The 288,358-nt window shown below is 42.5% G+C and overlaps 4 protein-coding genes and 1 long non-coding RNA gene across 8 annotated transcripts in view; 2 read left to right on the top strand and 3 right to left on the bottom strand.

Annotated features, from left to right (window-relative positions):
* LOC138923789 (uncharacterized) overlaps positions 1-11,328 on the bottom strand; it is a 15,188-nt gene extending 3,860 nt beyond the window's left edge. The window contains exons 1-4 of the long non-coding RNA XR_011437913.1: positions 10,951-11,328; positions 1,334-4,857; positions 659-742; positions 1-74 (exon numbers count right to left, since the gene is read on the bottom strand). The exon at positions 1-74 is cut by the window's left edge and continues 3,860 nt beyond it. This is a non-coding gene — a long non-coding RNA (uncharacterized lncRNA). The remainder of the gene's footprint in view (positions 75-658; positions 743-1,333; positions 4,858-10,950) is intronic.
* A 21,544-nt stretch (positions 11,329-32,872) lies between these two features.
* On the bottom strand, positions 32,873-83,937 carry PLEKHA8 (pleckstrin homology domain containing A8). 2 transcript variants are annotated; one of them, XM_070264203.1, is made up of 14 exons: positions 82,165-82,265; positions 69,434-69,550; positions 68,264-68,419; positions 66,710-66,834; positions 63,200-63,358; positions 62,130-62,170; positions 60,213-60,370; positions 58,165-58,324; positions 57,671-57,756; positions 54,665-54,723; positions 54,150-54,280; positions 53,180-53,250; positions 43,983-44,044; positions 32,873-38,800 (listed from the first exon to the last, which is right to left on the bottom strand). In XM_070264203.1, the coding sequence occupies exons 2-14, from the start codon at positions 69,453-69,455 to the stop codon at positions 38,603-38,605; spliced, it is 1,428 nt and encodes a 475-aa protein (XP_070120304.1). In that variant the 5' UTR covers positions 69,456-69,550; positions 82,165-82,265; the 3' UTR covers positions 32,873-38,602. The 2 variants fall into 2 exon arrangements, with proteins under 2 accessions (XP_070120304.1, NP_001183968.1); NM_001197039.2 differs by lacking the exon at positions 82,165-82,265 and adding an exon at positions 83,809-83,937 and having other exon boundaries at positions 38,549-38,800.
* Positions 83,938-84,297: 360 nt separating this feature from the next.
* On the top strand, positions 84,298-95,186 carry FKBP14 (FKBP prolyl isomerase 14). The gene is made up of 4 exons (XM_001500388.6): positions 84,298-86,303; positions 89,111-89,262; positions 92,119-92,246; positions 94,309-95,186. The coding sequence occupies exons 1-4, from the start codon at positions 86,107-86,109 to the stop codon at positions 94,465-94,467; spliced, it is 636 nt and encodes a 211-aa protein (XP_001500438.1). The 5' UTR covers positions 84,298-86,106; the 3' UTR covers positions 94,468-95,186.
* Positions 95,187-107,110: 11,924 nt separating this feature from the next.
* On the top strand, positions 107,111-168,715 carry SCRN1 (secernin 1). 2 transcript variants are annotated; one of them, XM_023639449.2, is made up of 9 exons: positions 107,376-107,658; positions 119,403-119,500; positions 128,514-128,673; positions 140,644-140,825; positions 147,775-147,977; positions 150,951-151,145; positions 153,370-153,535; positions 162,110-162,290; positions 164,629-168,715. In XM_023639449.2, the coding sequence occupies exons 3-9, from the start codon at positions 128,515-128,517 to the stop codon at positions 164,785-164,787; spliced, it is 1,245 nt and encodes a 414-aa protein (XP_023495217.1). In that variant the 5' UTR covers positions 107,376-107,658; positions 119,403-119,500; position 128,514; the 3' UTR covers positions 164,788-168,715. The 2 variants fall into 2 exon arrangements, with proteins under 2 accessions (XP_001499496.2, XP_023495217.1); XM_001499446.6 differs by lacking the exon at positions 119,403-119,500 and having other exon boundaries at positions 107,111-107,658.
* A 3,066-nt stretch (positions 168,716-171,781) lies between these two features.
* Positions 171,782-262,800, bottom strand: WIPF3 (WAS/WASL interacting protein family member 3). 2 transcript variants are annotated; one of them, XM_023639448.2, is made up of 10 exons: positions 262,635-262,774; positions 261,402-261,515; positions 238,840-238,995; positions 199,147-199,279; positions 196,964-197,095; positions 191,414-192,178; positions 188,318-188,467; positions 187,169-187,270; positions 176,091-176,167; positions 171,782-174,064 (listed from the first exon to the last, which is right to left on the bottom strand). In XM_023639448.2, the coding sequence occupies exons 3-10, from the start codon at positions 238,936-238,938 to the stop codon at positions 174,041-174,043; spliced, it is 1,482 nt and encodes a 493-aa protein (XP_023495216.2). In that variant the 5' UTR covers positions 238,939-238,995; positions 261,402-261,515; positions 262,635-262,774; the 3' UTR covers positions 171,782-174,040. The 2 variants fall into 2 exon arrangements, with proteins under 2 accessions (XP_023495216.2, XP_023495215.2); XM_023639447.2 differs by lacking the exon at positions 261,402-261,515 and having other exon boundaries at positions 262,635-262,800.
* Between the last annotated feature and the right edge of the window lie 25,558 nt (positions 262,801-288,358).

Below are 288,358 nucleotides of genomic sequence, written 5' to 3'. Positions count from 1 at the left end.
GTCTGTCTCTCTCCATCTCCTGGTTCTGTTTTCTTCTGAGCTGGCCCTGTTCTTCAGCAGTCTATCTTCTCATGCTGGAAGGACAACCCCAGCAGCTCTAAGCTCACATGATCCTCAGTGGCTCAGAGCTCAGAGAATGAGATTCATATCGTCTCTTTTTCTCTAAGTATCTGATTGTTCTCCCTAAAAAGTCCTTAAGGAGCTCTATGTGGAGCAGAAACCCATCCTTGGACCCTCCACTCCAAAAGTCTAGGATACTTCAAATGCTCAGCCTGGACCGCCCGCTCACTCCTGTGTTTGAGGAGGTGGGGCTCCTTCTTCGCCAGACCTACCACATCATTTAGAACAGGGAGCAGGTGTTCTTTGCACCAAGCGTGATGCTAACCGTTTTCATGAAAAGGCAGCCTTGTTTAGTGGAAAGGACACCAGAGTGGCATTCAAAAGACCTCAGTTTTACACTATATGATTTCACTCACATGTGGAAGATAAACACACGGACAAAGAGAACAGTTCAGTGGTTACCAAGGGGAAGGGGGTTGGGGAGTGGGCACAAAGGGTGAAGGGGAGCACTTACAGGGTGACGGACAAATAATAATGTACAACTGAAATTTCACAATGCTGTCAACTATTATGACCTCAATAATAATCAAAAAAAGACCTCAGTTGTAGTTCCGGCTCTGCTCCCTCCTAACTGCGTGATCCGGGGCAGCTTATTTCACTTCACTGGACACCAGTGTTTCATCTATAAAAGGAATCGTTTGGATTAGATGGTTCCAGATCTAAATGTCTATAACTGTTTTATTAATTCAGAAAGAATCAAGGTTTATTCTTCTGTTTGGGGGCTCAAAACAAGATGGAGAAGTAGGTTCTGGTAGTCTTAGTAAATGCTCTTATGTTCATCAATAACAGAAACTCATTCAAGCTGGCTTAGGTAAAAGCAAAAAAGTTGGGAGAACTTTATATCAAGATCCAAAGCGTCTCACAGAACCCAAGGACAGGAGTGGACCTCATGAGAGCCGAGAACCAGGAATTGGAAAACTACCAGAAACTATTATTTCTTCCCTCTCTCTCACTCTCTCTCCCTCCCTCCCTTTCTTTTCCAATCTCTCACTCTGTCTCTCTCTCTCTGGCCAGATCATTTTTTTCCCACTATCCTTTACTTTGCACATCAGTTCCCTTCTTCTCTTTAAATGTCTACTTTCTCTGCTTCTCCTGGCATGTGGAAGAGAATAATTTGCCACGATGGCAGCTTCCACTCATCAGTTTCCATAACCCTTATTCAAGATAAAAGGCAGAGTCAATCATCTCTGAATCCCAACTCCAATCTGATTACCTCATCTCAAGTCAGGTGTCCATTCACAGCCGGCAAAGCAGGGTCATCAATCACAAAGATGACTGCCTCATGGAGATGAAGATTTCCTCAAGGAAAGGGGGGTATTGAACTGGGAAGACACCTCAAAAGGTCTCTATTTCAACAAGGTAATTATTCTGTACAGACAAGTGCAAGGTACTGATCTTGAGAAAGAGGAACTTGGCAAGAAATAACTGTTGGCAAGGATGGAGAAAAGGGAACCCTTGTGCACTGTGGGTGGGAATGTAAATTGGTGCAGCCACTATGGAAAACAGCATGGAGCTTCCTTAAAAATTTTTAAATAGAACTACCATATATCACCCAGCAATTCCACTTCTGGGTATTTATCCAAAGGAAATGAAAACACTAACTTGAAAAGATATATGCACCCCCATGTTCATTGCAGCATTATTTGCAATAGCCAAGACATGGAAGCAGCCTAAAAGTTCATTGATGGATGAATGGATAAGAAAATGTATATATATATACACACACACACACAATGGAATGTCATTCAGCCACAGAAAAGAGTGAAATCTTGCAGTTTGCGACAACATGGATGGACCTTGAGGGTATTATACTAAGTGAAATAAGTCAGAGAAAGACAGATTAAACATGATCTCACTAATATGTGGAATCTAAAAAAACCTAAAACTGAACATATAGATACACAGAACAGATTGGTGGTTGCCAGAGTCGAGGGGCAGGTGAAATTGGTAAAGGTGTCAAAAGTACAGACTTCTAGTTATAAAATAAATAAGTCCTGGGGATGTAATGTACAGCACAGTGACTGTAGTTAATAATATTGTATTGCATATTTGAAAGTTGCTAAGAGAATAGATCTTTAAAGTTCTCAACACAAGAAAAAAATTTGTAACTATGTGTAGTGATGGATGTTAACTAGATTTATTGTGGTGATCATTTTGCAATATATACAAAACTTGAATAATTACGCTGTACACCTGAAACTAATATAATGTTATATGTCAATTATACCTCAAGTGAAAAAAGAAGAAAAAACAACTTTACAACTATAAAGCTTTTAGACAAGACAAACGATGAAAAAAAAACTTCTTGAAAAGGCGTGGATTTGCAGAGTCTAGCAAGCTGAACATGACTCATAATAACTAAAAAACAGTGGGGAAAAAACACAGTAGGAAGTGTAGCCACAAGTATAATACATAAATAGTTTTAGGGTCTTGTCTGATTTATATACATTTGGCAGTGAGGATACTGATATATCAATATATGGATCTGGTGGTATTTCTTTTCTGAAATAAATTAGAATAACCAGATGGGTCAGTTTCCAACAGCAGCTCCCAGGCTAATGTGCTCTGATTCCAGCTCTTAGAAGACAGGCCAGCCGATGGAATGCCCAGGAGGAATCGCAAGGTGTTCCACATGGACACTCTCTTCTCTGGTCATAGCTCTTACACTTCTGTATATATATAAATATACATATAATATATATATAGAAATAAATCTGGACACTTCATAGAAATGGAATCCTGTAATATATGGTCTTTTGTGTCTGGCTTCTTCACTTAGCACAAGGTTTTAGTCCATGTTGTAGCATGTATCAATACTTCATTACTTGTTATGGCTCAATAATATTCCATCGTACAGATAATACCACATTTTGTCTATCCATTCATCAGTTGATGGATATTTGGGTTGTTTTCGTGTTTCGGCCATTGTGAACCGTGCTGCTGTGAATATTTGTGTTACAGCTCTTGTTTGAACACCTGTTTTCAATTCTTTTGAACACCTGGGTAGGAGTGAAACTGCTGGGCCATATGGTAATTTTGCATTTAATTTACTAAGGAACTGCCAAACCATTTTCCACAGCGGCTGCACCATTTTACATTCTTACCGGCAACATTCAAGGGTTCCAATTTCTCCATATCCTTGCCAACACTTATTTTCCGTTTTTTTGACTATAACTATCCTAGCGAGTCTGAAGAGGTAATCTCGTTGTGGTTTTGCTTTGTATTTCCCTAATAAGTAAGTTCTCAGGTTTCTGATTGCACAGAAAAGATTGTTTACTCTCAGAGGCATGGATTGTATCTTAAGGGCTTAATATTCTTAGGGCTGAGAATACAGTAGGTGATTAATCATGAACTGCTGACAGGTCTTTCATTCGACAAGCATTTACGAAGAATGTCTGAGCTTTGTGAATCGGCTCAGCACCAATCAAAAAGAGTTATATTTCGCTTCAGGAGGTTAGAAGATCAGAGCACACAGATACATCCCGGAGACTCTGACAACAGGCTCCTAAGCTGGCAAATTCACACTTCAACACGAAGCAGCAATGAAAACTCTAGAAACTCTCTAATCCATTGCACCAAATAGTGGCTGAAGGTCAATTACAGTGAAAACCGGTATGGGCTGCTGTTTTCATCTCCCTCTTCATTTTGAACAAAACATGTCTTGGCGGAACCTCTGAAGGCAGATGGATGCCCACTTCCCAGAGGTGTTTGGTGGATTAATGTGAGCCAAACACTCCTTGAAGGGTCAGGTGCTCTTATTAATGAGACCTTTAATTTGGAGCATTTACTACATGTAAGATACTGTCCCAGGCAATTTATTAATAGCTGAGAATGTAGTGCACAGCTTTCAGACATTATCTCAATCTTAATAATAGCTTAATAATAGCTCTTTCCCCCGCTGCAGCACTGGTTCTATCTGGGTTCAGATCGGAGCTCTGTCACTTACTAGCTATGAGATTTAAGCTCTGTGAGTGTCGATTTCCTCCTCTATAAAGATGGAAATTAAAATGCCCATCTCTTAGGGTTGTTTTCAGGATGAGCTAAGATAGCCTGATTTACTTACTACAATGTCTGGTACATGGAGAGAAGTCAATACATGTTAGTACCCTTTGCCTTCACTTGATAGTAGAGACATTATAGATATTATTCCCCCTACTTTGTAGATGGGAAATGAGAAGTCGTCACCTTCTGGGGTGTCTTCCCAGCTCACAATCATTTCCAACTCCCCAGGGACTGCAGCCTGAACCAGGGCGATGGACCCACAGCAGTCCAAAAAGCCACTGCCCCTCGGGTCACTGTTGATTGAATTGAGGGAGACAGGTATGGGACTAAAGTGGGCCAATCAGGTTTTGCAGAAGAATTTGGAATTAAGACCAAGAGACAGACAGTTAGAGTCTGTATGCAGCTAGAAGTGTGTCACATAACTTAGGATCTAAATTTTACTATGTTCTGGTACATGGACGACAGAAGTGGAGAAAGCTGGTCCTCAGAGAGAAGAGGGAAGCAGCTATGCAGAAAGAGGCAGCAATGAGAGCTGAGAAAAGACCCCACTGGTGTTCCAGTACTGTACCTGGTTCTACTCCTTTCTGAGCCCAGCTCACATTTTTTCTCTTGGATTCCATGAGACACTCACCTGCATACTTACAATAAATTTCCTCATGTTGCTTCTCAAAGTTTGGGGAGCAAGGTTTTCATAAGCCATGAACTCAAATGGGCAAATGATTGAACTTTATTTTCCTGTAACACAATTAAATTTTGAGCCCTCATTCCACCTGATGGCAGAAAAGCAATCAAGTAAGCTCCAGGCAAACTCAGTCATTTCAGCGTTTTTCAGATATTTGAGGTTTCACGCAATTCAGAATATTCTCACACATCTCCTCCTCTCCATGTTGTCATCTCTGGACTTCTTGGGCATCCTGGCCTCAGGGGAGGCATTTAGTCCATGCTCATCCCCCTGGAGAGAGGTGTAACCAAGATGCGATGCATTCCTTCTGATCCCAGGTCATCTTGTCCTTGCAGACCACACTCCACCCACCTTATTCTGCATGACAGCCCTTCCCAGGTCTTTGGCCACTGCCAGACATTTGTGTGCCCCTTTCAGGAACCCACCAGCAAGTAAATATTTTTATATCTTTTTTTCTAATAAAAAGGTTTCTGAGTAAAGTCTGAGTAATCTAATCTGCAGAAAGTAGAGTCATCTAGTTATTCTTCTAATTTCTTTCTAATATCTTGTTTACAACATAAACTTTGTACATTCATCTTTCTAGGGGACAGCCTTTTGAAACTTGAAATTCCTTTTTCTCTCATAAATCCTCACTGTTGTAAATCAGAAGTGTTGGATTTTAAGACTGTTGTTTCCACTATAAATTTCAAGAACCTACCTTGGAACTAATTTGAGTTTCAAGAACCTAGTTTGGAACTCAAATCCATTTGGTGAGACACTGCATGGTGATGCATAGACGTAGCTGGGGAGGGCTAAGAGGCAACACACATTTCATCATGCTGCATGAGTCTGAGTTGATTTCTTTCTTTCTTTTTCTTTTTTGAGGAAGATTAGCCCTGAGCTAACATCTGTCGCCAATCCTCCTCCTTTTTGCCAAGGAAGACTGGACCTGAGCTAACATCCGTGCCCATCTTCCTCTACTTTATATGTGGGACACCTACCACAGCATGGCTTGCCAAGCGGTGCCATGTCCGCACCTGGGATCTGAACCAGTGAACCCCGGGCAGCCAAAGCGGAATGTGTGCACTTAACCGCTGTGCCACCGGGCCAGGCCCTGAGTCGATTTCTTGATGACTGTGAGCTGAAAACCCTGGTTTCATTCTCAAAAATTCTTTCCATCCTTCAACGGTGCCTGTCTCTTACAATTTCCAGGATTATCTCCTCTGTAATGTTCAGTCTGCCTTCCACAATCATTATGTCACTTGGGGCACAGATGCTGGAGGGCAGATGGAAAGGCGGTGCCAAAGTTAGACCTACATTTGCAAGACCAAGTGAAACACAACGCCCATTCTCCTGAAGCCAAACTGCTTTTAGAAAGAGAGAAACGAATGGCATTCCATCCAGCATACTCGTCATTCCCCAACTATGGTTTCAGACCATCTTTATACCTTGGCCCACGGAGAGGCTTGCTATAAAATTCTGTTCTCCCACAGCCCTTACACAGCAACTGTGTTGGGAGGCCACTTTAGACATTCCAAACTTCATTAACAGAGACGTTTCAACAAGAAAACTAGAATGGGGGAGCATCTATGAGTCAGCTGCGGCAAATTGGAGGTCAGACAATATATTCAGAATATAACTAGTTATTCAGAATAGTCAATAAAAATCAGTTCTGTGGGAAAGACACAACATTATCTTGCTTTAATATAAGGCATTTATCAGTGGCACCAACTTAGGTGGGATTATAGGGGACTCTTAGAGTAGGTATTCCCTCTTTTATTTCTAGGTTGCAGGGTACAGAAAAGTAAGTTTAATGAATTTTAATGATATAATCAAAATACAAGAGCAGGTGAAAAAAGTAGTAAACAGATGTACACATAGGAATCCAGTTATCTAATATATATATATACATACACGTGCATGTTTATCTAGGCCCATACAAGGATAAAAGAGAGAACCACATAAACAGGGGTCACTTCTAGGTAGTGGAATCATGAGTTGTTTACATTTCCCTCCTAACACTTTTATACATTCCCCCAATTTTTTTATTATTCTTATCAAGAGAAAATAATTAACATCATACCTTTTTAAAGGTAGAATGAGACTTCCAATCCTCAGAAGATGAGGTGAAAAGATAAGCTGCAAATTCTCCTGTCATATTGCCCAGAAATGCTTGATAACATATAGCAAAACTTACTTTAAATGCGTGAATGAACAAGCAAGTGAGAAAGGAAGGCCCAAGTGCGTCAGTGACACAGAACAAACTGAGCGGTGAGGATGTGAGATGCTGCTGCACCTGGGGTCAGGCCTGGGATTCCCGGAGAGAGCAGTTTTCAAAGCGCATTTTCATTGAAAGAGTAGCTTAGGAAAAAAATGGATCCACTGCCACAGAGAGACAAAAAGGCATTCGTATGCTTCTGCCTGGGTGGGAAAAATGTCCATCTGAGAAACAAAATCCCCAGGTCTGTTTCTCCCCCAAATTTGAAGGTTCAAATTTGCAGATGACCCAGGAATCACAAGTGTAAATGACCTCCAGGATGATAAATGACCAAAAAGGTGGTCCAGGTATGATCTCTCTGTGGCAAATGCAGAACAGCTCTTGAGGGACACACCTGAAACCCAGGCCACAGGGGAGTCTCACAGAAAAACGGGCTTCTCCAAAGATGAGCTCACAAACAAAAGTGATGAAACGCAGGACAAAATCCTCCGTGAGAGCCAGCAGACACAACAAATAGCACCAAAAGATTCCCTAAAACTTCACATGAGAATGACAATTTGAAAGAGAATGTAAAATAATCACGTTTAAAATTATTAAAGGCCTAAAAGATGTAATTAAAACACCGAGGAAAGAACAAGTCCTGTGAAAGGCACTGTTGTATGAGTTATAAGCTCAGAATCTGGGACTAAACTGTTGGGTTCAAACCCCATCACTACCACTTATTAGCTGGAAGGTACTACTCATTAGCTTGATCTCTTGATGACTGTGAGCTGAAAGCCCTGGTCTTCCAAGAACGCTTTCCATCCTTCGACCCTGCCTGCCTCTTAGAATTTCCAGGATTAGCTCCTCTCTAACATTCTATCTGCTTTCCACAATTCTTATGTCAATTGGGGTGAGTCACTTAATATTTCTGTACCTCAGGTCCCTCCTGTATAAAATGGGAATATTAATGGTACCCATATCAATGGGGTGTAGAGAGGATGAAATGTGTTAATACATGTAAAGTGCTTAGAACACTGCCTGTCAAGCTATATCACTATATAGATAGATACAATGATATTATATTAGTATACATTACATGTACATATTTTATATATATATATATATATTCTAAATCCATGAATTTAAAAATAGACTCTCAGACACCAGACACAAAAAACCAACCGTATGCTGTTCACAAAAGCCACACTTAAAATCTAAGACTCAGAAAGACTGAAAATAATGGAATGGCAAAAAAATTATACCAGGTAAATATACATTTAAAAAAATTGACAGCACATTACTCAGTAGCCACAACAGAGGCCAAGAGATGGTGTACTTATGTTGATATTAGACAAAAAAAGACTTTAAAATTTTCTGATTTTTTAGGGATAAAGAAGGTCATGGCAAAATGAGAACATGAAAAATTCACCAGAAATATTCAACAGTTCTGATATTCTATGCACCAAACAACATAGTGTAATTGACAGAATGAGATGGTAAAACAGACAAATTCACATTCAGAATGTGGCAGACAAAAATAGAATACGAAAGACTGGAACAACACAATTTAGGTGATTCAGTGTATACCAGAAAAGTCAAGGCTTTCTGACTACAATGTACTATAATTTGAAACTAGTTAACAAAAAGATAACCTCTCAAAAAACATAAAAACACACTTCTAAATAGTTTATGTGTCAAAAAAGAAACCTTGAGGGAAATGAGTACATATTTAGCATTAAAAGACAAAGACAACAACACATAATAAAACATGTGGGATGCAGCTAAAGCAGAACTTGAGTCATTTATGGTCTTAATTGCATACATTAGAAAAGAAGCCTGAAAAGTAATGAGAAACGCCCATTTTCCAGTTATAAAACATATGACAAACCCAGGAAAGTAGAAACTGGGACATAATAAAAATAAAAACAGAAATGAATGAAATAGAAAACTAAGAAACAATAGAGAAAAATCACAAAACCAAGAGTTGTTAAAATAAGATGATACAGAATAGCCAAAACAATCCTGAAAAAGAATGAAGTTGGAGGACTTACACTTGTCAACTTCAAATTTACTACAAAGCTATGGAAATCAAGATAGAGTGGCATTAATAAACTGTTACATTAATGGTCAATCGATTTTTAACAAACATGCCAAGAAAATTCAATGGAGAAAGAATAGTCTTTTCTACAAATGGTGCTGGGACAACTAGATATCCACATGCAAAAGGATGAAATTGAACCCCAACCTTACATCATATATAAAAATTAACTCAAAATGGATCATAGATCTAAAACTATAAAACTCTTAGAAAAAACAGGAGTAAATCTTCATGATCTTAGACAATGACTTCTTAGATACAATACCAAAAGCACAAGCAATAAAATAAAAATTTTGATAAATTGGACTTCATCAAAATTACAGAATTCAGCACTTCAAATGATACCATCAAAAAAGTGAAAAGACAACTCACAGACTGCAAGAAAATAGAGTCATATACCTGAAAAAGGACTTGTATCCAGAATATATAAAGAACCCTCACAACTCAGTAATATGAAAATAAATAACTCAAAAATTGGGCAAAGGATTTGAATAGACATTTCTCTAATAAAGATGTACAAATGGCCAATAAGCACATGAAAAGATGCTCAACATCATTAGTCATTAGGAAAATGCAAAACAAAACCACAAGATACCACTTCACCCCACGAAGATGGCCATAACAAAATAAAATAAAACAGGTAATAACAAGTGTTGATGAGGATGTGGAGAAACTGGAACCCTCACATGTTGCTGGTAGATTATAAAATGGCACAACCACTTTAGAAAACAGTTTGGCAGTTCCTCCGAATGTTAAACATGGAGTTACCAAATGACCAAGCATTCTGCTCCCGGGTATATATCCACGAGAAATGAAAACATATGTCTACACAAACTGGTACACAAATATTCATAGCAACATTATTCATAACAGCCAAAAAATGGAAACAATCCAAATGCCCATCAACTGGTGAATGGATAAACAAAATGTAGTATATCCATACATGGAATACTTCTCTAATATATACTACAATATGGATGAACCTCATAATACGCTAAGTGAAAGAAGCCAGTCATAAAAGACTGCATATCATATGATTCTATTTATATGAAAGGTCTAGAATAAGAAAATCCATACAGACAGAGAGAAGATTAGTGATTTCCTAGGGTTGGAGGAGAGAGGGTGACTGCTTAATGGGTACAGGGTTTCTTTTTAGGGTGATGAAAATATTCTAAAATTAGATTATGGTGAGAACTGCACAGCTTCGTAAATATAATAAAAAACCATTGAATTGTATGCTTTAAGTGGGTGCATTTTATTGTATGCCAATTTTACTCAATACAATTGCATTTTGAAAAAATTAAATAAAATGACATTAAATGCAATGTGGCATCTGAGGTTGGATCCTGGAACAGAAAACCGACATTAGGGAAAAAACTGGTGAAAGCTGAATGATGTCTGTACTGTGGTTAACAGTGTTCTGCTAAACTAACTGTACTAATGCTAATTTCTTAAATGTACATGATTATGTGAGATGTTAACAATAGGGGAGATGGGTGAAGGTTCTACAGGAATCTGTACTATCTTTGCAACTTTTCTGTAAATCTGAAATTATTCCAAAATAAAAGTAAAAAGCAACTACAGCAAACCTTTCGTGTACCTGATACAGAGAGAGAGGAGGCACAAATAAATAATCAGGAATGACACATGGGATATAAACAACAGCATAGTGGAGAAATAATCATAATACTAAGAACAATTATGTACCAGTGCTGTGCAAGGTAGGTTCCTTCACTATCACCCCCTGTCAGGTCTCTGGGCTTAGGATGAATTCCACAGTGTGCCACAGTTTGAGATAATGAACAGGCTCTATTGGGGGGAAACCTACAACATAAGAGCCACCAAGAAGAGATGAGATATGTGATTTACCGTGCTCCCATCACTGCGTGGAGACTCACGTCAGGAACTGGGGGATGAGCTTGTCCGTGGGAGGCCAATGGACGGCCTGGCAGAGTGATCTGGATTTTAGTGCCCAGTGTTTATGGCAGTTGCTGGAGCACCTGGAGCACCCCTAGCACCTGGAGACCTGGGGGAGCTGTGGGCAGCTGCAGGCCCTCCTGCCAAAGGAAGGGAGCTACTGGTTCTGTGGGAAGCTGAGTTTGGAGGCAGCTCCTCCCTCTAGGAGAAGGCAGGGCCAGTCCTAGCTGGCTTCTTGCCCAGTCTACCCAGAGAGCAAGCTCTTAGGGTTATTTGTGCACAATTCTACTTGACACTGATAACCAGTAAATTGAAAACATACAGAAGATGTACAATTTCTTAGAAAAATATAACTTAAAAAACTACTCAAGGAGAAACAGAATTTTCGGTTAGATTCCTAACTTGAATCAGGAGTTTTAAAATCCACCCTCCTCCCCCCAAAAATAAAATAAAACAACCCATTAAGCCCAGAAGATTTTACCAGTCAGACCTAAACTTCAAAGAACAGATAATCATTATCTTAAACAAACTGTTCCAGTGAATATAAAATGCGGGAACACTGCCTACCTCATTCTATGATGGGAAATAATTCTGATGGCAAAATCAGATAAGAACAGTAGGAGAAAGTAAAATTAAAGGTTTATCTCACTTCTAAATATAGATGCAAAACCCCCAAATAAAACATTAGTAAACTGAATCCAGAAATGCCTATTAAAAATACATCATTACTCAGTTGGATTCATCCTAGGAATTCAAAGATGGTTAAAATTAGAAAGTCTATTAATGAGATTTACCATATTAACTGGTTAAAGGAGAAAACCATACGATCATCTCAAAAAATGTATAGAAACTTGTGATAATATTCAACATTGTTTCATAAGTAATACCCATACAAAACTGGAAGTAGAAAGCAATTTTCTTAGCCTGGTTAACGGCAGCTAGCAGGGCCGGCCTCGTGGCCGAGTGGTTGTTTGCACATTCTGCTTCGGCGGCATGGGGTTGACTGGTTTGGATCTTGGGCACGGACATGGCACCACTTGTCAGGCCACACTGAGGCAGCATCTCATACGGAAGAACTAAAAGGACGTACAACTAGGATATACAACTACGTCCTCGGGCTTTGGGGAGAAAAAAAACAAAAACAGGAAGGTTGGCAACAGATGTTAGCTCAGGGCCAATGTTCCTCACCAAAAAGCATACCTTTAAAAAAAGGAGAAAAAAAAAAAAAACCAAGGAGAAGCCCATTTTCCTGGCTAGATTATTAAAAAAACAAAAGTAGCTAGCAAAATTATAGCAATCTTCAAAATTATATAGCAAAAATTATCTATAGTTGTGAAACATTCAGATAAGGAGCACAATGAAGATTTGTTCTATCATCACTTCTATTTAACACTGTACTAGAACTTTTCACTAGTGTGATAAGACAAGAAAAAGAAACAAAATTTACAAAGATTGGAAAGAAAAAAAATAAGAACTACTCAAGAATCTACAAACTACTATAAATAAGGGTTTATCAAGGTTGTTGAATGCAAAACAGTAAAACTGTTGTTGAATGTAAAATCAGTAACATTGCTATTCACCAGTAACAAAAATTATAAAATGTAATTTAAAAAAAGATATATTTTTCAATGGTAACAATAAAATATAAGGTACCTAGCATTATAAACAAATATATACATATATTTGTTATATATAAATATATGTTATATATAAATATAACAAAAGATGCACAAGACTTTTATCAATAAAATTATAAAACTTTATTGAAGAACATAGTAGAATACCTGAATAGATGGAAATATAAACCATATTTATTGAAGGGAAGATACAATTTTGTAGCAACAGCACTTTCCCCCAAAATCAATCTAATAAATTCAGTACAAGTATAACAAAAATTCTAACAAGACAATTTTCAGAACTTGACAAGATGATCCTTAATTTCATACAAAAGGTTAAAGGGTGAACAATAGCCAAACTCTTTTTAAGAGGAAACACAAGATGTGTGTGTGTGTGGAGTGGAGGGACCTGATTCCACAGATATCAACACTTTATTTAAATAATAGTGTGGTATTGGCCCAGGGAAAGACAATTAGGTGAACGGAATAGAACAGAGCATAGAATTAAACTCATTTATATATGATAGTGGTGGCATTTAAATTATAGGAAAGGTACTGAGACAAGTGGCTATCCATAAGGAAAAGATAAAATTAATCCAAACCACACTCCCTACACAAATAATTTCCAGATGGTTTCAAGACCTAAAGCTGAAAAATTAGAAAATTATTGGGAAAAAATATCCCATGATGTTTTAGTGAAATTTGAGTATGGAATTATTTTCTAAGCCAAATTCAACAAGCAGCAATCACAAAGGCAAAACGGATCTATTTTGATTATATTAAAATTAAAAACTTGTTTTAAAACAAGAGGCATGAGCTACAAAGTGAAAAGACAAGCCACCATCCAAGAGAAGAAATTTGCTACTCATGTAACCAGTGTAACTAGAAATAAAAATAAAAGATAAATAACGCAAGAGAAAAATGATAAAAAGTAGAAACACACAATACCCAGGGGATGATCCCCGAGTGGCCGGTAAGCATATGGAACCATCCCCTTTTCAGCCATTTCTATTTCCTCATTTGTGAGTTACCTAGTCATAACCTTTGTAACTTTTCAATTGTGTTTTGTCTATTTTCTAACTGATTTGTGGGAATTCATGCTTTGAACTTGCTGTTTTGATCTGGCTATTCCAACCTTGCAATGTCGGCTCTGCTGTTTTAACTCTATTGTTCCTGAGAACAAGTTTTTTACTTAACTTTTTAGATTTAAATATGATTTACATACATTTATGGTTCATGCTTTTTGTGTTCTAAGAAATCTTGTCTACACCAAATTTACAAAGATATTGCCCTATGTTTCCTTGCGGAACTTTTGGACTTTTCACTTTCACATGCAGTAATATGCTGTATCTTGAGTTATTTTTTTGCGGTGTGAGGTATGGGTTGAGGTTCATTTTTTCCCAAATAGATAGCCAGTTCTTCCAGAACTTTTTGTTGAAAAGATATTCCTTTCACCATGGAATTACTTTGGTACTTTGACCAAAAATTAACCGGCTAAAAATTGTAGGTTTATTTCTGAACTCTCCTGTTCCATGGATCTTTACACCATATCATCTTGATCACTACAGCTTTACGGAAAGTCTTGTAATTAGCTAACTTAAGTCATCCAACTTGGTAAACTCTCAAGATTGTTCTAGTCATTCTAGGTCCTTTACATAAATTTTAGAATTAGTTCATCAATTTCTACAAAAATCCTACTGGTAGTTTTTAAACAGTTTTGTTGAGATATAATTCACCCACTTAAAGTGTACAAGTCAAGTGTAAAATTTAAGTATACAATTCAAAGTGTACAATTCATGCAACGATTTTTGGTATATTACTTTATTAATGTTTTAAAGTTGTGGTAAAATATATGTAACATAATATTTGCCATTTTGATCATTTTTAAGTAAACAATCCAGCGGCGTTAAGTACATTCACAACGTGGTACAAACATCACCGATACCTATTTCTGGAGCATCTTCATCATTCTAAACAGAAATTCTATAACCAGTATGCAATAACTTCCCATTCTCCCTCCTCCTCACCCCTGGTGATCTCTAATCCACTTTCTCTCTCTCTGAATTTGTTTATTCTAGATATTTCATATAAGTGTAATCATACAGTATTTGTCCTTTTGTATCTGGCTTATTTCATTGAGTACAATGTTTTCAAGATTCATTCATGTTATAGCATTCCTTTTTTTATGGCTGAGTAACCCATGGTTTGTATGACCACGTTTTATTCATCAATTCATCTGTTGATAGACACTTGGGTTATTTGCACCTTTTGGCTATTTAGAATAACGCTGCAATGAATATTGGCATACAAGTGTCTGTTGAAAGTCCCTGCCTTCAATTCCTTTGGGTCTCTGCCTGGGAGTGGAATTGCTGGGTCATATGGTAATTCTATGTATAACTTTTTGAGAAACTGCCAAACTGTTTGTATAGCAGTTGCACCATTTTACAATGTACAGCAATGTACAAGGGTTCCAATTTCTCCACATTCTTGTCAACACTTGTTATTTTCTGTTTTTTGTTTTGTTTCTCATTATAGCCATTTTAGGAGGTGCAAGGTAGTATCTCATTGTTGTTCTGACTTGCATTTCTCTAATAACTAATGATTTGGGGCATCTTTTATTGTGCTTATTGGTCATTTACATATCTTCTTAGAGAAATGTCTATTTCTCTTTTGCCCAGTTTTTAACTGGGTTGTTTGTCTTTTTGTTGTTGAGTTATAAGTGTTCTTTGTACTTTTTGGATACAAGTCCCTTATCAGATATATGATTTGCAAATATTTTCTGCCATTCTCTAGTTTTTCTTTTCACTTTCTTGACAATGTCTTTGATGCATGAAGGTTTTTAGCTTTGACAAAGTCCAATTTATCTATATTTTCTTTTGTTGATCATGATTTTGGTGTCATATCTACATGCTGATATTTTTACTGGGATTGCATTGAATCTTTAAATCAATTTTGGAAGAAATGACATTGTGACACTGTGATTTAAATAATAAATATATATTTGGTCTTCTGTTTCTGGCACAAAGATGCTAAAGCCCTTGGGGTTTCCTAAGTTATAAGAGTGATAAAGGCAACTTGATATTCATAAGAAACCCCTTTCAACCATGCCTGAGTTTACGTTAATGAGGTAACTTTTGGAAAGCACTAAGGATGGGGGCTCGTTGCCAGGGGAACCAACCATGTGATTAGAAGTTTGGGCTGGAGATTGAGTTCACCTACCAATGGCCAATGATTTAATCAATTATGCCTATGTAACAAGGTCTCCATAAAAGTCCCAAAAGGACAGGGTTTGTGTTGATGAACATGTGGAAGTGGTGGGAGAATGGCATGTCTGGAGAGAGCCTGGGAACTCTGCACCCCTTCCCACATACCTTGCCCTATGCATCTCTTGCATCTGCCTGTTCCTGAGTTATATCCTTTTAGAATAAACTGGTAAATGTAAGTAAATGTTCCTCTGAGTTCTGTGAACCACTGTAGCAAATTAATTGAACCCAAGAAAGGGGTTGTAGGAACCTCCGATCTATAGCTGGTCAGTGAGAGGCATAGGTAACAAGCTGGACTTGCCGTTGGCATTTGAAGGGGGGTGGGCAACCTTGTAGGACTGAGTCCTTAGCCTGTGGAATCTGATGCTTTCTCTACGTGGACAGTGTCAGAACTGAATTGAGTTGAATTATAAGACACCCAGCTGGTGTCAGAGAGTTGCTAGATGGTGTGAACAATAAAACACAAGTCAGAGACATCCTATCAGTATCAGATCTTCTAACCCATGAACATGGTATGCCTTTTAAAATTTGTTAGGTCTTCTTTATCTTGTCTCAGACATGTTTTATAGTTTTCAGTGTAGAGGTTTTGTACCTATTTTATTAAATTTATTCCTGGTTATTTTATGCTATTTTAAATGGCACTGTTTCCCAAATTTTATTTTTGAATTGTTTTTTACTAGTATGTAGGAATACAATTTATTTTTCTTATTGATCTTGTGTCCTGCGAACATCCTAAATTCAGCTCAGCTCTTAGCTCTAGTAGTCTTTGTAGAGTCCTCAGAATTTTGTACATAGATCATTTGCAAATAAAATGTTTTCCTTCTTCTTTTCCATGTGTATACCTTTTCTTGCCTTTCTGCACTGGTTAGGACCTCAACTTCAGTAATGAATAGAAGGCGTGCAGTGAGAGCAAACATCCTTACCTTGTTCCTGATATGGCAGGGGGGAACATTCATTATCATATTGTTAGGTATGACGCCACCTAGTGTTATAGGTTGAATTGTGTCCCTCAAAAAGATGTTTAAATTCCAATTCCTGATACCTGCGACTGTGACCTTATTTGGGAATAGGGTCTTTGCAGATATAACGAAGTTAAGATGAGGTCACACAGAATTAAAGTGGGCTCTAAATCCAATGACTGGTATTCTTCTAAGGAGAGAGAGACTTGGAGACACGGGGAGAAGACAGCCATGTAAAGGTGGAGGCAGATACTGGAGGTATGCTGCCACAGCCAAGGAACACCAGAAGCTAGGAAGAGGTGAGGAATTCTTTTTCCTAGAGCCTTCAGAGGGAGCGCAGCCCCGCCAACACCTTGATTTTGGATTTCTAGCCACCAGAACTGAGAGAACAAATTTCTAGCCACCAGAACTGAGAGAACAAATTTCTGTTGTTTTAAGCTGCCTAATTTGTGGTGATTTGGTATTGCCCTAGGGAACTAATACACCTAGTCTTGTAGTAAAAGCTGTTCATGAAGTTTTGGTTTTGCTTTCTAGCTGTTCTGATTGTTCTTATGTGGGAATTCGGAGACTGAGAATTATTCTGTTGCCATTCTCATCCTCCCAGAATCTTTCTTCACGTCAATAATTTTAAACTTGTTTTATGGTCCGGCATATGGTTTAACTCGGTGAATGTTGCACGTGTACTTTACAAGAATGTGTATTCTGCAAATGGACATAGTGTTCTACAAATGTCAATGAGGTTGATTTGGTTGATAGTGTTTGTTAGGTCTTCAGTCACTTGCAACCAAAAGAGTGCTAACGGGCTCACTGTTCCTGAGGCCCAAACTTCACTGCCACCCTTCTGGGCAGCCTTTGTCCCATGCCCTCAACTAAAAGGACACACTCCTCTCTCTGGATTCCCAAAGCATTTTATTTATACTTCTCGTAGAGCTTGCACTACCTTCTGTTTCATAGCACACTTATTCAAGAACACGTCTTATCTCCATTCCTAGATTGTAGACTCCTGGAGAGCAGGGAGTGTATCTGATTCATGTCTCTGTCTGCAAGGCACCCATCATGGTGACTCGCATGCCCCAAGGATCCATTTGTTTGCAGTGTTTTGCTGCTTGCCTGGTGTTGGGGACCCTTCTGCTAGTAGAACGCAGTCTTCCAATGCAGGGACTGGCAAGGGGCTGTATCAGATAGAGAGATCTCTATTTGGCGTGTGATTAAACATCTTATTTTCTAAAATGTGAGATATTTTAAATAATTTTCTTTTAATAGAAACTTCCTCTCCTACCAATCCCGAACATTTAACAGATTAAATCAAATAACTAAAAGGAACTTTAAAAGCCTTAAGTGTAATATTTGACATTTTACATTTATGAACAGTCTAAAGATGTCCCTCCTGATGATGTGATTTCCTTTGTGTCAAGGTGCAGTTGGAGTGAGCCGAGAAGGGATTAACCACCCATCAGAAGCAGTACCTTCTCTAACCACTCCACCATCCCAACTTAATTAGTCCTCGCCACATGCTAGGCACTATATGCTATAAATATGTTCAAGTCACATAATCCTCATAACAACACCATCTCAGTTTTACAGACGAGGAAACAAAGACTCGAGGGGTTAAATGATGTGCCCAGGGTGACCCAGATTATAAATTACAAGGCAGGACCAGAATCCAGATCTGTCCATCCCAAGTCCTGTGCAGTTTCCATCCTCACACTCAGAAAGGTGAGAAGGGCACAGAAGCACCTGCGCAACCTGTGAGCACTCACTCTGTGTAGAAGATTCGAACATAGGCCCTGATAAAAACATCACCAAGCTTTGGCTTGTCCAGGTGAGTAAGGCAACGCGCCTCATGATCTTCATTTACTGCAATCTCACTCTCTTAGTTTACAGGGGAGAAAGGGAAACTCAGAAGTTAATTAGCATTCTCAGAGCCCCACAGGCAGTGTGGCAGAGCTGGGATTTGACTCTAGGTCTGTGTGGTTGCAGGCTCTGCTCTCTCTCACATCACACTCCCAGTGGTAAGGATGTGGGCTCCCAGTCAGCCTGTCTGGGCTTGTGGCTCAGTGCTACCTCTCCTGCGCATGCTCCCTGGGCAGACGGAGCAACATTTCTAAGCCTCAGTTTCCTTTTATATAAATGGAGTTAATAATAGCATATACTTCATGGTTATTCTGAGAGTTAAATGAGATAGTCTATATGAAGTTCCTCACATGGTTCTGGGTAGTCTATAAATATTCATCATTATAGTCATTTAGGAAGGAGGTAAAGGCTAACAGAAACCAAAAATGCACCCAGGGTCCTGATGCTGCAGCAGTATCAAATAGTTATGACTTAATTGGACTCCTTGATGGCCCCAGTTTAGGGATGCTGGTCAATTTTCTTCTATTAACCACAAAAGAACATACCTGTATATTATGTGGAGGTAGAAAGCATAGAGAGAGAAATATGATATTCTGGCCAAAGGCAAACGGCTCGGACTTATTTGAAAATGTCTTAGGCTTCTTTCGGTTACAAGTGACAGAAACCTAATTCCAATTAGCTCTAAATAAAAGGGGATGTATTGATTTGTATAACTGGGAAAGACAGCCGTGGAACTAGCTGCAGGCATGCTCTGATCCAGCACTCAGCAATGTCATCCCCTCATTCTCTCTGGCTCTCACTCTCTGCCCCTGTGCTGCCATTTCTCAGCTCTCTCTGTTTCCCTCATTTCCTCCTGTTGCAGACCTCCCTGAAGCCAAGGGAGGGGAGGCTGCAGATGAGTCATTCTTCTGCCATCCCAGTTTGGTAACCCTAAGGAAAAGGGACTGTCTCAGTCAGCTCAGGCTGCTATAACAAAATACCACCACAGTCTGAGTGGCTTAAAAACGTTTATTTCTCCCAGTTCTGGAGGCTGAAAGTCTGAGATCAGGGTGTCAGCATGGTTTGGGTTCTTGGTGAGTGTCCTCTTCCCGCTTGTGTCCTCACATGGCCTTCCTGGTCAGTGCATGCAGACAGATCTCCTCTTCTTTTCATTAGGGCATTGATCCTATCATGAGGGCCCCACCCCATGACCTAATCTAACTCTAATTACCTCCAAAAGACCCACCTCCTAATACCAGCCCATTGTGGGTCAGGTTTTCAACACACGGATTTGAGGGAGGACACAAACACGCAGTTCATAACAGGGAGACTCTCTCCCAGGGTCCAAATATATGGTCCCAGAGCAGTCCTGGGATAGGCCATTGCTGTGGCTAGAGGACTGGGCACTGTGTCTGGCAGCCCAACCAGAACTCAGAATAGTGAGGGGGCAGTGACTCCAAGAAATGAGTGTGTTCTAGAACAAGGGAGAAGAGATCAAGGCAGAAACAGATATTAGACGTTCTCTGGAGTGAGGGGGAGGGGTCCTATGGAAAGTATCCACCCTAAAGCCCAGATAGTCATTCTTCTGGAATCCTTCATCTGGGATACAGCTATGAAGCATCACAGCTGGCTCCAGGGCTCAGGCAAGGAAGAGGAAGTACCCCAGTCTCCATGGAAACGTGGTTAGGTGAAGGTCTCCTCCTTCAAGGCTGCAGGATATTCAGGGCAGGGAGGGGACCTGCCCTAGGGACAGCAGTGAATCCTCTGTGAGAGCAGTGACAAGTGGCCCAAATAAGAAAAGGCTGATTGAGCCAGGAAAACTCCAGGCATGATAACCTTTAAAGTTCTACTTCCCTTTAAAAAACAGCAATAATAACAACTATTATCACCACCACCATCTTCAGAGCTCTTCCCTTGCTTGACACTGTGCTATGCACGTTATGTACAAGTCCTGCTGATCCTTACAATAATCTTTTGTTATAGCTGTCACGACCCACACTAGGACGAAGGTGTCTTCTAGCTCTACAATCCAGTGATAGTCTTTCTATACTAATCACATCAGGGATTTGGGATTTTATAAAACTCCTTGTGTGACAGAGAGAGAGACAGGGTCGCGAGATGCTCTCACACTTGCCACAATGGAAAACAGGGCTTCCGCAAACATAACGTTGAATGGTCCTTAAAACAAACACTGACTGACTAAAGTTTCCTGCTACATTCTCTCATCCGCCATCGCTGGCAGCTGAGTTTGAGCGGCATGAGCTAACGCTGAATTACAGCTCTATTGCCCAGCAATTTCACTTGGGCAGGAAAAGGGTTGACATTTCATTTCCAAACTCAAGAAGCACAAAGAAAGAAGCCTTTCAGCTCCTCCAATGGACCGCAGCCAATTCATGTGCAAAATTCCCATGTTGCTGAGTCTTCCTGGCTTCCCCTTGGAAGAGGGCTGTCAACCGTTCCAAACGGCTTCTGCTTCCACTTCTTCATTTATTTCAGATGCACTGGGCAAGTGACTAGATGCACACTGGTGCTCAGTTTTTCTCCTTAGCCCCCAAAGAATACAACACTTATGAGTTATATAAAATGGGATATTTAGATGAGTAATATCTTTGGGTGGGTAAAGGAATAACAAAAATAACCAGTGAAAAAAAGGAAGTGTGGTGAGATTAAGGTAAAAATTTAAAGTACTTAGCTATGAGTTATAAAGCAAACGTCATTATAAAAAGCCGCCTATACCAGGGGGCCACTCACACTATACAATGCTTTTTAACCTTGTTTTTAGAATACCATGCCTCCCCAACTTTAAAATAAAAAGCATGGGTATCAAACAAAAGTCAAGCAATATAATAAAGTATAAAGAAAAGAGTCAAATAAAATCAGTACCCACTTAAAAATAATCATCAACTTTAGTGGAACATCTTCCTGACTTTTTTACACAGATACAGATAAAAGGATAGAGGAGATTTTTATAAGCATAGACTCATACGTATTTTTATTTATCATATTTATTTCTAATCACATTTTAAAAAAATAGCATTCAGCTAATTTTCTTGTATTTAAGACAAGAAACTAAACTGAGGCAATTACTAAACTTTAAATATTTCTCTATGCCAACAGATACTTCTTTAAAAATCCATTCAAGTTTGTTTAAAAAAAGATTATCAAAAAATTTAAGAGACCAGTCATTATACATATATATACATATATATATACATATTCTAAACATTTCATAACCAGCATGACACAGACACTGAACAAGCAGAACAGAGGTTGGCCATAGTTCTGGGGCAGGGGACTGAAGGTTCCTTCTTGGACCACATGTTACTTCTTCAGTGGCTGGGCTGTGGGGTGGTCTGGAGTTGGGGGGGTTTTTGCGAGAGGGGCTGAGCAGCATGAGACGTTTCAGAAAATGGTTATTTACCTCCTGGCATGGAAACATTTAGATATTTCAATAACCAGCACAGCCTTACCAGTGTGTACTGGCCACGGCTGAGCCCTGCTTGCCTGTGTCTGTGTCTGCATGGGGGAGGGAGGAGGAGCTCTGTACACTGGCTTTTGTTGGAGGGACTGGACTCTGCTCTGTCTTCTGATGCATGAAGTCCTGCACTGGGATGAATTCTGAATGGAGAGGAGACATATCTACTGTATCATGGGCGAGGAGATCCTGGGATGGGCTTGTTCCCTCAATTCAGGAATGGGCTGGTTGTTCCTGTCCCTTGTTTTACCCATCTCTCCCTAGCAACACCCATCCCCCTACACTCACACAGACACAGACACACAGAGAGACACACACAGAGACACACACAGAGACACACACACACACACACACACACACGCCCCATTCAGAGGAAGAAAGAGATGTCTACTTATCTTGCCCCAACTCTCCAATCAAGTTCTTTCCAAAACCTGAGATTTTAATGAGAATTATGGATTTTGCAAATTCTCCCAGTGGGGGTCAGGATTAAGAACTCTTCTCATTCTTGCCAGAAAATCTGGTCTTTTACTTTGGCGATCATCTTTGGAAGTTTAGGGCACAACAACAAGGTTGGGTTCCTTCCCTTCATTGCTGGTGAATTTTTTTTTTGAACTGGCAATACATAATCTATAATTTTAAATTTGAGATTCATAATAGTTTACATCATTGTGAAGTTTCAGTTGTACATTATTTCTTGTCTCTCACCACTTAAGTGCTCCCGTTCACCCCCTATGCCCACCCCCCAGACCCCTTCCCCTAGTAACCACTAAACTGTTTTCTTTGTCCATGTGCTTGTTTATATTCTACATAGGAGTGAAACCATCTGGTGTTTGTCTTTCTCAGTCTGGCTTATTTCACCAAGCAAAATTCCCTCCGGGTCCATCCATGTTGCTGCAAATGGGATGATTTTGCCTTTTATCTGGCTCAGTAGTATTCCAGTATATATATGTGTATATATATATATACACCACATCTTCCTTATCCAATTATCAGTCGATGGGCACTTGGGTTGTTTCCATGTCTTGGCTATTGGGAATAGTGCTGCAATGAACATAGGGGTGCATATGTTACTTTGGACGGTTGATCTCAAGTTGTTTGGGTAGTGGGATAGCTGGGTGGTATGGTATTTCTATTTTTAATTTTTTGAGGAATCTCCATACTGTTTTCCATAGTGGCTGCCCCAGTTTGCATTCCCACCAGCAGTGTATGAGGGTCCCTTTTCTCCACACCCTCTCCAACATTTGTTATTTTTAGTCTTAGTGATTATAGCCACTTTAACAGGCGTAAGGTGGTATCTTAGTGTAGTTTTGATTTGCATTTCCCTGATGATTAGTGATGTTGAACATCTTTTCATGTGTTTATTGGCCATCTGTATATCTTCTTTGGAAAAATGTCTGTTCATATCCTCTGCCCATTTTTTGATGGGGCTGTTTGATTTTTGCTGTTCAGTTGTGTGAGTTCTTTATATACTATGGAGATTAACCCTATATTGGATATATGATTTACAAAAATTTTCTCCAAATTGGTAGGTTGCCTTTTGGTTTTGATCCTAGTTTCTTTTGCGTTGCAGAAGCTCTTTAGTCTGATGAAGTCCTACTTGTTTATTTTTTCTTTTGTTTCTCTTGTCTGAGAAGACACGGTATTTGAAAAGATCCTTTTAAGTTCGATGTGAAAGAGTGTACTACCTATATTATCTTCCAGGAGTTTCATGGTTTCAGGACTTATCTTCAAGTCCTTGATCCATTTTGAATTTATTTTTGTGTATGGCGTGAGATAATGGTCTACTTTCATTCTTTTGCTTGTGGCTGTCCAGTTTTCCCAACAGCATTTATTGAAGAGACTGTCTTTTCTCCATTGTATGTTCTTGGCACCTTTGTTGAAGATTAGCTGTCTGTATATGTGTGGTTTTTTTTCTGGGCTTTCAGTTCTGTTCCATTGATCTGTGTGCCTGTTTTTGTACCAGTACCATGCTGTTTTGATCACTACGGCTTTGTCGTACATTTTGAAATCAGGGATTGTGATGCCTCCAGCTTTGTTCCTTTTTCTCAGTATTGCTTTGGCAGTTCGGGGTCTTTGGTTGACCCATATGAATTTTAGGATTCTTTGCTGTATTTCCATGAAGAATGCCATTGGGATTCTGACTGGGATTGCATTGAATCTGTAGATTGCTTTGGCTAGTATGCACACTTTATCTATGTTTATTCTTCCAATCCATGTGCATGGAATCTTTCCATCTCTTTATGTCATTATCTATTTCTTTCAAAAATGTCTCATAGTTTTCATTGTATAAGTCCCTCACTTCCTTAGTTAAATTTATTCCTAGGTACTTTATTATTTCAGTTGCGATTGTAAATGGAATTGTATTCTTGAATTCTCTTTCTGTAAGTTCATTGAGTACAGAAATGCAACTGATTTTTGTGAGTTGATTTTGTACCTCGCAACTTTACTGTAGTTGTTAACTATTTCTAATAGTTTTCTGATGGATTCTTTAGGGTTTTCTATATATAAGATCATGTCGTCTGCAAACAGTGAGAGTTTCACTTCTTCACTCCCTATTTGGATTCCTTTTATTCCTTTCTCTTGCCTAATTGCTCTGGGCAAAATCTCCAGTACCATGTTAAATAAGAGTGGTGACAGTGGGCATCCTTGTCTTGTTCCTGTTCTCAGAGGGCTAGCATTCAGTTTTCCCCCATTGAGTATGATGTTGGCTGTGGGTTTGTCGTATATGGCCTTATTATGTTGAGGTAATTTCCTTCGATCCCAATTTTGTTAAGAGTTTTTATCATAAATGTCTGTTGGATCATGTCAAATGCTTTCTCTGCATCTATTGAGATGATCATGTGGTTTTTATTCCTCATTTTGTTAATGTGGTGTATCACATTGATTGATTTGCAGATGTTGAACCATCCCTGAGTCCCTGGTATAAATCCCACTTGGTCATGATGTATGATTTTTGACGTATTGCTGTTTTCGGGTTGCCAATATTTTGTTGAGGATTTTTGCATCTATGTTCTTGAGCAACATGGGCCTGTAGTTTTCCTTTTTTGTGTTATCCTTGTCAGGCTTTGGTATTAGAGTGATGTTGGCTTCATAGAATGTGTTAGGAAGCATTGCATCTTTCCTAATTTTTTGGAATAGCTTGAGAAGGATAGGTATTAAATCCTCTCTGAATGTTTGGTAGAATTCCCCAGGGAAGCTGTCTGGTCCTGGGCTTTTATTCTTTGAGATGCTTTTGATTACTGTTTCAATCTCTTTACTTGTGATTTGTCTCTTCAGATTCTCTATTTCTTCTTGATTCAGCTTTGGGAGGTTGTAAGAGTCTAAGAATTTATCCATTTCCTCTAGATTGACCACTTTGTTGGCATATAGTTTTTCATAGTATTCTCTTATAATCCATTGTATTTCTGCAGTATCCAGTGTTATTTCTCCTCTTTCATTTCTAATTTTATTTACCTGAACTCTTTCTCTTTTTTTCTTTGTATGTCTGGCTAGGGGTTTGTCAATTTTATTTATCTTCTCAAAGAGCCAGCTCTTTGTTTCATTGATCCTTTCTACTGCCTTTTTTGTTTCAATAGCATTTATTTCTGCTCTGGTTTTTATTATTTCTCTCCTTCTGCTGACTTTGGTCTTTGTTTGTTGTTTTCTAATTCAATTAGGTGTAGCTTGAGATTGCTTATTGGGCTTTTTATTGTTTATTAAGGTGAGCTTGTATTGCAATGAACTTTCCTCATAATATGGCTTTTGCTGCATCCCACATGAGTTGGTATGGTATGCTTTTATTTTCATTTGTCTCCAGATATTTTTTGACTGTTCTGTTAAGTTCTTCAATGATCCATTGCTTGTTCAATAGCATGTTGTTTAGTCTCCACATCTTTGTCCTTTTCTCAGCTTTTTTCTTGTAATGAATTTCTAGCTTTATAGCATTGTGATCAGAAAAGATGCTTGTTATTATTTCAGTCTTCTTAAATTTATTGCGGCTTGTCTTGTTTCCCAAAATATGGTCTATTCTTAAGAATGTTCTGTGCGCACTTGAGAAGAATGTGTATCCTTCTGTTTTTGGATGGAGTGTTCTATATATGTCTATTAAGTCTAACTGTTCTAGCTTTTCATTTAATCCCACTGTTTCCTTATTGATTTTCTGTCTGGATGATCTATCCATTGATGTGAATGGAGTGTTGAGGTCCCCTACTATTATTGTGTTATTATTAATGTCTTATTTTAGGTTTGTTAATAGTTTCTTTATGTACTTCGGTGGTCCTGTGTTGTGTGCATAGTTATTTGTAAGTGTTATTTCTTCTTGATGGAGTGTCCCTTTGATCATTATAAACTGCCTCTCTTTGGCTCTCTTTACCTGTCTTATCTTGAAGTCTACCTTATCTAAGTATTGCAACACCTGCTTTCTTTTGTTTGCCAACAGCTTGAAGTATCATCTTCCATCCATTCACTCTGAGCCTGTGTTTATCATTGGAGCTGAGATGTGTTTTCTGGAGGCAGAATATTGTTGGGTCTTGTTCTTTAATCCATCTTGCCACTCTGTGTCTTTTTATTGGAGAATTCAATCCATTTACATTTAGGGTGATTATCGACATATGAGGGCTTAATGCTGCCATTTTATCACTCGTTTGCCAGTTCTCCTGCATTTCCTTCGTTTCTCATCCTATGTATTTTAGTCTACCAATCAAGTTATGTAGTTTTTTATGTTGTGTTTGTTTGTTTTCTCATTTGTTATTTGTGTCTCTGTTTTGCTTTCTTGTTTAGTGGTTACCCTGAGGTTTGTATTTAAAATCTCATGGATAAGATAGTCCCTTTTCTGATGGCCTGTAATTTCCTCAGACTAAACCGATTTAGTCCCTTACCTCTTCCCCTCCTAAGTCGTTTTTCTCACATCTTATTCCATCTTGTGTTATGAGTTTGTGGTTAAAATGACAAGATTATCTTTGGTTCTGGTGTTTTCCTTCCCTTTGTCTTTAATGCTATACTTGAGTATTTGCTATCCTGCTCTGATTCTGTCTATCTATTTATCTCCTTACTCTGTTCTTTGTAACCCCTTTCTCCCCGCCTTTTTTTTCAGGTATGAGGGCCTTCTTGAGGATTTCTTGGGGTGGGAGGAATCTCATGGCTACCAACTCCCTTAGCTTACGTTTGTCTGGGAAAGTTTTTATTTCTCCATCATATCTGAAGGATATTTTTGCTGGATAGAGTATTCTTGGCTGAAAGTTTTTGTCCTTCAAAGATTTGAATATGTCATTCCAGTCTCTCTTGGCCTGAAAGGTTTCTGCAGAGAAATCCACTGAATGCCTGATGGGGGTTCCTTTGTAGGTTACTTTATTCTGCCTTGCTGCCCTTAGTATTCTTTCTTTGTCATTCAGTTTTGTCAGTTTCAGTACTATATGCCTTGTAGTAGCTCTTTTTACATTGACATATTTAGGAGATCTGGCAGTGTCTTCCACATGGATTTCCTTCCCTAGGTTTGGGAAGTTCTCTGCTATTATTTCTTTGAACAAGCTTTCTACTCATTCTCCCTCTCTTCTCCTTCTTGACTACCTATAATTCTTATGCTGCATTTCCTAATTGAGTCTGATATTTCTCAGAGACTTTCTTCATTTCTTTTTAGTCTTAGTTCTCTCTCCTCCTCTATATGGAGCATTTCAACATGTCTATCTTCAATTATGCTGATACGCTTCTCTATGGAGTCCTCTTGAGCATTCAGGGAAGCCATATTTTATTTCTTCCATTGTGTCTTTCATTTCTAATATTCCTGATTGATTCTTCTTTATATTTTCAATCTCTTTTGTGAAGTAGCTCCTGAACTCATTGAATTGTTTCTCTACATTCTCTTTAACCTGTTTTTTTGATGATAGCTGTTTTGAATTCTTTGTCATTTAGATTACATATTTCTGCGTCCTCAGGACTGACTTCTGGGTACTTGTCATTTTCTCTCTGGTCTGGAGATCTCATATAATGTTTGATATTGCTAGAGGGAGTGGCTCTGTTTTTTCACATCTAGCATTATTTGGTCACAGTTAGCACCTATTGCCACTGGGTGGGGTCAAAAACCACGTATTCTGAGCCCTCTGCCTTCACCCAAAATCCCAGGGGCTGGAGCCACGCTGAGCAGGTGGGGGGAGGGAGGCTTTCTCCTGCATGCTCTGGGGGTTTTCAGCCTCTGCTCTCGCTATCTGCTTTCTTGGGGTATTGGCTTGATGAGGTCATCCCCTGTGAGAGCTTCTGCCCTGGTAGAGGGCTTCCCCCTAGGCTGCAAGGGCTCTTGGGAGTCTTTGATGTTCCTGCAAACAAATGTTCCCTCCCCTGTTCCTTCCCTCTTGGAGGCGTCCTGTGGTCCTGGATAGCAGTCTTTAGGGGAGGGAGTGAAGTTTTCTCTTATCCCATTCCACCTCCTCCAAGGTGGGCTCCAGCCTTTCCACCCTCTATCATATGGTTGTGTGGGTCTCTCTGATATTTTTTGTGTTGTGTTTGGATGTCCTTTCTTGGAGTGTGGATGTTTATTCGTTGTATGTGGAGGGGAAAAATTACTGGGAAAACTCACTCTGCCATGATGCTGATGTCACTCTGGTGAATTTTTTTTAAACTAGTTTTTCCTTTTAACATTCATATTTATTTTAAACTTTAAGAGATGGTGGTTCTGTGATCTGGTCTTACTTATCCTAACAGACCCCAGAGAACAATTTTAAAGGACTAAACCAGCAGCTCTGGGGGTGTCAGTCTGGGCTGCATATTAGAATCACTGGCAGGGACTTTAACAGTACAAGTGAGAGGCTGCCTTCCAAAGACAGATTTAGGAGGTCTAGGAAGGTCCTAGACATCAATGTTTTTATCTGCTTGGTTTTTAAGTCCTTTTAGTGATTCTAATGTACAAACAGGGCTGGGAACAATGAACTGGACTTTGCTTTCTAATTGTTCATAATTTTGTACATATAAGCACCATTTAAAAAACATTTTATACCTGAATTAACAAAGGCAAAATATAAAAAACACAAAGTATTTATACTCTGAGTGGACAGTTGCTCAGAATATTTCTTTTTTTTAAAGATTTTAATTTTTTTCCTTTTTCTCGCCAAAGCCCCCGGTACATAGTTGTATATTCTTCATTGTGGGTCCTTCTAGTTGTGGCATGTGGGACGCTGCCTCAGCATGGTTTGATGAGCAGTGCCATGTCCATGCCCAGGATTCGAACCAACGAAACACTGGGCCGCCTGCAGCGGAGTGCACGAACCTAACCACTCGGCCACGGGGCCAGCCCCGCTCAGAATATTTCTTGAGCAACCAAGAAAGCAGGAAGGAATAGAAGAGATGTGTATGGCTTTCCAAATATTTTTATCAAGCTGGACAACAGAACTAACACATCTGAAAGACTCAGGGAGTACCATTTGAGGTAATGCCCAATTTCTAAGACGATTTTGGAATCCTCCCATGGACAAGGAAGGCACTGTTGGGGGCTGGGTGCACTGACTTGAACGAGATGAACTTTACGATTTAGTGAGGCAGGAGGCTAACCAATAACTAAAACATACACCAAAGAACTACTCAGTTACCATGCAGTTACACTTCCCATCCCAAGTTCTAACTTATTCAGTATTGTTTAGAAATGCAAGAGGTGGGAGCTGGGGCTGTGGCAGAGTGGTTAAGCTTGCACGCTCCGCTTTGAGATCCCCGGTTTTGCTGGTTGGGATCCTGGGTGCGGACCTACACACTGCTCATCAGGCCATGCTGTGGTGGCATCCCACATAGAAGAACTAGAACGACCTGCAATTAGGATATACAACTATGTACTGGGGTTTGGGGGAGGCAAAAAAAAAAGAGGAAGATTGGCAACACATGTTAGCTCAGTGCCAATCTTCCCACCAAAATTAAGACACAAACAAAAAAGAAATGCAAGAGGTGGTTTAGAGGTGAAACCGATGGCTGGGATTTATTGTATCCAGGCAGTATTTCAGGAGAGATTCAATCTGGGCCTTCAGGAAGGGGGAAGGGGAAAGGATACTCCAAGTTTGTGAAGGAATTTGAGTCATGGCATGGAGTCATAAAGGATTTTCAGGTTTGGAAGACAGCAACAGACAGGTTGAAAAGAGCACAGAATTCAGAGATCAAGGCTGTAGCCACTGGGGGTGTGGAGGTCAAGGCAGGTCTTCATAACAAACTGGGCATAGAGCGTGGAAGTGAGGAAGCAGTTTAGGGCATCTGAATTTCTTGCCTGAGAGACTAGAATAATGCTGATGCCACTGACTTAGATGGCAAAGCTTAAGGGGCAACCAAGTTTGGATTTGGGGTTTCAGATGAGGGCAGGACATCTAAGGGTAGATGATCAGTGGCAGGGGGGTCTGGACTGGAGCTCCAAGACCACAACCCAGGTGGGTGACCTGTGCCAGAAGTGTAATTCAAGGGTTATCTGCCTGGAGGCTGCTATCTGAAGCCGTGGAGACAAGTGAATTTAGCAAGTTTGCAGGGATGCAAGTAGAGAGCCAGGTGTAAACCAGGAGGAACCAGGCTGAGAATCAGCCCATCTTCCTCAGCGATTCACAAAACTCGGGGCAAGAGGTTTGGTCAGTGGAACACAACAGTCAGGGGACTGTCTAAGGTGATCTCATGAAGGACTTTGAAGCAGGATTTGACTTTTAAAACATCTAAAAAATTTTCAACAACTTGGACCATCGAGCCAAAGTAAAAAAGCCCTAAAATTGGCCACACACTCCGTGTTAGCAAAAATGTGACAAGTCTGTTCTCTGAGGAAGGAGATGCGTCCACACAGCCAACCACCCAAATACGTCCTCAGTGCTGACGTCAGCGTGGATACAGACACACACGTGTATGTGTGCTCGTGAAAAGGGTCTCAGGCCACTAATCTACCTGTGCGAACATAAGCACAAATACAAATACCAACTCTAGGCTGGTTCCATTCCTTCCTGCTCTTTTGGTTTTTCCATTGATGCCACTAAGCACAGATCTTCCAGGAGTATCCACGTTATCGTAGAATAATCATAGAACAGACAGAAAATGTACCATTATTTGCAGATTCTGGTAGAACAACAAGCAGCAGACACACGTAGCCTCTCCAGCTGGTCCCTCATCACCATGAGGCAGCTCTACTCCCTGACCCACTGGAAGTCAGGACAGATATCCAAAGGTGTTCTCTTTTTGAACCTACCGTGGTTTGTTCTCCAGGAAGTTTATCTTTTCATGGTTCCCAAGTACCCCAGAGGGTGGAGCTAAGGGACAGAAACTGACTTTCTTCATACAACTCCTGTCTGAGCACAGTGCTCCAGGTAGGCGTGGAGAAGGCAGGAGGTAGACAGTTGGTCCTTATACAGCCGTCTCCGGCAGTACTGACGTTCAACATTTATAAGAACGCAGCCATTACAAAAAAAAGCCCCTGGGGTTCTGTGGGAGAACTGCCCATAACTTAGAATAAACAAAGCCCACACCGACTGACTTCAGGTCTGGACAGGCACTCCCATTTTAGACAGCAAGGATGATGGTGGTGGTAGTTCTTCAGTGTACGTCGCTTTAGTTTTCCTTTAAGACTTGCCCATATGCAGTGTGGAACAAGGACACAACTGCTCATCACAGCGACTGTTTCAAGGGATAGAAGGTGCTAAAAGCAGTCTAAGCAAAAAGACTGGGGCCATATTGCAGAGAGACAGGTTTCTCAAGGGGAGGACACTCAGGGCAGGAGAGTAGGCCTCCTGAGAACCGGAAGTAGGAAAGGGGAAGCCAGCCTTCAAGGAAAGCTTGCTGGTGCCCTGGTGACTACACAATTCCTTGTCCTTGCTTCTGGGTGTGCCTGCACCACCCTTTCTTTCCACTTTCTCTTCGTTCTTCTCTTGCACATGGCCTGACATGGCTGCTCCAGCTCAGACTCCATAGGACCCTTTTGCTTAAGCACCTACCACACTTCACTTGTTTCTCCCTCTCCCTTCAATTCCCTTCCCCTCAATTCTAATTGGCTCAGCTCATGTATTTAAAGAGGCGGCTGGAGAGGACGCCTCAAGTGGCCAATAGGTGGGAAGCCTCTCTGAGAAGGGGCTGTGGACAGGGTAGCACCCCAATGCCAGCCATATATATCTTTCTACAGACACCTTAACAACTACCAACAAGTACATGAGAGAAAATCTGACACGTTCAACCCTACTTCATCATCAAGTGATTTAGGCAAAAAAGTATTTGCTATTGAATGTAAATTTATAAACCACACAGCTATTCAAACGTTTTAGCAAAAAAAAAAAAAAAAATTTTAGCAAACATTTGTAGCAAATTCATCTATCTGTTCTGTGGTTTCTCTGAAAACAGAATTTGACCAGGTCAAAGAACACAGCATCTGTGAAAGCAGCTAGTCTTTCTAGAGCGCTTAGAACACCCAGGGCAATGCCATTACAGAAGCCATTTGACGCTTCAAAACTATTTTTTGTTTAGGTTTGATATAGTTTTATAAAGATTTTGGAGCTAGGCAGCCTGAGGTGTAGCCTGGCACTACCCCTCATCAGCTGTGGAACATTAGGGAAGGGGCTTCGGGGCTTCAGCAACCTGTGCCTCGGGTTTCCCACCTGTAACCTGAGGAAAGTAATAGTACAGGCCCTATAGAGTGACTGTGGGGATTAAATGTCTTCATATTTGTAAAGGGCCAGAACGATGCCAGCAATTAGCATGTGATCCATAAATGATACTTGTTATTGACATTTTCAATTAAGCAGAAAACCACACAAAAGCACTTGGTAAAATACTTTAAAAATAAGTTTATTATAACTAACGAATATAAAATCTGACAGATATTTTCAAACATTTTTGCAAAAAAAAGTAAAACCCTCCCGTGTTTCCCCTCCCCACAAGATATAGAGTAAGAACTTGGACAGTTTTACATGAAACCTAAACATGAACTTCTCATTCATCAGTTGGTCCTAAAAGGCTCCAACACATTACATTCTAAGTAAAGGTCCATTAAAATTAAGAAATCAACAAACCACTTGACACTAGCTTTCTACTGTCATTATGATGCTCATTCAAAATGCTGAAGGACAAGAACAGGTAACATAAGACTGCGTGTGACAGATATTCAAAGAGCATGGATCTATGAAACCACAAACATTCGAGATAAGAATACTGGGGGTCGAATTAAACATTGACTTAAAAAATTAATCCAAGGAAATCTATGTACATTGTAGCCTTTGGCATCTGGTCTAATATGTTTCTTCTTTATAGAGACATCATTTGGTCCAATCTAATAACTAGATTAAATTGACCTTAATATATGTCTCATCTGACACAGATTGTCCACAGCCAATTTCATATGAGGTAGTTGAGCTGTTTACTGACATTCTAGTGAAACTGTCATCACACAGGGGACTCATACATCAAACACACCGTGAGACTGGCTCGTTAACCTTCTGGGAAGCAACAGAATTATTTCTGGATCACCCTTGTCATCACTGACTCCATATGCATCTACGCATACAGGAGTGTGTGGGATGAGGTCAGCTTTGCAAGGTGCCTTCATCCCAGGGGACCATCCGCAGGGTGGTTTCTGTTTGTCAAGTACACGGAGGAAATACTGACCACGCTTTAAATACATATAATAGAAAGGATGGTGCTTAAAACAAACAGGATCTCTTTCTTTTGTTCTCACATAGCTTAGCTGAAAACATTTGTTCAATCTGAAAGGGAAGTGATTAAAAAGAGTAACCAAAGAATTTTGAAAACTCTCGCAGTACAGAGTAGTAGTATGCTTTTTCCTTTTAGTGAAAGGCTATATATATAAAACAGTGGAGAGAAAAGTCAATGCATGCGGCGACCTACCGTCAATGTCACTTAGTCATGCCCTGGAGTGCCTTATGCAGCAGTGCTAGTGGGAATCATGCAAACGGCCTCTGCACAGAGACTGACTGCAACAGGGTGGGAAATGGGAACGTTTACAGAGAAGTCTGGTGAACAACAAGTTCATGGAATTGTTGAAAGAACCCCTAACAATCTTGTAATAGATGAGCAGTCTTAAAACACCATTAGACAGCTAACGAATATTTTCTTATGTCATTATTATGAAACCCCTGAGTAAGCAATCGCAATTACAAAGGGACATCCAGAAGCAGAACATATTTCTAAATAAAGCATTCGATACACACTTCACAGGAACGCAGGTTTACTGTACACACGGAAGTTCGTGCACAGACTGTACCAGATCACAGAGCAGCTGAAGTCAGGCCCTCTAAGGCTGAACACATTAGCTCAGCTAATAGAACACTGGCTTAAAACATATTTTACTTATAAATCCTAAATCTAAAAATGTAAAAAAGGTTGATAGTTCACCTTAAAAAAAGAAATGAAACATGAGGGTGGGGAAACTGAAGAACTGTAAAACCTATGACTAAAATCAGAAGCAACTGATTTTAATCGATGATTTAGAAATGCACCATTATGTAACCAACTTCTTATAGGACATGGTAGTTTAGTAGGAAAAAAACACAGAAATAGTTTTCCTTCAGAAAGTTTCCAAAACGCCTCACATCTTATATTGCTCACGACCCTCTGACTCTTTGCACTGCCTTAAGTGATATTTCTTCATACATAGGATTTTCACAATCAGATTCAGTTTCCTTAGTAAGATACCTCTTACTTCAGCTCTTTGACTTCCTTCAAATTTAATAAAGAAAAGTGTACTTTATTGATTGGTCCATACCACAGTTTTCTTAATTAAAAACACTTTCCCGAAAATACAAAGCTGAAAGCATTAACTGTTTGGATATATACACACATGCAATTAATAATCAAAAGAGAAGACTGCAAACTTTTCCAGCAGCACTCATCTTACAATAGGTCACCTTTCCTAGATGCCACATACAAGGCAGTCACCTGCTTTACAGCCACAAATGGAAATAGCGGTTCTTTAAGAAGCTCTTGCAGCCTGGGAAGAGAACAGAATCCCCACTGACTGGGCACCTAGCCCTGGGCTAGGTCTGTGCCAGATGCCCCACATACATGCTAGAAGACGCTGCTGAGGAATGGGGCAGAACAGCTAAGAGGGGATGGACCTGGTGCTCTGATGGGGCACTGCTGGCAGAGGCAGTGAGGCTGAACTACGGAGTTCAGATAACCCTCAGCGTGGAACATGACATTAGGGGAAGCTGTATGTTCAGAATGACATATGAATAATGATGAGAAGGTGCCTCAAGCCACTACTTACACACCCTAATGAATACCGAGAGCCCCGCTTCCAGAACTCCCTGCAGACCTGGATGAAGAGCTGATGAGAAAATCATCTCTACCTCATAGTCACAAGTTGGTTTCACCCCCAAAAGGTATCCCTCCAACTTAACATTTTTCACCAGGATTAGCTACAAGGAATGAAATTTGCTTTCAAAGGACAAAACAATTGCCATCATTGAAAGGACTTTGTTCAGTTTGACAAATACACACTGATCCCTCCTAGGCGTGAAGCCTGGCTTCTCCCGTGGGGAGGAGGGCAGGCAGGGTGAAATGAGGTGCACAGAAGCGCCGTGTGAGGGGTCATCTGAATGTTACTTATCAGCTTCTACTACACCCAGAAGACACATGACCTTCTTCTCCAGGATCTCTTCAAAAGTTACTCTAGAAAAGGAATCCTAAAGATGTTCTGAGCAGTGAGAGCAAGGTGATTACTCTGTCAACAAACATCCTAGTGTTTTCTCACCTCCTCTCACTATCAGGGCGAAAGAAAGCTTAGATGCCCCAGGAATCTCAGAGGATATGGAGGGAAAGACTATGTTTTCTCTCTGTCACTTCTTAGATAGCAACTGCAAACTAGCACAAATCACGACTTTAACTAAAATGGAGAAGCAAATACTGCAGATCCAGGAGGATGCTCTGACTGTGCCAAGCTTCGGGTCAAGTTGAATTTATCATCTAGCATTAGGTTCAATTTCTAGTTATTTTTACTTAAGGACCCTCAGAGCTTTACACATCTTAGGCAAACTTAATACGCTCCAGTGAGGAAAATATCTATCAAAAGACATTACTCCCTTTCTGTAGGGTTGGAAAAAGGGTAAGTAGAAAATGTAACATTCAAATTACTCAAGTTATTCTGATCTGGGTTCCTGATGATCCCAGAAAGTATGAAACCCTTCCTACTGAGAGAACTGAGTCACACACACCAAGGCAGTACCTACAAACGTGAAACGGCCATGCCGAGCAGCTTTCTTTTTGTGTATATTCAGAGCCTCAGTGGCAGATCTGAGGTATTTTCAGTGTGCCCACCCCCCTCTCCAAGAGACCACACGAGTTCACCTGAGGTGACAAGGAGCCCCAGCAGTTGCTTAAACGGTCATGCCTCACAACACTCAGAATCTCCTGGTAGCATCCCCTCCCAACGGCACAACGCCTAAAGTGTCTTCATGCAAGCTATGAGCAAAGACTGGCTGCTTTTTCTTTTTTCCCCTTTAGGAGGCTATGTCAAGGGCAGGAAGTCTAAATTATCCCCTAGTCCTGCCATCACATTCACAGTAGCCAGAGAAGGAGATCCACACTAATGACTCGTGGGAGTGGGGTAAAATAACACGCACACCTTGGCAGCTGTCAACAGCAAATGCTAAAGTACAAAAGAATCAATGTCATTTTAGCACCCTTTTTCTCCCTAGCCTTAAAACATCTGACGTTGCTTTTCTAAGTTTAAGCATTTCCCAGAAGTCTTTATATGAGCAGAGTACCTGCTTCATTCATTTGAGCTAAACAGCGCCTATTTGTTTAAAGACAGACAGGAGACAAAATCAATACCCCCCCCCCCCCCCACAGTAACCTCTCTGCCTAAGGAGAGAGTTCTCTTTGCCCAGGAACAGCATTCTCCAGGACTGCCCAGGTAGCACGCACCTGTGCCCCTCGAAGGAGCTCACCTTCTACCCTGGGGAGCTACCTCGTGCTGGAACTTCCCTTCCAGCTACTCCAAAGAAGTAGACTTGAACGGAGAAGGCACCCGTGGCTTCTGTCCCATGCACACTCTTGGCAGCGTGGCCTGCCGAGAGACTAGGGCCACAGTCCTGGCATCACACTTTTCAGGAGAATGCCTACACAAGGTTGTTTTATGAAACATTTAAACGTCACTTTTAAATCATGACGGAGTCCCAAAGCTTCTGAGATTGATAAGAGCTTCATTTAGTTTGCTCTGACTATTGGTGATTAAACCCAGATTGATCACAGAGCACATTCAGAACTGTGGTCGCTGTGTGCAACACCAAGGCCCACTGGCTGGGCGTCGACGCTGGTTCAATTAAGAAGCTGCTGGGTAAACTCACTCCACTTCTCACTTGCCCTTTATCTATTTTATTTCAATGATAGCCTCTTTCTCTTTGAAGAAATGGACACATCACTTAGCCCATGCAGAAGACTGGGAATTGTGAAAACTAGAATTTGATCTCATGGTTCTTTGACTCTGTGTGCACAAGAATCACTTGGAAAGTTTATTCAGATGCAGATTCCTGAGTCCTGCCCCCACAATTCTGGTTCTTCAGGTCAGGGTAAGGCCGGGGAATTTGCTTTCTGAACAAGCACTCCATATGATTTTGATGCACAGATGGTCCAGATCACACTTAGAAATCACCTGGTTCCTCTAGCGTCTGTGTGACTGTGAGTGAATCCTTCAATCTCTAAACCTTACTTTTGAAATTGAGTAAGAATCCATGAATGTCACGGTTTTGCTGTCACGTCCGATTGACATAATGCATGGGAAAGCATGCTGGGAAAGTGTGGGCACTAGAGAGGGGTCATCTTGGATGACCTGTCCCCCTCTCCCATACATCCTCCAGCTTGGGCTCAGGGCACACCGCTCATCTCTTCCTAGTGTCCCCACCTGTAAACAGGGATGGATCCCATGTTTATGGAGTCCACCTCCCACACTGACATGGTCACACCAGTGCCCCGAGCACCTTGCCACCAGGTTCTTCTCACTCGCAGAGCCACAGAGCAGAGGGTTCCCCAGGGAGGGTCTAGGAGAGCAAACTCTACGTGTCAACAGCTTCGACAAAGGGGCTTAGCTCCGTCCAAAGTTTTAGTCTAGTTCTAAGTTGCCTGGAACCCTGCCTGTGAGTTACAGCCCTTGATACAGAACTAGCTCATTTTCAGCTTTGGTTTGGGTGGCCCATTAAAACTAAAAGCCAAAAACAAAACAAAACACAAAACTAACAAATTCATTTGTCAAGTCTGCTCTTCTAACTTGCTGTTCAAGTCTACATAACAGGTATGATTTGGTTCCCAGAGGCCCTTTGAACTGAAATCTATAGCACCTTGATTTTTTAATACACAAAACACACATGCATTTAAAAAAATGATATATAAAAGCACTAGGCTCTGCCTCCTCCTCTCCATCCCCTCAAGTAAGGGGCTGGAGAGGGCTGAAGCTGCTGCTGCTGCTGGAAATTAAACAGGGCAACAAAACACTTTCGCGAACTTTATTCCCTGAAGTTAGGAGGTGGCCCTGTCCTGCAGACGTCATACCACCTCGTCAGACTCCAGTCCGTGGACCTCGTATAAAGTGTCCAGTATCGCCAGCTGCTTTTCCATGGCAGGAAGGTAAAGGCTGAGATCCCTCTGCATCCCAACACTGAAAGCTGCTTTCTGGTGGTCACCTTCCTTTATGGTTAACGCGGCCACAAAATCTTCATAGGATGGAGCTGCCCTCAGAGCTAACTGCAAAAGAATTGCCCGTGAGAATCTGCATCACGTTTCTCTCTCTTGCACACTTTACTCTAATGCAGGAGCGCATGCATGCACACACACTCACACATACAGAGCTGCAGAGAGCAGGAGTAAAAAAATAGGAATATGTCTTTCTGACTCGTGGACTCTAAAACTATGTTTCAAGCACCAAATCAAATAATTTTAAGGCTAGAAGAAGCAAGTATGTACTTGGCCCATCTTGAGGATGAACAACGCCATCAAGTCAGGGAATGCTGAGAGAGTCTGAGAAAAGCTCCTTTCTCATTCGCAGTGTGATCCAGACTATCCCCCTTGAATCCTCAGTGTCCACCTCTATGCATGTTGCTGCCACAGTCTTTGTTCCCATGTGGCCAGCCTTCCAGGGCACCTCAATCTCCCATTTGTGTCTCATCTCCATATATCTTTCTTTGCATGTCTCCTACTTCCCCTCACATGGATATTTCCTTTGTATTCTTGAATATTTTCTAAAAAGGAAGGGAGCTAACATTTGTTGTTTGCTTGTGCACTGATGCTTTGATGTATTTATCCCAGTTAATCTTTATAAGAACCTGTAGAATTTATATCCCTATTGTACAGATGAACATCACGTAGCTAATGAGTGCCAGGGTCAGGATCTGAACTCGGGGTCATCTCTGTGCTTTTCAACCACACCACGACATCACATGACTTCCCTGATGAAAGATTTCCTAGGCTCCTTATAGCTCCCCTCCCTTTACAGGCCAACTGTACCCTAAGCTTGCTAAAATCTGCTGCCTGGCATCCACTGGGCTGGCTCTCTTGGGATCTCTGGAGACTTTTTGGAACCTTGAATTATCATTCTACAGTTGCTTTCTTGAGTTTCCTTATGCTTTCAAAGTCTTGGAGAATCAACCCTCCCCCTCTAAGCAACTGGAGGGTGATTGGCATTATGATGTAGTGGTTCAAGCACAGGCTTGGGTGAAGGAGACCCTGACTCGAATTCCAAATCTTTCACATATTAGCTTGAGGAATTTAAGCAAGGTTCTTACCCTCCTAGAACCTCAGATTTCTTGTCTGTAGAAGAGGACTGATACCTCTTGCCTTATTTGAAGGATTAATGGGACACGTGTAGTGTGTTTAGGCCACTGCCTGGCACATAATAAATACTCGAATAACGGTAGGGGTACAAAGGAGAGAGCAGAGAATGAAAGGAAGACAATTATCCAAAAATATAAGTGAGAAAATCTCCCAGAACTGAGGGATATGAGTCTTCAGATTTAAACAGCTATCCATAATGCTCTGCATAATGAATGCTAACAACCAAAAGATGAACACCATAAAATTCTAGAATGTAGGGATAAAGATCCTAAAAGCATCCAAAAGAGGGTGAGCAACAGTTTATACACAATGGAATGGTATTAGATTTTACAGTAGTAACAGTGGAAGCTGGAGGACAATAGAGGAATGCCTTCAAAGTTCTGAGAGAAAATTATTATCAACCTAGAATTTTATACCAGCCAAAGCATCACTCTAGAAACAAAGGGCAGAATAAAGACATTTCAGACATGCAGGAACTCAAAATTTTAGCTCCCGTGTATCCTCTCTTGGGAAGCTACTGGAGGATGGACACCACCCAAAGGAGGGATGAGATCAAGAAATAGGAAGTCGGAGGACCTAGGAAATGAAATTAGGGTGAGGTGGATTCAATACAGGAAAATTCATGAAGAAAAGTCCCCGGGAAATAGCAGTACAACAGGCCTGAACAATTAATTCAGATTGGAATAAGCATTTAGAAAGTTCTAGAAGGGAAGTCTCTAAGAAAAAAAACGCAGATAATCTGATAGATTTGTGAGTTCAGAATGACCATGACTTGAGAAATCTAACGGTGCACGGAAAAATATAAAACTTGTATAAGAACAAAAAAATCATAGAATTTTGCCTTCTCATCATCAGGATAACTTGTGATATAATTATATTGGGAAGGTGGAGGCGGCGGAGGTGAAGCAGGGTTAGCGAGGCCTAAGAGCTAAATTCTAATCTATGACAGAAAGCCAACAGTAAGGACTAAAACGGCGAAGGCCACAAAGAACGGTAAACATTTTTAGAACTGCAGAGGTGTTGGAAGAGACAGCCACAGTGGAAAGTGGAGGCCTCTCTGCAGTGAGCCAGGGAAGCAGGAGCAGAAGGCAGGGACTGCTAGTTTTTGTTACAATCTTTTTGGACTTTTTGATAAAAAACAAAACCGAACCCTATGTACAAAAGTTTAAGCAAAATTTTTTTAAAATGTTTCTCCAGAGTGGGGCCCAGGACTATTCCTTGAAGGCTCCTAGAGGGCTGTGGTGGAGCCAAGTCTATCTGGGAACCAACCATAGAACTCAATTGAAGAGGAAACCAGAAAGGTCAGATGATGGACGGTTAGTAACCACACTGGAGACAGAGCCTGGACTGGGCGTCAGTTCCATGGCCTACAACTGTGTGAAGATAAAGGTTCACTATTTGGTTGGTAAATGAGTCAAATCCCTTCAGCGTAAAAGACGTTTCCCTGAGCAACTGAGATCAGTTACATGAATTTGCCCCTGATAAATAATAAGCATGTTAGGAAACTCAATGAAGTTTCCAAAGGAGGGAGGACTTGAAGAACAATGGTAGAGAGGCTGAAAGGGCCTGTCGAGCTCCTCTATTGATAAGGCTGTTGCCAAATGCTTGACAAAATCTATTTCCTTAAAAACCAGCAACTTTAAAAATTATTGGCAATAATATCAAGGACCTTCAAAATGTTCTTACTGTATAACTTCGGGTGTATTACCTCGCCTCTTCATTCTCAGGTTTCCTTGTTTATAAGCAGGGAAAATAAGAGAGCCTACCTCACAGTTATGAGATTAATAATTATATATGTAAAGCACTTAAAATAATGTCTAGTGCATGGTCAGTGCTCAAAATTCTAAGTTGTGGTGGTAGTTCTTGGTATTAGACATACCAATTCTACTTCTAGGAACCTATTTTGAGGAAATAAGAGTTTTAGTCAAAAACGGATATTAATAGATGCTGTTTCATTTGGAAAAACAAACTTAGAAGCAGCTTAAATCTCCAATACTGTGGATTGAGCAAATAAATACAGTAGTTCCATACTAGGGAAATATTACGCAGTCACTAAAAATAATGATTTTCAAAGATTCTTATGGGTATTTAAAAACGGTCATGATATAATCTATTAAGTATGGGGAAAGAATACAAAATTATACTGTAAGCTAAATGTCAAATAAATTTATATGCATATACAGAGTAAGTATACAAAATAATTATACACATATAAGCATGCAGATATAAAAATATAAGTAGATATATATCTAGATAAAAATATAAAATTAGAACAATATTTAAAAGAATATGTAAAAATATATAAAAATAAAAGCTAAGAAGGTAAAACACAAAAATGTTTAAAATGGTTATTATGGAGTGGTGAGAATATGGACAATTTTAATTTTTTCCCTTTCTATTCTTCCATGATTTCTAAAAATTTTTGCCAGTTTAAATTACTATATATTTGGAAAAATGCTGTAAGTGAAAAAGTCCTTTTAAAGACTCATGCTTATGATAAATTTTCTGCTGTAGATGCATTCTTGTTGGCAACATCTCTTGGATCATTAATATTTCAGGATTAAACTTTGCCTTCTATACTGAAAAAAAGCACACCCACATTTTTGTTTCTTGTAAAAGGGGCAACACAATGTTTTTATGCTTTGTCATCTCACCAAGAGAACATGGGTGTCAGGCACCTGCAAGCAAACACAGTATTTACTCAGGAAGATCAATGAATGAAGCAGCTTCCATTGTCTAACTACTCATTAGCAGCTTCTCAATTATTCTGTCTTCAGTGCAGAGAACTGCGATGTGGGGGATGAGCACTAGCCTCAGAGACAGTAGATCTGGGTTTAGAGCTGGCCTCTGCCACAGCCTCACATGGAGACTCTGGGACTAAAATGAACAGTTCTGAACTTGTGAAATAGTGGGAGTTAATCCTGAGGATTATCAAAGATAATGAACATGGAAGTGCCTGGCACAGTGCCTAGTGGCACAATAGGCGTCCAATAGCCACATGGTAGCTATTATGATTATTGCATGTTTATGCACTGAAGGTAAGCGTGGGCACTTTGTAGCATAACTGGTCTGGCTCCTATTCTAGTGAACAGTAGGATATGGAGCTAGTTATCTCCATGCTTTCAAAAAAGATTTCATTTTCACTTAAATTTGATTTCTTATACTATAAATTCTTCCGACTTTCTTTACCTGGCTCCTAATAAATCGCGACCTAAACAGTTCTTACCTTAGGCAAATGATGTCTCCTATGCTTTAAATTTGTAAAAGCCATCATCTGCAAGACTATTTTTATCTCCTGACCTTCCAAAGAACACTCACATTCTATGCGTTTCCTAGTGTTCTACTGTACACGAGACTCTGCCTTACGGCTGCATCTGACTCAGGCTGACCTCTCCCCGGATGGGAGAATCGCTGAGTATCAGCACTGACATGAACGGGCCGTCTATTCCTGCTATTTTACTAAGCAGGCTAACTGACTTGTCCAGGGGACTAGGACTCCCATGTGTGTGTTCTTCCTAGGTCAACACGCTGGGAGGGAAGAAGCGGTGGTTAACAGGAGCCAAAAACACATGAATACAAACACCTCCACAATGAAAATAACTGGGTAAGAAGAGATTTCTAGCCCTAGCTGCTGGCACACTCCATTCAGTTAACATTCAAAGATAAAATTTAACTAAGTAAAAAAATTTTTTAAAAATCGACTAAAATCCGAGAACTAACAGGATTGAATACAGCAGGCAGCAGAGGGAGCTACGAGCTTGAAGGCAGCACTGATTTCCCACAACGGTGAGAATTTGCCAGCTTCCTGCCTACCTCTGCACTGATGCTCTTTACCACCTTATCAGAAAGGCAACTACTTCTGAGGCAAAGCTCCACGAGGTCACTAGGACTGGACAGGATAAAGCACACCATCAGTCTTCCCTACTCTACACACTTCCGATAGCCAGCATTTCCACACACAGACCTACAGACTTAAACGAAATAAGCAACATTTTACTCTTATTCTCAAAAACGAAGCAAACAGAAACAGCACACACACAAATCAAAACACCTTGCTGTGACCATCAGAACATTAGGAGGCAGAAGGACTACTTACCGCAAAAACCCCTCGAACTACCCAGCCGTGGTGCTGCCGTAATGTTTTACCATACGCGTTATCTTGAAAAGAAGAAAAACTCCATGAAGAACAATTTCATCAGAACTTGATGTGCTATTTGTATCACGTGCTTTCTAAAATACGCAGTAGCATGGTCCTATGTTATTGGACACCGACTAAAAAAGCCTAATGACAAGATTATGTACTCCGAAAGTCTTGAGTAGGGAAAAACCTATGCAAAAAAAAAAATTTTTTTAAAGAAAAATAGATATTTCCACTCTTACTCTGTGTCAATATATATAACTTCAGCTTATTATCATGGTGGGAAACATTCAATATATATAAGGAAATAAAGAGGGAAGAAAGGATATTGGAAAATTGAGACTGAATACAATTACAAAGACACTGCAAAAATATAAAAATGCAGTTCTTTGAAATGTTGGGTGACCCTGAGCCAGTCCCTCAGATGCCCTCTCTTACCATCTGTTTGTCTCTTTGTAAAATGATCTCTAAGGCTCTTTTCAACTATTCTGGGATGTCAAATGTTTGTCCTAGATGTCTCTATGACCCCAGATGTACAGTATTAAATCTAGAAACCTTTAAAACTATTATGAAAAGAATGGCTTGAAGTTATTAAGTTGGTTATAAAGTAATTGGTGCAGCCTATTAATAAACGTCATTCATATTCTAGACTTTAAAGATAAAAACCTATTATTCTTGTCTCAATGTGTTTTAAAATGAGATTTAAAAACTGGTATATAATAATTTTAATTACCAAAAAAGCCCCTCAAGAACAAGATGACTGCATCTTATGCAAGGGATGTGTTCCTGAAGGCTCTGAATAATTCAATATATGAAAAATTCAAAACTGATTTTTCTATAGGAATAAACGTATTCTCAGGAGGCAAAGATCTACATCACCACAGTGCATTTTTACTTCAATGCTCCATTTTATTTTCTAAGCATCATCTCCAATAGTTTACAGAGTGTTCATTCCTAAATTAACAGCACAGAGTATCATGGGGGTTGTTTGACCTTCTTCATCATGTTTTATCCCATCTAAATTCTATTCCAAACTTACTTATTTTCATGTGTCAGTTTCAGCACTAGTACACGTACCACCATTTAATCAATGCTTAGGTGACATTATAATAAGATATAAAAACATTTTAAATTATAACAAGAGCTGATGTTAAAATAACAGAAAAACAGACACCAAAACTCCAACCACCAATTCCTATGCAGTAAAAAGCAATGTGGTTCACAGAATACAGTGAAAGAAGGTGAAGTGTCTGCATTTTACTGACCAAAATGGGGCTGTCCTGTAATTGTAGTTAAACAGCTTACAACTTACTCAAATTTTGATATTATGTAATTCTTGTTAACTTCTATTTTTAAAATTTGGGTGAGACTTTATTAATACTTTTAGCATATCCTACTATTGATTTCACATAATTTGAATTTGCATAAAATACAATTATATTTTACATAAAAGAAGACTGTACCTTTGAAATATAACAGCAGATTTCCCTGGCTATCTAAAGTTTTAGGAACAGGTTGAAATGCCAGCACTTAGGATGGCAAAGCTAAAGCAGAAATTATAAAAAATTAATAAATTCAAGTACGGAAAAGAACCTTAGAAACAGTCTAAAGAAGGACTCAAGGTTAAATTTAATTATTTTCTTAGGAGAACAGTCTGAATAGACTAGGGCAAGGTTCCAAGATACAAGTCTTCAACATGAGCCACTCTTAAAACCTACCTGATTCTCTAAGGGGACAGATCAGGGACATTTTAGATCGTATACAAGCTCTTAGTGAAGAAAAGGTGGCTGGCCCACAAAGTGTATAGTGCAGATGGGCAGAAAATAACTAGGCACAGCCTCTGAAGTAAATCAACAACACAATCAACTTTCCAACCACCCAAGGAGCCATCTGGGCTGGCAAGACAGTGTGCAGGTCCATGGAAAACATCCTGAGGTGAGGCACAGAGGTAAGATAGCGGGAATCCCTTCTTTCTTGTGATCCTAATCCAGGCAAGGTATTAAATGCCATTATAATAAACAGGTGAAATTCAATGCCATTCAAATCTGCTGGATTTTACATCCATGATGGAACAGCTGCTCCATTCAACAAGAATTTAGTGGGAGTCTACCACATGCCCCACACTGTGCCAGCAGCAGAGATCCTCGGGGGACTGAAACTCAGTCAGTCCCCTGCCCTCAGGAAGTCCAGGGGCTCCTAAGAGAGCTAGCCCTTTAACATCATTATCATACAAACTGCCAACTGCTATAGTAGAGATCTGTACACGGTGCTACGGGAACATAGAGGACAGGAAGACAATTCCAGCCAGGGGGTGTGTGGACAGAGAACGCTCCAGAGGGGTCTCAAATGCTGGGTAGGGCAGAGAGAAGGGTGCAGACAGAGGGAGCAGACGGAGCTGTGAGAGACGGCGGCATGCCGGGCACGGAGTGGGGCGCAGTTCACTGGGGCTGAAGATCACTGGGGCTGAGGCCAAATTGTGAGGACCTTATATGCCACGTCAGGGATTCTGAACTTCCCACTTGAGGCACAGTGGCAGTTTAAAAAATATAACACTGCTTTTTTCTGATTTCACAAGTATTCAATACTCACTATTAAAAATATGGAAAATACAAAAATGAGAGAACTAAAGAAACCTATAATCATGCTCCCAGCGATAAGCACAGTGGGCATTGTAGAGGTATATTCTTAGTCCTTTTCTCTATACAGATAGTATTATTTTCTTCTACTTACAGCCATGATCATTCTGACTTGGAATTGCGGTAGGGAAGTAACAAGGTGAGATTCACTTTTCTTTACAGTATGCAGCAACGTAGCCGTGCTGGTCTCTGAGCCTTCAGCTCCGAAGCCCACCTGGCTGGACAAACTGCCTGTGTACAAGGGCTCTGGACCTGGGGCTATGCCAACCTCACGGACTTGACACCTTTCCTATACTTTGCCATTAAAGTCAACCATTCAGAAAAGCCCAGAAACGCTTCTCCATGGCCCCTTCAACAGGACAGCAAGAAAACAGAGGTGCTGTGAGTCCAAATAACACTGGCAGCTGGTCTAAGGAAGAGGGAGTGTCTGCAGAGCAGCACGCCGGTCTATGTCCTCCCACCCGGCCCTTCTAGAGGAGCAGCTGTTCCTTGCTGTGCCTGCACTTGCCAGAGAAGAGTCCCACAGGGCAGATGTGGGCCAGACGGTCTAATGGGAGAAGAGGCAGTCAGAGAATTTGGGCTGGGTCCTGACTCAGGCCCAGGAAGACCACTGCTGCAATTTAAAACCAACAAATGAAACAAAACTCATCAAAAAAAAAAAAAAAAGACTTGGTGAAAGTCCTTAACTGACTTCTAGGGCTGCAAATCTCCCTGCCACGTGAGGCTGCATTAAAATAAGATGAAGTCTAAGCCTGACCTATTTTGGTTACCCAGAGAAGATTAGATAATGAAATACATTAATCTTCACTGTAATACCCATTCATTATCATAATGCATGTTCTATAATCTGGAGGTATTTTTGGCCTCTGAAAGACATAAATGATACCCTTCTCCCAGCTCTTTGAGATGTGTCAGTTCCTGAGAGACTGAGTCCAAATACCTGAGTAGGAAGCCTTGATAATCACCTTGCTCAATTTTCTTCCTTTTACAAATGGAGAAACAGAAGACAGAGAGAGACAGTGACTTGCTCAAGGTCACAAAGCTAAAAGCAATGAGAACCTGAGGCACTCTTGTTGAATTAAACCATTCTGCTGAAAGACTAATGTTCATACTTTGTGAAACAAAATAATGAAAATGAAAAATGTGCCTTTTCTAGTCATTTCCTGAAAGAATTAGAACCTAATTCTGTTCATGGAAACAACAAAAACAGAACTGATTTCGTTACTGGTAACTCAGAAACTTGCTACGAGGTATTTAGAAATTATGCCTAAACCTGTTATAATATCTGATCAAGAACAACCTTTCCATTACTGTTGGTGGACAACTATTCTGTCCCAGAACTGAATACAGGAGAGTGTTTCTGTACTGTAAACCTATAATTGTAAGACTTTGTAAAGTTACTGCAGGTTGTAGAGAGGACAAAGAAGGCATGTAGATTTCAGTTTTAAGAGAGAGCTTGAGAAGTGAATAAGCAAAGCCAGGAGAGGTGGAATCACTCGTTCACTGAGCTCTGGAAATGAGCTAAACCAGGCAGTCTTAGGCAAGAATCAGGAACTGGGAGTGGTTTGAAAGTGAACAAGCAGTGAACAAATCTGAAAAATAATACTGAGTGAAAAAGGAAGAATGTGTATCATGTGACACCAGGTATATGAGTTTAAAATATGCAATACAATATTAGATACTGTTTATGGACACATATATAGTAAAAGTATAAAAACACTTATTATATAAACAGCGAATTCAGGATGAAGATCCTTGGAAAATGAGAGGAGTAATGGGGTCATGAGCCAGCCCTGGTGGTCTAGTGGTTAAGATCTGGTGCTCTTACCACTGCGGCCCGGTTTGTTTCCTGGTCAGGGAAACTCGCCACCCGTCTGTTGGTTGTCATACTGTGGCAGCTGAGTGTTGCTATGACACTGAAAGCTATGCCACCAGTATTTCAAATACTAGCAGGGTCACCCACGGTGGACAGGTTTCAGTGGAGTTTCCAGACTAAGACAGACTAGGAAGAAAGACCCAGTCACCCACTTTCAAAAAATTGGCCACGAAAACCCTATGAATAGCAGTGGAGCATTGTCTGATATAGCACCAGAAGGTGACAGAAGGGTACAAAAAAGAGCAGGCAGGGTTCTGCTCTGCTGTACACAGGGTCACTAGGAGTCGGACTCAACTTGACAGCACTAACAACAAAACAACAGTGGGGTCAAGGAGTGGTACATGTGTACTATATTGAGCTATTTTATATATTTGGTCAAGTGATGGATATTTGTTAAATGTTTGAAATATTTATAATAAAAAAAACTGAGCTACTAGGAAAGTATCCTCTGAATTCTTTACTGTGACTAAGCTTCAGGCAAAATGAACTGTATGGAGAAAAGCCAACTCAGTAACCAGTGGACAGAGGCAAAACACGTACCCAGAGATATCCTTTGTTAACTTCAGGCACTATCAAGATGAACACTTGTACTGTAAGCCAATTCTGCCATTAGAGGCACATGCTGTGAGTAGTTTTGGAGAGGGCATGACTTGATTCATGTTCCATAGTATTTTCAGAATAATCAGTCAAGTTCTGATTTCGTGCTAAATATCTGATTATGAGTTCGACTTTTTCATCTAGCCTTCCTTGTCTGCGAAAGCCTGTCATATTAAACACATAACTAAAAAGCATCCTTTTAGAATGTTTCCTATTTTGTGCTAGAGATCTTGGTTGGCCTAATGTTTATCTGACATTTATGGAATCATTCCAAGGCGAGGGACGTGGCAATACGCTAGCCCGCTGAGGCAACAGTGCAGAGCACATAACATTTAGTACAATGGTGCATGAAATGCCAGAGCAACTTTTCTTCCTTCCACTTAAAAGGATGCTTTCCAACAGCTCTTTTTGATGTGTTATCTCAAATGGAGGGGCTCAGCTATAGGGTGAACCATTAAACATATCTGTCTTGTGGACCCAACTCTTTCCTTACAATGACCTCTAGAGAACATCACAGCACACTAATGGTTCAGAGCAGTGCTTGGCATGAGACCATCCAAACTATTGCAGTCTGATCATCATTATGGAGAACCCAAGTATGGCTCTAATGTAAATGGGGGCAGTATAAAGCCTAATGCCTCCTTCCAGATGCTGGAAACTTATTCTGCATCACAGAACTCAGCAATACAAGGAATATACGTGCATTTTCCAGAGAGTTAACAGATGTCAAAGCTTCCATTGAGTCATTTAGGACTTTTATATATCATCTCTCATTTTCAACGCCACTAAGATTACCAAGTTTTACGAACACTTGCCTCAAAACCTTTCTTAAGCAGTGTTTTCAAATTTGGGAGTGCCATCCAAGGTTTATCCTTAATTTATCCTTCCTAACTGCCTTGCTGCTCCTAGGTTAGGAAAAATTTTCAGTTACTGGAGAACTAGCTAATTATCATGGAAATGAGGCAAAATTAACTGATGCTGTGGCTAACTAATTTTGGCACTTCTATTCCTGTTTATTTAACAATCATCAGACACAGTCAAAATTCCCAAATAATCAAAAGGTAGATCTAGCAACAGGTGAGTTTCAATATCGTTTGAGATGAGTGGGTCCCAAACTTTCGAAGGGATTAGAATCACCTGAAAGACTTTTTAACACACTGGTTGCTGGGCCCCACCTTGGAGTTTGAGTCAGCAAGCGTCTGGCAGGGCCTGGTGGTCTGCATTTCACATAAGCTGCCAGATGATAACGATGCTGCTCTCCTTGGACCACTTTGAGAAGCAGTGATCTAGATTTGAGACTCTAGAGGAGGTACTCGCCGTAGAAGAGGAGTATTTGGAAGATTAAATGAAATCTTTATTGAGAACCTAGTGTCATAGCTACATTAGGCGCTCTATAAATGGCAGCCTTTATTACAGTAGCTCAAATCTGATTTTAGGATTGAAAGCATGCAAGCTAATTTGCCTGTGTATAGCATATAAATTGCACACCCTCTCTTTTACCTACATACCCTAACTCCCTCATTTCAGACAAGGTATCGGTTCCAATTATAAAGGCTGTGATTTCAGAACGAGAAGAGAAAAGAGAACCCAGAAGAAATACACATCAAGGAGCCTATGGGTTCTGAAGAGTTAACGTGTGAACATTTCTCATAAAACTATATTTGCAGAGAGCTTGTGTGTCTGTCTGGAGAGGAGGGTCGGTTGGTTAGGGGAATTTTACCTCCCCACATTGAACAGCAGCAGGAAACTAGGGATCCCCACAAAGAAAAGATTTAAATCATGAATACCTATGAAATAATCCCAAACATCAGGGTGAAAATCTCAAATTTACAGCCCCCTTTTCCTTTCCACTGAAAATAGTGCTGAAGGGGAAGAGAGGGAAGGGAAAGCTGGGATTGGCTGTCATTATTCAGTTTTGGAGCAGCATTTGCCCTTCAAGTCTCCTCTTGTTTCACAAAGTCAACATCTCCAGCCCGGTGGTGTCCAAATCAAGTAAAAGGTAGGGGAGAAAGACGGGCAGAACTGGGGGTGGGGAAGGGCAGAAAGGGTATATCCTCGACTTCCTCCCCACCTGCAATGCACAAGGCTTTTCTTTTCACTTGCTAGTGTCCTGTAAGCAGCTAGGTTCTATTCCGTCCCAGCTGCAGCTCCAGCAGAGGGGTAAATGGGATTAGCATTCCCCTCCCACTCTCACACAGCCAGCTCTAACAAAGCATCAGCACAGGCGACACACAGTGCTGAATCCCCTGTCCTCCGCAGTTCCTGCAGCTGGAGGAGCTTCTTCCCAGTGTGAAATTTCCATACTAAGAAGTTAGTCTGGAGAGAAATTTCTGGCTTGGCACCTGAGCTTTGTAAACTTTCCATTTCTGATTTGTGAAAAATAAGCCCCATTTTGCTGGCAGGTTATCAACTTCATATATCATGATGATACAAATAGAAGCTAACAATAGAAGCTAACCTCTATTAAGTCCTTATTATGCAGCACTTTTCTAATCTCTTCAACTGCATGAACCTAATTATAAGAATCTTATTAAGCGAATCATATCATCAGTCCCATTTTATAGATGAGGAAACTGAGGCACAGAAAGGTTAAGTAAATTTCCTAAGGGCACAATGCTATTAAGCGATGGAACCCAGAGTACCCATGATCTTAATCACTCCACAAGTTATAAAGTTTGACAGATAGCCGTTAGGGGGCATGAATAGTTATGGTGAATATACTTTTAGTACTGAAATCAGGACACACAGGGGAGAATATAACTGAAACTGTCCTGGAAATTCAGGGACGTACGAGAAACTCAAAAACATAGGTATTCCAGGGATTGTGGAGAAGACCTTTTGTGGGAGAAATGAGGGTCCTGGAGGTAGGGGCCCCAATGTGACCCTGCTTCAGACCCTTTGTGATCTTAGCACGTATTTTAATCTTGCAGAATTTTGGTTACCTAATCTGTAAAAACAGATTAATGTCAAGATTAAGTTGTCTACATTCTTCATAAAGTGTTACAGAAATATCAGCTTATACTGTTTCATGGCACATCAGCAAGATTCTAGACAGAAAGGCCTGGGAAAATGATGTGGGGGCAGAATCCCTCCGGACTCATGGCCCAGAGGGAGGACTAACAGAAGTCACCCCTGACAACGAAAAAATGCTCCAGTCAACACTGGCTCCCCCCGCAAGAGAAGCATCTAATTTATTCATTTCACTGTTTATAATAGTGGCTACTCAGAGCTGGACCAAGTGCTTCTCTATATCATAACAATATACAGGGCTTTAAAGTAAGAGGAATTTCATTCTCTACCCCTCCAGGCTCCCCCATGCCTCAAGGCCCATGCTGGAAGAATTTCCTGCAGGTCAAGAGTGAGAGTTCAGCCACTCTGTTAGGAGCACTATGAGGATGCTTCCAAGTTTTTAATGTTTTCCAAAACTGGTCTGATAGATGCATCAATCCATCCCTCTATCCACTCATCCAGCCAAAGTTTACTAAGCATCTGCAAAGTTCCAGTCACTGCATTAGGATGCTGGAGATACAGGATGATCTTCTCAGACCAAGGCCTTCATCCCGGTCTCAGCTCTGCCACTACAAAAACGGGGCACATAGGGCATTTGAGGTGTACAAGATGATGATCAACCTTCATGTCACTCCAGAGCAAATTCCCAGGGTTCCTCGCCCCCTTACTTTTACAGTCTCCAAAACTAGCTTCTCTCTGGGTACTGACTTTAGAGGACTGCACTCTATTTGAAGATTAATTTAGGAAGAACTAACTTCGTGAAAACATTTTGTTTTCCTATTCAGATTATGAGACGGCTCTCCATTAATTTAGCTTTTCTTTAAGATATACTGATATTTAATAAGTTAGATCTAGATTACCAAGTCACTACCTCTATGAAAGCATATAAGAAACAAATAGTTAATAATAATGAAACAGAAAGGAAACAAAATCAAATCCTGAGAAGCAGAAATTTCCCCTACACCCTGTCTCCTCCTCCAGGGGTCTCCGTTCCACATCCTATTCAACAGACCAATCAAAATGTAAAGAACACTTACTCAAGGCTGTCTGGATGTCCTTTTCTCCATTTTTGACTTCTGTCAAAAATCCCTTCAAAAATTTGAGACCTCTAAAACAAAAAAGAGGAAGAAATATTATTTTCAAATTGCACTTATGTTGAATGGGCATAAAGAAATGGCAGACAACAGCTTCTTTTTCAATAATATCTTGGGAACAGCAGTAAACAGGTCAAGTCATATGGCAGTCCTTTCTGAGTTTCTTGCCTGTCATTTCCCTTTAGCTTGCTCTGGACCCTTCTCATCTGATATTCCTAAACAGTGGTTTTCCCAACATGATCCCAAGGCCAACAGCCTCAGCATCATCTGCGAAATTGATAGAAATGCAAATTCTGGGGCCCTACTCCAGACTTACTGAATAAGAAACTTTAGGTTTAGGGTGGAGCAACCATCTTGTTAACAAGCCTTCCAGCTAATTCTGACACCACTGAAGTTTGCAATCCACTGACTTAAAGAGAATCCAGTCAACTTTATCATCCTTTAAGATTCCTGTTTTATATATTGTATTAATGTAACAATATTTATCACCATCAAGAGTGAGGCAAAAAAAAAATTGTTGGTGTTCCATTCATCAGGCCTTCTAGAAAAGGCTAGCCATTGGGTTAGATCCTTCACTCAGAAGTAGTCTCCTTTGCCTAACAAGTTCTTTACTGGTAACATTTCAGCTGAGCTGGCTATTTTATTTTATTTATTTTTTTAGATTTTAAAATTTTTCCTTCTTCTCTCCAAAGCCCCCCAGTACATAGTTGTATGTTTGAGTTGTGGGTCCTTCTAGTTGTGGCACGTGGGATGCTGCCTCAGCATCGCTTGATGAGTGGTGCTAGGTCTGCACCCAGGATCTGAAATGGCGAAACCCTGGGCTGCTGAAGCACAGTGTGCGAACTTAACCACTGAGCCATGGGGCCGGCCCCTGAGCTGGGTTTTAACCGCTGCCCCAGCCCCACTGCCTCACCTCTTCAGCCACAAGAGGGCTTCTGTAGCCGAGTTCCTGACCTGGGCTACATCAGCCTCCACTTCGTGCAGCACTATCTTCTGGAGGGTGGTAAACTTTGCCTTGTTGGTTATGTACTTCTGATTTACTTTCTGCAGGAAAAGCAGGGGGACACACTAAGTTAAAAAGACTAAAGCTATCAAGCAAATTAGTACAGCATTGAGACTTGGAAGTGTGTCAGGCAGATCTCTAAAAAAATCAAAATAAATTAGGCCTCTATTACTTTCTCCCTTACCTTTTCAAGGTAATGTTTTTTCGTTTGAGAATTCTTATGAAGCTTAAGCTAGAATGAAATAGTCTCAGGGTTTTAAACTACTGTTTTTAAAGTATTTTTTTCTGCCTTAGCACCCTTCTCAGAGCTGGCCTATACTTTTCATCCTGAGTATAAAACTCAACAACCATTTGTTTCCAAATGAGATTTCAAGCAACCACTCCCTTCAAATATAGTCTCCACAGGGACGAGCTAGCATATTCACCTTAATATTTCCAACAAGATCCATTTTAACAGGAGCAAACACCGTAGGGCCAAGTTTGTCTAGAAGAAAAGATTGAAAACATCTTTGAAAAGGCAATTTTTCCAAGTAGAAAACATTTTTTATAATAACAATAAATTTAGCAGATTTCCCCCCCCCAAACTTTTATTTTTTACTTTGAAATCATTTTCTAAGCATAAGCTTCAAAGGTTTTTAGGATATTGTCATTACCTTTTTCTATTAACACTACTCTGAGGTGATTAACTATAATAAGGTCCTAAGTGCCAGGTGAGGATAATCTTACGAGTTTAGGATGCATACGGTAGTCCTTAGGGCTGCACTGTCCAATATGGCAGCCACTAGATATGCAGCTATTTAGCATTTGCAGGGTACCTATTCCAGACTGTGATGTACTGTAAGTGTAAAACACACACCACATTGCAAAGACTTAGTACCCCCCCAAAAAGCAAAATATCTCATTAATGATTCTTTTATATTTGATTACATGTCGAGATGATATTTTGCATATACTAGGTTAGCTAAAATACATTATTAAAATTAGTTTTACCTGTTTTGTTTTCCTATTTTAACGTGTCTAATAGAAAATTAAAAACTATATAATAATTATATTATTTTTATATATAGACTATATAAATAATATATATTATTTTTAAAAAATAACACAAAGGGGTATAGCCAAAAAGCCAAAGGAGAAGATATAAAGGAATTCTAAAAAATACTTGATTGATCCAAAAGAAAAGCAGGAACAAAGATAGGTAGTTAAAAGCAAAAAGGGAAAATAGAATACTAAGAAATAATTGATTAATTGGGTACAAATCCAGAAAGGAATAAAAAAGTAACAAAGAACAGATAAAACAAATAGAAAATAAATAGCAAGATGGTAGAAACAACATCTAAAAATAAAGAAGACGTAAGTAAATAGATACAGCACATTCAACGAATTAGAGGACTCAATGTTGTTCAAGATATCAATTTCCTCCTAATTGGCTTACAAATTCAATGTAATCTTAATCAAAATCCCAACAGACTTTTTAATGGAAACTGAAAACCTAAAATTTATACGGACACGTAAAGGACCTAAAATTGCCAAAACAATCTTGAAAAAGAAGAACAAAATTGGAAGACTTACACTATCTGATTTCAAGCCTTACTATAAAGGCACAGTAATTAAGACACTGTAGTACTGGCATAAGGAAAAACAAACATAACCAGAAGAGAAGAGAGAGTCCAGACACAGACCCACAGCTATCAGGTCAGCTGATTTTCAACAAAGCTGCCAAAGTAATGTAAAAGGGGAAAGAATGTTTTTTCACAAATGGTTCTTGAACAACCAGATATCATAAGAAAAGAAAAAAGAATCTCAACCCTTACCTCACACCACATACAAAAACTAATTCCAAGATGGATCGTAGAAGTAAAAATAAAATCAAGACTAAAGAGTATAGAAGACAACACAGGAGAGTATCTTCATGACCTTGGGGGTTAGCAAAGATTTCTTAGGACACTGAAAGCACTAACTACAAAAGAAAGAAAACAGACAAATTGGATTTCATAAAAATTAAAAACCCTGCACTTCAAAAGATATCATTAAGAAAAGAAATGTGCAACCTATAGTCTGGGGGAAAATATTCATAATGCATATGTTTGCAGTGGAATGTTATTCAGAACATATAAAGAACTCTTAAAATTCAACAAAAAGAAAATTAACCAACTTTTAAAAATGCACTAATGATCTGAACAGACTTCATAATGGAAGAGATAGCAACGGCCAATAATTATATGAAAAATTGCTCAACATCATTAGTCATCAGGGAAATGCATAAAGCGACAACAAGATGCCACTAAAAACTCACAGGAATGGCCAAAACCAAAAATACTGACACCACCAAGTGCTAGTGAAGATGTGAAGTATACTCATAGACAGAATACTCAAACACTGCTGTTGGAAGTGCACGACTGTGTAATCACTCTTTATGAAGTTAAACATACCAACCTTATGAAACAGCAAGACCACTCCTAGGAATTTACTCAAAAGAGTTGAAAACATATGCCCTCACACCCAAAAATGTTCAGAGCAATTTCATTCATAATAGCCCCCAAAAAGAAACTACCCAAATGTCCATCAATAGGAGAATGAATAAACAAATTGTGGTATATTCACTTAATAGAATACTATTCAGCAATAGAAAGGAACGAACTACTGGTACATGTAACAACAAGGATGACGACGTCATACTGAAAGAAGAAACCAGATGCAGAGGAGTACATAATATGATTCCATTTATATGAGCTTTTGGAACAGGCAAAACTAATCTATGGCAACAGAAATCAGCAAAATGGTTGCCTCGAGCTGGACGATAGGTTGGGGACTGAAGTGCACAGGGAACGTTCCGGGGTGATGAAGACATTCTACGTCTTGATAGAGATGTGGATTACAGAGGTAGGTGAATTTGTCAAAACTAACTGAATCATTACACTTAAATTCTACGCAAGTTATACCTCGATTTAAAAAAACGATGCACAGTTAAATCAGTCATATATAACAAATTTCAAAACATTAGTGATTCCTGGTACTACTGACTCTATAAAAAGTAAACGTAATTTGAACTTAAATTTATACATATTTTTTTATCTTTGAAAAAAAGTTTTAACTGGTAAAAATTTTTTTTCATAATACCAATGGATTTGAAGGTCTTTTCCTCAACTACTTTCACTTTTGCTTTAAGTATGATTGCTAGAAAAAAACAGAATTCCCTTTTTCATTACATTACTCTCAAGTCAATATTTGGTCATAATTAGAAATGAAATAGAAATATGCAATAATGCCTAAGGTCATACAGCTTTAACTATGTGGCTGGTGATATGAAGAGGTAGCTAAGAAAAAGGGTCACCTCACCATACACAGAGTTCAGAATATTTCTACTGCAAAACAACAGTGGCGAGAGAGTCTAGAGACTAACGAATTTAACGCAAATTCAGAAATCTTACCTAATACTGGAACCACAGCATAACATGATGCCAAGAATGCTTCTGTGGGAATGCCACTGTCTTCAAGAAGTTCAATGTCACTAAAGCTGGACAATTTGGAGATACAGAGGAGGAAAGATTGAAAATACAACATCAGCACTCTCTGCAGTTCAGGGGTAGTGAGGAAAACAGCTACCCCTTTGTAGGGCACATCATTTGGCCTGATTTCACAGATATGCCCCAGTGATTGTTTTTCTATTATAAGTCAGTCTAATAAAATCATTTTCCAAAGATAATCCACAATAGCAAGTTAAAATTTGTTCACGGAGTATACTCTCACAATCCAATTCCTTCTCATCCACTGCTTCAGACAAGGTAACAGTAATGCAGGTACTTGGGAGACCATATTCTCTATTCTGTTAGAAGACGTCATCACCTGAAAGGAACACCAGGACTGATTTTCTAGAAGGGAAGCTGGTGTCCAACTGTCAGTGATTTTAGAAAGTATAAAATACCTGGTGTTCATGGTACTAAAGAAAGTTGGGATAACTTCTTGGCCTTCTTCCCAGTGGGATTCTGGAGAGCTACTCAAGGAGTCTGATCCAGGCTGTGCCAAGCTGCTGTCATGATTTCCCAGGTTTCCCTCTCCATCTTCCTTCATTATTTCACCTTGGACTGCAAAGCAGAAGATACCTATTACTAACCTATTATTTATTTATTATAAAAATGAATATATATATTCATTGTCGAACATTTCTACAACACAGAAAAGTATACAGAAATAAAAGTCAGTGAAATACTATACACATACACACATATATATGTATACACACACAAACAAAATTGGGTTTAAATATATGCAGATCTGTATCCTATTTGTTGTCACTGAACAGTATATCACGAATATTTTATTATTCAATACTTTTCAAAACATGAGTTTAATGACCATGTAACATTTGCATCATGCTCACGTGGAGGGCATTTAAGTAGTTTCTAAAATGTTACTATTATAAATACAGTTGATCCTCATTATTAGTGTATTCTGTATTTGCAAATCTGCCTACTTGCTAAAGTTCATTGGTAATCCTAAAACAAATGCTTGTGGCACTTGCGCAGTCATTTGTGGACACGTGCAGTGGGGTGAAAAATTTGAGTCACCTGATGTTCCCAGCTGAGGCTGAACAAGGTGACACTCTGCCTTCTTGTTTCAGCTCTCATACTATACACAAGTGTGTTTATTCAGTGCCACCTTTTTTGCTCTTTTGTGCATTTTGTTGTTGATTTCACTGTTTCAAAGGGCCCCCAAGTGTAGCACTGTCTAGTGTTCTTAAGTGCGTGCAGACTGTGATGTGCCTCATGAGAAAAATACATGTGTCAGATAAGCTTTATTCAGGGGTGAGTTATAGTGCTGTTGGGGCATGGGTTCAACATTAATGAATCAACAATATATATTAAACAAGGCATCTTTAACACACACAAACACACATAACACAAGGTTGTGTATTAATCAGTCGATAAAAATGTTGTGACCAGAGGCTCGCAGAAACCTAATGCTGTGTTTCTCCTAGGAGCAACGGTTCAGCATTCGGTAATTCAGTGTCTGCAGTGACTCTACAGACCATAACGACCGTGAGGAATGAGAACCGACTGTAATGTCATAAAGAACACCCCTGTCCACACACAGCTGTCCTTAGATCTGACTATTATCTGAGAACAAATTGCTGGAAGTAGATTTGTTGGGTCAAATAAATAACAGTACTGTTTTGATAGAAAGTATCCGGTCTTGATTATTTACACCAGGGATAAGACTTCAGGGATGTGTGGATTGCTTGCCTCAGATTAACAGCTATGAAAATGTGTCTTCTTTTTTCCCCAACTCATCTGGAAAGACAAGGTCCCTTATTTCAAGGGAGATGAGGAGGAAATTTTTTTTTAAACTTTATTTTCGAAATATTTATTAAACACTTCTAACACAATTAAAAGTTCTAATACGGTTGTCTTGGACTGATCTGTAGTTGGTTTTAGTGGTCAGAGCCAACGGAATTAGCAAATTCAAAGGGGCAGCATTTTCACGCTCGGGCTGTTTTGTAAAATGTGGGACTCTGGCTTGCTGAGAAGGCTGGGTGAAAACCTGATGCTGGCTGGTGAACTCTGACACCCTCAGGCCTCACCAGAAACCAGGAAGATGGAAAACCGAACTGTCATAACGTTACACACTCTTAAGTCTGACATCATAGCCTAAGTTCAAAGGACTTTGGGATACAGAGTGGAAGGCCAGTGACATACTCACACTCTCTAAAAAGTCAGCACAGACAGCTAATGGTCCCTGCAGGCCCTGAACAACACAGCAAGAACAGTGGGCGGGGAAGTTCGTCTTCATTCTGCCTTTTCAACATGGGGTCGGATGGGATGACAAAAGGTCGTCGAGTGACCTGTGTTAGCGAGCTACCTAGTACACTGTCTCCAGGTCAACTCCTATCAAGTGTCGTATCATGGATAATGAATCAAACTCCCAAGGTCCTATTGTTCAATGGTTTGCTTCAGACTTTACTTTTGTTTTTACCTGTTATATTATCATCTGTATTTTCTTCACTTGATATGCTGCAATCTATCTCTGCAGGTTTCAAATGTAAGGAGGTCTTGTTTTTCCTTAGGATTTCTTCATCATCATTTATTTCCATATTTAAAGACCCATTTTCACAATTGTTTAACTCCATTTGCCTGAAAATTTTTAAAAAGGAAAAAAGCCAAAAAGTCCAATTATTATTCGGTCTTAAATAGATCGCCCAGGTAGATCGCATTCTGAGGGATGGGGGAAGGGTTTACAATCACCAACTCATTTTAATACTGATTAAAACACAGAATTGTTACACTAAGCCAATCTCTCACCCTCCTGCCTGCAAAGCAGGTATCTCCTGCGGTGGAAGTTGAGAGATCAAAGAGCCATTCGCGGCTCTTTGCGCACCACAGCTGGCTCAAACTTCCTGCTCCCCACCAGCAACGGGAAATAGTCATTGTCGGCTCTTTGGTTTCAATCAGCTTTCTACAGGTACCACATCTAACACTTTCTCACTTGCCTCAGCTTCTCCCTGGGAGGTTTTTTCTCTCTCCTCAGCTTTGAAGTCACTGGCCACTTCCATGTGTTTGTCTAGCAGTTAACAGTCTAGAAGCACATGCTGTGGTCAGAACACTCCCTGCAAAGTATGTCTGACGGAAAAAACTCGGGAGGACGCAATACAGCTTGAGGCTCTGTCTTCTTCAGGGTAAGAGAAAAGTCTACTTAATATGCAAGTGGAACAGCTGATTCTGTTAAAGGGACAATCATATCTCTTATTATAAGTGATGAGACCTAGCCAAATTAGAACAAAAATATTTTCTTCTATTAAAAATAAAGGGAAAGGGCCAAGCTACATAGTGACTCCAGTAAAAGTATTTATTTCCTAAAGAAATACCATACCTCAACTTAGCAATTAAAAATGTAGTATACTGAGGGGCTGGCCCCGTGGCTGAGTGGTTAAGTTCGCGTGCTCCACTGCAGGCGGCCCAGTGTTTCGTTAGTTCGAATCCTGGGCGCGGACATGGCACTGCTCGTCAGACCACGCTGAGGCAGCGTCCCACATGCCACAACTAGAAGAACCCACAACGAAGAATACACAACTATGTACCGGGGGGGCTTTGGGGAGAAAAAGGAAAAAATAAAATCTTAAAAAAAGAAAAAAAAAAATGTAGTATACTGAGGAAATACCTCAAAACAAAAAACATCTACAAAGATGTTCCTAGAATCCTAGAAATATTCTAGAAATATTAGAACAGGAGAAAATTGTTAACAGCAAAATTGGGAACAATCTTTGCACTAAAGAAGCAAACAACAGTATACACAGAAATGCAATATTAAATAATAATTTGAAAGGACCAATATATGGACTATGTCAAAATATGGGAATGCTTATATGAAATAATAACTGAATAAAGACCCCAAATAATAGGAATACAACTTTGTAAATGTGTACTTTTTTTTAATCAAAGGAGCATTTGGAGGAAGAAATAGTTGAGATTTTGATATTGTTCTTTTTTCAACCTGTAAAGCTACCTAAGATTTTTATTTTTAAGCAAAACAAGATAGCACTGTCTTTCTGGATGAAAGTACACTTAAATCAAGGCTCAGCTCCTCCATGGGAGAGGAGGTTCCAACCTTCGGTACAGCAGAGAGATTAAAGTGACTAGATGTGATGGGTGGGATCCACATCCCAGGGGAAAGGCAAACATCTTCCCTAGGAGGCAGTGCTGAAGGGATAGTCTGCATCACTTCAGGCTCAGCCAAAAGAGGAAAATCAGACACTGTTTCCTTCCAGTATCATCTCAAATCATGAGGAAAACCACTATACAATCAAAACATTCTCATTTTTTAAAAACAAGGGATAACAATATCCTTATTTTTTTATTTTTACGAAGAAGAAAAAAACAAAAGAAGTTACTGTACCTTTCCAATGAATTATGAATCGGTACAATAGGATGTTTCATCTTTAAAAGAAGCAAAGAAATGAAAGTTTACATGTTAAACTTCCAACGGAGTAGATTAGTTTTATCACATATGAAAGCGGTAAATACAGCCACAACATATACTGCCCCACTCAACAGGAACATCCTCCCAAAAGAAAAGCATCATTGATACCAACCAGTCCATCATATTTATTCAAATAAGGGTACCCAAATGTCTAAGGAAAAGGAAGATGACCTTTCGAAGGACCTAATTATTACAGCCAAACCCTCGGTGGCTAGCTTTCTTGTAATTTCAGTCATGCTCATTAAACACTAATAAATACCAGACTATGATGCAGCATTGTATCAAACACTGGAAGTATAAAGGTAAACAGTATGGGGCTCCTGCCCGTAAGGTAATTTCAATATAGAGTAAGACTGATATCGGGGTATGCATAAAGGAGGAGCTCTTAGCCCAATTTAGGAAATCAGGGAAAAAGAGATTAAATCTTGAAGGACAAATGAGAGCTAACCAGGGAAAGATAGGGAAGAAGGGCATTCTTGGCACTGGGGGGAGCTACAAAGATACCGGGGGAGCTACAAGCAGTTAATACGTTCAAACCAGGTAATGACAGAGAAAGAAGCTGGGATGTAGGAAGGGGCTAAGAAGTTTTGACTTTAACCTGTAGGCAACAAGGGAGCCACTGAAAAGTTTGGGTAAAGTGGTCCAATTTACACAGCACGAACAGAAATATCACCAGCTGCCTGGAGGGGTGAGGCTGAAGGAGACTAGTTGGAACGCCTACTACAAATCTCAGCAAGGCCTACCAGACAAGGGGGCTGGAAAGAAGAGACATCAGAGACGTGTTTAGGTGGTAAAACTGCCAAAAATAATTGACTGGATATGGTGGACTGAGGGCAGATATAAAAGCTGACATAAGGAAAGTCCACTAAAAATATGTCTTTATCAGTTGCCAAATGGGGATGGAGGACATAGCTCAGTACATCACTTCCTTAACTTTTCAGTTTTTCATTATGCCCTGAGGCAGCCAAGCTCAGCTAGATTGTTACCTTGTTGGACTTGAGCATGGCCAGCTGTGGTGATCCTGGGGGCGTGCGATAGAGAAGCTCAGAGGTGAAGGCTGCATTTGCGATCTGCATGCATTCTTCCAAAGTCTTCAGAAAAGTATTGCAGGTTGATTTCAGCAGAGTTCCCACATCAATTCCCTCCTACAAAACAACGAGAGTGGAAGACTCCTTTACCTTGCCAAAAAAGAAAAAGCCCAATTGTGGAATGTCCTTAAAGGTTTTTATCCACAACATACGTGCTCACCTATTCTGCTGGAAAAATATGTACATCAGTTATGGAAGAAAAAGACTGAGTGAGTCCAATCTATCCTTTAACCATACACAAGCCTTACCCTCAATCTGACACTTCACTCACCCACCACTCCAGCTGAAGGCACCAACTTCTTTCAACTCAACAATATTATATGCCAGCACTGTGGCAGAGCCCTCCTGGAGCTTCCAGTCTGTAAGGGGTGGCAGACATGAAATAGGGAATCACATGGACTGAAGACCAGTGGGATAAATGGAAAATTGCCTCCCATTGCCTGAGTAAAATAAGGTTCTATAACAGAAGCATTAGAAACCACAGATCACGCATTGTTTGCTTTCAGAATGGGTTTTTTGGCTTTCAGTACAGGTGAGTCTAAGAGGTGTCAGCAACTGGAATTCTTTTCAACAGCGAATCATTTTTTCCTCCAAGTTATTTTACGTGTTTTGGGTGTTGTTCCTCTGGATATTGATATTGATAAGTTGTTTAGGAAACTGAGGACACACCTTGACTAGAGGTAACGGTGACGGTAATGGTTGACTGTGACGGTAACCACGTCTCAGTGGTGTTAAAGTAACCAGATTTGGCCCAAGATGGAGTCACTCATGCTAAACCTCACGTCAGCAAATCAAAAACTTAACTAAGTTTTTATGTTCGGCTCTCCCAGAAAAGAAAGGCCTAGGTCAACCAACCAGCACTCGCCTGCTCAGCACGAGCACCTAACCTAGGTCCAAAACTGCCCTTTGCTCCACATACAGAAAGCAACCCTGCTTTAACCAGTTGGCAAAATGTTCAGGATAACTTCCTTGTTCCTGTTCACCTTGGTCTATAAAAATCTCCAGCCTTGTATAGCTCTTCAGAGCTCATTTCCATCTGCTAGATTGGATGTTGCTTGATTCATGAGTCACTGAATGAAGCCAATAAGATCTTTAAACCTTACTCAGTTGAATTTTGCTCTTTAATAGCGGCCTCTATATTTCCCTCAATTTTGTATTTCTAACAAGCTAGCAGGCGATGTTACTGGTTGTGGATCACTGTGATTCTGACACCAATTACAATGTATGTTTTTTTCCTACATCATCAAACAATTCTCCAACGCCAGCTGGGTGTCCTACAATTCAACTAAATCCTGACACCATCTACCTGGAGACGTTGTCAGATCTCACAGGTTACGAGCTCTGTTCTGCAACACTGTCCCCACCCCCCACTTCAGACACCAGTGCCAAGTCCAGGTTGTCACCTGTGCTTCTAACTGACCCACTGGAGACTGGAAATTTCAATGACCCCTCCTTGCGTTTGATTAATCTGCTAGAGGGCTCACAGAACTCAGAAAAACATTTTACTTACTAGATTACCAGTTTATTATAAAAGGACATAACTCAGGAACAGCCAGATAGAAGCAATGCATAGGGCAAGGCATGTGAGAAGGTGCTTGGAGAGTCCATGCTCCCTGAACACGCCACTTTCCCTGCATCTCCACCTGTTCACCAACTCAGGCGCTCTCAGAACCTCATGCTTCAGGTTATGGAAGCTTCAATCAATACACAGGCACGACTGATTAAATCACTGGCCACTGGTGACTGAACTCAATCTCCGGCCCCTCTCCTCTCCCAGGAGGTGGGGGGTGGGACTGAAAGCTCCAACCTCTAATCACATGGTAGGGTCTGCTGTCAACCCGAAGTCACCTCATCAACATAACAAAAGACACCTTCATCTCTCATCACAGGAAGTCCCAAGGGTTTTAGGAGCTCTATGCCAGGAACTGGGAAAAGACCAAATATATATTTCTTATAAATCACAATATCACAACCACAGTTTCAGTTCCCTAGGCACTTACTATAAGCACTTTCTTGAATTTTAAAAATTAAGAATTACAGCTACCCTTCCCTCTAGACCAGGGCTTCTCTACCCCAGCACTACTGACATTTGGGCTAGCTAACTTCTGGAGTGGGAAAGTACGTGGTGTGGCTCCCCCATCCATTGGAGGATGTTAAGCAGCATCCTGGCCTCTACTCCCTAGATGCCAAAAGCACTCCCTCAGCCATGACAACCAAAAATGTCTTCAGACACTGCCAGATGTCTCCTGAGGGCAAAACTGTTCTGGGTTGAGAAGCAGTGCTCTGCACAAAAAACATCCCAAGAGGAGAACTGAACTGTTTTTTGGTAACCTCCCCTTCCCCTCCCCTTCCCCCAGGCATTGTCTGTACACAATAGGCAGTTGCTGAAACAATAAGAGACCAAAAGGAACTGAATGAGAGTTAAATCACCTTCGCTAGAAAAACTCAAAGCACGCATACTATCAGTAGCTTAGTGTTCTTCTATTACCTAAGAAAAGTGACTTAAAACCATTAATTATAATCTTCAGATTCTTCACTTTATAGGCATTGTTTTTTAGGCTATAACTTCTTTGAGAGAAGAGCAGAGACCCTCTCTGGTTAATGTGAGCCATTCAATACATAGGTTAACACTAGATAGATCTGTTAATATATGTTTTAGGGTGAGTGAATGACAACTTTATTAATAAAGGTTAAAAAATCACAATCCCTGCTGATGATGGAGAGAAAAAAAGCTGTGTCTCCATCTTTGAAAGCACCATCTATGCGAAAGCACAACAATTACTATAGTGAAATAAAATCGTGTTACAGTCTCATCAAAAGTAACAGATATGCATCACTGATAGACACAATGTTGGCATCTGAGTAGCCACACCTATAGAAATGGCTCTGCTAGACAGGTAAGACTGCATTTTAAAAAGTAATGCAAACTGGGGAGAAACATATTTTAGTACATCAGTACTAAAGTTAAACGGTTCAAACGTTATCAATGAATTAATCTTGAATTCATTCCAGAAAGGAAAACTACAGTCATGCACCACATAAGGAAGCTTCAGTCAACAACAAACCACACATACAGCGGCGGTGCCCTAAGATTACTACCATACAGCCTACATGTGTAGCAGGCTAAACCATCTAGGTTTGTGCAAGTACACGCTATGATTTTCACATGATGACAAAATCACCTAATGATGCATTTCTCAGAATGTATCCCTGTGTTTAAGCAACACATGACTGTATATGCTTCCACGTGCTGAAATGCACACATTTCTTCTCCTTGTTGAATTTTGTTACTGTTTTTCTCCGAAGAACAGTAAATTCCAAGATAGTCAGGGATTATGTAAGAGTAAGCATCACGTGTAAGCACATCTGGCACCACTTTTCATCTGGCTGAGACAAATAATATTTTACCTCGGAACTGGACACACCAGTTGTGGTCACTTCTTTTGTTTTATCTACTTGCTGAACAAGGAGGTCACAGTAGAGTCTTAGTTCTGACATTTTCGTTTTCAAGTTTTCAGTGTTTTCAGCAAACTCTAAATAACAAAATGATGATATGTAATTATTAGAATGAACAAACGACTTACTAGGTAGTATACGATACAGAGAGTGGAATATATAACCTGTGCCTAAAGTCAGATGTTTATAGTATGGGTTACAGATATGAACAGGTAAAGATGAGGGAGCAAGAAAAACAGAAAAAGGAGATTTCCAATCTTTTGAAGTAATCTACATTATTTCTTGAGCCAACATATTGAATGATCACCCGTATGGGAAGGAGACAGCATACTTCTGATCCACTTGTGTCAGAACTGGGAGCAGAACCAAGGGTTCTGAGTTTTGGTCTCAGTTTTGCCACAGTGTTCCCTATCTGTAAAGTGAAGCCACAGCTATCTACCTGCTAAAATAGCTCAACACTGGGAAACCTTGTTCTGTAACGTGCAATTACCACTAATAAGACGGCTCCTTAATTCAGAGGACTGGCCCAGCATGCTGCCTGTCAAGGCTAATGGCACCCTCTGGGCACCTGCTGCTCCCTTATGAGCATGGCACTCCAGCCACCCTGGCGCTGAGGGCTCAGCTACAATCACTACCGCCTGTTTTCTTCTCCATGAAAAAGCCGCATGTTACCTCCTGATCTGAGCCAAAGCTGACAATGTCTGGAATTTGGTCCTGATTTAGCATTTAAAAAACCAACAAAGAGGCCAATTTTTCTGTTAAGCACATCTGTCATGAGAAAGGAACCCGAAAACACTTTTTCCCTGAGGCCCCTCTCTCCCACCAACCTCTTCAGCTGTAGAGGCTGAAGAATACTGGGTTAAGCAGGTGGGGAGGCGGCGACTAGGGCTGAGGCAGTAAGCCCTGGCATTCTTGATCCAGTCCAACAGAAAATTGTGTCATGATTCTCAGGAGACCTAATGATACCCAGTTAACGAGCATTAAGCAGTAGCAATGTGACAATTAAGTAGCCATCCCACTCGAGGGAAAGGGAGGCGAAAGCAAAGTGTTACTGCAGAGAACACCTGACCCAAAGCTTCTCTGGCTCAGCTACTCTTCACCAAAGGCCAACTTTGTGCCAGCCTGGGTCCTAGACAGCTTCATGTCATCACTAAGGCTCAGGGTAATCCTTCTAAGGTAGGTCGGTTATTACCTCTTTTTAAAATATGAGGAAACTGAGGATTAGAGAGGTTAGGTGACCTATGCCAAGGCCACAAAGCCAGTAACCCGCAAAGCCATAGTTGGACCCCAGTTGTATCTGGCTCCAAAGCCTGCAATCTTTCTACTACGACATGCTAAGAAAGAAGAGTTAGACACAGACTGTGCTTTAAATTCCTGAGATATATAGCATTTGAAGGGTACAAAAAGCTAGCTAGGTGGTCAGAGGCAAGATAACAAATATGGGAACCCAGAGATGCCAGCAGATGATTCCCAAGGTTCCCAGACCAGAGGACAATCAATACTTGCCTTTTTCCTTCTGGGTCCTACTGTCTGTGAGGCAAGCCTTGGCTGACCCCAGGGCTACCAGCCACCGCTGTCTCTCAGCCACACTTCTGGCCTTCAGGTAGAAATACTGTTCCCCAGGGATTATCAGGTCCATGCGTGTGTTATCTACAGAATGAACTGCGAGCAAGGCAGAGGGAGGTCAGAAACCTAGAAGACCCCTATCTAGGTAGCCTCTACCCCACCCAAATTCTTGAGCTCAACTGGTGCCAGTCACTGAAGGCTTCTGCCAAGAGAGGATGCCAACTCTTACTACCTCTCCTAGTTTATTTATCTCTTCCTAGACACCTCTGCTGATGAAGAGGGAAAACCCTGAAATTGACTACAAGGTATCACCAAGACTTTGGCCTTAAAAAAGGCTTGCCCAATTCTCCTCAGGATCTTTTATCAGAATAGAGAAGGAATCTCTCTTTTGGCTTGTGTGTGTAAAGTACGCTGCTCTGAGGCCAAAAAGGCTTGCATGCCAACAAGTAAGGGTATGTTCTTTATCTTCTTGGGTTTACTGAAAAGCAATCAAGAATATAGTATTTTTCCTTTTCTACTTTCCTTTATAAATCAAATCAAAAGTGTGAGAACTCTCTCAGAGCCTTTCAGGAGAATAAACAAACAAACCACATTCTCCTTCACCCTCCAGGCGCCAAATTCCCTTCTAATCTGTTCCTGAGCTACATCTTTTCCGCATGTCTCAAGATTCCCAAAACCAAGAAGTAAAGGCTATTTGTAGGTCTGTTAGGTGTTTGCTTGTTTTGTTTTGAGTATGTGGTGGTGGTGAGAAGGTGTGTCTGTCCTGATTTAGACATAAAAGTGTTTGATGCTGCAGTAAAAAGACTTAGTAAGATTTACAAAGAGCCACTGGCCCCAGGTGAGCAGGTGACCAAGAAATAAGCACTGGATGTGTGGTTAAGCACAGGGCTCTCATTTATTCTGACTACCTCTTAATCGACTTCCTTGTAAAAACTGGCTGCAGTTTTAGGTCTTATTTGCAAGGCTTTCTTTTGGATCATAACATTATGTATCTCTGTGTATGGACACAGGGGAGAAAGGAACACAGAGGTCAGTACCTTTTCATATGGGGGGTAGGAGGGGAGGGAGACAGAAAGAAAAACAAAACTTGCAAGTCTCTTGGTTTCTCACCTTGAATTTCACAGACCGCCATTTGGATACTCCCTTTGCAACCTTTCCAGGCATCTTCAGGAGAATCATAATAGGATAATATCCCTCCACAGAGAAGGAACCATCGAGGCTGCCAACCTGAAAACAGAAGCAAGAGCATGGTCTCAATTACTGCCTGCGTGAACAGAGGAATAGGACCTAACAAGGATGCTGGGTCCCAGCTCCAAGGAGCTTACATTCCAGGGGAAATTCTAAGGGCAAGAAGTAGGTTAGAAAAGGCCTCTATGTTTGATTTTCATAAAATTAAAAACACCCATCCACAGAGGCATATATTTTTACTCACAAAATGTATAGAAGTCTGGAATGATCAGCAACAAACACAGTGATGATTCTCTAGGTAACGGAATTACTGATGATTTTTATTCCCTTTTTTTTCCTAATATAGTACAATAATCTGTGGTTTTTAATTTTTATAAGATAAAAGATTATTGTTTCCTGAACATTATTGTTATCATGCACTTGCTCTCTTCCTCTCTGGTTAGGAAAAAATATCCCAGACTTAGAAATGAGGCAAAATATTATATTGCCCTTCCAACATCATATAGAGTGATGCGTAATAAGCCCACCTAGGGTCATGTGACCCCTAGGAAAAGGTACCTGTGACTTACTATTTAGTATTGATCCACTAAAATGGAATAATCTTAAAACATTCAAGGGCTTAACTACTTTTACTTTGGAGAATTTCAGGGGACAAACAACATAAAAAATATACATCATATCAAGTCCTCTTACACCATCTATATTCTAGTCAAACCAAATTTACTTGCTGTATTCCTGCTTCCAGGCTTTTGTTCAAGCTGCTCTTCTTCCCAAAATGTCATCCCCGACTATCTCTGCAATAAGCCTCACCAGTCTCTATTCAAGATTATATTGCAGGTTCTAGCCAGGGCAATTAGGGTACAAAATGCAATAAAAGGCACCCACATTAGAAAGGAAGAAGCAAATCTACCTCTATTAGCAGACAGGCTCTTGTATATTTTTAAAAAAAACAAAACGCTAAGGAACTCACTAAAAAAACTATTAGAAAAATGAGTTCAGCAAGGTTGTAAGACATAAGACCAACATACAAATATTGATTGTTTCATTTCTATACAGATGCAATGAACAATCTGAAAGTGAAATAAAACAACTCCATTTACAACATCAAAAAGAATAAAATACTCAGAAATAAAATTAACAAAAGAAGCATAAAACTTTTATACTCTGAAAACTACAAAGTATTGTTCAAAGAAATTAAAGATTTGAAGATCATTATTCCAAAACTGTTACCAGCTTGTTCTTTTCTCACATTGTACAAATGTCTCTTTACTTAATTGACAGCAATTGTTTGCAAAACTCACTTTTTTCAGTTCAACTAATGTTGAATAGATATTTTTTCAATGAGCATAATTTTCTTCAAAAAATGCGCTTATATTTAGATCTAAAATGGCATAGCTCATGTTAATTTTGTACTATATTTTCTTTTTATCTCACAACAGCCACTATTTTTAAATCAAAATTTCTAAATGGAGATGTTCTTATTCTTTTAAAGATGCAAACTAAAAAAGTGATTACATGTGAGTCATACTCATGTCTGACGAAAAAATACTGTAGTTTCCCTTCCTTTTTACTCAGCAGCCTTGTGACAAGTAGCTCACCCAAACACATCACTAAAAACAAAACAAAAGAGCCCTGTATTCCATTAAAAAGATACTTAAAATTTTTTTTAATGTTTACTTTCCAATTTACAGACAGTGAAATTTCTTCTTTGGTTAACAGTTCTGAGTTTTGATAAATGCATAGTCCTGTAATAATCACCATAATAATCAAGACAATAAAATTCCATTATCCTCCCCCCAAAATTCTCTTGCGCTATCCCCTTTGCAGTCAAGCCCTCCCCCCACACTTTACCACTGGCCAACCACTGTTGTGTTTTGATTTTAAGTAGACAATATTTTCTTTTTCTTGGAGACTTGCTCTTTCACCCATGGGTTACTTAGAAGTGTACTGTTCAACTTCCTAATGTTTGGGGATTTCCCACATTTCTGTCACTGATTTCTAGTTTACTTCTGTTAAAGACACAGAACATTCGTTTACATTTGGCAGCGTTTCTACTATAGCCCAGAATATGGTCAATCTTAGTGAATGTTCCATGTGCCTTTGAAAAAAATGCAGTATTCTGCTATTGTTTGGGGGATTATTCTATAAATGTCAATTAGGTCAAGCTGGTTGACAGTGTTCAGATCTTCTGTTTCTTTGGATGATTTATGCCTATCTATTGTATAGATTATTGAAAGAAGAATGTTGATGTTTTCAAGTGTAATTGTGGATCTATGTTTCCTTTCAGTTCTACCAGTTTTTGCTCCATATATTTTGACGTTCTGTTTTTAGATGTATACACATTTAGGATTCCAATGTCTTTTTGATGGAATGATCCTTTTATAATTATGCAATGTTTTCCTTATCTCTTGCAATTTTCCCTGCTCTGAAGTCTACTTTGTCTAATATTAATATAGCCAATTCAGCTTTCTTTTGATTAGTGTTTGCATGGTACACCTTTTCCTATCCTTTTAATTTTTTTTTGCTTTTTAAAAAGGCTTTAATTTTTTATAGCAGTTTTAGGTTTAAAATAAAATTGAGAGGGAGGTACAGAGATTCCTCACATGGCCCCTGCCCCTACACTTGCACAGCTTTCCCCATTATCAACATCACTGACCAGAGGGTATATATTTTTACCATTTACACTGACACATCACAATCACCCAAAGTCCACAGTTTACCTTAGTGCTCACTCTTGGTGTTGTACATTCTGTGGGTTTGGACAAATGTATAATGATATATATCCATCATTATTCATCTTCCACCATAACCTCTGACCCCCAGCAACCACTGATCTTTTTATTGTCTCCTAATTGCCTTTTCCAGAATGTCATATAGTTGGAACCAAACAGGATGCCTTTGCAGATTGGCTTCTTTCACTTACTAACATGCACTTAAGTTTCCTCCATGTCTTTTCAGGGCTCGACAGCTCATTTCTTTTAAGCACTGAGTAAGATTCCATTGTCTGGATGTACCACAGTTTATTTATCCATTCACCTACTGAAGGACATCTTGGTTGCTTCCAAGTTTTGGCAATTGTGAATAAAGCTTCTATAAAGATCTTTGTATAGGTTTATTTTTTAATCAAGTCCTTCATTTTCTTACTGTTGAGTTTTAAGTTTTCTGTATATTTTGAATAACAGTCCTTTATATGTCTTTTACAAATATTTTCTCTCAGTCTGAGATTTGTCTTCTAATTCTCTCAATACTGTCTTTCACAGAGCAGTGTTTTTAATTTAATGAAGTCCAGCTTATCAATTATTTCTTTCATGGATTGTGTCTTTGGGACTGTACCTAAAAAGGCATCAAAATACCCAAGGTCATCTAGGTCTTCTCCCATGTTATCTTCTAGGAGTTTTATAGTTTTTTGCGTTTTACATTTAGGGCTATGATCTATTCTGAGTTAATTTTGGTGAAAGGTGTAAGGTCTGTATCTGGATTCACTTTTTCACATGTGGATGTCGAGTTGTTCCAGTACCATTTGTTGAAGACACTATCTTTGCTCCATTGTATTGCCTTTGCTCCTTTGTCAAAGAGTTGATTGTATTTACGTGGGTCTAACTCTAGGCTCTCTATTCTATTCCACTGATCTGTCTATTCTTTCACCAATACCATGCAACATTGATTATTGTAACTTTACAGTAAGTTGTATAGTGTCAATCATTAAACTTTGTTCTTCTCCTTCAATATTGTGTTGGCTATTCTGAGTCTTTTGCCTCTCCAAATAAACTTTAGAATCAGTTTGTCGATATTCATAAAATAACTTACTGGGAGGCCAGCCCTGTAGCATAGTGGTTAAGCAGCGCGCTCTGCTTCAGTGGCCCGGTTCACAGGTTCAGATCCTGGGCACAGACCTACACCACTCATCAGCCACGCTGTGGTGGCAACTCACATATACAGTGGAGAAAGACTGGCACAGACATTAGCTCTAGGCTAATATTTCTCAGTAAAAAAAAAAAAAAACTGAGATTTTTTACTACGATTGCATTGAATTTACACATCAACTTAGGAAGAACTGATATCTTGACAATATTGAGTCTTTCTATTCACAAACATGAAATGTCTCTCTATTTATTTAGCTCTTCTTTGATTTCATTCACCAGTTTTGTAGTTTTCCTCATACAGATCTTGTACATATTTTGCTAGATTTATACTTAAGTATTTCATTTTTGGGGGGTCCTAATGTAAATGGTATTGTTTTAAATTTCAAATTCCACTTGTTCATTGCCAGTATATAGGAAAGTAATTGACTTTTGCACATTAACTTTGTATTCTACAACCTTGCTATAATTGCTTACAGCCAGTTTTTTGTCAGTTCTTTTGGATTTCCTACATAGGCGATCAATTCCTCTGTGAACAAAGACTGTTTTATGTATCACTTCCCAATCTTGTACTTTTAAAAAAAATTTTATTTCCTTTTCTTGCATTAGTGGATTAGCAAAAACTTCTAGTACGATGTTAAAAAGAAGTGGCTAGCGGAGACATCTTTGCTTTGTACCTGATCTTTGTGGGAGAGCTTCCAATTTCTCACCATTAAGTATGATGTCAGCTGTAGGCTTTTTGCAGACAGTCTTCATCAAGTTGAGAAAGTTCTCCCGCATTCCTAGTTTGTTGAATTTTTATCATGAATGAGTGAATTGTCAAATGCTTTTTCTGTATCTATTTATACGATCATGTGGCTTTCCTTTTTTATAGTCTGTTAATGCGATGGATTATATTAACTGATTTTCTAATGTTGAACCAACCTTGCATATCTGGGACAAATTCTAATTGGTTATGGTGTACAATTCTTTTTATACATTTTTGGATTTGATCTGTTGATATTTTATTGAGAATTTTTACATCTATGTTTATATATCTTGTTATTTTTAACCTCTCCATATCTCTGTGTTTAAAGCAGGGTTTTCATAGACAGCACATAGTTTGGGCTGGTTTTTTTTTAAATCATATCTGACAATCTAGTGTCTTTTCATTCATCTGTTTAGACCACTTACATTTAATATATTATCAATATGGTTGGAGTTATGGCCACTGCTTTATTTTTCTGATTGCGTCCTGTTTTGTTTGTTTTTTGTTGGTTACTTTGTTCCTCCCTTTCCTTCCTTCTTCTAAATTATATGATTCTATTTTAATTTACCTATTGGATTTTCTGCTATATCTCTTGGTATTTTTTCATTGGCTGCTCTAGGGCTTATGAAATACATATCTAACATTTCGGCCTACTTAGAATTAACATTTTACCATTTCAAATAAAACATACAAGCCTAAAACCATGAGCCCTTTTAGCCTTCCCCCTTTTTGTTACAGTCATCATATGTATTGTATTTATATACAATGAACACCCCCACTGACAATGTTATAATTTTTGCTTCTAACAGTCATACATATTTTAAAGAACTCAGGATGAGAAAAGCAGTCTATTATACTTACCCAGATGTTTACAATTTCTGTTGCTCTTCCTTTAGTCTTGATATTCTATGTTTCCCCTGGTATCATTTCCCTTCAGCTTAAAGAACTACCTTTCCCATTTCTTTATTACAGTTTTTCTTCATCTAAAGATGTTTTTATTTTGCCTTAACTCTTTTTTTTTTTCTGCTTTATCTCCCCAAAACCCCCTCGTACACAGTTGTGTATCTTAGTTGCAGGTCCTTCTAGTTGTGGGATGTGGGATGCCACCTCAACGTGGCCTGATGAGCAGTGCCATGTCCGTGCCCAGGATCTGAACCAGTGAAACCCTGGGCTGCCACAGCAGACCACGTGAACTTAACCACTCGGCCACGGAGCCGGCCCCTGCCTTAACTCTTAAAGATTTCATTTGATATAGAATTCTATGTTGACAATTCTTTTCTTTCAGCACTTTAAAGATGTTGTTCCATGGTCTTCTAGCCTCCACATTTTCTGATAAGAAATCCCAGATATTGAAATTGTTTCCCTATATTTATTGTGTCTTTCCACTCTTGCTGCTTTTGAGATTTTTTGTTAGTTTTCAGCAGTTTCATCACCATGTGTGTAGGTATATCTTCCTTTGAGTTTATGCTTCTTGGAGTTTGCTGAGCTTCTTGAATCTGTAAATTTGTAGCTTTCACCTAATTTGGGAAGTTTTCAGAAAGCTATTTTTTTAAATGCTTTTTCTTCACCAATGTCTTTCTCATTTCCCCTTCTTTTTCCAATGCCAGAATGTTAGATCTCTTCTTATTGACACACAGATACCAGAGGTTTTATTCATTTTTCCCCCAATCTTTTTTCTCTGTTCTTCACAGTGGATAATTTCTCTTGATTTATCTTCAAGTTCATGGATTCTTTCCTGTGTCATCTGTATTCTATTGAGCCCTATCTACTGAGTGATTTTTTTTTTTTTAATTTCAGATATCACATCTTTTGTTCTAAAATGTCCATTTATTCCTTTTTAATAGTTTATCTTTCTATGACAAGAATCCTACCTTTCCATTTGTTTCCAGAGTGTTAATCTTTATCACGTTAGTTGTTCAATTTTTGTCTTCCTTTGTCTGCCTGCTATCACATACTTTTCAGAGTCCTCAGGTAGTTGCTTTTCGTGCTTTGTTCAGAGCTTTTAGTTGTAACCAGTGGGAGAGAGGCTACCACGGGCTTACTCCATCTCGGCCCAATAACACTCTTAAATAGGAAAACTAGTAAGATGCCTACTAAATGAAATGTCAGTCTCATGTTAGATTACATCACTCTGCCTATAAACCCATCACAGTTTCTTCAGAACTTCTGCCAATTAGGTGTCACGGGAAGCCAGAAGTTTACAATCTCACTGTTTAACAGAAAAAAAAAAACAGATAAAAAGAAAACATCAATACACTGTGAATTTTTTAAAATCCATAATGAAATGCTGCTGTGCAGAAGTGTAGAAAAACACAAGAAGGGGCTATTTAAATCCGTTATAAAGAAATAAGTCAAAAGTAAAGAAAAAAGTGAAGGAAAGGTGCTTTTTTCATCAAACATAAGAGGAAAGAAATAGTGACCATAATTCAGCAGGTATACAATGGGAGAAGCAAAGGGCTGAAGAAGCCCCTAACTTCTTTCAGCTTCAGCTTCCTTTTCTACAGAATTACAGCATGAGCTTAATAGACTCTACCAGTCTCCTTCAGCTTTCAAAACCTGTAAAGCTCCATCTAAATACAAAGTAACAGGAAACTCACTTCTTTTGCAGAATCTATTTAAAGAGAAAGTAACTAACATCAAGAAAATAAAGGGAGATTAAATTTCTTGATAGGATTGACAATCTTTCTGAGGTGGTAAATCAAGACCTAATTTATTCCCCAGAAACTATGGCTGCTGTGTTCATACTATATATATTATATGATGGTTATAATACATTATATTACAGATGTTATATAGATATGTTAACAGTTTAAAAAACTGCCCTTTTTAAATTGAAGCAGAGCACAGTTATTGACCCCTGACCTCCATAGCCTTGGTGTCCTCCACTGTCCTGCCCTAGGTGCTCTGCCATACTCAACCCCATCAGAGCCCTCCCCCATAACTCAGCTTCCCTGGGGGAGCTCCAGACAGGACAGTGGCTAACAAAGCCTTGGGTTCCTCTGCCAGGTCACTCGGTAAAAGTTTTGAGCAGCTGGGGAGGAGAGAAGAAGAAGAGACATCCCTAATAGAAAAGATAATAACCGAGCATTAGCTAAATTATAGGCTTCTTAATTTACCATTAATTAATTAATAAAGCATTTTTTGAGCACTTATAATTTGCCAGGCTTAGAGAATAGATGATCCCAGCTCTCAAAGAATGACAGCCTAGGGGACGGCTCCCTGGCACAGTGGGTAAGTTCGGCATGCTCTGCTTCAGTGGCCTGGGTTCGTGGGTTCGGATCCTGGGTTCGGACCCACACCACTTGTCAAGCCATGTGTGGCGGCCCCACATACAAAACAGAGGAAGGAAGACTGGCTCAGATATTGGCTCAGATATTAGCTCAGGGTTAATCTTCCTCAAGCCAAAAAAGAGGAAGATTGGCAACAGATGTTAGCTTAGAGTGAATCTTCCTCACCAAAAAAAAAAGTCTAGTTGGGAGTCAGGCATGCAGATGGTGAGGAGACTAACTATAATTACAATATATTACATCAAATTCTCTTTAGAATCTTCTGTTAGAGCCTGCTGTAAGTCACCTCTCCGGTGTGCTTTGGACTACCAAACTAGATATTTATTTGTTATACTCATTTGTTCTGAGCAATGTCTCTTATATGTCCCACCATCACCTTACTCAAGAGAACATTAATCAATTTTTGCGGGAACCAAAAGTAAAGACCAGTGGTACACAGATTTACATGATCTGTAATCATCATTCATCTAAAAGAATGACTATCATAGGACTGCAGAGTCAATTCCAAAATTCTGATGGTTTATTTGAATCTCTTCCTTCATAATTTATACCCCTCCAACTTCCAAAAGGAAAACTTAAGGAATTCAGGATACATATACTCTCAGAAGCCATGAAGAACCAAAATTTGCACACAGACAATACAAACAAACTGAATTTTTCTGGCATTATTAGTCCAAACAGCTACCCAGTTAACTTACCCTTAAATAACTATGTACCAGGCAGGTTCATATGTGTTATCCATTTCATCTTTATAATAAACTTAGTATGGCTATTATTCTTGCTGTCATCTTAAAACTGAGGCTCAGGGAGATTAAGTAACTGTTCAAGGCGTCAGTACTAGGAAGCAGCAGAGCAAAGGCTTGAACTCAGGGCTTTCTGACTCCAATCTTTTGCACTTAAGCATTCAAACACACCGGCCCATGGCCCTGTCACTGAAACCATGAATAAAGAGCTGACCATTGGATATCCTCATGCAAAAGATGAAGACCCTTACCACCCATTATACACAAAAATTAATTCAAAATGATCAAAGACCTAAGTGTAAGAGCTAAAATCATAAAAACTTTTAGAAAAAACATAGGAATAAATCTTTATGACCTTGGGTTAGGCAATGGTTCTTTGATATCACACTAAAATCACTGGTAATAAAAAAAATTGATAAATTGGACATCAAAATCAAAACCTTTTGTGCTGCAAATGATACCATCAAGAAAGCGAAGGACAATCTACAGAATAGGAAAAAATATTTGCAAATCATATATCTGATAAGGAACCTATATCCAGAATAAAAACTCTTACAATTACATAATGAAAAAATAAACAACTTAATTAACAAATGAGCAAAGGATGTAAATAAATAGACATTTCTCCAAAGAAGATATACAAATGGCTAATAAGCACATGAAAAGATGATCAACATCATTAGTCATTAGGAAAATATAAATCAAAACCACAATGAGATACCACTTCACACTCACTAGGATGGATATAGTAAAAAAGACAGACAACAAGTACTGGTAGAGAATGTGGAGAAATAGGAATCTTCTTTCATTACTGATGAGAATGTAAAATGGCGCAGCCACTTCAGAAAACAGTTTGGCTGTTCCCCAAACTGTTAAAAGAGTTACCATATGATCCACCAATTCCACTCCTAGGTTTATACTCAAGAGAAATGAAAACACATCCACACAAAAACTAGACACAAATGTTCACAGCACCATTATTCAGAATAACCACACACACACACACACAAAGAACCACCTAAATATGTCCATCAATTGATGAAAGGTAAACAAAATATGGTATATCCATACATGGAAAATTATTTGTTAATAGAAAGGAATGAAGTACTGATACATGCTACAACACTGACGAACCCAAAAACATTGTCCTGTGCAAAAGAAGCCAGTCCCAAAAGATGACATAATGTATAATTCCATTTATATAAATGTCTAGAATAGGCAAATTTATACAGACAGAAGAGTAGCGGTTGCCACAGGAAAGAGCGGGTGGGGTAGGAGTGATTACTAATGGGTACTGGGTTTCTTTTTGGGATAATGCAAATGTTCTAAAATTGACGGCGGTGATGGTTACACTCTGTAAATATACTAAAAACCACTGACTAGCACACTTTAAATGGGCGAAATTTATGATAGGTGAATTATTATCTCAATAAAGATGTCAAAAAACAGCAACAAAAAAGGTTGACCAGCGGTTGTAAGACCATGAGAATCTTGCTCTGGATCCCTCACATTCCAGAAGTCCTCTCGGTATTGTTTACACAGCACAAACATATATGGGCAAGAGTCACCTTCTCCACCTGGGGGGTAAGCAAAACTATAGCATCTCCTCAGACAACCATCTGGTCAGCATGATGCAAGCTCGTGTTATTTTTGGAATGCAGTGCTGCAATGTGCTTTGCCCTAACCTGCTGGAGGGGCCCAAGAAGCCTGCAGCTGGCTGGAGCTTATGGCAGCAGCCCTCCTATCTGCTGAGTGGGCAGTGGAAAGGGACCTAAAACTGCAAAGCAGAAAGCTCACAGCACAGCTCAGACAATTTCCTTGTGACAAAACATATGCACAACACTGGGCAAAGCCTTCCTTACTCCTCAACTCTTCCCCACCTCCACCCCCAAATAGTCTGCCATTCTAGGTCAACATACTTTAAATATAGGTACATTATGAATCAGCTAGAATTACATAACGATGGAGCAGGAAGGGCCTTTAGAAGTATTACGTAATGGAGCATTGACTCTGGAGCCATTGACTGTGTGACCTTGGGCCAGTTCCTCCACCTTTCTGTGTCTCAATGTCTTCATCTGGAAAATGGGAATAATGAAGGCAACTGCTTCTTAAAACCGCTGTGAAGATTAAATGAGCTAATGCATGTAAAATGTTTAGAATGGTGCCTGGAACATTATACGTGTTAAGTTTTTTACTAGTCTTATAAATATTAACTGGTAAATCTCATCATTTTTATGGAGGAAGAACTAACGCTCGGAGTGGTAACGTGACTGCAGCTGGCAGTGACAGAGCTGGTATCAGACTTGAGGTCTCTGACTCCTCAACTAGTGTTCCACTACAGAGCATTAATGTATCACCATGCATGTATACCATCCCTTGACTAAAGATACAATACCAACATACAGCGCCTAGCACTGTGTCTCACATAATATAGGTGTCTGTGACATGTTTAATCCATTCCAGACTTAATCTAACATCTGGAGATAGGTTTGACAATAAATCCCAGAGCGTCCAATGTTCTGCTGCTCAAAAGGTGGGATGGCTCAGGACTTTTGAAGAAAATACACATCAGCTCTCTTTTTCCTTTAATTTTCCTCTGACGGAGCACAGGGTACCTGAGTATGCCTAACACATTAGGGAACAGAGACTTTTCTTCCTTTCTCTTTCTGTATTTTAGCCGTATACTCATGCTAGCAATTTAGATGCTATTCTCAGGGCTGGACGATGTTTCCAACTTTCAGGAATTGAAACCCATCAGTTGAATTCAAGAAGCAAGAGAAGCTCACAAAATAACTACAGTATTTGGCAAAATACAGTTAAATGCAGCCAAGGTAAGCTTTTCAACAATCGCATCATTTCTCCCTCTCCCGTTCTCACACACACAAACACACACACAAACACACACACACAATCACTGCAGTGTTCAAACCAGCCTGTGAAGCCCTGCAATGCCAGGCTTCCCAGTGGCCCCTGCAGCCTTGTTGGAGCCTCACCCGTCTCAGCTGCCCAGCCATGCGAGTCTTCTTTCCTTTCCTCAAACTCACCCGTCTCTGCTCTGCTTTAGGGCCTTCACCCCGACATTCCCTTTGCCTGAAAAGTTCTTTCTTACAGCCTCCACCTCAGCCTTGCCACCTAGCTAGCTTCTATTTATTCTTCAGGCTCTGCTTAAATCTTTTCCTCAAAGAAGCCTTTCCCAACAACCCAGCCTAGCCTCTCCCCAACTCTCCCCCAAACCACACACACTTGGAACATGCTTCTAACCACATGTCCAATGAACGTCTTTCTCCCTGACAAGACTGTAAGCTTAAGGCAGGCAGGGGCTGCTCTGTCTTGTTCAACGTTGCCTGTCCTGTGCACGGGGCCCAGCACACAAGAGGTAGTGAATGAAATTAACAACATCCTCCAAGGACTCAAAGGATCTGCCAATATTTGGATTTTCTAACTTCTTCACTCAAATTTGACACAAGGCATCCCATATCAAGCTGTGGGCGTGTAAGATATACACAAACTACACAAACAGGTTATGTACTGCCTTTAGAGAAAAATTCAGAATGAACAAAAACTTAGACTGGGATTATATGTATTTTAAAATTACTATGTGCAAAACCATAAGAAAAAAAAATGTTCCTTTTAAAAACAAGCTTCAGAAGAAGAAAAAGTACTGATGTCTTCATCAAAGCTTGTCATTAACACGCATACCATGCTCTTTTGGGGAGACTAACTCACACAGGAGGGTGGAAAAAACAAGAATGCGTTTGTTCCTCCTAGGCCATTACTGTTCATTTCCAAAGTAAATTTATCTCCTAATGAAAGACAATGTGCTGAACCAAAGTTCTAAGTACATCCAGGAAAAGCACCCAGTGGTGTGATGGGCTTGTAGGAACAGTGCGCCCACAACGAGGCAGCACGGGGCCAAGGGAACAAGCAGCATGATGGAAGGACAGCTGCCTCTGGAAATGGCTCCAGTGGCCCTCTTCTTTAGGGCTTGTCACCCTAGCACCACCCACAGAATTACCTTCTCTTACTTGAAGAAAAAAGTACACTCTTCTCCAAGAGAACAGATGGCACAGGCATCACACGATAAAGACTCCAAAAGATCCTTCTCGAGAAGGTTTGCTTTATTGAAGGATACATAAAAACAGCCATTAAAAAAAAAAAAGCATTTCAAGACCAGGAAGTAGGTACTGTAACAAGAGACTAAACTTTCTGTAGAGAAAGGAGAAGAAGAAAGGAAAGGGGGAAAAAAAGGAGGGAGGCGATAGAAGAAAAGAAAAGAAGAGCGTTGAGGATGAAAGAAAACTAAAAAGCTTGTATGATGGAAAGGGTGAAAGATGAGCAACTAAATTTTACTCAAGGGCATAAGATCCATACATCTCAGAGCTTAGAGATACCTCAAAAGGAAAATTACCTGATCAAGCATCCTCCCTTCAGGTTAGTGGAGTGTTAATCAGCCTCTGACATTTACTGAAGCCCAGCTATGAGTTATCCATATCTACTGCAATCGGGTGACATCAAGAAAGGTCCTTGAAGCAAACGCCGGGACTTCTAAAACACCTCTCCTCACTGCATCTCTGCTAACGACTACAGGGAAAACAAACAGAACTCACTTCTAACCACACTACGCATAGGGAAGAGATTCTGGGTACACCCAACAGGTGCACTTTCGGCTGTGCAGTATAACCTCATCAGAGTCACTATGAAAACTGACCCTCCCAGACACATCTGTCCTTAAAACTCCCTGGGGCATCATCACACTATAACCTTTAAAAAGCCATCCTATCAAAGGAAGGATGGGAATATATATCTCCCCCCCAAGAGATACTGGGAATATTTCTGGTTTCAAATACATTGCTATTAAAATTAAAAGTGCATAGCTCATTTTCCATAATAAAAAGTTTAATTCCAAAAAAGTGCCTAGCACAGATTTCAGCAAACAGAAGGCTTTAATTAAGGACTTCCACAAATTGGAAAGGGGGCAGAGAACTATTTTTAAGCTATTCCGCTCAGCAGGACAAGAAAACAGTTGCTAAGATCTACATTCATTTTATGGTAATTTCTGAGTCTGTAAAACAAAAAGAAATGATCAACCAGAAAACCGAAAACCTTGTGCATACTTTGAAGCTTTGAAATTGTTGAGATAGAACTCGGATACCTCGGTCAGCACGCAGATGACCCTAAGGCGACAAAGGGAAAGTGTTGGCACTGGCGACTTTGTTTGAAAAAGGACCTTTCCGCTCTGGAGTTCCAGGTTACTGCTGGCATTCATTTGAAACCTTCCATCCTATCTGCTGGCCAGGCGTGACCAGCTCCTTTGCCAGAATTCGAGAGATTCCCAGAAGACCCCACTGCGGGAGTCAGCGCCTTCCTCCAGCACAGCCGGAGGGCATCGTGCCTTTCAAGTCATCCCCACTCTCAGCCTTTCGTAGCTTTCCTTAGGTGAGAGGGCAGCTACTGCCCTGGCCCAGCCCCAACAGGGGCTGCGTCCGTACAGCATAGGTGACACGGTCCTGCGAGAGAACTGCTTTAGGGAAATATTCCCGGTCGGCACAGGTCTCCAAAGGTCTCGGGAGGGACCGTGACCCGGAGCCCGGAGGCGCGTCCCGAGGCCGCCCGCCGGCCGCTCAGACAAAGGGCCGGGCCCCCGGCGCGCCCCACTCACCGCTCAGATAGTTGGTCCACTTGTACAGCACCCCCTCCATGGCGCCCGCGGCCCCTTCGCCCCCGCCGGCCCTCACTGCCCCAGACCCCAGGCGGCGAGGAGCACCGGCAGCAGGGCCATCGCCAGCCCAGCCGAGCCGCCCACTCCCGGCGCCCGGGCCCGGTGCGGGGACGCCCGGCCCGTCTCACATCCTCGGCCCGGGGGCGGGGTCACTGCGGCGGCCTCGGCACGTGAGGACGCGGCAGGCCGAGGGGCCGGCGCAGCGGGGGGCACGCGCTGTCCACAGGGAGGCCCAGGCACTGGGTGGGCCCGAGAGGCACCCGAAGAGTCCCAAGTGCCGCGAGCGAGACAGCCGGTCGCTGGCGGCGCCACCTCGCGCTACCTGAGTCTTCGGTCCGCCGAGCCCGGGCCCGTTCGCGCATGCCCAGTGCACCGCTCGCGCTCACGCTCCCAAAATCCACTCCGCGGTTTCGTAGCGCCGGCGGCGGCGGAGCTGATGGAGCCTGAGGGGTCTGCGGAGAAATTGAGTCCTGGGTGGCGGGTTTGGGAGTAGGCAGTGGGTGAGAAGGGAGACCTCTGGGACAAGTGTGGGAAACAGTCCTGACTGTTAATGGTGCCGTAGATGGGTCGGGTCCCCCCTCCCGATTATTGTGGGTTGACGTGACCCCTTAGGGTGCCCCTTGGGTTCTGGTCCGCAGGGTCCAGTTCTTATTTCAAGGCTGTCTAAATGATCCCACTTGAGGTGCCCATCACCTAGGGCTTAAGGAGATGATGGAAATTTCATGATAGAATACTGTGTAGCCAGTGTAAAGAGATGTCTAAACGCTAACGCCTCGCTACTGGAAGTGTGGTCCATGCAGCACTGGCATCACCTAGGAGCTTGCCGGAATTGCAGAATGTCGCCCCAAGCCCGCACCTCCTGAATTGAAATCTGCACTTTAAGAAGATCCCCAGAGGATTCCTATGCATATTAAAGTGTAAGAAAGTACTGTGCTAAACATATTTGACCAGGGAAAATGTAAGCTATAGATTAAGTGGAAGGAGCAGGTTATGAAACAAAGTGTACACTGTGATCCACATTATTTTATGCATATGTCACAGAAGCAAGCTCCAAAATGTTAAGATGATTATTTGTGGATGGTGGCCTTGTAGGCAATCTTTTTTCTTTCTTTTTCTCTAGTGTAAGGTTGCCAGATTTAGCAAATAAAAATACAAAACAATGCATTTGTTGTTTATCTGAAATGCCAATTAATTCGGCTCCTGTATTTTAAATGGAGACCCTACTTGAGTGCTTTCCAGTTTCTTCCAAATCCACTACAATGAACATGTATTGCTTTTGAAATTAGGTGAAAAATGTAAAAGCAAAAATTTTAAACTAAGATGAGCCTGTGTGACTCGTAACCGTGTTTACTGTTTCTTCTTTAAAGCGGAGGTCTGCACGTCCTTATCCTCGATAGAAGCTGTAATTGACCCTCTAACGTCACCTAAGTGATAGGTGTTGTAGAATAAATCAGAAGACCTGGTTTGAAGGCGGAACTCAACTTTGAGGTGGAACAACCCTCAGCAGGACACAACCTCTCCTAGCCTAAATATACTTATCTTTTAAATGGGATAAAAGAATCTGCCTTATAGCGAGGTTCACGCACAGGAACGCGCTTTGTGACCTCTAAAACACTAAGTCTTTATCGTTTATTCTGTAAATTAAATAATAAGCAATAGCTGGAGTCTAAGATTGTGGAATCCTAGGAGGCCTCTCACCAACGACAAGAGTAAGCGAGTCTTTCCTGAAACCTCTACGGTTTCCCCAGGCCCCGCCACGCTCAGCCGCTGTACTTCACAGATGTAAATCGCCCGGAAGAGTTTCCGGTTAGCCACTTGCCCCACCCCTCTGCCCAAGTCCGAGGGTGTGGAATTCTTTAACCCGCGGCGCTCTAGGACCATTCCGGGTGGTTCGCCGCGGGGCCACTGCCCCGCTGGGTCGGGCTGTGAATTATATTGTTGCAGCGTGATTGGCTTGAGAGGCGCCTGACGGACAGCACCGAAAGCCAATGGGAGGCCGTCCTTCTCAGGCAGTCGCGTGTCAGAGCCAGTCAGGCTGGGTTTGGGCTTAACTCTTTAGAGGCGAGTTCGTAGTGCGTGGGAAAGTTGTCGGTAGTAAATGTGCCACGTCTGCTAGGAAGGGGGAGTCATGAACTTGCCAGAGACCGTTGTGCTCAAGCCTTCAACTACATTCTTAACTCAATGAGGTCGGGGACCCTTTCTCTGTTTTAGTAGGAACTTCTTTCCTGCTCCAGCAAGATGAGGCTTTTCTTGTGGAACGCGGCCCTGACGCTGTTGATCCCTTGTTTGAGTGGGGCTCTTATCCCTGAACCCGAGGTGAAGATTGAAGTTCTCCAGAAGCCGTTCATCTGCCATCGCAAGACCAAGGGGGGCGATTTGATGTTAGTCCACTATGAAGGCTACTTAGAAAAGGACGGCTCCTTATTTCACTCCACGTAAGTAATTATATTCCACAGGTAATAAAAGAACCCACCTACCTATGCTAGGTCTCGGCCAGGAAACGAGCCAGGTTTTTCCTGGTTTGACCAGGTTTTGCCTCTTTTAAAAAACTGAAATATCTTATTTCCTTCTTTGGGGAAAGGAAATTGTTTAAAGGCAATCTTATGTAACGAGGCCTTTGAAGGTCTTATTGGAGACATGTGGTCATGATAAAGCGGTTGATTTTTTATTATAAAAGCTAGAACTAAAATCTTTGAAATACTGCAGAAATATGTAGATGTATAATTAGGCAATAAGTAGAAAAAACTTAAAGGAATTTTCATTTCTCAAACTCTGTTCCTGAGGGAAAATACTCAATTCCATTTTTAATTTGGTGTAGGTGAAATTTACTTAGAACTTTCACAGCAACTTCCTGAGCAGTATACATAATCATTTATTTACATATTGTAGGAGATACTAATGTTATTTCATTGGTCTATTTATCTGGTCTATTTATCTGACAGATGATATTTTGGTCAAGGCACAGGACCATGATTTGTTTCATCATTTGTTTCTTTCTAGAAATTCAAAGACCTCAGTGATGGGTGTGGGTATGGTTATGGAACATTGATTCAATACCTACAGTGAAGGATTTTCAGGTGGTTACGCTATCATTATTTCTGTTCTGTAAACAAAGAAATTGCAACATGGAAAAGCTTTATAAGTGAAATGCCACTTAGGCATTGGTTCTCTTCATTCCATTCCAAAAGTATTTATTGAGCATTTCCTTTATGTTAGGCCCTATGCTTGACACTAGGGAGATTCAAAAATTTTGGCTTCTCTCCATCCTTGACTGTTCATTTATCTATCATCTATCAAACCCTTATTAAGTGGCTACAAGTCAGGCCTTGGGGATGTAAAGATGACTAGGAGTGGGTTCTTGTTTTCTAGCAGGACACCATCTACAGAGGGGAGGAAGGCAAGTAAATAACTCATGCTGTAGAGTAAAGAATGTTCAAAGTGCTCACAAAACATAATGGAGTCTGGAATTAATTATACTCTGAGAGGTGGGGAAAGAGAAAGACTTCCCAGAGATCATAACTGAGATGGGCCTTGAAAGATGAGTGGAGGGTTCCAGGTGGAGAACGGAGGAGGGAGGACATGCCAGGTAGAGAGAATGGCGTGAACTAAAGCCGTGAAGCTTTGCGGTCCATCCTAGACTTTGTTTTCTGGTAAGCTGCCTTTACTGGGCATCCACACCTGGTCTGGCTTGAGGTTTTGGAGAAGTGAATGGCACCCTTCTCTGAACTCTGTTAGCCCTTGCAAAAAGTTCCAAGACGTGGCTTGCCATAGGATTCTCAACAGCCCTATCTTCTTATCGACAAGACCAGTGCCACAGTGGACATTAAACGATATTATGACTTGCATTTTCAATTTCCAATTTCAGTCTGACCACTTGTAGACCCAGCCTGATTCCTTTCAGGTCTCAGAACCAAAAACCTCTGCGGACTTCAGTAGTAGCCCTGAGGTTTTATTTAGCAGTTTGCTGCTAAAGTTCTAGTACCTGATGAGGGGACTATTGTTCTGCGGCCTCCATGTAAATGGTCAGCAACTGCTAACCCTGAGTGTTTAGAAATGGACCATCAAATGGTCAGTTGCTAGAACCATAGCCTTTGTGGTAAATAGCTTAAATCCTTTAGCTGTGATGCGAAATGTGCCAAAACTGTAGTCAATGCTGGGTGGTAGGTTGTTTCTTCCTTCTTTGTTCTTTCTTAGCCTTCCCAAATTTTCTACTGGTGTTATTTTGTTACTCTGATCATGGGAGGAAAAGAGGAGGTAATTGCCTTTACCTAGGTTTAGTAACCATGGTACCCATGAAACCTAGTGGAATGACTTCTCGTTCTCACCTACAAGACGTCCTTGAATAGATCATTTTCCTTATTGCGCTGAAAGGGAGCTGAGTGGACTGCTCAGCCCTCCATCCTCCTAGTAGCTCAGCAGGTTGTTTTTCTTAGGCTGGCCTCTCTTCAGCTCATGAGCCAGTATATCTTGACGGTTCTCTTCTTCCTCAGTCCTTGAGGGGCCACTCCTCCAGGCTTGCCTGCAGAGCTCCACGGTCGATCCCTGTGGAGAGAACTGGGCTGGGGTCTGAGTGGGAATTCAGGATTGAAGAGCAGCCTTTTCCACTTGTCACAGGCATCAGCAGGCTGTACATCAGGAAAGTTTGTATGCAGGCTATAAGATGCTGTGCGCCTGACTCTCCAGTGTCCACATGGGTATGGACTCGTGTATGCTGGCAGTAAATTCTCCTTAGTCTCTCATCCTCCTTCCCAAACTCACTCATTTTTCCATTGTTTTCTCCCTCTTCTGGACCCCAGTAGCCTTACTGGGACAGCATCACTTTGTAGTTAAGACCTTGAACTTTGGAGTTAGGTCAACTACTGGCACACTTAACCTCAGTTTCCTTATCTGTACAATGGGGAAATAATGGTTCCTGCCTCATATGATCATTGTTAGAGTTAAAAGGCAAAGCATTTAGGGAAATACGTGGTATGCAGTAAATGCTCAAAAAGTTATTTGTTTTTATTATTATGCCCTCTACCCTCCTCTAGCTAAATCAACTATGTGAAATTTGCATCAAGAAATATGGGCAATGAATTGAATTATTATAAAGTTGGTTTGGCTTTGTGTTCGTGTGTGTATGTGTAGCTGTTTTCATTCATTTCCAAATTTAACCACTTATGGGTAGAAAAAATGCATCACAGCAATAAATAAAAAAAATAAAGTTACTCAAGAGTTCTAATGTGTTTTCTTTCTATTGTAGTCACAAACATAACAATGGTCAGCCCATTTGGTTTACCCTGGGCATCCTGGAGGCTCTCAAAGGTTGGGACCAGGGTTTGCAGGGAATGTGTGTAGGAGAGAAGAGAAAGCTCATCATTCCTCCTGCCCTGGGCTATGGAAAAGAAGGAAAAGGTAATAATTCTACATTGTTATCTTAGCACTAGAGTTCTTCTCTGGATTAGGAGACAGAAGTTAGTGTAACTACTATGTTTGGTCTTTTTTTTTCACAGAAGTAAACAGACTTGTATTTCTTTGGGAAATATAATTATGTCTTGATTATCATTTGAAATGGCCAATTAAAGCCATAATATCTAAATGGTCAACTGAGCTAACAATGAAAAAAGGTTCTGTAACCTTCAACTCTTATTTGCATTATTCACGAATATGATGGGGTTTGTGTGTGTGTGGTACAATATACATAACGTAATGTTTACCATTTTAACCATTTGTAAGGATACAGTTCAGTGGCATTAAGTACATTCACATTGTTGTCCAAGCGTTACTAGTATCCATCTCTAGAACTTTTTCATCCTCTCCAACTGAAACTCACCAATTTATTCTGACAATGCAAAAAGAAAGATTACTCTACACATGTGTTTTGATGAGTTGACCATTTGAAATGTAAATTAGTAAGGCATTAAATGCAGTTTCAGATGTGGGCTGTGTGTGACTTGCAACTACAGTTTCCTACAACAAAGCTTTTATTGGAGGTTCTTCTCACTCTTGTTTTATAAAATTTTTGACAATTTGTTTAAAAAAATAATGGAGTGACAAGAAATAAGTTTAATAAAATAGAGGCAAAGGGGCTAGCTGGTCTAGGGAGCTTTTGTGCTAATCTGTTCCAGGGCAGGCACATAGACCTGTTGTTGGGGTGGAAGTCCATGCAGCTTTCCAAAGGGCTATTTACAAGAGGCCAGAAGATGTTTCATGTACGGGATATGCGTATATCCTATAACTCCTTTATTATAATCTAACCTGAGGGAGTAATCAAATATTAGGAGAAATATTTGTGAACAGGGATGTCCATTACTGCATTGTTTCTAATAGCAAAAGTACTGGAACCAACTTGAGTGTATAGTGAGAAGGGTTTAGCTAAATAACATGTAGCCCAGTTATTTTAAAAAATGGCATTTCAAAGATTTTAAAAATTATATCCAAAATATGTGTGACATAATTTATATGTAAAAGTAGAAAATAAAGCTGTAGTATATATACTATGATAGTAAGTATGGGGGAAAAGTATGTATACATAAAAAGTGAATCACAAGGAAATAAATAAGAATGTTAACAATGAACTATGGAGCTGGGGATTATTTTTATTTCTGGTTGTGTTTCTTCCAAATTCTGTACAATGGGCGTATATTACCTACATAATGAAGAGAAAAAAATTTTAAGTAGTCATCAGAACCAGACATAGAACCACTCTGATATGGTAGGAATATAGTCTTTGCAGCATCCTTAGGTCCAAGCTTAACCATTTACAAAGTGGGACTCCTAGCCCTAATTTCCCGAGGAGAAAATAGGTGCCACATGTGTAGAATTATATATTCTAAAATGAAACTTGCTATATAAATCCTATGCACTGAATAGGATTTACTAACCAAATCCAACTCTTATTTTAATAATAATCCTCTTTAGAGAAGAAAATCAAGTATCTAGGAAATGTTTCTCTGCTGTTCGAATGTATTCTTTCACCTTCTTGTGTTTTTATTGTCTCACGTTTAATATTTATATACATAGTATTAATCCGTTATTCTTTCTCCGTACTATATTTAACTCAGTTTTACTTTATAACAAGTAGAGATCTAAATTGGACTCATTTCCTTTAAACTGAGCACTGTGAAACTAATTCTACTAACATGAATTTAACACTGATTTTGTAGTCCTTTAGTCCCATGTTTGCATGCCTCCTTTGGAAAGACACGAGTTTTACGGACGACCTAGTGCATGCCCCTTCTCTGTCTAGATCTGGAATGGTAAGCTTCGGCACACAGTGTAAGTTTTGTTCTCATTAGTGCTTACAAATGCTCTTTCATGGAAATATGTGGGATGGGGGGACTAAGAAATATTTTTAATGTTTACCTAGACCTGTATGTTAAATATAGTTATAAGAAAACAAGTTGAAAAAAATTGTTCATACTTCCCCCAAAGGTTTCTTTTTTAAATCCCTGGGACTTTAACAAAGTTCTTTTCACTTAAAGATTTTTATCTCCCTTCTCAGAAATTTGTTTTAGTTTCTCCCTTGTCGTGAAACTTCTTGAACATAACTTTCTGAAATTGTTGACGCTTCCTGTATTGTTTGTAAAGCCTGTAAGAGAATTCTATGTTAGTAACGTGTATTGAGAGCTTACTATTTTTCAAGCAGAGCGCCAAGTATTTTGCATGGATTTATCTTCCTTCATCCTCCCAACAGACTCTTGAGGTGGGCAGTATTGTCATCTGCATTTTACGCATAAGAAAACTGAGACTAAGAGACAGGCAACAGTACGCTGCAGTCCCAGATAGTATGACGTCAGAGCTCACTCAGTAGTATACTGCCTCCAGATGGTAGAAATGGCAGTACTATTATATATTTTGAAGTCAGGACTTTCTGACCCCAAAGTTAGTAAGTCACTTGTACTATAATTAACTCTAAGTCATCTAAAGCCCTTTAAGTCATTCTTGACATATAATTTGTAATATCTTAATTATATTTGAAATTTAATACCCAGGCCCTTAGGCACATCTGTATGTATGTGTGTATAAAACAATTTTTAATTGAAAACCCAAAATCAGACTGCTTTTGATCTATTAGTTTGGATTATTCCTTCTTTATTCTGTTTGTTTGACTAAAATATAAGTAATTTCTGTCATATGTGACAGTCTTAGGATGGCTCTTCATTTAATTCAATTAAAAAAAATATATGTTGTCCAGTACCATAAATTTTCTATCATCAAAACTTTGAAATCTTTTTAATAAAACTTAACCCCCCTCTTTCCTCATGTCAGGTAAAATTCCCCCAGAGAGTACGCTGATATTCAATATCGATCTCCTGGAGATTCGAAATGGACCAAGATCCCATGAATCCTTCCAAGAAATGGATCTTAATGATGACTGGAAGCTCTCTAAAGATGAGGTGACCTTTCCTTCCTCCTACACCTCTTTCTTTCTTTCTTTCTTTCAGCTCACTTGTTTAGAAATATATTTTTAAAGAAAATTTATTTTTATTTGGATAAAACGTGATTTATAAGTTTTCTTAAACTACCAATGCTTTGAAAATTGACCTTTTCATAGGAAATTGTTGTTTTGGAGAGAAATGTATTGAGACTTACAAAGCACCAGGTATTCTTCCGCTGTTTTTCCTTCTCCCAGTGCTTAAGGTTCACGTGTCTTGCCCTTGCCCTGAGGGTAGGATCCATTTCAAAGATCCATTTTGCCAAGACGACTCTCATTTTGGAGTCACTGTTTAAGAAACAGATCTGTCCTGAGGAATATCTCCAGTGGACAGTTTCTGTTTGAAACTGTAGACTGGCTGCTAAATGCATTTTGTGGTGATTTCCTAGCAACTAGCAACAAGCACCTCACGTGCTCAGTTCTGTTCAGGTTAGCACCTAGAGAAAGGAGACTCTAGTCTCCATTTTCCACATCATGAGACCTTTCCCAGCCCCTCAAAGTCCTGGTGTTTAAGAAGACAGAAAGAAGTCTGCCTATAATTTATTTAGGCTTTCACAGCCATTGCTACACATGCCTGTCTTAGTCTGGCTGCTGTGGGGAAGCAGTGAAGGTAGATATTTATCTCCATGTTTTTTGTCTACCCCTACTCTCCATTCTGCTTGGCTGGTCACAAACCAAGTTCCTTTTTATGCTTCAATCAGTTTCATTTTAATGGCCAGGAAGTGATTAAGGCTTGAATAAGCTAAGTTGTTATGAATCATGGGGTCGTGATCCACAGCTGCTAAATTTGTAACACCTCATAGTGTTACCAGTCATAGGACTTTTCTCTATCCAAGATAAATTTTAATTCCCTTTCATTAAAAAGAATCTTGAAGGCCAGCCCCTGTGGCCTAGTGGTTAAGTTCAGCATGCTCTGCTTGGGTGCTCTGGTTTGGTTCCCAGGTACAGACCTATGCCACTTGTCTGTCAGTGGCCTTGCTGTTGTGGCGGCTCACGTTAAAAAAAAAGAGGAAGATTGGTATGCGATAAGTCTTCCTCAGCAAAAAAAAAAAGAATCTTGAATATACAACACATTCACATGGTTCAAAAAATCAATCCAATTTAAAAAGATATTTACTAAGAAGTCTTTCTCCCTTTCTTACACAAAAAGTAGCGTACTATACATAGTATTTGTCATCTTTCTTGATTCACACAGTATATCCTGGAGATACATTCTGCATTAATCCAGAGCTTCATCATCCTTTTCTTCTCCCCCCCGCCCCTCCCCCAACTCCATTAAGTCACCGTAATCTTATAAATATACTCCATATCTTTGCATGTTGGTGGCAGGGAGATAAGAGAGGCTTTGAAATTGCTGATCTAACAGAAGGAATAATAGGGATATGATTAAAAATGAAAACAGGTTGAATTGTATTATAGTGAATCTAGTGGGTAATTGGGAGCAGTATTTTGTTTATATCTTTAGATATCTGAATGAAAATGAGAAATTTTATTCTAAGCACTCATCAGGCTGGATTTTGCTTTAATTTCTGAGATCAGAAGGTCATGTAGCATGATCATAGCTGTGTCCACAGCATGCACTATTCCCAGACACTTACGTAAATAAAAAAGTGCCATCATTGAATCTGATTTTAAGAGAAGTATCTGGGATTTTGGTCCTTTTTAGCAAATAAGATCTGGATAATTGAGTGGATTGAAAGACAGCAGTCTTTCAGATGCTTGACTTTATTTAGACTCGAATGAAGAACAGGTAGTATACTTTGACTGGATGTTTTTCAGATGATATAAGCTTATCTTTGCCTCTAAGCAATATTCTGTGCCTCTACTGCAGCAGGATAGCAACAGTTTTTAAGGGAAAAAATTCTGTATAATTTTTTTACTATCATTAGAAATATATCATAAAGTAGTTGTTTAGTAGTTGTTATATATAATTAAAGGAACTACCAGTCCAGTCGGTGATATTGATTGGCTTGATGTGGGTATCTTATGAATTGGAATTATTAATGAGATCCGTTATTTTGTAGGTCAAAGTGTATTTAAAGAAGGAGTTTGAAAAGCATGGTGCAGTGGTGAATGAAAGTCATCATGATGTTTTGGTGGAGGATATTTTTGATAAAGAAGATGAAGACAAAGATGGATTTATATCTGCCAGAGAATTTACATATAAACATGATGAGTTATAGAGATACGTCTGCCTGCTTTATATAGCATCCATCCTTAAAGAGAGGCAACCATCTTTAAAGAAAGTCTTATTTTTTAACAGTGTTCTGTTCTTGCTTTGTTTTTTATTTTTATATATTTTTCTGAACATTATTTGAAGAACCCCTAGGGCGTCTAAGTATCCGTTTCTTTCTGGTGAGTTATTGGGAAGAAAAAATTAATTTGTCTTTGAATAGAAGACTTTCGGACCATTTTCCACTTTCACATATGAAGCCTTGTGTTTTACCTGCTTATTTGTAATTTTAAATATGGCAACGGGGAGCATGCCATAACATGAGACCAGGTTATAGCACAAATCAGCACCCTCTATTTCTGCTTCCCTCTATTTTCTCTAAGTTAGATACTGACATTTGAAAAGCCTCTTGCAATAGCTGGAGGCTTACTATTTTCATGTTATAATGAAACAGTATGTCTGTAACTACCTTTGAGACTCTGCTTGAGGAAAAGAGAAAAATGGTTGTTGGACTCTACTTGTTAACAGTTACTGCTTTACTGAGGAGATGTGCAATGCTGAAGTGAGTAACAGAGTTAATAACTTATAAATATGTATACATCGAAACATTCTGCCTAGGACTTAAGCTACATAAGGTTTGGTTCCTAGTAGCTAATGACCTATCATGGTAAATAGGACAATTTATTTATATGTTTGTTTGTTCATAATAAAATGTGTCAAAATATTGTAGAGGAGGTTTTTGTTCTTGTTAGTGTGGTCAGTTGATTGTGATTCCTAGCAACCCTGTGTACAGCAGAGCAGAACCCTGCCTGGTCTTTCTCTGTCATCCTCTCATCTTCTGGCGCTGGATCAGACGGTGCTCCACTGCTCTTCATAGAGTTTTCATGGCCAGTTTTTCCAGAAGTGGGTGGCCAAGTTCTTCTTCGTAGTCTGTCTTAGTCTGGAAGCTCTGCTGAAACCTGTCCACCATGGGTGACCCTGCTGGGGGGGAAATACTGGTGGCATAGCTTTCAGCAGCACAGCAACATGCAGTCGCCACAGTATGACAGCTGACAGATGGGTGGGCTGGTTCCCTGACTGGGAAATGAACCCAGGCTGAGGTAGTGAGAGCTGAGAGCACTGAATCTAAACCACTAGACCACCGGTAGAGGAGGTAGACAGTTGTATTTAATCAATGTTTACTTTTTAGGGCTAACAGATTTCCTTCCTAGTTCTTTAATGGATAAAGTCTATAACTAGTGTATTATACTGCAATAACATTGTATACAAGAGAAATTATTACGCTAATCAAAAGGTTCCCATTTCTGTCTCATCAAAAAATGATGCAGACCCACAGCAGCTACTGTTGTCTATCCTGGGTCAAAAAACTGATGATTTTATAGTTTTTATCTTAAATTGGCTTTTAGCCTTTTATACTTTAGAAAAAAATGTCTCAATCTCCATTTACTAAGAATAGTCCTTTATAGTTTACAAAGTGATCTCAAGTACATCATAGTCTTTGATTCTCATTGCTCTGAAGCCTCTGAAAAAAGCTGGTGGATCTTAATGTACCTATTTTGTAGATGAGGAAATTGTCATTCAAAGAGATTGATTGTTGTGCCCAAGGTTAGCAACTAACGTGTAGAACCAGATTTCAGTTCCTCAGCTCAGTGTCTTTCTACTGCCCTCTACTACTGAAAAAGTGAAAATTTTCTTTGAATTCATTGGGCCTACTTCTCTCTTCAGTTTGCTGTCCTAGCAGTCGACTCTGTTTTTTGTCTTTGGGTCCTTATCCTTTGAAGATGCTTTACTGGCTGTTTCTGGTACTTTAGAATTCTCTCCATGATCCAGGAATGGCTCTAGTTTCATTGAATAATCTTGGAGTTAGCACTGAATGGCCTGAAAAACTCTGTGCGCTGAGAGGTTCCAGGTGTGTCTTAGTCCTTTCATTCCTGTTTACCTCTAAGTTTTTTGCTTTTTAAAAAAATTATGAACAATTATTACATCATGTATAGACTATATTCACCAGTTATATCTTGATATTTTCCTAACTAAAATGTAAAGTTCTTGGGAAGAACATATGTAACACCTTTCTCTGACAAAATCTGCTGTACCTGGAAAACTTCTAAGTTGTCACTGCTGTTTTCCTCAACCAGGAGGAGTTACAAACTGCAGTACAGAAAGCTTGATGCTGTATTGTGGGGGAAAGAAAGTAGCTTGTCGTATGGTGCTACTTTGTGTAAGCATTACTGATGATGCTATCCAGAGTAGAGCAAAAAAAGTAAAAAGAATTTTGATTATTCACGCAACATATATCTTTACCTTGTGTGAATTTGTATCAGTTTCCATATAAATATTTAGACACAAGTATGAAATGAGAACATATAAATAGGCTTGTTTTTAAGTTACCTGCCTTTTTGGTTTAGCTGCACCTATGTACCTTTCCATTCGTGGGAATAATCAGACATGAACTGTGACCTCACTTGTATATAATTTGACTCCTTAATACTGCTAGATGTGTCATATTTAAACTTATATTGGGCCTGCCCGGTGGTGTCATGGTTAAGTTTGCACTCCGTTTGGGTTGCCTGGGGTTCACAGGTTCAGATCTCGGGCGCCAACCTACACACCACTCATCAAGCTGTGCTGTGGCAGCATCCCACATGAAAAAAGATGAAGATTGGCAATAGATGTTAGCTCAGGGCCAACTTTCCTCACCAAAAAATAAAAAATAAAAATAAATAAATTTATATGACTATGTTGTGGTATTCTTTTAAAATAAAGAATTTGTTTCCAATATTTGGGAAATAATGGGTTGTGAAAAATTCTTCAAGTACCAATTTCCTTAGCAGCTTTATTGATTTTCTTAACTGTTAATCTAGGTCTTATGTCAAAACGAAGTGAGGAAGACGGACAGGTACTGGGAGGAGAGGGGTATAGTGACACTTTGAATGTGCCTCTGATTATCCACTCAGTTTAGATATATTTGTAAGGAAAGCTGTGGTTTGATTTAAATTGTTTTGAAATCAGCATTAAACCTTGAGCATTGAAGGAAAGAGTTAATAGTGAATTTTTGGTACTGGAGAAAGCATATGTGTTTTGTTTTTGTGTTGTTTTGGTGGTAGTTACCGCTATTGTTTTGGTTTGGGATTTTATTGTGTGTCACAGGTGGACATTATGATGATTAATGCCTACTAAGTAAATTTGTGCTATAAAATACCTTATGTAATTAAGTGAAATGCTGGGTTTCATAAAAGTAACAAGAAACAATCATTTCTAATTCAGATGGGTGATCTCATCTTGTGGGAATGAATTTGCACTTCTCTTATTCATGATATAGGGTATTGCTGACATCTATATTACTAGTTAGATATCAGCATTCTATCTCTCCCACTGAAATGTCCAACATGATTATAAATTTATATGCCCATTTGAAAGCATTACAATTATAGTACTCCTCTCTGTTTATATCTGTAGCAGTCTTTTTTTTTTTTTTTTTTTGGTGAGGAAGATTGTCACTGAGCTAAACATCTGTGCCAGTCTTCCTCTTTTTGCTTAAGGAAGATTGTCACTGAGCTCACATCTGTGCCAATCTTCCTCTGTTTTTTGTATGTAGGACACTGCCACAGCATGGCTTGATGAGCGGTATGTAGGTCCACCTGCCTGGACCCGCCAACCCCAGGCTACCAAAATGGAGCACATTAACTTAACCACTACACCACCGGGCCAGCCTCTGTAGCAGTCTTTTAGTAGGATTTGAATATTCCCTTTGGTATGGTGAAATCCACACATTCTTACATATGACTTTGGAGTCTTTATTTGAAGGTAAATTCTTTTCTCTCCTTAAAATATTATCTTGCCTCTGCTTTCAGCTTTGCCTCTGCTGCCTCCAGCTCCTTGCTCCAAGCTGACAGCAGAAAGAGACTTTAGGACACATTGGTTTCATAACTCAGTCCTCAAATATAGTGAGAGGCATACTTTGGTTCCTAAAGGTTACGGAAATGTAGCAGTGATGCAAATTTAGTGTACACCAGAATCACATGGGACATGCGTTAAAAGTCCAGATTCCTGAACCTTTTCCCTAGAGATTCTGATGAATTCTTGGGTTGGGGCCATGAATCTGCATTGTAACCCGCTTGCTAGATGATACTGATGCAGGTGGTCCAAGAACCGTAATTTCAGAGAGCACTTCACTAATTCTATTCCCTTGAATATACAATCTCCTAAATTTTTCTCTTCTATGAATATTCTTTTTTGCATTCTGGAAAGCAGTGGAGATTGGGGCAACTAATTCTGCCTAAAAATGAATATACCATCAAAATGATAAATTGTGTGGAGATACCATTTTCCCCAGGGTTAGAAATTTTTTTATGACTCTGACCTTATAACAAAAGTTAGATGGTCAGGAAATATGTTTTTGTGAACATCTTCCCTACCAGAAGAGAGAAAAGAGCCCCAGAATTTCTCAAAATTACTCTTTTATATTATTTTTTCAGAATTATCTACATCCCACCCCGTTTGAAGACTATACAGCCAAGAGATTTAGGAGGAAATAAAATTATTCTCTTAAAAATATACATAGATATGTGCCTGTGTATGTGTATGTATGTATGTCTGTGTGTGTATGCGTAAATATATATAGTTTTGTACTGAGAAGCCATTGAAATGCTCTCTCTAGTACATGATTTCTTCTCTCTGAAAAGTTATCTTTACTGTGCAGTTAAACTTCCCTTTTGTCCATTTGGAGTCTGTCATTCTGTCCTTTGCCCACATTTCTGTGTTTCACTTATAATTTAGGTAAAATTTCCTAGTGGTTCTCCATGTAGAACCAAAAATAATCTTTTTTTCCTTTTCAGCTTGAGACTTTACCAAAGGGGTCAAGTGGCTTATTTTGATATACTTAGATTATTGTTAAGGAAAAGAATAAAAACAGTTGGAAGATTCCAGAGGTCTGCAACACGTAGCACGGTCTGTGGATTCTTTTGTTTACCAGTTCTTTGTGTTCCTATACTGCTAATAAAGCCTCTGACATAAAATGGATGACTTGAGTGAAAATGAGTCAGCCCATAATTTACGAAGCCAATCTAAGTGCTTGCGAGCTAGAATAGCATCAATTTTGTTTTATGATCTAAAAACAAATGACATGAGATGTTTGCTGAGGTTTTATTCTAAAAATCCAGAGTGAAGTGAAAGGTGTCCCCTTGGTAGCTAGTAACAGCTAAATTATATCCCACTGGAGCATTTCTGGGAATCTACAAGTCATTTCATTAATTTAAAATGCCACACTGTAGTAGGATCAAGATAATTTCCTCTCTGGTAAACAGTTGCAGTAAAAACAATTTCATGCACAATGCAAATTGAGGTATTGAGGGACAGTTCATTGTTATGAAGAATGAAGTAAAGATGGGAAGACCCTTTGGGGCTTAGTTCCAATTTCTTACAGCATTTTCTCATTCATTTGTTGGACTTTGCCAGAATGCATTTTATGTTGATATAACTCTGAATCTAATTTTTACCTCCGGTTAGGAGACTAGGACGTTATGACATTCAACCGTATATTGATGGTTCTTTTCCATCATGATCATATCTCCTGGAATTCTTGTGCAGCTATTTTGTGCAGAATACATGCTGTTTGAGACATTCTAGATTTTTTTAAAGTGGTTCTTAAGTTAGAAGCTAAATTTAATTAAATGGGTAATTATACTTGTGTAGAATAACCAAGAAGAGTAGTACAAATACAGAAGATTTGCCTTAAAATAAGAGACAGCATTTTACTTGCAGGAAAATAGGGAAGAATTTAAAAAGAATCTGGCAATAAAATGGCCATTTGGATTGCCAAATTTTCCCACAGTGTAATTGTTCTCTGCTGCTGTCTTCATACCAATGGTTCCTTGACACTATTCACTTAAGTTTTTTCTTGTGTTATTTTGGCTAAATTTTGTAAGGTATGTAATCTTTTACAGAATGTCATATATTTTTCTTCATGTGACATGCAGCAGTATTCAAGGTTTTCTGTTTTGTATCATAGTCTTTAAAGAAAATGAAGCAACCTCCTAAAGTTACTTCATTCTTACATTTAGATGGAACAGTAGGGGCGGCCCCAGGCCGAGTGGTTAAGTTCACACACTCCGCTTCGGCGGCTCAGGGTTTCGCCAGTTTGGATCCTGGGCGTGAACATGGCACTGCTCATCAGGCCACGCTGAGGCAGCGTCCCACATAGCACAACCAGAGGAACTCACAACTAGAGTATACAACTATGTACTGGGGGGCTATGGGGAGAAGGAAAAAAAAAAAAGATTGGCAATAGTTGTTAGCTCAGGTGCCAATCTTTAAAAAAAAAAAAAAGACAACAGTAAATGAATTCTGCTCTGTAGATTTTTTTTTCTAACATTTTACTGGTATGGTGATAATTCTTCAAAACTATCAACTGTTCATCATTCATCTATTTCCTTTCATCTGGGCAATGTTCAATGCTTTTCTAATATTTCTCTTTTTGAGGTAGGGTATTTTATTTTTTTAATAAAATTAATATAAGTACAGTGATTTTTTTTACAGTTCAATCAATTTTAGTATTTTCACAGTTATGCAACCATCACCACAATCAATTTTATAACATTTTTATTATCCCAAAAGGAAACCCCCATAGTCATTAGCAGCACCCCCCACTTGTCCCCAACTCCCCAAGCAACTACCAATCTACTTTCTCTCATTACTTGCCTAGTCTAGAAATTTTCTAATAATTCTTAAAATCTAATCTTTTCTTTATACTCAGGGTAAATAAAAATAGATTATCTGAAAAATTCATATGACAGTAAAATAATTTCTGCTTTTAATTTTTGTTTCAAAAAATATGATAGGTGCTTTTTGAAATTCAAAGTGAACTAGACACAGATTCCAGCTCTAAAGAATAAATTACTCTATGTATGTGAAAAATCAAATCCTTTGCACATGTAAGAGCCAGAAGCAATGATATAAGAGATATCATAAGAATAGTAAAAACCTAGGACTTGGTTTATGATTAAGGGTAGAAAGTCAATGGAAAGGAGAGTAAAGAATAATCAGGAATTTAAAAACTAAAATATCTCCATATATCTAGATTATTCCCAATTCTCTGAAAGTCAGGTAATTAATCCAACAGGAAACAAAATAATGCCAGTTTTCTGGTCTTTCGTGGAAAATAGAAGAGCACTCAAAATACTCTTTCTCTGGAGTCAGAAATTTCATACATTCTCTCAATAGGTAGAATCATTGTTTAATAACTTGTACCATGAAGGACGCCTTCCTTTAACTGAACCCAAATTCCTACACAATTTAGACAAACTTTCTTTAGTTCTCTGAAGAGCTACTGGAGAATAACTAATAGTAACTTTTGTTTAAAGTCATACATTATTTCAAGTGAGCAGTGGTATTAAAATCGCAGAGGCTCAGTTTTACAATTCTGGATAAGCTTTCGTCTATTAAAAGGTGGCCTCAAGCATCACTAGAATATTAAAAACAAGCCATGTTTTAAAAATGTACATAGCATGAGGTGAACCTTTCCTGCGCATATAAACTAGGGAAATAGATCAGCAAGAAAAGATTAGGTTGAACTCCTAAGTCTGATCATCGAATTGTCTACTCTGCTCTTTGACCACAAGACGAAGTCTCAGCAGTTCCCTTTGAACTCTCTGTACAGTGGGCTAAACCATGAACGACTCCTGGAGGGGCAGCCGTGAATGTGAAGCATACGTAATAATTTGTTTTTAAAACCAGGTCTGGAACATTCATGAACTGTTATCTTATTTAAAATTAAATAGGAACCATTCATTGAAATGACACATTTGAATAACTGAACTTCCAAACCCATTACCTAATTATAATAAATAGGATTTTACACCTTTTGCCAAAATACGATTTATGGTTGTCTAAATCCCGTATCCAAAGGGCTTGATGGATCATTTACATTCTAAAAATAATTCAAAAATAGATTTTAATACTTCAATCTCTCTACGTTGCCTATACTCAATATGGGCAGTTAATTCTGTAAATTGATTTAAATGCATTCTAAAGGTTTGTTTCTATGGTAACCAAATTCAGAAAATTAACCTTCTAAACATGGTTGTCATAGGATTAAGGCAGGTGGCTGGCTCATCTTAACTAGTGCTTTTCTTTCTCATTTTTCCGTAGCTTTTCTGTCAGCTCCTTTCCTTGGTTCTCCTAAGATTACATACAAGGCAATTACACAGGCTTTCTTACCCATATACGAGAGTCTCATTCACATAATATTGTCTGTCGTTCATCCCCGTGAGATTTGCCCAGTGACAGATCTTTTTCCTCCTGCTACAATTGTGCACTAAAAGAAGCACTAGTGGAAAACACCTCTGTATGCAATGTGTTAAAAGCGTTTCTTGAAGTGGTGTACCCACAACATGACTAGCAAAAATGTACAACTGAAATCTCACAAGGTTGTAATCTATCATAACATTAATAAAAAAAAAAAAAAGCGTTTCTTGATTGCACATGTACTTTGGCTCCTCAAAATCACTGAATGGGCTTCTTTAGACAATAACACTAGTCAGAAGAAGAGGCAAAATTGTCATCAATATATTTTTAAAAATAGGTTTGGGTAGCCCTCATTTATGATCCTCCTTAAACTTGTTATATTTCACAAAATGCTAGATCAATGTATTTATCTCTGTATAACTCTTAGGTTACCCTGATTGCAGCATATAATATGTGCACATATTACTTCTACGCTTAATTAATTTTCCTTGCTTGCTTCTGACTTCTTGAGAGGTGGAGCTATGATATGCCTTTTTCATCTTTGTAGCAATAATGCAGTTCCTGGTGCAGGTGTTCAATAAATGTTTCTTGTTAAATTAGTATAGTGAAGAAGTTCTGTAAGTAAACTATGCATTTGTAGTTCTTGAAATAATGAGTCTAGATGATTCTGTATCAGGACATTTGGTTCCGTAGAGGCATTAAGATTAGTGTTCTCAGCCTTCCACATCTGCCCATGAAGGAAAACTTGCTATGGGACTTGCTATCCTCTTGTGGACCACTAGAAAACTGGGCAAAATATATGAAACAGCTTTTGGATTGTGATTCTTAAGAAAAAGGAAACAAGTAAGATGAGACCACAATTATCCCAGCTTTCTGCTTAGAGGCAATTCCTGAAGCATACACAGCTAAGAAAAGAGAGACGAAATAGAGCCCAGTTATCTTGTGGGGTTGAGGAAACAGAGATCAGAACTCAGGGAGGTCACAGCACCTAGAATTTGTGGGGCAGAGCTCCAGAGAAGAGAAAACTACACGGGGGAGAACTTCAGAAATTTGCATAAAGATTCCCTTGAGTCACTGACTGAATGCCGATCTGTGCATGCATAGGGTGAATCTGCACAAGGTTGGGCAAAGAACAACTCCTCAGGAAAGAACAACTATTGGGGAGCTGTGCCCCCCAAAATTCCCAGAGCTCACACAAACCTGGGAACTGTTCAAGTTCCTACCAGCCAGAACCACCTTATTGATTACATGGAACGTTCATCAGATCCCATAGGTGAGTCATACCTTAGAAGAAGGGCTAAAACAGCCATTGAGTTAAAGCTACCCTAGAATTTTCCTAAACAGTTTATAAACAAACCTCAAATGAGTCAGGCTGATTGTTAAGTAACTGCCAGAACAAAGTCCAACCACCTTTAAAGGAATACAGAAAAATCCATCACTCAACAACATAAAATTCACACAGTCTGGCATGCAATGAAAAATTAAAAGACAAAAAATTAGGAGATTAAGAAATCAACACAAAGAGACCAAAAATTGACAGAAATGATGGAATTAGCATATAAGGACTTTAAAACAGCTATTAAAATATAAATATGATCAGAGATTTAAAGGAAAACATATATGAGAGAAATGGATGACATAAAAGTAACCAAATAGAAATTCAAGAGATGAAAAATAAGATATTTGATATAAAAATTTCACTGATAGTACTAACAGTAGATTAGATAACAGTAGATTAGAGACTATAGAAGAAAAGATAAGTAAACTTGAAGAAATACCAAGGGAAATTATTTAAAGTGAAGCACAGAGAGAAAAAAGACTGTGCATGTATAGGGGAAAGAACAGAACCTCAGTGACCTGTGGGACAATACCAAGTAGACTAATACATGTCTAATTGGAGTCCTTGAATTTGGGAGAGGCAGGGTACAATGGGTAAAATATTTGAAGAAATAATGGCCCCAATTTTTCTTAATTTGATGAAAATTATAAATCCAAGAAGCTCAATGAGCCCCAATGGAATAAACAAACAAACGAAAATAAACAGACCAAGGTACATCATAATCATATTGCTCAAAACCCATGTTAAAGAGAAAACTCTTAAAAGCAGCCATAGGAAAAAAAATATTATGTACAGAGGAAGAAAGATAATCAAACACAGACTTTCCTTCAGAAGCTTTGCAAGTCTTGTGACAACGTCTTATGACAATAGAATGGTACCTTTAAAGTGCCAAAAGAAACTCAACCAAAAATTATGTTCCAACAAAAATGTTTCAAAAATGAAAGTGAAGTAATAACTTTTTCAGACAAAACCTGAGGGAGTTCATTACCATCAAATCTGCACCTACAACAAATGACAGCAATAGTAGGAAAGAGGAGGAGGGGAATAGAAGTATACTGTTGAAAGCGTTTTGCCTTATACCTGAAATTATATTATTTGAAGGGAGACAGTGATAAATTTAAAATGCATACATATTGTAAGTCTTAGAATAATCAAAAAATAAAACAAGCAGTCTGACTAATACATCAATAGTGAGTATAAAATAGTATATTTAAAAAATACTCAATTCTTCAAAAGAAGGCAAGAGCAAAAAAAGAGAAAAAACAAAGAACAGATAGAACAAATAGAAGTAGCAAGACATTACATTTAAAACCCATCATATTGATGGACCTTGAGGGAATTATGTTAAGTGAAATAAGCCAGCTAGAGGAGGATAATCTCTGTATGACTCCACTCATATGAGGAATTTAAAAATGTGGACTAAGAGAACAGTTTAGTGGATACCAGGGGAAAGGTGGGGTGGGGGGTGGGCACAAAGGGTGAAGTGGTGCACCTACAACACGACTGACAAACATTAATGTACAACTGAAGTTTCACAAGATTGTAACCTATCATTAACTCAATAAAAAATAAATAAAAAAATAAAACCCATCATATTGATAATTACATTAAATACAGATGGTCTAAACCGGAGTTTCTCAACCTCAGTGCTATTGACATTTAGGGCCAGATAATTCTTGGTTGTGGGGGCTGTACTTTGCATTGTAGGATGTTTAATAGCATCCTTGGCCTCTATGCACTAGATGCCAGTAGAGACCTCCCCCACCTCTGTCACCGAGAAACCAAAAATGTCTCCAGACATTGCCAAATGTCCCCTTGGGGAAAAATTGCCCCTTTTTAAGAGCCACTGATCTAAACATTCCAATTAAAAGGCAAAGAGTGTCTGACTGAATGAAAAGCAAGATCCAATTATATTCTGTCTAAAAAAGCAAAAAAGCCACTACAATGTAAAGACGGAGAAAAGTTGAAAGTAAAAGGACAGTTTCCTTCGTTGGATTAAATGCACAGTGAGGCCCCTTATTGCTCCAAGAATCTATATGACCACTGCTCTATTGGACAGTATCTGCACTGATTCCCTCAGCCCTCTCCCACTATCCATCACTCATGTGGCAAACGACAAGCACAGGGATAATATTCAAAAGACATGAGGAAAAAGTCTCCTTCCTTCCCCTGCATTCAGTCACCTATTCTCCTCCCTGGTGGCATCTACTAGTACAATTTCTTATATATTCTCCCAAGATATATTCTATGCATTGGCAAATATGAGTACAGGCATTTTATTTTCTTCCCACAAACAACACATTTACCCAGTGTTCTGCACGTGGTTCCCCCATTTAGCGCATTTAGCGTAGGATGCAAATCCTTCATATCAGTACATAGAGATAGATCTCTTTGTTACAGCTGGATGGCATTCCATTATATTGATGTGCTGTGATTTGTTTGAACAGTCCTCGGCTCATGGCTATTTGCTTCCCATTTTGCTAGCACAAATAGTATAGCAATGGATGACCTTGTACTCATATCATTTCACACGTGTCAGTGTATCTGTAGGATAAATTCCAGAAGTGGAATCCTTGGGTCAAAGACTAAATAGGTATTTGTTATTTTGGGAGATACTGCCAAAGTGTCCTCCATGTTGGATACAAAACTTTTTGATTTTTGCTAATCTGACAGGTGGAAAATGCTACTTTGTATATTTAATTTGCATTTAAGTGAGCTTGAATATTTTTTCATGAGCCTGAGTGGTATTGCATTCGTTTTGCTGTGAACTGTCCATTCATACCCTTTGAGATGGTCTTTTCTTTTTGATTTATAAAAAAGACATGACTAATGGTCATGTCCTGACCAATGACCTTGACACCAGCATCAACACACCTGTCACCTTATTAACCCAGGTATGAAATCTTCGCTTTGCTACTTGTTGTGTGGCCTTGGGCAAGCTACTTAACCTCTTGGGGCTTCAGTGTCCAAGTTTTTGGCATAGGCTTATCAACATGGCGCACGACGGCACCTTTAAAACCAAGGAGTCGGCTTGGACATGTGAGTCAACAAAGTACAAGACACGTTTCTCCGCGGAGAAATTTTGCTTAGGCACGGAGGCCCGCACGTAGCAACCAAACGGCGGAGTCCGGGAGATGCGCCCAGAGCAAGTGGGGCCTGACTCCTTAAAGCCCGAGTTCTCCGTTTTGAGAGAGCCGCGACCCCGGCCGTGACCGACAAATAGAAATCGAGCAAAGAGGAGCCAATTTCTGCAGCGAGATTCGCCTCCTGGTCCCTCCTCCTGCTCCCAGGCGCCCTCCCCTACCAGGCCGAGCGCGGCGCTGCGGCCCCGGCAGCCCAGACGCGGCGGGTGCGGCTCGGCCCGGGGACCCCGGGTGGGGAGAGGCGGGGGTGGGCCCGGCGGTCACGTGAGCCGGGCCAGCTGTTAGCGGAGGGCGGCGGGCCCGAGCGCCAGGAGTCTGGGGAGGGGGAAGCGCCGGACGGCCGCCTCTGCCACTGCAGTTGCAGCCCCCGATGTCGCCGCAGTAATAGCGGCCGCAGCAACACCCGCACCCTCGGCGCACCCTCGGCGGCCGCAGGATCAGCACCGCAGAGCCGAGCCAGGAGCCCGCCACCCCGCAGGTGAGCCCCGGCTGGCACGACCGGGAACGCAGGGCGTCTGCAGCTGCTTCCCCGCGCGGGTTTCATCCCGATCCGCCATCGCCGTCCCCGTGCCTCGTCGCCTGCAGCTGTCCCTCCCAACCCGCGGGTACCGCTACCCCGGGTCGAATCCCGCGGGTGCAAACTTGGGCGGGCTGGGCTCCCTGGGGGTCAGGGGAGAGGTGGCCCTGGCCCAGGGTTGGGTGACTTGGGCTAGTAGGCTGCGGGGGCGCAGGAGAGGGACGCCCCATCCCGGGGCGCGGGCACTGCAGCCTGGTTGGAACCTGTCTCTGCTCTCCACACCCCATCCTTCTCCCCACCTCCCTTTAACTCTCAAAACCCCTCAGGCTATGCTGCAGTTCCCCTTTTCCAGTATTGCGGTTTCCTGATATCCCAGTTGCTGGCCCGCTGGGGTGTGTCCCTTGTGCGCCCTGCACCCCCGCCACCCCTCGGGCCACTCCGGCGCAGCGCGGGTGGTGGAGCGGGCCTGGCACCTTCGCGGGAGGTAACGCACCTGCCGCGCGGGCGGGCTCGCGCGAACATGGCTGCCTGGAGGGGCCCGCTGCCCTTGACCCGGCTCTGCCCCCACGTCCACCGGGTCGGCGATCCGACTCGTGTCCGGGGGACTGCCCTCCCCTTAAGGGCAAACGCACGGGCTGTAGCTCTGGTCTACGTGGGCCGCAGGACTTGACACAACTGCCCCCCAAGCCACACCCGGGGCGGGTCTTGGGGGTGGGGGGGTGTCAGGGCATGTTAACGCAATGGCGCCGGGGCACTTATTGGTAAAAAGCGCTCATGTCTTTAAGACGATTGTCCGCTTCAGTTTGCTTTTGCGTCCTCGGTTCGCTTGTCTGCCGGGGCGCCGATTATTGGGCGACATCACTCTTGAGGTCTGAGACGAGTGTGGTCTGCAAAGCAGGAGGGGCGCTTGAACTTGAGAAAATTGACGAGGACCCGGATTTAGAGCTTAAAAATGTCCATTATACCCAAGTGCGTCTAAGGAAGCTGTCATTTACCGTGACACAAAACTGACTTGGTAGAGTTCTGTTAAATAATACTGCCTTTCTGGATTTGCTGTTTAATTCTTGCTTGCAAGTGTCTTGAATTACTCTGGTGTCCAGCTTCCGCGTGGTGTGTGTGTGTGTGTCTGTGTGTGTGTGTGCGTGTGCCTACTGTGTTCCAAGCCTGCCCAGAAGATGCATCACTTGCAGAGGAAACCTATATTAATTCAAAATGGCAGCATGAAAAATCAGGCCAGACTGAAGCAGCACAGACCACAGCTAACATCAGCTGCCCCCTGACTTAAGCCGTGGTGAGGGAATCTTCGGGAGGGAAGGCTCTTCTGGGTGTGGCTGCAGCCAGCTCTTGGGGTAGGGAGTGATTCTTGCATCAGGCTAGATTACAGGGTGCTGTCGGGTCCTGGAGAGGTTCAGTGGGAAGTTTGGGGAGCTGTAATTATCTTCTCTAACTTATCAAAAGCTGATGCAAAGACCTAATTAAAACTCTCCGTGATTTTGGTCTGATTTTCTCCAGGCTCTGCTAAAGTCTATTTATGTGGCTGCTGATGTCTGTTTGATACGTAACTTCTGTGTTTTGTACCTACAAGTGGCTCATAAGAGATGAGTGTCTAGTGTAAACATCATCCAAGAATAGTACATATAACAAATACCAGGTTCTTAGAGCAAATTTCCTTGGAAGAACTGATTTAGCACCATGAGCAAGCACCCAGGCACAAGAGAATGGTGAATTCTTGAAAGATGACGCATTTTAGGAGTTTTTATTTTTTGAACAGCCTTTCTTTCCCGTTTCACTGTCGTGCTGCCAGCCATCTTCTCATTTAGGAAGGAGGAGTTGCATGAGGAGGCAAGTGTTTCAGGGATAATGGAATAGAGGAAGATTAGCGCAAAGGTCAGGAGTGGTGAGCCGGGAGCAGCCTGAGAGAGGTTGTCTGCTGTCAGCTCCCTTTTTACAGCCTGGGAGGCTGAATCCAGCACGCTGAATGGACTGTGCCCAAGGTCATATAGCTGGTTGGCAGCTGGCAGTGAGGACCAAAATCCAGGTCTTATAACCCCCCATTTCAGGGTTCCACATGCCACCTTTCAAAGCCTGGGGGAAAAGGGCAAACCTGTCATTATTAGGACGGCAAATGTGTAGAGCAGCTGGAAACCAAGCTGTGACATGAATTTTAAAATCTATAGGTATTTAAAGTAAGTGACTACACTTTAGTTTCCTGATTCAAGCCCATTTAACTTCTTAAACTGTGCCTACCTCCTGTTCCCATTTTCCAATGACTAGACTGCTTCTATATTTGAGAACCAGAAACATAATTTAGTCAAAATCTTTGAGGTGAGAAGTGCATTTTCTGATTAAAAAATGAGTTGCTCCTGTTTGTGGAGAATCATTAGGTCAATTTCTTTTTAAAAGAAACCAAAGTAGGACATATAATAGCTTTTGAATGTATCTAATTTTAAGTAAAAGTAAATATCAAGCCTATTTTAAAATAACTTTGAAGTAGCCCTGAAGAAAGAGGCTTTTTCTAGAATTTGAATTTGAATTCTCTGAGTCATATACCAGTAACCTCAAATCTACTAAAGCAGAACCAGAAATTGTACACACGTTGGTGTTTGTGCAGAGGTGGCGAAGATCTCGAGAATATTTCTTCTGGGTATTCTGTACCTTCAACCTGGTGATCTTCAGAAGAAGAAGGTGGGCAGGTTGTAGGGAACAAGGAGAATAATTTGAGATGGTAAAGCAGATAGGAGCTAGATGTGGATAGATATGTCAAAGTGAAGACATGCTGATGCCACGTGTGACATTTAAAAAAAATAACTTGCATTAGAGCATGAGTGTGCAGATTCATTTAAATTCCCCTGATATGCCAGATATTTTAAATCACAAGTTTTTAAAATACATAAACACATGCAATTTGTGCTTGTTGGAGAAAAATGTACAGATAAGCCAAAGTTGTTTTTTTTCTTTTTCTTTTTTTTTTTTTTTGAGGAAGATTAGCCCTGAGCTAACATCTGCTGCCAATCCTCTGCTCTTTGCTGAGGAAGACTGGCCCTGAGCTAACATCTGTGCCCATCCTCCTCTACTTTCTATGTGGGATGCCTACCACAACATGGCTTGCCAAGCGGTGCCACGTCCGCACCTGGAATCAGAACTGGTGAGCCCTGGGCCGCTGAAGTGGAACTTGCTAACTCAACTGCTGTGCCACTGGGCCGGCCCTAACCAAAGCTGTTTTTTAAAAATCACCCATGATCCCTTTATCCAGCAATAATCAGTCATTATGATCATTTTCATTGGAATAAGAGCCTAGGTCTGTGCTGTCCAGTTCAGTAGCCACTAGCCAGCAGCCACATGTGGCTATTGAGCACTTGAAATATGGCTAGTCTGAATTGTGATATGTTGTGAGTATAAAATACACACCAGATCTCAAATATATGAAAAAAAAAGAATTTAAAATATCTCATTAACAATTTTTATATTGATTATATATTGAAGTAATATTTTGGACATATTGGATTTAAATAAAATATGTTATTAAAAATAGTTTCACCAGTTTCTCATTTTTTTAGACGTGACTACTAGAAAACATAAAATTGCATATGTGGTTGCATCTGTCTTCCATTATATTTCTGTTGGAATGTATTGGTCTAGATCATTAACAAAAAGGGGAGGTTGGTTGAGGTGTGTTATACTGACATAGACCTGGACATGTAAGGAGAGAGAAGATTGAACAGAAACTGGAGGGGAGATAGGATGGCTGGAGAAGGCTACAAGGAGCAGGTGCTGCGGGACACTTCATAGATGGAGAGAGTGAGTATGTGGTGGGCTGGGACTGCTGGATGATGAGACTTTATGAAGCAGAAAAAGCAGAGTGTGTGGTGTTCCCGGATTTGGAGTCAACAGAATTGGGGTTGGCAGGGGTTACGGTGATGAGACTAACCAGGGTGGTGAAAGGACAGCACGGACACAACTGCGCAGCACACTGGAAAGTCACTTCCACATTCTGATATGTCTGGTTTCACAAACATATCAAACACATCAAGGTAAGATGAATGCCTCTCATACAAAGAGAGGTTTCCAGGCTGCAGGTCCGGGGACCTTGGTCCTAGCTCTGGTTCTGTCTCTAATTAGGGATGTGACCTTGAGTAAGTCACTCATCAAGACTCTTATGATCTCCTTCTTAAAATGGGATAAACAAACACTGTCCACTGACTTTGCTGGGTGGTTTCCATGGGATGAAATATGGCATATTAAAAAACACAAGGGATTATTAGAATTTATATTAGCCTATTACAACACTACACACTAAGGTAACTTTTTCTTCTACACTTGTGCATACGAGGACAACAACGAAAAGACTAGCCTTCCTCTGGTTCAACCAATATAAATGCTCAAAACTGTTACATTTTTGAGTAACAATATTTTTGGGGATTAGGAGTGGGTTAGCGATCTGGACAGATTTCTTCCCTCCTTTCCCCATCCTAAATAGTCAGTTATCCCGACACCATTTTTTGTTTAATACATCTTTTCACCTCGGTTTCAAATTCAGCCTTCATCATATACGAATTTCCTGCATTATATGAATATATTTCAGGAGTCTCTGTTCTATTAATCTGTCTATTCTTGCATCAGTATTAACTGTTTTAATTACTGAAACTTTGTAATGTGGTTTAATATCACGCAAGGTTAGTCTTTTGTCATTAGTTTTCATTTCTGAAACTTCTTGGGTACTCTCACATAGCCTTTCTAGATGAACTTCAGGACCCTTTTTGTCAGTTTATGTCCAAGACTGATTGCTGCCGAGTGACCCCGTGGATTATTAGGGGAGACTGACACCTCTGTATAGCATTGGATCTTCCCAGCAAGGAACAGGAATATCTCCCTGCTCTTCAGATCTTCTCCGATGTCCCCCAAAAGCCCTACAGTTTACTTCATTGAGGATTTGTACATCTCCTTCTAGTAAACTCACCAGCAAATGGGCAGAACCCCCATGAAGAAAACTACAGAACTCCAATGATGGACTTAGAGAAAAGCTCACGCCAACAAAGACTAGCCCTGCCTCTGGTTGGAAAGATGGAGGCAGGGCAGCCTGGTAGTTAAGAGTATTTTGGAGTTTGGGTTCCCACTCCACTACTTGCTTGTCATATGACCCTGGGGAAGACTTAACCACTCTTAACTTTTATATGTTATATATTTTTATATATTACTTAGCATGTTATTAAGCTCATAGTGAATGGTTAATATTCCAATACAAAATGTTAGATTTTATGATTTTGATTAATTTAGTTATCCCTGTCAAATGAATCTATAAAGCCAGTATAATTTCAATCACATGCCTAGAGGGACTCTGGAAACATTTTCCCAAATTTTTTAAACGTTCAGCTGGAGAAACAAATGGATGAAAGAGCCAAGAAATGTAGAAAAGAGTCGTTGGGATGAAGTAGGATCTGTATTCGCTTTTTCTCTGAGATTGATTGGCCACAACCCTCTAGCACTTTGTACCTACCCACTACCAGGTGATTGGCATATCCTTTTCCATCATTCTATGTGTCTCTTCTACCCTCACTCTCATACCTACCCCCAATCTGGGCCTTATATGGGATCTTCTTCTCAGCAACTCTCAGGGGTGGTTTCAAAGCTCTTATTAGTGGAAGGAATGGCTAAGACCACCTGCTCCCATTCCTTTTGTGACAGGTAAGCTACCTGAAATCCAAGAAGGCAAGAAGTGATGTAGGTGTCAATCATATCTACGTGTCCTCCCTCCCTCAGTAGCTCCCAGCATCAACCCAGTCTGAGATGGTGGTGAGCTTAACCGGATGGAATGTCAGGTCACCCAGTGAGAGTGACTGAAAGGGGAGAGAGCTGGGGGTCTTCCAGCTTGAGTCTCACTTGAAGCAGAGGGAAAGAGCTGGAGATGGTTAATGTTCGCTTCTTCGTGTGTTCTTAATGGTTATATATTTAACCTAAATCTCTCAGTGCTTAATCTACTCCCCTAAGGTGAGGTAGACATCCTTGAAACCTCCCATAAGCTTTCCAATCATTGTTTTCAGTTAGGTTGCTGCCTTCCTCTCTTGGTTGTGTACATGAGCACCTCTTCTTCTGGATGATAGAGACCTTGAAAACATCTGTGGAGCTCCATTTTCCCTTGGGTTGAACAAGCAGCCTGTAGGTGGTTAGGGGCTCAAAATACACATTGGCAATTCATCTGACTTCTTAAAAATCCTAATCAAAATGATGTAGCAATCAAAGGCTCTTCTGAATATTTTTTTCTCCTCTTAAAGTAAAACCTTAGTATACTTTAAAATTACACTTATCAGTGCCCTAGTGACCTGGAAGAATTCAATGAAATGTCTTAAAATGTCCTTCTCAAGCACTAAAGTAATCAGATTTATAAAAAAATGATTAAAAATCCAATGAAGTAATATGAGCTTGCTATAAAGAAATTTAAAATGACATAACTGATAAAGTAAAATTTAAAGTTTCTATCTCTATATCTCACCCTTACTCCTATTGTCAGTTAGATATTAATCCTTCTTGGCCCTTTTCTTTTTTCCTATCTATCAGTCTATCATCTATCTATGTATTTATCATCTATCTATCTTTTATACTTATATTTACATAAACGTTTATGTGCACACACATATATATACATACAAATATATTTGTATACACATATTATTGTATATATATATAGGGTCCTTTTGATAATAAAGTGGGATAAATTTCCTAATGGTAAAACGCCAATGGCTCTAACCTTAATGGACATTTACAAAGTAGTTTTAAAGTCCATTTTGCTAGACATAAAGTAACTCTCTGGTTACTAGCAAGATTTAAATCTTATTACTTTATTTCTTCTGTAAGAAGTGAATGTTCAGCTAATTTTTTTACAGGGATAGAGTGTAAACCACCATTTTAAGAATGGGAAGGTTTTTTAGAATCTCAGTCTGCAGAGTTGACAGGTACATATCAAATCACATTAATGGGAAAAGATCAGAATAGACAATGCATTGTTTAGATGAGAGAGGAAAACAGATGGTGGGAATAGGAAGGTCATAATTCAGAGTAACCTTGCCAAATTAGTGGACACAATGACAGCAATGTTAGAAATGAGAACAGAAGGAAATGAAAGGACCCTAGAAGCGGCTTGCTCAGTAGTTCCCAGATCTTCCCCACAGAGAATGCTTTTGGCAGCTGACCACATACCTGCCTGTTTCAAACACATTCTTCTCCTTTATCTCCAATATCATTATATTCCCAGAACACTGTTCTTTAAGAACAAGTTAAGGGAACAAACCTTTCTTGCATTCTAGATACTCTACATATATTATCTCATTTAATCCCCATAACAGTACATGGTAGACATTGTGGCCACATTTTATAGATGAAGAATTTAGTGGAGGAACTACGCCTGGAATCCAAGTCTGTCTGAATCTTTCTTAAAAAGCCATCATGTAACTGCTTAGAGAGATCATCGTGACTGCACAGTTCTAACGTGCATCATTAATGTGACGCAAGCCACTTTCTTTGCTTCTTTCTATTACTATGAAAGATGGAAAACTGTCTCCAACCTGCCATGTGTTAGAAAACATCTTCCTTACAATGAACTTGTCTGTATTTTTCTAATTTGGCTAGTTTGAGTGACAAAATGAATCCCGCTTATGCTGTTTATCTACTCTTTCCTGCATTAAAAAAAAAAAGAGGGGGAGCTGGCTCCATGGCTGAGTGGTTAAGTTCGCACACTCCACTGCAGGTGGCCCAGTGTTTCGTTGGTTCGAATCCTGGGCGCGGACATGGCACTGCTCATCAAACCACGCTGAGGCGGCATCCCACATGCCACAGCTGGAAGGACCCACAATGAAGAATATACAACTATGTACCGGAGGGGCTTTGGAGAGAAAAAGGAAAAAATAAAATCTTAAAAAAAAAAAAAAAAAGAGGCATCCATGAGAAATGGATGCCATTCAACTAATCTCTCCTCTTCCTCTCACTCTAAAATCCCTAAAAGAGCTCTTGCAAAAGAGATAAGCACGCAGCCTGCGTTTTCTTTTACGTGGTACCATGTTATGAATGCACCAGAATGATGGACAGATCACTGGGTGTGGTGGAGTTTTGGCAGGTGGTCCTTGAATCCATGTGTCCCAACACTGAATGTACACAGACTACATAATGAGCCATCTGTACCTGCACTACTATTTTTCAAATGTGTAAGAATTCCATTGTCATTTAGTAAATACATATCTATTGAGAGTGTTACTAAATTCATGACATATTCATTACGTATTTTTACAAACCAGCTACAATGACTGTTATGTGGAGTGTCCATGAAAATTTTTTGACGTTTAAGAGTTGGGAAACATCAAATAAAAATACTTTGCATTATAGAGGAATTCTGGAGTGATTTGAAGAATACGTTTTTTTTTTGAGGAAGACTAGCCTTGAGCTAACATCTGCTGCCAATCCTCCTCTTTTTGCTGAGGAAGATTGGCCCTGAACTAACATCTGTGCCCATCTTCCTCTATTTTATATGTGGGATGCCTGCCACAGCATGGCTTGACAAGTGGTGCGTAGGTCTGCACCCGGGATCAGAACCAGTGAACCCTGGGCTGCCAAAACAGAGTGCGTGAACTTAACCACTATGCCACTGGGCTTGCCCCTACTTTTTTTTGAGGAAGATTGGCCCTGAGCTAACATCCGTGCCCATCTTCCACTTTATATGTGGGACGACTGCCACAGCATGGGTTGATAAGCAGTGCATAGGCCCATGCCCGGGATCTGAACCAGTGAACCCTGGGCTGCCGAGGTGGAGCATGTGAACTTAACCACTACCCCACTGGGTCGGCCCCTGAAGTATACTTTTGTAAAGTGATTAGTTACCTCCTAATTTATCCTATGAATAAATGTAGATTTTGAAGCACAACATTCCATTTGACTATAGAAAACTCTACATTTCCTTAATTAGTCTGTCACATGAAGCATTAAGTTAGACATTTTGCTTTATTCATATTTCTCATTGTGACCATATCTTGCAAATGAGGCAGAATCAGATGTGGCCAAAAGATCAAATGAGTTCATTTGCCATGGCTAAACTGTGGGGTTCTCCCCAACCCACGAGTCTCTGCCTTATTGCAAGCCCATATTTATTAGCTACAATGAATTGGAATAATAGATTATTTCGATTTCCACTCTTCCTTTTCTTTTTTTAAAAAAATATTTTCATACAAATTCTATATTTTCATGTGGGAAATGTGAAAGTGACTGAATATATAGAGGTTAAGAAATTGTTTACAACCAGATATACTACAACCAGGGATAATATTACTCCTCAAAATATTGCTGCATTTCCTTATGATCTTTTTGCATCACCTATCTAAATAATATATGTAATTTGAATGATACCATATACAATTTGTGTGACCTCTTTTCATTTTACGAGCTTGTTCCCATCTATTTCTTTATTTCCTGGCTTTCCATGATGTGTATAGATAGCCAATTATGTCATAAATTTGTTTTGTTTTCTTTTTTGATTCTTATAATCATCTAAGTAGGTGTATTTTGGGAGAGAAGGTTGTACCAGCAGTGGCCCATTAAATTATCAGCGGTTATGGTAAACTTGAGTAGTCATTAATTACCTGGAATTTTGGTTTTACAATTTTTAAAGATTTTATTGTTTTCCTTTTTCTCCCAAAACCCCCTGGTACATAGTTGCATATTTTTAGGTGTGGGTCCTTCTAGTTGTAGCATGTGGGACGCCTCCTCAGCATGGCCTGATGAGCAGTGCCATGTTGGCGCCCAGGATCCAAACCAGTGAAACCCTGGGCTGCCGAAGCAGAGCGTGAACTTAACCACTCGGCTACAGGGCCGGACCCCATGGTTTTACAATTTTTAAATAGACACTCTTTTAATTTCCTCTCACTAATCACCTGAATTGCAGTATTTTTGGGATGAAATAATAAATCAGTTTGTGATCATCTCAATCATTAAGAAAAAAGTGTCCTAAGGATATTTCTTAGCAGTCTTACTGATTTAGAAATATTCAACTGCTTGACATGATATTTAACTCTTCTTTTTTCTGGCTCAAATTTCTTACTTTCTATCCAAGGCAAAAGTAGTCATCAAAGGGTTTACCTTGCATCTGTGTTCAATAAAGAAGACTTTTTTTTTTAAGCCATTTTTAAAGAGTTGGATGAGACTCGATTTCTTTAAAGCAGTGAAAAATGCAAAACATTTAAATAACACTTAACAAACCAAATCTTCTTGGTTGTCATGTAGCCTGATTTCCCAGTTTTAAAGCTAGAGACGAGAAAACACAGCCTCCTACACCCCTATTCGTCATACAAGGGAGAAGAGAATCCTACTCTCGCAAGTTCACCAGGGATGGGTTTCGCCCACTTTCATCCTGAAGGCAGAGAACGCCGCTGCCTGTGCTGTTGCTGAATTCAGCAACATCCCATTACAATTAAATGGTTTCCTTAAAAATAAAGTTGAGAAGCAAGAAGGCAGAAAGTTGATGACGCTTGAGGATGGCTGATGCCTTACAGGGCTTTGTGGTACTCCTCTCGCGTGTGTTGGGAAGTTTCCACAGTCCCAAAAAGAGCCAGGCAGAAAAAATGAATAATACTTTTGAGAAGCTAAGAAGTTAAACAAGCTCTCCCATGGCTGTTGCACACCAGTCTGAACTGGCTGCATCAGAATCACCTGGGCATTTGTGAAAAACATCCTTCCTGTGGTCTCAGCTCAGACGCACTGAATGAGAATCTCCAAGGAGGGGGTGTCCAGGAAGCTGCCATTTTAACAGGCTGCCCAGACCATTTTGATGTGCGGCCAAATGTGATTACCATGGATTGAACTACAGCATGGGAGCATCTTGTCAGAATCAGATTTTTCAGCTCTTTTTCTCTCATTGAAGTGAAATATAGATACCCCTCCTTCCCCTTCATTTGCTCAGCAGACATTTAGCGAGGTCTTATCATGTGCCAGGCTGTGTGCTAGGTGCCAGGGAAATAAGAATTTATGTAAGTCCTTGCCCTCACGGGGCTCACAGTCTGATGAGACCAGGGTTTTACAACTTGAGGAAAAGGGATCAGGCAAAGCAGAGGGAACCAGGGACTCGCCTCTTCCCCCAGTGCACTAACATCCCGAGCCAAACTAAAGCCCTTCCCTGTCCGTCTTCCTTCCTCAAGGAGGTATCTGAGCCCCTGAGTGAGTTACTCACAGGTAATAACTCCGAGAAAACATTGCCTGTGTTAGATCAGTCCAGTGCTGTTTCTTATCTTCAAAGAATTTTAAACATCTTATCCTGTGCTTTACTTTTTAAAAGTTATTCATTACAGAAAATTTCAGGTACATGTAAAAGTAAGGAGAACAGCATAGTAAACCCCTATGTACCCACTCCCCAGCTTCAGCCATTTTTATTACATTGTCCATCTTGTTTCTTCTGAACGCCCACCCTTTCTCCCCACCCTGATTACTTTCACTCTATCACTTCACGTGGAAATATTTCAGTATGTATCTCTGAAAGCTATCGGCTCTTTTTTCAGACAGAACCACAACATCATTATATCTAAGAAATGTATTCCTTAGTATCATAAATATCCAACCGGTGCTCACATTTCCCCAGTTGTCTTATAAAGTTTGTGTACAGTTTGTTTAAATCAGGATCCACGTAAGTTCTGTGTACGGCAGTTGGTTGGTTGATTTGGTTCTTTTTTTCCTTGCAGTTTTCGTCGTTGTTGTTGAAGAAATCGGATTTGTCCTGTGGCGTCTCTCACGGTCTGGATTGTGCTGGTGCATCCCCACCGTGCCCTTTGTCTTCCCTGTAAGCCGATGGCTAGAGCTAGAGGCTCTGTCCTTCCGCTTTGGTTCTTTAAAGACATCTTGGTTAGACTTGGAGTGTGTCTTACATGTCAGGTGCAAGCCGTCGCTGAGAGGGTATCGTAGCATCGGAGCATGGTAGGAATTGGTGCCAAACTGGCAAACCCATCACCAGGGACAGTAGGAGGGAAGGAAGTGAACATTTATTGAGTGCCACTGTATACAGCCACAGGACTAGGTGCTTTCCGTAAGCTCTCACACGAACACAAGTGCTGTGTTGGGTGTGGGGGATTAGTTCCATTTTCACATGGGGAAGCTCTGGCTCAGAGAGAGTTTCTAACCTGCCTGTTTCACCAGGTTAGAGGGTGGAGTCAAGATAGGAACAAGGGTCTGTCTGTCTTTCAAGTGTGTCATTTTCTTGTCCCTGTATACGTGGGGCTGCAGGGGCAGCCAGGCATTGTAAATGAATACGACTGAACGGGAAAAGAAGAAACAAAGCAATAGTCCCGGGGTGATGATAGGTGGCGCTTCACTGGCCTCAGTGCCCGGGACTGGAGGGGACTGTGGAGAGGAGCCCTTCTCAACCCCAGTCTCACTGTCATGCAGGAATGTGGACCCGGGCTTGCCAGATCCTTTGAGTTTTCAAGAGAAACCAAGTATCTGAATTTCTTTGGAAAATCTCTAGATTTTAAAATGTTAGGGGCTAATTCAGGTTTTTAAAAAAATACTATCTAGCCCAGCACTCTGGGCCAAACCAAACAAACATGGAGCCTGCCACCCCTGTCCCACCCCATGCTGCCTGGAAGTATGTCAGCTAAAGACGGGCACAATCCTGTCCTTATCCATGCCTCAGAAAGGTGACAGGGGGCTGAGATTTGAACCCAGGTTGGCTCCAAGGCCTGCTTACTTACTTAGTACCCTACAGGATCTCTCTTCCCTTAGATAGTTCTCATTCAAGGCATTAAGTATTGGAAGCTGGAATTCACTGGCTGTGGAGTCCTAAAGCTTTATGTTCTAGTATCTTGAATTTTCAGTGAAACGCTTAGTAGAATCTTCCTTTCTTTCAGGCAGAGCTTGACGAGTCTGAGCTAATTTATACGCCTTTCATCAGCTGGCATTTACATTCCAATTTTTAGTTAGATAATTCCTTTCCCAAACACTTGATTTATTCCTTACCATTTCAACAGCAGATATGACAGAAAAATCAATTTATAAATGAGTATCATCTGTCCTATTTTCAGTTCAGCAGGAATGTCAATAATTTAAAAAATGAATTCATCAATCAGTAAAGTAACGCTAGAAAATAATTTCTTCTTTGCTTTTCTGGAAGGTGGTAATCCACAGACCTTGGACTTAAACTTACCCAGCCTCCTCGGAAAAGCCGGGAGCTTGGAGAGCACGGAAGACTAGCTGAACATTTGGGTTTCATTTCCTTGTGTGAGGAAAGGCGCTTTCTCACAGTTATTTGCAACACAGTTAATAAGCCTATAGCTTATACACACAGTCATTTTCTTCCTCTCAGGCAACTCAAGGCTTTCTTATTCCTGGATAAGGTGACTGATGAGGGCCACTCCAGCTTCATTGAGCTAAAAGGGCAGGGCTCTTTGGCAGTCAGGCGAAGAAAACCCCTGCCCGGGCTTGGAGCATTCACGCCCTTCAATAACAACTCACTGAACTTGAGGACAAAGACCTTTTCTCCCGTGCAGCTTCCTCCCTCCTCGTCTAGACATTCTGGAAGCGGTCTCCTAGTTACGGGGGTGCAGTGCTCCAGCCTTCCACGCCTGTACCCAGGCTTCTGTCCCCAGTCAGAGGGTGAATGCCAGTACAGGCAGCTCCTGTGCTGTGAACGCCAGGAAAGCTGGAGTTCTGATGCCTCCTTCCAAGAGGCAGTCAGGAATCTTGAAAGGAGTTTGATAAGGAGGACGATGATGGTTTTGGGATACTTGACCACAGGGCATTGCACAATCTCCAAAACCGAGTGGCCCAGTACTGTAGCCTCTACCGACGAGTGGCTATTTAATTAAAAAATTTTTTAAATTGTGGTAAAGTACACATAAGATAAATTTGTCATCTTAATAACTGTTTTAAGTGTACAGTATATCCATATTGTTGTGCAGCCACTTTCTAGAACTTTTTCACCTTGCAAAACTGAAACTGTACCCATTAAACACCAACTCTCCATGCCCCTCCCCCCAGGTTCTGGAAACCACCCTTCTACTTTCTGTCTCTATGAGTTTGACTACTCTAGGAACCTCACAGAAGTGAAATTATACAGTACTTGTCTTCTTGTGAGTGGCTTATTTCACTTAGTATAATGTCTGCTATATGATTTTAAATTACTTAAAAACTCAGTTCCTCACTTGCACTAGCCACATTTCAAGTACTCAATAGCCCCATCTGGCTAGCGGCCACTGTACTGGACAGCACAGATGTAGGACATTTCCGTTATCACAGAAAGTTCCATTGGACAGGGTTAGTCTAAAGGAAAACAGGTGGCTCATACTGAGAACTGACTGGAGGTGGGGGCTGTGAGAAGGAAAATACTAGCTATTTTTTCATGCCCTTCCAGCTGGTGAATAATCTAACTTCTTTTCTCCACCACAAAAACAATACCAGCTATGTGATGTTTTAATATTTACAACTTGCATCCTTATCCCAGCCTCCATTCTTTTAATATCCCCTCTCTTCTAATAGCATACAACGTTAAAAATAATTTCAGCTTGAGAAAACATACAGTATAGACTACAGATAAATGTACTTTAATATATTCTTAGCAAGTACTTCTTAGGAAGTGCCTGTCAGTTTAACCATCTATGGGAGTTAAATTGGAGTGTTTCATTAATTGGAACTGTTAGTTTATTGCTAGCCTGGCAAGAATCCTAATTGGCATTTACCACAAAGAAGCCTTATTCAGTAGACCTACCCTTTAGACCCATTGCTTTTAAAGATTTTTGCTTGAAACCCACAGTAAGAGACAAATGGGGTGTCTCAACCCAGTACATGTACACTTACGTGTTCATATGTGTATACCCGAACTTAAAATTAAAGTTTCTTGTACTAACTTACTGAAATGCATATATTCTTTTATAAAAAAGGCTTTTCTAAAGAGAAAAATGTGGATCCTATCCACTAAAGTGATTTTATAGCTGGCAGAAGGTCCACAACCTGCAGTTTGGAAAACACTACTTTGGACGCTCCTGGGTTCGGTTTCAGGCCTAGGGTGTGCCACCGCACCCCACCCCACCTCTGGGTCCCCCTGACTCAGAAAACGGCTTCAGAATTGCACCTCAAAACCAGCACGTTTGAAAAAGCCATCAATCATGGCTTTATTTCTGCGTAAGCTCTGTTCACTGATTTTAACGCTGGTTTAAGTAGAGTGTAGTTATGATGGAAAATCCATTATCAAATGGTTATACTATTTTCTAAAGCTGAATGTAAAAGATGAAAAAAATTTTTATGCACTGAATTTCTGTGCTGACATGTATAATTGCGAATTAATTGTATTTTAGTTTATTTTTCTTTGTGGAGGAGAATATGACATCTCCCAAAGCTGGATAGAGATAGAGGGGGAAAAGTAGAAAAACCTTGAAGTTGGTTTCTTGTGTCGTGCATGAATAGTTTGACAATTTATAAAAATCCTGTAGACAAAGATTTCAAACTACATGTTTTATACAGTAGATAGATGAGCTAACTTGTCAGGTTTTTTTTCTTTTTCCTTCTTAGTGTGAATATCTGGTATCTTTACCAGTATTTTGACAAATAACAGGAACAAAATTGAGTTTCCTTGAATCTCTTTCAGAAGGATTTCATTTCGGGATCAGCACAGAATTGGCTTCCTGATGGGCGAATTTTTCTTTTCCTGTTAAGGGGACAACTGTAGGAGGCTGGTTTACTTTTTGTGTAAATAATAGTAATGAACATTCATGTCCTCCCTGAATAACTCTGAATTGGGCAGGCTGTAACAAAAAGGACAAGAAAGTATCAGAGAAGAGCTATAATAATGCTGAATAAAAAATTTCGTCCTAGCTATAACTCATATAAGAATTTGCCAGTTTTGAAATTTTAGATGTGTCAGGATGTAGAAGTAGAGCCAATTTTTTTTTTTTTTTTGAGGATGATTAGCCCTGAGCTAACGTCTGCTGCCAATCCTCCTCTTTTGCTGAGGAAGACTGGCCCTGAGCTAAAATCCGTGCCCATCTTCCTCCACTTTATATATGGGATGCCTGCCACAGCATGGCTTGGTAAGCTGTGGGTAGGTCCACACCTGGGATCCCAACTGGTGAACCCCAGGCCACCGAAGTGGAGAGTGCAAGCTTAACTGCTACGCCACCGGGCCAGCCCCCCAATTTTTTTCTTTAAAATAAAATTCAGGGCAGCCCAGTGGTGCAGCGGTTAAATGCACACTGTTAATATTTTGGGCACATTTCCTTCTAGTTTTTTATATGCATATTTTTTACATAATTAAGATAATTTATTTTGGAATCCCTCAAACCATTTCTCTATGCACTTAAGAACTCTTCACAGACATTTTTAATGGTTTTATAGTATTCCACCATATAGATGTAACATAAACTTTTTAACCATTTCTCTGATGCTGGACAATTAAGTTTCAGTTTGTCTTTCACCTGTATAAATACCACTGTGATGAACACTTCTGTGCATAAATCTTGTTCGTATTCCTGATCATTTCCTTTGGGTAGATGCATAGAAATGGAATTCCTTATCGATCTCTTCATCTCCACCTACTGTGTTGTCTCTTCCCTATCACAGCCAACTTCTTTCAGAAGTTGTCTATGTTCACTGACTCTATTTCCTACGGAAAACCTGGCTTAAAAGTCTTCAGTGGGTTTACTATCTATTATGGGATAGACACTAAAATCGTCGCCATCTCCCTCCCCGTCCATCTGTCCTTCGTGGAGTAGGAGGAGAGATATCTGCTTAGAGGAGGTGGTTGGAGGTTTGAAGAGAAGTGAGGGTATCAAAGTTTATTTAGAGGAGAAAGAGACAAATTGACCAGAGAAGTACACAGAGGATTTCCAGGCAGCAGTGAGGGCCACTTTCATGGTGTATTCAGAGTAGGAATATGAGATTCAGATCAAGGGAAATGGAATTGTTATCCAGGGCTGGGAGCACCATTAGCTTCTGGGGAAAAGAGTTTGCCTAAACTCTGCCTGGTGAGTTCAACAGCTGCTTCCTAAGCTTTGTTTTCTTTAGTCTTCCGAAAGTGTCCTGCCTCCTCTTTGCTAATTCAATTTATATGGTTGATAGCACATTTTGTCATTAGAATAAGTAGAGGACTTCACAAATAAGTACTTCTGGGATCATGGGAAGCCTTCATGTGAAAATCTTCATTTCTTGGTTTATTGGGAAGTTTTGATGCTGCCCTGTCCAATAGGATTCCTACTACTCACGTGTGGCTATTTAAATTCAAATTGATTAAAGTTTTTAATAAAATTAAAATTCAGTTCCTTAATCATATTGATTACACTTAAATAACTACATAAGCCTAGTGGCCACTGGGTTGGACAATGGAGATAGAACATTTCCATCATTGTAAAAAGTTCTTTTGGACAGCACTGATCTAGAGAGCAGAAAAGAAACCAGCTAAGTCATCTCCGAGGCTAGTCAGTATGTAGAATGGTGATCCAGGAAAAATATATGGACAATTAGCCTTGGCTAGTTTGCTAAGGTTGTGATGCACAGTTTGCTGGTTCATCAGCATTTAAAAAAAAATAGACTTATAAATTCTGCTCCCTTTTGGCATTCCCAATCATTCACAAAATTCAGTGGAAAAGCCAGCCTCCCTGGGCCCACAAACCCCTGGGCTTCTGTTGCCTACATCCTCGTCATGGTCCAGTGACCTAGATGACCTGCTGGCCAAGCGGACGTCCTGGCTGAAGAATAGGTGCTTGTCAAAAACCCTATGGGTTTTATTTATTTTCTGTAGATACATCTTGAAAATTCAAGACCAGTGGATTCCCACTATTTTTAAGGATCAAATAAAGTTCCGCTCATAGATGAGACAATAGTACTTTTGAAATGGCCCACCAACGGGGGCTGAAGGGAAGTCATATTGCATATGAGAGGCTTACAAACATGGGTGAATGTGTCCTTTCTCCATCTTATCTTCTTCTGGGTCTGTTTCACTTTATTTGGCCCACCATCAATTCTTCCCACCCCCAAGTTCTAAGAACCCTCTATAAAGGCATTTTATCTTATAATTATTCTAGGTCTTTCTTACACATACAGAGTCTTTGTTTTTCTCTCTCTACCCCTGGAGTCTAAAGATAATGCAGTTTTTGTGAGAATGGGAAAGGTTAAGGGGAGAAAGATCTGGAGTCCCTTTATCGTCCTGCCTTTTCTTTCTCACAAAGGGAGTGGGGGATATTTTCATGAGCTGAGAGGGAATTATTTTCAAAGTTATGGGCTCCCCCACTTCTCTGTACCCTGGGGACGGGCCTGCCATAAGCAATAAGCAATGAGGGGACGACCTCTGACAGTCCAGGGTGTGCGTGTACAGACTAACCTGAAGTAGCCTCGATGTAGACATAGGAATATGGTCCCTCACAAAGATGTTTCTAAACACAGACAGAATGTTGCTGACCCTGCGATTTGATAACTGCTCCAGTTATGGGTGAGGAGAGTTGGTTTTGATTGGCTTGCTTAACAAAAATTTTGAGATGCTGCTCTATTTGAGCAGTCAAAACCCAAATAAAATATCTTATACTCCTATAGCCTCTACAGTTTGCAAAATATGTTCTCAAGAATCATTTCATTCGATACTCATGGTAAACCTGTGGGCTGAGGCAAAACAATTGCAGAAGAGAAAACCTAGGCTCAGAGAGGTAAAGTGACTTGCTCAAGGTCACATAGCTAGTAAGTGGTGGGGCTGAGTTTTGAATCCCAGTTGCTTTTCTGAGGACATTGCTTTACTTCTCACTTACATTTTGGACTCATAAAATAAAACACATTTAATTGTATAGTTGATGACATAAATATGCTAGTTAGTTCAATAGATAATGTTCTTTGAGTGCCTATAGTAGGGAGTTGAGAAAGGGGTGACTGTTGGTGGCATGGGTCCTGCCCACAGGGAGCTTTATTCGAAACAGCTAAAGCAGTACATTTACAAGCAACAAATGCACATTATCCTAGAACAAACTGGATGCATTAGTGCTTATGGATGCTGAGAAAATGACAGAGTCCGTTATAGAAGGCTTCCTGAAAGAAAGGGATTTTGAATCAGATCCTGAAAGATATGCACAAAAATGAATGGAACAAAATTCTAGCATGAACATCTAGGTGCAGAGGCATGGTGCAGAGAAAGAGCTGTAGAAAGTCAGCTTCAGTTTGGGGGGAGTATTAAGAAAGAAGAAAAGAGCGCTTGTTCGTTGTTTATTGAAAATGTGCCCTGCAGAAGGTTTTGTGTAGAGCTGCATTTATAGTTGTGTGCAAAAGAGACATGGTCCCTGCCTTCATGTTGCTTAGACTTTGGAGGGAGACTAAGTATTGATTGTTGGTAATAAAATAATTATGCAAATATTTCAGATTGTGATTGTTACTATAAAGGAAAAGGTTAAGATTCTATGAGAGCATATGGTACAGTGACAGAAATTAGACTGACATTTGAACTGGTTTGTGAAGGAGCAGAATTAACTAGGCAAATGGTGTTGGTGTAGGGAACAGAGAAAGGAGTGCTCAGGAAAGCGGGTACAGCATGTGCAAAGGCCCTGGGAGTATTGGAGGAATTAGAAAAAGGACTGTGTGCTGGAGTTGAGAGAGTGGAGGGCTGAGTGGCATGAGATGAGGCTGGAGAGGGGGCACAAGCTTGATCAGGTTTTGGTCTTTGTTCCAAGAGCCATGCAAAACCTCTGAAGGATTTTAAGCAGGGAGGACATGATTGACATGATCAAATCTTCCTTTTAAAAACGTCACTTTGGCTGCAATGTGGAGAATATTTTGGAGGGGGAATAACAGTGGTCATGGAGTATCCTTAGGAGGCTACTGCCGTGATCCAGGCTAGGGATGACGGCAGCTTGGTACAGGGTGGTGATAGTGGAGATGGAGAGAAGCAGATTGTTCCCAAAATTTGGAGATCAAATCTACAGGTGGAATTTGGTGGTATGTTAGGTAATGGAGAAGCCGATGGTAAGGATAGTTCCTGAGTTCCAGATGCTCCAGTGGGGTGGATAGTGGAGCTGGCCAATGAGATAGGGAACCTAGTTTAGGGAAGAAGATGATGAAATCAGCTTTGGATAATGGGTAGGCAGTCGGGTCTTTGGGTCAGGGGCTCAAGGAGAAAACTGAGCTGGAATTAAATGTGTAGGTCATTGGCACATAAGTGACCAATGGGCATGAATGAGTTTTCCCAGAGAGAAAAGAGAATTAAATGGGGAAAGAAGGGTCAAGCAGTGAGGATGCTCAGTGCTCAGGTAGAGGAGAACAAGGCAGCCCGGGAGCAGCTGGAGAGTTGGGAGGAAAACCAAGAGGTGCTTGAGTGTTATGTCATTGAGGTGGACTAAAAGTGCATAAAAAAGGAGGAGTATCTTTCAGTTTATCTCTAGACCTATTTCCCCATCAGCACCACCAAATCTATTAGGTGGCAGCCACACATCTCTAGAGCGGAGGTGTGTCTGTAGGGCACTCTGACAAGGTATATTTATTTATTTTCTATTACTGTGACAGATTGCAGTGTGTGTGTGTGTGTTTTCTGCCTGGAACAATAACCTCCTTTCCTTTCTCCTACGTCATTGCACTTTTGGCTGCCACTGCAGTTTGTTGCAAATCTGAGCTCGTTTAATCCCACGGAGTACTAAACAGTATCTGGTCGGAGCGGCTCTGTGGTTCTACTCCAGGCACCCCACCTTGCTTTGCCAGCTGGGATCTCTTAATGAGCTTGCTGCACACAGTTCAATACTAAAACTGTTTTAGCTGGTGAAATATGTTGGAAGAACTCACTGTTGGAATAGTCTATGTTAGGCCTGCTCCCATCCTGTCTCTACCGTTCTCTCTCTTTTCAGGATGCCTGTAGCTCCTCCAAGTTACTGTTTTGTGGCCTTCCCACCACGTGCTAAGGACGGTCTGGTGGTATTTGGGAAAAATTCAGCTCGGCCCAGGGATGAAGTACAAGAGGTTGTGTATTTCTCGGCTGCTGATCATGACCCCGAGAGCAAGGTTGAGGTAAGTCGTGTGTTACAGTCTCTCAGGTAGCATTTATTTTCTTCCTCTGGCTTTGCCCAGCCCATCTTAACTTTCGTGGAAGCCTATTCACTGGTCAGAACTGTCATATTTGTTCTGTTGATTCCTGTTTCCATTCAGGTTTATTCATAGCCTTAAAAACAGGATCACGTGGAGAATTCCGTGTTCTTTGCTGTGGCCCTTGTTTTATAATTAAGTAAAATATTTACATGGTTCCAAAGTCAAATCTACAAAGTAAGATATATTCATAGAAGTCTAACTTCTATCTTTGTCCTACTTATTCAGTTTCCTTTTTCTCCTATAGGTAACCATATTTTGGAAGTTTGGTTTATCCTTCCGTTTAAAAAATTATGTGTATATGTAATAAACTACACACACACACATGCATTTGCATATTCACCCCAATCCCTTTCCTCCTTTCTTAGATGAATGGTAGCATGCCATACACACTTTTCTTCACTTTGCTTTTTTCCACTAAAACCATATCTTGGAGATCACTTCATTTGGTATATAGATATCCATCATTCCTCGTTTACAGCTGCAGAGTATTCCTTCTATGGATGTATCATAGTTTAATCAGTCCCATGTTGCTGGACATTTGGGTTGTTTTCCACTCTTTTGCCATTATACATAGTGCTGCAGTGAATAATAGCCTTATGCATCTGTCACAGTATCTGGTCCTGGTTTATATATTTTTGTCAGGTTAAAAAATTATCCATCAATTCCTATTTTGAGTGCTTAAAAAAAATCCTGTTTTTGTCAATATTTCTTTGGGATAGGCTCCTAGAAATGGGATTTCTGGGTCACAGGGTAAATAAGTATATAATTTTGTTAGGTATTGTCCAATTTTCTTCCAAAGCTGGTGTACCATTTTGCATTCCCACGGTCAATGTATGACAATGCCTCTTTCTCCATATTCCTAAAGTGTGTTATCAAACTTTCCCGGTGGCTATTTTATGTTAATTTTACATTCTGCTATATACTAGATTTTTTATTGGTTGTGTCAGCTTTTATCATTGATTCTCTTGGGTTTTCCAGGTATACTGTTATAACTCCTGCAAATAGAGATAGTTTGATTGTTCTTACATCTCTAATGATTTTCTTATCTGATTGGCTTGTAGCTTGGATTCACTGTTAAAAGTAGTGGAGATAGTGGGTGTCCTTGCCTTTGCTCCTGGCCTGAGTGAGGGAGCCTCTAGTGCTCCCCCATTAAGTAAGATGCAGGCTTTGGGGCTAAGATTTCTATAGTTTTATCATGTTAAAAAGTATACATCAGGGGCTGGCCCCGTGGCCGAGTGGTTAAGTTCACGCACTCCGCAGCAGGCGGCCCAGTGATTCGTTGGTTCGAATCCTGGGCGCAGACATGGCACTGCTCATCAGACCACGCTGAGGCGGCGTCCCACATGCCACAACTAGAAGAACCCACAACGAAGAATACACAACTATGTACCGGGGGGCTTTGGGGAGAAAAAGGAAAAAAATTTTTTAAAAAATCTTTAAAAAAAAAAAAGTATACATCAATTCCTATTTTGAGCGCTTTAAAAAAAATCCTCAAAAATAGGTGTTAAATTTTGTTAAAGGCCTTTTCAGTGATTGTGGAGATAACCACCTGATTTTTTCTTTCTATTCATATAATAATTGAACCCTCTTTGCATTCATGGAATCAACTTCTTGGTTATGGTATATTTATTTGTGTGTGTGTGTGTGTGTGTTTAAATGGTAGCTGTTTGTTGAAGGATGACGAATTTGGAGAAAGAAATTGAGGGCTGGTAAATTAACAAGCTCTCTTCACTGACATAACCTCTACTCTTCGGGGTTCTATGCTTTACAAAATAAACTGATTTTTCTGGTGCTCATGCTAGGTTTTAAATGGATATTCTTCAGTGTGTATTTCATTTCCTTATCTGAATCTTTATCTGTTTCGATCCTTTAAAAGCATGAATCAGCACCAAAGAGCAACAGGACTCCACAAGGAGCTGCTTATGTTAGACGAATTTAACAGGAGCAGTGAAATGAACAGGCAGAGTTGAGCATGACTTTGCAAGGGCTGTCTGTGGGTGGGGCAGAGGCGGCCTCTCTCCCACAGGAATTTCCCCAGAACCACTTGCCTCTCATGTTGTGCCACTAACTTGGTCCAAGCCCCTAAACTTCAGCAGGACTTTCCTTTCGTATAGACGAATATAGACGTATAAAGAAGAGTGCTAGTTTCTCTGGTGAGCATGCTAGGTTTTAAATGGGTGTTCATTGATGTTTGAATGTTCATGTTGTTTGGATCTGAATCTTTCTCTCTGTTCCTGGAACAGAGTAGACTCGGTATGGATGAAGTTTGCTGGTTGGAGTTGTGACTGACCTTCTCTGTCCGTCTTCCCTAAATGTTTCTATCCTTTTTCCCAGAGAGTCATATAAACTGAAATAATACTTTGATTTTCACATGGGCAGGTTTAATTTCCCAAAGATGGCAGCACCAAATCCCATCGCCCATGCACATCTTACGCTCCTCCGTGCGACAGACGCTCCTTCATAGAGTGGTGGGGTTTACTCCCTACACCCCTGCCATGAATCTTGGTGAGGGCTTGTGATGGCTCTGACCACTGGAGCTTTGTGGAAGCGATGCTATGTGACCTGTGGGGCTGGGTCATAAAAGGTTTCAGCTTCCACTTGTCTCTCTTTCTTTACGGACTTTAGCTGTAAGAAGCCGGGCACCATGTTGGGAGGAGCCCAAACCGGCCCACATAGAGACCACGGGGCGGGGCCCACATGGATGGGAATCAAGGTCCCCCAGCTAACAACCAGTGAGTGAGTGACATGTGAATGAATGGCCTGTCAGTGGTTCCAGGCCCCAGACACTGTGGAGTGGAGACACAGCATCCCCGCTGTGCCCTGCCCAAATTCCTGACCCATCGAATTCATGAGCATAGTAAATGGTTGTTTACACCACTAAATTTTGGGGTCATTTGTGAGTAGCCATAGTAACTACAGCATCACACAAAAGCCATTTGTAAATATGTCTGCAATAAGTCTTTTTGAAAAATTTGTTTTCTTTTGGGGGGGGATAGGCTAAATAACTCAATATTTTACTCTCATGGTTACAATCATTTTAGGAAATAGACTGGATTCCTTTCACTAGTTGTCTATGATATATTAATACTCAAATACACTGTAGGTTAAATTATATCCCCTTGCATAAATACGTGCAGTCTGAGACATACCAGAATTAATCTCTCAGGCAGCCCTGACCTCTTTTCTGAGTTGCATACCTGTGTTTTGAGCTGCCTCTGCACATTTCCACATCCATATTCTGCAGGCAAAATAACCTCACAGGTCAAAAACCAGATTCATTTTCCCCATCTCATTTGTTCCTTTTGCTCTAATAGCATCATTGCCTGCCATGTAGTTTAATCTAGAAACCAGAGGGAAACACTGACCCTGGTTTTCCCACTCATCCCTGGATGCACAGGGACAGCTGTCACTGAGTCCTGTTGCTTCCTCTTCTGTGTCCCCATCTCCTCCCCACTGCCCCATCTCCCTTCTGCTATAATCTGCTTATTGGTGCGGGAGGCTCTTTCTCCTGAATTCTTCTTTCTGCAGAGTCACCAGAATTTTCTTTTCCCAGAACTCAGCTCTGTCACTCCCTTGTTTAAAAATGTTTGATTGTGTTTATAGGATGTGAGTCTGGACTGATCCGTATGCCATTCACAACTCTTCCCCACTGACACCCTGCTCGTTTTTCCTTTCTTTTCTTTTTTCAAATTAATAGACTTAATTTTTTTTAAAGCAGTTTTAGGTTTACAGAGAAATGAACAGAAAGTACAGAGTTTCCATATAACACCTTACCACCCCAGTGGCCCCCCCCGCCTGCCAGTTTCCCTTATTATTAACATTTTGCATTAGTGTGGAACATTTGTTACAGTTCATGAGCCAATGTTGATACTTCAGTATCAACTAAAGTTCACGGTTTACATTAGGGTTCACTCTTTGTCTTGTATATTCTGTGGGTTGTAGCAAATGTGTCAGGACAAATATCCACAATTCCAGGGTCATACAGCTTAGTTTTACTGCCCTGAAAATCCTCTGTGCTCCACCTATTTACCTATCCCTTCCTCCACCTCCTGGCAACCACTGATCTTTCACTGTCTCCATAGTTTTGCCTTTTCTAGAATGCCATATAGTTGGAATCATACAGTACGTGTCCTTTTCAGACTGCCTTCTTTCACTTAGTAATATGCATTTAAGGTTTGTCTGTGTCTTTTCAGGGCTCAACAGCTCATTGCTTTGAAGCACTGGGTAATATTCCATTATCTGGATGTACCACAGCTCATTTTTCCATTCACCTCTTGAAGGACATCTTGGTTGCATACAACTTTTGGCAATTATGAATTAAGTTGCTGTAAACATTTGTGTATAGGCTTTTTTGTGGATGTAAATTTTCAACTCACTTGGGTAAAGATACCTTTTAATGTAATTTTACATTTTGGGTAGGTAATATACTGATGCGGTTCAAAGATAAAGTAAGATTACAAAGATTTACGGTGAGAACTCTTACTCTCCCCTTGTTCCTGTCTACTCTGATTCCTTTCTTACATAACCCTTTCTATTAATATCTTGCACACCCTTTCAGTGTTTTAAACAAATGCAAATAAATATGAATACTTAGCCTTTTTCCTTTTTTCATGAAAGTAGCACTTTATATACACTATTCTGAAATTTGATTTTTTAAATATATAATTTCAAACTTACAGAAAAGGTCTACAGTTTGCTTTTTTTGTAATAACATTTTCTAAAGAGTTTTCTGTATCTGTACATAGAAAGTATCGTTTTCTCTACAGCTATTCATAGTCCCTTGTGGAGATATTCTGTAATTTGTTTAATCAGTTTTCTATTGGTGGACTCTTGGACTGCTGGCTAATCTAGAAAGTACAGCCGTGAAGAACACTGGGCATAAGTCATTCTGTACGTGTGCAGGTATAGCCATTCGATCCACTTCCAGATACATGATCACTGGGCTATAGGTTAAAGGTTTTGTCATAACTGACCTCCATAAGGGTTATACAATCTTCTGCTTACTTTTCTAGCCTCATTCTTAGTTTCTCTCTCACAGCTTACACTGTAAGCCCCAGCTACACTGAGCTGCTCGCCATTTTTTGAACAAACAACATGCTTACATTTCTCTGTGTTTTTGTTCTTTCTATCCTTTGCTGAGAATGTCCTTCTTCTCTCCTCCTGTCGTCTACTTAGTAGACTCCTATGCATCCTTCAAGGCCCTGGCACTGATATCCCCTCCTTGCTCTAGCCTGCCACTCTTCTATGAACATGTAATACTTTAGGCATGTTCTGCCATTATGCATCAATTGAAATTTACAATCAGCTGAAAGTAGGGGGGTGTGTTCTGGCCTGGGAGGCAGGGTCCTGGTTTCTGGTCCTGCCTTCTCCATTTACTGCATCTTAGGCCTTGAGCCTCTTTGAGACTCAGTTTCCTCATGTGCCAGATGGAGATCGTAACACCTGCTGTGTCTGCCTTATGGGGTTTTTGTGAAGCACATGTGAGCTGACGTGTGAACACACTTTGTAAACTTTAAGGAGAACATTGTGCAGAGAGATATTTTTAAAAAGAATTGAGAGATTCTGTGACTCCAGGTCTCGGTTCTCAAACTCCTGTCTGTACTACATGCTTCTGAATCTGCTTTTCAAACTTCTTCTTACCTCTTTAATTCCCTTACAGCTACACCTGTCTCCATCCTCTGGTCTTGTCCCAAGTATAGAATGACGGTTCTTTTCCATATTTGGGCCTATGAGCCACAATAACTATCAGGTAACTTTCATAAAAGCACTCATTAGCATACAGAAATTATTTTATTTTATTTTATTTTTAGGAAGATTAGCCCTGAGCTAACATCTGCCACCAATCCTCCTCTTTTTGCTGAGGAAGCCTGGCCCTGAGCTAACATCCATACCCATCTTGCTCTACTTTATATGTGGGATGCCTACCAGATCATGGCTTGCCAAGCGGTGCCATGTCCGCACCTGGGATTTGAACCGGCGAACCCGGGCCGCTGAAGTGGAATGTGCACACTTAACTGCTGAGCCACCAGGCCGGCCCCAGAAATTATTCTTTTTAACTGTGAAGAGTGAGAACTTCTCATAAAAATCCTCAGCCATTTCATGACATTCCTCAGCCATTTCATGACATTTTAAACATACATATTCTGTGGTTTCCCTAGAAATCTCATACTCGAGTGTTGAGGTCCCAGGAACTCATTTTCTGAGAATAACCGTGTGCAAAAAGTCATCCTGATTACTCATCCACCCACCCACCCACGCTTATAGCTCGTCCATCTTTCCAGGCAGTCTTTCTTTCCAATGTGTCCACTTACTCACCCTTCATCCCTCCCTCAGTCTGTCCATCAATCTGCCTGTCCATCTATCATCTACTATATGTCAGTTCGCTTTGCTTGAGACTGGAAGAATAAGAAATAGGGCCCTCCAGCAGAGTCCCTTAGTTTCTCAAATTATGCTGCACGTTTTTGTTCTGCACAGTTGGCAGATTGGAACATTTTATTTCATATTTGTTAGTCTTTCTCTTGTAGATTCTGCGTTTTTAACAACTCTTTTGGTTGCAGAGTGGGATGGATAAATATGTATTCATTTGTGAGAGCCCCTCTGTCCTCTCTGAGGACACCGTACCGCTGTGCATCACAGAGCCCATCTCAGCTTTACCTCAAGCCCTACTCTTCCCTGTGGGTGGGGGTGTTGAGGAAGCGGATGAACAGTTTCCTGGATTATGATGTTCTGTGTGTGCATGCGTGCATATGTGTGTGCGTGCGTGTCTATGTGTGACCGTGGATGGGTATAGGTCTATTCTTATAGGGTTGAAACTTCTATTTGAGAAAATGGATCCAATGTTAGAATCCTCCTCTAGAAGAACAACGGATTTCAACTAAAGTTTACGTTATTTACACTTGGTGCCCAAGAAAATACCACTATTCGTGGAGACAGAATTCTTGATAGCCAAGTCAGGTTTGACACATAGTATTTTCTGAAAGAGTCCATTATTACTGTATAATAAATCTCATCTCCACTTTCCCCTCCGTAAGGTTTGAAGTCTTCATGGTTTCCTTTTTTTGAAAGTTAGTTTTAATTTACTTCTATTTTCCACTATATGAAGTTCTGTATGGGGTCAGCATCCTTTGTGAGGTGGGTTTTGGTAGATTATTTCCCTTTTCTTCACCAATGGAAATATTTGCAAGAAGAATAGAAAATTACCAATTAATGATAGCTGGTAGCATTGTTAGTAAAATTGTGGTGTGTAGGGCACGTGTGGGTATGGCAGAGGGGGAGTGGTCTGAATTTTAATTCTGAAGATTATCTCTTACCATCGGAAAACACAAGTCATTCTGGAACCAAGAGAGCTGAGCAAAGCTCCATGGCCACTGTGTGTCATTCTTCCTGTCTGTTTTTCTGTTTTCTTCTCTTCAGCCCCAGGAGCAGGAGTCCTCCACCTTGGGTGGAGTCAGAAGGATTTCCCTCGCTCTGTGGGAAAGTGGCTTAGCGGGGACTTCCCTCCATGCTGTCTCCTTTCCTGAGCCTATTTCTGACCTCAACCCTTTGCACTGCCCATCCTCAAGGATCTTAAGAAAAAGCAGCCTTCTAAAATATGGCTGACATCTTCTTATGCCTTTATTTAGACCCCTGTGAGCCTTAAGGGCACGTTTTCAAAAACCCAGACAAGTAGCAGGCAAGACACTGGGATAAAAACAAACAAAAAAACCGCAGTGATAACTAGCGATGCTGCTTTAGAGTTGGAAATTTTCTAAAACTAAACATATTTCTCTAAAGCATCCTATTTTCCCTCCCTTTTTCTCCCACCCTCAGAAGCCTGCCTGACTCATCAACTCATTTCACAGTGGTTTTCGCTGGTGGTGCCAGGGTTGTGTTCGCCATCTGAGTACAGTAGGAAAGGCACAATGGTTGCGTTTCATGAATTGAAACGTCTATTGTGTGAGTGTCTCTATTCCCCCTTTCACTGGGTGATATCCAGAAATAGTGTGTACTGGAATGTGCAAGGGGTAGGCGAGAGCATGAAGCTGATTTTGCTCTTTCATTTTTGACGCGATCACGCAAAGTAATCAAAGGCTTGCTCTGCAGGAGAATTGTCTTTTGTGTTTGTCTCTAGGGCCTTGTCAAGGTTCCTCTCTCCATCTTCCAACCTGGCCTCTGTCCCCAGGAGCTACCTGAGAGAGGAGCAAGCTCAGCTTGTCAATACCTGTAAAACCTCCAGGGTTAGCACAAGGCGGTGCCAACATTTAGAAGTGGCCCCGCCATGCTCCTCACCCTGGGCATTCTTAAATTGTTATGTGTCCTTGGCACCCAGAAGTCACACTAGCTGACAGATTTGTTTTATTCAAGGCTTAGTGGGAGTAGCTGTGGGGGCAGCAAGACAATTTGCTCATCTCTTTCTGCAGCCCACTTTAACAGCTTAATAACCAGAGCTGAAGCCAGAATCATCCGTGCAAAGATTGATCTTTTAAGTGATGAACATTTTTTTTCTCCTTTTTCTTTTCTAATGGAAATTTGGCTAGGAATTTTGACTTGGGGAACTGAATAGTTTTTGCCATGCCGAAAGAAGATTTCCGGTGCTTTTCGGATTGTTTTTCTTTTTGAAACCTTCTCTGCTTCCTCAAATCCCACTTATTCTCTGCCACGTTAATAATGTGGCAGTTGTGTGAAGGTTGGTGAATTTTATTTAAAAAAATGACTGCCTGTGGAGTTCATGTTCCAGATAGCTGACTTTACGTGATTTAGCTAATTACATCATGTACAAATGATCCTTATTTGGGACATTTGCTCTGTGTAATTTAGATCCTTAAATAACCAGTCCATCTTCCCCACTCCCCCCAGACCTGCCTGTGATGAGTCAGATTTCAAACACAATGGAGCATGTGTGAATTGTAGCCACAGAAAGACCCTTGTTAGGCCCAGGCTTCTGGGGTCCATGGCAAAGATGCCGTAAGGAGCATGTGTTACAGGTCACTAGGGCTTGGGTGCACAGCCTCCCATATCACCACTCTCCCCACTTAGCACGTGATGGGGATCTGGTGCCTCAGAGCCTGGTGCTTAGGAGCGGCTGATTTGGCCCATCTGCCTCCTTGGGGATCTCCTTCCTTCCTCCTCATTCTGAATTTGGCCTGAAAAGTGTCAAGTTGGCTGCATATATTTTGAACTCCCACAAAGACCATATGGTCTTTTGGATTCAACTTTCAACGTTTTCTTCAGTCAGTCCTTACCAAGCTCTAGCAGTTGTGTGACTCAGTGCCATCCCAGTAGCTCTTCGAAGTAGCACAGTCGGGGACCTCCCTGGACCGTGAATATACCTTCGACATCCCCATCTCTCTCTGTTCTCGGGCTTTCACCTCTGTTGGGAATACTTTGATGTCTGCCCCATTTTTCAAGATCAACTCAAATGTCACCCACTTAAGCCGTAGAGCCTCTGGCCACTTGAGGATGTTCCCTCTTTCCCTCTGAACCTCTGTGATGCTCCCTCTGACCTTTGTTGTTCATTCATTCATTCATTCATTCAGTCAGTCATTCCAAAGAAAGGTTTATTGATGCCTAGTGTGTACCAGACTTGGGATATATCAGTGAACTAAACAACAAAAATATCTCCTTGCCTTCACGGAGCTTACATTCTAGTTGGGGAGAGAGCAGTACGTGCAGTACATAAGTCAACTATAAAATATTTTGGAAGAGGATAAATGGAATGCAATGGGAAAAAGAAAAACCAGAGCAGGATGGGGTTGAGCAGAGGTACGAGGTGGGAGGAATGGGCAAGATGCAGTGCGTCTTAAGTAGACAGGCCTCAGTGACGCTAAGTTGGCCATGTGGTCCTAGTAATTTGTGTGTGTGCCTTATCCTTCCTTCCCAACAAAAAGGACAGGGATTAGGCATCCTCACTGATTTATCTGCCAGCAGCACTTAGCATAAGATGCCTTTTTCCGGTTGATACTCTATAAATAATTGGTGAAATGGAAATGAGTGTGTACAAATGAATTTGAGGACTAATAAACCCATTTCCTATTTTCACTTTTTTCCTCCCTTAAAAAAACCCAACTTTATGATAAATCTATGCTTAAGAATCTGAGATTCCTTCCCTATTTCCTCATTCTTTTCAAGACAGAAATTGTCACTGGAGCTCATTGGGTACACAGGTTTTGGAAAGTGTTGGTCGATGCCTGGACTACTTTTTACATGAAAGAGTGCGATTTTAAGATATAAACTTCAATTACTTTTAGAAGAGCGCAGAGGACCATAGTTTAATTGTTCACTGCTTTGGCTGGGTTTTTGCTCTAAAATAATCATTTTTTAAAGTAAGTAACTTTTAGGAACTGAATAGGGAAAACTTTTCAAGAGTATATTTTATTATCAATTTGCCGTGAAAAACTCGAGTCTCTTGACAACCTTTGGATTTAATTAGCTTTCACTTTACAAATATTTATCAAGTGAAATAACATTATCCCCGTGCAAAGCAATACCTAACATGGATTGTGAAGATACGGATGTCAGCTGACCAGTGAGTGCATGCTACATGCATTTTAGCTCTTACCTGAGGGTTAGAGATTATGGGAAATCGATGTGGAATAACTTTCCGGATTGCATTCAGTCAATATAACTGGGTCTTGAATCAAAAAAAAGATCTAAGACTGCAGTTGATTCAGTGCTTTCAGCTGGCCAATTTAAAATGTAAATGGCTGCTGCAGCTCATAAAATTCTCCCTTGAGAGCTAAAGAGCTCTGTGTAATTTAGAGCCCTAATTCCATACCGCATGTACCACACAAAGAGTGTGCTGTAGGCTGATGGAATGTCAGTCGGGAGGCCCCTTATGGATAAGCTAGATGAGTGGTTTTCCAGCGACTCCAGTGGAGCCCTCCCATGGGCCCGGTGTGGGGAGGGAAAAGGAAGAACCAGCAGGGAGGGCTGAGTTACCTAACCCTGGCCCCATGCCTATTCTTCCATTTGCTTCAACACACTTTGACCAGTTTTATTGTCTTCGTGCTTCTATGAAAGAGTTCGTATAAAGGAAGGGTTCTGAGGCTGAACATACTTTGAAAGAAATAGTTTGCTCCTGATTAGCTCACCCATTTTCCAGGTAAAGCCCCAGCAGCCTAGAGAAGGTAGGACATACAATGGCAAGTGGTGTGGTCAGTACACTGGTTCTGACAGCAGTTAGGACTCTGGGACCGATTCTATATGTGTCCACCTCGTGGACTTAGTGTGAGAATCAGATGGGACAGGCAGGGAAGCACAATGTATAAGAGAGTTTGCATTTATTGCGTTAGTTAAATGTCAAGTATCATTATCATTTTCTCTTTTCTACCACTAGAGCAATCAGGTAGGTTGTCCAACTGTGTTCCAGGGAGCCCCAGGGATCATTGCAGGAGGCTTAGTGACCTCCCTTCTTCAGACAAAGCATCTTCCCTTTTATCTGCTTTCTATGTTAAGCTTCTAGGTAAAGTTTCTTTTATAGATAGGGCTCTATAACTTTAAAAAAGTTTGAAAACCACTGATCTAAGAGGGTTCTTGCAAATGAGAATAAATAGCCATGTTTGTTTGACACGTTGGTAGCCATCCATGCCTATTGAAATGACTGGACACGGAATATTCAGGGCAGAGATTGGCTGAATACCCGGTTCAAGATGACCACCATAGATGTAAGCAGTAAGGACAGATTGGCTTGAACCAGAGAGACTGAAAACTGAGTGAGGGTCAGGCTGAAACTCACTGTGGAGGCCTTTGAGCTGCATTGAGACTTGGGGTGTCTTTTAAGTCTGGGTGTTCCCAAGGCCTTTTGTTTTTTGGTTCTATTTCTAAGCGATATATGGGTTCAATGTAAGTACAAAGTTGAAAACTAAGTGGTACCTGACACATGATGACCCTTTCTTTCCTGTCCTTATTTTTTAGTGCACTTACATTTCAATTGACCAAGTTCCCAGGACCCATGCCATTGTGATAAGCAGACCTGCTTGGCTTTGGGGGGCAGAAATGGGAGCCAATGAGCATGGAGTGTGCATAGCCAACGAAGCCGTCAATGCCAGAGAACCGGCCGCTGAGACGGAAGCCTTACTGGGGATGGATCTGGTCAGGTACTGCACGTGATTCTTTGGAACAACTGGCCAGAACAGATGTGGGGCGGGGACAGGATTTATCTCCCTCAAAACCTCATATTTGGTAACACAATCCTCCCAAAGAAGACATATCTCTTTTATATAAACTTTGAGGTGATGGAAAAAGAATAGATTATAATGGAGTATTATTTAGCAATTAAAAAAATAGTCATGTACTGATACATGCTACAACGTGATGAATCTTGAAAACATTGTACTGAGTGAAAGAATCTAGACACAAAAGGCCACACATGGTATGATTACATTTATGTGAAATATCCAGAATAGGCAAATCCATAGAGACAAAAAGTAGTTTAGTGGTTGCCTGGGGTTGGGGTCAGGGACTGAGGAATGATTCCTAATGGATTCAGGGCTTCTTTTTGGGGTGTTGAAAATGTTCTAAACTTAGATTGTGGCAATAGTTGCACAACTTTGTGAATATACTGAAGAGTACCAAGTTTGGTACTTAAATGGGTGAATTTTATGGTTTTTGAAATATATCTAATAGTATATAAAAGAAAAAGAATATATAAAAAATAGATGAAATATGCAGGAAAAAAGAACGGAGGTCACTTCCTCCTTTCCCCTCCATGTCTCAGTCATCTTTTCTTCTTTTCCCTCCTCTTCTGGCCACCATGTAACAGAAGGGAGCGGACATGTAAGCTCGATGGCATGGGGATCTGTGTCTGCTTGTTCACTGCTGTGTCACAGGCACCAGGAACTGTGTGCCTGGCATACAATGGATGATCAGTGACTGAGTTTCGAACGAATGACTGAGGTAGAGGGTGGGCTGGAACGAAACAACATTCTGAAATGGCTATTTTCTCTGAAATAGGGAAATGCAATAGACACGTGACATAGTTGAAAGCAGATTAGGCTGGGAGCCGAGGCCTTGGTTTTCAGTGTGGATACCTCAAGTTGCGTCCCCTCTCCAGGCCACAGTTCCCTTGTTTGTCCAATGTGAGGCCTAGATGGGATGACCGCCAAAGAAACTTCCACAGCTAATATCCTGCAAAAAGGAATGGAGGTTTTGACATTTTCCAGGTTTTGTGGGGAGAAATTGCACGTCGACACAGAGACCTCTGTGGCCATAACTTCTGCCAACTGATGGATAGGTCAGTTAGCGATACTCTTTTGGCAGCATATGTCTCTATGCCTTCCTCACTATTCACGGTTCTTATAAACTCAGAATGATCAAGTTCCCTGACCTGGAGAAGAGGAGGAAAAGCCTCCTATTTACAACCAGTTTTCTCTTGATTAACAGAATGAAAGGGATAGAGTAACAGCAAGTTTTGAACTTGTGTTTTGACAGCTGTCCCAGTATTTTTACCTTTGTGCTTAACAGAAATTGTGAAAATGAAAAGTTAGCCATGAAATCTATGCCCCTTTTATGCCTCATTGATGCCTTTGCATTTTGAGTTATCATTTTATTTGTGGTATAGGATTTATAGAACTGGCAAAGATCACCATTTTAACAGTTGATTTCTAGGAGATGACAGAAGAGAATATTTTTTTCTTTCTTCAAAGCTTCTGAAGTATCTTTTCAAGATTATCAACCTATGAAGCAACGGGGGTTTACTGACTCTCTGCTTTGTGCCAGACTCTGGGCGCATGAAAAAGCTCAAAAGCTTCAAAGACATTTTAGTCTGGTTACAGGGAGAAGACAGAAAATTGAGCAATGCAAGATTTTAAGACCAATTTAAGATGACGGTAGGAGAGATGTGTCTCAAGGCACTCTGAGATTTATAGCCACTTGAATGGCACAGAATTCCAGAGTATAGCCCTCAGCAGACACTGCTGGATGTTCAGAGGTTATGAAGGACCGTACGCATTTGGGAATGCTTCGAGAAGGAGGTGCATCTACAAGGCTGAGGGATGTAGACAGAGAAGATATCCTTAGCACATAATCAGGGTTGTGATAGTCACCAAGGTCTGGGAAAGTTGTAAATGTCAGGAGTAGATGACAGGGTGAGTTTAACCTTAGCCGTTTAATTTTAACTTCTCCTCTGGCTAGCCATGTCCATCTATTGCAATAAAAAAGGATGTGAAGAGGATCATGCTGCAGGTGTCTGCACCTTGAGCTGCTCTTTATGAGTGCAGGCTGAGAGCTTTACACAGGGTATGAGCCATGCAGCCAAGCACAGTCGGATACTCAGGGGCCATTTCATACCAGCCGAATCCTAAAAGTGACCCATGAGCCAGAAAGCCTCCTACATCAATTTCTAAGAAGCTCTCAGGTGATGTTGGTGCCATGGATCCACAAAGCACCATTTGAGTGGCAAGATTCTACAGCAGCGGCTCTCAAAGTGTGGTCGGTGAAGCAGCAGCCCTGGCATCACCTGGGAACTTGTTAGAAATGTATATTCTGGGTCCCCACCCCAGAACTGCTGAATCAGAAACTCTAGGGGTGGGGCCAGCAATCTGTAGTTAACACACCTTCCAGGTGATTCTGATGCTCATCAAAGGCTGAGAATCTCTGCTCTAGAGGAAACCTTCAATTGGTTGGTTGTGTTCTCTGAATTTGAGCTCAGTATTTCCCTAGGTATTGCTGTACGAGGACCACTACTTCCTCTGCTTTGCTTGTACTCTGGACAGCTCGCGGGAGAGTGGGCTATTTGCATTTTACAGTCTATTTCGGGTACCTGCTAGACCTGTGGTTGATTATTCAGTGAATACAGCAGATGCCCCATGTGGATTCTGATCCTTTGTGCTTTCCAGCAGCATGTCAAATCCAACCTCAGTTCAAAGAGACGTAAATGAATGTCAATAACAGTTTAATAGGCACTGTTTTAGGATAAAAGTATAATTTGTGTTTCTTAGAGGCTTGCTGTGGGAATGCAAGCATTAGGCAATACTGTTTTTTTAATAATTCATTTTCAGTGATGCTTATGCTAAAAGCCAAGCTTTGTCTGTTATGTGACCCACTGATCTCTGTGAGAATCTCACAACTAGTCTCTTTCTCCCCCAGAAGAGGCATATAAACACATTTTTGCATATTTCTTGAAGTTGGTTCCAAGTAACAAGTAGCTGACTGGGGCTAGCATAAAAAATGTGCATTTGTTTTTTTGGAGGTCAGGGTTCTCTTACAATCCAAGGTCTGTCTCTCATGATAATGCGTCTGGGCCTCAACATGGATGAGAACTAGAAAGCTTTAGAACTCATTTGTCAGTGGTATGCCGTAAATGTCTAATAGCCAGATTGGGGGTGGGGACAAACCTGATTTGTAGCCTCTTCCAATTTCCATGGTGTAAATACTCCCGCAGTGACTGATTTCAAGCTACCAGTTTTTTAACAACTGGCTCGAAATTCCTAAAATATAACCATCTGCTCCGGGTTGGCACCAGCCGCCTCCAGCGCCTCACTGCCTTCTTTCAGTTTCATGCATCTTCTTCCCTTTGCATAACTGCTTTATTCTTTTTTTTCCCTGCAGACTGACTTTTGCTGCTTCCACTTGGGTTTAACTCTGACACTAAAGCCCAATCGGTCCCAATATTTCAGAACATCTTATAATTCTGGACACTTACCATCAGACCCTCAGCATGTAAATAAACACTAAAGTCCTTGAAGAGGCCAGTGTGCACATTTAGAAAGGTCTGAGGGTTGTCTTTAGGTTGTTGGTGAATGTGAGGACTCACAGGGGACTTGAAAGGGGGCCAGTCAATGTCTGCGGGAGGAAACCCTGTGTCGTTAGAGGTACCATTCCCTGAACGCTATTGTATGATGTGCTTTGCATGTAGTATTTCTTTTACCTCACAACAACGCAGTGAAGTAGGTCCATTCACTTCCATTTGTGGGACGAGGAAGATGGAACTTAAGAGGTGAAGGGACTTGCCCAAGGCTTCAGAGCTGGAAGGTGGCAGAGCCTGCTGACGTCAGGCAGGCTACTCCCCTCTGTACTCAATCACGTGTTACTTCTACTCTGCATGAGACAGGAAGCTCTGGACACCAAGAGATGGACATTAGTCAAAAGGTTTCTCACACCCTTCCTCCAAGTCAAGCAGCCATTAACGTCCACTTATTTCCTTCTTGCTTCTAGCCCTCTGGCTGAAGACTGAGAATCTTCTGATGCCTAAAAGGTCATGAAGCCAGAAGGGCCTTGCGGACTCCTTGACTGTGGGATGGGGGAAGATTACTTGCATCTGCGTCCCTGCAAGAACACCAGGTCCAGCTCTAGGAAGGGAAGGGGAGTGACTATTTTCATTCCTTTCCCAGGACAGTGATTATATATCCATGGTAAATCTAGTCATAACTTAGTTTTACCTTAATTGTGTACAAAGGGACAGGGGTTTCCATACTCTGTGGAGGCATAGATATCAAAAAAGACGAGCAGGCAGAGTTCCTAAACACAGGGGCTTTAAGCAGGGGAAATGCAGGTGTTACTCATCTTCCTTAGTGAGACACGTGGCCTTTCAGGGATGGGCACAATGAGCTTGACATACCTGTGAAAAAGTCATGGGGCCCAAATAGGGATTTTCCCAAAGATTTCCCATAAAACAAGGGTTTGGATTTGGGAGAATCTGACTCCAAGACCCAGAAAAACCCGGACCAAGCACACACACTGGAAGGCTTTGAATTGCACTAAAGATAGATGTCAGAGCAAGACTCTATTCTTGGCCCAGTGACTTTCATCCCTTTTCCTGCCCTGGTCACGCCCCTAATGAGATGTAGTAGCCAAAGTGAAAGTAGGCATAGGGGCCAGAAAGGCACTGTTCTCATTTTGAGTCACGTGAATCTACCCCATCTAGGAGGTAAGACCATTGGGAAAGCGTTAAAATAGGCCTCTTGATGTGCAACTAGTGGCCCTGGATCACCATAGCCCTGAGGCATGTGCGCCCCTCAGTCTCAGGTGGAGAGTGTGTAATCGCGCTCTCAGGCATGGCCCTGGTACTGGAGCGTGTGTCCTGTCCTCATTCCATGGCAGGGGGGCCAGGTGGAAATGGTCAAGTGGACAAAGGAGTATCTTTTTCCCATGGTCCTGGCATGAGGACAGGAAGGTGAAAGCCAAATCATGTTTGTGGATGAGTGCTGAGGTCCTGCTGCAGACACCATGCACAGGAGGCATCAAAATCAGTGTGGGAAGGCAGGTGCAAGGATTAGGAGTCTCAATGTGGAATGCAAGCAGGCAGAACATCAGGAGAGTGAGTTTGAAACTGCAAAAAGGAAGTCACGTCTCCCAGAGGTGGGGCTGTTGCCCCTGGTTAGGTATTCACATGCTCCTAGCACAGGTTTGCATGGGCAAGTTGGGGACCTATGGGAAGGAGAAAGGGGCCCTCCTGGGTCCACAGCTCCAGGAGACCTATGAGAGGTGCTTATAGCATGCTTGTTTGCTCTGGATCCTTAAGATAAGGTCAGTGCTTGCTTCTGCTACTCCTCTTTGGAGAAGATGGCGCTGACCAACAGAAAAGTCTACTTACTTCAATCTTCTAATGAGTTTATTCTTTTATCACTCTCTTAAGCTCTTAGGGTTCAGCTTTGCAAATCATTGCCTTGTTACCAAGTCTTCCTAAATAAGCTTAAATTGAGAAATACCAAATGAATTGATATACAATTATCTGACTATGAAAATAAGCCTATTATGAGAATAAGTCCATAGCATGTAGCTGTATTAGCTTTTCTTCTCCCTGGCAGCACAGTGAAATTCTTCCCTTCAGGAAGAATCAAGCTGGGTGAATTTTAATAACGATTGCTTCTCAAATTGAAAATTCACCAAGAACTAATCTATGCTACCATCTTAGCAGCCTCCATTGCCTCTGTTCTAAGACTTTTGTGTTTCTGCCAGCAGAATTATAATTTGAATGAAGAGATGAATCAATGGACATTTACTGAGTTCATATCATGTGCCATCCTCTTTCAAATCAGCCCGAGAGGGAAATAGTACTGTTTTTACTTTACAGATGAGAAAAATCAAAGTTTGGAAAAGTTACATTGCTTAAGATCATACTGCCTTGGGCAGTAGAACCAGAACGAGAAGCTAGGTCCCTTTATCTCTGAGTCATTTGTTTTCTGCCACGGTCTGCTACCTCTCAAAACCTACTGATAACTTACCTGATCCTGGGTACTGGTGCTAAGTAGTGTTCATGTTTATTATCTCATGAAACCCAACTTCATAGCAACCCAATGATGTAGGTACTTATTTTATATGCATAAAACTAAAGTTCAAATATCTTATGTAACTTGCCCAATGTCACACAGAGGGCAGCATCAGTGCCCTCTTTAAGGGGTCTATTAATTGGAAGGGCCCAGAGGAGTTAGCTGTTTCACTTCAAAAGAAATGTGTACTTTTTGATAACTGAGCTGTAAGCCACATCAGTAGAGGTAGGCTGATAGGTAGGAGGAGAAATATGTAGAAAAATAATTGATCATGTCCTAACCAGCCACCCATTCCTAATGAGGTCTCTGAGTAAGTTATAATGCATCAAGGACAATGGCTGGCTATGGAACGCTTTCATCACTAACCGAAATACCTGGTGTAGGATGATAGAGATCAAGGCTGGACTGGGCAGAGATTTCCTTTTGCCCAGAGGCAGGAGGCTAGAGGCGACAGGGAGAACAAGTCACAGAAAGGGGGTCTTGCTAAAGGCTAGAGCTGAGCTGATCAGCTCCATGGGAGACAGAGTTAGAAAAGAGAAAGAGAGGTGGTTGGGCTTCCTTTCAAGAGGAAAAGCTGCGGGGCTCCTGACTTTTCTGTCTGTGTGGGAGGAGACATTCAAAGACAGAAAACGCCCCATGATTTTGAACTGAATGTGTGTGAGAGTTGTATTCTGAGTTAATGTGCTGTTAATCGCATTTGCGTATTGGCCCGAATATTTAACATATTTACCCATGTTGACTTGCTTCGTAACTCAGCCGTGTCCCACTCTTTGTTTACTAAGGTGACAACAACCTAGTACGAAATGACTGAGGTATACTTCTGGTTTCCTTACTTCAGGCTTGGTTTAGAAAGAGGGACAACAGCTAAAGAAGCCTTAGATGTCATCGTCGCCTTGTTGGAAGAACATGGACAAGGTGGGAATTATTATGAAGATGCAGACGCCTGCCACAGCTTCCAAAGTGCATATCTGATTGTGGATCGTGAGGAGGCCTGGGTGCTTGAGACCATAGGAAAGTACTGGGCTGCTGAGAAGATCACAGGTGAGTGGGTGTGGATGGAGACGTGCTTTGAGGACACAAACGGCTGAGATGGAGGTTGCCTGGACTTACAACGTACACCCAGAGCAATCATGCTGCTGTGGTGGACCCTTTCTGTGCTGGACCTTCAGGCTTTGGCATGCCTCTCGCTTTTGGGCTTCTGCTTCAGGAATCTGGAGTCTCCTGAACCTGGAGTGAAGGGATGTCAACACTTGGGAAGCATGCTCCTAACACTTCATATTTTCCATTTCCTTTCTGAACAGGACCCAATTCAGACTCCTAGAAATTCCATGATCCCAATTGTTACTCTATTAATTGGCCAAGAGAATGATGGTTTACCCATTCCATTCGTAACAGTCAGTGAATTACTATAACAGGGAGCTGCCCCTGGTCACACCAGCCCTGTAGCTCTTTGTACTTGGACCATTCCTTTAAAAGAGGAATTTGGATCTCTGTGAGGACTGTTGAACTGTTGAATGCCTCTGGGCCAGGAAGCCCATGTCTCCGTGAGACAATGTTCCTAGAGGAGCAGAGGACTAGAGAATCCACCCAGAAGGCTTCAGTGCCCAATAAATTGCTACTCGGTGCTCCCTGTAGCATCTTGTTCTGAGATAGTTTTGGGGAAGGAAGTGTTAGGGCTGGGAGTGGCTGTCTTGTATCACTGCCTCAGCACCCTCATAGTCTGGAAGGATGGGATCCCAGAATGGGTTAAAGGACTAAGGAGTTCTAAGAGAGAAGTGGCTGGTGAAGCCCTTAGGACTAGAAGACAAATACATGGCATGTGCACTGCCACTCTCTTCTCCTGTGCCCGTGGCAGATGTGGCTAGTAGATCACAACACTCTTCTCTTGTTGAACCTATACTTGGCCTATGTCATTTTCTCAACTGAATTTATCAGGAAATCTCTTCCAGTTCCTCAGAAATGATGTTAGGGATGAAACCTGTTTGCCACCTTAGCCTTTAGGGTGACTGGCACCAAATCTGACCTGAATTAGAAGTAGAAGATCGACTGCGGTAGTTGGAAATCAAGCCCGTTGTTTTCTGTGGCCTAAGTCAGTCCATGATGAAGGTTCCTGTGGATGATGGGCACATTGTATCCTATACATGGCCGCCCCACTGAGGCTGTGGAATCTAGCCATGGTTTCTTGACGAAGCTGTGCAAAGGCTGTGTCTGCCTGGAGGAGGGTACGGCTTCTTCTCATTCTCACATGGGTGCAGGATGGGCTGGTGGTGCCCTCGAAGCAATCTCAGAGAGTCTCTCCTCCCACACGTGCCCAGTGGATACCCACTTGTGCCTGCCTCCTGCTCCTGCAGTAGTTACAGAACTGCTGCAGCCAGCGTGGCCCACCGGGTCTCCAAGCCTCCTGCCATGCAGGAGCTTAAAACTCCTTCATTAAAAAACTCTTCCGAGATGAAGTCTTACTAGTGAATGGTTCCATCAAGAGGGCTAGTGGCCCATGCTGAAAAGCAGTCATGTTGCTTTTAAGTGGCACTTAAAACTTTTTGATCTATAACTGCATTTCAGAAGTGTAGCTCCCCTTCAAAATATAGCTTAAAAAAATCCACCTCCTTAAAATGAATGTTGTCTTTCTTTAAATATTTTTTTTAAAAAAAAACTAAACAGCCATTCCTTGGACTCACTGATTTCCTGTCCTCTGACCCCAGCAGCAGTGTGACTGCAGGAGGAGTTAATGAACTCTGGCCCCTGAATGCTGAAATTCTTCAAAGCAAATGTCTGTTAGAAGTCAGCCCTCTAGGAAAATAACATCTGTGGAGTTGTTCACAAGATTTAAAAAAATAACTTAAGTATGAAGAATGTCAAAATCACTTATTTAGGCTAGAGGTACTTTTTATTTTAAATTTTTAGAAATAACTTTACTCTTATGGTGTCCTCTGAAAAGATGAAAGGATAGATGGCCATCAGCCAGGAACGCTTATTTTGGGAGTGTAAATCAGTGAAGCGGAACGTACTGGAAGCACTCAGTCCAGCACTGATCCTGCCTCTAGGAACCGGTTTTCAGGCAGTAATGGCTTTATTGCAGTGTGTAGTCTGGGCTCTATCTCTCTCATTCATTTTCTGAGAATTTAGGAGATTGATGTGCTCCCCAGAACAGCAACTGTGAATGGGCCTTTTGAGCCACACTAGTAACTTCTTAGTGTCCTGGACAGCATCTCGGAGCTCGAAGGCCAAGTCATCCTCTGTGTATGTGCCACCCAGGCTTCAGAGAAGCCACAGCAGGGCTGCCAGTGGATAGGAGAATTTCTGGCCTAACCTTCATTCAGCAAGGTGGAACGTACCCAGAAGGCGGGCATTTCTGATTCTAGATTTATTTAGCTATACTTATATTTTTATGAGAAAAAAAATTCCCATAGATTTTTCTCATAGGCACACATGACACACATATTTTCCCGGGTACATTCCATTATTTTAAAGCAATTCATTATCAGTGCCACTATGATTTTCTAAATGTTGGAACCTGAAAAAAAGGTTGAAGGAAGAAGTATCATATTTGTAGTTTTTAAAAGACTGTATAGTATTTGGGCAGAGGGTCGTGGTGTGAAGCGTTCCTTCAGGTGGAGCCAGACTAAATGGGAAGGAGGAATCTATAGTTGCGACATTCACAAGTCTTGTTGGTAGTGCTGTGCCTCCTTCAAAGAACCTTTCGCTTTTCTTGTAAGCAGTAAATGCTTGGGATTTATTTAGCCAGAATGAAGAGCCTCACGTGTTTCCTTTTGATTGTGAATTTAGATCAAGTGACTGTTTCTCATTTACAATGTGGTAATGCCTGGCTAGGACTGGTTCCAGATTCTGGGAGATCTCCTCAAAAGAGGAGCAAGGATCATCTGTTCCTCTCTTCAAAAATTGAATCGATTCCTCCCTGCAGTTAAAGTCAAGTTGCGGGGCAGAGATTCTTTGTAAATTTCTATTTCTTAAGTCTTTATATTGCCAACTAACTGGGCTTTGCACTCTGTACAGAGGGAGTCAAGTGCATTTGCAACCAGCTGTCACTTACCACTAAGATTGACGCCGAGCATCCTGAACTGAGGAGTTACGCTCAGAGTCAAGGCTGGTGGACAGGAGACGATGAGTTCAATTTTTCGGAAGTTTTTTCTCCAGCTGATGAACATCTAGACTGCTGTGCAGGCAAAGACAGCTTAGAAAAGCAAGAAGGTGAGTGAGTGCATCCCTTACAACTCTCCCTCTCATGCCTTTGGTGTTGTAGCTATTTTGGTGAACTTGTCTGAACGTCAGAGAGTGAGCAAAGAGGCGAGCAGACCTCGTATATAGAGACCCACTTGTGCTAACGTCCCCAGTGTGCAGGCAAGATGACGACTTGCATTTATTTTACATGATGCTTCCTCAGCTGTGGAACTTTCCTGCTCCTGTGTCTCCTGTAAACACCGATGTCCTCGTGCTTGTCTTTGTGATACTTACTGCAACCTTCCTTATGCCCCGGCCTTTGTATGTGTGACTTACCTTCTCCCTGTATGTCCTCTCCCGTTAGCCTACTGGCCCTTGAGGGAGGGGTGTTTCTTTTACTCATCTTAGGATCCCCTTGTGATGCCTTTTATAATCCTCTGTTCCATGAATATTCATTAAGTTAATGGTTGACTTGAATTCTCTTCATGAGCCCTCTGCCTTCCATCCAATTATTGACTTAACCAGAATCCATATTTAGGTAAATATGGTGACTGGATGGCTTGCTCCTTTTGTGCTTGAGTGGAAACCCTTCCAAATAAACCGCAACGGCCATATTTTATATTTGCTAGTGATGTGCGTGTTTTGTAAGTCAAACCTTTGATCACTTAGAACAGGGGTCAGCAAACTATGGCCTGTCAGTGGCTGCCTGTTTTGTAAATAAAACTTTATTGGAACACAGCCACATGCATTTATGTGCATATTGTTATGGCTGCTTCCATGCCACAGTGGCAGAGTGAGCAGTTGTAACAGGTATGACAGTGGTCATATGGCCCATAGCCTAAAATATTTACTGTCTGGTTCTTTAAGAAAAAGTTTGCCGACCCTTAATCTAGAAGAACATTTATGACTTTTGCTGTAGAACTTAATTAATATATTCTTGGCTAGAAGGTAAGAAAGGATACATTTAAAAATGGGAACTCTAAAAAAACTTGAAAAGTTTTTAATTAAAAAAAAACTGGCTTGAAGAAAGTGTACAATAGCACGTATGAAGCAGCCCTGCCAAGACATCAAACCTAAATCTGATGAGGCCTCCAGCTCTGGCTACTAGTTCTTGGGAAATACAAAGGTTAGGGAACAGATTAAAATAAACACCATGGGGATGCCACCTTCAAAGTCCAGACTGTGGGAAACTGGGGGAGAAATGGCCCAACAAATAAAACGCAAGAAGGAAAAATGAGAGGCAGCGATTCAAAGAGATTCAAAAGACATTATCAGCCTATTGGATCCTGATTCAAATCAATAAACTCATTTATGAGACAACGAGAAAATGTGAACACTGGATAGTTCAAGGAATCAAGGGCTTATTATTAATATTTTTAGATGTGACACGTTGTAAATAGAGATTTACAAAGAGGATGTGAGTTGTGCTAGTGAACCTTAAGGTCTCTTCTCTCTGTGCGATGCTTTGATTCCAACTTTGAGAACATAGACTGAAAGAGCAGTGTTGTCATGAATTATAACCATAGGGAGCAAACGTACAACTGGGATCCCATGTAGTCAAAGACTTGTTTATCTATTTAATAAAGTCAGAGCCAGTAGTCATAATGACTCCGAGTATTCTAATTACCTCTCTGTGTGTATATTTCCCACTGCACAGAGGTCATATTTCCACATGTAGTATTAACAAACCCACAAGAGTATATGAGAGAGCTTGCTTGGAGGGCTGTGCACAGACTGCATATACTTTCTTACAGATATCATTCTATTGTGTTACTACACTGGCTGAAGTATTGCTAAGTGCTGTATGGAAGAGACCCTGAAATAATGTGGCTTAAAGAAAATGGAAGTATATTTCTCTCCCATGTTATAGTGAGATGTATATGGACAGTCTAGGGCTGCTGGATTACTCTTTCTCAACACATGACTTCCACATGTGGTCCACTCACTGGCGTCTCCCAGCCGGCAGGAAGGGAGAAAAGAAAAGTGCAGGGCAAGCATTCCTTTTTGTGGATGTGATGAGGAAGTTGCACACATCATTTCTGCTCACCTCCCATTGGTCAGGATTTATCACATGGCCCCAACTACCCACAAGGGAAGCTGGGAAATATAGTCTGTCAATATAGTTGGGCAGTTATGTTCCCAGCTATAATTTCAGGGGTTCAGTTACTTAAAAGGGAAAGGAGTGAATGGATTATGGTTAGCAGCCTGCCACAGTTATCTCTCCTTTCTCTCTCTCTCTCTTTTTTCTTTACAGAAAGCATCTCTGTGCAGACCATGATTGACATCTTACGGGACAAAGCCAGTGGAGTCTGTATAGACTCTGAGTTGTTCCTCACCACAGCCAGTGTCGTGTCCGTCCTGCCTCAGAATCGAAGCTCACCGTGCATTCACTACTTTACCGGGACTCCAGATCCTTCCAGGTTCGTCTGAAACACAGTCACTTAGGCGGAAAGTGCGTGCTTCCCTTCAGTGTTCACCCAACCAGCGCACACTAGGCTCCTGCACCTCCTCTTGTGCAGCCGAGTCAGGTTTCTCGGTCGGCCTCCACACGGCTAGCGCAGCACAAAGAGCTCTGATTAAGGGAAGGTCTTGGCTTTAGTCACACGGTATTCATCAAAATCATGGAATCAAATTGTTTTAAATTCAAAAAGTATATATTGAATATGTATCATGGGCCAGGGGTTGTGCTATATATGGGGAATACAGAGATAAACAAGATACAGTGAGACGGAGGGATCACAGGAATGCCCAAGATTGATCAGAACAACCAGTTCCTCTGAGTTCAAGGAGAGAATGGCCCAGAGCCGTGCAGACTGAAGCAACCTCAAGTTCACTGGCCTGTTCTTTCAGACGCTGTGTTTTAGGCGATTGCTTTCTGCCCGTGCACTTCAGCAAAGAGGTAGTATTGCACAGTGGTTGAGAACACAGCCTCTAGAATAAACTGCCAGGATTTTGAATTCCACCTCTCTCACTTAGAAGCAGTATAAGTTACTTAACTTCTCTAAGCTTCCGTTTCTGTACTATACAATGGGGATGATCCTAGCCCCTACATTTATTTGCTTGTCGGGTCTGATTTTTTAAACTACTACCAATATTAATAGATCTTTCTAGCATGACCTGACTAGTAAATTTGGTATAAGCTATTCTTAGTTTTTTATTCACTCACTTATTCATTCAACAGGCACTTATTAAGCACCTACTGTGTACCAAATATTATGCTTGTTGGGGACAAGGTGTGTACAAGTTAAGAGGTGTGCACAAAGGAGAGGATGAAGAAAAACTTCACAGAGGAAGGAACTCTTGAGTGCTGGGTATTGTGGGAAGAGTAGGAGTTTGTTAGGTACAAAAAGCAGGAATGATATTCTGGGTAGAGGGAACAGCATGTGCAAAGGCACAGAGGCATGAAACAGCAAGGCACGCAGTTGCAGTTGTGCATCCTCTTGTAGATTAGGTTTCCATCTCTCCTCTGCTAAACAAACCCAGCCACCCTTGTGAGGTACCTCTGCTGGCCTCTGATAGTGAGCCTCACCCCTTCAGCATAGGTCCAGGACGTGCCTCCTGTTTGACTCCAGCTGCTTTCTCTTGATGTTTTTTTTTTTGTTTGAGGAAGATTAGCCCTGCGCTAACATCTGCTGCCAATCCTCCTCTTTTTGCTGTGGAAAACTGGCCCTGAGCTAACGTCTGTGCCCATCTTCCTCTATTTTATATATGGGACGCCTACCACAGCATGGCTTGCTGAGTGGTGCTAGGTCCACGCCTGGGATCCGAACTGGTGAACCCCAGGCCGCCGAAGCGGAGGACGTGAACTTAACCACTTCTCCACCAGGCCGGCCCCTGCTTTCTCTTGATTTTTATCTCCCACTTCTGAATGCTTGGTCAGTGGGCCTCTCCTCCGATTTTTTGGTCCACCAGATCTGGTGCTCATCCTTCCTCTCCTTGGTGTCTGGATCTCCCCTCATGGACTCTCAGCTAGCTTGTCCCCCAATGCTGGTGGCTGAGCAGCCTCTTGTGAGCAGTTGCTGCTGGCCCACACAGGTACTTGTGGGCATTTAGAGACTTACTTGGAAATGTCTGGAATGCTCTGCCGAGGTATTTGGACACGGTTCTTTAGGGAACAGGAGGCTTTGAAGGAGAGGGTTGAACTGGAGAATGACTGTATTGACCTCCTTTCCCCCTAATGTCTCAGAACCTTGCTCCAACTGTCTCAGTAGACAGGGCTTTGTGAGGCCAGGATGCTAATATAAAGAGTTCTGCTTCCTAGGCTGAAGTGCACAGCCTCATACAATTAGAGAAACGGGCTGGGAAATAGCCTTCTAATATTTAAAATAGAAAATTTCAAGTAATTTTATAAGCAAATTATTCATGGTTAAATTAATTGGAAAAGCCTTAAAGAAAATTAAGGGCTTTCTGGAGGACGTTCATTTGTATCTTCTCTGGTTAAATGAGCTGCATTTCCTACTGTGATTGTACAAGCGTCGTAGATTTTTTTCCTATTCAACATTTTCAATGTTTCTATGTAATTGGGCATGTTCAACATTTTGTATTTTGTCAGCAAGAAGCATAATGATCTACTCTTGGGTTTTAGGTAGTAAAATTAGGGAAATTTTAGCCGGCTTCTGCTAATGTTAAAAACATTAGAGAGATGTTGTCAGGAAATAGTTTCAGGGCAGTGGACTTGCAAGAGATTATGATGAAAGAGCAGGAGCGTTTTATTTATCCCTCCCGTCAATGTTAGAAGCCAGGGGACATTGTTCTTTCTGCTTCAGTACAATTCTGTCCTTTGCTCATTGTACCGAATATCAATCCTTTTCTTCAAATAACTCGTTCTCACATTCTCTTTTTCTCTTCCTCCTTCCCTCTCTTTTTTCCTCTCTGCCTCCTAATATGTACTATGCAAGTTTGAAACTTGGGAGGAGATGCAAAAGTTTGAGAGAGAGAGGGAGATGCAAAAGATCTTTAATTGATTTTATTGAGAAGGCAAATTCCATCATACTAATACTCAGTTGCGTCAGCTGGTGCCTCAGTCATTCATATCGTGACACTGGTCAGCTTTAGTGCACTAGTTCTGACCTCTGGAAACCGTTTCACAGTTGGAAACCAGCGCTTCCTAAAGCTTCATCCATGTGAAGAATCGGGGAGGGAAACAGTAGAGAGGAGGGTGAGAGCTCATTACCGGCATCTCTTCCCAACCCTGTGTTCAGCGATGTCACATTGGTAGCTTGAAATGGGCCACAGGGGGCGTATTTACACCACAGAAATTGGCACACACCATGAATCAGGGCTGATTTTTTTTCAGAAATATAGTTGTCGAACCAGCACACCACTGAGAAGACACACAAATACTCAAGATACAGGGTGGATAAACCAAGAGGGAGAGAGAGTTTTAAAATTTTCCATTTTAAATATTAGAAGGCTATTTCCCAGCCCATGTCTTTAACTGTATCAGGCTGTGCACTTCAGCCTAGGAAGCAGAAAATAGGGAGGGAGTTCTGGGAAAATAGGGTGTTTGACCTACTTTAACTAGTGGCAAGGAGCTGAGGAGGTGCAAGGGACGTGGTCTCTGTGTGCACGTGTATGAGTGTGTGTGTGTGTGTTTTGTTTCCTCCTCTTCCCATTATACTAAACTCGCGAGGCTAAACTGGATCAACTGAGACTGTCTCAACTGGTTAATTCAAAAGTTAGCCACCAGCGACACTTTGTTGTTATTGGAGATAACATTGTGGGCTGTAGACCCGTAGTTTGTGTAAATGCAGCCCCTGGAACAGCGCAGGGCACAGCCTGCACAGACACACAGAGCTGAGGCCCTACACAAAACAGCATCCTCCACCCCCAACTTAATTCAGAATTCTTCCAACACCGTCTTTCTTCTCTCTCCTACCCTTCGATTTTGACTTTTCAAAACCTCCCAGGGTATCTGGATCCAGCCCTAAGGGTGTCCCATGCTCCAAAAGTACTTGTTGTCTTTCCCTTACGTGGAAACGCCCCCTCCCTGAAAGGTTCTGCTCTCGGCCAGGTGTGGCTTTGACTCTATGATTAAAGTGACTCGTAGTAAAGCTGAATGACCCACAGATGAACCATTCGGAGGGACCCCTGCAATTCAGAGAAACTGGTCATTCTAGGTTCTTTTCAGATTGGCTCAAAGTTTAGGAGATTCCTCTGAGAGGGAGCCTGTGTGCTGCTCCCATCAGTGCCAGGCTGCCCTCGGGGGATCTGCCGGGGCCTCCAGGGCCTGGATCAGCCCAGCTTAGTCCCTCAGGGAGTTTCTGCTCCTTCAGTAAGAACAGAGTCATATTTGAAGTCACAAGTGTTAGCTGGCCGCTGATATTAAAATTCCAAATCCCAAAGCACAAGGACTTTATTTTTCTGCAGCAGCACGATGTGTATAAAAAAACTAACAGAAGGATATAGCGGTGAGTGGGAGTGAGGAAAAAACTGACCTTGGCTTTGGAAGATCTGAATTTAGTTCTTGATCTGTCGCTTATGGGGAATGTGCGTTCGGACAAAGCACTTAGTGTCTGTGAGCCTCAGTCATCTCGTCTGTAAGATGGGACAGAAGTTTTTGTCCTGCCTTGTTCACTGCTGTATCCCTAGTACCTAGAACAGTATCTGCTACTCAGTCACCACTCAACACATACTGAGTGAATGAATGAATGAATGAATGAATAGGGTACCATGGGAATTGAATGCAAGCACTTTAAAAATGATGATACACTATAAAATAATAGAGATTTTCAGGATAATTTTGTTTTCCTTCCAAACGAGAAAATAAATGAGAGGAAAACAGATTTTTGACACTGGCTTGGTGCATCCATCACAAGGTTTTAGGAGGTACAAAAGGATAAAAAAGGCAAAGATGCCTCCACGGAGGACATTTCTTGGCTCTGGCTCAAAGTGTCACCCGAGGCTGACACTCCGCAGACCTCTGAGACAGACGTTGACGCCCGTGCTGTGCTTTGCGTCATCAGACTGTGCCTCGGACCGTAGATTTGTCTCAGTGAGAGCTGACGGTTGTAGTCATGTGGTCCCCTTTAGTGCCGCTCATGGCCTCCTTTGTTGAATTGTCCCGCACGGGGGTCCTTTAGATAGCTTGGCCACGTTTGGTGCTCCTCCTTACCCAGCCGCTGGGCTGCCCTTTGCCATTGGAAGCATTTCCCTCTTTTGGGCCTATCCTCTTGTGTTCATGTCACACTGCACCAGGGAGGGGCTGAGTGACCAGGCGATTCCAGGTTAGGTGACTTCTCTGAAGGTCAGTCTGAGAGGCAGCTCTGAGGACAGAGCAGAATCAGCTCTCTGGAGCCCTCTCAGCCATGTCCCCATCAGAGCCACCCACGGGACACTCTGGGGGTGCTCCACATGCATGATGAAGTGGGCCCAACACTGCCCAGTGGCCTGGGAGGAGTTGTCACCCCCCAGTTTTAGCTTTGCCACGAGCTGGACATGTGACCTTGGTCAGGTCATTTCGTCTCTCTGGGCCATTAATTGGCATATATTCACTCAAGTGGCATTTAGGAAGCTACCATCTGAGGTGGAAGTGTGGGAAAATGTCAGAGTACCTCCTCACCTTTTTGGATTTTTAATGCAATTTTCTATAAAGATTGGCAAGAAATCAGAACGTGTGGGAACCACTGAGTTATCTACATTCACCTTTTCTGGATATGTAGACACAATTTGTCAAGCCCAAGTCATAGATAATTCCTGCATTCTGGTTTAAATAAATGTTGGTATTATTGCAATATATGATTAGCAGTAATTTTTATGTATCCAATCTCTAAAAATCTCCCTTTAACTGCCTGACAGATCCATGCTTCATATTATTAGTAATCGAGGACGCTGACTTCCTTGTAGACTTTGGAAAAAATCTTTGCAGAACTTTGGCTGCTTTAGAATATTATGGGAACCTCATCATATGCATTATTTGTTTTAAAAATAAGACTGATAGGTGGGAGGGATAAACATGTGATACTTCTTGTTTTACAGAAGCTACCAGATGCCTTATTGATGTTAAACTAACCCCCACATTCCAGTGAGTGTGGAGTGGGTTTGAAGTTCAACAAATAGAATGTTCTGATTTTTTGCTATACTATTATCCTGTATATTGGATGCAGAAGACTGTGAGTGTGCTTACCATGAACTTCTTGAAGTCAGAGTCACAGGTTCACGCTGCATGACATAGAAATAGAAATAACACAATAGATTTAGAAGCTAGATGGGACTGTAGAGATCATTTTGGGCCAGATGACAAACAGAGAAGGAGACCATTGAGGGCCCCACACTTGGTCGGAGGTGGAGAGGGGATGCACACCCCTATTCTCAGTCCCAGCCTAGTTTCCTACCCCCGCTGTCGCTGAGGCAGGCAGACCTGGGATCACAGCTCAGCCCAGAGGGGGGCTGCTGCTGGGCTGTCCTCCTTCTCCCCAGTGGGGCCAGCGTGTCAGATGGTTCTGAGATGCATAGTACATAAAGTCCTGAGGTTTCAGAAATGAAATGACAGGTTTCCCGATGAAAAGATCACTCCCACGCAGGCTTTTGAGGGGTGGAGAAGAGAGGTACAGAGCAGGGGGTGGAGAGGGTGGCATCACACATGTGAACATCATCCTCAGCCTGGCGCGGGTGGAGGGCAACCGGGAGAACGCCTCTCCGGAGGGGTCTCCGCAGCAGCCAGGCTCAGCGGCTCTGCTGGACACTGCAGTCCCCCAGGCTCGCCAGTGGTTGAGCCTGCACCGGCCCCCCTGCCAAGCCCAAGCCCGCGGGAGCCACAGCTCTGCCCCTTTCTGCCCAGCGCACAGCCCTGCGGCAGAGAAAGGGTTACTGGGCGGGCTCAGGGCTGCTTGGCAGGAGCCCCAGGCCCAGGTTCCCAAAGAAGGGTCTCTACGCCAGCCAAGGAGGCTTCAGGCACTGACTTCTCAGGTCCCTGAATGCTGTCAGGCCTTGAAGGATGGGATGCTTGCTTGCTGTGAGGCTGCTGTGTCCTCAGAGCCTAGGGGGGCCCAGAGCAGTTTGTTCTGGGTATCTTTCTGCTGGACTCTCTCTCCAACCCTGTCCCTCCCCCTCCTTTTTCCTCTTCCTTCCCCTCTTCCCCTCCCTCTCCCCCTGTTACCCTCCTTCAGCGAACCCTCATCTGCAGCCCTTTTGCAGAATCAACTAAATGACCAATTGGAGAATTCAATGTCACGTAATCAACATTGCTTTAGACACTTTTCTATTTGGTGTTAATTCCTTTCACTTTCAACAGTCATCCGTTCAGCATTCAGGAGAAGGGAAAAAGAATGATCTTGTTTCAAGAGGCTGTAGGAAGCCACAGTGTGTGCTCCCTCTGGACAGGGTCACTCCCCTCTGTCTTGGGGAGGGAAGTCCTTGGGAGGGCTTGGCCTGGTGGAATCGGGCCCAGCCCGCATGCCTTGTGCTTCCCAGGAGATGGGGCCGAGGATGGGCCCCGTCTCCACGTGTGTGTGTTTGCATCACCTGCAGAGAACAGCAGAGAGCCCGGTGCTTCACCAGTACCACCTGCTTCCCCAGCTTGGGGTGCAGAGATCTCAAGGCTCTGAATATTCACATCAAATTAGCCTGAGCCCTGTCTTGCATACTGTGATCAGGGTCTTTCCTCCTGAGCCTTCTTTCCTTTGACGACCTCAGGGAACTAAGCTAAGAGGTTATTTCTCATCACTGTTGTCTCCAGTAGTGCTCCTTAGACTTGGTCTGCCATGCACCCCCGGGAGCTTATTAACATGCAGATTCTGACTCAGAAGGAGGGGGCTGGTGCCTGAGGGGGATGCTGATGTCTCAAGTCCAAGGACACAATTTGGGTAGCAAGTCATCCGTTCCCACTTCTTTTCAGGTTATGGCGCCCCAGCAAAGCTGCTCTGGCTGACCCAAGCCCAGACACCCCGGGGCTGAGGGAATCAATACCCGAGCTCACTTCTAACCCGCTTGAGGCAGGGAATGGGCCCAGGGGCACCAGTTAAGAGGAGAGAAGATAACCAAAATCTGATCGATACACATGCGTGTATGTGTGTGTCTTATTCTCTCCGATTGTTATTGCAGGTGCTGCCCTGTGGTGTGGCTGAAAACAGGCCACCCTCAAGGCCCAGAGGTGCCTGTGTTGTGCCAGGGGTACTGCTTTGATCTAGCGGTGTTTTTTCTGGTGCAGAAAGGGGAGAATAACGTTGTCTCCCTAGTGTTACAGTCAGCTGTGGTCACCACACACCCTGTTGGCCTGGGACCCCAGGATTCAGTTCTTTAGATACATGGCTCTTTTGGGTGTGTGTGTGTTGTGTTGACATGTGCCCAGGTATACATACACACACACACACACACACACACAGTCACTTTCGCTAAGATATATCCATATGCCAAAAGAGCTGAATGAGAGTTCTTGCACTAGCCACCCACCGTGCCCAGAGCTGCTCTCTCACAACCAGACTTCTGTCTCTCTGTGGTGTGTCCTTTCTGGGGCCTCTGGGATCTTTTTTTTCTTTTGCCATCTGTCTTTCTTAATCTGTTCCCTCCCTGAGTCTATTAGAGATATTCCAAAAATTTTCAAATAAGGTAGACCCTAAAAAAAAAGAGATGGGGTCTCGGAACCTTCCAGGAGGCCACTTTCGAGCAAACCATGGTAGAGAAAGGCAGACTTCTTCCAACTCAAACAGGTGGCCTGTTGCGTGGTTTTCTCAAAACACTGTGTATCTCTTTGCCTTACTTTATGTAACTGAAAGGGGCCTCTCAAATGGCCTTTCCAGAACAAAGCAAGTCTGTCTTGATGTCTCCTCCCTGTAAATAGAAGAATTTGCTTCTTATACATGGCAGTTAGTTTTACTAAAATATTTACTGAAACATGCAGTAGTGTCTCTCTTGGCATGCACCCACCCACTGCCCACCCACCCCCCACCACCCACCGGGAGCTGGCCCAGGGAGTGTTTGCTGAATGAAAGTTCAGTCTCTGGGTGTCCTCACGCCCCAAGCTCCGTCTGGCTGAAGCACCTCTTCCTTCTCTCCAGGTCCATATTCAAGCCTTTCATCTTTGTCGATGATGTAAAACTTGTCCCCAAAGCACAGTCTCCCTGTTTTGGGGACGATGACCCTGCCAAAAAGGAGCCTCGGTTCCAGGAGAAACCAGACCGCCGGCATGAGCTGTACAAGGCTCACGAGTGGGCACGCGCTGTCATCGAAAGTGACCAGGTGAGCCGGGGTGTGGGCCTGTGGAGGGTGGTGAGGGCAGTGAGAAAGGAGGCAGAAAGCAGTTAACAAGCTCCTCAAGATGCTCCTCTCCAGCATATCTCCTCCCAGAAATCCACTTCCCAAGGCCCTTCCTAGGAGGCTGGTGTTAATTTTTCTACCCAGTTTGATTTTTTCTTTTTTTTTTTTTGAGGAAGATTAGCCCTGAGCTAACATCTGCTGCCAATCCTCCTCTTTTCGCCAAGGAAGACTGGCCCTGAGCTAACATCCATGCCTATCTTCCCCTACTTTATATGTGGGACGCTACCACAGCATGGCGTGCCAAGCGGTGCCATGTCCGCACCCGGGATCTGAACCAGTGAACCCCGGGCCACTGAAGCGGAATATGAGCACTTAACCACTGCGCCACCGGGCCGGCCCGGACCCAGTCTCTTGAAACCAAATGCAACAAAGCCTGCAGTTTTGATGTTATTCTAGAACTCAGTGGGCTAAGAAAAGCCCTCTTTCATTCACTGTTTACCTGGGAATAATAGAAATGTGCAGTTCTAACAGGGACAACTGCTTTTTGGCTGTCTAAAATTCTTTGTGTACTTTTGGGGGTAAAAAGTTGTATGTGATGGCCACGCTTTATTTAAAGAGGCAATCATAGGTTGTTTAAAAAAGTTCTGGAGATGGACAGTGGTTGCACAACAATGTGCGTGTACTTAATGCCATTGAACTGTACGTTAAAAATGGTTCACATGGTAAATTTTATGTTATGTATATTTTATGACAATTGAATAAAAGATTAAGTTTTTAGTTAAAAAAAGTTATTCTTCAAAGTGCAACTGCCCTCCGCACCATAGCTTTGGTAGATAAAGTGACAAGACATCAGTTCAAACCAGACAGACAGCCGGTATATGCCCACGGCAGCCAGGAGAGATGGACTTTCATATAAATCCAAGCCTCGATTTTGCTGAGGGGAGGAGGAAGGAGCGTGCTCATTGGATGCTCATCGGCTTCCCAAGCATTGATTTAGCAACTGTAACAGGTCCAGTTTGTCCTAAGAAAGGACACCTTTTAGGTAAACTGGTGCATGCACTTTGTGTGGACTGGGGAGTTACTTTCTGATGTTCGGGACAGTGGACTATGCAGCATCAGCAGTAAACCTAAGAGAATTCAGAAAGTGTCTCTGAGAAGGGCAGTCTCACTTTTCCTAGAACTTGCTCTTCTAATGCCCCAGAAATGACCATCGTGACATGTAAAAGTCGCACAGTTATTCCACACCTGTGTCCCTGCCGAGTGTTTCCCTGCAGCCGTGACCACTGCTGCTGGGCTCCACTGCATTTGTCCTGGGCTGTCCGCATCAGTTCCTGACACCACATATTTCTAGGTGGGTGACAGTAAGCCCGAGTAAAAATGTCACCATGTGGTGCATGGTTTTGTGGATATTTGGCAACTAGATGACAGAGGTAGGAATGGCTATATGTTCTGAGCTATTCTACACAAAATTTCCAAGAGATGAGACTGATGACATTGGGCTTTGAAATTTAGAACTGACCATTGGTGTGAGTCAAGGCAGCGTTAGGAAGTGGTGGATGGATGGTCACAGCAGCTCCTTCCTTCTGGGACAATTGGGCAAATGAAAGCTTTTCACTGTCATCTACCGTAAATGAGTGAGTCCCACTTGGAAGAAGAGATCTCACCACCTCAGAAAAAAAGTAAATTGGGGATAGACATGGCATGCTTTTATTCATTCATCCATTTATTCACTCAGCAAGCATTTATTGGGAGTTTCTACTAGGTCCCAGGCATGGTGGGATAGAGCTAAGTGCAGTTCTCACTCCCCAGGAGGTCATGTCTAATGGGGGAACACAGGCAAGTAGACAAACCCTTACAAGACAGGAAGAGAAGAGCCATGGCAGAAGACATTGGGCTGTGGGTGCCCAGAGGGAAGGCGCTCAAGGAGGCCTGAAGATGGCTACATGTGGCCCAAATGTTGAGGGAGAGCAGGGGCTCCTGTGCAGTGGTGAGAAAGAGTAGCATGGCTTGGAGGAATGCAGTTAATTCAGTCTTGCTGGAGAGAAAGGAGACACGGGGCCTGGCAGGAGGTGACGCAAGCAAGAGCCTCGTGTGTTACAAAGGGCCTTCCCTGAGTGTCCCTCAGGAATCTGGATTTTATCCTGAAGGCGGCGGGGAGCTCTGTTAAGTACTCCAAGCAGAGCCGTGACATACCCACATTGGCATTCTAGAACTATCCTCATGGCAGTCGTGTGGGAAACAGATCGAATGGGGTGAGGGGGCCCCCGGGAGGCTTTCTGTGTCCATGGCAATGACCCCCACTGTCTTGGTCCTTCCTCAGGAGCAAGGACGCAAACTGAGGAAGACCATGCTGGAACTGGAGAAGCAAGGCCTGGAAGCCATGGAAGAAATCCTGACCAGCTCTGCCCCCTTGGACCCTACTGAAGTGGGGGATCTTTTCTATGACTGTGTTGATACGGAGATTAAGTTCTTTAAGTGAAGTAAGCATTCCCTGGCCCCTTCTTATTTAAGGTTTCCCACCTTACTAAATTACCAGCAAAACAAACCGCTCTCCTGTTTGAGTAAAATGAGAACGTTCAGATGTGTTAAAGTCGCACCGTTAGCTTGTGTTCCGCCTCGAATCTCGAAATGTCCCCTTCCTCTGCAGTGTAGGCCCCTTCTTTTGCAATGTCACTTGTATCCCATTTGCCTGTTGTTCGATTGTATGACATTGTGGATTTTAAGCTGCTATTATTGCATTTCAGTGACAATGGACACATTAGCTTTTTCACGGGAGGAAGAGAGTTCCTGGGGCCTTGAAAGACAGGCTCCACAGTGCTGAGTTTGTGGGAAAAGCAAAATCTTTTGAAGTCTTCATCTTTCTCTCAGTAACGGCTTCTTTCAGGTTTTAACAAAAGGCACGTCTCTGTCTGGCTCAGGGCTCTGCCGTGTGTACTTGAGGGAGAACGTCCTGGCCTCCTTTAACCTGCGTGCATGTCTGTTGTGCAGAATGTCTCCTCATGAGTCTTCTGAGGGACAAACCAATGGGAAGGAATAAAGGGGATTCCTCCTCACTCCCAGCTCCATCCCGAATCCCGTGAACCTTAAAGAACTCATCTGCTATGCACTGTGCTTGTGTGCGGTGGACCCACATTCTGCGTCCAAGTGCGGGGGAGCTGGTCATCTGTGTTAGCTGGAACTTGCCCACTTTGGAGATTCAGAGGCAGCCATGCCAGTGACTTCCCGAATCACCACATGGATCTCCCAAAAGGCACGGCGGCTCTCCCTGCACAGCAGCATCTCCCCCACCGTTCCCCACAGATGCATGGTGTAGAAATGATTCTGGGCCTGGTGACCGCCATCTAGTTTAGGATTAATTAAATGGCCCTGTGGCGTAGTTCCACCCCACAGAGCTGCGAATCTCTCAGCTAATGAGGGAAAGAAAAGGAGAAACTCTTGACTGTTTAGATTCCAGTTAAAGTAGCTGGAATCTGAGCAGCCACTACATTATCTCAGCAGAGGCTTTAATTAAACTGATTTGTTTTCAGTGTCGTGTTTGCGTGAAGGATTTGACTTCCCACCAGAGCGCAGAAAAGCATGCAAGGAGGACCAGATGGGCTCAGTATTGGGAAGTCAGAGGGCAAGAAGGTGACAGATGGATGCAGAAGCATTTCGCTCCAGGGTAGCAATCCAACCCCCACCCTTCCTGCTCAGCCTGTTATAGCCCACGATGCTGCGTAGGAAGCAACTGGCTTTCCCTGGTCCTTCTCCTTATTACTCGTGCTCTGCGTGACCCAGGAGCTGCCTTCAGACTGATAGCTGAAGTGGGCAGGTGTCGGGGGGGCGGGGGGCCGTACTTCCAGCTATTGAGACTCTCAACCACTCTTGAAAGGGAAAGGGGGCAGAGAGGATTATTAGAAATGCATGTTAATATAGCAACTAGTGGGAGAACAGCAGCTTAATTACTCCAGCCTCACCCGTAGCATTTGGGCCTAATGACACTTTACCACTGATAGGAATTTACAGACGGAAATGTTGTAAGTGTCACCAGTCTTGGAAGTGACTTAGAGTTAGTGACTCCTTTGCAGCAGCTGCATATCACAGGCCATGAGAGCTGGAAGGGACTCGGGCCCCATACACAGATGTGGACACTGAGGGTCACAGGTTTTATCAGAACAAATCTTTTTTTCTACCAAGTCCCCTTTGAGAGTGTAGCATAAGAGCACCGTGAGCTTTCTGCCCAGCAGTTTTGTAAATTCTGCATGTAAAATCACTGACTACAAGTGGTGAGAGATGGGAAGGATATTTGAGCTGACGAAGGTAACAGCAGTCATTCACAGTAGCTTGTCGTTGTTGTTTTGTCCAGGTTTGGCCGGGGCTTTCCCTGTTGCTGAACTTAGGGTCTCCTCTTAGGTGGAGCAGCCATTCTGAGAGTGTCTGTCTACAACTGCCAAGGGGGGAAGGGTGGGGTTCCAGGATGATGTGGGCACCTCATCCCCTCCTAAGTCCGCGTGCTCAGTGGTTATTTAGAAGATGATGCAGAAAGCCACTCCAAAATCTCACCCCTTGCTCCCATCTCCATCTATTATGGAAACATTTCATCGGACCTGGCATGTCTGAGATACCCAAGGTGATTTGGGGTTTGACCAAAAGAAGTCTAGTGAGAGTAAATTACAGAGGCCTGCTTTCATTATTATGGACCAAACGAAGGTCACGGAAAACCCAGCCAGCTTTATGCTGTTACCTAGCCATTGTGCAGTGGGAAACACAATGGCTACTCCTGTTAGGGGACCTTGACCTTAGTCCAGCACCTCAGAGAGGGGCCAGTCCTAATTGAGAGTTGTTTTGGCTGACGCTGTACCTCACAATTGTGATGCCCCTGTTTAACCACTAGAGGGCGTGGCGGCCCTCTGTGGCACAGCCTGGGACTCTTCCATCAGGTATAGAGGTGGTCTGTGTACAGTCAAAACCCGAATGACAGCAGTGGACAGATTCTTTGTGCAGTGAGATGCATGAGGAAGGACAAGAAGAGAGCAAAAGATTTGCTCATGTGACTGTGCTCACTTCTAGTGACTTTTATCTACTTACATTACTAGCCTGAAACATGTTGTTGGATTTTAAGCAGGCTGTTTGTTTTTATATGCTCCTAACAGACTCTGCTTTTGAAAAATGCTTATCATTATGTGGGTGATTTCTTGACTAGGGATTGCTTTTCTAAAGGCAATATGGGGGAAATGAATATTCAAGATGAACTATGAAAATAATGTTTAAAGGTCAGTGTGCAAATAGCCTCCTAAAATACCATTTGTGTATCCATTAAGACTTGGGTGGGGGGTGTGCATGCTTTGTGCAGAAAGACAACATGGCCAAGAAGGACAGAATCTCTCCCCAGTCTCGTGCCCCATAACCAAACATAAGCTAGTTGGTCTTGTCTAGTAGATGGGATTTACCATAGCTGAACACAACTCACACTCTGGGGGTTGGGGGGGCAGGAGGGCAGAGGCTCCAGTAACAGGAAGTTAGCAAAGCAGAAGTAGTACTCTTTCATTCTTGGAGGTGGTTTGGAACTTTAGGTAGAATAAGGACATACTTGAAATTATAGTGATTCTTTAGTGCCCAATTACATAAGATACAGTGTCATCATTCGAAAGAGTCTTTCTTACAAGCTGTCTGACAGAGCAGGTGTATGCCTATTAGATATTAGCCATGAAGTTTCTTCACTATTGGGTGAATCATTAGGTATAAAAAATAATTATCAACCAGGCAACCTACTTTGCTTCGTAACTGATGTCATCCCACGTTGGTACAGGTGTTACACTGCTGGTCGGCCCAGCAGGGAAGCCGAGAGAGACCAGTGTGTCTGTTATGAAACCACTAACTGCATTCTTGACTGAAGACCAGTCAAGTCATTTACGGGGAGGGTCTTCAGCTGAGCTCTCAGCTTCAGGAAGGAAGCACATGGAGGAAGGAGGGAGGGGAAGTCACCCAGCTGGCTGTTCTTGTATGGACAGGGAGGAGTGGCAGGTCACACACACGTGCTGTCCCAGCACTCCCTTGTGCTTCCCTGTAGCAGTGGCATTTCATTCCACATGGTCCTAAGTCCCAGCTCCCCTCCTATGGTTTGTGTCAAATGTGCTTTATCTGATTGAATTCAAACATCCTGAAATGTCACATGCAGATTTCTCGTGGGAATGACTATGTACACGTTTGCAATCATGTTGTGAGAAGTTAAATGTGTGAGCTGGAAAATACTATTGGCAGGGAATAATAAAAAAGGAAATCTTTGTTTCCTGCAGTGGGAACTGACCGTGTAGTCTTAACAGCCTTTTGTAAAATATCTACAGACCAGATAACTTCCCCCTCCACTGCTTGCCCTTGGAATTGTCTCTACATACATCAAGCATACAATAAAAACGTGATGAAATTAATGTCCAGTGGCCTCTTCTATCTTGTGCTTCATGAATAAATGTGGGCATCAGTGACAACAGAAAATGTATGAAAGGGGATATATTTTTCTGACTTGAATCTTCAGAAAACCCAACCAGTTCAGCAGTTTCCTCCATTTTGTACCATTCTGTGGATAAATCCACTCTTTAAAAATAAAAATAAAACCACAACGAGATACCATCTCACACCCATTAAGATTCTACTATGAAAACAACTGAAAATAACAAGTGTTGGCAAGGATGTGGAGAAATTGGAACCCTTGTGCGCTGCTGGTAGGAATGTAAAATGGTGCAGCTGCTGTGGAAAACAGTACAGAGGTTCCTCAAAAAATTAAAAATAGAATTAGCATATAATCCAGCAATTCTACTTCTGAGAATATACCCCAAAGGACTGAAAGCGTGATCTCAAAGAAATATGTATATGCCCATGTTCATAGCAGAATTATTCATGAGAACCAAAAGGTGGAAGCAACCCAAGTGTCCACTGACAGATGAAAGGATGAGCAAAATGTCATACATACACACAATGGACTATTACTCAGCCTTCAAAAGGAAGGAAATTCTGACATATGCTTCAACATGGATGAACCCTGAGGACATTATGCTAAGTGAAATAAGCCAGTCTCCAAAAGACAAATACTGTATGATCCACTTATATGAGGTACCCAGAGTAGTGAAACTCAGAGACAGAAAGAATGGTGCTTGCTGGGGACTGGGGGGAAGGGAGAATGGGGAGTTGTTTTTTAAGGGGTATAGAGTTTCAGTTTTGCAAGATGATAAAAGAGCCCTAGACACTGGTTGCACAACGCTGTGAATATGCTTAACACTGCTGAAATGTAAAAATGGTTAAGATGGTAAATTCTGTGTTATGTGTATTTTACCACGATTAAACAAAAACAAAACCCATACCAGAAACAGAAGTCCAGATCATCAGAATGGCTGGTGGCACCTATGCCAAGCATCTTTCTTTGAAAGCCATAGCAGCCCCACAAGAGGAAAAGATGCCACTTAAGAAAAAAGCCAGCCCTCTCCACTCTTGTGACCTAGAAATGCCAGGTTGCTTCTATGATTCTGGTTCCACCATGACAGGCAAAATGCAACTGAGTATCTTCTTCATGAAACTAGGACTTAGTCACTGGCAACGAGTGACCTCTGTCAAGGTCAGAGTAGTTGACTACCCCATTTCTATGACAAGGAACTGCTAACTCTTTAAACTTTATTCCCAGCTCTTTTTGTCATAAACATAATACACTCCTGCAAAGCTCCAAGGTGACAGAGCCTGTCTGAGTTTGCCAGGGCTGTCATAACAAAGTACCACGAACTGGGAGGCTTAAACAACACAAGTTTATTATCTCACGTTCGGGACTCTAGAAGTCCAAGATGAAGGCGTTGACAGGTTGGTTCCTTCTGAAGGCTATGAGGGGCAATCTGCTGCATGCCTCTCTCCCGGCTTCTGTTGGTTTGCTGGCAATCTTTGGCATTTCTTGGCCTGTAGAAGCATCACCCCGATCTCTGCCTTCGTCTTCACATGGTGTTTTCCCTGTGTGTGTGTCTGTGTCCAAATGTCCTCTTTTTATAAGGACACCAGTCATTGGATTAGGGGGTCCACCCTAGCTCTATATGACCTCATCTTAACTAATTACATCTGCAACAACCCTATTTCTAAATAACGTCGTGCTCTGAGGTACTGGGGTTAGGACTTCAAGGTAAGAATTTTGGGAGGACATAATTCCACCCATAACAGAACAGGTTCGTGCAGGATGCCGAGGCCTCCTGTGGCCTGGAACTTGCCTCTGGAGTCCAGAGCCCCTCCCCATTCAGTCGCCCCCCTCATCCCTCTAGGCACCACCTCTCCCACCCTTAACTCCACGAGGGGTGCCTAAAATTATGGCTCCTTCACATCGTCCCCCACAATCAATGGCTCTGAAGTTCATCATCCACTTTGTCAATTATCCCGGGCCACTGCTTTTCTTCCCCACTCGGACTGGCCCTTTTAATCATTAAAGAGTTTATCTGTACCTCCACTAAGAAGAGAGCGATAAAACAAGTCAGGTCCTTCATTAATTTGGACGCAAAGTGTGTAGCGGCTAACTTTGAAATTAGCTTCTAGATGAGATTTATTTCGGGAACATCCACGAATTTTAATCACTGCTCTCTCCTTGTTATCCAACAGCGGAGCTAGTGGAGTGTGTTCTGAGCAGCCCAGGAAACATCTAAACGGCATGCCTTGGGTGCAGCCAGCAAGAGCTCTGTTTGAGACTGAGCATGTAATGGACAAACTGGCTGTATCCTAGAGGGTGGGGTGCGCTGATACCTGGGTCTGTGGTGACCCGAGGGTTAATGGCTTGCCCAGGTGTTATGTCACTGAATCTTCACGACTATACACTCAGGGACATATTTATGTCTTCATTTTACAGATAAGGAAACTGAGGCACAGATTGGTTAAGTAATTCAATTCCACAAATTTGTAAGAGGCAAAACAGATTCAGATCCATGTTTGCCCCTGAGCCAGCTTACCTAGCGGGTATACCTCATTGCCCTTGTACCACGTTTCACAGAGGACACCTGAAAAGACTGTAATGGACATTGAGGAGATCTTTTGAGGGGTTTGCTAAGTTGGGGGGATGGGGGGTTAAGTGCAATTTAGGTTGAAAGTTGTTCCATTTTAACACAAGTTGGAGGAATTTATAAGCAATACTCTCTGCCCATTTTATATTAATAAAACTGAATATAGTGTTATCTTCTTTTTTTAAAAATGCATTTGAGAAAGTTTTTCCCTTGGTTGGTTTTTCCAAATACCCATTAATTTAGTTAGCTATGAAAACCAGGAAAACATCACTAAACTATGACTTTGTTGTTGAGTCAGAAATGTCAGCTCAAAAAAGAAAGGTCTCGATTCTAACACAGCGTGTTACAGCAAGTGTTGGGTCCTATCAATACCCTTTTAGCTCTGTCATTCTTGGAAACCCTCCTAATCCTTAAAAATGGTGGGCTTAGATTGGTACTGGTGACCACTGATGGGTTTTAACAAGGAAACAACCAGAAGCATTTCCACTTATTAAAGTTTATTAGGTACAAAGAAATGAATCTGCAGATGGAACATCAATAAATATAAAATACATGGGACACGTTGGGGGAGTCTCAGACGACCGTGTCAGCGAGAATATGCAAGGATGTGGGGCGCATGACTCGGATGTTCTACACACGAGCTGATGGGCGAGGGGCGAAGCCTTCGTCCTGCCAGAGGGAACTCGGTGCCCCGGCCTGAGTTCAGAGGGCATGAATTCAGTGCTGGGTCTAGGAGGGGTGTGATGCCAGAGTCCTGAGATTTCTCCCTAATTGCAATTTTTGGTTTCTGCTCATTCCTTCTCTCTGTCCTTGAATAGTTTTATTTTTAATCTCCATCCCCGTGGTGCAAAACATGAATGCATGAACACCTCATCAGGGCAGGCAATCTACTCTGAAGGTGGCATTGCCTTTGTCTAGGGCCTTCTTAATCAGGATAATTAAAACTTTGTAATTATTTTATGCAACTTCGAGGGAGGTGGAGTGGATACTGTTACAATAAAGAAACTCTGACCTTTCTGAAACCTTCCAGAACCAATAAAGCAAATTAGCTAAACCCAGAGCTGATGACCTGCAAAAGCTTCTTTCCCATTGATTTAGCTATTACAATTTGGCATGATTTATTCCCCAGGGAAGGGAACTTGACCTGCTCAGTTGTTTCTATCTGGAAGGAGAAAGAAAGCACAACAATAATGTGGGAGACCATCCACCATCTTGGTCTTTACTCCTGACAACAGCTGGGTGTCTGCAGTACGTTCACCAAAACCCTCCTAACAACCGTCTACCTATTTTGGATGGCTTGGTCTGGGCATGATATCCTTGAGGTGTGAGCACATGCATGGGTTGTTTCAAAGGAAACTTATTTTTCACTGGTCTTCCTGCCTCTTCCTCCCTGATTTCCTTTAATCTGAAGCTATTTTGAGCATAGACCAGAGATCTGTTTGTTTCCTTCTACTTTTTCTCCTTCCTCTGTCACAACCTTCCTCTCCAAGGATGGGAGCATCTGGGGTCAGGCGGGAAGCAAAAGCACACGTCCATTCCCTCGCCAGCTCGAGAGAAGGAGTGAAGCTGCAGTCCAGCCTGTCCTGACCGGTCCACTTTCAGAGGTGGCTAAGCTCACACAGTTCTCCCTCCACAGAGAGGTGCCCGCTACAGGGCACGGGAGCTCTTGGACCAGTTCTCAGAAAGGAGCTAGGTTTTGCCGGATAGGTGGTTCCAGGTTTCCTCAGGGTGGGGGTGGGGCACCAGATACTTGAGGCAGATATTTCATAATACCTTTCGGTCTACATTTTTTCATGTCATAGTTTACATAAAAATCCTGCATTTAGGGGAGAAAAAAAAAGACCTCTGAGATAGAATTAGTAATTTGCTATAATAATGAGTTATGTATGTTTCTAACTTGCAGGGAAAATACTGAAATCTCATAAAGCTCATGTCGCCTCACCCTCGCTACCAGATGGGGCTGGGAGCTTGGAGGGGCCAGGAGGAAAGTCACGGAGGCTTGGGCACAGGGGCACTGTAAACAGTCAGAGCATTGGCTACTTGTAGGCCCATTCAGTTACAAAAGGGGCCCTGCGGTCGGCACTGGAGGGGCCAAGCCCACTCTTGCCTTTATTTTGTGTTATATTTACATTTACATTAGGCAGCAAAAAAAAAATCCCTGTACTGCAAATCGGAAGCGAGATGTGGCATCTCGTTCACTGGAGGCTGCGTGGTATTGTCTGGGTGTGGGGACACACTACTCTCTCTGAGCTGCATCGTTTGTAAGGCATTATTTGGTTTGATTTTGCAGTTGGTGTGATGAGAATATAAAATCATGCCAATAAGAAGCCGTTGTGGATACTATGACGTTAGAACTATCTGCAAACTAAGGGTTCTTCTAAAAACGATTCAGAATCTAGGAAGAGCCAGCTCGCACGCATATTTACAGTCATGGAATGGACTCTATGGGGTGGGAACAGGGCTCTATCTGGACTGACAGACGAATGTCAAGATGCATTTTAAAAAATGTTGAAATGGTGCGTATGGATTTTTTTTTAAATTACTCAAAAGTCAACTATAATATTGATTTAAAGCTTGTGCAAACCACGTATTTACAATAAATAAATGCTCCATTCAGAGCCTGAATGTCGAATGAATTACAACTTGAGTATGGTGGGGTCAGACACGCTCTCCTGGGGATGCTCAGCCCGCGGTGTGGACCCTTAGGTGGCCCACAGGACCTCAGCACCATCCGTCTTCTCACCGGAGTGTCTTTAGAGATAACTGTGGAAACACGACAGCATTACTAGGTGGGGCCAGAAGACTCATTCCACAGACAGCCCACCCTAGGGCTGGGCGCCACAGCTCTCCCTCACTCACGCAAGGCTGCCAGGGCCTGAGGGTCCCAGCACATGCAAGGAGCTTTTACCCATTGGGTGGTGGGTGGAAAAGGGATGAAATGGGATATGTAGTTTGTGGCATGTGGGGACCTAAGGCCACCTTATAAACATTTCTAGGACCAAGCACCAGCAATTCACTTGATAGGAAGCTCAGGAAAAGCAAAGAACATGTCGGAGACCCCAAGACATATAATGAAAAGGAGAAAAAGGGCCCCAAGCCTTCAGATTTCCAGCCCAGGGCTCCCACCTGTGCAGGGACCAATTGGGCCTGTATCCATAAGAAAAGAGCACCCCTGGGGCACTGTCTGCTATGTCTGGAACCTCGTGACTTCTCTGGGTGATTGCTTTTTGTCGTACTGACATGAAAATGATTCAGATGGGAGACCTAAAGAAGATCTTCTTGACTGTGGGATGCTCAAGAGAGACTTGACAGTCTATCCTTGACTAGACTCTCATGAGCTTGGGTGATTTAGGTGTGTGCCTGCCACGAGGCCAGGGATCAGACATCGCACAATGTTCGACTGTGCTTGCCACATTTGAGGTGAGGGTGACCCCTGCCCTGGCACTTCTACCACGCCAGGAAAAGCAGTGAGGTATAGCTGACGGAGCACTGGACAAGGAGTCAGAGATTGGGCGTGTGACCTTGGGCAAGCTCCTTAATTCCTTGGAGCTCAGTTTTCTCGTCTGAAAAAACAGCTTTAAAGGAATCTCTCCAGCTTATATCCCAGGGTTACTAAAAGGATCAAATGAGATAACATATGCAGGTTATCTGAAACATGTAAAGAGCTATATAACGTAGGGACTATTATTTTGATTATTACTATATTTTTCTGACCACAGGAGTAATGTCTTCATTGTAGAAAATTCAGAAATTGCAGAAACACACTAGGAAGAAAGTAAAAATCAGCCATCATCTCCCAGAGTGAATGCCTACTAACAATTCTGTGTGTATCCTTCTTGTCCTCTTTTTTCCTCTGCATACATACTTCTTCCTGAACTGCACTCATACAGCCCGATTTGGGCCTGTGATCATCTGAGAATGGTTTTTGCAATTCTTGGATCAGCCGTGGTCAGAAAAGGGAGGAGATGCTGTCCTCCTTCAAGGAACTCATCCCAGCTTCCAGGAACCTAGCTCCTTCCTTCCCACGTCTCTTTCTTTGAGGTTCCACACAGCTAAGATCCAATTTAACAGCAGGCCACCCTCTGTCACCCAGAGCTCTGAAACAGGAGGCGGCCAGGGTAGCACTGAATGCGTGTTTTCAAAGAAACAAAACGCCTTTAAAGATGAGGCGCTGTTGTGTGCGGTAGGAGACGTCATCTCCTCTTAGGTCGGGCAACACTCGGCCCAAGCTGCCTTGCATGAGAATGAGGGCATTTTCTCAAAGACTGTCTTACCACCCAAGCACCCATCTGCTTCCCTTCCCAGCTTTCCTCTAGCCACCAGGACTTGAATTGTGACTACATTTGACCAAAATTCATCATAATGTTGATGGGGGAGGAAAAAACCCAAGAGTGCATGTATTCTACAGATGAGAGTGGACACTGAATTACGTTTTATACACATTATAGGATTTTTCTCTCAGGTTTCTCATGCCATCCTAACGAGGGAAGAATGAATGGGGACTGAAGGGGGTGACTGTGGCAGAGTGATTCCAAAGGGGCTCTGGGTTGTCAAACTTCTCTGTATGTCACGGGGGTGATTCCAGGGAAACCCCCCTTTCACTCTTCAGATTTTGGAATTTCCAGTGTTTCACTCCAGCAGGGAACAAAGGGACACCAAACGGCTCTCCCTGAGGTAAAAGAGCCTGAGGAAAGTGTAAAGCTGTTAAGGAGAAAGTACACCCTCAACATTTCTGGGCTCCCTGAGGAGAATTCCTGATCTACATTCAGAGACCCGCGGGACGTGTTACCTGAGAGTTTCTGCCCTTGATGTCATCGGAGCCCTGCCCGGCCGGCTCGGCGTGGAGCCAGGGACCAGGTGTACGGCCTGAAAGAAACAGGAACCATCTCATCATCTACTGGCCCAGGGACCACTGTGCGCTTCACGGAGGAGCTCTGGCTACACCGATGGGCACTTAGAGGGACCAAGGGAAACACGAGCCCGCCAACCTGAAACCTTCAGGCTCCTGGCCCTCGACCGTGTGTTTCCACCCACCGCTTCTAAGTCAAAGACTGTGGATACACGGGTGTCACGCCCAATATACTGGGAGGAGAATAAGTTATGAAAGCTCATCATCTAAATGCATGTGAGAGCTTCTTAGCTCCAAACAAACCACCATCCCCAGAGTCCCTCATCTGTCCAGTCCCCTGAATGTGCCATGCACCATAAAAGATAAGTACAGCGACATAAACCAGGCTCTGTTCCATGATGCCGTGAGGAGCCCACTCATTCTCTCAAATATATTATGTTTAAATATTAAAGTTACATATAAATATAGTCTAGTAGTTAAAAATTCAAAGAATATAGATGATAGAAAAAAAATAACCAAAAGTGTCTCTTCTCTGCCCGCCCCTCCTTCTAATCCCAATTTCTCTCCCAGAGTCACCTCTGCTAAAAGTCCAGTGTATATTCCTCCAGATTTTTTTTTTCTCTTTGGCATTTACTTACACATATGTGTATAGTGCCAGATATATGGTTCGGTTGGTGTAGCCAAGTTTTAAATCCACATTCCCAGGTGTTCTAGAACTTTCCCTGTGAGTCAGGGTTCTCAGTGGAGTCCCTGGTATGTCTGTCTCAGCTGCATTTGACACAAGACTTTTCTGTCCTGCTTCTGTCACAGACTGGGAATTAAAGAGCCGCGTCCCAAAGCCCTCCAGACAATTCAGGCTGCTGTGCTACTTACGAAGCACCGCGAAAAGGAGAAATATTCATCACAGATTCTTTATAATAGTGGAAACCTGTTAATAACCTGTGCTCAGCAAAAGCGTTTAGGAAATCTAGGGTGTATTCTCATTTAATGGAGTACTAAGCAGCCGTGTGAATGTTTATTTACAAAGGCTCAAATAATTTGGGGTGATGTTTGAAATGTAGGAAAAAAAAAGCAGCCTAGAAACTATATAAATAGGATGACTTCGACTATTTTTAAAATTCGTAAAAAATGTAAATAATATACTGAATTCATTCTTCCTGGATTTACTATTTTTTTTAAATCTCTTAAAAAATACTTTTCAAGGGGCCAGCCCGGTGACCAAGTGGTTAAGTTCACGCACTCGGCTGCGGTGGCCCAGGGTTTTGCTGGTTTGGATCCTGGGTGCGGACATGGCACTGCTTGGCAGGCCACACTGAGGCGGCATCCCACAAGGCACAACTAGAAGGACCCACAACTAAAATATACAACTATGTACCAGAGGGCTTTGGGGAGAAAAAGGAAAAATAAAATCTTTAAAAAAAATACTTTTCAAGTTTTCTACAGTGAACATATGTCATCTTAAGAATCTTTTACGGTAACGTACAGTTTTTTAAATGAACTATCACACAGAAGGGTCCTCTATAACTTATAAAACACAGAGTATTTCAGATTCACTAAAACAACGGTTTTCAAACTTTTGGTACCACGACTCATAGTAAGAGATACTTTTACATCCCTACCCAATCCCACGCATGTACTGTACTTGGAGCTGCTTGAGTGACCCCTGCCGTCACCTCCACCCCCGGGGAGTGGGCTGCTCCTCCCCCGCTTATTAACACAGCTGTGTTGCAGGAGCTTCTCCCACAGACCAGCCCTGACGTGAAAGACTTCTCATAACTGCGGAGCTTAAAAAGAAAGTCTGTGCTTGGGCTGAAGGAACAGAGGCCTGAGGGCCAAGCTGGCTTCCAACTTTATTTTTTGTCATTTGTAAACCAAGCCAGTCTTGTATCTTTCTCCAGGCTCCAAGGTATTTTCATGTCAGGAAAAAAAAATCCATTTTATAGCCAACCAACAAGAGGATGAACACTGCAGGATCTGGAGAATGTCCAGAAAGGATTTACAAACTTGGCTGGTCGTTAACGCCGGGTGTCTTTGAGAGCCTCCCAGAACACCTACCAGCCTTGGAGCATAATTCCTGGGGCTGCGAAGGTGCGTGAGGAGAGAGGGGGGACTCCCAGGAGAAGCAGATATCATCAACACCGTCTCTCCAAGGCACGGTCCACATGGCATAGGGTGGGGAGGGAGCCAGGCGTGGTGCAGAGAACACCAGACAGGGAGCTCAAGCCCCAGGTGTGCCACCAGCTGTGACCAGGGGCAGGTCACTCCACTTCTGCCTCAGTTTCTTCAGCTGTACATGAAGCAAGTGGGCTGGATGACCTCAAAGGGCCTTTCCAGTTCCAACACCGGAGGCCTCTCACAGTCTCTAACTAAAGGAAATGACAGGTGTCACTGGAAATGAGAATTCTAGTATCTGCCAGATCTAAACCTAGAAATGGCATAGCTGGCCTCTCCTCTCCTTCCCCGCTGTCACTGTCATAGCTGAGGCTGGTATGAGAGACCCATCACTTCTTCCCCGACGACATCCCCCTTGTAGAGAACTGAGGGGTCATCCTACACCCCATGGGGCCTCGCTTCTCCCTCCACAGGTGCTCAGACCAGGATTGGGCTAAGCATATTCTCTCTCCCAATAATTTGGAATTTCAAAATTAGTTTTAATGATTGCTAAAAGCAATGTAGGGGGCCAGCCTGGTGGCGCAGCAGTTAAGTTCTCACGTTCTGCTTTGGTGGCCTGGGATAGCCTCTTCAGATCCCGGGTGCGGACCCAGGCACAACTTGTCAAGCCATGCTGTGGCAGGCATCCCACATATAAAGTAGAGGAAGATGGGCACGGATGTTAGCTCAGGGCCAGTCTTCCTCAGCAAAAAGAGGAGGATTGGTGGCAGATGTTAGCTCAGGGCTAGTCTTCCTCAAAAAAAAAAAAAAAAGGTAATACATATTTATTATAGAGAACTTGGACAAAATATGAAGCATAAAGAAAATAAAAATCACCCAGAATTCCACCACTGAGTAATAACCACTTTTAACCCTTTAGTGTATGTATTTCTAGTCTCTTCTCTCTTCTATTTGGTCAACTGCTTCTCCTTCTCCCTCGCAGCACAGATTCACAGAATCATTTCTTTCTTTCTTTTTTTTTGTGAGGAATTTGGCCCTGAGCTAACATCTGTTGCCAATTTTCCTTTTTTTTGCTTGAGGAAGACAGTGCCTGAGCTAACATCCATACCCATCTTCCTCTACTTTGTATATGGGATGCCACCACAGCATGGCTTGAAGAGCAGTGTGTAGGTCGGCACCTGGGATCCGAACCTGTGAACCCTGGGTCACTGAAGCGGGGTGCATGAACTTAACCACTATGCCACTGGGCTGGCCCCACAGAATCATTTCTTTTATAATTCAGCTTAGGTTCTATTTTATGTACTTTTAGTATACTGGGGTTTTTTCTTGTTTTGTTTTTACTTCTCAAGGTAGTGTTAACATTTTCCCGTGTCACTAAATACTCAACAAAACTACTTTAATGGTCCATCCTGCAGCTCTGCCTTACTTTATTTAACCTCCTTGTTGGAGATTTGTGCTGTTTTCAAATTCTTATTCTGTAAATGGCTTAGCAGTGTATATAGGTGTGGAATTTTTATTTATTGATTCAACAAGCATTTATTGAGTGTCTCTGTGCCTGGCCTCATTCTGGAACCTGGAGATAGAATAAATAGGATAAATAAGCAAATAAAAATTGATGCCGTCCCTGCCCTCCAGGACCTTACACTGTACTGGGGGAGACAGATAGGAGGCAGGTAAATATATGCTATGTCAGGAGGTGTTAAGTGCTTTAAAGAAAAGGATAAAGCAGCGTGAAGAGAACAAAAACGATGGGGCAGGAAGGGCTGCTATTTTCCAGAGAGGGGTCAGGGAAGACCTCTCTGCTAAGGTCCCACTTGATCAAAGGCCCAAAGGAGGCAGGGAGTGAGGCTCACGGATTTCTGGGCAAAGTGTCCCACCGAAGGAACAGCAAGTGCAAAGACCCGAGACATGGGAGTATGCTTGGAACAATCTACAAAGTGCAGGCGGTCTGTGCTGTGGAAGCAAACGGAGGAGAGGGGGAGCGGCGGTGGCGGCGGCAGCTCATGTAGGTCTTATGAGCCAGGATACGAATTTCTAATTGACTTGGAGCAAGACAGGAATTCACTGGAGGATTCTGAGCAGAGGGCGGCCTGACTGCACTTGGGCTTCAGACGAATCACTCGGGCTGCAGTGTGAAGCAGGGATGCCCACTGGCGGGTTCCTGCAGCGTCCAGGTGAGAAATGACAGTGGCTTGGGCCAGGGTAAGAGTGGCCGAGGAGGTGAGAGAGATCAGATTGGGGGCGCATTCCCAAGGAGGAGGCCCCAGAGTTGACTCTTAACTTGGATGCGGGAGAAGAGAAAGAAAGAAGCCAAAGATGACTCCAAGTTTTTGGTGTAACAAATGGAGGAGCAGTGAGTGAGTGGGGGAAGGAGAGGAGGGAGGGGGCTGTCTGAAAATCTAAGCGAAGAAGTGGTCCAGAAGGAGGGAGTGATGGACTGCGGCCAATGCCTCTGACCACTGGATTGGGCAACATGGAGCTCCACTGGTGGCCTTGCCAGGGCTCTTTCCATGGCAAGGTGGGGACATGCCTGGGAGGACAGGAGGAGAGGAAGTGGAGATGGTGTTGGCTATAAGAGGGGCAGAGAAATGCTCCAGGGGCCACAGCAGGTCAGGAGATATTTTATAGATATTGCAGGACCTTTGTGGGTTCAGAGGAATAAAGGAGTAACCTGCAAAGACAGGACTAGTGGTAAGAGAGTGGGATGCTGGAAGGCAGCTCATGAAGGGATGCGGTCAACAGAAATAATCAGGCAGGGCTAGCATACGCCAAGGGCAGAGGTCCTTACGTCCAACTGCCCTCCACATGGGTGGAAATAAACACTGGCATTGTCTACTGATTCTCTCAGTCTTGAGACAATTAATCCTTTGATTTTATGACATAGACCCCCCAGTACTGTTGGAAGTTCGTGTAGTGCCTGGTGGAGAAGTTTCTCTGCTGATGGAAATAATGGTGGCTGGTTTTGCTCTAAGTGTAAAGTAACACTATTCTAAAACAGGAGTCAGACCACAATGAGATACCACTTCACACCCAACAAGATGGCTACTATAAAACAAAACAAAACGAGACCTAGAAAATAACAAGTGGCGCCAATAACAGTGTTGGCGAGGACGTGACGAAACTGAAACCTTTGGGCACTGCTGATGGGAAGGCAAAATGGTGGGAATAGAAAATACAAAACAGTATGGTGGCTCCTCAAAGAATTAAAAATAGAATTACCATAGGACCCAGCAATTCCACTTCTGGGTATATACACAAAAGAATTGAAAGCAGGGTCTCAAAGAGATGTTTGTATACTCGTGTTCACAGCAGCACTATTCACATAGCCAAAGGGCAGAAGCAACCCAAGTGTCCATTACTGGAGGAATGGATAAACAAAATGTTGCATCTACATACAATGGAATATGACTCGGCCTTAAAAAGGAAGAAATTCTGACCCATGCTACCACATAGATGACCCTTGAAGACATCATGCAAAGTGAAAAAAGCCAGCCTCAAAAAGTCAAATATTGTGTGATTCCACTTATATGAGGTACCAAGAGTAGTCAAACTCATAGAGCCAGAAAGCAGAACGGTGTTTGCCAGGGGTTAGGGAGAGGGGAGAAGGGGAGTATTGTTTAATAGGTTAAGAGTTCCAGTTTTGCAAGATGAAAGTTCTGGAGACTGGTCGCACACAAGGTGAATGTACTTAACACGGCTGAACTGTACACTTAAAAATGGTTAAGATGGCAAGTTTCATATTATGTATTTTTAAACCACAATTAAAAGCAAAAAAAAAAAAAAAGTTGGGATGTAAACACAGTCAAATTTCTAACCAGCCACTTTCCCACTGAGCTGGCTGTGATTAGGATGGTTTTGCTGGGAACACCAGACTGAAATGCTGTCTGGGTGTCTGTTTCTCCTCCCTTCCTCCACTAAAATGTGCATTTCTTGAGGACTTGTCAGGGGACTGCTCCATCTAAATCTCTCCAGTGGGTGAGGGCCTCAATGGTAGGCCCTTTCACTCTTTCCACCATCATTATGCTAATAAATATTTGTGACCTAAGCATTTTTTCCCCAAAGATGCCTATTGAAAGGGTTTTTTCCCCCTTGCTGTTTTTTATTGTGGTAAACACACATAACATAAAATTTACCATTAATAACATTTAGTACATTCACAATGTTGTGCAACCGTCACCTCTATCTAGTTTCAGAACATGTTCGTTATCCCAAAAGGAAACCTGTACCCACCAGCAGTCCCTCCCCACTCTCCATATCCCCAGCCCCTGGCAACTGCCAAATCTACTTCCTGTCTCTATGGATTTGCCTATTTTGGATATTTTATATGAATGAAATCATACAATAGGTGACCTTTTGTGAATGGCTTCTTTCACTTACATAATGTTTTCAGGGTTCATCCACGTTGTAGCATGTACCAGTGCTTCACTCCTTTTTATTGTCTAATAATATTCCATTGCATGGCTGTACCACATTTTGTTTATCCATTCATCAGTTGATGGACACTGGGTTGTTTCCACCTTCTGGCCACTGTAAATACTGCTGCTGTGAGTATTTGTGAGCACTTGTTTGAATGCCTATTTTCAATTATTTTGGATATATACCCAGGAGTGGAACTGATGAGACATATAGTAATTCTATGTTTAACTTACTGAGGAACCTAATGCATTTAAAAAACATTTTAAAAACTAGGCAGAATCATCCTATCAAAGAAAGAAAATAGTTAATATTGCGGAGTGGAGACAGTGAAGATGGCAACTGGAGTGGCCAAGCATTAGGGAATTTGTGTGCTGCGTGTGGGTCGGAGAGAGAGAGAGAAAGCCAGAACTGCTACCAAGGTGTGTGAAAACACACTCATCTGACAGAGCCAACACTGTCTCCTAGACCACGAAGAACTCTAATCTCGGGGAACCAGGTCAGCAGTGAGCAGGAGGAAAACTGTAAGGAGAAATGGAATCAGACAGGCATGACCCACATCCGACTCACACTAATGTAATTAACAAGGTTCTACCCTGTGGTTCGAAGGGATGGTAGGCACATGCTAATGTGACTGTGCTGGGAGGCTCCTGAAGTAGTGTATGTCTGCCAATGCCACATCAAGCTAAAACCACATCTTATTTTTGAAATTGCAACTGCCCTTTCTGGTCTGGAGGATGTCAGTTCATTTAATAGATTTTCTTCCTTTCTTTCTTTTTTTTTTAAGTGTAGCCTCCTGAGCATCACAAGATTATTCGTTTGGTGTGGGCACTGATTTGAACATTCCTCTGAGATGAGAGGGACACAGCACAGACTGCCAGCCGCACCCCCTTGGGGAGCTGTGTGGGGCACAGCTTTTCCTCTATTCTCAAGGATGAGACTGCACACCACGGGCTCAAAATGCAGCTAACTTTAGAATTTACCGAGTCTGAAGGTTGAAGGTTTCCCTTACTGAGAAAGGCTGTATAACAGAGAGAGATTTTTAAGAATCTGCTTTTCTAGAATGGTTTAGGGCAGAGACAAGCAAAATATGGCCAGCAGACTGAATCCAGGCAGTACTAGTTTTCATGAATAAAGTTTTACCGGAAGACAGCCGTGCCCATTCACTCACATATTGTCTATGACTGCTTTCATGTTAAAAACAGAACTGAGGAGCTGTGACAGAGACCATATGGCCTGCAGAGCCTCAAAATGTCATCTCTGGCCCTTGAGAGAAAACGTTTACAGATTTCTGGTTTAGGATCGGGGTCACCAACTGAAAAGCCTCCAGGGGCCATGTGGTCATATTCACCTATTGCAGTCTGGGTGTAACAGAGGGCAGAGGGGACTGTGCACAAAGGTGGCCAGTTAGCAAACCCCAGCTTAGGGAAAGGAAATGAGCCTGAATGAGGCAGTAACCGTGATTCTGGAAGTGTGTATTTTTCCAAGAGCATAGTTATTCCAACACCACAAACAAGACTAATGAATCAAGACTATACACTCCTGGTTTACAACTTGGTGACAGTACAGCAAAAAGAATTCCTTACTCCACCCCCTCCCCCAGCTATCTGTTAGGCCCTTCCCTGGTCTTTATTCCCATCTGCAAACCAGCACATCTAGTCCCCACTCCTGACCTGATCCTTCAGCCTCAGACCTGTGGACCCCGTGCTCCACCTGCCCCAGGACATCTCCCCCCTGCAGCCCTCCTGGCACCTCAACTCACCATGACTGATAGAAATCTCGTTGTCTCCTCCTGAAACCAGTCCCCTCCTGATCCTTCTTGGTGCCACATCATCCATCCAGGCCCAGGCAGCTCCTCAGGGGTCTGTGGCTCCTGCCCTCTCCTTGTTCCTCTCATGACCTGCATCCCCAAGCGGCAGCCACCCTCACCCCCATCCATCCTCCCTCCCATCAACACTTTCAAAAGCCTTCCAACAGCTTCCCTGCCCTTGGTCTCTACCTCCTCTGATCAAACCACTGGTTATCTGTCTCAACCTAGATCTATTCACATCCCTGCTCAGAGTTCACCAGGGCCCAGTGGAAGCAGCACTGGATCTGGCTCAGACATACCTGGGTTTCAAATTCCTGGCTCTGCCTCTAACTTGCTGTGAGGTCTTAGGCAAGTCACTTGGCCTCTCTGGACGTCCTTTTCCCTACACATAAACTTTCTACATCAAGGACTTATGATAAGATATGCAGAGCACTTAGAACACGGCCAGGAACAGCTGAGGTGGTCCCCAACAGTGTCGCTCCCTGTACTGGCAGTAAGTAAATAATGCCAGTATTTTACTGACAGCTCGTCTCTGCTTATAGGTACAAGTTCCAATGCCTTAGAAGGGATGTCTAAGGAGGGAACACATCTCCTTGTCCTCTTCTTTTCACATGGAGGCACCTCTGGTAGGGTAACACGCCTGGCCTCTCTCTGCCCTCTTTTCTGGTGAATTGAGGAGATGGAACTATCCATTTGCAGCCTGGCTCCTCCTGGGTCCTCTCTTTGAAATCCAGCTGCCTGTTTACGGAGGAGTATTCTGCTCTGCAATCCTGGCCATGCAGAGAGCTCTGTGAGGCAGGCTGTGTGCTGCAGGGGGAGGCCAGCCTCCGTCTCCTCATCTGTAAGGCCCTCTGCCCGGGTGAGTCAGTGAGCCTCCTTCAGAGCACAGTATGAGGGGGTCTGCTATTACTGCACACCTAAGCTGTGTCCTCCAATCAAAACACTGACAGATCCTCATCTGTCTGACTCCTGTGAACATTTCACATGATGGGGACACTCTGTCCCACCAAACCTAACCTCTCTGGCAGCCTGTGAGGTCTTATCCCCAGCCAGGCACCTAATGCCCTTACACACGATGTGGTGCTCAGCTGGGAACACCCTTCCACCCACTCTCTATGCCTCAGGCCCCCATCCTCCACCTCCACTCTCACACCCACCATGGTGCCCTTAGCTCTTTAAACAATGATTGAGACACTCCATTTTGACGGAGCTAATTTCTCACACTACTATCTCAGGATGTGCACGGTAGGTGCTTGATGGTGGGAACCCTGTTTCTTACACTTTGTGGTCTCTGGTGCCAGCCTGGGGCCTGGTGCATTGTGGGCAGTTCATGTGAGTCTGCTGAACTGACACAGCACCTGTCTCCTCCCATCACCACGTCTTCAAGGTCTATTTAAATGCCAGGTGGGAGTGATTTTCCTCCGTCCATCTTTATCCTGCTCCTTTCTCTCTCTCTTTATTCAGAGAAGTAGTGTTTACATACTATTTTAAAAGCACACAAGGTCACTTCTCTAAATGTGCAATCCCACAGACCAGCAGAGAAAGATCTTCCCAGGCTGGTCCCAAGAGGACCCCTGACCTGAGCAGAGAGCAGGCTTGGTCTGCTCTGCAGGAAGCTGAACCCTGGAGAAGGGACGTCACCAAGGTCCCTTTGAGAGGGGGAAAGAGGGTCAAAGAGCCTAGTTCCTCGTCTTGCGCTAACCCTGGACATGATGATTTCCCATGCTGGTCCACAAATGTCTGGGATTGGAGGCCTTAGTCAGGTTGTGGGGTGGGGAACACATCCGACCCTCACCCCAGCTTGTGACTCTGTTCCCTTCTTACCAGCTCCTACCCAATCGGACTGGCTCAGCACCGGACAACAACCAGCTCCTGTTGATTAACAGGCAGCATCACTGTGTGGTCAACCCCCCACCTTGCTTTCCTCTGCTTCCTGTGTCCCTAAAGCACTTGCCTCCCTGCCCTTTTGGCCCTCAGGGGTAGGCCAGCCAGGCTCTTCCTCTTCCACACTTAGGGCTGAACAGGTAAGCCAAGGGACGGCCTCTCCTGGAGTTGGGCCCCACAGGAAACAGGAGGCGGCAGGCTCTCCCGGGGCTGAGACTCTTACCCTTCACTGGACGCTGGAATCACCTGGCAGCTTTCAAAATACTGACACCCGGGTCCCACCCTGATATTCTCATTTAGTTGGTCTAGGTGCAGGCTGGCCTTCAGGATTTTTGAAAGCTCTCTAGGTCATTCTAAGGTGGAGCCGAGGTTGAGAACCACTGGCCTAAGGGCATTCTCCATTTCACAGTCTGCCAGAGTTCTGAATTGGGGGTTTTCAGGCTCTTCCCCAACTGTTAAGGCAAAGCTCCTGTATCCCATTGTGCTGTTGTCTTGGGGTGTTTAGCCCCCTAGTCAAAAGCCCAGGGGAGGGAGGGACAAGAGGTAAATTCAGACACCCAAGCCGGCTGCCAAACAATTAACCCTGGTGTTCCGTAAAAGGCCTCTAAATGAATTCTTGGGGATTGGGACAGATAAATGTTTTGAAACTTCTAGGAGTATGAATAGCACTGTATCCTCGCAGTAGCACAGTGAAATCATGACTCCATCCTTCAGACAGTCTGTGGCCAATCAGTGCACCCCAAACACCTAATTCTAGAGGGTCAGGGAAAACCAGCAGGCTTACCAAGGCGGTACTTACTTCTGGGGATCTTGCTGGGGTAAATCTTCTGGCATGGTTTATACTCATCCGGAGGAGGAAAGTCTTCCACAGAATGGAATGTGAATTTAGACTCAAAGTCATCTGCACACACAGGAAATGCAAAGTTACTGTGGTTACTGTGATGATCCGAGTTTTGGCAATTTCCAGGAGCACAAAGGTTTGCCTGCCCAGTGCACAGGTTTCAATGGCAGGGCTAGTCCCCCACTGAGATGTCCATCCACCTCTCAGTTTTTACTGTTTAGCTGAGACAAGAGGAATCAAGTGAAATCAACAGGAGAAGTGAAATCAACAGACTCTCCCCATCACCTACCCAACTTACTTCAACCAACATCTTAAGGAAGCTTCTAAAGGGAGCAGAAGCGCCCCAGGGCTATCCAGGGTCCAGAGTCAGCGGTGGGGAACTTGGCAGCAACAAGGGACCAGTGAAGTCCTTGTGGCCTGAAGCCCCTCCTGGGCTCCTGGGGAGGGTTTGGGTAGGGAGGGGTGGGCAGAACAGGAGTCCTCAGCTTGGCTGATGGGAAGGGGCTTGGCCTGTGTGCCACTGGGCATCAGGGCTCCCCAAAGGAAACGGGTTCTGCCCTGAGCTCCTGATGGCAAGAGGAGAGGGGTCTCGTGGCCCTCTTGCGGGCTGCGTCCCTGCTTTGTGATGTAGACTTTGGATCTGACAGTAGTTCAGCCCACGAAGGGATCCAAAGATTTTTTGGTCACATCTGACCCTAGGTGACTTTCCTTCTCGTCTTCATACTTTTGCCCTAATTGTCCCCATGCCTGGTGGGCCTTCCGTCCATCCTTTCACCTGTCCACATCACTCTATTCTTTCAGGCTTATGCATGGATTTCTCCATGAAGGCAGACAGACATACACACACAGTTGAAATGTTGGTTTTCTTCCCCCTCTCTAATCTCAATCAGAAGGCTGAAGAGTGGGTTCTGGAACCCCCCAGAACACCTCAAGAGAAACTCTATTTAACACAACCTGTAAGTTGTTCTGTGATACAGTGATGCCCCTGTTCTTGCAAAGCAAGTGCCCTGAAATGACAGCACTGTGGGCGAGCAAACTCCCTCCAGGCGCCAGGGGAAACCACTTCCTCACTGGCAGCCAGCACGGCGGACGGTGGGCCCCGCTTACCGATGATGTGCAGGGTTCCGTTCCGCAGCTGACCGCTGGGCTGCTGTGTCGGAGTCCAGGCTGGGGCCTGCTGGCTCCTGCTGGAAAGCTCCGTGGTGGGTGATCTCGCAGGGGGTGCTGGGGGTGGATTTAGCTTTCCCCCACTGGTCCCTTACAGAGAAGATCGTGTATTCAGACACAGGAATGGGGATGGCAGATGCTATAACCTTCTGTGAGAGGCAACGTACTGGGATCTTTGGATGTCATATGATATGGGGAGTAAACGGGCAGCCTCTGGAGCCAACCTGTGTGGGAATGAATCCCAGTTCTCCCGCTGGGATAATAAGACAACCTCTATGCCTCAGTTTCCTCATCTGTAAAATGGGAATCATAATAGTACACACACCTCCTAGGGTTGTTGAGGGTTAAATGAGTTGATTGAAGTCACGTGGCATGCAGTAAGGGCTCAATAAATGTTAACTGCTGTGATAATATTAATGATGAGGACAACCCTCATCAGCAGATGGCACAGCCCAAGGAAGGGGAGCCACAACAGAGTCCTAAGAAAGGCAAGGACTGTCTGTAGGTGTGGGCTCAGGGGAAGGCTAGATGAACTGGCTGTCGGGGGCTCGTTCCTGCCCCCGTGTTTCTGCTCACGCTGGTCCCCTGCACTGCAGATCCTCGTCTCTCCTTCCAGGCGATCTAAGTCCACCAGACCCACCGGGTCAATTCAGATCCTACCTGCTTCATGAGACCTTCCCTGTGACCTCTGCGGGAGCTCACTCTCCTTCACCAATACTTTTTTCTATGACTCATTTGGCCATTAACAACCCACTCTCTTGGCAGATCCGCGCAGGTGTTCCACTCTTTACTCAGCTTCTTGAAGTGATGACAACCGCACCACTATTACCTGTGCCAAGATGTTCACATTACAACCTCCTTCTCTTCCCCCCAGTCAGCCTGAAGCAGAAATTACCCTCATTTCATTCACGGAAAACTAAGTGTCAGGTCCAAAGACACAAGGAAAGAGGCCAGACGAGCATCCATTCCCGGCCTCAAGTTCACTGTTCTGCAGCAGGCGAGGGCACCCAGACGCAGCAGCTGGGACCATCCATCACCGGCCATCAGTGCTCCTGCCCTCCAGCTCCCGCCCAGCTTCCTTTCTCCTTTCCTAGCCTCCCTCTGCCCCCTTTCTGGTCTTCCCTTCCTCAGTACCAGGACCCACTCGGATTTACCTGCTCCCACAAGCAGACTAAAGCGGCTAAGGGGCCACAGGGGCTGCTGCCCTTCTCCTGGATGAAAAGCTGCCTGTCCACATGGCAAGACAGAAGGAAAGGAAAGAACGCTGCTGAGCCCTAGCTACATCAAAGCACTTCAGGCACATTCTCTAATAGTCACAACAATCCTATGTGAAAGGTGTTAGTATTATCATCTCCATTGGTCAAACAAGAAAGCAAGGTTCAAGAACATTAGGAAAAAAAAAAACTTCACCAGCATGAAGTAATACAGAAGTGGGTGGGGAGGGCAGGATTCGAACTCAGATCACTCTGAATCTAAACATTGTTTTTTTCACCACCCCAGGAACACGTAAGAATCAGTGTCAGAAGAGGCTCACCGGTACTAAAGCTGGCCCTTCTGGTGACCAGTCAGTTGAATGATTAAAACCTAAACTCTTGTGACCAAGAGCCTTAAAAATATTCTTGCCCTTTGTACTAGGAATTCCCTTTTAGGAACCTATCTTTTAGAAAAAATATCCAAAATGGAGACTACAATTGCTAAAAAAAAGTATTTCCTGCAATACTATTCATAATAACAAAAAATGGAGTCAACTTAAATATATAGAATTATGGTATACACTGATTATCATATTAATATGCTTATAAATAAATTCTAAGAACTTGACATTGCTTTTAATATTAAATAAAAGAATAGAAAATTATATATATAAAATAGTATTAACTATGTAAATATGTAGATATAGTCAGAAAAAAAATGAAAGGATACATACACATCCAAATATGACAGTTTTTATTTCTGGTGATGTTATTATGGGTGATTTCATTTTCTTTCTGTGTGCTCTACAACAAGTTTGTATTATTTTTAATGCAAGGAAACACACTTAAGAAACTTTCTGCATCAAAAGATTTTCTGAAAGACCAAAGAATGTGGGTGTGTGTATAAGCAAGGATGTGTGTTGGGGTGTGTGTGGATGTGGGTGTTTATGAGTGTGTTTGCATGCGTGGAGGAGTGTGTGTGTGTGTGGGGGGGGTGTGCATGGATGTGTGGGTGTGCTCTCCATTCGGAAGGACATCAAAGGAGAATGAAGCCTCACCACTACATGGAAATCACAGTCACGGGGCATGTATACTCTGTCCAAAGTCCTCTCTGCTAGATATGGGAAGGAATTATTTTTAACATTTGGCTCAAAATACAGACCCTCAGTTTTCTTGAGTCAGCTGGAGAACCTGCCAAAACTAAGGCAGAATGCTAAACGCATCTACTGAGGGCCAGTGAGGATGCTGGCTGGAGCCAAACTGCAGTAACTCAGGCAAAAGTTTAACAGGAGACCTGGTTCTGGAACAAACTGCACCCACAGCCCCAGCTGCCCCAGAGAGTAGACTGGACATCCGAATGATTAGAATAAGAATAAATAACCCTTCTCTAGAGCTCACCGTTGCCAGGCCCTGTTCTAACAACTGCATGAGGAGGGAACTATTGGCTATCCCCGTTTTACAGATGAGGAGAAGGAAGCACAGAGAGGCTAAGTGGTTTCCCAGGGTCACACAGCTAGTTATGGCAAGGCAGCAGGCGAAAATCCCTGGCTTGCGGTCTGCAAGATCTAGGGCAAGTCTTCCAACCTCCCTCACCCTTGGTTTCCTGTCTCTAACACGAATTCCTCCAATAAAAAGTCCCATAGGACATACTTTTACTGTGCTGCACAACAAGCCCCGAATAGTTCTGTTCTACAACAAAATCCCCAGAGTTAAGACATCCGAGGTGTCCCCAAGTGGCTCACAGGAGCAGGCCTCTGGCTGTGTCCCCAGCCCCTCCGTAACTGCGGGCAACAGTCAGGTGATGCTCTGACCCGCCGCCCTGGACCCGAGCCGCAGCGCTTACCTGGGCCTCGGCCCGGTCTCTTCTTCTGCAGGTAGGGCTGAGACGCCGGCAGGGCGGGCGGCGCGGGCAAAGTCTGCCCGCTGGGCTTCGGTGGCTGTGCCTGGACGCTGGGGGACTTGGGGGGCAGCGGAGGTGGGGCTTCAATGCTGTTGTTAGCGCCTGGCAAAGGGGGCGCAGGCATAGAGGACCTCGGGGTACAGGAGGCATAAAGGGGGAGTGGGGGTGGCGGGGGTGGCGGGGGCGGCGGGGCGGGAGGTTCTCGAACGTCTTGGGTGGGGCTGGCAGCATCCGCATTGAGCCCGGGATACCCACAAGGTGGGAGGAGAGGGAGTGGGGGTGGGATGGGCGGTAGGTGCAAGGGGGCGAGCTGAGGCTTCACCGCCTTGTCACTGAGAATGGAGGCCGGGGGAGGTGGGGGCGGGGTGGGGGGAGGGGGCGGCGGCGGAGGGGGCGGCGCGCATAGCAGAGGGGGTGCAACCACCGGGGGGTTCCCTTTGGTCGGTGGGCCAGGGGGGGACACCAGCAGAGCTTTGATGGGGGAGGAAGGGGGCAGAGGTGGGGGTAAGGGTGGAGGAGGTGGGGGTGGGGTGGGAGGAGGTGGCGCGGGCACGCTGGGGCGAGGAGGGACTGTCCTGGCAGCGCCATGCGCCTCGGCTGCATTGCCTAGCCTGGGAGATGCAGGGGCGGTCAGTGGGCCGCTGATGGTTTTGGTGGGCAGCCGAGGAGAAGGCGCTCGGGAGCCAGGGCCCTGCCCTGTCTTGCCACCTGGAAGTGAAACAATTTCTGCGTTAGCTCAGCGATAGAGGAAGGAGAAGCCCCAGACCTCTCCAGCATGATGTCAGTCAACTGCATGGTGGACGCTCTTCTTGTGAGTCCACCCAGAGGCCTCAGGTGCAGCAGCTGTCATACAAGAGGGCCAACTGGACCAGCCCCAAGGTCCTTGCCAGCATAAACGTGCTGTCCTCCTCTGAGACAGCCTAGCTCAGGCCACCAGACTGTCTGCAGGGCAGCCTTTCTATTCCATTCCACCTCTACCCTGATCTGCCAAAGGCCCGGAGTCTCCCAGCCCCGGGCACAGGGCTGCCCCAACCTCCTTTGCCCTTCCTCATCTCAAGGCCACCCTCACACTCATTCACGGTGACCCACTACATCAACCAGCTTTTCCCTCCTAGCTTGGTTCCTCAGGGGTACCAACCAGAAGCTCCTGGCTAGGGAGGTTTTCCTCATTCCCAGCCATTTGTGAACAAGGACTTTGTTTCTGCATCAAGAGCAGAAGATTCATAATTCCTTGAACATATAAGGTGACTCAGAAATCAATGGGAAGACACCCCGGCTTGGGGATCCAGGTCCAATGACCTTGAACCTCACAGGTCCATGGCCTCTGGAAGTTCAAAGTTCCCTTTCCCAAAGACTTGCACCCATTTCCAAGGGGCTCGCTGTCTCCTGGTCTCCTGGCTTCCTCACCCCGTAGATCCCTCACCACATCAACCCTAACTTGAACGAATGCCTCTTTTGAAATCAATAACAGCAGCTGCTTACAGTAATTTTTGTTTGGTGGACTTTGTGGAAGATTGGGGTGGAGGGTGGTCCCTGGGAGGGGCCTTGTCACTCCTGGCACAACCTTTCACCATACTGCTGGTTCTTACCCTTTTTCTCCTCTAAGGAGAAAAACTTCCTCTCCCCTTTACTGCACAGAAGTTCTGCAGTCACTGCTTAAACATGTCCTTGGAGTACCACTGTCCCCTCAGGAGGCATATTAAGATATTTCTTCCAAATAAATCCAGTCCGAAATCTCCCTATAAGGAATTCTGGGGAATACAATTTCTCCTATTCCAGCATCCCTATATTTTATAATAGCCATTGAAAACACCTGAAAAAATGGCTGCTTCTCACACCCTCCATTTCCTGAGTGCTGGAGAATAGGGAACACAGCTCTCAAACTGGCTTATAAACTCCAGCATCTGGTGGCGGTTCTGAGCTTGTCAGCCTCCGAGTCTCCAGCGTGTTTACCCAGGCAGGTGCTGAATCATACCCCAAGGACTGATGCCAAAGGCCGGCACAATCAAAGCAAGGTGTGGCAGGGGAGACTCGGGCTGAAGCTAAGTGGGCAGGACGGCAGTGTCTGGCTTTCCAAATGGATGGTCCTCCTCCGGCTACGATGTGACAGTCACCTGGACAACACTCCTCATTACAGGTCTCAGCTCAGGAATGACTGTTCTTGAGGCAGAGCAGTGATGTCATTATTCCTGTTGAGGATTTTTTTGAGGTTGTTCTAGAAGAGATAATGCCTTTGCACTGATGCATCCACCCTGTTGATGTGATCCCCCTGGCGGTCAAGTTAAGGGCAGGCATTGCCAGAACACGGCTGACCATGATCAGGAGTGGAAGGCCCCCACTTGGCCTTTCCAGGGACAGGATCTACCACAGGCAACTCTGACATTAGACATTTTATGTGAGGCCTAGGGTAGGTGTGAGGCTCAGGGATTCCTGCCTCCAAGTGCTCAACCTGTTTCCACAGTACACAGAGATCAAGATGGAGGAACCAAGCAGCTCCCTAAGCAAGGTGAGGCCCACCTATATACCCAGTTCCTGGATGAACTTTAAAGGGATAACAAATTTGAGGATCAGAATCAGCCCCTGCATAACCAATCCCAACTTTTTAAGTAACTGAGGACACCATGTATCCAAGATTCAAAGACCCTCAGGATGAAGCAGAGAGCCAGCAGCACCCACTTCAGGTGAGACCCGTGGGAGAGAGAGGAGCCAACAGTGTGAGTGCAGGCGAGAAAGCCAGGCAGCTGGGGACCAGCGGGGAGAGAAGGAGAGTGGGTGCCGAGGGAAGGGAGGGAGGAGGTTTGCCTTCCTGACACAAATGCTAGCCCTAGAAATCCAAATAGAAACACGAAAGGAGACCGTGAAGCGGGTGGGGAAAGGCCTGCTCCGGTGCATCAGGGAGGCTTGCTGATACGAACGGAAGCAGCTGTTAGAGCCTGGGGATTATCAAAAGGTGAAATATGTCTTCTTCCTTCAATGTGTGTATGTTTCCAGAAGACCTTGGGTTGCATTTCCATGCAATGGAAATTACACAATCTGTACACACCAGTGATGTTTACTCATCACATCTTATTGTGACCATCCCTCGGAGCTCTGGGCCAGGGCCACATTACGACTTTCCAAGACCCTGGGCACTTTTGCCTTTGTGGGCCTCTTCCTCTTAAAAAAAAAAATACTTAAAATTACATTTTATGACTGCATTGGTATAGAGACAAATATAATCTTTGACGCTAAAAGTTCATGTTTCTTTTCAGGTTTTAAAAGAAATTCAAACATTATCATGGGCCCCTAAACGTACTGTGAGCACCAGACGCTGTGCTTTCTGGGCCTGATGGCTCTAAGGAACCATACTACCACTCACACATTCCATTCAACAGTATTCACTGAGCACCTATCACGTACCAGGCATTTTTAAGGCAGTGGACCAAACGCAGTTCTTGCCCTCACGGAGCTTACGTTTAGAGAGAAAAGACAAAAAATTAAAAAAAAAAAAACCCAGTATATATGTAATATGTCAGATGGCAATAAGGAATACAAAAAAAATAAATCAAGGTAGAGGGGATTTGGGGTGAGGGGGTGGCACTCGTATTTTATATGGGATGAGAAAAGCCTCACTGATAGGTTGACCACTTGAGCAGAGACCTGAAGGAAGAGAGAGAGTGAGTCATGTGGACACCCGAGGAAGAGTGTTTCAGGCCAAGGGAACTGTCAGTGCAAGGGCCCTGTGGCAGCAATATGTCTGGTGTGTGCAAGAACAGTAAGGAGGGCAGTGTGGTTGGAGTGGAGGGTGTGAGCCAGCAAGACTGGTAGGCAATAAATTGAGAGAGGTAGGGAGCAAAGGCTGAAGTCCTGTTCTCTGAATGACAAGGGGGCTGATGGGAGAGTTCTGAGAGAGGAGAGCCGTGGTCTGACTTACTCTGACATGGCACTCAGTCTATGCATCTACCTATTGGCTCTGTCCTTGAGTTTCCATTCCGTAACAGGCATCATTAGTCACTTCATCATAGATTTCAATCTCCTCTAAAGAGATCAACTCTTGTCTTCACATAGTGGCTCAAACATCTGACACTTGTGTCCTATTAGAGACAAGTAAGAATACTGCTGTCTTCCTTTGGCTGGTCTCTGTTAAAACTTGACTGGGGGTTATTTCTCCTATCTTTATTTCTATGAAAAGAAACTAGTGGAAGTTTTATATCCCAAAGGATGTATGTTTGATACCACTCAGCAATTTTGAAAGAGGGCACTGAGGAATGCTAGGTCTCTTTATTCAGGAAGATCTCAGCACTTTCTTGCCCGCCAAACCCTCGGCCAAAGCGAGGAAATGAAAATGGCCTCTGAGAAGGTTCAAGTTAGACCTCAAAGCATCCTAGAACCTGTATCTTTGCTGGACTTTACCAATAGGTGACAGCAGCAAATGCACCCATAAGGTCAAACAGCCACAGAGGCCACTGAGAAGGTTAGCAAGGTCACATGGTAGAAGATTCTATACCGGGAATGTTTGGGGCTTGATATTCCCTAGATTAATGAAATTCCTGGAGTTTATTCAGCTTGCTGGCTAAAGTGCCAGCAAGGAAAACACTTTTTTGCACACAATAAATATATATTTGCCGAATTTTAATGCAATACTTTCAAAATATCTGATACCCACTAAAACACAAATGATTATAGTAGATTGGTTGCAAAAATGGCCTCAATCATCCACTCACTCCTGATTTCATAATCTTTGAAATGTGATTTTGCAGCTCTTCTCATTAAAAGGTGAAGTCTTTTTCCCCATTCTTGTCTCTGGTCTGGCCTTGTGACTTGCTTTGGACAAGAGGATGTGGTAGGAGGTAATGCTGTGCCATTCCAAGACTAAGCCTCAAGAGACTTTATATACTTCCGTGCTGTCTGTTGGAACCCCGCCACCACCATGAAAACAAACCCTGAACAGTCCGCTAGATACTGAGAGACCATATAGATTGGTCACATCAGTTGTCCCAGCTGAGGCACCAGAGGTGTAAGAAATATAAGGTTAGCAAAGCCACCTACCCAACCTATAGATACTAGAAGGAGTCCAGTTGAGACCACCCTAAATTGCCAACCCATAGAATTGTAAGCTAAATAAGTGGTTGTTTAAAGCCCCTAAGTTTTAGGGTGTTTTGTCACACAGCAATACCTAACTGATATGATAACTGAGAAGCATTACAACTCGCACATTGCCCATGAGCCCACAGCAATGTCACTAAGATCTTCTGTTGTGAATTACATCTTCTGTCTATACTTTGCAATGTGGGTCATGATCACACCATTGCTGAAAACTATACACTATGGCAATTCATTCTTCAGTTATTACAATGGGATGATTTAAACGGTCCCTTGAGAACAATTCTGTGCTTTGGAAACTTCCAGTGCTTAGGCTCCCAAATACACGCTCGTACTGTGGGGATGGCCCCATTGGTTGTATAAGTTAGGGAGATAATGATCACAAGGCAGCCATTCTGAATTCTTCCTTACCTGCTGCATCCCTCTGGCCTGCTGGTCGCAACACAGGAAAACCACCAGCAAACAGATCTCCCAGGGCTGGGGGTGTGCTTCCGCCTCGAGAGTTTGCAGACCCTCCTCCTTCTTTGCTGGTTCCTTTAGAACCTTTAGAGAGAAGAGGCAAGTTGAGGAAGACCTGTGAGCAGAGCTGAGCAGCCAGTTCTCCCCCGGGGCCATGGTCTAACACTGTCCACCACTAGGCAGCCTTCCCATCCTCCCACCTGCACCATCACCTTGCTAGTCAGTGTCTTTCCTAAACACCCGCTGCCTTGAGCTCTGCAAACTCGTTTGCCAGGCCTGTCTGCTACCCACTCCAGGCCTACCGGAGAACCGACCATCGGTGGCTGACCACTCTGAAAAGTGACCCAGACAAAGGGAAGTATATACTGCCATTTAGTAGATGCCGATGGCGGAACTGGCAGCACCTTTCAAATTAGAAAACCCAAACACGGTAGGTACAGAGCCAGCCCTATTTTCGACTCGATTGTTGTTGTGGAAGGACTAGACAGAGAAAACCCACAGATTTAACTCAGTCAGTCATTTCAGCTTCTTGTCCACAGAGCCTGGCCCAGAACTGCAAGCAGGAAGTAATGGTCTGCAATGATTTGTGCTTCGGCATTTTCCTTCTCTGTCTCCCCAGCTCGCACTCCCCGAGCCCTGTACGCTTCCCTGAGCCTTTTGTTTCGTGGAAGAGAAAGCTCATGAGCCCCTGAGGGGAGGTGTCGCTCATTCCACCCTCCAGGTGTGTGTGATTACTAACTACGTAAAATGAGAAGACATTCAGCCTAGACAAGAATTCCTGGCAAAAAGTGTTCACAGCCTGAAGCTAGTACACACAGGGAAATTAAGGCACAGTATAGTCAGATTATTCTGAGTATTAATATTAGACATTACCTACGCATTGGAATGATTAGGAAATGAGTGTTCCAATAAAATGGCTTAACCAATTAGACAGTGGGTCTAACCAGAAACTAATTTTTATTGTAATTGTTGAAAATACTTTAAAAATAATTTGTCTATCCTTGTGTATTAACATACATAACTACAACTACTAGATACAATTATATTTTTAGGACTATCTTTGAGAATTATCATCATGTACATTATTGAAAAGTATATGAAGACATAACATGTTACATTGATAAATAGTTTTGCATATATTATTTCAATCTTCAACAGTCTTGACAAAAAAAAGAGCAGATATTATCGTCACCCCCATTTTGCAGATGAGCAAACTGAGCCTCAGGAGGTTGCCTGGTGGCAGAATCAGAACTCCACGTGGGTCATCTGACCCCCGCACAGGGCGCCTTTTATGCTACCAAACTCTAGAAGACAGAGAGAGCTATTGTCATAGGCTCCTGTGAGAGAATTCAGAATAAGTCTTTTTCCTTGTGAAAAACAAAAACTTTGCATTTTTTAACTTGAGACTTTCATTTTTGAGTTTGAGGGCTCTGTTGACACAAGGTGAGTGATCTTTAAATGTCACCTCACAGTGGATAGACACAAAGTGGTATAGCCATACAATCAAAAGGAGTGAAGTGCTGATCCGTGCTACAACGTGGATGAACTTTGAAAACGTGCTGCTAAATGAAAGGAGCCAGTCACAGAAGGCCACATATTGTATGAGTCTATTTACATGAAATGTCCAAAATAAGCAAATCCATAGGACAGGAAGTAGATTCAGTAGTTGCCAGGGACTCGGGGAGAGGGGGAACGGGGAGTGACTGCTAATGGGGATGGGGTTTCCTTTTAGGGTGATGGAAATGTTCTGGAACTAGACAGACATGATGGTTGCAACCACATTGTGAATGTATAAATGCCACTGAATTGGGCACTTTGAATGGTTAAAATGGTGAATTTGATATTATATTTATTTTATTACAATTAAAAAAAAGTTATCTCACCATGAGTGTTTTTGTCTTTTTTTTAGCATTTCGAGAGTGATGGAAGATAAGCTAGAAAGCATCTGCAGACTTGGAAGGGAAGCTCTGAGTCTCTCATCCCTGTGGCCTGTACATGGGGCAGGTCTGAGATGGCCCCATGAGTGTCTGGGGTAACAAATGTGGCCCCTGCCGTGAGCAAGCCAGGGGTGTCTGGCTGAACCTCACACGGCCTGCTCTTGGCTCACAGCAGGCCTGGCCCAGATGCCCACTTACTCTCGATTTGCGGTGCACTGCGGTCATTGATCTGCGTGACTTTTCGTAGGCGAGTTCCTTGCTGGATATCAGCCAACAGTGCACTCCGACCTTTGGGATCCGCCTTTCTCAAGCTGGAAGTGTCCGTACTTACCTGCAAGGGAATAAGAGGGGTTTGATTATAATTGCATATAAAGCCAAATGTCCTGTCCGCTGGAAGTTTTCCTCCTGTAGTTCTCTGCCTACCCTGCACCATTCCCAGGGCACATCTAACTAATGCAGTTACCGACAAGTCTTGGTGGAGACACCCCCTTCCCTGGGGACCCAATGGACTCTTTCTTGTGCTCAAACTCCCCTAAGTCTTAAGGAGCCCTAATCACAGCCCCTCTTCTTGCCTCCTAGGTAAGCCCCACCCACAAACCTGGGCTTCCGTCTGTGTGTTCCTGACTCCTGCTCCCAGGTTCTGAATGATCACCCTGCCTGGTGTCCCCAGGTCCCCTCCTGGACTGAATCCTTTACTAACCTCCAGATGACACGAGTTGGTCCTGTTGCTCTGTCTTGCCCTGGGCTGTTCTCTGGAGTGGTACTAAGTTGGGCTCAGTCCCCAGTACTCACATCCTCCCTGCTGTTGGGTGGCCCATTGTGTCTCATAACTGAAGTTGACTCAGCCTCCAGGAGCTGGTTTTGAGGGAGGGATGGTGGCCTTTATGTGATCAAGGAGCAAAGAGGACAATGGGGGAGCTCAAGAGAAACTGGGGCTCAGAGGGGTCATAAAATTGGGAAGAAAGGGAGGCCAGGTAATTATAACAAAGGTTCAGCGACTGCCTACTTCTCTGTGCCTGGGTGCCTTACTTTAATCCTCACCAAACCTTGTGAGTTTCAAGGGCATCTGCCTTCCTTTTACAGATGAGAAAACCGAGACTATGAAATATCCCTTCAAGGTCACAGGGCTGGATCAAACCCAGATCTGCTGAATTCTAAAGGCCATGTGCTTTTCACTTTGCAACACTATAGCCATCAAGGTCATGCTATGGTTAGGATAAGTGTCCCAGAGACTGCTACGATGTTTCATGAATATATTTGGGAGAATGACCTTTGTTCTAACTCTGCAAGAAGCACTGAGGTCCAGCTGCTTCACTTCCATGGTAGCTTGAGCTGACACGGCAGGGGTCTCCAAGACTATCAGAACCAGGGAGCCCAGAAAAAACATAGGCAGGCCAGTGGCAAATCAGGGGAGGGGTGAAGGTGCAATGGAAGACACAGCCAGGAGGAGCCACTGCAGTCAGAAGATACCACGTGACCTGAGAGCTGGTTACACATTTCTCAAAGCCATAAGTACTTCTTAGCGCCTGCTGTACAGGGAACACCACGTGTCTTGTGTTTTCAGCTTACACATCACCACTTCGGAGGACTTTTTTGACCCCTGATCTAAATAAGGCCATCCAGGATCTTTCTTAGGGTACCATATTCCTTTTTCCTCTGTAACTTTTATCACAGTGTACAAATTTATATTTATTTTTCCCTGTGGAAATTTTTCATTTGTGGTTATGGATTTAAGGTTCATCATGCCCACAGGACTCTCTATCAGGAAGAGGATCTTGTTCGTTCTGTTCACCAATGTATCTCCAGAGAGTAGAACAGGACCTAGCCCCAGATGGACTCAATAACTATTTACTGGACAAATGCATGAGTGAGTGAGTGAATGAACTAGACTCAGGATGTATAATACACTGACCTTAACCTCAAGGGCATATGCATGTACCAGGCAAACAGGACACACATGCGAGGAGGTCAGCCGCTATATAACACAGCATATGACCGAGCGTCCATGTGAGTCCTACAGAGAGGAAGATGCCCAGAGTTCAGAAATAGTCATATTTATCAGGCCAAGGAGGCTGCAAGGAAAATATGAGACCTTAGATGGTCCTTAAAGTATAGACAGGATTTACAAATCCTTGCTATAGCCACTTTATGTTCTGAAAAGGACAAATCAGGTTTGCTGACTAGACAGTCACAGACTCTCGTTTCACAGACTAGAAACAAAGGCAACTGTGGTTTTAGCTAAAATGTGCTGAGTCTGCATTTTCATTGGCTGGCTCTGCTGCACTGGTTTGAGGGGCACAGCTTCAAAGTCGTGTCTTTTTTGCGTGTGTGAGGAAGATTGGCCCTGAGCTAACATCTATTGCCAATCTTCCACTATTTTATGTGGGGCAATCTTCCTCTATTTTATGTGGGATGCCACCACAGCATGGCCAGACAAACAGTGTTGGGTCTGTGCCCAGGATCCAAACCTGCAAACCCTGGGCCACCTAAGCAGAGCGCATGAATTTAACTACTATGCCACCGGGCCAGCATCCAAAGTCGTGTTCTATGAAGATTTTATTTTTCCTTCTTTTTCCCAAAAGCCCCCCAGTACATAGTTGTATATTTTTAGTTGTGGGTCCTTCTAATTGTGGCATATGGGACTCCACCTCAGCGTGGCTTGATGAGCGGTGCCATGTCTGCACCCAGGATCCGAACTGGCTAAACCCTGGGTTGCCAAAGCAGAGCACACAAACTTAACCACTTGGTCACAGGGCTGGCCCCCAAAGTCGTGTTCTTATTGCATAGAAACATGTTGTTTGAAGGCTTGAGAGGGGCTTGTGGATGATGGTCAATAATAGAGCTATGTGCAAGGGGCCCTAACCCTAACGTGATAATTTTTTTAGGAATGCATGTATGAACGCACACCTACAGCAGGTATTTCCCATACAATGTGATTTAAGCCTCTCTCTCTAAAACATTAATATCAATAAGTCATTTTAAACTGTAAAAGTTTTAAGATTGTTAAAGTCTCCTCTCATTTTATTTATAAATAATTAATGACAGGAATAAGAGACCAGCAGAAATACCACAGACCCTAACCCAAGAGAAAATGGAAATTTTTGTAAAAATCTGGCATTACAATCTCAGGCATGTATTATGGTCAGGGATTTGGGGGAGAAAGTGCTTTGTAATTTGCTTCCCAGTTATAAGATAAACAACGTAGTGAATTATAATGATAATCACGGCCCAACTCAGGTGACAGCCTTGGGGAAGGCGAGGGTTAGAATGGTGCCTTCTTCTGTTTAAGGAAGCAACTGGAACAATGAGCAAACCCTATCAAACCTTATCCATAACAACTCCCAGGGAGGGGTGGGGGAGTCAGCTCATCTAATTTAGACTCAAATTTTTATTTATTACCAAAATGCATCCCCTGCTCTCTGAATTTGCCCCTCCCAGGCTTTTCAGGTGAGGGCTACGAAGAATGTTGTATGTCCGAGGAACGATGATTTTAATTTTAGTACCTACTAGCACAGTACTTTCTTGACGGTTCTGCATGACAGATATGTTGATAAGCTTCTTCCAGGCTGGATCATGAGGAGGATATGGCAAGTCATCTCATGTTTACATAATATAGTTCAACCGGCTGGACTAAATTTAGCATTCCTTCTTGGACTTCTCAGCTTTCTTTCCTGCTCCACTGTCAGCCCTGACGACTGTCCACTAGAGGGCTCTCCCTCCCCTGACATTAATATGGTTTCCTTCGATCCTCTCCGGTGAGGTAGAAAAGAATGAATAACTTCCTGGCTAAAGTGACCATATATATTTAGGTTTAATGGGTTTGTGCCAAAGGACATCTAAGGACATTTGTTTGCACATTGTAGACTACATTAGACAGTGACAGTCATTTCTACTCCATCTGCAATATTTATTAATTCAATCCTAATTTGCTTTCCTAAAAATCTACAACCCTAAGAAGTCTTGTTACTGAGGTTACAAGACGAAGAAACAGGAAAGAGACAATTTCCAGACATTCACTGCATCTTTTATTCCTGATTATGGGCAGCCTTACTAAAAATATAATCACTGGAGAGAAAGCCACGCCTGGACACTTCTCTCATGACAAATATATCCACCAAACGTGCCCCTCCCCCCAAAAAGACCAAGAAACCAAAACATCACTTCAAGTTTGCTCTTGCTCTTTCTGGTTAACATTGTTATGGAGTGTGACAATTTACTGGGTTCCACACCAAGCTTTTGTTGACTCGGTTCTCCTATAGCCAGCTTCAAATGAAACAGCCCTGATCCTAAAAAGATGCCAAGGAGCAGAACAGTGACACCAACGAGCCCATTCGTGCTCACAAAGGCTGAAAACCGAAGTGACTCAGTAAGATTAGAAATACAAAAACTGAAAGACACTACTAAGACAGCAAGGCTGGTGAGGTGTCTGTCCTCCTCGCTTGATAAATTATGAAAGCTTCTGCACATCCATTTGTTGTTCCAACAAATGAGTCTATCAGGTTTCAGTGTAGTTTGGGGGAAGGGGATGGCAGTGGAGCCCAGATCAAAACTTTGAAATGCGTGTCCTCCTGATATCTGCCACCCTGCCACCATATGCCATTACTGCAGCTGTCTGATACTGGTATCTATGAGAAACACTAATAAAAATCTAGCCAGTGGATCCAAATCCAGCGGGTCGTCTCAAGGATGATCTAAGCCCTATCATTTTCATACTATTTCAGCCTTGCAGCCTCCTAAAAGGACCTTCTCCAAGGTGGCTGTTAAACCTAAAATTAGCCCTCGGGTTTCCAGGCACACAGGCTGCTCATTATCCCAGCCCTCAGCCTCCTCCTGCCTCCTCCAAACTTGGGGCAGACAGGTCTCAGCAGCCAGGGTACTTGTCGTTCATCATCAGATCTGAATCCCAAGCACAGCCAGAATGGCCCTGCCTCCCTCCTGCTGCCACCGTCTTCACGTAGGAGAACACAGAGAGCCAGCGATCCAAAAGAGAGACATGGAATGTTTTCAGAGAAAACAAACTCTCCCCTGTCAGGCCTGACACAATGTTCTCTGTACCCTCAATGTGCATAAGTCAAGCTGTTCCAGAATGAGGCATATGGAGATATAACAGTTTTATGTCTCATTTTCAGAAGTCCAAATTTGCAATTACAATCCACAAGCAAAATGAATGGACGCTTTAACCTCCTTTTCTAAAGCCTGGTTTCATAAAACAACTGTGTGCAGACCTGTGACTGTTACTTAGAGAGCAGAGCTGCCTCATAGGGTACCACTTCTCTTATCAGGAGGTAAACAGAATTAGGGCCCTTTCTTTGGAGCTCTAGGCTATAGGTGAGTCTGGTCCTATTCTCTACACCCACAAAGAAGTCCATCCATCAGAGTCATCTTATCAACAAGCATGACTTTGGTTACTATACGCTGGCAGCTACCTCCCTGCCCGCAGACCTGGAGGCCATGTCAGACCCTTCCCTCTTCCTCATTCCCAATAACCACTCAATCACAAACTTCTGTTGATTTTTCCTGAGTGCCTTCTCTGGAACCTGGCTCCTCTTCTCCATCTCTGTGATGCTAACTTAACACAGGCCACCATCACCTCTGGATTCTACCACCTGGTCTTCATGCCTCCTGTTTTGCCCTTCTCCACACAGCCGCCAGAGTGATCTAAGGGACATGTCTCTTATCATGTCCCTCCCCTCCATAAAACTCTTTGCTGGCTCCCCACTGCCCTCAGGATCAAGTTCAAATCCCTTTATGTTGTGCAAGGCCCTTAGTGACCAGCCCAGACCTTCCACTCTGAGCGTTCCATCCCGGGGTTCACCTTTGGACCTTAGCTGGAGCTGATCCCTCTGCTCTTTTCACACTTGTCTCTTGGCTGTTTTCCAGGAAGCCTCCTGATCCTGGAAGGCCAGAAAAAGAGCCCTTTTTTGTTGCTACAGCAATGTGCTTACCCCCAGCAGGGCATCTGCCACCCAGATCATGTCACTCTGCTCAAAACCTGCAATGGTTTTCCATCTCATCTGGGATAAAAATTTCAAAGTCCTCATTAATTTCGTCTGCTGGGCTTGAGTGCATTTCTGTATGCTATCCTGAGTTTACCTATAAATGCCAGCATTTTTCTACCCACACCAGTGTTATAAAGCACTTCCACTGTATGGCAATCCCTCCCTAATGACAAGTTGTACTTCTGGTACTCATTTTTAGCCATAGTGAGAATTTTAATTCCAACCTGAATTTCAAGTCCCTTCATAGGAAATAATCAGAAAAAGAGAATACAGGTTGGGAACAGAAAGAGTAGAAATAAAGAAATATGGGGAAAGAGGGATCTGCGATGCATACAAACAGGGCCCGTGGGACAGGTTTTCAGAGGCAAGGATTAGAAATTGAACTACCTCAGAGCCATAAATTTAAAAAGGCAGCTAAACATATGGATGGGACACTGGACAAAAACACACCTTTTTAAAGCAAGTCATGGATATTTTATCTGCACCAGAGCAAAATGAATTTGTAAGTAGTTCATGGAAACTGCTGGAGAGAGGAGGCCTGAAAAGATGGTAAGCAGACATCAGTAGACCAAACCCCTTGGTTACTAATGTAACCCAATAATATTTAAGATTTGAGGGCTGACTCTGTGCCAGGCATTTGGTTAGGAGCAGGGGATACAGTATGGGTAAGACTGCCAGCATCCTGTTCTCAGGGAGTATATGTATGCATGTATGTATGTATGTATGTGTGTGTGTGTGTGTGTGTACATGTGTGTGTGCGCATATCTTCCTCATTATTTATTTTCTGGACCTAGACCTCTAAGCTGGTCTCCACAACTCTGATCCTAACCAATCTTTGAGGCTGCCCTCAGATGACTGTATTTAAAGCGCTCACCGTCTGACTCTCCTTCTCAAAATGCTTCAGTGACTCTCCATTCTCCACCAAATTAAGGAATCCAGCCATACTGCCCCAAGGAATCAGTCAACCTTATTTTCTATTTCTTTTTTATTTTTTGAGGAAGATTAGCCCTGAGCTAACATCTGCTGCCAATCCTCCTCTCTTTTGCTGAGGAAGACTGGCCTTGAGCTAACACTCCCCGTGCCCATCTTCCTCTACTTTACACATGGGACGCCTACCACAGCATGGCTTGCCAAGCGGTGCCATGTCCACTGCACCTGGGATCCCAACTGGCGAACTCTGGGCCGCTGAAGCAGAATGTGCGCACTTCACCACTGCTCCACTGGGCCAGCCCCTTATTTTCTATTTCTCGATGAGTTATAACTGCTCTGGATCTCTCCGTGTTGCTTCTCTCCTTCCAAGCCTGTGCTCACGCTCTGCCTCTTCCGGGAATGCTCCCCCCACCCCAGCCCTGTCATACCTGCCAAACCTTTTACTTCTCTTTTAAGATTTACATCAAAAAGTTTACCTTACAAAATCTTTTCATTTTTTAAACTTCTTCAACTAACCTTTTCCTTGTACGATCCACAGCTCCCTCCAAAAGCACATTGTAATTCTCTACAGCACTATTTGTATCTTGCCAAATATTATAGCTTTTATATATAGTTCTTTCCCCTTATTTTTGAGTGGAAACTCTTAGTGTGCAAAAATGAAGTCATTCCTCTTTTAGCATCAGCATATCCAATTTCTCTTTTTTAAAACAGTGTGAGCAATCCATCAGTATTTTGTTGAAATGAACTCCATATAAACCCTGGCCCCTGGATCTCTGACATCTGTCTGCTCCAACACAACGCACACTGTGGGAGGAGAAGCTGCTGCCTTACAGTTATGCCACAGCCCTGATTCTACAAACCGTCTTCACACTTTTTATCCATTGGTCACTCTCTCCCTGGAAATGGGAGTTCAACTCAGCACCATTCTTTCTTTATTGAGGATACCATTATTTCCAGGCTTGTAAGATTAAAACTTAAATTATGAGAAAACCTGATTTTAAACCTACATTGTTCCTGGAAAGAACAACCTTGTAAACTAAAAAAAAAAAAAAAAAGGCTAGCATCTAGAGTTAAGGGCCAGCCCCGTGGCATAGTGGTTGGGTTTGCATACCCGGCCCGGTGTTCTCATGTTTGGATCCTGGGTGCAGACTTACACACCGCTCGTCAAGCCGGCTGTGGTGGTGTCCCACATATGAAATGGAGGAGGATTGGCACAGATGTTAGCTCAGGGATAACTTCCTCAAGCAAAAGGAGGAAGACTGGCAACACGTGTTAGCTCAGGGCCAATCTTCCTCACACACAAAAAAACAAATAGTTTGCTCAGTGTCTCAAGAACGGGTTGAGGTTTCATATCTTCTATTTCTTTTAGACAAAAAGTACTACTAAAAAGAAACATGCCCCCTTCCTAGCAGACTAATTTGCAAACTAATGAAATAACACTACCGGTCGTCAATCCCAGCTTGCCCTCAGGCATTACTCTTTCTGTTAAAGGCTTTCTTCCATTCCTCCAGGCTTGCAACCTACCGCTCCTTCTCTTTCATTTGAAATAACCAGCTTTCTCTGAGCCCTGGTTCCTTCTCTTTACTGTGCACACAGAGGTGATTTTGGAGTCTAGGTAAAGAGGCTGCAACATGCAATGACAACAAAAGCAACAATGAAAAGAAATGAGAAGGCATTAGTATGTGCCAGGCACTGTTCCAAGTACTTTACAAGTACTAATTCATTTAAAGGGCACTTGAACAACCCCATAATGTGGGTACTAGTTAGGAAGATTACGTCCGGTTTACTGAGGAGGCACAGAGGGGCAAGCAGGCCATCTACTACAAGTAAGTGGAGAGTAAAGGGGCACCCAGGCCAGTCAGGGTCTCTAAACCACCATGCTGCATAGCTTCTAGTAGTGACATCACTCAGGACAATAGTGAAGGGGAAACATCCAGGAAACACATGGCAAGCCTGTGGCTGGGTGGGGAGTGTCTGATTACCCTCTGGCCTGGGACCATGGAAGACGTTGCTTTGCAAGCAGTGTGACAGCCAGAGCAGGAAGGAAGGGGCCGGGAAGGGTATCAGAAGGAAAAGGAAGGGTGGGGAGAGAGAGCAGGTGTCACTTCTAAGAAGGCTGGGGCCCGAGGAGCTAAGTGCTAGGCCTTCGCCAGGGCCAGAAAGGACAGCCAAGGCTGAGGGACGGACTCTGAGAACAGGCTGATTAGTGCATTAAACGTGAGCCAGCAGCCGTCTTGGCAGGGGCGCTGAGCGCAGTTCAAATGGAAAGTGTGCATAGTAACCTGACGCTGTGAGGCCGATACCCTCAACTGTAAATTGCCCGTCTACCTGAAACTCCCTCGTCAGGTAACAGAGAACCTCCTGTGGGCCGACCCTGCTGGTCCACCTCTTTCTTTCCGAGTCTCAGCCCCCTACTCTCCTTTCACACCTCCCTGTTGGCTGCATAGCAAAATGCAGAGTTTTCAGCACATGGCCTCCCTCTGTTGATTCTGAAATAGATAAGGATCATGAACATTGCTCAAATATGAAAGGAGACAAAGGTAACAAAAACAACCAAGAGGGAGGAAATTCCAAAATTTCTAGAAAGTTCAAGATGTTTCCAAAGTATTGTATCTATTAAAGATGATAATATACGGGTTGGCCCCATGGCTGAGTGGTTACGTTCGTGCACTCTGCTTCAGTGGCCCCGGGTTTCCCTGGTTTGGATCCTGGGCGCAGACCTAGCACCGCTCATCAGGCCATGCTGAGGCGGCATCCTGCATGAAACAACTAGAAGGACCTACAACTAAAATATACAACTGTGTACTGGGGGGCTTTGAGGAGAAAGAAAAAAAAGGAGAAGATTGGCAACAGATGTTAGCTCAGATGCCAATCCTGAAAAAAAAAAGATGATAATAGAAATAGATCTAGACTTTCTTTTCTCACAGTCACTGTTCTAGGTCCTTTGTATGGAGAGTCCAACAGAAGCCTCAGGGTCCAGACTTGGATTGGATCCTAGAGAAACAATGACTCATAGCTGAGCCCAAAGACAGCCCTGAAAGGGTCTCACTGCAGGATCGGATGATAGTCTCATCCATTTCAGAACCTGCTTCCAAAGCTCTCTGGGTTTGGCCCCTAAGTCATCAGATCTGGTTTCTCAGCCTATGTGCTCCGAAGCTCCGCCATCATCCTTGGACCTCCCTCTAGTTCTAGGCCCCATCGATGAAGAGTGGCAGGCCCTTCCTTCCCTATCTGGCACCCAAGAAGTCCTTCCTTGGCCTGCAGATGATCCTCCACACTCTGCCTGATGAACCTGTGGCCCTCCTCCTGCCATCCTTTGTTCTGCCCTGGGCCACTTCTTTTGGTGCTGTTGGGCTGCCAAAAGTCTATTCACTGGCCGGTTGTTAAGAAGGCAGTATGGTATAGTGGAAAGAGCTAGGCTCAAGAGCCAGTTCTACAATTTACTATTCTATTCTGGCTGAGTTACCATTTAAGGCAGCATCTGGCTCCAGTCTGACAGTGGCCAAGTGGTCTTGGTGGAGTGAGCCATCCACAGAGCAGCCCCTCAGTCTTCCATCAGTGGGAGACAGCCCTTCTTTGCAGTTAAAAATGAGGGTTCCCGGGGCTGGCCCCGTGGCCGAGTGGTTAAGTTCGCGCGCTCCGCTGCAGGCGGCCCAGTGTTTCGTTGGTTCGAATCCTGGGCGCGGACATGGCACTGCTCATCAGACCACGCTGAGGCAGCGTCCCACATGCTGCAACTAGAAGGACCCACAACAAAGAATATACAACTATGTACCGGGGGGCTTTGGGGAGAAAAAGGAAAAAATAAAATCTTTAAAAAAAATAAAAAAATAAAATTAAAAAAAAAAAAAAAAAAAAATGAGGGTTCCAGAGTCCCCTCACCTTGAATGGGATCCTGGATCCACCATTTATTAGTGGCATAACTTAGGGAAGTTAGCTTACCTCTACAAGCCTCAACTTTTAGAGATTTTTTTTTTAGAGACAAAACAGGGAACACTTAACTGGTTACATAAGTGAAGACAAATGTTAACATCCTTAACTATGAAGAAGTTAATACAACCAAACAATATATAAAAAGAATAATAAGCTACAACTAAGTGGGATTTATTCTGAGAATGCAAGGCTCGATATAGGAAAATCAATCAATAAAGGTCATCATATTAAAAGCCTAAGGAAGAAAAATCACACAATCACATCAATCGAAGCAGGAAAAAATCTGACATTTATCCATTCATAAAAACTCTCATCAAAGTAGGAATGAAAGGGAACTTTATCAACTTGATAAAGGACATCAACAAAAGAACTATAGCTAACATCATACTTGATGAGATATGTTCCCCCTAAGATCAGAAACAATGCATAGACATTCCCTCTCACTCTTATTCAACATCATAAATGAAAGTCCTAGCAAGTGCAATAGGGTACGACAAAGAAATAAATGCAGGTTGTAAAGGAAGAAATAAAATTGTCCCTATTTGCAGAAGACATGATTTTCTATGTAGAAAATTTCAACATACAAAAACTCCCAGAGCTCATAAGTGAGTTTAGCAAGGTCATAGGATACGAAGTCAAGACACAAAAATCAATCATATCTCTATATACTAGCAATAAAGAACTGGAAACCAGATTTTTTAAAAAACTCGAATACCTTAAAATAGCTCTAAGTACAAATGAAATACTTATGCATAAATCAAACAAAATATGTACAGGATATGGTTTCTAAAAATGCTGATGAAATAAAGAGGATCTAAATAAATGAAGAAAGATACTGTGTTCATGAATTGGGGGACACCACATAGTAAAGATGTCAGTTCTCCCCAAGTGGAGAGAATAAATTGAATGCAATGCTAAGCAAAATCCCAATAAGGTTTTTAAAAAGGCATAGACATGCTGATTTTAAAATTTATATTGAGGGGCAAAAGAACTAGAATAGTCAAAATAATTTTGCAAAACAAACATTGGGGGACTTACACCATCTGATTTTAAGACTCGCTATAAGCTACAGTATTCAGGATGGCATGGAACGGGCAAAGCGATGGGTACATGAGCCAATGAAATGCAACAGAGAATTCAAAAATAGATCTACACAAATATGGTCGATTGATTTTTAACAAAGATGCAAAGGCAATTTAATGGAGAAAGGATAGTCTTTTTAACAAACGGTGTTGGAATAACTGGACATCCTATAAAAAAATAAAACTAAACCTAAGCCTTATACCTTATACATAAATTAGTGCAAAATGGATCATAGATCTAAATGTAAAATGTAAAACATTTTTAGAAGAAAACTTAAGAGAAAAGTTTGTGACCTGGAGTTAGGCAAAGAGATTTTAGGCAAGACACCAAAAGTATAACACATAAAATAAAAAATTACTAAATTGGATTTTATCAAAAATTTAAATGTTTTGTTTTAGGAAAGACAATGTTAAGAGGATGAAAAGACAAGCCTCAGACTGGGAGAAAATATTTTCAAATTGCATATGCAACAAAGGACTTACATCCAGAATATATAAAGAACTCTCAAAATTCAACATTAAGAAAACAAAAATTCCCAATTAGAAAAAAGGGCAGGGGCCAGCCCAGAGGCGCAGCAGTTAAGTTTGCACGTTCTGCTCAGGCAGCCCAGGGTTTACCAGTTCGGATCCTGGGTGCAGACCTATGTATGCACTGCTTATCAAGCTATGCTGTGGTAGGTGTCCCCCATATAAAAAAATAGAGGGAGATGGGCACAGATGTTAGCTCAGGGCCAAGCTTCCTCAGCAAAAAGAGGAGGATTGGCGGTAGATGTTAGGCAGATGTTAGATCTTCCTCAAAAAAAAAAAAAAGGGCAAAAGGGGTCTACCCAGTGGTATAGTAGTTAAGTTCACATGCTCTGCTTTGGTGGCCTGGGGTTCACAGGTTCGGATCCTGGGCATGGACGTGCACACTGCTCATCAAGCCATGCTGTGGTGGCATACCACATTCCAAATAGAGAAAGACTGGCAACAGATGTTATTTCACCAAAAAAACAAAAAAGGGCAACAGACTTAGATTATTTCATCAAAGACAATATATAGAAGGCAAATAAAAACATGCAAAGTTCAATATCATTAGCCACCAGGGAATGCAAATTAAAACCATGATGAGATGCCACCTCACCCCTATTAGAATAGCTAAAAAGAACAAAACAAAGCACCCACCTGGCAGTACCACGTGCTAGTGAGAACGAGGAGCAAACGGAACTCTCATACATCGTTGATGGGATTGTGCAATGGGACAGCCCTTCTAGCAAAGAGTTTGGCAGTTTTATATAAAGTTAAACAAACACTTAACATATGACCCAGTAATCTCACTCCTGGGTATTTACCCTAGAGAAATAAAGACTTGTGTTCATAAAAAACTTGTACAAGAAAGTTTATACCAGCTTTATTCATAGTCACCAAGAACTGGAAACAACCCAAATGCCCTTCAGTGGGTGAATGGATTCGCAAACTATAAAATAATATCCGGCAATGGAATAAGAAGAAAGTAAAAAGGAAGAACCCTTGATGTACACAACATGGATGAATCTCCAATGCCATATGCTACGTGAAGGAGCTAGGCTCATAAAATTGCATACTACTGTATGATGATATTTATAAGACACTCTGGAAAAGGCAAAACTATAGTGACAGAGAACACATCAGTGGCTGCCAGGAGTTAGGGACGGGGGAGGGTGTGACTACAAAGGGGTAGCATCAGAGAGCTTTTTGGGGGTGATGGAGTCATCCTGTATCCTGATTGTGGTGGTGGTTACACAAATCGCTACATGTGTTGTAATGCACAGAGCTGTTACCCTCCCCTGAAAAAGTCAATCTTACGATATGTTAATTAAAAAAAAAGACAAAATAAAAAACACAGCTAAGAAAATTTGGGAAGTGGAAGATAGAAAAGAAATGAAGCAAAGGTTATGGGCACCAGTGACCTCATTTCATAAAATATAGGGTCCAAGCATAATGTCCAATGCTGACCAAAAACAGCAGGAGTTTAAGTATATTCTTTAAAGTTACAAAGTGTGATGGTTAATTTTATGTGTCAACTTGACTGGGCTAAGTAAGGGATGCCCAAATAGCCGGTAAAACATTATTCCTGGATGTGTTTGTGAGGGTGTTTCTGAGATTAGTTAGCACTTGAATCGGTAGACTGAGTAAGGAAGATTGCCCTCACCAGTGCAGATGGACCTCGTCCAACCTGCTGAGGGCCCGAATAAAACAAAAAGGCAGAGGAAGGAGAAATTTGCTCTCTGTTTCAGCTGAGACATCATCTTCTCCTGCCCTTGGACATCAACGCTCCTGGTTCTCGGGTCTTTGGATTGGAATAAATTATACCACCAGCTTTACTGGTTTTCCAGCTTGCGCATGGCAAATTGTGACTCGCAGCCTGCATAATCGTGTGAGCCAATTTCTATAATAAATCTCCTCAAAAATATATCCTATGGGTTCTGTTCCTCTGGAGAACCCTGACTAATACACAAAGGTAACCAAAAGGAAGTAAAAATGATGCCATAAATATAAAAAATAAAGAGGGGGGTGGGGAGGAACTAAATCCTCATCTCACAGCAGTAAGTCAATCAATGACTTCTCAAGGTAATAAAGAAATAACAGTGCTGGCATATTATTTAGAGCCTGCAACTTAAACTCAATGTATCCCAACAAACTCAACATGTCCCAAAAAACTTATCATCTCTCCTACTCCCCCTGCCAAAAAAGTGAACACCATTAAAATGCCCAGACTACACTGGGACTCACACTGTTGCTCCCCCTGCATGTTGACTTTCGTCACTAGTTCATTTTTTAACCATGGGCGTGCATTTATCTGATATGCCCACTGGCTGCTCACCAAGTTCTGATATCTGTTCATTTGTAGAACAGAGATGATAACACATCCTGAGGGCAACAAGTGACCAGGCCCTTTCCAGCCCAAGTAACCATCCTTGCCTAATGCCTTAGGGTCTCTCTGACTCTTTATCACTTCATGGCCCTAGAGTGAGTCTTTCACAACCTGAGAAAACTTGAACACTCAGAAACAACCGGGTCTGACATTTTCCCTAAGAAGAAAGGCTGACATTTTCCCAAGCCTCATCTTGAACTTGAGTTTAGGTGCTGAATTGTCTCGTTTTCCTGTGTGTGAGGCCGTCATGGAACAAGGTTAGTGACCCAGGAGGTACTTCTGGCAAAGAAGCTAATATGAACATGTTCTGGGAAGAACAAACCACTCTCAATTACAACCTCCAGGGCACCCACGGATGGAGTGCCAGAATGACACCCCCTTCCATTTCAGCCACCACGCCGGGCCCTTCCCACCACTGTGTGGCTGAATCACTGCAAAACACCCCCAGGCATTCTCTCTCCAATCCCGTCCCCCTGTCCCCCACAACCAGAAAAATCTTCACCAAACACCATTGTCATCAGTTCCTCCTCTGGTTAAGAATGTACAATGGCTCTGCTGGCTTAAATACACCTTCTCCAGGAAGCACTTTTTGAAACCCCAGTGGGTCTTTCCCTCACCTACCTAATCTTTGCCAAATAATAACAATATTGTCCTGTATTGCAAACCTCTACAGCTTACAGTCTTTCCATATACGTTATGATGTGCGGGCCTCACAGCAACCGTGGGGGGTAACTGTCAGTTTACCACATAAACCCAGGGACCACTGTAGACCAGGAATTCAATTCGTATGTGTTTGAGTTTCTTGATCTATAAAGCACAACATTCTGGTCTAAAGTTCTCTACAAAGACAGCCTCAGGACGCTGCTCTTTAAGGGGCAATATCTAAAGTGAATAAACAAATAAATGACAAACAGAATAAATAATATTATTTATTAATTATAATAACATAGTATAATATAATACTATAAAAATAAATGACAAACAGAAAGAGGTATAAAATATTATGCCAACAGATGAAAACAAAGAAAACAGGAAATAAGGCAGGAAGGCAGAATTAAGACTATTCGGTCTCCACTCTCCACCCTCTTCCTTATGAATTTTTTAAATCTCTTTTGTACAGTTATATTTCTTTTATTAGGAAAATATTTGTTACATCTATATGCATATGGACAAAAGGTCAATTATAAGTAAATATAAGAAATTATTTCCATGCCATAATTTGCAAAAAACGTATAAACTCTTCTCCTGGTCCTTCTAGCATCGCCAAACTCATTCAACAACACAAATTGGTTGAGCATCTCCTATGGGAAGGGACAGAGCCGGGGGGAAGCCAGACTCTTCCACATATTACTTGCTGGGTAAGACTCAGGAACGTGCCAGCAGAGCAGAAACAGCTGGGATCCACTCACTCTCCCTCTGGGCCTTGCTGGCATGCATGCAGCATAGACAGGCCACTTCAGAATGAGCTGAGTTTGCAGGCTTATGTTTCTAATTGGCTGATGAACATCTCCACGTAAGTGTCCCACTAATACCTTAGAACTCAACACATTCAAAACAAACTCACTCTCCCTGCCAAATCACCCTCAAGCATACGTACACACACATACACCTGCACATCTGTTACTCCTCTTGTGATATGGATCTCAGGAATATCTTTCAAGCCAATCTGGCTCAAAACCAAGAACTCCCTATATCACACTCTTGACATTGTATAATTTGTCAAATTTACCTACTATGAACTTTACTTCTAAAACATCTCTCTCATTCCTACCACCCTTTCTAGTTCCACCACCACTTTGTGTGTTCACTCTTCACTTCTCCCCCACGCCACTTAAACCACGGCTCCATTCTTAGCAATGGGAGTAGGTCAACCTTCAGGTGTGGAGGTGGAGGTGGGAAGTCTGAGAGTCATGAATTTAAATGGTCTCCTAACAGGCCTCTTGCCTTCAAAATCTCCATTCTCCAGTTAAACTTTCATGTTGTTCCTCCAACTTGCTTCCTTAGATCTAGATGAGACATCCACAGAATTAGGACAAAACTCACTTGGCATGGTGTTTTAAGGCCTTCCAGAATCTGACCACAGCCTATGTTTCCATCTCCCACACCACACACTTTATATACCATCCATGCTTGCCTAGTTCCCCATTCCCTGTATTGGGCACACACTTCGTATCTCAAGGTCAGTACTCACGCGTTCCCTCTGCATGATATGCCCTTCTCCCCCAACTCTGCCAATTTAAATCACACTCATCTTCCAAGGCCTAGCTATGAGGCCTCTCTCAGAGGAGCCTAAATTAATCCAAGATCAGAATTAATTCTTGGCATTCTTTGCATTTCAATTCCTACCCACTTATTGTATAATAGCCATATATTCTAGAAGTTTAACCTAGATAAGCAGATATCAGCTGGAGTTTCCTGAGCCCTTGAGATCTAGAGGAGACTGGCTCAGAGCCCTACTTAATGCCCTTGGGAAGCCCAAACCCACAGATTTCTGCAATTTCAGGGGTGTTTATGTCTCAAGGGCACGTTTACTTCCAGGTTCCCACTTTCATATATACTGTCTCTGTTCTACTCCTTATGGTCTCAGAAACACAACTGAAAGCCTTTTGTGATCCTTTCCCTTCTTCCCCAACCCCCCTCAAAAAAAAAAAAAAACCCAAAACTCAAAACATTCACATAAAGCATTCATGAGCACAGTAGAGTTTCCTGAAATGTGGGTGGAGAAGAGCAGGGCTTTCCATTCCAAGCATCAACAACCTCACACTGAGCACTGGGCACCCCTGGCCCTCAGATGGCTTTTGATCATCCTAGCACATGAGGATTTCATCTGGCCCAGCATCCCAGTGTTCTGGCTCCTTTCTCTCATCTCGCTTCTTAACTCCCCTTTCCCTCTGCCCAACCTCTTATGAATGAAGCAAATTCTTCCCCTTGCTTCGTGTGGTGCTGTTTAGTCATTCTCATTGTTGCCTCGTTCCTGCCCTCGAGTTCCCTTCCACCCCCACCCCTCCGTGGTTTAGCAATATCAAGATATGTTCCCAAAGACAGGTCCCTCCTTAAGAAGAATTCTGGTGCCAGCTGCTGAGATCACGTTTCACATCTTAATGTGCATCCGTCTTCCCCAAGGAAGCTCCTTGAGACAGAAATTATGTCTCCGTCAACCCTTCCAGTGCTCAGCACAATGTCTTATATAGAACAAACACTCCAAAAAATGCACTAAAATAAAATTAGCTCCTTAATGTAAAAATACAGCGTGAATTAATAATAAAAACAAGTAATTTTGTCATAAGAATCAGAAGGGGCCCACTGGAGCACCTGAAGTGTGACTCATTCAACATACTCTTACTAATGACACTCCTTGTATATTTTTAATAAAATGGGGCCACCTCAAACCCTCCCTTAGAATACAGTAGCATCTGTTTAACTGAATGCCAGCAATTCTAGAGGAGAGCAGAAATAGACTGAAGGTCATGACAGCTGCAACGAATCAAAATGAAATGTAGGCTTTCATTGTTTTTAATAACCATCAAAATGTCTTTATGACAATTATGACAGGGAAAGAATTTTGCTTAAATGGAACAGACTGATCATCTGAGGAAGTGAATTGTAACCGAACAAAGGGGGGGCTATTTTTAGCTCACTTCTCTCAACTGTATTTTTGTATTACACTTCCTAAAATTAGGCTTGCTGATGGTGGCTCTATGTAATCAGAGTGGTGTAGGCTGATGCAACCATAGCTTCTGCAAACTGAAATATATCCCCTCCCACCGTTTGTCCTTTGCACTGATGAATTTCTGCCCCCTTGGCAACTCGGTGAAGTCAATCCCACATGCTAAGGAAGGCGCTCCAGCCCTGCTCACGGAAAGGCCATTTAAAACCACTAGGCTAATGGCAACAGTGACGGCAGCTGTTCTTCTCCAAGGCTGAAGACTGTTCAGATGATGAAGCATCTGGAAGTCATAGGACCCTTGAAGGAATAGAATATCAATAGAGGCAACAAACATCAACAGCCTTCGATGCTCCAGCTACTAATCTGATCTCTAGTACACTTAATTCCATTTTAAGAACCAATAATACTTGTACTGGCAGAAAATATGACTACATTATCTGAACCTAAGACACTATAAAAAATTAATACGGAAACTTTTTTTTAAAATCACATTTTAAAAATTCCACTAATCTTCACTACTTACTCTGTTGATCTTGAGTGACAGTGCTATCAAAGGAATGGTTTTAAAGATGATGAATCTTTCACAAAACACAGAAGTTAAGTAGATGAAAATTCTGCTGTTGATAGTGTGGGAGTCTGTGCATGTGTGGGAACAGGAGGTATAGGGGAATTCTCTGTACTTTCCACTCAATTTTGCTGTGAACCTAAAATTGCTTTAAATATAAAGTCTATTTTTTAAAAAATCACATACACATACACAGATATATTCCAGTATTTACACAGAAATATTTTAAAGAAAATAATAATATTAAAACACTCTAGTCATCAAAGTCACAGGGTAGTGAGTCAAGGAATGATGGAGGCCCTAGATAACACCAATGGCCAACAGCTGGTCCCCAGGAGCTGGAGATCTGGAAAGTGAGTTTTATCACTGAATTGGTGGATGCCTTCACAGTGCTTTTTGATTCGTTAACAAATGAATCAGACGGCTGGACATCCAGAAGAAAGATCTGTGGAAGCCAAGTACTGTGGAAAAGGTTTAGGAAAAGTTTGTGGAAGCAGAATTTTAAACAATGGCTATGTCAACTTTTTGTGGAATGAGGTGGAGCATAATGAAATGAAAACCAAGAAAAATACATTCATTTATTTACATTTTCGTCAAATAATTGGAAAAAACGGTGCCACAATTCTTTTTGAAAGAGAAAACAACTTGGTTAATTTCTGAAATGCTAGGTTATGGGGGAGCAAAGTTTAATTGCACTGTGTCACAGAGCCAGGACAAGGGTGAGGCAAGGGAGGCGCCTAGGGTGCAGAATGAGGCAGTGTGTCAGGGCCCAGGGCGAGCACCCTGGGTGCCTCCTGCTCTGTCTTCATTCCCTAGAGGCAGGCAGCCATTTTAGCCTGATCCTTTAAGGACTAAGGTCTGTTATCACTTTGTTCTGGCTCAAGCTTCACTCTATTCTTTGCTGCAATGCATACATATTATTTTGTATTCTTCTCTTTTCATGTGTCTTATCTGGGGATAGAACCAATGGGCTTCCCTGATTTGGGAATCCCACAGCCCAGCATAATGATTTGCAAAAAAACAGATATTAGAGTAATTTATGCCTCTTGGCTGGTAGATTTTAACAAAATGTGATGAAAGTAAAAAAAAAAATTATTTCCCCAAACTTCCTCTGCTGCCCATGAGGTTCTTACATGACATGTATCCTACCTACCTCATCAACCTTCTGTCAAAGGGTAGGATCCCATTTTCCATTTGAGAGCCAGTGATCCGAGAAGGAAAAATAAATAAGAATCACAAAAAAGCAGATTAGAATATCTAGGCTGATAATAACTTTATTTTACTGGTTTTTAAAGAGAGAATTATCAAGTGTTTTCCTTCTCAGAATTTTAAAGTAAGAAGGAAACAAAGTTATTTATTAAGTATGACCAATATTGATGCTGGGGGGACTACAGATTTTAAGGATAGATACGGGAGATGGACAATAGGGGAAGGGACGTGGAAGAATGAACAAAGGAGAACTATGTATAAGCACCCTATACATATGAACGAAGGTGGGGAGTATGTGTTCACAGGGGAAGACAGATAAGTGAAGTCTGCGAGGGAGAGAGCTCCATCTATGTCCATCTCTATCCATTTGTACATACATATGAGAAACACACAAAAGAAGGCACATTGAGAGACAGAGTTGCTAGCTAAAATACAGGATACCCAGTTCAATTTCATTTTCAGATAATTTTTTAGTATAGCTATATCCATATTTGCTACTGACTTAGACTAAAACATTTATTTGTTTTAGTTGTTTAATTAATTTAGTTGTTTAGTGGTTTAATGGAAATTCAAGTTTAACTGAGCATCTTGTATTTTCATTCCCTAACTCTGGCAACAGAGAGAAAGTAACAAAGGAAAGGTAGAGTGAGAAAAAGTGAAGGAATCAAAAAAGGGGAAGGAGTAAGATGATTTGTAAAAAAATGGATTAACGTTCCCTTCTTGTGGTTCCCCTGGTACCAGTGAAGGCTTTAAAGCACGTTGTACTTTTGCAAGCACAGGTCAACACTAGGACCCCCCGAGGCTTACCCTGAGCCTACCCATGCTCTCCAGCCATAACTGAGCCCCATCATTCCAGCAAGAATCCGTGAGTAACAATGAGGTCCCAAGAAGAGAGGCAACAGCTGTTGCAAGGCATGTGAGCAGAGCAATTTGCTTTGTGATGGCTGAAAGATTGTCCTATAATGGATGCTAAAATGATCTAAGGCTGCAAGGAATAGACACAACTCTCCATATAAGCTTCTAGAAATAGAAGTTATCTGTCCATTGATTCTGAAATGCATTTCTCTTGCAGCACACTCAGCAGTTTATGTCATTAGAAGCAAAGGCTTCAAAGGCCTTTAAAACAAGGTCTTAGTGGCAGAAGGCCCCTTCTAATCAGAGATTCTGGGTTCTTCTAAACAGTATACAAGATAAGACAGAAGAAGAAAGAACAAAATTCTAAAAAGCACAAAAACTTGGGGGAACAGATGTGCATACGCAGCAGGGGGGTGAAGACATAAGGCGAAGATTCTGTTTGGGGATGGCTGACACTGGAACTAGATGTGCCCCAGGTGACCTTTCCTCAGGGTGTGGTGGAGTAGCTGAGAGGACAGAGGTTGGGACGTCACTGAGCTGATGGAGCTGGTGAGTGGTTTCTACACCGGCCTACTCATACAGGCACCGTGTCCTTGTTTGCCAGGGCTGTCATAACAGAGTACCACAGCCTGCGTGGCTTAAACAGAAACTCATTTTCTCAGAGTCCCAGAGGCTAGAAGTTCAAGATCAAGGTGTTGGCAGGGTTGGTTTCTTCAGAGTGCTCTCCCCCTGGCTTACAGATAGCTGTCTTCACATGGTCTTCCCTGTGTGTGTCTGTGTCCTAATCTCTTCTTATACAGACACCAGTCACACTGCATTAGGGCCCACCCTAATGACCTCGTTTCCCTTCCTTTCCTCTTTAAAGATCCTATCAGTTACATTCTGAGGTTCTGGAGGTTAGGACTTCAACATATGAATTTGGGGGATGGGGGAGATACAGTTCACCCCGTAACATGTTGGGTCGGTGACTTGGTGTTGAGGCTGTATAGCCATAATCCACCTTCCACTACTGGGTGCCTCCAACATTTACCAATGAGAACTTGGTAATTGTGAACAAGCAACTCGGCTCAGGTCAGTTCTGCCTGAGGGTCCTCCACACACACCTCAGAGGGTCTGAGTTCCTCATACGTAAAACAGGACACCCAATGTGACCCCGACCCATTTTAACAGTGTGTCAAGGTCAGACTGATGCTAAAATCAGTCCACCTGTTGCCACACAGTATCATGCATAATAAAACGGTTAATACCAATAATTACTGGTAGATGTTAATATTGCACATCGAAATGCCACACTCCATATTTTAGCTTCCAATTTCATCTCACTGAGCATTAAAGAACTGAGCCACAGCTGAAAATTCTTTTGATGGACTCAGAACAGTGTTCTATAAATATAGAGAAAATTCTGGGAGGAGTGCATCTCTGGTGCAACCTTTTAAATTCTTTTTATGCTGATGTCACCAACAGCAGGTGGCTTCGCTGTGTGACATGAGCTTTGGCATCACAGTGAGCCCCAGGGAGGGTGCACTCCCATTCATCGAACACGAGTTTCCTGAGCAGCTCCCAAGGCCAGGCACCACTCTCGGCACTGCTCGTTCCGTGAAGGGCGAGGCAGGCATGATGGATCTCCGATCTCCATCCTTAGGGAGTTTATCAACACGCAGTGAAGACCCGCGCTAAACAAATCATGTGAAGTGTAACAATGTTTAAACTTTGCGAGATGCTTTCCAGACACGAATTCAGCAATGAAATGTGAGCTTTTGTTTTATAAGGAGTTCAGACGAATTCTAAAGCCAGGAAAATGTTAGCAGAAGGAAAAAGAGCATCCATATGCACAATCCCACCACCAGCTAACACTCTTATGGCTGCTATTCCCCACTAAGCACTTTACATGTATTAATTCATTTCGTCTTCACATCAACTGTAATGAACCAGATAGTATTTTAATAGAGAAGAAAACTAAGACACAAGAAGTTTAAGTATTTCCATTTCCAGGATAGGAACACAGGGAGTCTGGCTCAGAAGTCAACCACCACGCTATGTTACCTCTAAAAAACGGGGCCACACAAAAACATCCAAAACCAAGAGTGACAAATGTTGGAGAGGTTGTGGAGAAAAAGGAACCCTCATACACTGTTGGTGGGAATGCAAACTGGTACAGCCACTATGGAAAACAGTATGGAGATTTCTCAAAAAGTTAAAAATAGAAATACCCTATGACCCAGCCATCCCATTACTGGGTATCTATCCTAAGAACCTGATATCAGAAATCTCAAGAGTCCGTTGCACCCCTATGTTCATCGCAGCATTATTTACAATAGCCAAGACGTGGAACCAGCCTACATGCCCAGAAACTGATGATTGGATAAAGAAGATGTGGTATATATACACAATGGAATACTACTCAGCCATAAAAAAAGACAAAATTGGCCCATTCACAACAACGTGGATGGACCTCGAGGGTATTATGTTAAGCGAAATAAGCCAGTCAGAGAAAGGCGAACTCTATATGACTCCACTCATAGGTGGAAATTAGTATACTGATAAGGAGATCTGATCGGTGGTTACCAGGGAAAAGGGGGGGTGGGGGGAGGGCACAGAGGGGGAAGTGGTGTACCCACAACATGACTAACAAAAATGTACAACCGAAATCTCACAAGGTTGTAATCTATCATAACATTAATTAAAAAAAAAAAAAAAAAAACGGGGCCACAACCATCATGCAAAGGGCCCTGTGGAAATCAAAATGTGAGAAGAACTATCAGAGAAGGCCATTCTGCCAGTCCCGCTCTCAGGCCTCCTGACACTGGCTGCCTTGGGGTTTTAGGGGATGTCTCAGACATCTCTGCCATAACAGCAGGCCTGGAGGTGATGCGGTGTGAGGGACAGAATGCAGGCGAAGGTGTGCAAAGACTCTACAAGCTGTGTGACTCTGAGAAAGGACTTAACCTCCCTGGTTTCTTCCCCCGTGAATCTGTGATGACTATAGCAGATGCTGCTGGTGCCCCTCGCGTATCTGCTCAGCCCACCCCAGCAGCTGACTTAGACAGTTCCCACATGCGAACTGCTGGTTGGCCTCTGCCAGAGGGAATTCCCTAGATGGGAATGCACTCTGCTGCGGGACTGCGACAGTGCCGGAGAGTGACAAGAACTGGTGGATAAAAACCCCAGCCCCTCGCTTCTTTGAGGGACAGCTCCAGGCCGTCCCTCAGGGTCCCCTGCAGGGTGGAGCCCCAGTTCCCACACACCCTTCACTTGCTTTCCTCCCTCCTCTATCTCACTTCCTCACTCCCTCGCCAGGGCTTCTGGGAATCACCTCCCAAATAAACTACTTGCACCCAAACGGTTGTCTCAGAGTCTACTTTTAGGGGAACCCCAAATTACACAATGACCTTATCTATCTCACAGAAGTTAAGAAAGATTCAACAAGACTCTATGGGAAGGTGTTTGTTAAACTGTCAAGCTATTTACAGTAATATGTTAGAGGAATACTATTTTGGGTAATAATACAAAGTACGATTATAATTGCCATGGAGAAGTTACCATGCCAACGAGTGATTTTGGATGCACCCCTCTTTTTCCCAGGCTTGTCCTCCCAACGTGAAACTAAGCCATCATCACAGGTCTGTGGCAGAAAACCGAGTTCAGGGTAGGGAACAACTACATTTGGCAGCTAAGAGAACCAGAGGTTTGGGGAAATGCACTGATTGCTCAAGTATAGAACGTTAGGGCCCATCCTCAAAAGGGGACAACCTACAAGAAGTTCCTGCGGGTCAGGGGGCCCTGAGGATTGGTGTTCTGTATGTCAAAGCAGAGAATGAGGAAACTGGAAGCTTGGGTGATTCTTGCTGGTTCTCCCGGGGTCTATGTCTTCAAGGAACATATTCCTGAATAGTGTGTCCTGATACAGCTGCCATATTTCAGTTCATTTCACCTAAGAGCTAAACCAAGGGCGTGTGTGTTGTACATAAGCATAGAGTCTACATAGGGAACCTCACCGGTTCCTCCTATCTGCCTGAGGCGGCTTGGTGTGGTGTGCTCATGTCACCTCTTCTCCCCTTACATGACTTCCCCCCATTTCGCACTGGAGAATCTAGCCTTTGAAGAACATGTTTCAAGCTTTAGAATAGCTTTTCTCTTTAGGCATTACCTAGCAACAATTAAAATGAAACGATACAACAGCAAAATGAAATAAAAAGGAAATGAACAGTGGCCACACCCCCGCCCCCGCCCCAGCTCTCCCTGTAGAATGGTCCCATCCTGTGGCCTGAGAGGTGAAGGGCAGAGAAGTCCAAGGTTACGCAGAGGGCACAGGTGAGGCAGATGTGCAGGAAGCTCAGCTCCTGGGGCTCCTGCTAGGAGCCAGCCTAACCAGCACAGGCAAGTGGCTGGTGTCGCCAACAGACTTCATCTCCACGTGCCAGAGTGCAGCAGCAAAGAACACTGAACTTCATAAAGTTCACTGAGCATTCCAGGTCAATCACTTGACTACTGCTCTCGTCCAAGCCAAACAGGCCGAGTCTGGCCTGTTACTAATGGAAAATGTATGTGTCTTGAACACAAGATGGTATTATTCATGTTAACATAAGTCAATGGATGGAGGGAGTGGTCTTGAACAGCCCTGATGAGGAGCAGCAGCCATGGTTTTTCCCAGATGAGGGCTGGGAATTGATGATTCAATGAAATATTTGGTCAAAAAAAGGAAGAGAAGGTTGGACTAAAGTGACAGCCCCAAGAAGGGAAAGAGGAGCTGAGGTGTGAGTTTGAAAGCTGCTGGAAGATTATTGGACTGGAAATGGGAAAACCACTGTGCCAAAGAGAAAATCTCGGATGCCAGGAAACGACCCTCACCCCTACTCTGGGAGAGCCTCAGGGAGAAGGGAGATGGCGACCTTTGTCTCCTCACCCGACACTCAGTGTCCTCCTGAGGGCAGCCTTTCCTGGCACAGATCAAACCTCACTAAGGTGAGTGGAACTGACAACAAGGGAGGGCCTGGCAATAGCTGAATGTGAGGAGGGAGGGTTTACTGTACTCCTGGAGAGAACAGCGTGACACCCAGTGAGGCTGCGTTCTGACCCAGGTGTGGGGGATGGAGGGGCTGCCGAGAACAGAAGGGCACACTTGTCTGTGTCAGGCCCTGGGCTGACATTTTCGAAGCATCATTTCAATTAAGTCCTGTACCACCCCATAGGGTATTATCATTCCCATTTCACAGGTGAGAAAATGAAGTCTAAAAGGATTTGCCCAGTTCCAGTAGTCAGGTTCCATCGGACACGGAAGCCTGTGGCCTTCCCTTCCCAGCTCAGGTGTCCTCCCACCTCACACGGGTGGTACGGGTGTGCCCAGTAGGCACAGTGCCCTCTGCCCCCTGGAGTTGCCATTATTATCGGCGGTGAGTCTCCCCTTTTCCCCATCCCAATCCTAGCTTTCCAAAGTGATTCTTACGGTGGGAAAGAAGGGTGGCGTGCTCCCCTGGTGAGGGCATCTAGATCTCCATGTGGCCTTTGAAGAAGGAAGCAAAGACATGCCACATTTCCAATGAGTCTTTCTCCCTTACAACCGGCTTCTTTTTTAAAAAAAAAAAAAATCCTTTCTGTTGGATACAACAATGAGCTTTTGGTGCACATTTTTTAAAGAATAGTTTTGAATTAATGGCAAAAACAAGTTAACTCATCGGTCAGCCCTCAGCTATATTTGCACAAGGGGCCCTGGAGCTAAAGCTGTGGGTTTTGCTGGGCCACTGCCCTGTGCACCCAGCCTCAATGGGCAGCTGCACTCCCTTCCCATCAAACATCTGACCCCTGGCATGGTTGCACATTTTTTTTCTCCCAGTCAAACCAAAAATAGTTTCCAGAAAATCTGACAGTCTGTGATGCCAAAAGAGTAAATATCTGTATTTCACAGTTGTGAGGTTTAACGAAGTCCCTGGATGCCTGTGATCTGGCTTCTTGAGAATCACTGTTCACCTGCTTGTGAACCCATGAGGTTTTGTCAAAGCCATAACACTTTCCAAGCTATCTCCACATCCAAACGCTTTGCCTTAGAGTTGGTTTTAAAGTTCCTTTCCCCTCACCACCCTCCGGAATCCTTCAGCAACACAATCACAAGAGGCATTCGGTCAGAGAGGAGAGAATGCTGAAGGTGACAATTCTTCCATGTCTGGGTGACCTTGCTGTTGAGAAGAGGCGCCAGCTGGGAAAGTCTCACTTTACTAATTCCCACAATGTCCTCTGTGCTTTGAGGAGAAAACCCCCGCTAGGGCTAGGCGTCCTTGTACCAGGTCAGAGAACAGTAATGCAACAGTTTCATTGTTATCTGGTGTTTGCACTAGGTCTCAAGGTTTATTTAAATAAAAAGTAGCAAGGGAGATGGTGGTGGCCAGCCTCACAGCTTCTCTGACATTACCATTCAAAGTCACTTGTATCAATTCTCAGTTTTAGGAGAAGAAAAAGCAAACCATTCCATAAATCAACTCAATGCTCAGAGACGACACCTTCGATGTAGGGAAGTGGCACTAAAAACCTTAACATTAATCCCCAGAAAAACAGAAACCAGAGAGAGGAGGCAACATAGAGAATTTCATACAGACGCTCTGTGCCTACATGGGTCTTATTTTTTAAAATGAAAAAGCATATAATATTTGCTCTCAAACATCCATCTGAATTAGTGAAAACATGCTACATAACTCCCTCCTTGCTTGTGCTATATCACCTCTATTTTGCATATTTTGAGGTTGTTGATATCCATTAAAAATTTTTATTATGGACAATTAACAAAAGTTGGGTAGTATAATGAGCCCCCACGTACCATCAACCAGCTTCAACAATTATCAACTCACAGCCAATCTTGTTCTTTCCCCACCTGCTTTTCCCTCCAAATCCCTGCTTATTAAAAACATATATCCAATATTGTATGATATCAAAGGAAAGAGCTCTTAAAAATGTAACAGTAGTTATCATTACATAAAATTAACTACAATTTCTTTATATTAAACCAATATCCTGTCAGTGTTCAAATTCTCCCGGTCAGTAGAGTTTTAAATGAAAGTTCGGGCCAGGCAGAGAAAGACCAAGACGTAGCATCTGAATCTCAGCATTGTGGAGCCACCACAAGGCCCAAAGAACATCTTTCTTTGCTTTAGAGAGGAGCTCAGAGCCAGGCAATCTAGAATTCTTACATGAGCATCACCATTAAACCTTCCAGGGAACACGTGCCTTTCCCTTGGGCAGCCTCTTGGTCTGCTACTGCTGAAGCTGCTTGTAAAATGACCCACCAATCAACAGCTGAGAAAACACAGCCTCCTGTAAATGTTTAAAATATTTGAACCAGGCTGCCACTCCATGGGAGTGGATCCTAAAGGTCAGCCCCAGATCTCCACTCCCTCCTTGCTCAAAGTCTCGGTCCCACAGCTGGGGGCTCCTTGCTCCAACCTGTGGCTGATTCTGAGTACCTCCTGCTACACCCATGGACTCAGGCCACTCAACTCAGTACAAGACACGACAGAGGAGAGAAGGCAAACCGTTCAGCTCCTCAGCATTGGGCTACAGGAGCAGGGACGGGCGCAGTGGATTCGGAATCCCTGACAAACTACAAGTCATAACCAGTGCCTACCTGTTTTTGGACTATTTTCAGACTGCTGGCCTGACTCCCCACTTTGAATTCTCAGGCTCTCAACTTTGATCTTGACCTATGGGGTCTGACCTTCTGTCCTACACTAACCGCAGGGGCCTTTGCCCTCAATTTATCAGTCCTGGATCTGGTACCTGCCCCATGGTTTCCTGGTCCCTGGAATAACAGCAGCCACCACTGACGGAACAGGCACTGCATACACACAGCTTCCACGGCTCTCTTACTAGATCCATACAACAGCCCCATGATTCGTGCATTCGACGCATATTTGCCGAATGCCTACTACATGCCCAGCCCTGCTCAGGTGTCGGGGATGCACTGTGAGTAAAACAGACAAAACCCACTTCCTTCATGGAGCTTCCACGCTAGGGGCAGTGTATCCTAGGAAGCAGCCACCATTACTCTCATTTACAGATGAGGAAACTGCGGCTCAGATTACTAAGTAATTGCTTGACATCACCTAGCTGGTAAATGGCACAGCAGGGATGCAGTTTCCAATCTGTGTGGCTCTAAAGCCCACATGTTTTTGTTTTCATTTTTTAACACAGCACATTGCATCATTCCACGCTCCCTACCGAAACGGACAGCTTGGCACAGCGAGTGCCGAGCGCATGATGTAGGACACAAACCTGCTTTTACACCTTTGTGTTTTAAATACTGTATGTGGCACATGTGGAAGCCTGCCTTCACCAGCTGGAAAACACATTCAAACTTCTCCATTGTGAACAGATCTTATTAAAATGGAAATCTATAGCTACCATGTACAAAATGGGTACACTGTGTTGCTTTCCCTGAGTTTTTAAATGTCTTTATGTAAAGCAAAGGCACCAGGTCTGTTCTCTTTGAAAACAATAACAAATTGGAATGGGGAAGGTTGTGCCAAAGGACATTTTATGGTTTATAAAATAACAAGTGAGTGTTAACTTTTGCTATCCCTAAATTTGCTACTTCTGATATAAGTGCATTTGCTTTATAAAATATTCTTAGTAAAATGTGAGTGTGTTGATGGTGTTCTGACAGGACATAACACAGAATGTGTTCTGGCTATCCAAGCTTAAGCAGGTGGAGGATGCAAAGACGTGGCTGGTTAGCTCACAATGGGTTCGCCTTGTGAATTACATCATCTTCACGGTAACTCATTAGTTCAGGAAGTAATGCTAGATACTGAGTGCCTCCTGTGTGCCTAGTGCTGACCTGGGCACAGACTCCCTGTCTGGGAGTCCCTCACTAACTGCTCCCTGGCCCAAAGATCCTTTCATCCCTTGACTCATCTGTTCAGGAGAGAGCTCAAAGCATTAACAAGAGACATCCAGTGCCGGATGCTCAGAGAAGCAAGCTTAGGATGATGAAAGGTGACTAAGTCAGAGGACAGGAGGGCCCTTCAAAGATGAGACTCCAAGGATCCCACATGTAGGAGATACATAACAAAGAAGCAATGCAAGGTACGAAGTTCTGGTCTGGGAATAACCAATTGTTCTCTCAGCACTTCCATGACTGACAGTGATCCGCAACAAGCCCAGCCTTCTCTGGACTCAGGTTCTAAACTCTTCAGAGGCAGAGACTGCTTAATTCTGTGCAGCAAAAGCTCAGTCAACTTGCATGATGGCTTTTGTCCCCACCGTGTGCCCAGCATCGCTAACAGCAGAGACCCTGTTTTTTCCGAGCCCATCAACAGCCCAGCTGTAAACTAAAGACAAGACAAAACTGAGCTCCTCTGCATTGTATCTGCTTCTTTAATGCTGATTCTCTGCTGTGAAACCATGGGTTTTATTCAGAGGGTAACCTGCAAAATGTGTTTCTATTAAAAGGAGAAAAAACCCAACAAACCAGTGGGAGGAAATGATGGAATCATAAAGAAAAAAAGAAAAGGAAAGAAAAAAAAAACAAAAGAGCAATCTTAGGAGGAGCTTGTAGATACAGGAAGAAATCTGGGAGCTGTGTCCTAGGTGAGGGAAGGGGAAACCATTCACTTCCTGGCTTGTAGATTCAAGGGGTAGGGGCAATCCTTGAGAAGGTCTGTGTCAAAGGGCAGCTGGTTCAGTGGTACAGAGCGCGGACTCTGGCGCTATTCTGCCATCGTTCAAACCACGGCTCTGCTGCTTACTAGCTCTGTGATCCACGTAAAGCACTTCCCCCTCTGTGCCTCAGTAAACTGATCCATAAAATGAGAATAACAGTACCTACCTCAAAGGGTTACTGTGAAGATTAACTCAATACTGTGCTAAGCACTTGGAACAATGCATACAATAAGCACTACATAAGTGTTCGATGATATAGCCATCAGTACCACTCATTCCACCTGTACACACATATGGAAGCAATAGAGCACACAGCAGTTAGGCTCTCAGAGAGCCTGGGGAGGAATCCAGCCTCCACCAGTTCTGGCTGTGTGACACTCGGCACCTTAGTAATCTCTCTGTGCCTCAGTTTCTTCATCTGTAAAATGGCACTATCAGTGCCCCCACCTCATTGGATTGTTGTAAATCTGAATTTAGATAATCCACGTTAAGTGCTTACCGCAGTACCTGGTACACAATTCAGTAGACGCCTGCTATTATTATTGTACATTATTATTATATGATCCAGTTCAGCCAGTTGGTAAATGATCATTCATTCCTTTTTTTTAAAACCTTTTCTTCTCATTATAAAAGTAATACATGCTCTGTGTAGATATTTGAGAAAATACAGAATCACACAAAAGAGCAAACCGAAATCACCCCTCCAGCCCCTGGATAACCAGTGACGTTATATATGGTCTATCTCCTTACAGTCTTTATCTGAGAGCGCAGGAGTGACATGCACACACAGTTTTGCTCTGTTTTATAGAGGTGGGACCACACCACCTACACGCAGCCCACTTTTTTCCCTTCACGTTGCCTTTTCATTAAACATTCTAGGAAACATGACTTCGGCAGCTGCCAACACCCCACTGCAGAGATGTGCTTGTGCTCTGAGGGTCTGGGCCCCCGCCCCTCTTGCTTGCAGCATTCTCTACCTGGCCAGGGCTGGACATCTAATTGCCAGCAGCAATCTGACCTTGTCATTTTTCTTCTTTTATGGCAAGAAAGGAAAGAGCAGTTTGGGAGAAGGAGGACAGGGCCCCAAAGATCCCAGGCTCCAGAGCACGGTGGCCCTCCTAAGTACAACAGTGTGCATATGAAAAGACAGCCCTGGTGTGGGGGAATGGTTCCCTGGCAGTTTTCTAGGAATCCTTAGTTCCACTGTAATTGTAAGAGATTTCAAAGGCAAAGAGCCAGCAGGTTCGGTGCACAATAAAGCTCTGGTTAGTAATCATTGCTACAGAGACGGCTGTGGCTTTCGAGGATGGCCCCTTGGCCTCCTACCGCATGGCACCTTTCTGCCACATCCTTCTGTCACATCCTTCAGCTCAGATGCTGCGGGAGAGTGGCTTACGCTCCTGGGCTCCTATGAAATTTGATAAAGGCCTTTAACAAGCGCCTACAGGCTTTTCTTGCCAAGTCCCAGGCATTATTAGCACGTAATCGCTGCCTCCTGCACCACTGCAAGCCCTTTCCTTTTTGTTCCTGCCACCCCTCCCACCTCACAGCTGTGAAAAGAGAAACATATTTAAATCCCATCCTGAATGGCCCTTTGGAAGTATGAGTGGCAGACCCTGCCACACCTCTCTCTTCATACAGACCAAGTATGTAGGCTGCAAAGACGGCCTCATTCTTTCCCTGAAGCAGTGTTACTGCTCACGGGTGCAAACCGGCAAAGGAGAGAGGGAGAAGCAAGCTTTTAAGATTTCTTGAAGACAAGGGTGTAGTGTTGCAAACTGCTAAGCAGAGACCAAATGTCAATTTAACACTTTCCTAATAGCTTGGCCTAATGCAAAAGCCTTCTCCTTGTCCCCGTAGCCACTGTCAACGCTGGGTAAATGTCCCCAATCCTTCATTAGGGACACTAATCAAAGCACCAGAGTGTCAGGAGAATCTAAGTGAGTGACAGTGTTTAAGATATTTTAAGCCTCTTATTCCAAATGCACCAGTAAACATGCAAATTACCTTTTGCAGAATATAGGGTAATATGCAATTCTACTAAGCCCCTTCCACCTAGTGCCTCCAACTCCTGCATTTATTTTTCAACCACGGCAAACACAAAACTCCAAAAAAGGCTCTCAGGGGATTTCAGATACCACTCCGTTTTCTTTCACAGATTGACATGCTTTTCTATCCCACATGAGCTCCTGCATCCTAGAGATGGTGAGAAAATCCCCCTATAGAAGCCACAGCTGGTATTTCCTGACACCGAGTCCATGCTGCCCATGAATCCTGCATCCTTGGACTGCAAGGAGAAAGATTATCTCACTGATTCCCAGCTGTAAATAAAGACTCTGGCAAACGGTAATGAGGGGACAGAACAGCGAGGGGTCACCATATGCTTCTCATCGCCGTTTCCCTTCAGCATTTTGTTAAACATGACCCCCTGAACAGGCAAGCAGAAATATACAGCACTGCAGTGTCTTCCTACTTAAGAGTTTTGCTTTTCATGGTAAATAAATCATTATTAGGCCAGTTTCCCCTTTGTTTTTAAATGATAAAAATACGGCCTCCCTAGAAGAACCAGTTTCCTCCTTAGGGTGTTTAAACTTGAATGGCAACATTAAAAAATAATGCTACTAAAATTTACAAATCTACTTTTTAAATAAACACACATGCTGTGGACATGGCCCTATGGTCAGGCTTTGCCTGGGCAACCCGACTCCAAAGAATTTATCAGCTGGCTAGAGACACACGTATTTGCTTTCTCTTGTATAGGTAGTGTTGTGGGATCGTGGCAAGAAAACAGAGATCACAGGCCCTCAAGGTGTTTATTCTCTCATCTTGGACATTACCAAGGGGTCAAAGTAGACTTGAAAACAAATGTTCAGTAAAATTCTGCTGCATTTCGAAAATCAAATCCATTGTATTTTCTTCAGTTTTTTTAAGTTACATCCTGTAACCAAAGCAACAATAATAGGTGGATGAATGCACCATGGGGGCAATTTTGACAGTGGTAAGGGATAAGACAAAGGAGTAGAGCTCAAAAGATAGAGGGATTTGGAGGCTGGCCCGGCTGCCCAGTGGTTAAGTTCTGCACACTCCACTTCAGAGGCCTGGGTTTGGTACCTGCATGCAGACCTACACCACTTGCCAGTGGCCATGCTGTGGTGGTGACCCACACGCAAAATAAGGGAAGACTGGGAACAGATGTTAGTTTAAGTTGAATCTTCCTCAGCAAAAAAAAAAAGAGAGAAAAAAAGAGACAGAGGGATGGTGACAAGAACAGAAGGGAAACAAGATGGAGAGGGCTGTATGCTTTCCGTTAGAGCCTGCGCCAAAATGTCAGCAAGCCCCAGCAGCCCTTCTCTCTGTTCTCCTACCATGTTCTTAGAAAAAAGAAAAGATAGGAGACGAGGATGGGATGGGTAGGAAGAGGAAAAGTGAGAGGTAGGAGGGAGAAAACGAAAAACTTTCAGCCCCGATCTAATCTGCAGATCTTCAAAGCTAAGCTGAAGTCTGACAGAACACTTTTCATTACAGAGGATCAGACATCACCTAAAATGCTCCCTCCTTGCAAAGATTACATATAATAAATCCTGACACGCTGGTCTATGAGCATAGATATTTAAAGTCCTCGACACTGCTTACAAAGAGGTTTAACTCCATTACTTATCCCTATTTACACAGGTATTCATTTATCCACCCATCCATCCATCCATTCACTGCCTCTTGTGAGCCAGGCACTAGGGACACAAAAGACCACAAAACATAAAATGTGGAACCCAGTCAAAGAAAAACAAAATTAAAAACTGGTAACTGCTACGTAGGAGGGGTTTAAAGTGTGTTATAAAAGCCAGTGTGGGATATGGGGAAATGAGGCCCTGAGGAAGTGACATCGGAGCTGAGAGGAGCAGAAAGAGCTTCCCAGGCAGAAGGAACAGTTATGGTTAAGTTCTAAAGCGGGGGGCACGGGGGGAGAGGCGCAGTATGAGGTCTGAGAGGCAGTCAGGGTCAGATCACACAGGTAGGTTGGGCTACAGTTAAGAGGTGATGGGGAGTCCTTAAAAGGTGATGCAGGGGAGGGACATGATGTGATGCAAGCGTACTGTTGGGGCTCAGGGCAGGCTGCCCCAAAATATGCCACTTTGGCATATTGATTATTTTGAATTAAAGCTACTTGAGAAACAGCCAGTGCAAAAAGAGCACTCCGACCTTCCTCTCTCTGTCCCCCTAAAAGGAGGAAATAAATCTCCTATCTGAAAGCTACCTCCCCACCCCCTGCACCAGAAGGTAGAGACATCCTTATTGCTAGAGATTGGGAATTCAAGGCCAAGAAGGCTGTGTAAATAAATTCTGCTTAGATGCTTCACTAATGAGACACCCAAAGCCTAAGTTTCTTTGTCTTGTCAATTTCTCACAAATTCATTGTTTCTCTGTCTAAAAAGTACAAAAGCTGCTTGCTTTGGTCATTTCTTCAGGTCCCATTTCTATGAGAACTCTGTATGTACAAATTAAATTTTTTTTTCTCCTGTTAATATGTCTTGTGTCAATTTAGTTGTTAGACTAGCCAAAAGAACTCAACAGGGCTAGGGGGAAATTTCCCCCTCCCTGACAAGACCAAGATCATTGGCTGCTGCTAATGAAAGGAAGGCTGAATGATGTCAGCTATCTTGTAGGACAGGCGTAGGCAAAGACTCTGTAAAGGGCCAGACAGTAAACATCTCAGGCATTGTGGGCCAAAAGGCAAAATCATGGATGTTATGTAAGTACTATAAAACAAAAGAGAAAACAAATTTTCACCCAGTTTTTATTGATGAAATTCAAAATACAATACTAATAATTGAGTATAACTTTAAAAATACAGGATAACTAGGGGCTGGCCCCATGGCCGAGTGGTTAAGTTCGCGCGCTCCGCTGCAGGCGGCCCAGTGTTTCGTTGGTTCGAATCCTGGGTGCGGACATGGCACTGCTCATCAAACCACGCTGAGGCAGCGTCCCACATGCCACAACTAGAAGGACCCACAACGAAGAATACACAACTATGTACCGGGGGGCTCTGGGGAGAAAAAGGAAAAAATAAAATCTTTAAAAAAAAAAAAATACAGGATAACTAGCGAGAAGAATGGAATTCTTTTTTGGGGGAATAACAAGTTGTTTAATTGGTGTTCTGCCACTATAGCACAAAAGCAGCCATAGACAATACGTAAGTGAATGAGCATGGCCGCAGTTCAGAAAAACTTGATTTACAGACTAAAATTTGAATTTCATATAATTTTCATGTGTCACAAAATATTATTTTTCTTTTGATTTTTTTCAAGCGTTTGAAAATGTAAAAGCCATTCTTAGCTCGTGCACTATACAAAAACTGGACCGTGGGCTCTGCTCTAGTTTGCCAATCTCTGTTGTAGAAGGTCCCATGTGCTGGATGTGTGCCAGTGCTTGCCCAGAGGACATTCACTTTTGGCAGGTTGATGCTGGGTGAAGCTACGTATTTCTTGCTGCATCACAGTAAAAGCCTTGTGATATGAGGTCATTCTATTACAGGTGACACTAAGTTTGATCCATTTTAAAGGTAAATTTTCTCCTCTGCAATTAGAAGTAATCTCTGGGTGCTACTTGGGATCCTGTGGACATCCTGTTCCTCAAAAACCTTTCACTAAGTGTTTTAGCTTTTATGGATGATCTTGGCCTGAGTCAATCATTACACTGGAAGTTACAAAATAATTTTGATAGGAGTTTTAATGGCTGCCTCGTATACCATTTTGTGGACTGCATAATCATTTATTTATTGAATCTCCTGGTATTAAAAACTTACTTTCTTTTCTTTTTTGGTTGCTATTACAAATAATGCTTTCACTAATATCCTACAGCTAAATATGTCTGTACATCTATGATTAGTTACTTAAAGAAAATTACTTGATGTGAAACTGAGTCGTAGAGTATATGCATTTTTTAAAGGGTTATGATCTATATCAACAAACTGTGTTTTAGGGAATTATACCAACTTTTGTTCCCATTAAGAGTTATAAGAGCCTAGTTCCTAACACTCTAGCCAACATTTAAAAAGTACCATCACCAAATTGATAGATGAAAATGGTTTTTCATTATTTTCATTTGTGTTTATGCAATTGTAGTGAGGTTGAAACGTGTATTTCTTCCACCTGGTCATATCCTGTGCCCGTTTTTCTATTCATCCTTTCCATACTGATATGCAAGAGCTCTTTATACATTAAGGATGTTAATTCTTTGCCTTTAATATGGATTGTAAATATATTTCTCAGATTGCAGAAAAATGTGTTCTAAGAAATATTGAAATTTACATGGCTATTTTCCTCCTAAATTGATCTGTTCCTCCACGAGATAGATGCAAAAAAAAAAAAAAATTAGGAATGCAAAAAATTAACGAAGTGTAGAATTATTTTTGTTTGTTTGTAGAATTATTTTGTTTGTTTGTAGAATTATTTTGTTTGTTATAAATTTAAGCATCTTCAAAGAGAAAGCCTTCCCTAATGAAATTTAATATTTTATTATCAGCATTCAAAATTCTCTTCTGATCTTTGTTATTTATTACATATATAGTTGATTTCATTATGCACAAAATGTGTGTTGTTTTTAATCCATCATTCCATATCTACTTTCCATAATCAGTACAGTTATAAATGTAAGTTTTAATTAACACTATGGCATAATGCAATTTTTAATTAACAGCATGACATAATACATTTCATTTAGTTCTCATAAACCATTTAAGATGTAATTTTTCACTAGAATAAATAGCATTGCTGTGCACATTCTTGTATAAATTCTTTTGGGTTCCTTCAGGGTTAAATTCTTTTTTTTTTCGTTTTTTCCCCCAAAGCCCCCAGTACATAGTTGTAGGTCCCTCTAGTTCTGCTATGCGGGACGCCACCTCAGCATGGCCTGATGAATAGTGATAGGTCCACGCCCAGGATCCAAACCGGTGAACCCTGGGCTGTGGAAGCAGAGCACGTGAACTTAACCACTCGGCCACAGGGCCAGCCCCTAGTCAGTCTCAAAAGTAAAACTCCTCAATTACTAGGGGAAAAGATATCACACATTCAGGTTTATTGTTTTCTGCCAGAGAACACTCCAGAAAGACTCATTCAACATTTATTGAGTCCCAGGTATTTGTGTATCACCAGCAATATTTAAAAGGGCTTATTTCCTCAAATCCTCAACAATATAGGTTTTGACAAGTTTATTTATTCTGGCTAAGTTTATGGGTGTATTGTGGTATTTGAAGTTATTGTAAGTTGTACTTCTTCAGTGCTAGCAAGTCTGTGTAAGAGCCATATGATAGTTTCATGTATGTTTCCTTCACTTACAAATTGTTCCTTTCTTTTATTCATCTCCTTTATCCCTCGTGGGGTCAAATTCAGCAGTGGGACTTCAATATTTATTCTTTTTTTTTAAAGGTATGCTTTTTGTTTTTTTGGCAAGGAAGACTGACCCTGAGCTAACATCTGTTGCCAATCTTCCTTTTTTTCCCCTCCCCAAAGCCCCCCCAGTACCTAGTTGTACATCCCAATTGTAGGTCCTTCTGGTTGTGCTGTGAGGGACACTGCCTCAGCATAGCCTGATGAGCAGTGCTAGTCCGCGCCCAGGAACCAAACCCGTGAACCCCAGACTGCAGAAGCAGAGGGGGCATGAACTTAACCACTCAGTCATGGAGCCACCCCCTATTCTTTCTATATATTGGTTAGAGAGCTTTCAGATACAACTCACGTTATGTGCTTTCTTCCACTCTCTTCAAGGGCAAGGGCCAAGTTTCAGGCAGGTCTACGTCCCTGGCACTTCAAATATGGCTGGTGGGCAAAGCTAACATCACAGAGGATGACATCCTAGGCATAGTCTGGCTCTCACCAAGGCCTGTGGCCGGGCGGTGGGGCATCAGGCCCTCTCTTCGTAAGCAATACTCCCCATGGCCCTGTCATCCATGCATCTGAGGAGTGGGGTGCGCCCCAGGGGAGGATGGCAGGTTAGGCTCTAATCCTGGCTGCTGCCGACTGAGCTCATATGGTCCCTAGGCAGCCCTGCGTCTGCGTGCCGTATCGCCGGTGGCATCTGTATCTTTCATCTTCCACTGAAGACAGGAGCTGTGGTTCCATCTAGACCTCGCTCTCTGAAGTGCGTGGAGGATGAGGGTGTGAGAAATGCTCCAGGTTTTCCCCAGAGGAAAGGTTTGCTGTAAGCATTAAGCACTAACATTCTAAAACAGTGTGTGTAGGGGGGTGATTTTACCCCCCAGGGGACATTTGGTGATGACTGGGGACATTTTCGATTGTCACAATTGGGAGTGCTACGGCATCCAGTGAGTACAGACCAAGGATGTTGCTAAACATCCTACAATGCACAAGATAACCCTCCATGGCAAAAATTACCTGACCCCAAATGTCAGCGGGGCCAGGGATGAGCACCCCTATTCTAAAGCAAAATAACCACCCTCTGTGCCTCTCCTTCTAAACCCAAACCAAACTATTAAACCAAGAGAGAGTATTCCGTAACACAAACTGCAATAGACTAACGTCAGTCTTATGTAGATAGGGAAATTTCATTTAGAGATTTTCCTATGACACTTCTCTTACTTGGGCCCAGAAACAGGCAACTGAAACCCAAGCTATCATTATCACCATGCAGATTACGCACTGGAACTTGACTTGGCAGCACGCCTCATTGACTGTGCACTTGGGCACGGCCTGTCTTCTCATCTGAGCTTTCCAGTGAGGTGGAAGCATTGCTTAGAGAGACTTGGGAAGCCTGAATCGAGCAGCAGGAATTGGAAGAAAAATTATGGAGACGTCTGTAGGAGATACTAAAGTAGACGGTGGAAGCTGCCAAGAAACAGGGAGAGAAATACCCAGGCTGGCTGGTTTGGAATCAGACCTTGGAGCCGCTAGGGCCAGCTACCTAAGATGCCACCTGTCATAGCAGAGCTAGGAGGTGACTTGTTCTGAACATTTAAAACCTTCTGCTTAAGTGTATTCAAAGCAGCTTATGCGCGACAGTAAACCAGACTGAAAAACAGGTCTTACTGGGGGCACTGATGGTGGGGGAGGGGGAGGAGCCCCCAGAGGCGACAGTAAACCAGACTGAAAAACAGGTCTTACCGGGGGCACTGATGGTGGGGGAGGGGGAGGAGCCCCCAGAGGTGGAGGAGGCGGAGGCAGAGGAGGAGGAGGTGGTGGCGGAGGCGGTGGCACTGGCATATGTCACAGTGTTGGTGTCCCTTGCTTATGAATGGTCCCAAGAGAATGGTTTCTGCTCTGAAACAGAGAAAAGGGAGAGTTTTAAACTTGGATGTCTTTATTCATGCACACGTAATATATGTCATGCAGACATGCATATTACAGCTATTTCATACTTTCGCTTGTCCATTCATTCTTTCAATAAATACTGTGTGCCCACTGTGAGGCAGGCATTGTGTCAAGTGCTGGAGACTGAAAGAAGTAGCCAGATTTTAGAGAGAATTAGGTGATGAAACAGATAAAATTGAGCTATCTGTGTCTCAATATAGACTACATAAAGAGCAACATCTCATTCCACAATGATTTCTCCAAAAAACTGAATTCTACTCTTTACCATTAAACTTTTAGTTTTATCATTTCTGAAGCAATTTAAAAATATTCTGCTCATACTCCCATTTTCCTAAGCAGAGCAAACACAACGAAACGTAACCTTTTCTGAATGTCACAGGTTCAGTGTTGCTCATGACGTCAATCTTGAGTGAGGCTTACACAGGGCATGAGTCATTTTCCTGATCCTTCTCTACTGTCAACCCTTTTCTTGCTGTTCCTGTATTGTTATTTCTATACAATCATGGTGGGGGGGGGGCATGCCACCTCTCCTCTGCATAGACTTTATATCTGGTACTTGCTGCACAGAGGGCTCTTTGGAACAATTCTGCAAATACAGTTAAGTTTCAAACAGTTACTGCCGTAGGACGTCTAATCTCCAGATAAATGTGTGTGTGTGTGTGGATGTGGACATGTGCTTTAGAAGCCATATCAAAACACACTGCAAAGGCTTATAACCTGTACTAAAAAAAATCCCACAGTTTACAAGTTGAGGAAAACCTATACACGGATCTAAAAATAATTTAAGCAGAAACAGAAATTAGCATCAGACTTAGACAGCAGAGATTTTGCATTCCTTCTGTCTCTTTAGTCACTAGAAGGCCAGGATAAGGTCTGTGTCTCCGTTTCTTTAACTTTAAAATCTAACGGAATTTATATTACTCCATGTTAATATTCTTATCTCCTAGAGGTAAAAAGCAAGTATGTCACATGGTGCTTTATTCTTAATATAGTCCACTGGATTTTGCTTACTTAATATATGTTAGTTGTCTTTACCTTTTTATATAGTGGCTACTATATAACAGGCTGATGACATTAATTTCCATAACAATCTTCTAAGGTCAGTAGTTTATTCCCAATTTTATAGGTAAGGAAAACAACATTCAGAGTTATTAAGCACTCTGCCCAAAGTCACACCTAGCTAGTAACTGGTAGACTGGAGATCGAAACCCAGGCTTCTCAGGCTCCAAAGTCCAGCCTCTTATCAGTGTGATTTTTTTTTTTTACTGTCGTGAAATATACTTAACATAAAACTTATCATTTAACATTTTTAAAGTATACAATTCAGTGGCATTAAGTACATTCACGATGTTGTGCAATCATCACCACTACCCATTTCTAGAACTTTTTCTTCATCCCAAACAAAAACTGTGTATCCATTAACCAATAACTTCCCATTCCTCTTCCCCTAGCCCCTGGTAATTTCTACTCTACTTTCTGTCACCGTGAATTTGCTTATTCTAGTACCTCAAATAAACGGAACCACACAGTATTTGTCCTTTTGCATCTGGCTTATTTCACTTAACACAATGTCTTCAAGGTTCCTTCCCGTTGTAGCATGGGTCAGAATTTCATTCCTTATTATTCCATTGTATGTATCCACCCCATTTTGTTTATCCATTCATCTGTTGATGGATACTTGGCTTGCTTCCACCTTTTAGGTATTGTGAATAGTGCTACTGGGAACACTGGTGTACAAACATCTCTTCGAGATTCTGCTTTCAATTCGTTTGGGCATGTACCTATGAGAGCAATTGCTGGATGTATGGTACCAGGCTGTTTTCATCAGGGTTAAGAATCCCCTAAAATTGTATAAGAAGTTTAAACCATATAAAATATATGTATAAGTTCAGTTTTGGGGGTAAAGAGTCCATGATAGTTTTCATATAAGTTCCCAAGAGGGGCCTGAGCTGATCATTGGAGAAGACCATCAAGCCATGGAGAGTTTGGAGTTAATCTATTATAGCTACTACTATTGAACCAATCTAATATAGGAACTAAATAGAATACAGCCAATTCTCATTATTCGTGGTAGCAATGTTCTATAATGTTGCCACGAAACTGATTTAGCAAATACTGAACCTTTGCTCCTAGGAGAAATACAAGGTTAGGTTCCTGTGAACATCTGGTCACGAGATTTTTGTCAACTCATTAATATCTAATCTTGTTTTATGTGTGTTTCTGCTTAACGATACCTTATTTAATGTATACTGTTGATTCATTAACATTGAACTATGGCCAACAGCACTGGAACTCACACCTGAACGAAGCTTACCTAACACACACACCTTCTCCATGAGGCACATGGCAGCCCTCTTGCACTCAAGAACATGAGACAGCACTTCAACATTACACTTGGGGCGGGGGCGTTTAAAACAGCAAAATCACCAATAAGCACAAAAATTTGAAAAACATGGCACTAGATAGAATGTGAAAAGGACACTTGTTTACAGCATGAGAGCTGAAATGAGAAGGCAGAGTGTTGCCTTGTTCAACCTCAGCTGGGAACCTGTACAACGGGCCACTCATGTTTTTGCCACTCTGCAAATGATCACAAAAGCGCCTTAGCGAGTAGGTGATTTGCAAACTATGGAACCAGTGAATGATGAAGATTGACTGTGTAACTTTTTGTTTGTTTGCTTTGTTCTTTTTTTTTTGAGGAAGATTAGCCCTGAGCTAACTGCTGCCAATCTTCCTCTTTTTTGCTGAGGGAGGCTGGCCCTGAGCTAACATCTGTGCCAATCCTCCTCCATTTCTTGTATGTGGGACACTGCCACAGCAAGGTTTGATGAGCGGCGTGTAGGTCCACACCCAGGATCCGAACCCATGAACCCCAGGCCACTGAAGCAGAGCACATGAACTTAACCACTACACCACCAGGCCGGCCCCCCGTATAACTTTTTGAACATCCTATATGTGCTCAGTACTGCATCAGGTACTTTTAATACATCATTTCATTTATTCCTCTCAACAACTCTTATGGTAGAGACTCATGTTTCCATAAAATAGATTGCTAAATTTTGTCCCAGAGACGTTATGTAGTTTCTGTTAAATTTCAGAAAGAGTATTGGAGCTGAGCTAAAGCCCTGGCCTTTCTGATTCAAAACCTCACTTCTTTGTTTTACTACCTTAGTATAATTCAGGTTGTATTACTTCTCTGCTTCCATTTTGCAAAGATTTAAAAAATATCTGCAAAGACTCTCAAGTAAAAGGGATCTCACAGAGCTAAGTATAATTCTTCCACATGCTCCTCCCTAACCTAAGCATCCTTGCTCCCCATCCAGTTTTATCCATAAGAATCTGAGAATGACCAGGGGCCACCGGCCTTCTGTCTTGCTGAAATCACAGGAATGATCTTTCAAGCTCCAGGATTAAAGGATATTTTTATATGCAGTACTTGACGGTGGTGACGGCTTTTTCTTGACAGATATAATAATTAAGCAATTATCTAGAGAAGTTAAGATCTGACAGCTGAGAATGCAGAGCTCCGGGAAGTCACAGGCTGTACCTATGAGCTCTTTGATGCTTTGTGCTCTCCTGACACATTTAAAAATGTTATTTTGCTCTGCAACCTATTAAAAATTGTTTAGGATTAAAAAGCCAGATTCTCAAAGGCTTTTCTATTTTTTCCCAACTCATGAAATAACTCTGAATAACAGCATGGAAATTCAGGTTAGATATTCAACAGAACTAAGAGGCACTTGTGCATGAGAGCCCAAATGTAGGGGACAGAGCTGGTCCTAGAGAGACCTCTGACCTCTAGGCAGACCTGGGTTCTATTTCTACCTCATTTTCCCTGCTGTGTGACCTTGGTCAAGTCGCTTACCTCAGTGGGTCTTATTTTCTTTACTTGTGAAATAGCTATAATGCTTGATTCTTAGTTTCTTATCTGGATTAAAACAAATCCTTTATATGAAGAACACATGGGTCCTGCCACACAGCAGACGTAATTGGAAGCTGTATTTATCATCATCACACCACCGCCACCTTCACTGCCACCAATAATGGTAATAAAAGCTGGAGTAGATAAGTGCCCGGAGAGAGGGTCAGTGTGCTAAGGCACGTCATCATCAATTCAAACACGAGGAGTGGGGGACAAGAAATAAACGTCTGGCAGAAGCTATCACAGTTTCAACAGGTAAAAACGTGGCTATAGGAGTCTGGTTAGAAGAAGTAGCATGTAAGCAGAGATACAGAAGTGGGAGAATCAAGCGGCCTGGGAGGCTGGTATGGGCTGGATCCCAGAGGGGCTTCAATGCTGCTACACTGTTCTGCAAGTGTCTCCTTCCCAGGGTAGGGGTGCACATGTCTTGTTGCGGCCATCTGCCATCTTTTGGACGCTTTTCCTATGCCCAAGGAATTTTTCACATCATGAGTCCTGCCTCCCCAGCCAGAAGCCAAGAACTCCTTTTCCCAGCATCCCTTGCAGGCAGGGAGCTGACTTGTGTCTATGAACTCAGAGGTGAGGAAATAATGGATGCACAAGTCGTGGAGGGGCCTGGCTAACAGGAGTGACGGCCTGGGTCTGGGGCGGGAGGCCTCCTCTCAGCTCTGGCTGATTGCTATTCAGTGGGAACCCAAGCCTAGTATTGGCCAGATCCTCCCATTTTTTTTCCAAAAGCTCCCAAATCTGGATTTCTGTGTGAAACCCAGTTTTGAAATGTGGGTAATTAATTCAAAAAGCATTTTTAAAAACCAGTGGGCCAACAGAACATGTCTGCAGGACCCACAGACTGTCATAGCACAACCTGCTCACGGGGAGTTACTGGGGCTGGGGCGGGGGCAGAGGACGGATGCCCCCTTGGTGTAGGTGACTCTCCTTCCTCCCACTCTGCTCCTGCTCATTCCTCACCTGATTGGTCTTGTCTGTACTCATTCAGAAACAGACGTGGACTGGGCTTGCCTATCTCATTAACATAAAAAGTTATATATGTATCTATACCAACGGGGCTTTGTGAGTTATCTCAAAGAGAAATAACCCACAGTAAATGCTTTGACACACTGGTTACTTGTGTCGAAACTTCATACTCACTTTTTTTCCCCCAAGAGTTTGACACATTACAGCTGTTCACAAATAGAAAACGGGCCTATTTTAAAAATATAAGCAAGAAGGATTACTGCTGCTATTTGGCAAAAGCATCTTTGGCTGGTTCTAAAAATACCTTTCAATAGGAACCTGAAAACAAGGGTCTCTGCACTCATAACTTTTTATGCTTTGATGCTGTCCCATTGAGTCTCTCGCTTATTTGGCTCTGGAGTGGGGTGGGGGGAGAGCAGAGATTTCTCACCTCTGAACTAATAAAATAAAGGTGCATGAGCCCCAGGAGGCAACCATTTCTCACATTATGGTCCCGGCAGGGTCCTGCCACCTGACAGATCAGTCATTTGTTTATCAAAGGTGCCCTGCAGCCAGGAAATCACAAACCACAAGCCGATAAGCATTCAAGGCACACATAAAAATGTTCTCAAAAAACACGTGGTAAAGTTGCCAAAACTACAAGGAAAATAATAAAGGGATTTTTTTTTTTTAAAAAACCTTCTCTTCAGGTGATGGTGAAAATGATTTACGAGTGGTCACTTCCTCACTGCTTTTTTTTTTTCAAAGTTTTAACCCTTGTATTTTGGTTCTTTCTTTTTTTTTTTTTTTTTTTTTTTTGGTGAGGAAGATTGGCCCTGAGCTAACATCTGTTGCCAATCTTCCTCTTTTTTTTTTCTCCCTAAAGCCACAGTATCATAGTTGTATATCCCAGTTGTAGGTCATTCTAGTTCTTCTGTGTTGGATGCTGCCACAGTATGGCCTGATGAGTGGTGCATAGATCCAAGACTACTATCTGAACCAGCGAACCCTGGGCTCCCGAAGTGGACGATGCGAACTTGACCACTTGGCCACCAGGCCGGCCCCATCCTCATAGTTTAATGAGTGAATTCTTTGGGCATAGCTCTCTCCCGGGACTTTCCACTTGTAAGATCTCATGCCCCGCACACCACCTCTCTCTGTTACGGCTGTCCTCTGACAGGCCACACGGAAGATTCTACTCTCACTCTCCTCAATGGTATAAAAGTCCTGGAAATATGTAGCCTTTTTGGGGAGATGGGGCATGTTGGCCTGAGTAAGCAGGGAAGCCGAGACAGGGTAGGAGGAAATAAAGAGCACAGCATAAAAGATCCTTTAACATTCATATTCTAGATGATAGAAAAACAAATTGAGCTTTGACACAGCCCTTAATGTGTGTCAGGCACTGTTTTTAGAGCTTTTCATATATTACCCATTTAAGCCCCACAACACCCCCACTGGATAGATACCATTATCATCTCCTTTCTTCAAACGAGCAAAGAGAGGCACAGAGAGGTTAAGAAACTTACCCAAAGTCACACAGTGAATTAATGGAGGAGCTAGCATGCAAACCTGGGGTGTCTGGCTCCAGAGTCCACACTCTTAAGCACCATGTTAACTTAAGTCACTTGTAAACATATGACTTTCATAATTTTTGTCACATCCACATGCCACCTGAACTTACTTTTAGTTATATAAGTTTATTTAATAAAAGATACTTTAAATTATTACTGTAAATGGAAAACTAATATCATTTGCCATAAATAGAAGGTAATCATAAAAATAAACACAATAATTTTTAAAATAAAAATGTTCATCGATGTACCATCTAAACTCATTTCAGGTTTTCCTAGTGATTCCTAAACCTTTGTGCTTTGGGGAATGGTGACCTAGAGCAACGCTTCCCAAACTTTCACGGAGGATGAATCAGTCTCCTGTCAAAATGTAGATTCTGATTCAGCAGGTCTGAGTGGGGCCTGAGACTCTGCATTTCTAACACACTCCCGAGTGAGGCCAACACTGCTGGTCTGGGGACCACACTTGGAGTAGCTCTAGAATGTGGAAGCATGGGAGAAAGGCAGAGTCTCCACTCCAGACCGACTGAGTCAGAATCTGGGGAGTATCTTATCAAGAAGTGATTTCTGTGCCCGCTAGAGTTTGAAAAGCTCTGTTCTAGAGGATGGTAAAACTCTCTGCCCCACAGAGTCGGAAGTTGTGTCCTTTACTGAAAAGTCCTTTTCTGTAGACTCATTTAATTTCAGCAAGCTGGGTTCATGAAAATGGCATACTGGTCTTAGAACTGGAATTGACGCACAAAATTCAAAGAGAAACCAAGCCGAGTGCCCAGTCACCTCTCACAGAGGTGACATGAAGGATTTCTGACACCTGAGGAACTCCAGCCCCGACAGCAGCTCCTGAGGCTGAACCTGTTCAGCCCCAACCGGATGTTACAGTGAATTATCTGCTGAAACGCCTAAAAGATGAAGGCAGACTTATGCATGTGAGTTCTAAAATGAAGACACACTTTAATCACAATCTCATATGAAACCTAGTAAGTCACAGCCACAATGAACTCACAAATTGGTTTCCTTTTATAAGACTCTTATTGAAACAAAAATTTGTTCCCAGATCACTCACTGAATTCACAATAATATCTGAACAGTATTTAACAAAAGGAAAAATGGAGATATTGATAATACTTATCATTGACTCAGGTGTTGAAATTATGGCTAAATGCCATAAAAATCATGTGTGGTTCCCAAAGGTGAAAGGAGAAAATATTGATTTCCTATCTTTTTTTTTTTTATGCCTTTGAATTAGTTAAAAGAAGAACCAGGCTTATTAAAAATACATGATATTAATCACACATTCAAAAGCCAGCCTCCTTTTATATAACAGCTATGCTTCTGTGAAATGGCATTTTTAATTTTGGAAAATTGAGGCATGCTCTAAGTACACAAAAAGGAGTTTATTATTCAATGGAAACCTGTAACCAATGTTATAAAATAATGAGTTATTTTACAAAATAAGTTCCCACCTCTTCAATTTATTTTATGACGTTGGATTTGATAAGGAGGGTATTTTTCACTTTCTAAGGCTGAGGGGGTAACTTCTCTCTTCGGATTGCGAGTTCTCCTGAAAGTGCTGTTTGAGAATCAATGAGGAAATAATGCGCAGCCTGGAGGTGGCACAGGGCACATGTCTCCAGGACAAATCCTTCCAGGTTTTACTTCTGAGACTTTAGAATAGTTTAAGTACTTTCACCTAACTCCCACTGCTTCAGCTTGGGCCAGAGAAAGACCAAGCAGAGCTAGCACCTCCAGTCCTTTGTGTGCTAGAACCTCAAACTATGGCTGCAAGGAGCCCCCTCATCTGCGTCCCCAGGCAGAGTCCGTCCTACAGCAGCACGCACAGCTCACTGACAGCCAAGTCTGCTAAACTGGCTGGAGGTCTCACCCCTCAGACTACAGGGCATCACCCCCCGATGTAACATAGACGGCTCTTGTCTATGGGGTCACGTTCTACAGCTCATCCTCCACTCCGTTCTATGCATCTTGTACTTGACCCACACCACACTCGTGACATTTTCTTACAAATCTTTCCTTTATATATCTCTCTGTCTTATCCACACTATTTAGGCTGCATGAGATGGCCTTCACCACCTGGAAAATTCCTACTCATCCTTTAAAACCCACTCAAGTGCCAGCTTCTCCCTCTGGCAGAGCCAACTGCTCCTACCGTACTTTGCTCACAATTTTATTATGGTACTAGGCTCTCGTGAAATTTTCTTTTCACATGTCTGTGTGTCTCTCCTCACTGGACCACGGGCTCCTCAAGGGTTCAAAGCTGGGACTATCTTAGGTATCTTGGACTTGCTGAGGGCAAAGGTAATGCTAAATACCATTGCCTTGGTGTAGCTATGGGGAAGAAATAGAAAAGATATATAGCAGGGATCACACCAACTACTCAAGCAAAAGATGGAGACATACCCTGACAGCAGCACATTATGTAAGTTCTATGTGAGTCTACAGATGCAATAATCATCTTAATGATTATTAAAGAAAAATATTACAAACTAAAATGAGAAAGGAAGAGATGTACAGGAGAAATTCCTGTCCAACTGTAGATCTTACCATCAGTGTGGGAATAAAATATATTCTGGCTGTTGAGTTCTCAAAGCTTACAGCGCTCACTAGAAAAGCTTGTTAGAAATGACGTAATCAAAGCTTGTTGGAAACCACGTAATCAAAGAGGAATAGTTTGATCGTTTGGAGAACTGGTCTCTAGTTCTGTCCTGAATGCCCATCTATTTCTCCATCTATACAAAGATAAAGAGTGTTCCTTCTTTCCCAATTTGCATGAGTGCGAAAACCGAATGCATACTGCTTTGAGATAAATATTAAAGAAATTAAAAATAGTATATGATCCTCTCCAAAAAGCAAAGTTCTTTGAAATGTCATTTTCTTAATCAAGGATATGGCGGCTTCTTGGAAATGGAAATGCTTGTCCTAAAGGGCAGCAGAGAGGAAGCTTGCGTCTTTTAAACTAGAAAACACTTTTCAAAATAAAGTTGAGTTCAAGAAGGTCTTCTGGTTTTCAGATGGTGGAATGAAAATATCTCTGTTCCTTTCTTTTCTTGGAAACCATCTCAAAATAATAAGGAAAAGGAAACTCAGAAAGATAAACTCCGAGCTTCCGGGTTGGTGAACACATGGAGATTTGGGGAGAGTGGTGCCCCTGAAGAGGGTACAGAAGCTCGCATCCCTTCCCCATACTTTGCCCTGTGCATCTCTTCCATCCGGCTGCTCCTGAGTTATATCCTTTTACAATAAACCAGTGATCTGGTAAGTAAACAAAACACAACAAAAAAATATAAACTAATTTTTGGGGGTAAAAACTAGATTTCTGTAACTCTGAACTTCAATAAATGAGACAGAACTGCCCAAGGCTCAGGATGATCAAATACGGGGTACCGGTAAGATGTTGTAGAGAGTACTCCTGTGGCTGCAGACCTCAGACAAAGCCTGCACAGTGCCATTCTCCGAAGCGGGAAGCACTGGCTCCTCCGTGAGGAAGATCCACCAACACTTGTTTAGAATAATGGAAAAGGGTGCGTAGGATGGTGCAGGAGTGGCGTGGACCTTAGACTCACCAGGGAGCAGGGAAGATGGCAACAATAAGCCATTTCAGCAGGTGCACTCTGGAAATAAGGTGGGGTGAAGGAGAGAGTGAATCTCCAGCAGCTTTAAAGCCACCCATCGCCCCCTCTCTCTCTCTCTCACTCGCCATCATAATGAGCACCTGCCAGAGCCAAAGAGGATTCTTGCTGGTCTGGAACCTCCCCTGGTCTTCTCCTCAAGTAAATCTTCCGCAAACAGTTGGTCCAAGAAGAATTCAACTCATTCTAAGATGAATAATAAAAAAAGGAACCAGTATCAGATCTATACAAAGAAACTACAAAAAAAGTGGGGAAAAGAATAGGACAAAGGACAGATGACAGACGAAGAACACTTATCAGAAAAATACTGCTGGAAGCATATGAGAACTGTGATAAGGTATATAATTATTAACTGAAAGAATTTAGTGCAACAAGTATCCTTTTAAAATAAGGACTCAAAGAAAAGAGATAAGGACTCTGAGAAGATTAGCAGGACCACAGAAGATGAAATATAATGTGGCAGAAGAGAAAGAGAAAAAGGAAGACCCCACTAGAAGGAGCCCGGAGAAAACAGGTTCTGTTGAAAATACACTGAGAATTGAGAAAAACGACCAAAATGAAATGGAAATGGAAAAAAATTTAAAAGGATTAGAGAGAAACTGATAGATAGGGAAGACAGACAAAAAAGATCATTGGTTTCTCTGATAAAAGACATAAATAAATGGAAGAGAATAAACATTCAAAGACATAATTTCAAATATATAATTTAAGAAAACTTTTCAAAAATAAGATTTAATTCTACAGATTAAAAAGACACATGATATCTGAAGAAAAATGATACAGTTTTGGAGACTAGCCATAAGATCCCAGAGAAATAATGCATGACTCAAAAGTTTATACCCAGCCAAACTGTCACTGTGGTCAAAAAGCAAGTGACAGAGCCAGCCCTGCTGGCCTAGTGGTTAAAGCTCAGCGTGCCCCACTTCAGTGGCCCGAGTTCAGTTCCCAGGTGGAACCACATCACTCATCTGTCAGTAGCCATGCTGTGGCAGCGGCTCATATAGAAGAACCAGAAGAACTTAAAACTATACACAACTATGCACTGGGGCTTTGGGGAAAAAGGAGGAAGACTGGCAACAGATGTTAGCTTAGGGCAAATCTTCCTCTAAAAATTAAAAAAAAAACAAAAAACTGGCCAAGACACAAGAGACATCTAAAACAGAAGAAATAGAGAAAGCTGTCAAAGACCCAGCAGCAAGAAGGATGAAGACCAGACGGATGCCCAGCTGGATTCTACCCAGCCTCTAAGGAGCAGTATATCACCATGCTGCACTCAGACTCAAACAAGAGAAAGATAGAACAACAACAACAAAACTACTGACTGATCTCATTTATGAATGTTGAGGAAAAAATAATAAGCAAACAATTCAGCACCACACTAAAAATACTACATATCAACTGAGTGGGGTGTAAATGCAAGGATGCTTCAATCTGGAAAATCTACTGATCTAATTCACCACAGTGGGGGCACAAAAGAAGAAGACCATAAGCTCAACTCTACAGCTGCCCCCAAATACTTGTAACATAACTCAAAATACATCGTGGTAAAGGGGGAGAGACTAAATACACTCCATTTAAGTCAGGAACAAGACAAGAATGCCCCTTATTGCCTACTATTTATCATTATCCTAGAGGTAGTAGTCAATTCCATTAGATAAGAGAAAGAAATAAAATATATCATAATCAGAAAGAGGTTCAATTATCATTTTTTTGAAGATACATAGAAAACCTAAGAGACTCAATGGAAAAGTTATTTCAAACAATAAGAGAATTTTAAAAGGTAGCTCTTCAAAATCAATAAACAAAATCCAAAAGTATTCCTGTATATAAACAATAACTGTTAGAAGATATTATGAAGAAACAATTGCATTTATGATAGCAACTTTTAAAAGAGATATCTAAGCATAAATTTAAAAAAATATGAAAATATAGAAAAAACTTTAAGGTTCACATGGAAGAACTAACAACTATACATGGCTATGTACTGGGGCTAGCGTGGGAGGGAAGGAAGAAAAAGGAGGAAGATTGGCAACAAATGTTAGCTTAGAGCAAATCTTCCCTTGCCAAAAAAAACGTACAAATAAAAACAACAAACTTTAAAACATTACTGAGAAACAGTGAAGACATGGAAAACTATATTCTATTCTTGGGTAGAAAGACTAAATATCATACAAATGCTAATTTTCTAACTATTTAGAAATTTAACGTGATCATAATGAAACAACTTGTTTGTTTTTTAGAACTAGGCAAGATGATTCTAAAGGAAACTAAAATCACTGGATAATAAATAAATTTATAAAGCCACATTCATTAAAACAATTCAGTATTGGTGCACGGAGAATCAGTGAGATAAATGGAACTGAGAGTCCAGAATAGACCTAAGTATTTTTGGAAAATTTGGCTATGATAAAAAAAAAAAAAAGAAAGAAAGATACTTCATATAAGTGGGGAAAAGATGAGTTATTAAATAAAAATTATTGAGAAAACTTGGTAGCAATCTGGAAAAAAAAGTTAGATAACCATGTAAGGATCTCATACCTTACATTAAAATACATTCCAAAGGGATAAAAATTTTAATTTTTTAAAAAGGAAACTAGAATCAGAACAAAATTTAGGAGAATTTTTAAAAATACTCTCAAAGTCAGAAAGCTATAAAAGTTATAAAAGAAAAGGTTTCTGCAAAAATAAGCACATACATACATAAAACCCACAGTAAACAAAGTCAAAAGTCATACTACCAATTGGAGAAAAATGACATTAAAACAAAAAAGTCATACTACAAACTGAGGGGAAATTACAGTAAACTAGCTGTTTCCCTTTATTTCCTAGATAAGGTGTTCCTACAAACCCATAAGAAAGATCAATAAGCCAATAGAAAAATGGACAATGGGCCAAACAGTTCACAGACAAAGAAATACCAACGTGTAGGGGCCGGCCTCAGGGCCAAGTGGTTAAGGTCACGTGCTCTGCTTCCGCGGCCCAGAGTTTCACCGGTTTCACCAGAGTTTCCTGGGCACCAACCTACACACCGATCATCAAGCCATGCTGAGGTGACATCCCACATAGAAGAACTAGAAGGACATACAACTATCTACTGGGGCTTTGGGGAGAAAAAAATAAAAAGAGGAAATTGGCAACAGATGTTAGCTCAGGGTCAACCTTCCTCACCAAAAAAAGAATAATAAAAGAAAGAAAGAAACACAAATGTGTAAAAAATACACATTTGAAGATGCTGAACCTTATTCATAATGAGACAATGCAAGTCAGAACCACACTAAGATGCCGTTTTTCAGTTACACTGGCAAAGATCAGCAGTTTGTCAAACGCATGTTGGAGAGAGTACAGGGAATCAGACTCTCATAATTATTGGCAGAAATATAAATTAGCACAACTTTCTGTAAAGGGTAATGGGCACATGTATCAAAAATTTAAAATACACTTTCTAACTCTAGTAATTTATCTTACGGATACACTTACACTTGTGAGAAATGATGTGTAGTGACATTCATTGCTGCCTTGTTTTTAATAGCAAAACGCTAGAAATAATCTATATACCCAAGGACTGGGACATTGGTTATTAAATTACAGCTCATACCTTATGACGGCATACTAGGTAGCTGTTAAAAAGAATATGGCAGCCCTCTATGGACCAATAAGAAATGATCTCCAGGTTCTATTAAATGAGAAAAGTAAGCAGCTGAACATGTATATAGAATGAGTATGCCTTTATTCGTGTTATATGTGCATATCTATAACTATACCTATAACATATACAAATATAGGTATACACATACATGCTTATGTGTGTATATGTATGAAATATCTCTGGAAGAATGGAAAATAAATAGGTGGTCATAGAATGGGGTATGAGAAAGACTTATTTTACACTGTATATTTTTACCCTTTTTAAAGTATGTATCATGTGCATTATTACCTATTCAAAAAATTAATTTAAAAAATAAAAGTTCTAGGGGCTGGCTCCGTGGCCGAGTGGTTAAGTTCGAGCGCTCCGCTGCGGCGGCCCAGGGTTCGGATCCGGGGCACGGACATGGCACTGCTCGTCAGGCCACATGGAAGCGGCGTCCCACATCCCACAACTAGAAGGACCTGCAACTAAGATATACAACTGTGTACAGGGGGTTTGGGAAGATAAAGCAGAAAAAAAAAATTAAAAAAAAAAAAGTTCTAGATTGCCTTCTTGGGATAATTGTGAAGAAGTATTTTTTAAGAAACTGCACTATCTGAATTAGGAGACCTCTCTACATCTAAAAGGCAAATACAAATGAATAAAGAAAAACCTCAGTTTGTCCTGACAATTTGACCCAAGTGAGCAAGTGCTGGATCCATAAAGAACAGTGCTGACAGCCCATCACGGGCTTCCTGGGATGGCCCTGCACGCAGACTTCCACGACAGCTGAAATCACCCTCCAGCCAACCACAAGTGTCAAAGGTGACTGACCAAGTGTGCTGGGAAAATAGCCAAGAGAAGAATAAAATAATTCTCCTCAAACCAAGCCATAACCCCTAAGGTTTAATTCTTCTGCTAACACATGGTTAACACACAATGAACAGTTTTAAGATATGACTGTCCAGTAGGTATGAATCATTTGTGAGTTGGTTCCAGCTGTAACCGATCCTTGTCATTCATTAAATGTGAGAACACAAAAGAACACTGGGCGGGGGTGCACAGGTCTGAAATAACAACTGGTGGCTTTCTTTCTCCAGTCACAAAATAATTACCCCTAGATCTTACAGACAGGTATCCTGGCCCACCATTCTTAGGCATATGTAATTTATGTGGATAATGTCAAAATGACTACAGGTCAAACACCATCACCTAAAACTCACTGAGCATCCACGAACCATGGATTCTCATGGGTATCCATGAGCACCAAGAAGGCACAAGACCAGTCACAAATCCAGATCCTCCTTAGCCTTCCTTCCAGAAGTCTGCAGGTGAATTTCTAAAACGCTAGGACTACACATTTGGGTGAAAACCAGAAAAAAAAGCCACGCAAAAGCTGTTAAAATGTGCAGAAAGTTAATTTTAAATTCGGGGAAAATATTTGCTTGCCTGCCTTGTGTTAGGCAGTTATCTTACCTATTTCTGAGGCGACTTAATTTTTCCTCTGATTTGCTGGAGAGCAGCATGATTGAACAAAAATGTCTCATTCAAAAGTTTAAAAGTGTTAGAATAAACAACAGCCTTAGGGGTTACCGGAGACTTAGAATCTATTTCTGTGCAAAGTACAAAGTACACCTTTTGTCCTTTTTCTTGGTTCTACCATATGAGGAGAAAAAATGTCTTGTGCTCCATTAGGGCAGTAATAATTTATGTCACACACAAAGCAAAGGGGCCGGTATCATTTTTTACTCTAAGTTTATTCCCTGGGCTGACATGGTTGATGTTTTAATACTGACGAACGCGGCTGGGAGAGTGCTTTGTTAAATGGTTCACTAACAGAAACAACAGTTCTCACGTACTAAGTGCATTCCCCGTGCTAGCAATTTTGACTGTTATTTACATAATTATCTTTTATCCCCTAAAGCAACTCTGCATAACAGATGTTATTATCCCCATCTCACAGATGAGGAAACAAAGGCTCAAAGAGGTAAAGTAATCGGCCCAAGATCAAACAGCTGGGATGTGACAAAACCATATCTACCTCCAGTGACCATATCTGACCCCACGCCTGTGCACTTTCCACTACCCCATCTGGCCTCTGACAAGCACAACAGCCTCTGTGAATTCAATGCAATGGAGCAAATATTTACCGAGCTTCTTCTATATGTTAGGCACTATGCTAGGCACTATGCAAAACTATCAACATAAATAGCAGATAATCAATAAACATTTGATGAATAAATCAATCTATAGATACACGGCTCCCATCCACAAATGATAGCTTATAATATGTATGTATTGAAAGTTACTATGTGCCAGGCACTTTTCTAAGAAAAGGCAGAAAAGGAGTAAAAAAGAGGTAACAATAAAGCATACAGTATATAAAAAGCCCCAAATAAGTTCCAGTCTATCAGTAATCGCAATAACCGTAAGCAGATTATTAAATTCCCTTCCTAAAAGACAGAGATATTCAAATTGCTTTAAAAAAACCAGCTGTATCTTCTCTACAAGAAACACAGCTAAAACAAAATGATGTTTAAAACTTTGAAAATGAAAGAATGAAAACAATACCCGAGGCAGACACTAAAAACTGGCACAGAACCATCATACATTGCTGGCGGGAATGTAAAACGCTGCAGCCACTTTGGAAAAGTTTGGAAGTCCATCAAAATGTTAAATAGAGTCATCATAAGACCCAGCAATTCCAGTCTGAGGCATCCAGCCAAGGGAAATGAAAACATATGCCCACACAAAAACTCATACATGAATGTTTATAGTGGCATTGCTCATAATAGCCAAAATGTAGAAAAGCCCAAATGTCCATCAATTTATGAGTGGATAAACAAAACAAAGCAGGGCCGTGCAATGAAATATTATTCAGCAATAAAAAGGAATGAAATACTGATAAATGCCACAGTACAGATAATCCCCCAAACCATCAAAGGCCACACACTATATGATTCCATTTATATGAAATGTCCAGAATACGTAAATCCATAGAAATAAACAGTAGGTTAATGGTTATCAGGGCGAGGGGTGGGGATGGGAAGTGACTGCTAATGGGCTTCTTTTTGGGGTGATAAACAGGTCCTGGATTAGATGATGGTGACGATTGTGTGACTCTGTGAAATACTCAAAAAACCACTGAACTGTATACTTTACAACAGTGAATTTTACGGTATGTGAATTATATCTCAATAAGGCTGCTATTTTTAAAAACCTGGTGCGGCATGATGAATATCAAGCAAAACAAAATCCAGGATAAAAAATATTAACAGAAATATAAAGTGCTTTAGAAATACGAAGGAAAAGGCAATTGATTGCTTCCACGGGTCACAGATGAGTAAAAGGCCTAAGAAGCCTCTGAGGCTGGCCTTCCATGATCGAAGGGGGTGAGGAGGCAGGAGAAAGCTCTGCCATGTGGCATGTATGGGGTGTGTGCCAACCAGTCACAGATAGCATGGCACCCACGGAGCCAGGGTGTCAAGGAGTCTGAGCTTTATTCTGCAGGCTTTTAAAGAAAGGAAAGATGTTAGACACTTGTGCTTTAAAAACAGCACCCTGGGGGCCACGTGTGGAAAATGAATTACAGAGAGAAGAAATAGCAAATAGGTAGACCCATTTGGGGATCCACACGAGTGAGGATGGATATTTATTTGAATTGGAATAACAGCAATGGGATAGAGCCAAGGAGGATAGTAGATTGGATGTCTGGGATGGGGAGAAGGAAGAGTCCAGGATAACCCCAAGGCTCTTTGCCAAGACAATCTAGTGTCAAGTAAGGAAGGCAGGAGACACTGTGTGTGTGTGTGTGTGTGTGTGCGCGCGCGCGCGCGAGCAGGAAGAAGTGAGTTTAATTTGAAGCATATGAGGTGCTTTTGGCAAATGGAATTTAGATCTGAAATTTAGAAAATAAGCAGGGCTGGTGGCAGCGATTTAGGAATCTTTACATAAGGCAGTTGGGTGTGTTTCATTCTCTAATGCTAATTGTATGAAGAACTAGAAAAGTATAACATTTTAAATCACTGAGTCACCTTCCGCAGTTTCTAATTAAGTCAGGGACATGGCTAATAATGGAAGTAAGTCAGGTGGCTGATGCTGCTGGTTGCCCACTCAATAACCATTCCCTCTTCCTCATGGCAGAACTCCTAATTTCAGAGAGAGTGGTGGCAGTTGTAATTTACTCAGCTAAAAATATTTCATTTCTCAGACTCTCCTACATTTTGAGCAACCCCGTGACACCATCCTGGCCAATGAGATGTAAGTGGAAGTAGCTGGAGAGGGAACCACTTTCTGAATAAAAATGCAAAACCTCCCTAAAAGGACCCTCACTCTTTAGCTATTTATGCCTTCCTTTTCTTCCTGCCTGTCCTACAGATGTAAGACTAGAGACACAGCAGCCATCTTGTGACCATGAGGGAACCAGATTTGGGATAAGGTCCTACAGGCTAAGGACAATGAAGCAGGAAGAGGGAAAGAGGCTCATTCTTTGAGCTCCTGCATATTCCACAAGACAAACAAATTTGTATCTGTTTAAGCCAGATTCTGACGTGAGAATTATTTTTGTTTTGTTTGTATTGGCTGCTGAATACAATCCTAATTGATACAAATCATATTTGGATATATATATATATATGTATCTATATGTATACATATATAGTGAGACTAAAAAGATAAGACCATTATTTCAATTACTAAACAAACAGTTTAAAAAAAAAATATCATTCATTCTTACTACCAAGAAGTACCAAAAGCATTAAGGGGCTTAAGAGGTAGTACACAGCATTGGATTTTTCCTTTTCCAAACAGTGTGATAAAATCTGTAGCTAAAAGGAGATTATGGGACTAACAGTATTAAGAAAATTCATGAATGCACAACTCATCTATTAATGAGTATATGAGCACGATGCCACCCTTCAAACTTTTTCTGGATGAGGTAAACTGATCTGACTCATTTAAAAGGCTTCAGCCAGATGGATGTTCTTAAAGGGGGGAATGTTCACCTGATCTTCACAAGAATTATAATCTTTGGAAGACTCTTTCTACTCTCCCAGGCACTCAATAAACATAGCTCAGGAAATAGCTCGTCCCTGAACCACAGTGTCCTTGTCCTTCACGGGAGAGCTCTGACTGGGCTCCACTCTGGGATTATGGCTCCAGACATGCAGTTAATAAAGTTCTAGGACACACTTAGGATCGCCTTCTACCACAAAACTTCCATTGTCTTCACGGCAGGCACCACATCGAAGACTTAGATCTCCATGGCAACAGAGACTGCTTTGACGACCCGCCAGGAGAAAAGTATTCCAGGTTCAGGACCAGGAAAAGCAGTGTAACTGATCTGCTCTCATCTCATGGTCTCTGCGGATCAGGTAACTATTGGTGTTTTCCTCTTTGTTTTGGCTACTAGGAAGCTCTCACAAATTTTTAATCCTATCTCCAGAAACTATGCTAGATCTCAGAGTAACCTCATCGCTAGAAACTGCCTGCACCTATGTACAATCTTGTTCTCTAAATTACCTCTGGTTTTATCTTGCTTTCTAATCTGTGTCCTCTTTACCCCAGTTTCATTATCTATTAATTTTATGTTTTTACTACCTATTTTTGTAAACTCCTCAAATGCTTGATGCAACAGGGAACATTTAAGGCAAACAATTTTTTAAGGAATTAGATAATAATAAAAATAATAATAGCTAATTTACTGAACACTGCTATGAACAAGGTATTGTCCTAAGCTCTGAACATATCAAGTTATTTAGCCTAAATATAAGTACTATGATTATGCCCACTTTACAGATGAGAAAATTGAGGCACAGAGAGGTTAAGTAATTTGTCCAAGATCATACAACATATAAGTGATGAACACAAGATTCAAACCATTATTCTGAATTACAAAAGTTATACAAAAGAAGAAATACTAATATTTAATTTCCAAAAGAAGCAGAGATCTTCTGATTTTACAAGCCAAGCTTAGCATTCTTCGGCTTTAAAGGTGAGGATTACACATCTTGTCCATACAATCATGCCTGATGATCCACGTCAACAGAGGGGAATGACATAGTAAAAGTCGAAAGGATGGGTTATCCAAAAATAATTGACTTTTGATCTTGGAATATAAAGATATTCATTCATTCACTCATTCAGTACTCATCACGTGCTGGTGCTAGGAACAGAGATGACTCGGACAGAGTACCTGCCCTCCACGAGCTCAGGTGCAATAACGGAAAGTCAGACAGGTGAAAGGCACCGCAGGGTTAGGAGTGGGCCGATGGCAGACCCTAGTAGGACGTGACATGACCATTCTGAGAGCAGTTCAGCCCCGCCTCTGTGTCCCATCTGATAACGGGAGTAGGAAGACTCAGCTCCCTTGCAGGGCTGTTGTGATCATTCCATACACAGAAGCTCTTAGCCCAGCCCAGCACTCTAAGAGTTCAGTAGGTGTCAGCCTTCAGCTCTCAAGGCCCCATGGATGGCAGCCTGGGTGCCTTGCTCTGCCACACACGTCCGCTAGGATGGTCACACGTCCTCAGAAGCTCAAGACGTGAGGCTGGTTACTGTCTCCTCCTAGCCAGTCCCAGGAGCTAACTGACAGTCCCTAGGCAGGCCTGGCACTCTTTTCTGGATGCCACCACCTCAGACACAATGTCTTGCTGGAATACATCGCCCACTCAGGATGAATATTCCTTCAAGATGTACCTGAAAATCCCCTTCCACAATGCCTGGCCCCCACAATGCCTGGCCCCCACAATGCCCGCCCACATTTCTGCCACATTTGCCCTGCTTCACTTTATCTCCCTGGCACTTCAACACGGCAGTTCCCTACGCCATTCCCCTCTTGCAAGGCGGGTCGGGTTCCCGCTTCAAGAGTCTAAGGAAAGACCCAACTAGAATTGCAAAGGGGGAGTTTCAAGTGCGTCACTGGCTGAAGCAGGTGAGAAAACCACCATGTGCCTCACCTGCACCTGCTCAGCATCAGCTGGGAACTGTATGTCTCTTTGGTTTTGCACAGTGGCTGAATAAGAATTAATTAATCATTTTCTCACCAGCCCTAACTCATATTTAATAGCTCCCTCTGGAAGTTTGTTTTGTCATGCTATCAGCAAAGTCAGTCAAACATTACGATTTCTTTCTAAATATTCCAGCAGCCAGATGGCAGGAACACTCCTGTGACAAGGCAAAACTCACCTAAAGATAACTTCGTGGTGCTTCATCATGCTTCATGGCACCCGGCTGAGCACATTCACCCAGAGACACCTCTTTCGTTGCCCCACTTAACCCACGTTCTTTAAACCAAAACTTTATCATTCCAAGAATAAGACACACATTCAACTCTGCGAAGATGAAACTGGCTGGTAAAACAAACATATTTCTACTTCTCTAAGTTCAGATTTTTAGGCAGAAGTATAAAATCACTAGAAGACCACACATTAAGACAAATTTCTCAAGCTGGCTCTCTAGATGTAATGTTACTGTACTCTAAAGTTTCAAATATTTCTGCACCAAATTTAGTGTATACTTATAACACATTTACTAGAAAACAAATTTCCTTCCTTCTGCCAAGTTGTTTTTGTAGGTTTTTTTTTTTTTACTTAGGTGTTAATGAATATATATTTATAAATTCTAGAATGGAAGAAAACTGACTGTTCCTCCCTGGTGAAAATTTTACATGTTCTCCTCTAGTTAGTGAACATTTTGGTTTCTCAGATCTCTTCTAGGTTATACGATTTATTCTTTGTGTGTGTGCTTGAGTGACTGCCAAATCACGACCTGTACTATATGGTTTCTGAACAATAAACCTCCTATAAAAGAGTGTTGCCAGGCTGGGCCAGCTGGCTTTCTCCTGTTCCTAAAACTGTACGTTCTTAGACACACACACTTCCTCCATCCCTTCTGCTGCGGGCTAACTGCAGTCTGTGACATAATCTCAGATTCACAATTATATGAAAACAACAGAGACTCCTGGAAAGGAACAAAAAGGAGGCACGGCAGGAAGCCAGCCTTCCAGGCTCTGTCACCCTGATGGCTCTGCCCTCCTTCAGGCGGCCAAAAACTGCCGGTTTATAGTTGCCTGTACAGAATTTGAAGTCCGTGTACCCAGGTTTTTAACCGTGGTTCCCCTGAGTAAAGCATTTAACCTCTGTGACCTTTTATTTTCTCATCTATTAAAAAGGCACAATAACAACATCTCCCTTAAAGAACTGTAGTGAATCATATGAGGTGATGCATGTAAAGTCATTTGGTAAAGCCCTCTGCAGTGTATATTTATTTCCTTTCAAGTTATTTCTCAACTTTCTTTTGCTCCCATGTCCTTTCCTCTCCTGATCTGGTTTTTGTGGTTTTTAAATGTATCTCTAAAATGCATTGGCTGGAAAACTGTACTAATCTATGTGTTACCACAGTGAGCGGATTTTTAGCACTAAAGTTTTATTTACTTTTTTATTGAGGTACAACTTACATAGGTCAAGTGCACAAATTTCAAGGGAATAACTTCATAAATTTTTAAATATGTACACCTGTGTAACTATTACTTAGGTCAAGGTGGGGAGCATTTCCAGCACCCCTAAGCCTCCCTCAGGCCCTGTCCAGTTCATTCAAGGCCCAAAGGCAACTCCTCCTCTAGCCTCGATTGCCATGATTACCTTTGCCTAAAGCTATAAAAAAAGTTTCAGGGAAGACTGGAGTCCCAGTGATAACTTCGACAGCTGATCCCACGAAATGTACTTCCAATCCTCCCTCTGAAGAGAGAAAAGATTCTGGAAAGGAGGAGAGGCGTATGAACTTTTTAAATCACACAGGTCACGCCGAACAAAGCCCTCGTTTTGCAGCCAATGACCCGAGTCTCAGAGAGGCGAAGTGACAGCCCACTTCCTGCTTCAGAGTAACTTTCCTTCCAAATGCAGCCCGTCCCCAAATACCCCGGCGTCAAGGATGCTGCCGGTGCGTCCCAGCGCGCTGGGAACAGCTCTCCCCGGCCAGCCTCTCCCTGCAGAACTTCTTTCCAGGGAGCAGCGCACACTCGGTCCCCAGGCCGCCCCCGCTCCCGCCGCAGCACACCCAGGGGCTGGCACTCTACGCTCAGAAGGCACTGTTCCTGCGAGCCAGTGCCTGCCCGCCCACGGGGCGAGATCCCGAGCGCTCTCCCCCGCAAACCTGCTCCCCATCCCACCCCTGCCCCCGCCGCCTCCGGTGTGTATTGGGGGAGAGGGAGGACAGACTCTGCCACCTTCTCCCCGACTCCTCCAAAGGACTTTACAGCCCATTTGTGGCCACATCTAAGTCGCTGGAGCACAGTCAGACTACTACCTTCAGGGGCTTGGAGATGAGCACTGGGAGGGAGTCCCGATACCTGCGCTCCAGCCCCGTGCTGTGTGACCTTGGGCAAGTCACTTCACATCTCCGGGACTGGCTTCCTATTTGGAGGCTGCTTCTGCATCCCCAAAGCCACCTCCAGCTCTGCAATTTGCTAGCTCTTTACTCCGCCCCAGCTCTTCCCGCGACAGCCCCCTCCTCAGCGAGACCCCAGCCTTTTGTTCTGGGGGTGAAGCAGGGAAAGGAAAAAGGGCGAGCTTCCCAAGGACCAGGCCCGGGCGGCCTTGGCGCCAGGGGCTGCTCGCTGGACAGTCGGGTCCGGGCAGCCCCAGAGTGACCTCGGTCCCTCCGCGGTCCCGTTACGGCCTGGCCCGGCAGGCGCTAGGGCGGCGCAGCGCCCGGACGCCGTCCCGTGCGGGGGTCCAGGGCACGGGCACGCGCGCAGCACCCCTGTCCCCGCCGGGGGCCAGTCCGCCCCGGGACAGCCCGAGCAGCCGCCACTACAGCCCGTCCCCCACCCTTGGGCACGGACCCGGACCCGGACCCGCGCGCGGAGCCGCTACCTGCCGCTGGCCGTGCTGAGGGCCGGACGGGGCTGGAGCTCCGGCCGACGTCCCCGCCGCCGTCGCCGCCCCCGGCTCCGGGCTCCGGGCTCCGGGCTCCGTCCCGCAGCACCGCGCTCCCGGCGGCGCCGCTGCGGCCGCGCTGCGCTCGGGCTGCGCTCGGTGCGCCTGGCTCGCTCCCCGGCCGCCGGCTCTGGGGCTGCCGGGACGCGGAGGCGGGGCCGCCGCCCCCACCTGCTCCGCCGGCTCCTGCCCGGAGCCGCCGCCGCCCCGCGCGCAGGGACGCGGCCCGGGCGGGCGGAGTCCCTCTGGCCCCCGGGAGGCGGGTCCTAGCCGCGGGGCGCGCCTCCCTGCGACGAAGTCCCAAATCTGAGCTGCGGGGAGAGAGGGGCCTCAGGCTGCAGCTCCCCAGAGAGGAGGGGCTGTGGTGCGGGCGAGGCGGGGTCCAGCACCTCCGCTCGGGGGACACTCCTCTCCTTCATCAATTTCTTCCAAAACATTTCGAACCCTTCTTATGCGCCAGGGGCGTCCTAAGCGGTGGGAACAGAAGAGAAAACAAGATCGCCTCTTGCCCTCGCAGAGTTCATGGTCTAGAAAGGGAGACCAACTAATGGGCAACCACAGTCCAGAACCAAGAGGCAGTGGTCATAGAGGAGGCACCTGATCCAGACTTGGGGGAGGTCAGGGAAGGCTTCTGGAGGAGCTGAAGTCTGAGGGAACTGAAGGTGAGCGTGAAGTATCCAGTGGCCTGGGGAGGAAGATTGTCTCAGGTGCAGCCGAAGCGGAGAGGAGGCAGATTGTGTTTCAAAACTGAAATAAGTTTGAGGAGCCGGAAGAACTTGGCATGGCCAGCAAATCCCTGTCACACTTCATGTTCAGGCCCCTTGGAGGATGCAGAAAGTTTGTCTGAGGCTGGGTGTCTTCCTCTAGGCGCAGGGATCGTTGGGTGAGGATGCCGTATCTCCCATGTCCTGGGCATTCCTGCTACTGGAGGAGCTGAGAGGATATTTATGGACCATTCACTCAGCCCTGCCACTTTTGAGCGTCTGCTGTGAGCCAGGCACTCCTCAGGGCCCTCAGGGTGTGCTGGTGAGGGAGGGAGGTCTCTCACACTGAAGGAGCTACTGGTCTGGAGCAGAGGAGAGACCTGTGCTCAGCGCTGTGCCACACTTGTAGGAAGTGCATGGGACACCAGTGAGGGAGCAGCCAATGCCAGCAGGGAGGGTATCCCACATGGATTGCTACCTGTCTCGAGGTTCAGATTCTGTAGCAGATGCTGTCAAAATACGTTCTTCAACCCCTTAGCTGGTTTCTTAATTACTCATGTTTGTAGCCTGACAACCTGTAGGCTTTATTTATAACAAGGATAAAGAATTCACTCCTGATGTCTTTCACTGCTGTGTTGTCAAGAACATGGTTTTCTGTTTTGTTTAGGTGCAGAAAGGTATACATGTAGCCAGTGGAAGCCAACGAGGGAGGGACCTGCTTCCCACCTGTCTGTCCTGTACCCCTCCTGCCCTTTTTCTTCCTTTGGAACTGTAATAAATTGATCACGGGCAAGAAATCTGAAAAACTATGCACAAACCAAAACTCACGAAGCATTTTGCATTTGATCGCTACTAAAAATAAAAAATCTGAAACATTACCCAGACACTCTCCTTCTCTGGACTCCTAATGCTTGATTTTGTTAAATATAGAACTGCTAGTATTCTGATGCAAAAAAGAAGAAAAGATAAGTTGGTAGAGAAGACATTTCCGTGAGCCCAGAAAGATCCCATCAGGTCTTCTGCTGATTGTCCCGAGCAGGTGCTACTTGAATGGAAAGGCTGTTATTTATCTTAAGGGATAGATATGTGCTGCCTTGGATCAAATAATTTGTGAAAAAATGCTACTGGCTGGGAGGGATGGGGAAAATGATGAGTGAGGCAGCTATTCGGAAAGTGGAGACATTTGGGGCTGAAAGCTTTGGGTGCCCAATGTCTCCTATCTGTGTGAAGTAACTCTGCCATTGGTGTCCTGTTTCTATGGACATTAGAGAAGGATTTATTCCCACCGATGTGTATGACCGTAGGGCAGCATGAGCTAGTCAAGGTAGATGATATTTGTTTAGTGGCAGACGGTGTGAGTTGCCTTCCCAATAGCCAAACTATTCTTTTTTCCTTCCCTGTTAACAGAACTGAGGATCATGATTAGTGTAAGACTACCATGAGAATCCCATTCCTGATTTCCTAGGCTTTCTTGCAGCCAAGGAAGTCATTGACCTACTTCTGGTGAATGAGTTGAAGGAAGGGATTTTCTGGGGGGCTTCTAAGAAATCTTTCCTGGCTCTGCCCTTCCATTTCTTACTTTCTTTATGCCTTGAACGGAAATGAGACACCTAGTGATGCTGCAACCAGATTGCAATCAAGAGACAATGAACATGGGGTCAAAAAGCCAGTATAATCAGAATGACAGATCGGGAAATAGAGTTGGTGTGGTACTGAGGGGCATTCGAACCAAAGCCAGCAAGAACCTACCTCTGAACTTTTTCTTATGTGAGAAAAATACCGCTGTTTGTTTAAGACACTGAGACTGGGTTTTCTATTCCTTGCGGCCAAATGTACTCCTAACTGATATGGTGACCTGGTAAAGGGAAAACATCTCTTCTCTTCCCACTGCTCACCAAATGCCTGCAACAGCTCACCTTTCACACCTTCTGCTCATGAACCTGTATTTGTATCTGTTGTGATTTACTGAGCTCTTCAGGAGAAAGGCACTATGGAACTCTTAAATGTTTTGTCCCTGTTTTGTACCAATTCCTCCAGTATTTATAGACCAGCTATTAGATGGTGATAATGGACTGGTTCTGGGGCTGCAAAAAAGAATTCACAGCCCTGCCTCCAGGGAGCTAACAGCTTAGTAGAGGACACACGCTTGTAAATAGAGTATTACAGATCCATGTCCTGGATAGACGGGGAATACAGGAAAAGAAATTATGAACTCTGTCTGGTGTGAGGAAGGAGGGAGGTAGTAATACCCGAGCTGGATTTCCATGGATGAACTGACGCTTCCCCTGTCAGAAACTGGGGAAGGGAGGCTGTTTCAGGGAAAAGAAGGCCTGAAAGAGCTTAGTGGTCCAGGAGCCCCAAACTCCACAAGTCTGAAACCGCGCTCATAGTCTTCCTTTGAAACCTGACGCATCCTCAATGTTGCCCATCTCCCCATTCATCCAGTTGGGCCACCCAGCAACTTCCTCAGCTCCCTTTCGCTCATCACTCCTCCCCATGGTGGATTTTGCCTATTGATCTATCTAGTTTATCCATCTGCACCAATGCCACCTGGCCCCAGAGCCCGTCACCCCTCTCCAGCACTTCCGCAGTAGCATCTTAGCTGGTTGCCCTGCAACATACTGCTTCTCTCTTCCAAACCATTCTCCACAATGTGGCCAGAGAGGTCATCTTGAAACTCAAAGCTGATCTTATAACTCCTGTTATCTGTAGTTTAGTGACTTCCTTTGGCTCTGATGAGCTTTGTCTGAAGGTGCTCACCATCTCCAGCACAACTTGCTCAGCCTCCCCCTCAATCTCTGTACTCCAGCCATGTTGGCCTGCTTTCAGATCCTTGAACAGGTAATATTCTTTCTTGTGACAGTCCCTTTGCACATGCTCTTCCATCTTTGTAGAGAACATATCAATAATGAATTCTTTTCATTTTTCCCATCTTAACTAAAATCAGTCATCGCTTACCTGGATCTCCACTAGGTCAACTTCTCCTATTACAAGCTCTCATAATCCCATGTAACTTTCTATTGCAGCATTTATTACAGTTGTAATGATGCCATTATCTGTTTGATGATTTGATTAACATCCACCCCCCAGACCATGGTATCTGTGACCTCAGGAACCATCTCTGTCACCATTATATCCTTTTGTCACAGCACAGAGACTAGTACATAGTAGGCATTGCATACATATTTGTTGAGTTATGGAAGAAATGAACAAATGAGTGTTGGAGTCTTGGGCTGTATATTTGAGAATCTATATATTTTTAACTTTTAACCTCAACTTTATTGAGAAGTAATTTATACAGGATAAAATGTACTCATTCTAATTGCACATTTAATGAACGCTAACAAATGTATACTCTGATGTAATCACTACCTTTATCAATATATAGACTATTTCAATCACCCAGAAAAGTTCCTTGTTCCCTTTGTATTCAGTCCCTTCCCCAAGCCCCAGGCAGCCATAAATCTGTTACTATTGATTAGTTTTGTCTTTTCTAGAGCTTTGTATACTAGAACATACATGTGCCAAGAGCTGTCAGACTACAAGTTAAGCCTCTGCCTTGTGACACGGTCCGGGAGAGAGATGAGGGGACGCACGGCGAACCCTCAAGGGAATCTACCAGGCTGCCGCTGCACCAAGTCTCCCTGGTACTTCTGACTTTCCTGCTTCTACTTACTCTGTTCTACACCTGGGGTTATTTCAGGGGAAGTCAGCCCGGCCCTGGAAATGGGAATGATACAATGCAGTATTTTAGGGAAAGTTCTAGGGAACAACATCTTCTAGGGAAAGAACGTTCTGATTCATCCCTGGTAAAGAGAAAAAAGGGAACCTGACAAGTCACCTAGGAAACGGCTTAGGGACACGTGGCCCCCACAGATCTCTCTAGGAGGGCGGTGGTTGCCACGGCCCATTGAGTCAGGAGGCTGCTGGGGGTGGCCTCCTTGAAGTAAAGAATTGCACAAGCTTGACTCCCCCTAGGCCTACACACAATCCAGATACAATTGCTCTTAGGACTATTGTTTACCTTGTAAAAAACCCGCTTACGCGAGCCAAAAATATGTACTGGGACTGTTCCATGAAATCATCCTTGCATATCTTGAGCCCTATATAAATCATACATACACAAAATAAAGTCAGACTTGGACACCATACTCCTTGTCTCACTGCCTCTTCCTTCGCCGACTCCATCCATCCCTCAGGAGACCTGGATCCAGCTGGGGCAGGACCCCGGCATACATGCTATACTCTTTTGTGTCTGGCTTTTTCACTCAGCTTAATGTATTTAATGCATGTGTTTTGTGTAGTTTGTTTCTTTTTTATAGCTGGTTAGTATTTCATTGTATGTGGATGCCAGTATTTGTTATCCATTCACCTGTTGGTGGACATTTGGGTTGTTTCTAGGTTTTAGATGTTAAAAATAAAGCTGGCTTCACTATTCGTGTATTAGTCTTTTTGTAGATAAATGTTTTTATTTCTTTTGGGTAAATACTTAGAAGTATAGTTTTAAGAATCATTAGCATTTAAAGACAAAATCTTGGAACCACGATGAGAAACTACTTCACACCCACTAGGATGACCAGAATTAAAAAAAAAATGGGAGACAACAAGTGTTGGTGAAGAATGGAGAAGTTGGAACGCACATACATTGCTGGTGGGAATGTAAAATGGTACAGCTGCTATGGAAAACACTTTGGTGTTTCCTTGAAAAGTTAAGCAGAATTACCATATGAACAAGAAATTCCAATCCTAGGCGTATATCCAAAAGAATTGAACACAGTTCAAGGAAAACTTGTACCCAAATGTTCATAGCAGCACTATTCACAATAGCCAAAAGGTGGAAACAACCCAAATATCCGTCAACAGACGATTGGGTAAACAAAATGTGGTATATCCATATAATGGAATATTATTTGACAATGAAAAGGAGTGAGGTCCTGATCCATGCTACAACATGGAGGAAGCTTGAAAACATTATGCTAAGTGAAAGAAGCTAGAGATAAAAGGCTACATATTGTATGATTCCATTTATACAAAAATCTCTGGAATAGGCAAATCCATAGGGACAGAAAGTAGATTAATGGTTACCAGAGACTAGAGAGAGAGAGGTGAATGGGGAGTGACTGCTTAATGGGTACAAGGTTTCCATTTGAGGTGGTAAAAATGTTCTGGAACCAAATTGTTGTAATGATTGCACAACATTGTGAATGTACTTAATGCCACTGAATTTTGCACTTTAATATGGTTAAAACAATAAATTTTATGCTATATAAATTTTACCACAATAGTAATAGTAATAATAATAATAATAAAAAGATACAACCTTCCAGGAGTATGAGGGTCTAGGTCAGTGGTTCACACCCTCTGTAAAGGCTTCCCACCACCCCATGCACCACAAGCCCGCCGTGGGCTGAGAGTGGTGCTGCTTGTCAGGTAGCATTTGGACACGAAGCTTCTGTCCAAGTTTCTGCACAGGGAGGAGCCTCCATCTTGCTAAGAGTAAGAGTTAAGGGACAGGGCGTTCCATCACTTAACATCAGCCTGGGGCTGATTCCTGCAGGTTCCTGGGATGGTTGAGAAACAACTTCATGAGTAGAGTACATAAAAGAGAGCAGGTAGTTCTATGTAAACAGCACACTGTGGCAAATGTGGACCGAGGAGATAGTTCATTTTCTGTGGATGCAGTTTAATCCCATCATGCTGCCTCCAGGAATTCTACTGTTCCAAAATGTGCTGCACACCCAGAAAGGCTGAGATCTACCTGCCTCACTTGCAGAGTGAGAAGAGAAGAAGGTCAAGACCTATGGAGAACAGAGGACTTTACTGAACAGGCGGAGATGGAGGAGCCAACCCACGCGGGAGGTGGGAGAGAAGGGAAAGAGCCTGAAGAGAGAAGGCACAGAAACCAAGGAGAGAGGAGACGTGACCAACAGTGTCATGCTGCAGGAAGGTCACATTCAAGAGCCAAAAAATCTGACAATGGGAGGTCATCAGTTACCCTAGTATTTGCAACTTCAGTGCAGTAGGCCAAGCAGAAGCCTGATCTCAGTGGGTTGAAATATGGAAAGGAGCTGAGGGAGTGTAGACCACACTCTAAGTGTGTACTGTTTTTTCAAAAACTTTGACCAAGAAGAAAAGGAGAGAGAGAGGATCATATCTTGAAGAGAAGAAAGTCAAGGGAGAGTAGAGACCGCAACGTGTTCTATGTTAAGAGAAAAGAACCGAGAGAGAAAAGGGTTTCAAGATTTAGGAAAGTGAGGGAGTTGGAAATGGAGCAAGGAATTCTCTGAACCACCTTCTTAGACCTGTTTCCTGAGAAAGTGAGAAGGAATCTGTTGAACAATATTTCACAAACTTTTCAAAACCTTTGACCCTTCTCAGTAAATAACATAAAATAGTATTTAAAAAAAACCTTTGATCTTGGAGACAAAAGATGTGAATTCAAGCTGTCATCAACTAGCTGTATGATGTTCATTATTTCACTAGCTTGTTAGAGCCTCAATATCTTAATTCTCCCATCTACAAAACCAGTGTGATAATTTCTGCCGTGCCTCCAAGTCATTACTAGAGCGCCAAGAGGGGAATTCTGTGAAATTTGTTAAGCTGAAAGCACTTTGTTTCACTATTAAGGGCCACAGATCTATAAGGATCTTTACCTGTTTCACGGTATATATTTTAAATTAATCTGCACTTGCTGGAAACACCAACTAAAAGAAACTTATTATTTAAAATGAGAAATGTTACTGTTAACTGTTCTCAGCTTTACAAACTCTCTCATGCTATTTCAGAGTACTATTTCCCTTTATCTACAAAAATGTCACCTCCTTTTACACTGTGGGTAAAAGGGACAGTCAATGTGGTGTAGGAAGAAGTGGGTGACAGGCCTTCTGAGTCCCTTCCTCACTTCTATCCAGATCTGTCACACTTCTAAGAAGATTAGTTTTTTGGGGTATTTTTGCTGGGAAAGATTGGCCTTGAGCTAACATCTGCTACCAATCTTCCTTTTCTTTTTCCCCCTGTCCCTAAAGCCCCAGGACATAGTTGTATACTCTAGTTGCAGGTCTTTCTATTCTACATGAGCCGCCGCCACAGAATGGCTAATGACAGATGAGTGGTGTGGTTCCACGCCCAGGATCCGAACCTGGGCCACTGAAGCAAAGGGCATGGAACCAGGCTGTCAGAACTGGCTCTGAAGATTAGTTTTCTTCTGCTGGCTTTTCTTGGTTCTTCTGTAGCCAGTATGGTTCATTGTTCACAAGGCAAACTTTGCTTTCAGCTTCTTTGTTCAAACTATCATTCGGTTATAGTGATTACAATTTACCAAGGGCTTTCTCTGGTGTTGTCATAATAATCATCCTAACAAGTTTAGGATTTGGTCACCATTTTTGTTTATTTGTCTGGGCAGCTCTGGATAGTTCTTTTTTTTTGCCTCCATACTTGAGATGATGAAACAGAAGCTCAGATGTTAATGGGCTTGTGAAAGCCTCAGGGCTGGTAAGGAGTAGAACTGTGAAAGGAAACGAATCCCATTCCACAGGACTCTCCTCTCCCCGCCCAGCACAGTGCGTAGTGCAGAGCACAGTCCTTACACGCGTGACTAAATGAATGACTCATTATCATCTCAGCTTAGTTGTGCCCAATGTAACCTCCATCCTAGTAAGAGCTATCACGCCATATTGGAAACCTTTTAAAGCAGAGTTTATCCTCCTCCTGGATTACTTGTTTCTGCTAAAGACACTGACACTCACTGATTCTCTCAAACTAAAAACCTGGGTCATCCTAACCTTCTCCCTGACTTCCACCACCACCGTCTGATCCATCACAAAACTCTATCCATTCTGTCTCCCAGACAACTTCTTTTCTTCATCATTCTCTACTTTGCTGCTTTAGTTTGGGCCTGGTCTACTGCCATTATCTCCGAACTGGTGTCTCTGGCTCCAGTGTTCTACTCGCTCCTCCGAACTGCTCTCTACTCTGCATCCATAGTGATGTTCCCAAATTGAAAATTTAATCAGCTAACATGCCTGCTTAAAATCCTTCCGTTGCTCTCATTCGGTCTCAAGATAAAGCCTAAGTTACTTGGTATTGCATGGAAAGCCTTCCATGGTTTGCCTGTTCCACGTCATCTTCCATGGCTCATCTTCCCTCACCATGTTACACTGTCCTCCAGCTATCCCAAAGGACTTGGAACCCCTGGGTTCACCATATGCTCTCCTGACTCTGCCTTCACCCAAGCCATTTCCTTGTCTTGGAATACCCTTTCCCCTCTTGTTACCTGGAGAACACTGCCTCATCCCTCTATATCGATGCTCACTTACTCTAGGAAAGCTTTCTGAACCCTCACGGTAGGCTGGGGGCTCCTCTTCTGAATATTTAACACTCTCTTCCTCTAATTGTACTGCAGCACTTAGAGCATGCTGTCACGGCTATTGGTTTATTTGCCTATATCCTTAAGGACAGAAATGACGTCATTGTCCCAGTACCACCAGCACCTAGCACATTAGGTGTTGTATAAGAAGTCAGTACTCTATAAATGTTTAATTGATTAATTAATTTAAAAAAAATCTAGCCCTCTTTTTCTCATCTGTCCAGGGAAAATTCTGCAGCAGAAAGACAACAGCTTAGAGGTGACAAGTCAGCTAAAGCAGATGCTTTATTTCTCTGTGGATGAGAAAGGACTCTGGCTAAACCTGCATGGCGTGAAATCATGGAGCAGTTTGGAACATAACGGATAGACATCTGAGCAATTCCTGAGTCAGATCTCAACTTTGTAGCTCTATTATTTTGTTTAAAGTGGTGCAAACTTCTGAACAACAGCTACACACATTTCAAATGTTAAAACATAAAAGTAGCCCAGGGTTAAATAGATATACTTTAAATTTTTTTCTGCCATTTGGGATGGCTGTGTTCGTACTGCCTAAACAGAGACACCCTGTTTGCAAGGATGATCGAGAATTGACTGTTCTCGAAAGTCCCAGAGTTCTGCACACTAAGATGATAACAAAGGGTGGTAGGTGACATGGTGTTGGAGTGTCACTTAATGGCAACAAAGGAGAGTGACAGCTTCCCTGAAAGGTCAGTCAACCAGGTGACACAGCCAGGCCTTGGTCAGTCAATTCTCAAAAAGAGAAAACTTAGTCTTCCTCTTGCCACATCCACAAGGTAACAAGTTCAAATATCGGATTAGCTGTGTTTCCCTGTCATTCAAAAGCCTGGTATTTCTGGTTTTTTTGCAGTGCTGGTATTTCTTGATCAGAGACAACATAAGGTCAAAGGAAGATACTGTGTCCCGTAGGAAAAAAGAATAGCATGCTTGTCTGATGGCATTGCCTACCAGTTCTCTGTAGCTTAGTAAGAATAAAAGCTGCATCCTGAAAACACTTGAAAAAAGATGATCATAAATCAAAGTACATTTTAATCAGCTTAAAGTATTTATCCTTCTTCTTGGCTATTCAAGTGAATAGTTAGGAAGCACTTAGTGAAGATGGGGAAGGAATGACATGGAAAAGTCTGCTGAAGAATGGGACGCCAGCAGGGACGCCAGCAGGGACGCCAGGTTATGATACCGAAGGCCATGTGATCCAGCCCAGAAAAACAGGCATAGAAATTTCAGGGTGTAACTCCCAGTATATATTCACACATCCAAAATTCGCATTATAATGTAGAAGATGCGAACAGGTGGAAAATATGCTAGAAGTTCCTTTAGGACAATAAATAATTGTTTGTTGTCTTGGGGAGGAGAGAAAGTGAAGGGATGGGGGGAAATCCAAAATCTCTGAGTAGTAATAATAATAATAATAATAATAATAATAATAGCTTTGATTAAACATTTCCTACCCACGTGCCAGGCCCCATTTTAAGCATTTATCTGTGTCAGTTTATTTCAATTCTCCAATTACAATGAGTTCCACCCTCTGGCCTCTGCTCTTAGCCACCACTCTGCACGGTCTCTGAGATCAGAAATCAGCAGGATCTCTTACGTGCAGGCAGACGAAAACGACACAGTAGCAAATAGATTAACAAGCCCCATTTTTTCCCTTTTCTCCCTCTCTCCACAGCAGGCAGGAGATATGCCTTCTTTTGCGTTAAATAGGAAAAAAATGTTCTATTCAAGGTGTCTTTTATTTTGTTTTTAATGATAAAGTAATATATCTTCCTGGCTCCTGTAGAGAGAATTTGAAAAATACAGAAAATTACAAAGAAAAAAATTTGCAAATAACCCATAAATATTCTACAACCCAGATAACTTTAGATGATATTTTAATGTATTTCTCTGAAACACACACTCCCATCCACATGTATGTAACATATGTATCCACACATGTTCTTTGCACTGAACATCACATCATGAGTGAATTTCCTCGTCATTACATAGTCCAGCGGTAAGAATGAGGGACCCAGGCGTCTGAGGCTTTGTTGTGGTTGACTCCTCATTCAATCAGTCAACCTGGGAGTAACGTTACACTTGAGGACAACTGGGTTTCAAAATCCAGTGTTTATGTGGAGGGAGACACTAATGTATGGAAAGTCCACATCGGTAAAATAAACAGACATTTCACTAGGGGGCAAATCACAAATGAGCAGAGAGAAGAAAGGCCTGGAACTCAGGGATGGCAGGACCGAACCCTCCCTGCTCTTTCTCCTGCTTGGAGTCAGCTCCAAATGCCGGCTCAGCCAGTGGAATCAGAGAGAAAGGCTTGATGTGGCTCTTGTTTTGCTCACCTCTGTTATACACACTTTAAAGGCCCGTTAACTGTCTTCCTGCTGTTATCTACAAGGAGAGAAAAGCTTCCTGGCGCTCTTCCATCAACGCCTTTTTCAGAGAGAGACAGAAGAAAGCGAAAGTCCGGATACTTTGACACAGGTAAACTAGCACGGTACATACACATTCTCTTGTCTTTGTCAGCCCAGGAAAGGGCTTTGAATAGCTGGATTTCTTAGTGACAAACTTGCACACCGAGTTTTCAAATAGAATGTGGGTACCTGGATTTGACCACCCCAAGATATGTCTCTTTGGCGTGATGATTATTTGAGGCTAGTTACTTTGCAGACAGGAAAGCAACTGAAAAGTAGAATTTACTTACCCTTTGTAAGAGACATTTACATTGTAAAGGAACTCTCCATCTGTAAAGATATCTCCCTCTCTACCAGGAAGAAGGGGAGATGACCTTGTCTCTAGAAACTCTTAATCAATGGGGAAGGCAAGGACTTAAATCTGCATTTATTTTTTGCGCTTGTCTGGTAACCTCCTGTAACTGACTTCCCTCCCCCTCCCAACATAGGCGTTTCTTTAAGGATTAAGCATCTTTCCTTAGGCTAGGAACTGATTGCTGCGCTCACCTGTGACCACCCAGCTGGAGACAACAGACTTGCCTCCTGCTACGCTCTCCAAGATAGCAGACCCACTACCTGCTGTGTCCATCAAGCGCTGTGTGACAGGGCAATCTTGTGACTATCGTGGGAGAGACATTTCAATCGTATGTGATACACCCTGTTTGGGGGTATATAACCACTCTGTGCACCTCACTTCTTCGGTGCCCTTTCTTCCTTCAGGAAGAAAGGCCCCGGGCCATGGTCCTCATAAAGCTTTGTTTAATTTTCTCTTGCTATTCTGTCTCAAGTGAATTTAATTCGTTCTCCGGCCAGACGAACCCACATTCGGTAGAGGAAATGATGCGGGGTCGGTGAGCCGAGGAGTCGAAAGAAAGATTTCTTAGACTCTTAAGATCTGGCAGTAGTGCTCTTTTATTTAGAGAGTAGAATAGCATGGGGACAGGACCCATGGGCAGTCAGAGTTTCTGCTGCGTGGGGACCGGACCCACAGGCAGTCAGAGATGCTGCTGGCTTGGGGAGCTGCTGCTGCCGCCGCGGGCATGGGGACAGGACCCATGGGCAGGCAGAGCTGCTGCCGGCATGTTACTGCTGCTGCTTCTGCCGCCTCTGCTGCTGCTGCTGCTGCAAAGTTGGGTGGAGAGTAAGGCTAAATTTAAGGCATAGGTATGTGAGTTATCTCTTTACAAGACAAAGAATATGTAAAAAAGTTAAAATGGTATCAGTGCCCGTATGGTCTGGCCATTTGGCGGTCCCACAACTTTTAGATAAGAATTAAACCGGATTGAGTAAATGGCAGAAGTCACCGCTTGAATTTTATCCTCGGCTAAAGACAAAGGAGGATTTGTGGGGGGGGGGGGGGGGGGGGATCAGTTACATGAGGTTGCCAGACAGTAGCCTCTGGCATTGATTAAGAGCTTCTAGAGATAAGACCATCCCCCCTTCTTCCTGGCACAGAGAGGGAGGCTTCTTCACAGATAGAGGTTTCCCTTAGAAATGTAAATGTTTCCCAACAAAGGGGTAAACAAATTCCACTCCTTGGAGCCTGAATCTCATCTGTAGTTTTAAAACTAACCAGCCTAAAAATCCTCATCATAAACCATTTTAAAATTAAGCAGCCTAAAAATCCTCATCAGAAATGTCTTCCTCCCCTACAAGAACTTATCTTTGGAGAGATTTTGTGTTAGCTGTCTTCCTCCTTGATTCAGTTTGACAGATTCTTTCCCTCCACAATTGACCTCATTAATGCATCTGGGCTTTTTTTTCTTTTCATCAACATTTAAACTGGGTTTCTGAGGACCCAGGAATTTAAGAGTCTGGTATTTGATAAACCATTCTGTGGATCTTTTGTTCTAAAGCCTTCAAATTGAATCAGTGGAACAGAGAGAAATGCAGTGTGTACCTGTGTGTGTTTGTGTGTGTGTGTGTGTGTGTCTGGTGTTTATCTTCCTGAGATAAAATGGCTTTCCTTGTAGGTGCTGAGATTGAATAGATAGACTCTGAACATAGAAACTTTGATTTCTGGAATCCATAGGATCAGTTGATAGAAGTATTGAATTCCTAATAAAGATAAAATTAATACAGATTAATCTACTAGTTTATTTCATTTAGTATTTTATTTCCCAATAATTTCAATGAAGGACACCATTGCAGTAGTTTGGATGATTTAGTAATAAGACAACAACATGGTTATTTGTTTTCACATTTTAAAAATTGATGTTTTTAATCAAACTGATAAAGCACGTAAGTTTAAAAATAATGCTAAAATGCTTATATGAGAAATAGAATTTCCTTACTCCAAATCCCACTTGCTTCTTATGCAAACGCAACCACTCAACTCTTCTAGCTTTTTCTGTTTTTTTAAATCTATGTCCATATTTTAAATAACATGCATGAAGTGCTATAGCTCAATTTAATTAACCTATTTTAGACATTATTGTCTAACTTCTATCATGGTAGATGAGGATTTAGCTTTTGTAATTGCTTCATTTTTCAATTTGTTTAGTTTTCTTTGTATCTACTGCTAAGTTCTCTTACCGTCCCCGCCCCCAATAGTTTCTCAGTACAAATTTCAGAAAACTCTTTCCATTCCATTCTCCCACTCCAAACCGGGCTGGTTGCTCCTCAGGCCTGCTAAACAGCTGCCATCATGGGAATTCTCTCACCCTTCCCATGCTGGATCTTTTATTTCCTGGAATCCCCGTTTTCGTCTTTCTTGTTTCTTTCCCTAGCACATTCTTTAGTAGTTAAGACTCTACACACTTGATTGTTAGTTTTGCCAGGTATGGAACTCTAGGATGAAAATTACATCCTTCAACATTCTGATGGCATTCTCCACTCTTCTAGCTCCCAAGGGTGCAGCTGACAAGTCCATTGCTGTCCTTAGCACCAATCCTTTGTGAGCTCACCTTAGATCTTCTCTTTATGACCGGTATCTGAAATCTTATGAGGATGGGTCTTGATGGGATCCTTTCATTCATAATGCTTGATAATTGACAGTCCACCAATGTGGAGACATGACTTCTTTGTACTAATTCTGAGTATTTTCCTCCTATCCATTGTCTCTGTTCACCCTTCATGTATTCCCTATTAATCAGAAGTGGGACCCTGTAATAAACACTGCTAGCTGTCCATCTAAATATTTACATCCTCCCCTTCTTCCTTAGTAGTAAAACACTTATTGCTTGGTTGTAGTAAAGTACCTAGATAAAAGATCACATTTCCCAGACTCCTTTGTAGGCAGATGGGACCAAATTACTAAGTTCTGGCCAATGAGATCTAAGTGGAAGTGTTGATATAGGATTTCTTGGGAAACTGCTTTTGAGCTGATTTAGCTGTGAGGAGTGCCCTCTGTTCTTCCTGGCTTCCTCTTTCCTGATGCTGGAATGTAGACATGATGGCCAGAGCTTCAGCAACTGTCTTGGATCATGATGTGAGTTCTAGGACAGAAGCCACATGCTGTAAAAAGCAGAGTAAAAAGACAGGAATCTCTCTGGAGCTGTCGTACCAGCCTTAGTGAGCTACCTCCATTCGAGAGACTATAAACCCTTGTACATTTAAGCCACTATTATTTTACGTTTTCTGTTCTATGTCGCCAAACCTAATCTTATCTGATGCAGACCGTCTAGATTGATACTCTAAATTTAATACTGTTTTCTCTTATTTGTTAAACTTTCTTGGAGTCTTACTTAAAATTTTCTTTTTAATTTTGGCTTTTATTTTTATAATTGATAAGAGTTCTTTCTTGTTCTGTGATCTTGTTTCACGGATGCAATATCTTCTCTTATTTCTGTGCTTTTTTCGGGGCGGGGGGAGAGTTTTCTTCTGTTTCTGGCACTGTTTCTTTTGCCTTCAAGTTCCTTATCATTGTTTAAGTCTTTTTTATGTTAGAATCTTTCTTCAAATACCAGTGACCTTTCATTGTCAAGTCATGTTTAAGACGTTCCTCCCTGATTGGAAGCTCCAAGTTCGTAGATGCGGCCTGCTGAGCTGTGGGCTCTCTTGCAGGATATTAGGAAGGAGGCAGCCCTCTCACTGGATAATCCCCCAGTGTCAGCATTTAAAGGAATTTCTCTCTAAGTTTAATGAGTTTTTCCAAAGAAGAATCTTCTAACCTCTAATGTGAGTATTATAAACTTGGCTGTGGAAATTGTGGGATCTGAGCAGGTAAAGGGAATCTTGCTGTTTAGTACACAGATGTACATACAATCCTGCAATTTTCAATCCCTCTCTCTCTCCCCAACCCTCCGTGGAGCCTGTTATCTCAGGGCCAAAATGCCTCTGGTTGACTTTATCAGTTATTAAAAAAAAAGAAAGAAAGAAATTAACTTTTATTACCACCCTCTCTCTTAGTTTGGCTCTGAAAGTTAGTGAACAATGATTTAACATTAAATGCCCAGAGTGTACTTGGTAGGTAAAATGCAGACAGCTTTTTTCTCCTCCCCAAAGATATAAGCCAGAAAATAAGTAGATAGGGGTGGAGACCCACAGCAAAAGGCATTTGTGCCATCCCTTCATCAGCCACTAGCACATGCCAGGTGGGCTGAAGGCAGGTTGCCTTCTTTCTCCTCCCATACCACTATGGTCTCAGCCTCCTTTGCCTCCTTTTGTTGTGGGTTGAGAGAGGAGGATAGGGGCTGACCCAGTGGCATAGTGGTGAAGTTCACACTCTCCACTTTGGCGGCCTGGGGTTCACCAGTTTGGATCCTGGGTGTGGACCTATACACTGCTCATCAAGCCATACTATGGTAGCATCCCACATACAAAATAGAGGAAGATTGGCCCTGAGTGAACATCTGTGCCAATCTTCCTCACCAAAAAATAAAAAAGAGAGAGAGAGGAGGATAGGAAAACAAAATTCTAGGTCCACATTCCATATGATTAATGCTATTGATTTTCACGGTTGTAGCCAGCTCTCCATTATATCTGCTGATGAAGGTGGATCATGATATGGTGATATTCCGCTCACAAGAATGTGACTTGAGGGAAAATAATAAGAACGATAACTATAGGAAGAATAGCTAATTGAGCACTAGGCACTATATATATGCATTGTCTCATAATCATTACAGCAACACTATGAAGTACATATTATTATCACCATTTGTCAAGTGAGAAAACGGAGGTACAATGGCATGAAGTCACCTGCCCCAAATCATACTGTGGACAATGGAGGAGCTGAAATTTATCAACAGGGCTATTTGGCTCCACTCATAACTGCAGTACAAATATGCTATAATGTGTTTTATCTTTCATTCATTTTTCCTTTTTAATCATGTTGTGTCAGACATTAAATATTTGGTGTATATTTGCCAAATTATTTCCCTTATGCATATGCTAATATTTGCATTTTTTTTGAAATTGGGATAGAATTTTATCCCAACTATTTTTTTTTAAGATTTTATTTTTTTCTTTTTCTCCCCAAAGCCCCCTGGTACATATTTGTATATTCTTAGTTGTGGGCCCTTCTAGTTGTGGCATGTGGGATGCCACCTCAGCATGGCTGGATGAGTGGTGCCATGTCCGCGCTCAGGATTCGAACTGACGAAACCCTGGGCCGCCTGCAGCGGAACACGCGAACTTAACCACTCGGCCACGGGGCCGGCCCTATCCCAACTATGGTTTAAAATAAATTAACGATATTTTGTAATAACTACCGAGAAGTTCATTCATTCACTAAATGTTGATCGGTCACCTCCTATGTGCGGGGAACTGTGCTCATGCCTGCGTAGGACAAACACCACCGCATGCCTCTCTTAGTCTTTATCTATTTAGTGGTTTGGAGACAGGCCGTCAGACGATTCTACCTGCTGAAAACCAACCTTTGAACTTTTCAAAAGAGGCTTAAAAACATCTCTCATTAAAGAATTCTAAGACAAGTTAAGATCACATCTGGTTGATCTCATGTAATAAATAGGCACATGCGGAATTAAATGTCGAAGCCTAAAATGTGGTCTGTCTTAATCTGCACGACCTCCGTGAACCTTCCTTTCTGATCTAGAAAATAGGAGAAATCATAAAGCTAGCTCACGTATGGTTACGCATGATAAAGAAATGAGAGAATGTATGTGAAACGCAAAACAATGCAGACTTTGTGTTAATTAGGTAACTGAATTAGTGGAATGAGGAAATTCTAAGCAGGGGACGGGGCAGCGCCTCATTGGCTGACCACACCGAGAATCCCACTTCCCCTTTGGAAAGCATGAGCGCCTCCTAGGGTTGAAACTGCTCGGCTTCTAGTTTAACAACGTCTTTAGGGTTGTTTTGGGCGTGTAGATTTGCAAATAATAATTCAAAAACCACAGTAGCTTAGCTGCTTTAGGAAGCTGAGATCAATTAGTCCAGAAATGTTCCCTGCTCCTCACTCACTCCCCCTCCAGTATGAAGTTTGACTTGGTGGAGCCAACCATGGCAAGTGAAAATGAAAGTTTGACTTGACTTCACTCGCCAACCATAGCGACTGAACATTTGTAAAGCTGCTTGCCTGTTCCTGGATTTTGAGTTCACCGGGGGTCAATATGGCAAATAACCTAGTAAATAGTCAAAATTATGCTTTATCTCTTTTCTTAAGGAAATGGGACAGGAGAAGAGAAAAGATCGACAGAGCGATGTCTTCAGGGTTACCCAGGGGGCCGGATGCTGATGATTCCAGCACAAAGGAATCCGACACATTATCGAAATTGTCCACAGATTGCACCAAGTTGAAAGCTCGGTGAATGCAAAGGCCCTTGGATAATGTCAGGTTTAATCTAACTCAAAAGACAAGATCGGGGCAGGCAGGGGGAGCAAAACAAAGCCCTGTTCAAGCTCAGAACATCAACTCACTGCATTTTGTTGGAGGAGCCAGATTTTTTCTCTTCCAAATTGTCTGGGAGAAAAACAGAGAAAGACAGAGGCAGAGGATGAAAATCTGGGTTGCATGCCCACACGGATTTGAAAAAGAAATTGTTCCATAGCGACTGAGCTTCAAGTGCTGTCCAATTTGGTGTCTACCATCCCTCCAATTGGAGCATCCACCGTGCTAGCTGGGTATAAAGTGTGTCCTGGTGTCCTTCTGTGGACCCGTAAGATCAGAGAATTTGCTCATACCAACTTGTGTGAAGAAACAAGAAGATGAAGAGTCTGACCTTCCTCTTTCTTTCTGGGTGTCTTATTATTCTCCTCCCTCTGAGGACCTTAGCAGAGGCTCCCAGCGCTGACATCCATCTTTATTTTGCTAATATTGCTGCTTGGCTGCCCTCACAAGATGGAATCATGGTTCATTTTCAGTTTGAGTAATGACAGGATTCACCATTTTCCCCCACACAAGTTTCCAGGAGCTTTTAAAGAAATCGTTAAGGTTAAATAACCAGAGGCAGGAGCCTTAATGCACTGTCCTTGGCAGCTGCTCTTTCTCCAGCCCAGAAATTGAGCAGTTCTCTCTCACCTTCACGACAAGTGCATTTGAGAATATTTTCTCTATGGTCAAGTAATGTCAAACTTTTAAAAAGCCCTGAGAGAGGAGATGGGAAAGAATCAATCTTTGTGCTAAAATTGAGAGCTTTTCAGATTTAATAAACTTAGGCAGAAGGTGAAAATCTAATTAGTCCATGAAAAATCTCTCCCCTTTCTCCTTCAGAGGGGATTGAGGTTGCCCAGGGAATGAGCCCTAAAGAAGCTTAGTAGCCTGGCCTAGGGAAGCCCCACCCCTACAAAGCAGGCCCCACTTGCCTGGACTTGCACAATAGCTTCGGAAAGGGTTTTGAAAGCTCTCCCCAGGACCTCTTGCTGGGTTGGCTCAGGGGAGAGAACATGGCCTTGGAACAGCAAGCCCTGAATTCACGCCCTTGCTGCCACCTACCCGCTGTGGGATCTTGGGCAAGTAGCTTGACCTTTGGGAGTATCTCCTTTTCCTTGTCTGGATTTCTGGGGTTGATGACAGTAGTAACACCTATTTCATAAGACTGAGTGTGAAGCGCGGTGACATTTATGAGGACCCTTGTGTATAGCAGGTGCCTAATTAATGACCGTCTTTATTATTATGGTTGCTGCTATATTATTTAACTGCCCACTCAGCAATTCCATGTGGATGTTTTGTAAGTATCTCAAATGTAACATGTCCAAAATGGAACTCTTGGTTCCCAAGTCCGGACCCCTGACACACCTTAGACTTCTCTATCCCAGCAAAAGGTGCCACCATCCCATGAGGGGCTTGGGAATTACCTTTGACTCTTCTCTCCTTTGACCCCCACAATGAATCCAAATCAAGCCCTGTTCTGCCTTCAGAATTTATCCCCAATCCCACCATTTTTCCTGCCTCCACTGCTACCACCCAGGTCTGAGCCACCAGCCTCTCTCACCCGTGTTACTGTATCAGCCTCCCAAGGGATCGCCGCGCCTCCACTCTTGCCCTCCCTGTGGTCGTCTCCACAGAGCTGCAAAGTGGTCTTTTCAAAACGCTAAACCAGATCAGGTCACTCACCTGGGTAAAGCCCACCAATGCCTTCCAAACTCTTTTCCATAGCCCACAAAACCCTACCTGATCTGGCCTTCCTGCCTCTCTAACTTCATCTCCTGCCTCCTGGCTCATTATGCCCAAGTCACGGTCACACAGCAGGTTTATTTGCATCTCAGGGCCTTTGCACATGCAGTTCCCACATGCTGCCTGGGACACTATCCCCCGTCCCACCCTGATCTTTGCATGGTCAGGCTCATTCTTATTATGGAGGACTCTACTCAAACATTACCTCCTCCAAGAAGCCTTTCGGACTCTCCCATCTGAAGTTACTAGGGTCATTCTGCAGTCTCTCTCTATCTGTAATTCTTTTCAATTTTTTTCACAGTGTTTATCAATATCTGAGATAATAAAAAGAATATTGATAAAATACATGTATCTGTGTTTTCTTCATGTATCTCTCTGTTCTAGTATGTAAGCTTTGAGAGGGCAGAGACCTTCTCTGTCTTAGTCACAGCTCTATACTCAATCCCTAGGATAGGGACTGAAAATATTTGTTGAATGAATGAATGAAAGCATTATTAATGGTACAGTGTGTTGACTCCATCTCTTATCTCCTTCCATGACCTTGGGCACCTAGGTTTGCGGTGACATGTTCTTATTCCCTGACCACTTTCTCTTTCCTTTAGGGCTCACCACTACTAACTGAATAACCAATTGGCAAAGTTTTGAGGGGGAGGTCCCTATAATAAGATGTGCTGCTTCTAATGGGGGTTTTTGTTGTCTTACTGATTTATAGCTTTAAAGGGGAACATTTGAGACTGTGTCCAGCTGTGAGGAAGACCTCTGGGATGTGCGCTCTCAAATCCCCCTTTCCATCATGCAGTGGGTGGGGAAGGAGGGCTAGCTCTACTCATGTTTAATAAACTGAACTCCTCCTTTCTCCCATAGGAAGTCCTGGAAGTAATTGAAAGTGACATACAATTGCGTCATTTTTCCTCAGCTGGAGAGCCTATGGCTTTGCCCACTTTTATTGCCACACATTCCACTACCTGACTTTTGAACACAAAACCAAGAGGGTGGTAAGATAGCAAACCTCTTCTACACCAGTACTTTGTAGAATACTGTTTTAAGGGTATTAACAAAAAAGACAAAACAACCAACCAGATGCCCCGACTTCAAACTACCCAAAGACTTATATTTTAGCTAAAACAGGGCAAGCTTCCATCTGCTCTACCCAACAGTTGGCAGCCAGTGTGGTGGAGTGACAAGAGCTTGGACACTGGAGTCACACAGGACTGGGTTTCATCCTGGATCTGCCTTTTCCTCAATATCTTTGAACTCAATACTCTCATCTGTAGACAAAGGTGCTAAGAGCTACTTCATAGGGTTATCTGAGGAGCTAGTGAGCAAGCACTCTTAAAACAGCCCAATCCCTGGGGTACAAAAGCTGCCCAATACGCATTCCTTCCTCTTTACCTCACCATGATAAAGGAGCGCCTTTGCTAGGAGTGCCTTTGGTTGCAAGTAACAGAAGGCCAACTGGAGGGGCTTGAACTGTTAGAAGTTTATTTTTCTTACAGAACAGGAAGTCAGAGGTGGGCAGTTGCCTGATTTCGATTCAACAGCTCAACAACGTTAAGGCTGATGTCTCTGCATTTCTCTCAGCCATTTCCTTTTGGTCACAAGGTGGCTACAACAGTTCTACCATCACATTCATGTTCCAGGCAGGAAGAAGGAAGGAAGCGGAAAGTAAAGGCAAAGGGGCAAAAGGCCATGACAAGCAGGCCTGCACCTTTTTATCAGGAAGGCAGTTTTCCAGAAGCTCCATCTAGTAGATGTCTGCTTACATTTCATTGGCAGAACTGGGTCACATGGCCATTTCTAGACCAATCACAGACCAGGGGAAATGAGATTGCCATGCCTGACATGGATCCATTGGAAGTATTCCCTGGAACTAAATCAGGTTCTGGATTCAGAGAAGGAGTGGGGTGGTGGTAGTGGGAAGTGAATTCTGAGTAGGCAACAAGTCGTGTTTGCCACAGAGGAAAAGCCCATCCACATAAATCGGGCTAGAGCAAAACAAAAGAAACTTCCATTTTGTACTGCAAGTTCTGACTATTAATGGAGATCAGTGGGGCTTATGACATTGAAAAAGATTACTAAGCACCTCAAGGATAAATTTCCTAGAGATGGTCTTGCATGCAAATCTATCCTTCCTTTGACCACTTGAATTAAACACATGGAAGCATTTTGTGGCCCAAACATCAGGTTCTATCCAGGAAAATAAGCCATATGAACTTCAGTGTATGATGCACTAAATCTAAGGAAAACTGAGATTAGCCTGGATTTAAACATTTACTCTCTAAAACTGTCTCTCTAACTCCAAGCAGAGAAATGTTCACAGGCTGTGAAAGGAGGCTGTGTTCCAATATTCCCAAATTGTTCCTGGCAAATGATACCATTGGCTGAATGAGAAATTCATGTAACTGTGAGCATTGTTAGGTTGTAAGGGCCACAGCAGGAGGGCTGGGTGTCAAGAGGGGGAGGAGGACTCAGGCACCAGGAGAACAACAGAATAACCAAGCAACGGGTGTGAAGAAGGATCAAGGATAATTTACTAAATAAGATGATAACCACAAGCATTCATGTTTAATAAAGAATAATTACAGTAAAAGACTATGTTTCAGTCTATAGTGAGCCTGAGTATCTTTTGGTAAATAAAACCATATCAGCGTGAGAAAGGGCTGCTTAGGAATGCATTTTGCAGCAATAAGGAGTAAATCTATTAGCCTGCTGTCTATTTCTTTCTTTGTTCCCCTGAAGTAATAAAAAATTGCTGGAACTGGGGGTGGTGGTAGTGATGGCGGAACCAGATCAATGGTCCCAGATCTAGAGATCTGAACCCAAGGGAAAGAAAGAAAGATGCAACAAGGAGAGAAGGACTGTGTAAAGGCCAGCTAGAGTCCCAACCAGTTGCTAAGTGGGCTCAGGTGTAAGAGAGATTTGATAGTCACCTCCCCAACCATGGCTCACTTTATTTTTATCCCTGTTTCTCAGTGTCTTCTGTCTCAGGACTCTCCATCTTCGTAGGGGTCATCCATGAAGACTTTGGAACCAGTTTACATTCCCACCAGTAGGATATGGGGGTTCCAGTGGCTCCACATCCTCTTCTGCACTTGGTAATGTCAGTCTTTTATGTTAGTCATTCTGGTGAGTGAGTTGTGATGTATCACTGTGATTTTTAACTTCCATTTCCCTGATGACTAATGATGTTGAGCACCTCTTTATGCACACATTGGCTATTTGGATATCTTCCTTTATGAAGTGCCTGCTCAAGTCTTTTTTTTTTTTTTTTGGTGAGGAAAATTTGCCCTGAGCTAACATCTGTGCCAGTCTCCCTCTATTTTGTATATGGGATACCTCCACAGCATGGTTGATGAGTGGAGTAGGTCCACACCTGGGATCCGAACCTAGAAACCTGGGACCCCAAAGCAGAGCACATGGAACTTTAACCACTTGGCCACAGGGCTGGACCATGCTCAGGTCTTTTGGTCACTTAAAGTCTTGATTTTACCTTTTAAAACTTAATTTGTAGGAGTCTTTTATCATCATGAGATAGGAGCAGTTAGTCAGATACACATAATGCAAATATCTTATCCCACTTCATAATGTGCCCTTTAACTTTCTTGATGGCATCTTTTGGTGGACAGAAAGTTCTTAACACTAAAAAGAAATGTTTTTATAAACATTTTTCTTTTATGATTGGCTCTCTTTATGTTCTGTTTAAGAAATCTTTGCTTACCTCAAGGCCATGAAGAGAGTCTCCATTTTCTTCTAGAAGCTTGATTGGTTTTGCTTTCATATTTAAGTCTATAATTTGCCCCAAATAAATGTTCCTCATTTAATCATTACAACCTCTCTTTCTAGTAATACTTGTCAAATGATTTAAGACATTCTGAATCTCGTAATTCAAAGGTTTACAGTGTCACTTTCAAGTCACGATTCGCAGGGAGGCTGTGCGCTGTGTATTTTATCCTGGCAGAGTTTCAGAAGCACTCTAGGCGAGTTTCAAGGCTCACACTAATGCCCAGACAGCATCCTTCCTGCATTTCCACCCACAGTTTGAGGTCAGAACGTGTTCACAGAAGTACCAGAAGCAGAGGGGAAAGGAGACAAACAGCCACTCATTATGCCCTTTGGAGCCTTGACCTTCCAATTTGAAGTATTTTAAAAACTCTTCAGTGTAGAAATACAATTATCCTTAGGTTGCATTTTTACCAAGCATTTCAAATAGTGCTTGTAAGCAAAGCGCTCAGGCTCCCTGGGCTTCTTTGGCTTCTTGATGCTCCAGAGGACAGTCTGACTCCAAGTGCATTTTTCCTGGAGTGTTGGGGAGGGTGTGCTGCTCTGCCAGAGTCCGGCCAGGCCCTGTTGAGTGAGGCAGATGACCCCCTCATCGACTGGCCAGCAGCCACGGAACGGGCAAAGGCAAGGGCCCCCTTACTCGGACCCAGACATCTAGATTTCTCTTATTCTGAGAAAGAGGTCATCCCTTCTAGAAGCCCCTGCCGCATTCCAAGGCAGAGTGGTACACTCCTCCAATATCCATTGCATGCCCGCTTCCTGGAAGGTACCTTTGCTGCAAACCCACAAGGTAGGTATTACTACTGCAGAGAGAGAGGTTCAGTAAGCTGCCCAACTTCACAGTCCTAGTGATGGCAGAGCTGGCAGGTGAATCCAGGCCTTCCAACTCCACATGGAATGTCCTTTGCACTAAGCCATTCCACCTCTCACTTTATACAATTTCTTGAGCACTGATCTTTCTATATGATTCTCTTAGACAGTGTCTTAGTCAGCTTAGGCTGCTATAGTAGAATACCATAGACTGCGTGGCTGAAACAATATATTTCTCACAGTCTGGAGGCTGAGAGTTCCATGATCAGGGTGCCAGCACAGTTGGGTTCTGGTGAGGACCCTCTTCCGGGTTACAGACAGCTGACTTCTCACTGTATCCTCACATGGGGGAGAGCAAGAGCTCTGGTCCCTTCATCGCCTTATAAGGGCACCAATCTCATTGTGGAGGCTCCACCCCCATGCCCTCATCTAAAACCTACCTACCTCCCAGAGGGCCCACCTCCAAATACCATGTCATTGGGGGTTAAAGCTTCAACACATACATTTTAGGGGGGACGTAAACATGCAGTCCATAACAGATGGGTAGTTTTTAATCTAGCCTTTGGGAAGCCCCTGAACCCCTGAAATTTTAAGGAGATGGTGTTTGCTTGTGTGATTATGTGCACAGAGGCCCTACCTTTCATCACATACCAATTATCAAAAGGTTCCAAGAAACAAAAAAGTTTCAGAGTCATGGTGTTAGGTGGTGACGAAGGAGGAACCCTGAGGTGGCCTTGCTGGTGATCGGGCAGCCCAGCTCTGAGGCTGTGGGAGCCTTGGTGCAGCCAGCCCCTCAGGCTTCATGAAAGAGACAGTCCTGTTGGTGCCGTCTGTGAACCCTTAGAGGCTTCCCAGGGCTCTGTGCATATCCTCAACGTCAACAATTTGCTTTCTTTTCTCTCGTGATTACAGGGAAGAAGAAGAATGCTCATAATAAGTCATCAAGGCCCCTTGTAAATAAAATATAAAGTACAGAATGTTCTTCCGAGCTTTTTTCTAATTCCCTTCCCACGTGTTTC

The sequence above is a fragment of the Equus caballus genome, chromosome 4, assembly GCF_041296265.1.
Source record: "Equus caballus isolate H_3958 breed thoroughbred chromosome 4, TB-T2T, whole genome shotgun sequence".
NCBI classification, from domain to species: domain Eukaryota; kingdom Metazoa; phylum Chordata; class Mammalia; order Perissodactyla; family Equidae; genus Equus; species Equus caballus.
The sequence above is the reverse complement of the archived record's forward strand: the minus strand, read 5'-3'. Positions and strand labels throughout refer to the sequence as shown.

Bases quoted from the DNA above. Each gene is read 5' to 3' on its own strand.
- PLEKHA8 (NM_001197039.2), bottom strand. From the start codon at position 83,848: ATGGAGGGGGTGCTGTACAAGTGGACCAACTATCTGAGCG. The intron at 69,551-83,808 runs GTGAGTGGGGCG...TTCTGTTTTCAG, and splicing joins GTGGACCAACTATCTGAGCG to GTTGGCAGCCTCGATGGTTC. The intron at 57,757-58,164 runs GTATTTTATACT...CAAATTGTCCAG, and splicing joins TTTAGTACCATGAACACCAG to CTTTAGTGACATTGAACTTC.
- FKBP14 (XM_001500388.6), top strand. From the start codon at position 86,107: ATGAGGCTTTTCTTGTGGAACGCGGCCCTGACGCTGTTGATCCCTTGT. The intron at 86,304-89,110 runs GTAAGTAATTAT...TTTCTATTGTAG, and splicing joins GGCTCCTTATTTCACTCCAC to TCACAAACATAACAATGGTC. The intron at 92,247-94,308 runs GTGACCTTTCCT...GTTATTTTGTAG, and splicing joins GGAAGCTCTCTAAAGATGAG to GTCAAAGTGTATTTAAAGAA.
- SCRN1 (XM_001499446.6), top strand. From the start codon at position 128,515: ATGCCTGTAGCTCCTCCAAGTTACTGTTTTGTGGCCTTCCCACCACGT. The intron at 151,146-153,369 runs GTGAGTGAGTGC...TTTTCTTTACAG, and splicing joins CAGCTTAGAAAAGCAAGAAG to AAAGCATCTCTGTGCAGACC. The intron at 162,291-164,628 runs GTGAGCCGGGGT...GTCCTTCCTCAG, and splicing joins CTGTCATCGAAAGTGACCAG to GAGCAAGGACGCAAACTGAG.
- WIPF3 (XM_023639447.2), bottom strand. From the start codon at position 238,938: ATGCCAGTGCCACCGCCTCCGCCACCACCTCCTCCTCCTCTGCCTCCG. The intron at 199,280-238,839 runs GTAAGACCTGTT...ATTCCCTTGCAG, and splicing joins CCCCACCATCAGTGCCCCCG to GTAAGTACGGACACTTCCAG. The intron at 188,468-191,413 runs GTAAGCGCTGCG...CTTCTCTGTAAG, and splicing joins GAGACCGGGCCGAGGCCCAG to GGACCAGTGGGGGAAAGCTA.